Genomic DNA, 265,106 nt, shown 5'->3' with positions numbered 1-265,106 from the left:
AAAACACACATTTGGGCAAGCACAGGCACATAAATACACTGTTTAAAGAACTAGTGCAGGCTGGGCACAATGACTAATGCCTGTAATCCCAGAAGATAGAGAATGGAAAGATGAAGGTCAACCTGAGGAAAAAAAAGTCGTGTGATATCCCATCTTCACCAAGATGAATGTGGTAACTCCAGCTACCGACAGGCATGAACAGGAGCACTGCAAGGATAGCCCCAAGATAAAGAAATAAACAAATAGCCAGGCACTACTGTCTCGTGCCTGTAATCCTAGCCATTTAGGAGGCTGAGAGCTAAGGATTATGGTTCAAACTCATCCAAGAGACTCTCTTCTCCAGTTGGCCAGCAAATGGCTCAGGTGGTAGAGCTCCACTTTTTGCCTTGCACAAAAAAAGATTATCCAAGAACTCGAGGCCAGTAGCAGTGTGTTGCACACACACACACACACATACACACACACTGTGAGACTCTGATTGTTTAGAGCCAGAGGAACTAGAGCTATTTAGAGGTGTTGCTCATGTGATGGAGTGCTTGCCTTGCAAGGGCAAGGCCCTGAGATCAAACCCCAGTACTTCAAAAAATAAACAAAAAGAGTTATCAACCATCATCATACTTCCACCAAGGCCGAATTAGGATACTACCATTGTCTTAGAAGTTTACCATCTATCGCATAGTGCTTCCAATTAGGGGTTTTTACAAATCACGCTGCCTCAAGCATTCCTGCCCATCTCCCATGCACATTGAACATGTCTCTGTTGGGTGTTAGTCAATTTGGGGTACTATAACAAAATGCCACCATCTGGATGGCTTATAAACAACAGACACTTGTTACAGTTCTGGAGGCTGGGAAGCCCAGGATGAAGGCACTGTGGAGTCTGTGTCTGGTGAGGACTGTTTTCTTCAGAATCCATCTTCTCACCTTGTCACTGTGTGATAGATAAACATGCTTCCTTGGTCTCTTTTATAAGAACACTAATTTCCTCTGTCTGCTTGTCTGTCGGTCTGTCTGTCTGTCTCTCTCTCTTCTGGGATTGAACCTAGGACCTTGTGAATGCTAGGCAAGCTCTCTTCCACTGAACTATGGCCCCAGTTTACTGCCTCTCTTGAACCAACACAGCTTCCAACAATAGCCTCCAACTCCTGGGCTCAAGCAACCTTTCTGCCTCAGCTTCCAAAGTAACTGGGCTAGAGGCTTGAGCTATGGTGCCCAGCCTGACTTCTTCATGCTGCCACCTTGAGGCTATGATGTCACAAACAGATTTGAGGGAGACACAAATATTCAGCTCACAGCAGGTATCAACCATTATCACCAACCTGAGAGGAGGCAACCACAGCAGGAGGCCAGTACCTGCTGGTCTCTCTCAAATCTCTACTGTGCAGAACAAGGCAGAATCCTGTGTCTCCTGACTGCCCTGCCTGAATGTTGGTGCCCTTTGCTCTAACTCACCGCCAATCAGTCATGACATCAAGTTCTGGCTCTGCACCTTGGATTGTGGCAGGGGCTGTTTCCTGGTGTGATTCACAAGCAGCAGGAGTGTTCAGTGTGACACCAAGAGACATTTGCTTATTTCTAGATTTATAAGTACATTCTAGTTCCCACTAACGAGGGGAACCATGCAGCTTATGCTTCTCTAGGCCTGGCTTACTTCATTTAACATAATCCTGTCCAAGTCTTTCCTTTTTTTTTTTTTTTTTTTTTTGCCAGTCCTGGGACTTGAACTGAGGGTCTGAGCACCTCACCTGGCTTCTTTCTGCTCAAGGAGCACTCTGCCACTTGAGCCACAGCGCCACTTCTGGCTTTTTCTGTATATGTGGTGCTGAGGAATCAAACCCAGGGCTTCATGTACATGAGGCAAGCACTCTTGCCACTAGGCCATATTCCCAGTCCTGAACTCATGACTTTGTGCCTACTAGGCAGATGCCACTTGAACACCCAGTGTAGCTTTATTTTTTCAGAAAGGATCTCATCCTTTTGCCCTGGACCAGCCTTGGGCCACGATCCTACTACACGTGCCTCCCAAGTAGCTGTGATTACAGGTGCCACTGTGTCTGCCTTTTTTAATTACTTTTAAAAATCGATCATGGGGCTTGAACTCTGGGCCTGTGCACTGTTCCTGAGCTCTTCACCTCAAGGCTAGCACTCTACCACTTGAGCCACAGCACCACTTCTAGTTTTCTGGGTGGGTTATTGGAGATAAGAGTCTTACAGACTTTCCTGCCTGGGGCTAGCCTTGAACCACAATCCTCAGATCTCAGCCTCCTGAGTAGCTAGGATTATAGGCATGAGCCACCAGCACCTTGCTTTGAATTATCTTTTTTTTTTAAATAGAGTCTCATTATTTAGCCTAGTATCCTACTCTTAGACTTAAACAATCCTCTCGCCTCTGCCTTTCAAGAAGCTTGAGCTACATACAGGCTTGTGCCACTGCCCCTGGCTTTCCTTCTCACAGATCTTGTGATGTGCTGCCACATCTGGTGATGGCCTTGCTGACGATCCTGAGTTAGTGCATACCGCCTTGTCAGGAAATCACAGACCATTCAGCTTGCAGGTGTGATTCGAACCCAAGCTGTGCAGATGTGCTTCAGAGAACGTCATAACTGCTGAACAGTATTCGTACGCAGCACTGTATCTGGGGGAGGCCTATGCAAAGTAATTCACATGTGTTACCTGACATGGAGTCACCCAGAGCTGGAGAAGCAGCTCCATCTACGAAACAGCAGCAAAGGTGCCCTTATGAATGCACCCTGGATGGGAGAGCTCTCTGCTCAGGAAGACAGAGCTCAGGGGACTAGATCGCTCTGAGGAAACTTGGTGGCTATCACCCTCCTGAATACCTCTTTTTAAAAATATATTTTTATTTTCTTTAGGTAGTTGTACAAAGGAGTTGCCCCCCCCCTTTTTTTTTTTTGCCAGTCCTGGGCCTTGGACTCAGGGCCTGAGCACTGTCCCTGGCTTCTTTTTGCTCAAGGCTAGCACTCTGCCACTTGAGCCACAGCACCACTTCTGGCCGTTTTCTATATATGTGGTGCTGGGGAATTGAACCCAGGGCTTCATATATACAAGGCAAGCACTCTTGCCACTAGGCCATATTCCCAGCCCCAGGAGTTGCCATTCAATAGAACAGTTTATGAATACAGAGCCTCTTGATCAATATCACCCCTTTCAACATTCGCACCCACCACTCCTACCCCATGCCTTCCCTCACTTTTCTTAATTTTTAGGTTATGTATTGACTTGATCTTTGTAAAGAATTATGCTATTTGTGTTCTCCACAGATTTGATTATACTTCATGTCATTTATCTAATAGAACCCAAACAAGGATACACAACCATGTTCGTTGCAGCATTAGTTACCATTAGCCAAGATATGGAAGCAGTCCAGATGACCCTCAGTAGACAAATGGATCAAGGAAATGTGGTATATATAGACAATACAATTCTACTCATCAGAAACAATGACATGGAACCATCTGTAAAGAAATGGAAAGACAGGGCTGGGAATATGGCCCAGTGGCAAGAGTGCTTGCCTCGTATACATGAAGCCCTGGGTTCGATTCCCCAGCACCACATATATAGAAAACGGCCAGAAGTGGCGCTGTGGCTCAAGTGGTAGAGTGCTAGCCTTGAGTAAAAAGAAGCCAGGGACAGTGCTGAGGCCCTGAGTCCAAGCCCAGGACTGGCAAAAACAAAACAAAACATTCAAACCCTAGTACAACGATGATGATGATGATGATGATAACAATAATAAAAGGCTTCTACATAAATACCCAAGGCTAGTTTTGGTGACCACCATCACAAGGAAGAATATAGCAAAGGCTAGGCTATCTCCTACCAGCCTGGATGGAGTCAGTGTTTAAATCCCAAGCCTGTGTCACTGGCAGAGGATCAAATGTCCCCTGAAAGAGCTCTCCCCAAAGGCCATGCTGTCAACTCTGGGTACATCAGAAGATCTTCTCTTGCCGTGCAGGTTTAGACTCTCGAGAGAACAACAGCTGCAAGGAGCTGCGAGGGAGCAGGCAGGGGCTGGGATCAGGACCAAGCCACAGTCAGAAACCTGAGCCCAGGCCTGGCTCTGCCACCACGTGCCCTGTGACCCTGGGCCTCGTGGTGACTTCACCTTCCGAGCCTGTGTCCTTATGTGCCCCATAAGGACAGTTGTGCCCAGCACCTGCTCAAAGGTGGTGTCAGGAATAAATGATGCAATATAGATAGAAGGTCTTTGAAAAGCTCAAGGTGCTATCATGCCGGGCAGGCTTCTTAGAAAGAGAAGCCCAGCAAGGTGGAAGGCAGGCTGCAGCCACTTATCAGGATTTCCTCAGCCGGAGGGCCAGCCCTTGTGGGGTTTCCTTCACACTGAGGCCTTTGGGGTTGTGTGTGTGTGTGTGTGTGTGTGTGTGTGTTGGTACTGGGGCTTGAACTCAAGATGTTGCATTCTTGCTTGTTTGTTTTCTTTACTCAAGGCTGGCTCTCTTACCATGTGAACTGCACCTTCTGGCATTTTTTTTTTTTTTTTCTGGTCCTGAGGCTTGAACTCAGGGCCTAGGCACTGTTCCTGAGCTTCTTTTGCTTGAGGCTAGCACTCCACCATTTGAACTACAGCTCCACATCTGGCTTTTTCTTTTCTTTTCTTTTCTTTTTTTGGCCAGTCCTAGGCCGTGAACTCAAGGCCTGAGCACTGTCCCTGGCTTCTTTTTTGCTCAAGGCTAGCACTCTGCCACTTGAGCCACAGCGCCACTTCTGGCCATTTTCTGTATATGTGGTGCTGAGGAATCGAACTCAGGGCCTCATGTATACGAGGCAAGCACTCTTGCCACTAGGCCATATTCCCAGCCCCAACATCTGGCTTTTTCTGAGTAGTTTATTGGAGATAAGAGTCTCATGTACTTTTCTGCCCGGGCTGGTTTCAAACTGCCATCCTTAGCTCTCAGCTTCCAGAGAAGCTAGGGTTATAAGTATGAGCTACCAGAGCCTGGCTTTCCTTTTGTGAAAAGGAAAATAATATTGGAGATTGAATTTAGGGTGTTGAGTTCTTTCTTTGCTTTTTTTTTTTCTCAAGGCTGGCACTCTACCATTTGAGACACATCTCCACTTCTGGCATTTTGCTGACTAATTGGAGATAAGAATCTCTCAGATTTGTCTACACCAGCTGGCTTTGAACTGCAATCCTCAGATCTCAGCCTTCTGAGTAGCTAGGATTACAAAGTGTAAGCCATAGGTGTCCAGCATAGACTTCACTTTCTATAAACAGTTATATATAATTTTAACCTTCATACATTTCTGCACTTGACCATTGTATAAAGTCATATATCTACATAAATATGGGACTCATCTTTATTCTTATTTATTTATTTATTTATTTATGTTTGCAAGTCCTGGGGCTTGAACTCAGGGCCTGGGCACTGTCCCTGAGCTTCTTTTGCTTAAGGCTAGCACTCTACCGCTTGAGCCATAGTTGCACTTCTGGCTTTTTCTGTGTATGTGGAGGAATTGAACGCAGGGCTTTGTGCATGCTGGGAGAGCACTCTACCACAAGGCCAAACTCCCAGCCTTCATCTTTATTCTTGATTTGCTATGGAATCCCTTAACAAAGAGAAAGGAAGAAAAATCTCTAGATTTCTGTCTAGATTTCTAGATTTCTGTCGTCAGAACCCTTGGACACTCAGCCAGCTGGAGTTCTTCCTGTCAGGCTAGCTCCTCACGTCGTAGGACGCAGAGTCCTGCTCAGGTTCTCCCATCTCCAGGGGCAGTTCTGGGAGCAGCAGGCTTCAGGAGCAGGGCCAAGTGGCTGGCCTGTGTCTCCTCCTGGGGCTACTGCCTTCCTGGGAGCTGGGAGCCAGGCTCTGGGCCCTCCTTCACTGTTTGAGATGGTGCCTGGTCTCAAGCACAGCTGGATGGCCTGCAGACTGATACCCTGGCAGCGTGCCCTTTTCACATGGGCACTTGCCATTCAGAGTACCACGCTTTCCAGGCTACTAGCAAATTGGCTAGGCACTGATGAGCACATCCTGGGTGTCCTCACAGGCTGTCTCCTCTTCCACCCCCCTACTCTGTGTCCTTCACGATCGCATGCCTGGGATCAAGTCAGCTGGGCCCCAAGTCAGAGGCTTTGAGTAGTGTGGCAATAGAAAGTGTGAGCACCAATGCCAATATGTATACAAATGTGTGTGCATAGGCCATTGTGAGAGCGTGCATGCTCTCACATGCGTGAGTATACGTGCTTATGCACAGTGTGCAGTGGCTTGTAAGGAAGAAGACCAAGCACCCCATTTTTATAGAGAAGGTCTACCTAATGGTCTTACTCATTACTGTGTCACTGGCAGGATGTGGTGGCTGTAAGCCTAGCTACTCTGAGATCTGAGGTTCAAAGCTGACCCCCCAACAGGAGAGTCCATGAGACTTTTTGTGTGTGTGTGGCTTTTTTTTTTCTTATTTATTGTCAAAGTGATATACAGAGAGGTTACAGTTTCATACGTTAGTTAGGCCTTGGGTACATTTCTTGTACTGTTTGTTACCTCCTCCCTCATTCCCCCCTCCCCCTCCCTCTTTCCCTCTTCCTCCATAAGTTGTTCAGTTGGTTTATACCAAATGGTTTTGCAAGTCCATGAGACTTTTATCTCTAAGTAATCACCAAAAAGCCAGAGTGGAGCTGTGGCTCAAGTGGTTAACTGCCAGCCTCAAGCAAAAAAAGCTAAAAAAATAGTACATGCCAAGTAGCAGCACATACACACACAAAATACTATATTCAGCCACTAGGCGACAGCCTCTGACATGTATTTGTTGATATACTTGAATGAATGAATGAATGAATGAATGAACAAATGAACAAGAGTGAATGAAATAATACTACAAGGGAAGATCAGCTCTTCCCTTGGGCTTCTCAAGGGAAGGGTCAGCTCTTAGCTGACCATAGCAACAAGAAAGGAGACCTTTCTAGAACCTTTTTAAAAAAAATCAGTTGTGAGGGGGCTGGGAATATGGCCTAGTGGTAAAGTGCTTGCCTCATATACATGAAGCCCTGTGTGTGATTCCTCAGCACCACATATATAGAAAAAGCCAGAAGTGGTGCTGTGGCTCAAGTGGTAGAGTGCTAGCCTTGAGCAAAAAGAAACCAGGGACAGTGCTCAAGCCCTGAGTTCAAGCCCCAGGACTGGCAAAAAAAAAAATGTTTTTAAATCACTTGTGAGGCTTGAACTCAGGGCCTACGTGCTGTTCCTGAGCTCTTACGTTCAAGGCTAGCGCTCTACCACTTGATCCACAGCCCCATTTCTGGCTTTTTTGGTGCTTAATTAGAGATAGGACTCTTCTGTACTTTCTAGGCGTGGGCTGGATTGGAACCGTGATCCTCAAATCTTAGCCTCCTGAGTAGCTAAGCTTACAGGTTTGAGCCTCTGGTACCCAGCTGGGAGGTAGCTTTTAAGGAGCTGGGGTTCAGCCAAGGAGGCAGCGGGGAAGGGCATGTGGTGTCAGGTGGCCATGGAGGCCGCCTACATAGAAGGAGAGTCCTGTAGAGAATGTCCCTGGCATGGAGACCTTCTCACGTTCTCATCCCCACCCACAGGGTCTTTCCCAGAACGGGACCTTGCAGCTTTCCCTTTCCTGGACCAAAGGCATTTCCATTTGGCCTCTTGTTCGGCTAGCCCACAGATGTTACACCTTGCCCTGCGGTAACTCAGGTCCAACCCACCTGGTTCATCACTTCTGGTTATTTGTGACACCCTGCTCAGCTGGTGCATCCTGCTGAGCAGCTTGAGGAGAAGCCTGCCCTCCCCACACGCACGCCCAAGGCGCCCATGTCCTGCCAGCTCTGCCCTCCCGAGGAGGAAGCCCAGAAACAGCTGCGGCAAAAGGGCTGGGACTGGGGCTCAGTGGTGGAGCGCCCGCCTAGCACGAGCAAGGCCCTGGCTTTCATCCCCAGCACTACAAAAACGAACAAAAACCAACCCAAGAAATGCAGCGGACATGCAAGAGTGCTGAGGACACTGAGGAAGGAACGTGCACTTTCTTTTTCTCTTTGACAAACTGTTGATCAAATTTGTCTCAGGGCTGGCCACAGGTGGCTTATGTCTGTAATCCTAGCTACCCTAGAGACAGATCTGGAGAATCTCAGTTTGAGGTCAGTCCAGGCAGAAAAGGCATCAATACTCCACCAGCATGGGCATTCAGTCTCCCTGTCATTCTTTCTTGTCAGCAGATCTTCCTGGGCTTGGTAACACATCATAATCTTAAAAAATCTGCTCTATGCTGGTGGCTCATGCTTGTCATCCTAACTACTTAGGAGACTGAGATTTGAGGATCATAGTTCAAAGCCAGCCTGTGCAGGAAAGTCTGTAAGACTCTTAGCTTCAATAAACGACTCAGAAAAAGCCAGAAGTGGCACCGTGGCTCAAGTAGTAGAGCACTAGCTTTAAAGAAGTTCAGGGACAGCATCCAGATCCAGAGTTTCACCCTCAGGACGGGCAAAAAAACAAACAAACAAACAAACAAACAAAAAACAGCTGGAGGTGAGAATGTGGATTAGTGGTAGACTGCTTGCCTAGTATGCATGAAACCCTGGGTTCAATTCCTCAGTACCACATACACAGAAAAGGCCAGAAGTAGTGTTGTAGTAGTGGTAGAGTGCTAGCCTTGAGCAAAAGAAGCTCAGGGACAGGAGTTCCAGGCCTGGAGTTCAAGCCCCGGGACTCGCAAACAACAACAAACAGGCTGCTGTGTATAGCAGTGGGGGCACATTCACCTCAATGGTGCTGAAACCAAGCTGCTAAATTACAGCATCAGCTCCAGCTCCTGCTTGGGTATCAGCTGCCTGGATTGAGGGGCAGCAGAACAGCAGAAAATGTGGTCAATTAGGGTCAGCTTGTCAGTCCTCTGATGGGCAACGTAGGGCTCCATAGTTGGTCAGGAGTTCACACCCAGCACCACACTAGGCCGATACAGGTCCAGCTCTTCAAGCCTTAAGCTAGCACAAATCAGCTTAGGTTCCTTTCAATGGATTGACCTCAAGGGACACTGCCACTTGAACGAATCTGAAGTGTAACCTCAGCCCACCTAATATTCCTAACCAGCTTTTCATTCTCTCATCATGACCAACACTTGGAGTTATACTCCTGAGGATTTTTTTTACCTTTGCAGCCCCTCACCCCATCCCTGCTGCCTTCTGCATGTCTTCCCTAGCCCAAACCCCATCATAGCTCCAGCTTCCTTAGTGCATCTCTAATTCCAGGGTTTCTCTTCTCCATCCTATTCTGCAGATCGCCATCCCATTATTTATTCTCCCTCATTAAAAAAAATAAGTGGATGTATAAAACATATAAACAGCCAAGCCACAGTGGTTCATACCTGTAATCCCAGTTACTTTGGAAGTAAAGGGGAGGGGAAAATGCCTAGGCAAAAAGTTAAGGAGATCTCCAAAACCAAATTAGGCATGGGGGTTCATGCCCATGACCCCAGCTATAGATGAGGCTCTGAGAGGGTCTGAAGAGGGTCTGAGGCTGGCCTGGGTAGAAGAAAGATGGTATCGCTGTCTGCCTCTCCCACACTGCCTTCACATTAGATATAACATTCTATGTTATCTAAGGACATGGGGTCAGAAACATAAACTTAATTCTAGTCTTTCCTTGGTCATGTAAGTAGAGAGGGCTTTCTGAATTTATCATGACTCTGTAATGGTAAGTAACAGAAACCAAACTCAAACAGACTTTAAGAAGGAAATGTATTGTCCTGATCTAGGACTCATACAATGTCACCAGGAAACAATCAATCTTGGCTCTGCTTTTTGTCCAGTTTCCAATTGTTCCAGCAAAGGTCCTAGGTGTGATTCTCACTGGCCTGTGTCCCATGCCCATGTCTGGACCATGGTGGTCTCTGGTTAGTTAGAGAGAAGAAGACAGGAAAGCAAGGCTTGTAATCCCAGAAGAAGAGAGAAGGAACATTGAGCAATCAAATCAACCATTTGGGGCAAGTTCTCTCTTGCCCTGTGAATGTGAAATGTCTTTTCTGTCAAACACTAGAGACTGCTGGAAAGATTAAACGAGAGCCGATGAAGTCAGGTGTTGGTAGCTCCTCTGTAATCCTAGCTACTCAGGAGGCTGAGATCTGAGGATCACGGTTTGATGCCAGTTTGGGAAGGAAAATCCATGAGACTCTTATCCCCAACTGTTTAGCAAAAAGCTGACCTGGAGATGTGGCTCAATCAGTAGAGCACTAGCCTTAATCAGAAAAGCAAAGTGAGAGCCTGAAGCCCTTGAGTTCAAGCCCCAGTATTTGCACACAAAAAATAAAAGAGCAGCCATATCAAGCTTTGCTTTTTCCCACAACTGTTTATCTGTCCAGAATGCCCACCATCTGTTCATTTATAGCCTAGCCTTCCTTTGCTCCTTGGGCGGGTAAGAATCGTACTTTTCTCAGCTCTTAGAGCCTCCTGGGTACCCTCAGTACTTGGGTTGTAGAGCACATACTTTGGCATAATTAGAAATGGTTGTTTACTATCTTTTGTTACAATTTGTTTCTCAGTGCCCAGACTGACTACCAACACTCAGGGATGAATTGGAAGCCATTGATTCTCCCAGGAGTTCTTCCTCACCTCCTGGGATGCTCAGCTATTTCCCTGGGGCCCAGCTGGTGTCAGCTAGGGAGCTGATGCTAATTTTAATTTGGGCTTAAAATAGAACGAACCACCATATTGGCTGTACTGTTCCTTAGGAGTTTCACATGGCTTGTTCTCTCTCCACTTGGAGCTCTTCAGGAGAAGAGCTTGTGCTGGGTGTAGTGGCCCACGCATGCTATCAGCTATGAGGGAGGAGTATATGGGAGGATCATGGTCCAAGCCAGCCAGGGCAAAAATTTGAGGCTTTGTTCAAAAATAACTAAAGCAAAAAATACTGGGGGAATGGCTTAAATGGTAGAGATCCTGCCTAGCAGGCACAAGGTCCTGAGTTTAAACCCCACTACTGCAATGAGAGAGAAAGAGAGAGAAAAAGAAAGAGAGAGAGAGAGAGAATTACCCTTTGATTTTAAAGGAATTTGCTAAACTAGTTTGTGTTTTGTTTTTTTTTTTTTTTGTTTTTTAAAGAGAGGTAGCTGGACACCATAGCTCAGGCCTGTAATCCTAGCTACTCAGGAGTAGAGGCCATGAGACTCTTATCTCCAATTAACTACCAGAAAACTAGAAGTGGTGCTGTGGCTCAAAGTGGTAGGGTGCTAGCCTTGAGAACAAAGAGGCTCAGGTACAGTGTCCAGGCCCTGAGTTCAAGCTCCGGCAAGAAAAAAAAATCCTATCCATGTGCTGGTAACTCATGCCACCATGTAATTAATCCTAGCTATTTAGGAGGCTGAGATCTGAGGATCATGATTTCAAGCCAGCCCAGGCAGAAAAGTCCCCATGAGACTCTTAGCTCTAATGAAGCACCAAAAAATCCAGAAGGGGCTTGGAATGTGACTTAGTGGCAGAGTGCTTGCCTAGCATGCATGAAGCCCTAGGTTTGATTCCTCAGCTCCACATAAACAGAAAAGGCTGGAAGTGGTGCTGTGGCTCAAGTGGTAGAGTGCTAGCCTTGAGCAAAAGAAAGCCAGGGACAGTGCTCAGGCCCTGAGTTCAAGCCCTGGAACTGGCAAAAAAAAAAAAAAATCCAGAAGTAGAGTGGTGGCTTAAGTGGTAAAGCACTAGCCTTGAGCACAAAAGCTCAGGGACAGCAACAATATCCTGATTTCAAGCCCCTGTACAGGCACGTGAAACCGAACAGCAGCAACAACAACAAAACCTCCTGTTAGGTACTGATGAGGATTCATACCTCTAATCCTAGGTATTCACGAGGTAGAGATTGGAGGATTCTGTTTTGAAGTCAGTCCAGGCAGAAAAGTCCACAAGACTCATCGCCCATTAACCATCTGAAAGTCAGAAGCAGAGATATGGCTTGAGTGATAGAGAGCCAGCCTGAAGCAAATGTGAAGCCCCAGGACTCACACACACACACACACACACACACACACACACACACACACACCTTTAGGAAAAGTGTGTCCCCCCAAATGGTCTCTGCCAGTGGGGTTCCCCACAGTCTACGGGAAGACAACTGGGAGGCCCAGATTTTCCTTTCGATTTCCTGCATCTTCAGAAGCTTTTTCCCCAGCAATGAGCCCAGGGATTAGGTAGGTGGGGCACAGCTTGCACCCCTGTTTTCCCAGGCAGAGGAATGTGCTGAGTCTGTAAACAAGAGAGGAAGCTCGAGCTAGAGGAAGGCCGGGGTGTTGTTCCTGCATTTGTGGAGACCAGAGTGGTGTGGCAAGACAAGCAGAAGCATGCTCAGCATTTTCCTTCCAGGCGTGGGTTTCACCTCAGCCCCAGTTCAGTGGCAGTCCTGTTGGCTCAGAAGGCTGAGGGATCCAAGAGGAGGAAGCTGGTATAATTCCTCCCATAGTAGCGGACAGACGTTAGGGGTGGGGTTGCAAAGCAATCCTCTGACAAAGGCTGAGTCAACTCAATTGCCCCTTGTCTACTCTTAGCTTTTATTGCTCCTTACCCTACTCACCCTGTGTCCTAGTCACACCAAAGTTCTTATCAGTACTGACCATGACACGCATGGCCGCTATGTACAGCTTCATGGGTTATGCACTAAACAATTTGAGGAGCGCTCTGTCCCAGAGACAAAGGAATGAAGGTTAACTCCAAGAACCATAATATAGGCAGCCTGGCCCAGGTAGTCCCATGATGGCATTTGTCCTTTCTATATATTGCATCTGTCATAGATGTGCTTATTTGCTTTCCCTCCCACTATCTCTTCACCTGGTTCACTCAGCTTTCAAATCCTGCTCAAATATAATGTTGGCGAATGATAGTTTGGATGTAAAATGTCCCTCAAAGGCCTATGTGTTATCCTGGTGCTGGTGGCTCATGCCTGTAATCCTAGCTACTCCAGAGGCTGAGATCTGAGGCTAGTGGTTCGAAGCCAGCCAGGCAGGAAAGTCCATGAGACTCTTATCTCCAATTAATCAACGCAAAGCTGGAAATAGGGCTGTGACTCAAAGTAGTAGAACACTCACCTTTAGGAAAAAACCTCAGGGACAGCTCCCAGGGATTGAGTTCAAGGCCCATGACTGATCAGTAAAAAGGCCCAAGCTTTGTTTTTAGCCTATGGTGTGGAGCCTAGCAGGAAGTTAGGTCATTGGGCAAGTCCCTTGAAGAGGATATTAGCATCCTAGCCTCCTCCTCCTCCTTCACCACGAGGTGCCTGAGACTTTTTTTTTTTTGCTAGTCTTGGTCCCTGGCTTCTTTTTTGGCTCAAGGCTGGCATTCTGCCACTTGAGCCACAGTGCCACTTCTGGCCATTTTCTACATATGTGGTGCTGGGGAATTGAACCCAGGGCTTCATGTATATGAGGCAAGCACTCTTGCCACTAGGCCATATTCCCAGCCCTACAGTGCCTGAGACTTTCTTTGCCACCTCCTCCCACTCTGGGTTGTTAGGCACTGGAAGCCAAGCAACTGTAGAGCGAAACCATTAGAACACTGACTCAAAATCAGCTTTCCTCCATCTAAGTTGTTTATCTCAGGTGTTTTGTCACAGTGATGGAAAGCTGACTAACAGCAACCACAAACATAGTCACTGAGGGCTACTGAAAATGTACAAAGCCATTGGAAACAAACATCACATGGGAATGCCAAACTAGTATACTATCAGCTAGTATACTATCAGCCTGGTAGTTTGACTATTCCTGGAGGAAATTTCTAAAAGACAATGTAAGTAAAATCCACTGGAATGACTAATACAGAAAAGACACTCACAAGTGTTAATGGGAATGTGGAGAAACTGGTACGGCCATGCATTACTAGTGGGAAGATAAATTTTATTGCTACTTTAGGAAAACATTTGGTAATATATATACTAAAGTAGAACAGGTAACTAGTCAGTGTTCCAACAGCTCTTAGAAATACATACATGCACACAAAAAATATGCAAAAATGTTTATAACAGTAGTGTTCATAGTAGCTTCAGACTAGAAACAACTCATGTACTTACCATAGAATAATGTAGTATATTCATAAAATGGAATATTACACAGCAGTAAAAATAAATGATTGTTTTACATATCACACATAAAAAGTCAGACATGAAAGCATACTACACTTCACAAACAGACCTATCTTACCATGTTAAAATTAGCATAGTGAGGGCTGGGGATATGGCCTAGTGGCAAGAGTGCTTGCCTCATATACATGAAGCCCTAGGTTCAATTCCCCAGCACCACATATACAGAAAACGGCCAGAAGTGGCGCTGTGGCTCAAGTGGCAGAGTGCTAGTCTTGAGCAAAAAGAAGCCAGGGACAGTGCTCAGGCCCTGAGTCCAAGGCCCAGGACTGGCCAAAAATAAAATAAAATAAAATTAGCATAGTGATTACCCACGTGTGATGAATAGTGATTGGAAAGCAAAGGGTTGTTTCTGGGTGCTGATAACACCCTATCTATGTATCTGTGTATGTATGTATGTATCTGTCTATGTATCTATCTATTACTATGGGAGATGACACTGCACTGTGAAACACAGAGCTGTACCCTTAGGATCTGTGCACTTTTATGTATGTATGTTATGCTATAACAAAAAAAGTTACTTAAAGTAGGCCAACCCAGCATGGTGGTTCATACTTGTAATCCCAGAATTTGGGAAGTAGAAGCAGAAGGATCATGGTCAGCTTGGGCTCTATAATGAAATGCTGGAGTCTCAAAAAATCAATCACAAGGTAAATAGAGATTATAACTTTTTTTATGCCAGTTCTGGGACTTGAACTCAGGGCCTGGGCACTGTCCAGGGCCCTTGCTCAAGGCTAGCATTCTACCACTTGAGCCACAGCTCCACTTTTGGCCTTTTTATTAACTAATTGGAGATAGAGTCTCATGGATTTTCCTGCCTGGAGTGGCTTTGAACTACAATCCTAGATCATAGCCTCCTGAGTAGCTATGATTATAGAGCTACTGTCACCTGGCTTATAATATCTATTTTCAACAAAAGGTTTAATCTGGGCATGAAGGCACAGGCCTACAATTCCAAGGACATGAAAGGAAGGTATAACCAGGAATATTGTGAGTTTGAGATCAGCTCAGGCAAACATTCCAAGACTTTAACTCCAGAACAAACCGGGTACAAGCCTGTGATTCCAGCTCCTCAGGAGGTAGAGGTAGGAGGATCTTGGTCCAAGGTTTGCCCAAGCAGGCTTATCTGAAAAGCAACCTGAAAAGTGAAAGGTGTCTCAACTGCCAGAGTGCTTGTCTAAATCCCCAGTACGAGAGAGAGAGAGAGAAAGAGAAAGAGAAAGAGAAATAGAGGGAGAGGAGAGGGGCTGGGGATATGGCCTAGTGGCAAGAGTGCTTGCCTTGTATACATGAGGCCCTGGGTTCAATTCCCCAGCACCACATATACAGAAAATGGCCAGAAGTGGCGCTGTGGCTCAAGTGGCAGAGTGCTAGCCTTGAGCAAAAAGAAGCCAGGGACAGTGCTCAGGCCCCGAGTCCAAGCCCCAGGACTGGCCAAAAAAAAAAAAAAAAAAAAAAAAAAAGAAAGAGGAGAGAGAGAGAGAGAGAGAGAGAGAGAGAGAGGTTATGCGCAGTAGCATAAATCAGGCACACAGAGTACAAAGTATGTTTCCGTTTAGATGAAATTCAGGCACACAGAGTACAAAGTATGTTTCCGTTTAGATGAAATTCCAGATGGAGGAAACAATAGTGATCGAAAGCAGCTGTGTGATTGAGGGGGAGAGGAAGGGGGTGGTTCACTTGGGATCATGAGGGAACTTTGGGGGTAATGGAAACATGATTGTGCTAATGTAAATTTATCAGCTCTCGTTGCATTAAGGGTTGGGAAGCAGTTCAGTGGTAGTGGTGAAAGAAAGGAAAAACTCAGTAAATTATCAACTTAGAATTATGAAATTTGATTGTACATAAACATACCTCAATAAATCTAAGAAAATACAAAGATTCATTTTAGACGAGCAGGTTAACTGCTTATTTCCTTTGTCTTCAACAGCATGAGTGCGTAAGAGTTTGCCATCTCTTTCTAGCATGTTATGTTTTCAGAATTCTTTTATATTCTTTGTTAATGTGTTGTACTCACGGAGACTTTGACATAGCAGAATTTGCCTTTTAGAACTTGATATCTTGAAATACAAAAGGATCAAAAGCCATACAAAAGTAGGTGCCCGTGGCTCATGCCTGGTAATTCTAGCTATCCAGGAGGCTAAGATTTGAGGATTGTATTTTGAAGCCAGCCTTGGCAAGAAAGTCTATGAGACTTAGCTCCAATTAGCTTCCAAAAAGCTGTCAAACGGCAGTATAGCCTTGAGCAAAACAAAAACAAAACAAAAAGCTAAGGTACAGTTCCTAGACCCTGAGTTCTAGCCCTACTACTGGCACACAGACACACAAAAAACCAAATCATACAAGTTGTTAGGGTATAAAAGAGATGGGCAGGGCTCATCCAGTGGGAAGCCCTTGCCTTATGGGTGGGAGGCCCTGGGTTTGGTTCCTAGCACTGCAAAGCAAAACAAAAGAAAACAAGAGGGTAGGGAGGGGGTATGGAGGAGGTGTGGCCTATTGTAATCATGCATGCCCACAAAGCGTATCTCCTCAGACATACTTCAGCCAGGACTGCAAGTCCCACATCTCGTAGCATCCACAACTTCCAAACAAGTTCACCCAGCCCATCTGACATCCAAAGAGGCTGGGAGCCTCTTTGTCCAACAGAGTCTATGCTGGGTTCAAAAATCCGCATCACGGGGCTGGGGATATAGCCTAGTGGCAAGAGTGCCTGCCTCGGATACACGAGGCCCTAGGTTCGATTCCCCAGCACCACATATACAGAAAACGGCCAGAAGCGGCGCTGTGGCTCAAGTGGCGGCGTGCTAGCCTTGAGCAGGAAGAAGCCAGGGACAGTGCTCAGGCCCGGAGTCCAAGGCCCAGGATTGGCAAAAAAAAAAAAAATCCGCATCAAATTCCAGAAAATAGAAACAGGACATTTTTTTCTGTGTTGCTGTTTTTCTTTTCTTTTCCTTTTGATTTGTTTGATTATTTATCTGCCTTTGGGAGGGTAAAAGAGGCACAGAAATGGAGGGACAAAGGGGGAATAAATGCAGCAGTGGTACTCACTGGATCCATGGTGAAAATGAACTATACAATTTGTGGGTAGGGATGAGAAGAAAAAAACTAGGAGAGAGCGAGGGAAGAGGTGACATTGTACAAAAAGAAATGTGCTCTTTACCTACCTCACATAACTGTGACCCCTCTGTATATCACCTTTGTATTAGTAGTAAAGAGAAAAAACAATACATTTTAAAAATGATTTGAAACTTAAAAAAAAAAAAATCTCATGAAAGCCAGGTGCTAGAAGCTCACATCTGTAATCCTAGCTGCTCAGGAGGTTGAGATCTAAGGATTGCAGTTCAAAGCCAGCCCAAGGAGAAGAGTTTGTGACACTCTTATCTCCTATTAAACACCAATAAAAGCAAAGCTTCAAATCCAGGTGCTGGTGGCTCACACATGTAATCCCAGCTATTCAGGAGGCTGAGATCTGAGGATCACAGTTCAAAGCCAGCTTGGGCAGGAATACTCGTGAGACTCTTATCTCCAATTAACCCCCAGAAAACTGGAAGTGGTGCTGTGGCTCAAAGTGGTAGAGTGCTAGCCTGAGCAAAGCTCAAGGGATAGCATGGAGGCCCTTAGTTTACGCCCTAAAAACAAAACAAAACAAAAAACCCAACCTCCCCAAACAAACAAACAAAAAAACAACTCAGGGACAATGTTCAAGCCCTGAGTTCAATCCCCAGGACCAGCACAAATAAGAAAGTAAGAAAGAGAGAGAGAGAGAGAGAGAGAGAGAGAGAGAGAGAGAGAGAGAGAGAGAGAGAGAGGGCCCTTTTCAACCATGCAGCCTTCTTCCATGCGGTGGAATTCAGAGTGGTGGTGATAATAAATAAGGCCTGGTGCTTAAAAGAATCAAAGATTCTCAAGAGAAGGTATCCAAAACAGATTTGGCTTCTTCGCTCCTTTATTGGTGGAAGCAGGGCTGAACTAAGATCTAGAAATATCTTTGAATAGTTCATGCCTCTTCCCTGCAGTTGGGTTGGCTCTCTAGAGAAATACTGCACAATTCAGTTCAGTCAGCAGCATAGTCTGAAATTTTGGCACGGAACTATCAACTTTTTTACAACTAGGTTTGATATTGCTTTCCCATTTCTCTACGATAGATCACTCTAGTGATAAGATTTGACTCTATGAAGCTCATCTTGATTCCAAGAGATGAGAAGTTGATTGCAAGGGAGCATAAGGGATTTTCATTTTTAAATGAATTTGCAGCATGACTGGTGGAGGTTGAATAATCAAATTTATCAAATCTTAACAGAATCAATTTTACTGAATGTAAATTCAGAGAGAGAGAGAAAGAGAGAGACAGAGAGACAGAGAGAGAGAGAGGCCTCATGAGCCAGAACCATGTACTCTTCCTTTGGAAAAGGTCCACAAAAGTAAAGTTGAACTAGATTATCAATTAAAACTTTACAAATTTAAAACATATATTTTCAAGAGAACAGCAAATATTTGCAATATTTCCTTGTATCTGTGTGTGATTCTTTTTGTTAATACTTGGACTTGAACTTGGGGCCTCACTGTCCCTCTCAGCTGTTGTTGCTCAAGGCTGGCACTCTACCACTTGATCCACACCTCCACTTCCACAGCTTTGCTGGGTAATCGGCAATCAGACTCTCAGGACTTTTTCTGCTCTGGCTGACTTCAAAACTAAATCCTCAGTCTTCTGAGTATCTAGGATTACAGGTGTGAGCCACCAGCACCCTGCTATGTGTGATTCTTACAGCAGCTGAGCTCATTAAATGCAACTACAAGCAGTTATTGTAAAATGCTGAAGATAAAATATCTCTTAGGTTTTTGTTCTCAGTACACACACATTATTATAGGATCTTGAGAAGTATTCCAGGCTGGACTTGAAATCTTCCTGTCTCAGTCCCCCAAGTACTGGGATTACAGGTATGTACCACCATACTCAGCTTCATCTTTCTCTTGAAATACGTGCATACTAGACTCTTCCTGCCACTTTGCTTACACAAAGTTGGTATATACATCCATTTAAAAATAGGAGCTGAGCCTGGGTTCAATCCTAGCACCCTTGGCCTGGAGACTCTGGGGTCTTAACCCAGGAAAACCACCTCACACTCTTGTTCTCCTCCACACAGCCCAAAGACTACTGTGAGCCCTTCGCCACCACAGCCCTTGCCTTCTCCTGGGGCATCTGTGTCAGGTCTAAAGCGGGAGGAGGCTGGGTGTTAGAAGCTGGGCCTTTGTGAGCAGCAAGGGGTGAGAGAACCTCAGGTGCCCACCCGCTGTGTAGGCTGTGTGAGGAAGTCCTTGCTCTCACATCCGAGTGTAGCTGTGTGTTGGAGAAGGGGTTACACAGATAGATGGGGGCTGCACCAGCTGGAAGGCCCAGGGTAGCCTCCACTGCTTGCCTATTGTCATTCAGATTGATTTCTGCTTCTTTCTGAGTGATGCCTTGTGCCATATATAATCGAAACAACCGTACCAGTAACCCTGGGTAAGAAACCCCCAAACTCTTTTTCCCCAGGGAGAAGCCTCCCAGCCACCTGAACTGAAGCAAAGGGGAAAGGCCCAATGTCTTTTCTTCCCCTCCCCTGTCAAATGCCAATAATATCACCAATGATTAACATTGGCAGTGGCTCAAGGTCTCCACACCATCTTGTCCACACAATATGAGGTAGAGCTGAGAGGGGAGAGATGACTGGCTCCCTGATTAGCTGCCTCCGTGTCTGGGGTCCAGAGCACCTCATATAGCAGATGGAACCCATCTGGTCCCTCATACCTAATCCCTGAGGAAGCTCCTTCTTCTCTCTGATATCAGCTCTTTCGGAATAGAGCACCTCAATCTTCGTAGTTCTGACTGATGGCAACAAATGATAGAAACTTTTGTTTAGCACAAGCCTGTCTCATGAATCTCTCTTTTTTACAGTAGTTCAAAGCCAGCCTGAGCAGAAAAGTCACCATGAGACTCTTATCTGTAACTACCACAGCAGAGCTGTGGCTCAAAGTGGTAGAGCACTCGCCTTGAGTGAAAAAGCTCAGGGACAGGGCCCTTGAGTTTAAGCCCTACAACCAACAACGAGAGAGAGAGAGAGAGAGAGAGAGAGAGAGAACGAGAGAGAGAGAGAAAGAGAGAGGGAGAGAGGGAGACAGGAGGAGGAGGAGGAGGAGGAGGAGGAGGAGGAGGAGGAGGAGGAGGAGGAGGAGGAGGAGGAGGAGGGGAAATAAGAAACTTCATTTTCAGGTTTTAATATTCAAAGGCTCAACTTTCCTTCCCCCTTTCCCCTTTGGTGCTCGAACTCAGGGCCTGGGCCCTGGCCCTGAGCTTTTTCGCTCAAGGGTAGCACTTTTCCTCATGAGTCACAGCTCTACTTCTGGCTTTTTGGTGGTTAATTGGAGATAAGAGTTTCATGGTCTTTCTTGCTGGGCCTGGCTTTGAGCTTCAATCCTGAGATCTCAGCCTCCTGATTAGCTAGGCTTGAGCCATGGGTGTCTGGCTCATTTTTCTTTTTTGAGATCAACACCTCACTGTGTTGTCCAGGCCAGTCTTGAACTCCTGGAAAATCAACCAATTCTCCTGCCTGGGCCTCCTGAGTAGCTGGGACTACAGCTGTATACCAGCATTCCCAGCTCCATTACATCTCTACCTTTTTTTTCTTTCCACAAACAAATACACACTAAATTATACTTTGTGTCATGTACTATCTGATATCAGTGACATTTCAGTGAACAAAATGAATATATATTCATGCTTTCATCTGGTTTAAAAAGCCAACCTAAGAACAGTTGCCTTTGTCAAACACTTTCTCTTCCCTGCCTTCAACTGTCAAGGTAAATCTTTGCTTTTCCTTCAAAAGTAAGCCCAGTTCTGCATATGAGAGAACACATGATATTTGTCTCAGTCTGGTTTAATTTACTTAATATGAGGCTATCTAGTTCTATTCATTTTTATGCAAATAACATACTTTCATTCTCTCTGGCTGAATGATATTCCATGTATGTGTGTGTGTTTGTGTATATGTGTATCACATTTTCTTTATTGCATTTTCTGTCTCATATGTGGAATCTAGACACACACACAAAAAAAGATGGCATGAACCAGGTACTGGTGGCTCAAATGCCTGTAATCCTAATTACTAAGGAGGCTGAGATCTGAGGATTGTGGTTCAAAGGCAGCCCAGGCAGAAATGTCCATGAGACTCTTTTTCTCTCCCTTCCCCCCTCTTTTTGCCAATCTTGGGGCTTGGACTCAGGGCCTGAGCACTGTCCTCTGGCTTCATTTTGCTCAAGGCTAGCACTCTGCCACTTGAGCCACAGCGCCACTTCTAGCTTTTTCTGTTTATGTGGTGCTGAGGAATCAAACCCAGGGCTTCATGCATGCTAGGCAAGCACTCTACCCCTAAGCCACATTCTCAGCCCTCATGAGACTCTTTCTCCACTAAATTACTCAGAAAAAGCTGGAAGTGGAGCTGTGGTCCATTAGTCTTGAGCAAAGAGAAACTCAGGGACAGTGCCCAGGTCCTGAGTTCGAGACCCAGGACTGGCAAAAAAAAAAGGAAAAGAAGAAAGAGAGAGAGAGAGAGAGAGAGAAGGAAGGAAGGAAGGAACGAAGGAACGAATGAACGAACGAAGAAGGAAAGATGACATGAATGTAAAATGGGGCAGGAGAGGACTGTTTAGGGGTGGAAGCCAGTAGGTGGGTAAAAAAGAGGGTAAAAAGGGGAGGATAACTATAGATCTTCAGACACATGTACAAAAATAGAATAGTGGGAGGTCACTGGTAGCTCCCAGTAAGAGCAGACAAATATGAGTGATTCTTACCTCCCATTGACCAGCAAAAAACTGGAAATGGAGGCTTGGTCCAAGAAGTAGAGTACTAGCCTTGAGCAGAAAAAGCTAAGGAACAGTACCCAGACCCTGAGTTCAAGTCTCAGTACTGGCACTCATGCATGCACACACGTGCACACACGTGCGTGCACACACACACACAGAAAATAATAAAACCCATTAAATTGTTTTAAAAGGAAGGGAAGAAGGATTTAAAAAAAGCAATTTGGGGATGAGTTTGATCAAAGTACATTATATGCATGTATGGGAAATCACAATGAAGCCTCTTGTCCAATTAATAAGCACTAAGAAAAGAAAGAGGAAAACAAAGCAAGCATAAATAGCAGAGTGGAAAGTGTGTACACACCACCAAATCATTATCAATGGGGGCTTTATGGGTGGCTAGAAATGTCTTTTGTTTCTGTGGTCTCCAAAGTTTCAGTTTCCTTGTTCTTGTAAAGAAAAGGACAACAGGAATTGTTCCATTGGGACCCTAAGTTTAAATACCCCCTCCTTGGGAAAACTTGCACACCCCCTCTCCAGCCTGCCCCAGAATCCCTCTGCTGTGCGTCCCAGGGGCTGGCTCCTACCTCTCTCCTCACCTGTAAGATGTCCCTTTCTGAGAGCGGGGCCCAGGGGCCATGTTTTACTCACTTCTGAATCTGAGCCCCTAGTCCAGTGCGTGGTTCACCTGAGGAGCTGGCTTAGGAAGTGAGTCAAATGCAGGAGTGAAGGATGTTATCAAATCTTAAATCAAGACAAAGGCTCAGGGCTAGCCCTGCAGCAGCAGGGAGTCAGGGGTCTGAAGGAAACCTAGTTCCTTTGATGCCAAGTCAGAGCACCATGATCACATGCCCTGAGTCCTCTAGAATTACCTTACAGATTCGTGTGTGTGTGTGTGTGTGTGTGTGTGTGTGTGTGTATGCACGCATGCACGTGCATGCTGGTACTTGATCTCAAGGCCTGGATTCTGTCCCTGAGTTTCTTGCTCAAGGCTGGCACTCTACCACTTAAGCCACACATCCACTTCCAGCATGTTTGAATTGGAGATAAGAGTCTCATGGACTTCCCTGCCTGCACTGGCTTTGATCTCAGATTCCTGAGCAGCTAGGATTTCCAGTCATGAGCTCCAGATACCTCAGAATCACATATTCTTAAATCTTCCTGGAAAGGGGGAGATGGTTGCAGCTGGACCCAGGGGCACAGAATAGAAACTCTCACACTTGGAAACAATCAGTTGACTTGTCCCTCCCTGCCCTCCCCACTTTTTTTTTTTATTCATTACGTGTTACTAGTGTGGGCACTCTAAGCAGGCAGGAATTTTATCTAAGTCACAAGGGCGCTGACCAATGCCTGGCACATAGAGAGTACTCAATAAATATTTGTTGAATCAACTCACTTTAAACCAAACCCACAAGGGAGAAGCCAGATGCAGTGTTCTTCATTCATTCTGTAAAATATAATTGACAATCGGCCTCAAGAAACGCTGGTCAGCACATTCTTTCCCCTGTGGGAAGTCAGACTTCAGAAGCCGGCCATGGATCCAAGCCTTGCTTGGCAAATACAGAGTCAGGCTGAGGGACTGGGGAGATTTTAAGAGATGGTGTCACTTTTCTGAGCTGTGGCACCCAGATGAGTCATGCTTTCCCACATGGGGACTGAAGTCCCTTGCCAAACAGCATCCTGCCTGCCCAGTGCTGGCGTCTTCCCGCTCTCTGCGGGGGGGAAAAACACTGGCGGTCTGTCCTCTCCCCCTCCCCCTCCCAGGGCTTATCTGTCACAACCTTGTAGTCAGTCCTTTGTTTCAGTGTCCGGGATTACACAGTGTCCCTCATTGGTTACATTTTTCACTGTGGCGTCCCAGTGAGATTTCCATCACAATTTCACTTATTCTGCTAGAGACAAGCCATGTTAGGTCACAGATCAAGACCTTTCACTATCTGAATGGCAAAGGCACTCAGCCACCTTAATTTCCCTATCTTTTAGAAAACGTGCTAACATCTTTCTTTCTATCCCATAGGGCTACTAAGCCAAGAAACTGAAGATGTGTAGATGTCTCAGAAGTTGTGACTTAGGGATGGCGCTGTGGCTCAGGAATAGATGAGTTCTCTAGCATATTTGAGGCTCTGGGTTCAATCCTCAGCATCAGAAACATGCAAAAAAAATGTGTTTTGGCCAGGCCCTGGTCACTCACACCTGTAATCCTAGCTACTCAGAAGGCTGAGATCTGAGGATCACAGTTCAAGGCCATCCCAGGCAGAAAAAACCGTGGGACTCTTATCTCCAGTAAACTACTCAGAAAAAGCCAGAAGTGGCACTGTGGCTCTAGTGGTAGAGAGCCTTGAGCACAAAGAGGCTCAGAGACAGCACCTAGGCCCTAAGTTCAAGCCCCAGGACTGTCAAAACAATTTTTTTTAAAGTGTGATTTAACTTAAAGTTCTATACTAGGTAAGAATCCTCCTCCTCCTTTTTCATGTTTTTCTTCGTGTGTGTGTGTGTGTGTGTGTGTGTGTGTGTGTGTGTACGTGTATACGTGCCAGTACTGGGGCCTGAACTCAAGGCCTCCCACTCTTGCATAGCTTTTTCCACTGACACTCTACCACTTGAGCCATGCCTTCAGTGCCAGCTGCTTGCTGGCTAATGAGAGTCTCATAGATTTGTCTGCCTCAGTTGGCTCTGAACCTTGATGCTCAGATTTCAGCCTCCGCAGTAGCTAGGATAGTAGGTATGATCCACCATTGCCTGGCCAATGTTTTTTTAAAAAAATATTTATTTATTTTATTGTTCTTATAAAGTGTTGTACAGAGCGGTTACATAAGTCAAGTAAAGCACACATTTCAATGGTTGTTTTTAATAAACATTTAGGAAATATTTATTATAGATATGGCTCCATTACCATGAGATAAGCTGAGATCCTTTCTCACAATCCCACAGAGAAAAACAGTTGCTTTTTGGCAGAAAAGAGAATGTTAGAAGTTATGTAGAGGAAGTGATAGAGAGGAGACAGCAATATGAGAGCAAGGAGAGCGCCTTGGGAGGAGAACAGGTCTAGCTAGTCTGATGGAGAGATCTAATTAAATTTTGCTTTGTAGAGTGAGACATAATCTTTCCCATCTTCTTATGAAGTCTTTATGAATACTTTAGCATTTGAATGAATGGGAGCAGAGGGGTTTGGACAAAGTGCTCCTTCTGGTCTTGAGGTGTGTAAGAGAAATAGAGCCAAGACCAGTCAGCTTCTCGTTATATTATCCACTGGAAGCTGGAGGGGTGAATGAAATGAGCTCCATGGTGCTTCCACCTCTAGTCTATGAATCTATTTATGCAACAGATAGAATGTTGCTGGGAAATTCTTACAGAGTTGTCTGTACTGGAACTTGAACTCAATGTGTGGGTGCTGTTCTGAGTTTTTTTGCTCAAGGCTAGTGCTCTGCCACTTGGGCCACAGAACTCCTTATGGATTTTTTGGATGGTTAATTGGAAAGTCTCATAGACTTTCCTGCCTGGACTGGCTTTGAACTGTAATCCTGCCCCCAGCTTGGGAACTCTCTATTTTAAAACATCTCCCCAGATGATTGCAGGGCCTTCATTGAAAAAACATAGTCATCCCTTCCATAGTAAATTTAAATATCCAAGAAAAAGCACTTGTCTCCTCAGCATGCAATATTTCTGACTCAGTGATTAGGGTATGTTTAGAGAATGTAAGCTCACTTTAATATTATTCTAAGTAACTGTTTAGAAAAAATAATGATGAGCCAGGCACAGGCTTCAAATAGAACATTTTAGATTATGCATTCTATTGTTCAATCAACAACATACACTGTGTTCCTTAGGATTTCTTTTGCAAGTGACAGAAATTCAGCTTAAAGTAATTTAAACAAAGAGGACAATATATTGTCTCACATATCCAGAAAGACTTAGGTCATTGGGCTTTTAGTTCAGAGCTTAATCTAGAGGTTCAAGTGATATCATCCCAGAATCCCTTTCTATCCTTCCACCATGTTGGCATCCGTGTCAAGCAGACCCCTAGCGATGACAAGATAGCCATCTGCTTCTATAGGATTACATCCTTCCAACAGAGCAGTAAAAGAAAATGTCTTTCCCAACGAAAACCCAGGACTAGACTCTGTGGCTTGGGCTGAGTCCGGTATGTGGTTGAGGGAATGTGGTACTCTCATTGACCAAGGCAATATACAGAGAACAGTTGAGATTGATGCTATAAATGTCAAAATTAGGCTATTAAAATATGGGACCAAGCCATGAGCTGGTGCTTACTCTTATAATCCTAGCTATTCAGGAGGCTGAGATCTGAGGATCCTGGTTCAAAGCCAGCCTGGACAGGAAAGTCCATGACACTTTTATCTCCATCTAACCACCAAAAAAGCCATAAGTGGAGCTGTGGCTCAGGGAGTAGAGCATTAGCCTTGAGAAAAGAACTCAGGGACAGTGCACAGGCCCTGAGTATAAGTCACAGGACCAGGAGGGAAAAAAAAAGGACCAAAGCTGGGCAAGGTGGCACATTCCTGTAACCTGAGTGATGAGGTTACAAAAACAAGAGGATGTCACGTTGTTAGCCTAGGCAACAGTGAGACTGCATCTCTAACAAGAAAAAGGGAAAAACAAAAAGGTGGGTGCCAGTGACTCACACCTGTAATCATAGTGACTCAGGAGATTGAGATCTAAGGATCCTGGTTCAAAGCCAGCCCAGGCAGAAAAATCTGTACGGCTTGGATTGCCAATTAATGATTAAAAAGCTGGAAGTGAAATTGTGGCTTAAATGGTAGAATGCTAGCTTTGAGCACAAAAGGTCAGGGACAGTGCCTAGGCCCCAGGTTCAAACCCCAGGACTGGCAGGAAAAAAAATGGCTCAAGAATGATTTTTAAGTCCCTAAATGGGTCGGACCATTCCCGGAGGTACAACAACAGCAAGTTAGATGCACAGAGTGGGTAGATCAAGTTTCTTTTCCCTCTCTTGGCTTCCAAAATCCACAAAATATTGTGCACAGAGAGAGAATGTAACAGATATTAAACTGATGAGAACAGATAATATAGTTGATACTAGCCAAAAGGCTGAAAAGCAATTAAAAACTCCTAATTTTTAAAATACAGAGAGGGCTGAGAATGTGGCTTAGTGGTAGAGTGCTAGCCTTAAGCAAAAGAAGCTCAGAGACAGTGCCCAAGCCCTGAGTTCAAGCCCCAGGACTAGCAAAATTAATTAATTAATTAATTAATTAAAAAATATGGAGAGAGAGTAAGGACATAACTCTGGTACAGAGTGCTTGCCTAGCATATATGAGTCCCCAGGTTTGATCCCCAGCACTACTCAGAGGGAAAAAGAAAAGATCTCATCCCAAGAGTGGAAGGTGAGGGTAATGCTAAGAACTTAGCATTTTGGCTTTTGCAAGGCACTATGCAAGTCTTTCATGATGTCTTTGTAAACAAAGATCAGATCATTGGGCTGGGGATATGGCCTAGTGGCAAGAATGCTCTGGGTTCAATTCCCCAGCACCACATATACAGAAAATGGCCAGAAGTGGCGCTGTGGCTCAAGTGGCAGAGTGCTAGCCTTAAGCAAAAAGAAGCCGGGGACAGTGCTCAGGCCCTGAGTCCAAGCCCCAGGACTGGCCAAAACAAAAAACAAAACAAACAAAGATCAGATCATTGAATAGGGTGGAGTTAGAGTTCATTGACCAGAGGACTGGCTAATGGGTAAATATTGTGGATGATGGTAGACAGGAGAGATCTGCTCTTCATACTGACCTGATTGGCCTATTTACTAACTAGCTATAGATAGAGAAATCACTTTTACTAGATCAAGGAAAGGCATAGGACCAAACCACTTATTATGTTGGATAACAGAGGCAAGATACCAAATAACATTTTTTTCTTTTCTTTTCTTTTGCCAGTCCTAAGGTTTGAACTCTGGGCCTGGTCACTGTCACTGAGCTTCTTTTGCTCGAGGATAGCATTGTACCACTTGAGCCACAGCGCCACTTCTGGCTTTTTCTATTTATTTGATACTGAGGAATGTTGAACGCAGGGCTTCATGCATGCTAGGCAAGCACTCTACTACTAAGCCACATTCACAGCCACCTTTTCTAAATTTTATGTTGGATAATTTTAAACATTCACAAATGTGGAGACTATAGTAGAATAAGCCCTATGTGAATTGAACTTGAGGCCTGGGTGCAGTTCCTGAGTTTTTGTTTTTTTCCTCACTAGTGTTCTACCAGTTGAGCCATGCTTAATTGGACAGGAAATTCTTACAGACTTTCTGTCCCTGGCTGGGTTTGAGCCATGATCCTTAGATCTCAGTCTCCAGCATAGCAGGATTACAGGTGTGAGCCACCAGCACCCAAATGGACATTATATTTTTATTTTACTTATTTGTTTACTTTGTGTGTGTTGGTCCTGGGACTTGGAATCAGAGCCTGGGCACTATTCCTGAGGTTCTTTTTGATCAAGGTTAGCACTCCATCACAACTCCACTTCTAGCTTTTTGATAGTTTAATGGAGATAAGAGTGTCACAAACTTTCCTTCCTAGACTGGCTTCGAACTGTGATCCTCAGGTTTCAGTCTCCTGAGTAGCTAGGATTATAGGCATGAACCACTGGCACCTGGCTAGACTTTTTTTTTTTTTTGGTTTTTTTGGCCAGTCCTGGGCCTTGGACTCAGGGCCTGAGCACTGTCCCTGGCTTCTTCCCGCTCAAGGCTAGCACTCTGCCACTTGAGCCACAGAGCCACTTCTGGCCGTTTTCTGCATATGTGGTGCTGGGGAATCGAACCTAGGGACTCGTGTATCCGAGGCAGGCACTCTTGCCACTAGGCTATATCCCCAGCCCCTAGACTTTTTTTTTGTTGTCAGTCCTGGGCTTGAACTTGGGACCTGAGCACTGTTCCTGAGCTACTTTCGCTCAAGGCTAAGACTCTACCACTTGAGCCACAGTGCCACTTTAGGCCTTTTCTGTTTATGTAGTACTGAGGAATGCTAGGCAGCACTGTACCACATTCCCAGTCCCTGATTAGACATTTCATTTTTAAAGATCAAAACCCAAACTCGAGGGCTGGGAATATGGCCTAGTGGTAAAGTACTTGCCTCATATACATGAAGTCCTGGGTTTGATTCCTCAGCACCATATATATAGAAAAAGCCGGAAGTGGCGCTGTGGCTCAAGAGGTAGAGAGCTAGCCTTGAGCAAAAAGAAGCCAGAGACAGTGCTCAGACCCTGAGTTCAAGCCCCACGACTGGCAAAAAACAAACAAACAAACAAACAAACAAAAACCCAAACACTATTCTCACTAAAAAAAAAAAAAGAAGAAACAACAACACCTTAGTCCTTTTTAAAAAGTGTCATCAAATTTTATCATTTAAATTTCTAATTATCTCATAAATATAAAATTTGTTTTTTAATGGTTATTTGTTTAAATCAGAATCCAACAAGGTCTACAGACTCCAATAGCTGATAAGTTATTTAAGTCTCTTATTATACAAGATGTCCTCTTTTTCCTCACAACTTTTCCAGGTTGGAGATGTGGTTCAGGTGGTAAAGCACCAGCCAGTGAGCAAAAGCATCAGATACCAAGTTCAAGGGGGTCGGGGGCTGGTGGGGAAAAAAAGGGACCAAGATAATATTTACTAGTAACTAAAGGATAAAATATTAAAGTTATGTTCTAGAAAGCTAGTTGTGATGTATGTACAAAATGTAAGAGACTTATGTACTCTCTGTGGAAATGGTCTAGGATTTCTACTTCCCCTCAGACCTAAGTCAACACTGACACAGAACTTTTCTTTTTCTTCCTTCCTTCCTTCCTTTAAAAAAAATGGTACAGGGGTTTGAACTCAGTGCCTTAGGCTTGTTTGGCAAGCACTCTACTACCGGAGCCCACTATGCACTTAGTGGGCATAATCCTAAGGACATAATCCTAAGGACATGCATATATTAAGAAATGTGCTTTCCTTTTTATTATACTAAGCCAAACCATACCTGATGTGTTGTGCCAGAATATAGCTTCTATACTTCAAGAAGGACTGAAAACCCGGTGTACTTAGACAAAGCTTTATTTGCATGTAGATTCAAGGCAATGAGTTTTTAGACAATCATTAGACACAGAAAGTTGTGATGGAAGAAGGGATCTTGGAGCACATATTTAGGAGTCTGGGGGCAATGAGGAAGGTAATGAGTTAGAATGTATAGAAGTGAAGAATGTGTATAATCATGACATCAGTACACAGTTGTGGAACAGCGTGGGCTGGCAGGGGTGGGGGTGGGGGGGGAGGACCAGAAAGCAACTAGACCATATGGGAACCAATGAGAAGACAGCTATGATCATCGTGTTCTGTTAAAACATGAGAGCTGGGTAGTACTTTGTCTCAGGCCCGAAGGCTTGGAGGAAGAGCCAGTCTCAAGGATATTGATGCTTATTGAGCGCTTACTGTGCACCTATATAACTGTGACCCTCACAACAATCCAACAAGGTAGGTGATGGGTTCCTACATAATAGATGACAAAAACAGGCTCTGAGAGGTTACTAGCCCAAGGTCATGGAAGTCAATATTCGGACCATGCTGACCTGAAGGTCTGAGAGAGGAGGTGTTGGCAGGGAGGTCTCATGATGGGCTCCATGCTGCCTGGGTGCTCCAGTCTTGGTGTCAGTCCCCAGTGATAGCTGGAGAATATGTATGTCAACACCCAACTGTAGCTAGTAAGGATGTGCTGAATGGACCTATGAGAAATACAGAGCAAAATTTGATTTGTTGCTGGGTACGGTGGTTCACAACTTACAATTCCGACACCTAGGAATATGAGGCAGGAGGATCAAGAATCTGAGGCCAGCTGGTGTGATGGCTCAAGCCTGTAATCCTAGCTACTTGGGAAGTGGGGCTTGTGGTTTGAGACTAGCCCAGGTATAAAAGTTTGCAGAATTCCATCTCAACCAATGGCTAAGTGTGGAGGCCTGTGCTTGTCACCTTGACCTATGGGGAAAGGCCAGCGGTTGTGCAGTTTGAAGCCAGCCTGGGCTGTACAGAGAGTCCTTGTCTCAAAAACAAAACAACAACAAAAAAAGAATCTGCTCTCCATTTGGTCTCATTTGCATATTGCCCCAGCTCTGATCTCTTTTAGGACTGAACCTAGGACAGGGAGCAACTGCACATTTACAATCTTTTTTTTTTTTTTTTTTTTTGGCCAGTCCTGGGCCTTGAACTCAGGGCCTGAAAACTGTCCCTATCTTCTTTTTTGCTCAAGGCTAGCACTCTGCCACTTGAGCCACAGCGCCACTTCTGGCCGTTTTCTGTATATGTGGTGCTTGGGAATCAAACCCAGGGCTTCATGTATACGATGCAAGCACTCTTGCCGCTAGGCCATTTCCCAGCCCAGCAACTGCACATTTAATTCTGTTTTTTTCTTCAAGTGAATTCCAGAGACACCCAGAGATGGAAGCCTGGCAGATGACAGGAGATGATGATGTGTCTGGCTTACTTTTTTCCATTCAGGGAAGATTCCAGAGCCCTGTCTATGTCTGTAAGGACTAGGCTATGATCTTCTAGCTCCCTTCAGAGCTCAAGTTTGAGGCATGAGGTCACTGCGGTGGATGAGAAGGCCACCCTGGGGTGGGAAGCCCAGGTGAGAGTCAGAGAAGCAGAAGAAGCTTGTCCCTGAGGAGAACGCTGGGACAGGGCAGGGCTGGGCTGGTCCAACTGGTTTAGCTCAACCAGCCAAGGGCAAGTCAGATCTGGCTGTTGGGAGGAGGGCAGTGCTGACTCAGGGCCTGGCAGGTCAGGTGACAACTCAGGACAGCTGTTGCCTGGGTGTTTTTAGAAAACTTTGGCTGCCAAGCACCAGGGCACACGTTTTAGAATAAGCACTGGGTAAGAAGAGTTACTGTCTGGCTATATTGTGTTGCTCTTTCCTGCCATGAACCAGACTACATGAGCGAGAAATTAATCCAGGCTTCTGAATCCCTTTTCAATTCTCTGAAAATCACTTTTCTTTTTCTTTTTCTGGTTAGACTTTTTAAGGCATCGTTCCAGGAATTCAGTGTAGAAAGAAGTTAAGAGAGCAGGCAATGGAAAAGTCCAAATATAGACAAATTATACATATTAGTACCATGAACCTCCACATAACCCATTATATAACTTGCAATTATCGACTCCTGGCCAATCTCATTTCAGCGCTGAGCTACTACTCATCCTTCTTCCCACCAATTAGGTTGAAGGAAGACCCAGGAATCACCTTTTCTTCTCTTGAAATTGGGGGGTCATAGGAGTTTCTGCCTCAAAATCTTCTTGTGGGATCATGCCTATACAGGGTCAGTACAATGCTAAAACTTAGTAAATAAAAACTTAGATGAGGGCTGGAGATATGGCCTAGTGGCAAGAGTGCCTGCCTCATATACATGAGGCCCTGGGTTCGATGCCCCAGCACCACATATACAGAAAATGGCCAGAAGTGGTGCTGTGGCTCAAGTGGCAGAGTGCTAGCCTTGAGCTAGAAGCCAGGGACAGTGCTCAGGCCTTGAGTCCAAGCTCCAGGACTGGCCAAAAACAAACAAACAAAAAAACTTAGATGAAATATAAAGGAGGAGAAATATAAAGGAGGAGAAGTCTCCTTTGCCCTCCTGTCTCTTTGCCTGTGCCCTTCTCCCCTTGGTGATTTTGAGGGCCCTCTTCCCTGCTAGCACCTAGCCCAGTGCTGAGACCTCAGGCTGAGCACAGGGCTCCTGAGGCCAGATAGGGGCCAGTGGGAAGCAGTGGAGCCACAGGAGAGGAAGGAAGGAAGCTGCAGCAAGGGAGAGAATGGCACACAGAAACCAAGTGGGAGCCCAGGTACAGTTAGTCTAAAAGGGCAACGGACTGCCATTTAGAAGCACAATATACATCTATTGGAAAGCTACTAGGGTTGGGCATCCCTGGCCCATGTGTGTGATCCTAGCTACTGAGGAAGCAGAGGTCTGGCAATCATAGTTTGCAACCCGACTGGGCAGAAAAGTCCACAAGACTCTTATTTCCAATGAACCAGCAAAAAGTCAGAAGTGGAGCTGTCGTTCAAATGGTAGAGCACTAGTCTTGAGCAAAAAAGCTCAGGGATAGTGTCCAGGCCCTGAGTTCAAGCCCCAGTACTGGCACAAAGAAAAAGAACTGTTGGTAGAAACAGGGCAAAAATTCTGTGTTGGGCCAAAGGGTGTAGTCATCACTTTCCTGGCTTGATGTCAGGGCCACTCTAGAGCTTGTAGCACCACGGTGGCCAGCACTGGGCAGGAGGCGGCTGCCTCACCCCTGTGGCCCTTCCCTCTTCTTTTTTTTTTTTGCTGCATTTTTAAAAATTTGTTTATTAATTGAACACAATTTTTTTTACAAGGTGTTGTGCAAAAAGGGTACAGTTACATAGTAGGGCAGTGTGTACATTTCTTGTGATATCTTACGTCCTGTTTTTCTATCCCTTCTCTAGGTCAGGTAGACATATATATATATATATATATACAATATACAATGTATCAAGAATGTATACAGTATTCACAGACTTGGTCTCTACTGTCTCTCCGTCTCCCTTTGTTAACAGTCCTATATCAGGGAGATCATGCCCCTTTGTTTTCTGTGTTCTAGGCTTGTCTCGCTCAACATTATTTGTTGGAGTTCTGACCATTTCCCTGCGAATAACAATATTTCACCATTCCTAATCGCTATGTAGTATTCCATTGTGTATAAGTACCATATTTTTTGGATCCATTTGTCTGTGGAGGGGCATCTGGGTTGTTTCCATATTTTGGTTATTGTGAATTGTGCCGCGATAAACATGGAAGTACAAATGTCTTTTTGATATCTTGGGTTGTGCTGTTTAGGATAGATGCCTAGGAGTGGTATGGCTGGGTCATAGGGTAGGTCTATATTGAGCTTTTTGAGAAACCTCCATACTGTTCTCCAAAGTGGTTGTACTAATTTGCACTCCCACCAACAATGGAGAAGGGTTCCTCTCTCCCCGCACCCCCTCCAGCATTTGTTGTTTCCTGAGTTCAGAGTATAGGCCATTCTAACTGCCTTCCCTCTTCTTGGTAGCACTTGGGTTTGCCCGGCAGGCACTCTACTCTAGCTCTTTTTCATTTTTCCTTAGTGTTTAGATTAGCTCTCATTTTCTTTCCCCTGGGAACAGCCTCAGACTTCAATACTCCTCTGCCTCTTCCTTCTCTTCCTCCTCTTCCAACTCCATCTTCACTTCCTTTTTTCCTCCTATCCTCTTCCTTCTCTTCTTTCCTCTGCTTTTCTTTCTCCCTCCTCCTTTACAAGAGAGGGTCTAAGTTGGCCAGGTTTATCTGAATCCCTAAGTTCAAGTTAACTTCCAACCTAAATCTTTTTTTTTTTTTTTTTTTTGGCCAGTCCTGGGCCTTGGACTCAGGGCCTGAGCACTGTCCCTGGCTTCTTCCCGCTCAAGGCTAGCACTCTGCCACTTGAGCCACAGCCGTTTTCTGTATATGTGGTGCTGGGGAATCGAACCTAGGGCCTCGTGTATCCGAGGCAGGCACTCTTGCCACTAGGCTATATCCCCAGCCCGCCAACCTAAATCTTTTGAGTAGCTAGGATTACGGTGGGGTGCTGCTATGCTGGGTTGAGCTGGTGCTTCTATTGAGTAGAGCTCAGCTCATGTCCCTACAACCTAGATGTGGGATAGGGTTGCGGAGTGGTACTGGGAAAGCAAATATAGTGGTCTCTGAATCCTGAAAACTCACGATGGAGAGTTTTTTATTCAAAGAAAGAGAGTTTGAGCCAGGGCAGCCAAAGATCAGACAGATTTCCACTATACAGGTGAATGGGTGTGAATGAGGGAACAGCTCCTATAGGATCAGGACAAAGCAATGGCTTTCTATTGGACTGTCAAGGACACTGGGCAGGCTTGCTTGGGGGCACCAGCATACAGTGGCAAAGGCTAGATCCTGAGTTCAGGAACATGGTCTAGGGGCTGGCTTCCTCTTGGGGGTGTTCAAGACAATAGAGATGACTACTTTGAAATATTATCTTGGTAGCACCTAACTCAATTGGCATGCAATGTGAGGGCTTTTAATATTCTGTGCTTTTACTCTCCTGCAAGCTCTAGGAAAGTGATCAGGAAGATACATATAGCTGCATGCTAATTTCAAAAAGCTGGAACCAGACAGGGCAGGGTAAGAGCTGACAGCTGTCAGCTGAGAATTGAGCACTAAGCTTCAGGAACAGATAATTCCATGAAGTGCAGGGCTCCAATAAATGTGATCAAATAAATCTGTCACATTTAAAATTTTTCATAATGGCTGTTATACAATATGGCAACTAGGCATAAAGAAATTTTGATACCATACCTATGCCAGATTACCGGGACTGAAGAAGTAAATGTGCTTTATAGCCCCGTTTGATGTAAACTTGTCTACAGGTTTGCAATGTACCATTCATGTTGGGAGTGAAGTACTATGTTTATGTATTTTTTGGTGTTCTCCATTATTTAAATGGCATGAATTGAGCAGTGATTAATAGTTGAATAGCTAATTCTTAGAAAAGATAATTATTCCTTGTCTTGGATAATTCTATCGTTTTCTTTTAGAGTTTGAAGGAGAGGTTTATAATGCAATATCCTATGCAGTCTCTAGCCTGGTTAGGGTTCTTAATTGATACATAATCATTTTTAGATGAGATATGAAGTTGCAAAGATGGGTTTAGGGAGTCTTTTATAGTATATAGGATATTAACTGCATAGATTAGTAGAATGCTTTTCATGCCTCAAAGTAAGTGACTTCCAAAATAAACAAATACACTATGTTGAAAGCGAACAACTTGTGAGTGGAGATGGGAAGGAAAAACTGGGAGAGAATGACAGAAGGGGTCACATTGTCCAAAAGGAAATGTGCTCTTTACCTGACTTATGTAATTGTGACTTTATGTAACAATAAAAAATAAAAATGAGCAAATTTGTATCTCACTAGATTAGATGTTTCCAATGATGCTAAGTTAGAAAAAAATTTATGGATGGGCACAATAGTAGGGTACCTTGCCTAGAATATGTAATGCCTGCATCACCAAAAAAACAACAACAACAATTAAATTCAAACACTACATTTAATTTAATCTTCACATACCAATGATTGCTGTTATTTTATTCGGGAAACAGGTACAGAGGTTCAACCAATGACATATATAGTACACTCAAGGCCAGTGTTTGTAGCCACTGCGCTGGACTTAACTGCTCCCACGTGAGTGCATACGAGTGAGAGGCGATGGAATTCATCTGTGGTGCTCATGTTGTGCAATTTTCTTCCTATTTCTTTTTTTTGTTTTTTGTTTTTATTTTTTGGCCAGTCCTGGGCCTTGGACTCAGGGCCTGAGCATTGTCCCTGGCTTCTTTTTGCTCAAGGTTAGCACTCTGCCACTTGAGCCACAGCGCCTCTTCTGGCCGTTTTCTGTATATGTGGTGCTGGGGAATCGAACCCAGGGCCTCATGTATACGAAGCAAGCTTTCTTGCCACTAGGCCATATCCCCAGCCCCTTTTCTTCCTATTTCTATTTCCTTTCTCTCTCCTTTCATCCTTCTCTCCCTCCCTCTTTCCCCTCCCTTCCTGGGATAGTGGGATATAAGATACTGCGGTTTAATTCAAGGCCTCAATCAAGCCTTCTAACACTTGAGTCATGTCTCCAGCCCCTTTTGCTTTAGTTTTTGTTTTTCTACACAGGGTCTGGAGCTTTTACTCAGGTTGGCCTTGGACTATGATTTTCCTACCTCTGCCTCCTAAAGTAGCTGGATCACGAGCATGAGCTCCCATGCCCAGCTGGGTGTAGGATATATATATATATATATATATATATATATATATATATATATTTTTTTTGGTTTTGGTTTTGTTGCCAGTCCTGGGGCTTGGTTGGACTCAGGGCCTGAGTAATGTCCCTGGCTTCTTTTTGCTCAAGGCTGGCACTCTACCACTTGAGCCACAGCGCCACTCTGGCTTTTATCTATATATGTGGTGCTGAAGAATCGAACCCAGGGCTTCATGTATACAAGGTGAGCACTCTACCACTAGGCCATATTCCCAGCCCCACGGGTATAGGATATTTTTATTGTTGGATTCTTGGAATTTCTTTCTTTTGGTCTCATTCCTCCTTTTTTATTTTTCATTTTTTCAGTGCTGAGGATTGAACCCAGGGCTTCCAGGATGTGAAAGCAAATGCCGTAACCATGGAGTGACACCTCAGCCCTCTCCTGACTGTTTCTAAAGATACTGTCAGATCTTTGCAACTCAAGTCAGTTCTAATTCTTGCTTCTCCCACTTCTGATCATTTTTCCCCCTCTTCTGACCTGTTCCTTTAGTCAACTTCCTTTGGCACCATTATTCCTTCAGGATGACTTGTTACTTTGATAATTTATATGTTCTAACTTTCCTAGTAACTTTGTCTTGTTTGTTTTGTTATGCTGGTCCTGGGCCTTGAATTCAGGGCCTTGACTTCTTTTTTTTTTTTTTTTTTGCCAGTCCTGGGGCTTGGACTCGGGGCCTGAGCACTGTCCCTGGTTTGCTCAAGGCTAGCACTCTACCTCTTGAGCCACAGCGCCATTTCTGGCCTTTTTGTATATATGTGGTGCTTGGGAATTGAACCCAGGGCTTCATGTATACGAGGCACTACCACTACCACTAGGCCATATTCCCAGCCCTTGTCCTTGAGTTCTTTTTGCAAAAGGCTGGTGCTCTACCATTTGAGCCATAGCTCCACTTCTGGCTTTTTGGTGGTCAATTGGAAATAAGAAGAGTCTTATGGTTTTTGCCTTCCTGGTCTGTCTTTGAATTTTGATCTTCAAATCTCAGCCTCTGAAGTAGCTAGGGTTACAGATATAAGCTACTCCTGCCCAGCTGGCCTCAAACTTATGATCGTCCTGCTTCAGCTTCCCCAGTATTGGCATTGTAGGCATGTATCACCATTCTTGACTTCCTGGTGGTGACTTTTCTGTTCTCCCACCCTCCCCTTTATGATGTAATTCATTGCTGCTTAGTAAAAATAAGAATGTCTATTTGCAGTGTTCACATTATATATTTGCATGTATTATTTTTTAATTTTTGAAACGGTTCTCTGAAGTACACTACCCTTTGACACACTAGGAAAAAAGGCTTAGGGAAGTTAAATGAATCACCCATTGTCAAAGAGCCAGTTGCTAGCAGAGCCAGTTCTTGAAGCTACATTATCTGACTTCAAGTTTAGTGTATTCTACTGTATCACAGTTGCCCTATTAGCCTTAACAGTACTTCTTGTTTACAGAAATCAACTCTATAATGGCATCAATTGAGTTTTTCATGTATGTACTAACATTAATGAAATAATGTTACAAAGATGTTATCTTCTCAATTGCTTTTCTTGAATTTTCAACATGTTAAAAACTTACCCCAAACAGGGAAAACAAAAAAAAATGAATCTTTCTGAGTATTATATGTTTTTTCCTTGAACAAATGTGTTTTGATTTTCTTTTATTAGTGTTGGGGTTTGAACACAGGGCTTCAAATGTCCTCTACCACAGAGCTGCACCCTGTTTCCCATGCTATTTTTTCTGCTAATTAACATACAAAATAGTCATAGCCCTCAGGGAAATTTGGAGAAAATAAGATGTGTACACAAATACCTTTCACAAAACATATATAGAATTATGTCTAACCCAGCTCTAGTGGCTCATGCCAGTAATCCTAGCTTCTTAGGAGGCTGAGATCTGCAGATCATGGCTTTGAAGCCTATCCAGCAAGAAAGTCTTTGAGACTCTTACCTCTAACTACTAAAAAGGTGGAAGGGAAGATGTGGCTTAAGTGGCAGAGCATTAGCCCTGAGCAAAAGAGCTCAGGAACAGCGATTTTGCTCAAGGAACAGCGCCCAGGCCTTGACTTCAAGCCCCAGGACTGGCATACACACACACACACACACACACACACACACACACACACACGCAGAAAGAAACATAAAAAAATGTCTGTTTCAGGCTGGGTATATAGCTTTGTGGGAGACCATGTGTCAAGCACATGTGAGACCTTAGGTTTGATCCCTAGCACACAAGAAGACAAAGAAGATGAGGAGGAAGAAGAGAAGGAGAAAGGAAAAAGAGAGGGAGAAGGAGGAAAAGTAGGAGGAGGTGGAGGAGGAAGGAGAATAACCTCCAAAATCAAGTACTCTGACAAAAAACAATATCCATGTGGATGTTCACAAAAATGCTAATGAATAGTAATATCCCTGAGGATACAGTTTAATTAACTAATTACTTGTGAGATAAATAATGGGAAATATAATTGAGCACTAAAAGTACTGAGGAGGCTAGGTGTGGTAGCTCACCCTTGAAATCCTAGCTACTTAGAGGTAGATAGCAGGAGGATTAAGGTTTGAGGTCAGCCTGGCAGAGTTTCTGGAATCCCACTTTAACCAGTCTCTGTGGGTGGTGGCACAGTCTGTCATTCTAGCTACATTCTAGCTAGAAAGTGTCAATAGGAGGACTGAAGTCCAGGGTGATCTAGGCAATAAAGTAAGATCCTATTAAAAAGATAACAAAAACAAAAAAGAACTGGGGATGTGGGCCAAGTGGTAGAATGTTTGCCCAACAAGTGCAAGACCCTAAATCCAAGCTCCAGTATCTCCAAAACCAAAAAAGTACTAGGGAGAAATAAGTTGTTACTTTGAAGCAGAAGGCTGAAGACAGCATGTGCCTTTATACACTCCAGCATACAACTAATCTTGACATTGGGAAGCTGCACTATAATCAGGGGAAATAAAACAGGCAACTTGTTTAAAGGGAAGTGTGGGGGTAAGCTTGGGTAGGACAAATATTGCTAGGGTCTGGAGCCCCTTAAATTCCAACTGCCACCATCATTTCAGAATTGAGGTGTCCTGGGCTGGGAATATGGCCTAGTGGCAAGAATGCTTGCCTCACATACATGAAGCCTTGGGTTCAATTCCCAAGCACCACATATATAGAAAACAGCCAGAAATGGCGCTGTGGCTCAAGTGGCAGAGTGCTAGCCTTGAGCAAAAAGAAGCCAGGGATCATGGTTTGAAGTCAGCCCAAGCAAGAAAGACTTTGAGACTCTTATCTCCAATTAAACACTCCACAAAAAGCCAGAAGTGAGGCTGGGAATGTGGCTTAGTGGTAGAGTGCTTGCCTAGCATGCATGAAGGCCTGGGTTCAATTCCTCAGTACCACATAATCAGAAAAAGCTGGAAGTGGTGCTGTGGCTCAAGTGGTAGAGCACTAGCTACTAGCAAAAGAAGCTCAGGGACAGTGCTCAGGCCCTGAGTCCAAGGCCCAGGACTGGCAAAAAAAAAAAAAAAAAGAAGAAGAATTGAGGTGTCCTTTGAAGAAGACTTTAGAAAGCACTCGTCCAAGGGACTGGAAGACTTCTGGGCAATAGTTTCATAACAGGAGGTAACTTCATGGAGGATATACAGGCAGAACAGAATTTTGGCAGGCTACCATGAGAACAGGGGTAACCTCTAGGCTGTCAGTTCTTTGTCTCCTGACAGTCTAATAAAGACCTTCCTCAAGGAAGTCCCTGCAGGAGATTGTGGGTGTGAACAGCGGAAGTAGGAAGTAAATAGGCAAAGTCCCAGAGACTGGAGTCCAGTAGGTTTACAGTAAGGTGATGACACAGCAGATCTTGCCCTTCCAGGGAAAGCTCTGTTTTTATGAAAAACAAAGACTAAGGATGGGGTGGTGGATAAAAGAACAAGAACTTGGACTAAGTGTTAGTGCAGGAGAACAACGGTAAAGATGATCCCTTAGTGTTTTGTGTTTTTTTTTTCTTTTCCTTTTAACAGGTTCCAGCTACTTAGGTCAGGCTGGCTTTGAAAATGTGATCCTCCTGCTTGTCTCTCAAATGCTGGGATTACAGGCATGTACCACTATGCCCACTCTTCTTTCTTTGTTGCTTGCTTGCCCTCTCTTTGCTCTTTCTTCTTTTCTTCTTCTTTTATTAATTAAATTTTGTTGACAAGGTGTCTTCTTTTCTTGATGCTAGTCCTTGAACTCAGGACCTGGATACTGTCTCTGAACTTCTTTTGCTAATGGCTACTTGAGTCACAGCTCCACTTCTGTTTTTTTTTGTTTTTTTTTTGCCAATTCTTGGGGCTTGAACTCAGGACCTAGATACTGTCCCTGAGCTTCTTTTGCTAGTGGCTAGTGCTCTACCACTTGAGCCACAGCACCACTTCCAGCTTTTTCTGATTATGTGGTACTGAGGAATGGAACCCAGGCCTTCATGCATGCTAGGCAAGCACTCTGCCACTAAGCCACATTCCCAGCCTCACTTCTGGCTTTTTGTGTGGTGCTTTATTAGAGATAAGAGTCTCAAAGTCTTTCTTGCTTGGGCTGGCTTCAACCCGTGATCCTCAGATCTCAGTCTCCTGAGTAGGATTACAGGTGTGAACCATCAGTGACCAGCTTTCTCTTTCTTTTACCTGTTGATAGAACTCTACGACAACCTTGAGCATGCTAGGCAAACCCTCCATCACTTTAGCTACACACCTAGCCCCTATATACCTTTCTTGGCTTGAGCTACTTTTGGGAAAAGGACAAACTCTAGGCTATTATGAAATTGCCTTTTCCTTTCATTGCTTTCACTTTTAGACCTATATATTCATTTAAATACTTAAAAAATTTTAGAGTCAGGGGCTTCCTTTGCTATGACTATTTCCACTCACTTAATGGCAGATGTTGATTGCTGCTTAGGCCTCATTTCAACAAAACTTTTCACTATGTAAATATAAATGCCAAATGCTAAGTACTACTGGCTGGCTCTCCCAGTTCTTACAGACTTCATGAATTGAGGTTAGTGTTTGTTCCATAAGGTCCTGCTTCTGCCACTAATAGTTTCATCTCTTGCAAATGTCAAATGTCTGACTTCTCTTAGCCTCAAACTCATCTGTCCCTGGGTACAAGTGGCTCACACTTGTAATCCTAGCTACTCAGGAGGCTGAGAGCTGAGTATCACAGTTCGAAGTCAGCCTGGGCAGAAAAGTCCCCATGAGACTCATCTCCAATTAATCATTAGAAAACCAGAAATGGTGCTGTAGCTCAAGTGGTAGAGCGCTAGCCTTAAGCTGAAGAGCTCACGGACAGTAAGTGCCCAGGCCCAGTGTTTGTTTTGTTTTGGTTGCCAGTCCTGGGGCATGACTCTGGGCCTGAGCACTGTCCTGGCTTCTTTTTGCTCAAGGCTAGCACTCTACCTCTTGAGCCACAGCACCACTTCCAGTTTTTTTCTATATATGTGACGCTGAGGAATCGAACCTAGGGCTTCATGTATACGAGGTGAGCATTCTTGCCCACTAGGCCATCTTCCCAGCCCCCAGGCCCAATGTTTAAGTCCCAGGAACGACAAAAAACAAAACTCCTCTGTCAATTACATGAAGGGGTTGAAATATGAATAAAATTTCCATTTTTAGTTCCTATTGTTTCTCAAATTTGTGTGATGGTATTACTCTCCAAGTTAAACTTTCTACATTAAAAAAAAAAATCATAGCTTGGCATCATGGTCCACTGCTATAATCCCTTCTTGAAAGAGGCAGAGGCAGAAGAATTAGAAATTGCAGGCCAGCCTGGGCTATGTAGTCAGATTTTGTGGGGGGGAAAAACCAACACAAAAAACATCCTAATCATTTAAAATGCTTTATAGCATTGGGGCTCAAGTGAAGCAAATTTATTTGGAAAAGAACAATCAAGCTAAAGCTAAAGATTTTCCCAAGGGGCTCAAGATTATGACTGAATTGACAACAAACCTGAGAAGTCCTGACAATAGCTCACCTATGATTTGCTTAGCTAGCCTATTTTGGAATTGTTGCTTTGTGTGTGTGGGGGGAGGGGTTCTGGGGCTTGAACTGGGGCCTGGGTGTTGTCCCTGAGCTTGCTCTCTCTCTCTCTCTCTCTCTCTCTCTCTCTCTCTCTCTCTTCTCTCTCTCTCTCTCTCTCTCACTCAAGGCTAGTACTCTACCTCTTGCGTCACAGTTTTACTTCTGGCTTTTTGGTGTTTAATTGGAGATGAGCTTTCCTGCCTGGGCTGGCTTTGAACTGGGATCCTCAGATCTCAGCCTCCTAAAGTAGCTAGTGAGCCACCAGCACCAGGCTAGAAGTGTTGCTTTTTATAAGGACATTCACAACTGGAGGGGAAAAAAAGATTCAGAGGAGAGAAGACTTAAATGTTGAGACTAAAAGGGGCAACCAGAGAACCAGCCGAAGATAGGGATGAATTAGGGAAGACAAACATATTCAGTAACTGAAGCTTCAGGAGTGCTTGGTAAAGGAGCCCAGTGTAAGTAAGACAAGTCTTTAGAGAACTTGAAACTGAAACATGATAACCAGAACTACCTCAAAGACTCATTTTAATTACATATCAGATACACAAACATTGTGACAATGCTGAGATGGTGTGCATGTAAAAATGAAGCATTTGCTTCTTTGTCAATCTTTCTCTCCAGATGTCTCAAGGAAATACTCTTTCTGGTCTAAGCAACTCACCAGGTCTAACCACTTACTTGGCAGCACACCCTTCATTTGCTGGAGCATTTTGAGCAATGGAGCATTTTGAAAACCCTGGGTCCGAAGCACGTGTTGCATTTCAACCGAAGAGAAAAGAGGTGTTAAATCAGACTGATGGTGTAAGAGAAAGGAAAACCGGGTGGGGGGCGGGGGGAAGGGAGCTAGGTGAATGAAGAGAAAATGTGAGAGCTTGGAATAGTGAGTGACACTCGTCAATTATCCCAGCACAGGAGCGATTGAGGCAAGATGGTCGTGGGTTGGAAGTCAGCTTGGGCTACAGAGCAATGAATACCCTGTCTCGATTTGAAACAGACACATAAATGTAGACACCAGAAGCCGGCTGGATTGCAGCAGCTTTCAGCGCCTATTTCCCGACCTGGTAGTGTGGCTGTGTCTACAGGGAGGCGAGCCGGCCACCCCAGCACAGTGCTCCCAGCCACCAGGACCGAGGCCTGGCGCGGGTTCGCCGCGCAGAGCCCCGCAGCCAAGGTTACCGCCCCCCGCCCTCCCCCCCCCCCCCCCCGGCACCCAGGAATTCCTCAGCCCCCGGGAAAGGCCGATTGCATCACGGCAATCCGAGCAGTGAGGCCAGTTTTTCCATTTCGAACTTCTGATCCCTCAAACGCCATCTCTCGAGCCCTCTCAGGAGCCAGGGACGGAGTGCCTCGGTTTCCCCATTCACGGCGCGCCCACTGGAGAGGCCCCTCCATCAGGGAGGCTTCTGGTGCGAGCAGAGAGGCGATTTATTAAATGGCCCTCCGTGCTACTTTTCCACGCATCTGCGAGCCCGGGAACACATGATCACCCACGCCAGTCGCTGCGCCAAGATCCCGCACTCCACAGCCTTGACAAAGACGGTGCGGGGGATCCCGGCGCCGCCCGCAGGGCCACTGCCTCCAGGAATGCGCTGGAGACCCCGGGCTATTCCGCCGTGCTGCGCCTGCGCAGCCTCACAGGCAGGAGCCTCCCGCGGTTGAACTCTATCGTAGCGCACCCTATCAGGCGGTCGCAGGGAGCGCGCCGCGGCCTCGCCCTCTCTAGCTCCGCCCCTCCCTCCTCCGGTTCAGGCCTCAGATTGAGGCTCTGCTCTATAGTCCCCGCCCCCGCGCGCTCCCACTCCGCCCCGCGCGCGTGCGCAGAGGCGGGCCGCAGGGCGAGGGCGCGAGGGAAGGGCGGGCGTACGTCCTTGCGTGCGTCTCAGGCAGCGCGCACGCCGGCGTGAGAGGGCACGGGGAAAAGGTGGCTCTGGCCGGGGCGGCTCGGCTTCCTGAGGCTATGTAGCTAGGCTCGCCGGCTCGTGGTCCTTGTGGGTTGCCCTCACCGCGTCCTAGCGCTGAGTTTCTGTTGGGAAGAGGCTGTCCTCACGCCCGCCGCGCTCCCTCGACGGCAGAGCTCGCCCGCTTGCCCGTGGGAGCGTCCCGGCCGAGCTGCTCTGAGGGGGGAGGGGAGGCCATTTTGTCCCGACCGACTCCCCGGAACCGGGCGGAGCGGCGAGGAGAGGCTGCGGAGCCTCGGTCGGAGCCGCCCTCGGAGGCACGGACGCCGCCGCCGCCGCCGCCGCCGCGGTCGGGGGGGCTCCCTGGACGAGGCCGTTCGCAGGTCTCCCGCGCCCTCTCGAGCCTGCCTCCTCCCCACGCCTCCCCGGTCCTCCGGCCCCAGAACGCCGGGGCGAGGAGTTGGCTGTGGTGAGAGGGACCGATCCCTTGGGGCCGCCGGCGGCGAGAGCCCTAGCCGCTCCTCCCAATGGCGAAGAAGACGTACGACCTGCTTTTCAAGCTGCTCCTGATCGGGGACTCGGGAGTGGGCAAGACCTGCGTCCTCTTTCGTTTTTCGGATGATGCCTTCAATACCACCTTTATTTCCACCATAGGTGAGACTCTGTGGGAGGAGGAGGAGGGTACGGACGGGCCCTGCCGCTGCGAGCCGTTTTCTCGTATTCCAGACATCTTGCTTCCCGTAATATACGCCTTTGTTCCAGGGATTCCGATTCCAGACGACCAGACCCAAGTTACTGTTGGAATCGGCCTCGAGCTTACCGGGGCGGGGTCTTCCCATGCTTTCCATCCGGTCTCTTGCTTTCAAGTCTCCCACTCGGCTCCGTGCTTTGCTGCTACAAAAGATGCAGCGTTTAGCAACGTTCTAGAATCCTGTTTCTTTAAGCGACTTATTTTGTGGTTGTTTTTTTAATCCCTCCCGCCCCCCCCCCCCGTGTGTGTGGAGTTACTAGGATGTGTGATATTTGTAAGGGTCACGTTTTAATGGTTGGGATTGGAGCAGTACTAGCTGGTTGTAAAGGCCTGCTTGAGATACCGGGGCGGGGGGGTGGGGGGCAAAGAGGTGATTCCATACGGTCCTAACTTAGAGTAAACGTGTGTGTGTGTGTGTGTGTGTGTGTGTGTGTGGCGATTAAAGCAGATTAGAGAGGAGAAGTGAGTTGGCAGCATTGACTGATGCATTGATGTGTCAGATAGTCGGAGGCTCTTCGTGCTGGGGTGGCAATCTATGTATGGCACAGGCTTCGAAAGCTTCAGAGCTTTTGAAGACAGCAGAAGCAGTAATCTGAGGAAGACGATCAGTTTCTAAACTGTCCTCTACGCGTTGGAATGAAGTCAAGTTCCCTTCTGTCTGACTTGACTCTAGAATTTACAGAAAAGTGTTTTGCTAGTCATAGCCATAAGGACTTCTTTCTCATTTACTTTCACCACATGTTTTAGAATTACTTGGTGTGGAAGAGCTAGTGATTGACCTTTTCATTTGGTTTCCCGTTTCACCAAAGAAAAGGGAAGATTCTAAGAAAGTCCCTTTGGATTCTGGCACAAACATCAATTTTTGCTAAAGTAATTGTAGATGAAACCCACAGTCCTTCCCCCAACACAGTTTCCTTAAAGGACTCCTGATTGTTATTTGGAGCCCAGCTCTAGCATTAGGACAGTGCAATAAAACCTGTTTAAATGTAACCAATTTTATCATGGGAGTATTTAAAGAAACAAGTGTAGTTTTCTTTGAGCCTTGGAAATAGCCAACTGATTTCAAGTTTATAACATTACTGAAATGGTTTGGATTTCTTTCTTTCCATCTTTTTCAAGCCAGGTTCTCACTATGTGTCTGAGCCCAGCTATTCATCTCTTCCTGTCTCTGCCTCCTCAATGCTGGGATTGATTACATAGGTGCACCAGCACACCTGCATTGGTTTGAGGTTTATAAGCAATCTAGCTTATTCTCCTAATCCAAGTCATTGAAATTATATTGGACAAGTGATTATTTAGGTTTTTATTTTAGTCTTTGAGTAAGAAAAGTATGAGTATTCTCTGGGACAGTTATAAATTTCATGAAACTTAGAACTTGTTCTCTGCCTTGTGGGTTGGCACTTCCTAGCACTAAGTTTACTTCTATTATTTCACTTTCTGCTATAGCTGGGTGGGTCAGGTCGTTAGATTGGCAAATATTTATTGAGCACCTGATGCTAGGCACTGGGGATAAGTGGTGGACACAATAGACCCCTTGAACATTCTGTTGAAGACAATCACAATATTGTGCAAAGTGTTACAATAGTAAGCACGGGGAGGAGCGGACTAGCCTAAATTGTAGGGAGTTTGAGTAGCCTTGCTTGGCCATGATGTCTGTTGTGAAGTCTAAAGGACACGTAGGAATTGGGCCAGAAAGCTGGGACGAATATACAGCCTTTCTGGAAGAGGAAAGATTTAATTCATTGTGGTTAGTTTTAACCTGCCATTAAGAAAGGTGAGGTGAAATAGAGTTGAAAGCAAAGCTGAACTCTGTTGGCCAGACAATTTGCCGTGTGTGTGTGTGTGTGTGTGTGTGTAGAGAGAGAGAGAGAGAATGCGAGGGGAGTGTGTGTGTGTGTGTGTGTGTGTGTAGAGAGAGAGAGAGAATGCGAGGGGACAACTTGTAATCCTGTAAGACAATTGGGAAATCTTAGTATAGGATTTCCTTTACTTAGGAAAATGAATGGTGGTTTTGGATCAATTTTAGGTTTGGGATCCATGGTTCCACCCAGCTCTGTGACTGGGGCAAGTTACTTTATCTCCATTTGCTTCAGTGTCCTTTAAAAATAGTGTTGTATCTACCACATAGGGTAGCTGGTGAGGATTTTATGGGTCACTGAGAATAAAGCACTTAGCATGGTGCTAGGCACTTGGTGGGAACATAATGCATGCCAGTTGTAAATGGAATACAAATCCTATGCTTCTGAAGTGTAGTAGTAGCATGCTGCTTTATAGATTGCCTGCCTGCATGGAGTGATCTCTCAAGTATTTACTGGTGCTCCATTGAACAACTTCAGTCTCTGACATTACTTATTTTTACATAAGATTTGGAATGTAAACTAAGAAAGTGAATATAATTCTGAGTGCAACTTAAACACATATATTAGCTTGATTTAGAAGTTTTCTATTGTCTTAAACCAGTGTGGTCTAAAAGGTGATTTACAAACAATCTAACTTTTATGTTCATGTACAAAAAGGATTTTGGTATAACTTTTTTGTGTGTCCAGTCTGGGGCTTGAACTGAGGGCCTGAGCCCTGTACTTGAGCTTCTGTGCTCAAAACACTTGAGTCACAGCGCCATTTCCGGTTATTTGGATGGTTAATTGGAGTTAACAGCCCTTTTCCTGCCCTGGAGGGACTCTACCTACGATCTTCAGATCTCAGCCTTCTGAGTAACTAGGATTACAAGGATGAGCCCACAGGGCCAGGCCAAAAAGAGTTATAGTTATATATTTTATCTGATATCTTAGCTCTTACAATGTAGTAAAAAAAAATTTTTTTTGGCCAGTCCTGGGCCTTGAACTCAGGGCCTGAGCACTGTCCCTGGCTTCTTTTTGCTCAAGGCTAGCATTCTGCCACTTGAGCCACAGCACCACTTCTGGCCATTTTCTATATGTGTGGTTCAGAGGAATCGAACCCAGGGCTTCGAGGCAAGCACTCTTGCCACTAGGCAATATTCCCAGCCCCAGTGTAGTCAATTTTAAGCAGTTGAAATGTTAACTTGACTTCTAGTATGAGTATGTGAGTCATACTTAACTACCACAGCTCATCTCAGTTTATATTTGGCATGTGGCTAGTGGCTACCATATTGAATATTGCATGTCTAAACAACCTAATGTGTTGATATGCAGTTAACTAGAAATACTTTGTATGTTACTTTTAAATGTCAGTTGACTTAGAGTTTTCCCTCTTTTTTGGGGGGGTGGAGTGGGGTGCTGGGGTTTTGAACCTAGGGTCTTGTACATACTATGTAGGTGCTTTACTGCTGATGTATGTGGTTTTGTTTTGTTTTGTTTTAAATATATAGAGCCTTCTCTGATTATATATAATAGAGAAATTTGTGAGTTGTCATTTAGTTCTTACTGCTTATTTTTTAGGTGCTAGGGATTGGACTTATCTTGTACATGCTAAGCACGTACAAGCATGCTGAGCTCTATCCTGAACCTTAACATCCAAAGCTTGTTTAGAAGTTATTATCTTACAGATCTTGCGAAGACCCAGACCCAAAGTCAGTCAGGCCCTCATTATTTTGGGAACAATCCTAGTCTTCCTCCCCTTCCCCCAGTGGAATTGAACTCAGGGCCTCTAGCCTGGAAGGAAGGCAAGATTTGCTCTGCTTGAGCCACATCTTCAGCCCTTGCTTTTGACTTTTTGTGTTTATCCTGGGGCTTGAACTCAGTCAGGGTCCTTGAGTTGTTTTGCTTGCATTGTTACCACTTGAGTCACATCCCCCTTCAGGCCTTTTGGTGGTTAATTGGAGATAAGTGTCTCATGGACTTTCCTGCCTGGGCTGGCTTTGAACCATGATGCTCAGATATTGCCTTCTGGGTAGCTAGGATTACAGATGTGAGCCACTGACATTGGGTGGCTTTTGACTTTTTGAAGAAAGACTTTTTACCAATTTATTGTGCTTGTACCACTCAGCAATATTACTGTATTGAAAAATTTCCATATATTTTCAATTCTCACACATCCTTATTATAAATTATGTAATATATTTATGATCAAATTTATCATATTTGAGTTGAGTTTCAAAAATAAATTACTGAAATGTTCTACACTCAGTCTCTGGTAGAACATAGTAAGTAGTATAAAGGTAGAGATCTTCACCTAGTGTGGGGTTCCCCTCATCCTCCATAAGACTATGCACCTAAAAGAATGTCTGTATTTAATGGGTGCATGTTATATAAGGAAGGAGGAAGGGAAGGAGGAAAGGAAGAAAGGAAAAGTAGTACAGGAAAGAAGGAAAGTAGTACAACCAGGATCCTTTTAGTATAAGACTGGGCCTAATTTATCATTTATTTATTTATTTATTTATTTATTTATTTATTTTTGCCAATCCTGAGGCTTATACTCAGGGCCTTAGCACAGTCCCTGGCTGCTGCTGCTTCTTCTTTTTTTTTTTTTCTCTCTCAAGGCTAGCACTCTACCACTTGAGCCACAGCGCCACTTCCCGGCTTTTTCTGTTTATGTGGTGCTGAGGAATCGAGCCCAGGGCTTCATGCATGATGCTAGGCAAGCATTTTATCACTAAGTCACATTCCCAGTCCCCCTAGTTTATTTTAACATTTCTTCTTTTAACTTACTTTCTGAGTATTTATATGAAGTGAATATTAGCTGTTTGACAACCTGAGTAATTTTAGGGCAAAAGTGGTCTTAGGAATTCAAAGATTGAGCTATGCTCCAGTGGCTTACATCTGTAATCCTAGCTACTTAGGAGGCTGAGATCTGAGGATGATGGTTTGCAGCCAGCTTGGGCAGGAAAGTCTGTGAGACTCATCTATAGTTAACTATCATGAAACTGGAAGTGGTGCTGTGACTTGCAGTGATAGAGTGCTAACCTTGAGCAGAAAAACTCAAGGACAGTGTCCAGGCCATGAGTTCAAAGCTCAGTGATGGGGGTGGGAGGTGATTCGAAGATTGTTTGGAAAGTAATTATTTAAGAAAGCTACTGGGGGGCTGGGGAGATAGCCTAGTGGCAAGAGTGCCTGCCTCGGATACACGAGGCCCTAGGTTCGATTCCCCAGCACCACATATACAGAAAAATGGCCAGAAGCGGCGCTGTGGCTCAAGTGGCGGAGTGCTAGCCTTGAGCGGGAAGAAGCCAGGGACAGTGCCCAGGCCCTGAGTTCAAGCCCCAGGACTGGCCAAAAAAAAAAAGCTACTGGGGGCTGGGAATATGGCCTAGTGGCAAGGGAGCTTGCCTCGTATACATGAAGCCCTGGGTTCAATTCCCCAGTACCACATATATGGAAAACGGCCAGAAGTGGCGCTATGGCTCAAGTGACAGAGTGCTAGACTTGAGCAAAAGGAAGCCAGGGACAGTGCTCAGGCCCTGAGTCCAAGGCCCAGGACTGGCAAATAAATAAATACATAAATAAAGAAAGCTACTGGGTTTTGAATGTGCCATCAGTAAGTTGATTTAATCCTAATTCTTGATTGGTAGTACAAGCTCAGAAAAGCTTACCTATTAGTGTTATCAGAGCTTCTCACCTTTTTAGTGCTGCTTCTCCAGGATATTCTATGATGTGGTGGTATTAATTCTACCTCAATCCCTAGATTATTACTTTTTCCATAGGAGATATCTTTCGTTGGGAAATGGAGTCTTTAGGCTCCCTATAAAGTCTCTTGTCCCAGGGAAAGGTGAAATGTGTTCTTTTTATGAGTGGCTGTGTTTTAGGGGAAATGAGCCAAATCTTTGTCATTAAATGTGGTGAGCTCTGCTGTGATTTTCAAACAGCAGCTCATGCTGCAAGAATGCCAGAGTGCCTAAGAAAATTTTCTCTTTGGAACATGTACTTGTAGAGTCAATTAAAACTATATATACTTTCTCTGAAAAACATGTGTAAATGGCCAGTAAGCGTGTGAAAATTGATGACAATAGCAATTAGGAAAGTGCAAATCAAAACCACAGTGAGAGGCTGGGAATGTTGCCTAGTGGTAGAGAGCTTGCCCAGCATGCATGAAGCCATGGGTTTGATTCCTCAGTGCCACATATACAGAAAAAGCTGGAAGTGGCTCAAGTGGTAGAGTGCTAGCCTCGAGTAAAAAGAAGCCAGGGACAGTGCTTGGGTCCTGAGTCCAAGGCCCAGGACTGGCAAAAAAACAAAACAAGCAAAATCACAATAACTAAATGTGGAAATAACCCAAGAGTCCATCCGTGGATGAGCAAAATGTAGGCTGGCCCAGGTTCTGTGACTCACACCTATAATCTTAGCTACTTAAGAGGCTGACATCTGAGGATCCAGATTTGAAGCCAGCCTGGACAGGAAAGTGTGTAAGACTTTTATCTCCAGTTAACTACCCAAAAAGCCTGGAGTGGAGTTGTGGCTCAAATGGTAGAGCACCAACTTAAGCACAAAAGCTCCAAAACAGAACCCCGGCTCTGAGTTCAAGGCCAAGGACCCCCCCCCCCCCCCCCCAAAAAAAAAATATGAACTGGCTTACTCCTGTAACCCTAGCTTCTTAGAAGACACAGACCTGGAGTAGTTTGGTTTGAAGCCAACTCAGGCAGAAAAGTCTTTGAAACTTCATTTCCAGTTAACCAGCAAAAAGCTAGTCTAGAGATGTGGCTCAAGTGGTAGAAAGAAAGAACACTGACCATGAGCAAGAAAGCTGAGAGCACAGGCCATAAGTTTAAGACCCAGTAACCTTACAAAAAATAAATTACAGAAGATATGGTACAGTAAACCCATGGTATCTGTGGGTTTAGGAGACACAATTGAAGAAAACTCAGAAAAAGGCTCAGGATACAGAGTTTACTCCTTTACTGCAGATGCTTTATTCATTTTTCCCATAGCACCACTCAACTTCTGCTAAAGATATGCTACTTTTCAATAATTGGAAAACTTTAACTTTATAACTAAATTACACTTTGCAATTATTTGGACACCAGTTGCTTTTGGGGAGGCATGTCTTCACAAAATTAAGGGCAGGGAAACATGCAGCAGATCATACAATGATATTAAACTGGTGATAATGTAAATTGTGTAATGCACTCGTGAGAATTTTTTTTTCAGTTTTAAAAATATTATTTTTGACCATGCTTGGTTAAAAGTGTGTAACCAATTTTACCATGTACATATCATAGAATAATATTCAGCCTTAAAAAGAATGATAATCTTGAAAATATAAAATGAAATAAGAAAAGAACAAATGCTCTGTGAAGTACTAGAATAGAAAAATTCATAGAGAATGTAGAATGGTGATTACTGGAGTACAGATGACAGGGTTGTGGGAAGTTATTGTTCGGTGGGCATGGGATTTTAGTTGGGGATAATGAAAAAGTTACGGAGTTGGGCAGTGGTGAATATTGTATGATGTTTAATACCATTGAATTGTACTTAAATGGTTCTTGAAATGGTTAAAATGCATCAGAAGAGAAATACTGTATGATTCCACTTATATGAGTTATCTAAGTTGTTACATTCATGGAAACAAAAGTGTAGTAAGTAGGGCTGGGAATATGGCCTAGTGGTAGAGTGCTTGCCTTGCATACATGAAGCCCTGGGTTCAATTCTTCAGCACCACACATATAGAAAAAGCTGGAAGCTTATGTGATAGAGTGCTAGCCTTGAGTAAAAAGAAGCCAGGGACTGTGGTCAGGCCCTGAGTTCAAGCCCCAGGACTGGAAAAATAAACAAAGTGGTAAGTAAGTTTCTTAGTGGATGTAAAACTCATTTCAGTTTGGCAAGTTCTGAAGATCTGTTTCACACCAGGCTTGGTTCCAGGATTCCACTAACACATGACACTAAAACCTATGGATCAAGTCCCTTAAATTAAGTGTCATACTATTTGCATGTAACTTACTCTACCTCCCTTATCTCTAGGATATCCCAGTCTGTGTCCCCACCCCCTACCTCTGAGGATCCACCCATCAGTTACATTACAGTTCTAAGATTACTTTTAATACCTAATACTTTGTAGAATGCTTTGTAAATAGTTGTTATACTATATTGTTTATGGAATAGTGACAAGAAGCTTTTTTTAAGTAATGGTTTGTTTTGTTTCTAGTGTCAGTACCAGGCTTGAACTAAAAGGGCCTCATGCTCTCACTAAGCTGTTTTTGCTGGCAGTCTTAACACTTGAACCACATTTCTAGCCCAGCATTTTGCTGGGTAGTTGGAGATGGAATCTCAATACATGGATCATCCAGGACATTTCTCTCAACACATTGAGCATACAGAGTAATTAGTATCACACGTGTGAGCCACCAGAACTCAGGTAAAGTGGCATCCTCCTCCCTCTTCCTCCGGGGTAAGAGGTGTGCACTGCCTCCAGCTGGCTGCAACTTTCTCCCTCCCTTTCTTTTTGCCAGTCTTGAAGCTTGAATTCAGGACCTGGGTACTGTCCCTGAGCTTCTTTTGCTCACGGCTAGCATACTACCACTTGAGCCACAGTATCACTCCCAGCTTTTTCTGCTTATGTTGTACTGTGGATTCGTTTCCAGGGCTTCATGTATGCTAGACAAGCACTCTCCCACTACCCCTCCCCCCCACATTCCCAGCCCGTTTGTCTTTTTGTTGTGCATATGCATACATAGATCTCCTTGAAATGTTAGAATCACAGAATTGTTTTAAAAATTTAGGTTAAAATTATTTTGAGCCAGTATTGGGACTTGAACTCAGCCTTCCACTCTCACCTTTTTCCACACAAGGCTGGTGCTTTGCCAGAGTCAAGTCTGGCTTTGAATCTTGATTCTCAGATCTCAGCCTCCTGTGTAGCTAGGATTACAGGCTTAGCCACTGTTGCCTGGCTTCATAGTGACATTTCTATGCCTGTATACAATTTATCTCCACAAATCTTAACCCTTCTATCACTGTTCATCCTGCTTCCCCCTTAAAACAATCTTAGATTTATCATAAAAACGAAAAACCTACTTGCCACCTTATTTATTCTCTTTCATCCTATTTGATAGCCTTGTCCCTCATTGCTGGAGTCCCACCCATTTTCTTGTCAGAATTTTAATCCCATAATGAATTTTCTGAGAATCGAACCAACTTCCAGAAGGTCATTTGGCTAATTAATGAAGGAGATTTGATTAGAACCCAGAGCCAGTTCCGTTCACAGCAATTTCAGGATTTCGTTGTGTTTCCCTTTCCTACCCCAAATCAATGATGAGGTAGTTCTCCCCATTCATCTATTTCAGTTTGGAAAGTGCAGTTGCAAGATGGTGGTCAAAGTCAAGAAGTAACAAGTCAGTTCTAAATGTTACCGATTTGGTGTGGGCTAATTGTCCTTTTCCTACTTAGGGCATAATAAAGCAAGAGTTGATAATATTATAGATAATTAGATATTAGATATATTATTAGATGATTATTAATCTATTAATAATAGAGATTATTAGTTAATATTAAAGAAATATTTTCAAGGATTATGGTGTATAATGGTGTACGGTAGGGCAAATGACACTCTTTCTGTGGTTTGTAGAAGGGAAAGAATGGTAGAAAGACTGGCAATCTGCTTTACTGCCCCCAGGCTGTGCTCTGGTAGCGGTTTTCACTGATGATATACCAATAAAGAGATTTGGTAATAACAAAACAAAATAGACATTTTGTAATTAAAAAATGCACACGGAAAATTGTTTTTTGGAAATGGCTAAGTTATAAATGAGCTTAAAGGAGCTGCAAAGGATGTTGAAGTTAAAGAGTAAGTTGTTCTAATCCATAAGATGGTAAAAAGTCTTGTAAAAATAAGCAATAAAGGGTTAATAAAGTAAGTTCTTAAATTTATGAGAAAAGGAATTTGAAAAGGTGATTAGAATAAGGTTCTGGTGAAGATACCTCAATTTGGAAGGAAATGAGAAATGAAAAAACATTTCTTGGAAGATGCTACTTTGTATTTGGCTGCAGGTATGAGTGATTATTTCCCTCTCTCCTTCCCTTCTGTGGAGGTACTGGGGCTTGAAATCAGAGTCGCATACTCTCAGATGTTTTGTTCAATGCCTGGGGTTCTATCACTTGAGCCATAGCTTTAGTTCCAGCTTTTCTTAGTTAATTGGAGATAAGCATCTGGTGGGTTTTTCTGCCCAAGTTGGCTTCAAATTGAAATCTTCAGATTCAGCCTTCTTAGTAGCTAGGTTTACAGGTGTGAGCCACCTGTGCCTGGCTCCTTTCTTTGAATTTTTTTTAAGTTTCAGCAAGGATTTATTCTTACTACATATAACAGGGTTAGAGTAGGGAGGAATAGAATGAGAGTAAGATTTCCATGCAGGAAATGGGAATTTAAGACTCCTTTCTAGGTTTATACTAAATATTAAGTATTAAACTTAACTAATATTTTAAATAATACATTATTTGAAAAGGAACATTTTTGAGGAAAAGATCAACTGGTGATAGAATGCTTTGTGTCCAATATGTTGCTGAAACAGAACATCCAAGATTATAAAATATTAGAAAATGTCACCTGTGGTTCATGCCTTTAGTCCTAGCTACTCAGGAGGTTGAGATCTGAGGATAGCAGTTTGAAGCCAGGCCTGGCAGGAAAGTCTGTGAGACTTACCTCTCATATGAGCAGTGTGTGTGTGTGTATAATTTTTTTTTTTTTTAGCAAGGTACTGGGGTTTGAATTTAGCTTTGCCTTGTATATGCTACGAAGATGCTCTATCACTTAAACCATTCCTCCATCTAGCCTCTTAAAAAAATTTTTTTTTTGCTTTAGTTGTTTTTTGGTTAAGAGTCTCACTGCTCTGTCCACCCCCATCTCTCCTTGTAGTGCTAGTCTCCTGTAGCTTGGTTTGCAAGCTAATACTACCAGGACTTGTTTAATTTGCTGAGATGAGGGTGTTACTAACTTTTTTGGTGAACTGCCCTACAGCTGTATTATTCCTTCTCTACACTCTAGTTGCTAGAATTATAAACCACTACACTTAGTTATGGAGACCTTTTTCAGTGGAAGTTTATTAGGATAACTGAGATCCTTATGTAGTTGTAAAAAGATAACATAGGGGGATCTTTTCTGCACCTTACCCAGTTTCTACAAGTGGTGATTATTGTTTCTTTTTAAACTGTAGTAAAATAACAAGATACTAGCAATACGTCAGTCTTACTATTAAAACTTCTCTAGTTTTGTTTGTCCTTATTTGTGTGTGTATGTGAGTATTAACTCAGTTCTGTGACATATAACATACAATATTCCTACAGTAATCAACTTGCAAGGAAGAAAGGTTTATTTTTAGTTTTTGCCAGTCCTGGGGCTTGGACTCAGGGCCTGATGAGCACTGTCCCTGGCTTCTTTTTGTTCAAGGCTAGCACTCTGCCATCTTGAGCCACAGTGCCACTTCTGGCCTTTTCTGTATATGTGGTGCTGAAGAATCAAACCCAGGGCTTCATGTATGCGAGGCAGACACTTTACCACTAGGCCATATTCTCAGCCCCCAAAGGTTTATTTTTGCTTAAAATAAAATAGGTTTCAGGGATTTTTAGTTTATGTTTTTTTTTTTTGTTTGTTTGTTTGTTTGGCCAGTCCTGGGCCTTGGACTCAGGGCCTGAGCACTGTCCCTGGCTTCTTCCCGCTCAAGGCTAGCACTCTGCCACTTGAGCCACAGCGCCGCTTCTGGCCGTTTTCTGTATATGTGGTGCTGGAGAATCGAACCTAGGGCCTCGTGTATCCGAGGCAGGCACTCTTGCCACTAGGCTATATCCCCAGCCCCAGTTTATGGTTTCTTGACCATGGTTCTTTAGAATTATGGTGCCTCAGTGCATCATGGCCAGAACCACGGCAGAGGAGGCCTGATAACCTTATGACAGCTAGCAAGTAGAGGGAAGAGCTGAGTTCCCTTTAATCCCTTCAAGGACACACCCTCAGTGAGGTTTTCCTCCCCTCTCCCCTCATTGTGTTGGAGTTTGAACGAAGGGTCTGGGCACTGTCCCTGAGTTGCTTTTGTTAACGGCCAGCACTCTACTACTTGAGCCACAGTACCACAGTACCACTTACAGCTTCTCATGTGTAGTTTATCTGAGATAAGAGTCTAGGACTTTGCTGCTCTGGCTAGTGTGGAACTACGGTCCTTAGAGCTCAGCCTCCTGAGTAGCTAGGGTTACAGGTGTGAGCCACTAGTGCTTGGCTCCTCAGTGACTTCTATAGTCTGGGAATACAAAATGATATGCAGGCTGTGTGGCCCAGATTCTGTTTTTGTTTTTTTTTTAAATAGTTACGATTATTATACTTAAGATACAGAATTTTAGTCGCTGAGTTTAGAAGTAACATTTACTTTACTACAGTATACAAATTGTGTATTCACAAATCCTCTATAAATTAAAACCATACAGAATAGGTTTTTTTTAATGTGTCAATGACTTTGACTTTAAATGTGATTTTATTAAGCCAGAAGAAGCAAATTTTTGCTATTACATAGGTAAATGTCCAGCCAGTGGAAATGACACTAACATAGTAATTTATGGAGGAAATTTGCTGTATGAAAACTCAAGTTGTACTGCTTTATTATACAGTTACAGATTTATGATCAATGGTAAGAATTCCTTATCTTCAGTAGTTTTTGTAAAGGAAAGATTGATATACTTTGAAATAATAAAAACAACAACAATAACAACAACATGGATACTGCAAGTGTAATCAGGATTGGATCAGTAGAAAAGTGAAACCTAAAGGTGAATATAACACAAACATGAACCTCTATAAGGTAAGCTTATACTTAATTCTTATTCTGCAGTTTTAGGATTTTTAGAGGATTAGCCTTTGGAATATGAATGATCTAGATAAATAAGAATTTTATTGACTAATATATTTAAAGAAGAAATTTCTGAATATGGTTCCAAAAAGGGTCTGCCGAGATGTGTGAATGTCAGAGCCATAAATAGCATCTTAGTGAAGCTGGCTTATACCTGACCTTTAAGATGGACTTCCAGGAAGTCAGTCATGTCTCCCTCAGAATAGTGTGATTTTGAACCATAAATCAGACAAGGTTTGGCAGTAGTTTTTTCTGTATAATATTCTAGTAAAATATTAAATAAGATCTTAGATAGTACAGGTAATTATAAATTAAATAACATGTGGGCTATTTACTTTGTGGGGTTATTTGTGGCTAAAGGTTAGTGTGTGCTTAAAGGAGTACATAATTTCATTGTTACCCTGATAAATCTGTATAGCTAATTTTTAGACTGTAATATCATAGCATCCTTTAAAAATTTTTCTGTATCTTTTCTGAAATATTTCTCTTACTAGCCAAATGGTAGTGGCTCATGCCCATAGTCCTAGCTAATCAGGAATCTGAGAACTGAGGATCCTGGTTCCAAGCCAGCTCAGGCAGGAAAGTCTGTGAGACTTCTATTTCCACTAACCTACTGAAAGAGCCAGAAGTGGAGCTGCATCTTCCCTTCCCCAGTGCCACCGCAGGTACCAAGGCCATGTCCCCAGAGCTACAAGTTCCTAGCTCAAATCTAATTTTAATTTCATAAGTGAATAGATTGTTTTTGTTAAGTCGTTTTTTTTTTTTTTTTTTTTTGTTCTGGTGATCGAACCCAGAACATTGCACTTGCTAGGCAAGCGCTTTGCCACTGAGCTATATCCCAGCCCCTGTTGGTTTTTTTTTGGTGGGAGGGTATGGGGGAGGTGGTTGACTCTTCTATACAACACATTTTCCTGATGCAGCAGTTCTGTGAGCCTGTTTGGTGTTATATGATCATGTGTTGTTTTGTGTATTTTGAAATGGACCTTGGAATAGTGTTACACTTTGGCTATTTTCCCTTGCAATTTTGTCAGTTAGCTTGTCTCATATAAATTGACATGATCTGGGTCAGTGGTTGATTTTAGGCAATATTTGGCCTTTCCTAAAACCATTGTGTAATTTAGACTGTAGGTTTTTTTGTTGTTTAGTTTTGGTTTTTGAAAGATGGCAAAGAATAAATACATTTTTTGAAATTGAAAGTGAGTGAAGACAGTGAAGCCTCTACCAGAAGAAGCATCTGGAAAGTTTTTGGAAATGTATAGTCTCAGGTTTCCCTTTTATCTATTGAACCAGAAACTCCAGAGCCTCCAGGTGATTTGGTACAAAACTAAACTTTGAAAATCAAGGTTGATGCAATATAAGCACAAATAGCTATTACTAAGACAAGCTTGCCTATTGGACACACATTGCTTTTCTAAAAATCTTAAAAATAGGGCTGGGGATATAGCCTAGTGGCAAGAGTGCCTGCCTCGGATACACGAGGCCCTAGGTTCGATTCCCCAGCACCACATATACAGAAAACGGCCAGAAGCGGCGCTGTGGCTCAAGTGGCAGAGTGCTAGCCTTGAGCGGGAAGAAGCCAGGGACAGTGCTCAGGCCCTGAGTCCAAGGCCCAGGACTGGCCAAAAAAAAAATGCTACTTGTTAATATTTTAAGTTTCGGGAATTATATAAAAACTAAAATTTCTTTCTCTGTTTTGAACTCAGGGCCTAGGTGCTGTCCCTGAGCTCTTTTGCTCAAGGATAGCATTCTACCACTTTGAACCACAGCCCCACTTCCAGTTTTCTGGTGGTTAATTGGAGATGTCTCATGAGCTTTCCTATATGTACTGACTTTGTACTGTGATTCTCAGATCTCATCCTCTTGAGTAGCTAGGATTACAGGCATGAGCCACCAGCACCTGGCTGTTCCAGAACTTTTGTACTCAAGGCTAGTGTTCTACCACTTGAGCCACTGTTCCACTTCTGAGTTTTTGGTGTTAGAGTTAAGAATCTCAGAGACTTTTCTTGCCCCTGTTGGCTTCATATTGTGATCCTCACATCTCAGCCTCCTGACTAGTTAGGATTACAGGCATGAGCCAACTGCACTCAACTTTTCATATCCCTTTTTTGATCTTTTTGATCCCTTTTTTGTTTGAATACTTTTTTATTCCCCTAACTGAAGATTGAACCCAGTGCCTCAATTATTATGGTAGGCAAGCATTACCATTTAATGATGACTCTAGCCTTTTTGTTTCTTAGTTTAGAGATGGGTCTTGCTAACTTTACCTGTGCTGGTCTTAAACTCTTTTTTTTTTTTTGCCAGTCCTGGGCCTTGGACTCAGGGCCTGAGCACTGTCCCTGGCTTCCTTTTGCTCAAGGCTAGCACTCTGCCACTTGAGCCCCAGCGCCACTTCTGGCCACTTTCTGTATATGTGGTGCTGGGGAATTGAACCCAGGGCCTCATGTATACAAGGCAAGCTCTCTTGCCACTAGGCCATATCCCCAGCCCCTGGTCTTAAACTCTTGATCCTGCCTTTGCCTCCTAAGTAGCTGGATTGTAGGTGAATGCCGTCATACCTGGCTTTTTCTTTTTCTTTTTTTCTTTTTGGCCAGTCCTGGGCCTTGGACTCAGGGCCTGAGCACTGTCCCTGGCTTCCTTTTTGCTCAAGGCTAGCACTCTGCCACTTGAGCCACAGAGCCACTTCTGGCCGTTTTCTGTATATGTGGTGCTGGGGAATCGAACCCAGGGCCTCATGTATACGAGGCAAGCTCTCTCACCACTAGGCCATATCCCCACCCCGGTCCCTGGCTTTTTCTTTTCCTTTTTAAATTTATTGTCTTAAGCCTAATTTCTGTAATTTTTTTTTTTTTTTTGCCAGTCCTGGGGCTTGGATTCAGGGCCTGAGCACTGTCCCTTGCTTCTTTAGTCACAGTGCCACTTCCGGCCTTTTCTGTTTATATGTTGCTAAGGAATCGAACCAAGGCTTTGTGCATGCTAGGCAAGCCCTTTACCCATATTCCCAACCCAATTTCTGTGATTTTTATTCTCTTGGAAATCAGTTCCTTTGCTCTTCTGTGATTTTTTCCCCCACCTTCTGATGAGTTATTAAAAGCCTGTTTCCTTTTTTTTCCTAGTGTTTCTTTTTGAATTGGGTTAATAATGGGGCTCAAGGTTCAGAACTTTAAAAAAATGTCCTTCCTAGCCAGGCTTCATGACTCATGCCTGTAATCCTAGCTACTCAAGAGGCTGAAATTTGAGGATCGCAGTTCAAAGCCAGCCCAGGCAGGAAAATCTCTGAGTCTCTTATCACCAATTAACCACCAGGAAACCAGAAGTGGTGCTGTGGCTTAAGTGGTAGAGCGCTAGCTAGCCTTGAACTGAAGAGCTCATGGACAGAGCCCAGGCCCAGAGTTCAAGCCCCATGACCAACAAAAAAAAAGGGGGGGGGGATGTCGCTCCTTAACTTTTGTTACTTAAGTTGCATTGCATATTCACATTGTTTTTGTCCTTGTTTTTTGTTTTTAATACCTCACCCATGCTAGGTAAGCACTGTAAACTGAGCCACTTAAGACCCCTAGTTCTAGTTTTTTTGTTTGTTCATTTAATGTTTTTAGTTTTTGAGACTAGTTGAACTTTTAGACCAGGCTGGCCCTTCCCCTCTCTGTCTTCCCTTTCCTCCTGTCCCCTTTCCTACCTTTTCCTCTCTTCCCCTCTCCTTCCCTTCCCCTCCCCATCCCTTCCCTCTGTTTTCCCTCGTAATGGATTGACAGGCATGTGCTGGTACTGGGGCTTGAACTCAGGGTCAGGGCACAATTTCCTTAGCTTTTTTCCTCTACTACTTGAGCCACACCTCAACTTTTGGTGTTTTGCTGGTTAATTGGAGATAAAAATGTCTTGAATTTATCTGCATGAACTGGCTTTGAACTGGAATAGCTTCCTGACCAACATGTGCCACTAGCGTGTGTGTATGGAGAGGGAGAGAGAAAGAATATATATATGAATGTACTGGTTTGGAGGCTTGGACTCAGGGCATGGGTGCTGTCTGTGAGTTTTTGTGCTCAAGGCTGGTGTTTTACCACTTGAGCCATAGCTTTACTTGTTAATTGGAGATGAAAGTCTCATGGACTTTGCTGCCTGCACTAGCTTTTTGTTTTGTTTTGTTTTGTTTGCCAGTCCTGGGGCTTGGACTCAGGGCCTGAGCACTGCCCCTGGCTTCCTTTTGCTCAAGGCTAGCACTCTACCACTTGAGCCACAGCACCACTTCCAGCTTTTTTTTAGTAGCTTATTGGAGGTAGAGTTTCATAGGGACTGTTCTGCTCCAGCTGGCTTTAAACTGTAGTCCTCAGATCTCAGCCTCCTGAGTAGCTATGATTATAGGCGTGAGCCACCAGTGTCCAGCTAGTAGTTCTTGTTTTTAAACTTAAAAAATTATTAACATGATGTACCTAGGGGTTACAGTTACATAAGTCAGGTAGAATACAATTCTTTATGGACTATGTCACCCCCACTCTTCTAGTTATGAAGTCTTTTTTTTGTTTGTTTTTGGACAGTCCTAAGAATTGAACTCAGGGCCTAGGCTCTGCCCCTGAGCTTCTTGTGCTCAAGGCTGGCACTCTACCATTTGAGCCATAGACCATTTGCAGCTTTTTCTTTTTTATGTGGTACTGAGGAATCCAACTCAAGGCTTCATGCATGCTAGGCAAGCACTCTACCACTAAGCCACAATCCCAGCTGAGGTAGTTCTTTAACTGCTTCAAAGTACAATTAATGACATGTAACCATAATCAAATGCTGCCATTTGTATACATTTCTGTACTTGAAGATATAATGCATACATACATATGTATAAATCACCAGATTGATCACAAATTTTATATGGTAGTTACTGTGTATAATGTAATTCGAAAGCATGTTTTTTTATTTGATATACTATTGTAGCTTTTTTGCATGTAGTTATAAGTAATAAATATTCTAAGCATTCTAAGCCCAGTTTTGTTCCATAGGTAGGGTTGTGGGTTTGTTGTGTTGGTTTTTTTTTGTAGCTAAATAGAATCCTTTTTCCCATGGCACTACTTCATCAGAATTTGTGTTCTCATCATTGCTAAAGCAGACAATTTCAGTGGTATATGTTTTAAAAGTTAGGGAATAAAAGAGAGGAGAAAGAATAGTTCAGTTAAGTGAAATACTCACAAAAATTTCTTAGTAGCGAAGTTTATCAGTCAGTTGCCAGTGGCTCACACCTGTAATCCTAGCTACTCTGGAAGCGCAGATCTGAGGACGAGTTTGAAGCCATCCCAGGCAAGAAAGTCTGTGAGACTCTAATTACCAACAAACTACTCAGAAAAGGCTGGAAGTGGTGCTGTGGCTCGCATGGTAGAGCACTAGTCTTAAACAGAAGCTCAGGGACAGTGCCCTGGCCCTGAGTTCAAGCCCGGGACTGGTAGTAAACAAAACAAAAACAGAAACCGAATTTACCAACTTCAAAGAATTAAAAGAGGATATGTTTTGCAGGTGTGGCTGGAACATGGCAGAAGTTAATAGATGTTGAAGAAGTAGGTTTTGGACTAGGTCCACGATTAGAAGAATTCCATTAAAGTTTGAATAGGGATGTGGTGTGGTTATATCATTTTTTAAAAAGATGGCTTAGCTGGTTGCTTATACTTGTAATCCTAGGCTGAAATGTGAAGGATCATAGTTGAAGCTAGCCCACATAGAAAAATCTTACTGTATCTAAAAAGTAACTAGAAAACGGTTCTGGAAGTGGGGTAGAGCGGTAGAGCATCAGTTGAGCAAGCTGAACAGAGTGAGACCCTGAGTTCAAACCCAAGTACTGCAAAAAAAGAGAGAGGAGACAGTTGTAGACAAGATAGGAAATGAATTTGAGTTGGAACTCTTTCAATTAAAGGCTTGTGAAAAATATGTTTAAACTCTGAGTGGTATAATGCCAATGAATGATTTGTACCAATGAAATTTCAGCATTTTTAGTGATATTTTAGTGCTAAACAATGTCTTAGGCAGAGTGGACAGAATTTTAATTATACTTAATTTATGTTTTAGTTTGATCAAGTTATTTAGCCTCTGATCCTTTTTATCTGTAAATTGGGCATGTTTAAGAAACATGTGTTTAACCTTAATTGTGTTAATCGCTTAACTCTAGTTCACATATGGGCTGAGTCTTTGCTGAGTCATTTTCTCAGACTGTGTGGGTGAGGCCTAATTAAAACCAGCTAAGCAAACTTAATGACACTTCATGCCTTTTCTGTAGAAGTTAGAGTAAGAACTTGTTTCATGTATTGTGGGTTTTTGTTGTTGTTGTTTGTTTTGCCAGTTCTGGGGCTTGAACTCAGGGCGTGAGCATTGCCCCTGAGCTTTTTGTTTTTTCCTCAAGGCTAGCAATCTACCACTTGCCACAGTGCCACTTCTGGCCTTTTCTGTTTATGTGGTACTGAGGAATTGAACCCAAGGCTTCACGCATGCTAGGCACTCGGCCCACTAAGCCACATTCCCAGCTCCTGGTTCCTTTTATTTTTTTTTTTTGCCAGTCCTGGGGCTTGGGACTGAGGGCTTGAGCTCTATCCCTGGCTTCTTTTTGCTTAAGGCTAGCACTCTACCACTTGAGCCACAGCACCACTTCTGGCCATTTTCTGTATATGTGATGCTGGGGAATTGAACCCAGGGCTTCATGTATACGAGGCAAGCACTCTTGCCACTAGGCCATATTCCCAGCCATGGGTTTCCTTTTTTTAAAAAAGAATTTCTTCCACATTTTTGAGAGAGGGTCTCACTATGTACCAAGGCTAGCCTGAAACTTGAGTTCCTCCTGAGTCATTAATGTTATAGGTACCATTCTAATTTCTGCAGTAGAACCAAGGTTGAGGTCAGTGGTCTTGTCAACAAGTCTCTATGTAGCTGGGCTGGCATCAGTAAGACTACATTCTAGTTTTGTATTTCATTTTGCAAAAAATCCTTAATGTTCAAGAAATAATGCTGGATTATGTGTTCTTTGGGGTGTAAGGTTTGGTTTATAATTTTAAAAATTTGAATCATGTCTAGAGGATAACAAAGCATTTAAAAAGCTTTAAGTGCTCAGATTTAAAAAGAAATAGTCTTGGTTTGTGAGAACTGTGTGTCCATAATATATTTGTCTTTGATTTGCATTGCCATAGTGTCTTGTATAGAATTGTAATGGATATATAGCTACATATATTTTTCTAGAACTTCTTAGATTTGAAGGTGTGCATTTGTGGCTTCTCATAGGTTTTGGTGGGTTTTTGAATTTTTTATATTTTTTATTATAAAGGTGAGGTACAGAGAGGTTACAATTACATGTCAGGTAATGAGTACATTTCTTTTTGGACAATGTCACCCCTTCGCTCTTCTCCTTTTTTTTTTTTTTTGCCAGTCCTGGGCCTTGGACTCAGGGCTTGAGCACTGTCCCTGGCTTCTTTTTGCTCAAGGCTAGCACTCTGCCACTTGAGTCACAGCGCCACTTCTGGCCATTTTCTGTATATGTGGTGCTGGGGAATCGAACCCAGGGCTTCATGTATACGAGGCAAGCGCTCTTGCCACTAGGCTATATCTCCAGCCCCTCTTCTCCTATTTTTTTCTCTCCTGTTGGTGGGATTTTCTTTGGGCATTATTGGGGTTTGGACTCAGGACTTTGTACTTGATAAGCTTTGTGCTTGATGAGCCAGGCTTCGCCTTGGATTCAGCCTTCTTGGCCTCAGGATTTTCTTGAGTTAAGCTTTCTGGATTTTTCACAGAGGACTTGGTTTTGCTTTTCTGAGTAGTTTTGAAATTAGTCTGTTACAGAATGACAAGCTTGAGAGTATTGTGTTTTGAGCAAAGTAATATTAAATCTGGTTTTAATCTGTTTTAAAACTGAACTATGTAAACTTTGACAATCACTTAAAGTGATTGCATATCTTTTTGAATGCCAAGGATTGTTTCTTCTTAGAACTGGTTTTTGCTTGTTTCAGAATACCACGTGAGATTTAGGAAAAAAATTAGAGTGCTTTCTTCTTGTGGACTTTGTACTATGTAATGAATTGGGCAAGGTAGGTAACTATGATCATTTTATAGGTAAGGAAAGCAGAGTTTAGTCACCTGCCCTTGATTTTATGGCAAGTGTATTAGAGCCAGGACTTAAACATGGTGGTGGGAAGCTTTGGAATTGGGGTTACTTTTGGTTCATTCCAGTACATTTCTTCATCTCTTAAAGTGTTTTAAAGATTAGTGTAATGAACTGGGCACCATGGTGACTTGAAGTCTGTAATCTTTGGTAGGAAGAGATTAAATAGATTCTAATTCTAGACCAGCCCCGGGCAAAAAGAAGTTTGTGAGATTCCATCGGAACCTATAGTTGGGTGCTGTGGTGGTACTCATCTCTTACCCTAGAGCCTAAAACAGGCACAATAGGATTGCCACCTGGGTATAAAGCAAGATCCACCTTGAAAAAAATCACTGTTTAAAGGGGCTGGAGGCATATAGCTCAAGTGGTAGAACACCTGTATTATGATATAAGTATGAGGCTCCAAGTTCAGTATTCAGAATCACACAAAAAATTTTAATGAGTAAATTAAATGCATCAGTGTATTGTAGGGCAGATAGATTCTCATATTAATGTATATTGGCTTTCTTCCTGTGATTCCTTATAGGTTCCTTCTTGAAGGTGGCTTTTTTCTTTCTACCAGGTCAGAACTTTTCATAATTCTAAGATACTTTTTGTCTTTTTTCAATATGCGTTTACATTTGTGTTGATGGTGTAGAAGCAGCCTTTTGTAAAATTACTGGCATTAGCATGAATTAAGTCATTGATACCTAGCTGGACTAATAGTCATACTTACTTAGCACTATAGATTCTCATGGAAAAAACTCAAAAATTTCATTCAAGTTGGTCTTTGATTGAAGGCTAGGTATGGGCATGTACCATAGTGGTACTTACTTAGCTTGCTTGGTTCTGAGTTCAATTTCCAGCATTACTAAAGGGTGGGTAGAGACAGACAGACACATACAGACACATACACACACTGTAGGGAGAGGTAGAGACACATACACATCCGTTTTTATTAAAACAGAAAAAGTTACAAAATCTTGATTCTTAAGCACATATTTTTTGCTCTGTTACAAGGTGAGAAGTACTTATGAAATACTTATGCTCATTATGAGACAGTAATATTTTTCTCAAGGAAAAACACATGAAATTGTTTGAATTGGCCTTTTTCACAAAACATCATTTATCTTTGAAAGAACACCTGGCAGACAGTGGTTGTTTAAACTTGAGGACTTGGCAGATACTTTCTGAGTTGAAATGGCAGTGTTTATTATGAGTGAGAAAAACCTATGACTCTGTGTGTGTGAGCGTGTGCATGTGCCAGTTCTGGGGCTTGAACTAGACCTAGGTGCTGTCCCTGAGCTTTTGTGCTCAAGACTAGTGCTCAACCACAAGCTACTGCTCCATTTCCAGCTTTTTGGTAATTAATTGGAGGTAAGAGTCTCACTGACTTTCCCTCCTAGACTGGCTTTGTACTACAATCCTCAGATCTGCCTCCTGAGTTGATAGGATTACTGTTGTGAGCCACCAATGCCTGGCTAGAATTTATTATTTAAAATTTTGAATTTTGAAAATTTTCTGTCTACCTCTGTAAGCACTACACATTTCCACTACTTAAAAATTTGCCTGATGGGGCTGGGGATATAGCCTAGTGGCAAGAGTGCCTGCCTCGGATACACGAGGCCCTAGGTTCGATTCCCCAGCACCACATATACAGAAAACGGCCAGAAGCGGCGCTGTGGCTCAAGTGGCGGAGTGCTAGCCTTGAGCGGGAAGAAGCCAGGGACAGTGCTCAGGCCCGGAGTCCAAGGCCCAGGACTGGCCAAAAAAAAAAAAAAAATTGCCTGATGATGTTGCTATCGAATATGACTATTTTAAAGGAGTACTGAGTTTTAACTCTGGGACTCGTGCTCACTACCACTTGAAACATGTGCCTAGCCTTCCTTAGTTTATATTTCAGATAGAGTCTTGTGTTCTTGATTGAGAGGCCCTCAGACTCCATTCTATTCTCCTTTATCTACTGCCTAAGTAGTTAGGATTACAGACTGTCACACCTAGCCCATGTGACTTTTTCATACTGTTTAATGAAATGTGGAAGAATTGTGTAACTCAATGAACCATTAATTTTAAATCTAATACATGGTGTTACAAAATCACATGTGGACAAAAAGATCCACTCAAAGTTTGAAGTAACTGGGCTGGGAATGTGGCTCAAGTAGTAAAGTGCCTACCTACCAAGCATATGAGGTTCTGAGTTCAAATTCCAGTAGCATTAAAGTGTAAAGTAACTTCTGTTAACATAATGATATATAAAGAATAATGGATAAGATTTCAGATTTGGCATTGAAACTAAACTTTTAAGAAATTTAACAGTTGTTGCCAGATATTGTGGGCATACTATTGTAATCCTAACACTCAGGAAGCTAAGGCAGGATTATGGGTTTGAGGGCAGCCTCTGTTACATACCCAAACTGTGTCTTAAAAAAGATGAAAAAGCCAAGTGCAAGTGGCTCACACTTGCAAGCCTGGCTACTCAAGAGGCTGAGCTCTAAGGATCATGGTTTGAATCCAGCCCATATAGAGATTACCATTAATCTCTAACCAACAAAAGGCCAGAAATAGTGCTATGTCGCAAGTGGTAGTTGTTTGTTTTTGTTTTTTTTAAATAGTCCTGGGGCTTGAACTCAGGGCCTGAGCACTGTCCCTGGCTTCTTTTTGCTCAAGGCTAGCACTCTGCCCTTGAACCACAGAGACACTTCTGGCTTTTTCTCTGTATGTGGTGCTGAGGAATCAAACTCAGGGCTTCATGTATGTGAGGCAAACAAAAACTCTACCACTAGGCCACATTCCCAGCCCTAATGTTTTGTTTTTGGGGGTACTAGTTCTGAGACTTGAACTCCTCAGGGTCTGGGTGCTGTCCCTGAGCTTTTGTACTCAAGGCTGGTCCTCTACCATTTGATCCATAGCTCTATTTTCTACTTTTTCATTGTTAATTTGCGATAAAAATCTCATGGACCTTCTTCCCTGGGCTGGCTTCAAACTGTGATCCTCAGATCTCAGCCTCCTGAGTAGCTAGGATTACAGGTGTGAGATACCCCTGCACCCGAGCTAGAGTGTCTAATCAAAACACCCTTAGCTCTAGTACTTTCATTTTTAAATACAAACTATCCTTAAAGCCTTTAAAGAATGATAGTAGTGTGTTCTGGTAATATACCACAGTCTCTGGAATATCAGAAGGCAGGGGGACTAGAGCATGGACAGTGAACTCTAAAATTTTATATATGCATACATTGGGTATGGGCAAAGGATTCATGTGCTTCTCTAGGTTCTGAAGTGAGAACATGTTCCAAAAAAAGTAAAATGACTGCATAACCTTAAGAAAATAAAATTTTGGAAGTAGAGTTGTGGTAGATCACTAGCCTTGAGCAAAAAAGCTCAGGGACAGCACTTAGGCCCTTAGGACTGGCACACACACACCCCTAAAAAGGGCTGGGAATGTGGCATAGCAGTAGAGAGCTTGCCTAGCATACATGAAGCCCTGGGTTCGATTCCTCAGCACCACATATATAGAAAATGGCCAGAAGTGGCCCTGTGGCTCAAGAGGTAGCATGCTAGCTAGCCTTGAGTAAAAAGAATCAAGGGACAGTACTTAGGCCCTGAGTCCCAAGCCCCAGGATAGATAGGAAGGAAGGAGGGAGGGAGGGAGGAAAGAAGGAAGGAAGGACTTCCCTTCCTCCTTGAGAGACTTGATGCTCCGTGAAGGCCTGTGTTCTTTCTGCATTTCTGTCTGAAACAATTCCAGTTTTGATCCAAGCAGAGACAAACAATCATGCAGGGCCAAGGAAAATCAGTAGAAGTAAGATAAAGGGGATAAAGGAGAGTATAACAAAAATCAAGAAAATCAGAAAAAAATTAATTGACTTAAGTTTGTACTTTAGTTAGTTGTAGGGTATCCGTGTTATTTTCTTACTTCTGATTAAAGTGCTATGGTTATATGGTTATATTAGTTAACATTAGAAGTTGGGTAAAAGGTTACACATGATCTCTTCTAACATTTTCTTTTTTTTCTATAAAATTATTTAAAAAATAACTGTTGCAAAGGATGGAAGAAACAATGCAAACAGGAAGAAATTGGAATAATGTTGAAGTTTTGAGAAGAAAAACCTATCAACTTAGAATTCAATTCTAACCAAAAAATCTTAGAAAAAAATGAAAACAAAGTAGACATTTCAGACAAGCTGAGAGAAAATTTTGTTTGTGTTAAAAACAAAAAAGGTTATGAAAAGGTTGAAGGAAAGATTTTGGCTCAAAGAAAATGGTTTAGGATGGAAACTCAGACTTACACAAAGGAATGAAGAAGACAGGAAATTGTAAAATATGGGGAAATACAAGTACTTTCCCTTCTGTTTTTAACTTGCTTAAAAGGTGATTGTTTAAAGCAAAAAGTATTTATTGTTTTGTAGGGCTTTATATCAGTTACCAGTAAAATATAAAAGCACAGGAGAAAAGCTCAATTATAGGAAGAAGAAAACAGATGTATATTCTCATAAGGTGTTTTTTTATGTTGTTTATTTTTAATTTGGTGGTACTGTGGGTTAGAGCTAGGGCTACTCACAAACCAGGCAAGTGCTGTATCACTTGTGTCTTGGTCCCAGGCCTTTACATATATTTTGAGACAGCCTCACTAGTCTTTGCTAGGGCTGACTTCAAACTTGGTCCTCTGTCTCTTGAGTTGTCTGAAATTATAGACATGTACTACCATACCCAGCATAAAGTTCTTACATTATGCAAGAAGTAATATGATACCACTTAGTGGTCAACTGTGCTAGTGAAAATGTGTACTATAAATCTTAGAACAACCACTAATATAAATTAGGTGTATCTACTAAGCTATTAATGTCAAAAAGTAGAGAGGCTATGTTAGTATGAGACAAAATAAGACTATATAACTCAGTAGGAGAGCATTTATTTAGCATGGACAAGGTCCTGGCTATGATTTTTGCTGCCACAAAACAAGAAATACAATTGTCCTCCTACCACCAATTAGACAAAGTAAATTTCAGAACAAGGCATATGTTTCCAGAAATAACAAGATTCTTTTCAAAATGATAAATGATCAGTTTGTTGTGTTTACATACTTAATAACAATTTCAAAATAGTTGTGGAAACATTTGGATGGAGAAACAGACAGTCCACAATTACATAGTTGGACATTTCAACATTATTCTTGTAGATTGTATTGATAGAAGTGTGAAAGTATAAGTGAATGAGTCCTGAGTATTTCCACTAGCACTAGAAAATAATCAAAAACATTGTTGGGAGAGGGGGAGGTGTGGGAGAAACGAGGGAAAGGAAAAGGCAGGGAGAGAGTAAGAAAGAAAAGCTAGTTGGGTAAAAAGCTAGTTGGTGGCATTGACTTAGAATCCCAATACTGGTGGGAAAATAAAAAATAGTGCAGCCTGTTGAAAAAGTTGGTCAGTTCCTCAAAAAGTTAAACTTAAATTTACCATATGATCAGAAATTTCACCCATTGAATACTCATTGAACATACTCGAAGAAATTAAAACCAAGTATTCAAATTCATGCATACACATTTAGGGCAACACTATTCACAAAATGGCTACGAATAGATGATAGATGAATAAACAAATTGCTGTCTGTACATTCAAGGTACTATGCATCCTTTGTAAAAAGGAATGTAGTACTAATAATACATGCTACATAATGTGGGTGGACCTTGAAAATATACAAAGTGAAAGAAGCCAAACAAAAGGTCACATGTACATTCTATTTCTATGAAAGAATCAAAATCACTTAATCATAGAAACTGAATGCAGGGACTATTGATATGGCCTAGTGGTAAAGTGTTTGCCTTGCATACATGAAGCCCTGGGTTCGATTCCCCAGCACCACATATACAGAAAACGGCCAGAAGTGGCGCTGTGGCTCAAGTGGCAGAGTGCTAGCCTTGAGCAAAAGGAAGCCAGGGACAGTGCTCAGGCCCTGAGTCCAAGGCCCAGGGCTGACCAATAAAAAACAAACAAGCAAACAAAAAAAAAGAAATTTGAAATTTAGAAAAAAGCCAGAAGTGGTGCTGTGGCTCAAGTGGTAGAGTGCTAGCCTTGAGCAAAAAGAAGCCAGGGACAGTGCTCAGGCCCTGAGTTCAAGCCCCAGGACTGGCAAAACAACAACAAAAACCCCACAAAAAAACAATGCAGATTGGTGATTCCCCTAGTCTTGCAAGAAAGAAAGAATAGGAAGTAGCTGTTTAATTGATGTGGGCTCTCTCTACTTCGTCTTCTTCATCTTCTTTCTTTTTCTTTTGTTGGTCATGGGGCTTGAACCTCTGGGTCTGGGTGCTGTTTCTAAGCTCTTTTGCTTAGGCTAGCACTCTACCATTTTGAGCAACAGTACCACTTCTTGTTTTCTGGTGGTTAATTGGAGATAAGAGTCTCACAGACTTTCCAGCCCAGGCTGGCTTGAACTGAGATCCTCAGATCTCAGCCTCCTGAGTAGCTAGTATTACAGGCATGTGCCACCAGCTTAAGAATATTTTTATGAATACTAAATGAAATTACTTACTGGCATTGGTGACTCCTGTATACAAGCTACTTAAGAAGCTGAGCTCTTGGAAGATTGAGATTTGAAGCCATCTGGGCAGATGTCCATATGACTTCATCTCTGGTTAACCAGGAAAGGCTGTGCTGGAGGTGTTACTTAAGTGGTAGAGCAAGTGGTAGCCATGAGCAAGAAAGCTGAACAAGTTCTGAATTCAGATAGGCCCTGAGTTCAAGTAAGTCCTGATACCAGTTTGAAAAAAATTGTACCAACTATGCACGTACTCTACCATTGAGTCACACCACCAATGTTATTGTTCCTCATTTGTAGAAATAATAGAATGAGGTAGGATTGCATTTTTTAGAAAGATACCATTGAGTGTTAACTAAGCTATATATATGGGAAAGGAACTTGGCTTGAGGCATCGATCAAGTCTGTAGAGTGCTTGCCTAGCAAGTATGAATAAGCCCCAGTACTACAGGCTCCCTCAGCAGGAACTTTATCACCTGTGCAGGCAGATAGATAGATAGTTAGATAAATGGATGGATGGATGGATGGATGGATGGATGGGTTGATTGATGTGCCCATTAGCAAAATTGCCTTTTCAAGATTTGTTAGTTATAGAGCTGAGACTAGAACCTCATTTCTTAAACTTCAGAGTAAGAGGAATAAAAAAAAAAATAGGTTTTGTTTTGTGCTGGTACTGGGGCTTGAACTCGGGGCCTGGTGCTGTCCCTTAGCTTTTTCACTCAAGGCTAGTTAGTACTGTACCACTTGAGTCACAGCTTCACTTCCAGCTTTTGGTGGTTAACTGGAGATAATAGTCTTAATAGACCTGTGCCCCTGCCCTTTTTGCTTCCCCCCCCCCCCCCAATAAGGTTTCACTTTTTACCCAGACTTGCTTGGGCTGCAGTCCTTCTGCTGGGATAACAGGCACATGCCACCAAGCCCTGCTTTTTGTTGATTGAGATGGGGGTCTCCTAAACTTTGCCTGGAGTAGTTTTGAACCACGGTCCTCCCAGTCTCGATCTCCTGAGTAGCTGAGATTGCAGGCATGAGCTACTGCATCCAGTTTGGGCTTCTTGATTTCTCTCTGGATAAGGAAGAAAACACTTGGTTTTTAGTTAGTAAAAACTGTAGGTATTGGTCATTTCTAAATTGATAAACTTTGATTGTCTGGAGTTTGTTATAAACAGTAGTTTCTACTGTTTATAGTGGCTAAAGGTTGCAGTTAGTCCTCTTGCCACTGGATGGTGCTTGTGCAACATCATTAAATCAAATATATTGTTACTGTTTCTCTATTGAGCAGCTGAAAATTGATAAAGGAGTTGACTAGTAGACTACAGTAAATTGAAGTACTCTTTGGAGTTGAGTCCCAGAAATCTGCAAAAAGTAGAAATTCCTTTAATGCGCTTTTACATTAAATTAAAAATAACCAATAGAATCTAATAATTCGTCCTGTCAAAATCTTGATCGTAGATTTTTCCTGCCTTGGCAGCTGAGGTAATGATTTTGTCTGACCCCTAAATTTTATTATTCTTTCTTTCTGTCCATCCACCAATTCATCCATCTGTCCCTCCATCCCTCCATCTATCAATCTGTATCGGTGCTACTTACTGGGCTTGAACTCAGAGCCTTACACTCTAGCTTGCTTCGCTTGCTCAAGACTAACGATTGGGGGCTAGGAATATGGCCTAGTGGCAAGAGTGCTTGCCTCATATACATGAAGCCTTGGGTTCGATTCCTCAGCACCACATATATAGAAAACTGCCAGAAGTGGCGCTGTGGCTCAAGTAGTAGAGTGCTAGCCTTGAGCAAAAAGAGGCCAGGGACAGTGCTTAGGCCCTGAGTTCAAGGCCCAGGACTGGCAAAACAAACAAACCTAACGATTGGGCTACACTTCCAATTTTGCTTGTTAAATGCACATAGGGTTTTGAAGATTTTTCTGCCTTGCACCTTGATCTTTCAGAGTTAGTGTGAGTAGCTAGGATTATAGATGTGAGCCACCAGTACCTGGCTCTGCTTTTATCTTAATTAAAAATGTTCCATACTGATATAAGTGTGCATGGAAAGTATATCTTAGTATAATGAAGGTATTTACTTGGAAAGAGATTAGACTGCAAAAATTGTATTTGTGATTGCAGGAGGTTGGTACTGTACCACAGGAGCCATATGTACCTCCAGTCCTGCTTTTTAGATGGTTATTTTGCTTTTGTCTTTTTTTTTTTTTTGGTCGTTTCTTTTTTGGTACTGGGGATCAAACCCACGACATTGCACTTGCTGCTAGGCGAGTGCCTTGCCACTGAGCTACATCTCAGCCATAGATGGTTATTTTGGAGGTTGAATCTAACCAGCTTTTCTTCCCAGGCTGGCCTCAAATTGTGGTCCTCCAGAATAGCTAGGATTGTAGCCCCGAATAGCCAGGATTATAGGCATAAACCACTAACCCAGCATGACATTACTTTTTGTGTATGTTAGTACTAGGGGTTTGAATTCAGGACCCCATGCTCTCACTTGGCTTATCTGTTCAAGAATGGTGCTCTACCTCACCAGCCGGGGCAGGAAAGTCCATGAGACTCTTATCTCCACTCCATGAGAAAACTGGAAATGGAGCTGTGTTCGAAGTGGTAGTGTACTAGCCTTGAGCAAAAGAGCTCAGGGACAGTGCCCAGGCCCTGAGTTCAAGCCCCATGACCGACCCCTTCCCCCTCCCAAAAAAGGGCTTTGAATGTGATTTAGTGGTAGAGTGCTTGCCTCGCATCATGATTGAGGCCCTGGGTTCGATTCCTCAGTACCACATAAATAATAATAAAATCATGTTTTAAAAATGTCAGTATTCGGGCTGGGGATATGGCCTAGTGGCAAGAGTGCCTGCCTCATATACATGAGGCCCTGGGTTCGATTCCCCAGCACCACATATACAGAAAATGGTCAGAAGTGGCGCTGTGGCTCAAGTGGCAGAGTACTGTGATTGAGCAAAAGAAGCCAGGGACAGTGCTCAGGCCCTGAGTCCAAGCCCCAGGACTGGCCAAAAAAAAAAAAAGTCAGTATTCCCCAGCTCCCGAGTCTGGGCCCTGTTCCTGCTGCACTCGTGGTCCGCAGTTTCTGCTCCCAAGTCTGGGCTGCGACCAAGGCCGGTCAGTTCACTTTTTGTTCACTTTTTACTTCCCCAATAAAACTGTCTTTTTGTAAAAAAAAAAAAAAAAAAAAGTCAGTATTCTCCTTCAGCTTTTTTTTCTTCCCTGCTCATTAAGATGTATCATAATGGTGTTCTGAGGTGAGAAATGATGCTCTTCTCCTTCATGCCCCATTTTTCTTTTTCTTTTTTGCCAGTCCTGGGTCTTGAACTCAGGGCCTGCATACTGTACTATCTCTGGCTTCTTCTTTTTGCTCAAGGCTAGCACTCAAGCCACAGTGCCATTTCTGGCTTTAAAAAATATATATATATATATGGTGCTGAGGAATCGAACCCAGGGCTTCATGTATGCAAAGCAAGCACTCTACCACTAGGCTATATTCCCAGGCCCCCCCACTCTCGTCTTTAACTGCTTTGGTGTCTCATTTTACTCCTTAATCCAAGGCTATGAAGAGCTGATTAGAAGTACTTGTTAAGCTATGGATTTTACCTTATGGTCTGCTTTTCTTCAAGATCTCTTTTGCTTTACATCCTTTATCTGTTTATTCAATAAAACTTTTGTTGTTGTTGCTACTCTTATCAGGCTTTTTTCTGGATGCTTGGCATTTAAATGAAACAGATAAATATCCCATCTTTTGTGGATATTACATTGTGTTGGAGGAAGACAAATTAGCAAAATGTTAAAAAGCAAGGAATGGGAATAGAGACCAATGACAGTCAGTGGGAAAGGGCATAGAGAAGCCTTACTAACTAGATTGAATGCTAAGGGAAAAGGCTGGCTAGAAGTTGAGTATACCAGCTTCGGGAACAATGTAAATGTCCTCTGCTGGAAATATGCCAGACATATATATGTAACAACAAAACAAAGGTCAGTACAGTTAGCTGGATCAATATAGAGCATGCTGAGGACTTGGAGAAGGTTCAGTGGTGGTACTGCAGAATGACCTTCCGGTTATTTTAGAATTTCAGTCCTGTGAGAGATGGGATTTGGAGATTCCTAATAAGCAGTTGAATGTATTGAATGGAGTTTAGAGGAGAGGCCTCTGCTATGATCTGAATCAATATATATGTAGAATTAAGAGCCATGTAAGCAGAGAACGTCTCTATTTAGGGAGATGAGAACTAAATGAAGACTAAAAAGAGAAATTCAGCTGGTTGCTGGTGGCTCAAACCTGTAATCCTACACAGGTAAAACCTATGAGACTATCTCCAACTAACCACGACAAAGCTGGAAGTGGAGCTGTGTGGCTTAAGTGGTAGAGCACTAGCCTTGAGCAAAAAAGCTCAGACGCAGTGCCTGGCCCTGAGTTCAAGCCCACAGACTGGCACAAAACATGATACAACTTTGGGTTTTCATTTAAATCTTTGAATTATAGTATTCTGTGCTTAAATAAAGGCTTAGGACCTTTCCTGTCTCTCTAGTACGGCTGTTACAAAAGGGAATCCTAACACCTCTACAGTACAATTAACACCTGTTTTTTTATTTTTATTTTTTGGCCAGTCCTGGGCCTTGGATCAGGGCCTGAGCACTGTCCCTGGCTTCTTTTTGCTCAAAGCTAGCACTCTGCCACTTAAGCCACAGTGCCACTTCTGCCTGTTTTCTGTATATGTGGTGCTGGGGAATCGAACCCAGGGCCTCATGTATACGAGGCAGGCACTCTTGCCACTAGGCCATATCCCAGCCCAACACCTGTTTTTTTTTTTTTTAATCTTTTTTTATTTTCTCTTTCCTTTTTGTTTCTAGCCTAAAGGAGTTTTTCTTAATTTTTTAAAGTTCTTGTTACATATCACTTTTACAGATGCTTTGTAGTGGAATACATTTCCGTTTATTGAATCTGCTCCAAGGTCTGGTTTTTGATGATTGCAGATTTGCTTACAATGTATTTTCTGAATAGAGATATTAGCCTTCTCACTTTGCTTTCTGCTAGCTGTTTGTTTATTCATTTATTTCACCCAAGACAAGTAGACTATTTTACTTATATCACTCATCTTAAAGATGTTACAGTCATAACAAAGCTTCATAGTTCTCATGTAGAAAGGGTAAAGGTGTATGCCAGAACTCACAAATTTTTTTTATGTTGTTTGGAGTTCCTGTTATAAAGTCTTGAATTTTCTAATGATGTTTAATATATAGTTCACACTTCTATCTTGATTGACCTTTTTGTTTTGAAGTTTTTTCTCTATTATTTTGTTTCAGTTTTGTTTCCCAATGTAATTTCTTTTTAAACATCTTAATTGGTTTTATTTTCAATTCTGTAACCAGGCAACACTTCATTGAGCAAAATAGAGTGAATATTCCCCTTCCTAAGATAAGCTTGTAATGCTGTAAATTTTTCTTTAAATACTACCGTCACCTGTTCCTGTCACCTGTATCCCACAGATTTTAATTATTTTTCTAACTTAGATTGTAATTTCTCTTTTGATCCAAGTATTATCCAAATATCTGGAAAGTTTTCCATATGTCTTTGTCTTATTGATTTACAGTTTGATTTATTGTAGTCAGAAGATATGCTTTGTGTGATTTTAATACTATATATATATTTTTTTTTGGTTGGTTGTGGGTCTTGAACTCAGAGCCTGGGTGCTGTCCTTAAGCTCTTTTGCTCAAGACTAATGCTCTACCACCTTGAACCACAGCTCCACTTTGGTTTTCTGGTGGTTAATTGGAAATAAAGAGTCTCATGGCTTTCTTTTTCTTTTTTAATTTTTGGCCAGTCCTGGGGCTTGGACTCAGGGCCTGAGCACTGTCCCTGCCACTTGAACCACAGCGCCACTTCTGGCCATTTTCTGTATATGTGGTGCTGGAGAATTGAACCCAGGGCCTCATGTATACGAGGCAAGCGCTCTTGCCACTAGGCCATATCCCCAGCCCCATCATGGCTTTTCTTGATTGGGCTGTCTTTGAACCTCAGTATTGGTCCTCAGATCTCGGGCTCCTGAGTTGCTAGGATTATAGGCATGAGCCACCATCACCCAGAGATTTCAGTACTCTTAAATGTATTGAATTTTATTTTTGTTGGTGTTAGGGCTTGAACTCAGGGCTTGGGCACTGTCTCCAAACTTCTTTAGCTCAAGGCTAGCACTCTACCACTTGAACCACAGTGCCACTTCTGGCCTTTTTTGTTTATGTGGTACTGAGGAATCTTCATGCATGCTAGGCAAGCACTCTACCACTAAGCCACACTCCCAGCTCCTGTATTACTCATTTTCTTTCCATAGTTCAAAAAACTGGTTAGTAAGAAAGTGGTGTTACAGTCTCCAATTATTAAATTTTAATTTCTTAGATTTTACTTTAAAATTTCTCTCTCTCTCTCTCTCTCGCTCGCTCGCTTTAACTCAGGGCCTGAGCACTGTCCCTGAGCTTCTTTTTGCTCAAGGCTAGCACCCTACTACTTGAGCCCATAGCACCACTTCTGGCTTCTTCTATATATGTGGTGCTGAGGAATTGAACCCAGGGTCTCATGTATATGAAGCAAGCACTCTACCACTAGGCCACATTTCTAGCCGATTTTAAAATCTCTTTTTATGAGCTATTTCTATCATCCTGGATCTCATTACTCAGGCTTAAAGTTGGGGACACATTTACTCAGGGTTACATTCTTAGCAAATATCCAGAACCAAACAATCAAAAGCTTATATAATTTGATAATTCATTAAACATACCGCAAACTCTGTTCCAAGTTAGGACCTTTTTATATATGTTGTTGATATTCTCAATCCTCAAGCTTCTCCTAGCTTCTATAGCTAGACCGAGCACTCTAAAGTACCAGTTCATCTTTGAACTCTAGCTTCTGGCTACTGTTTTCTTTGACCTCATCTCTCATTGTTTTATTCTCATCACTGTGACCTTTTTACTCTGATAGATTTTACTATAGCCAAGAACAAAGCTACAGTTAGAATTTATCCCCCCCCCCTTTTTTTGTTACAGGAATAGACTTCAAGATCAAAACAGTTGAATTACAAGGAAAAAAGATCAAGCTACAGATATGGTAAGTAATGCTAATTTATTTACTTTGTATAGCAAAATGCCAAGTTAAGATTTGGCAATGAAATTCTTCCTTGTTGTTTAGATCTTGTTAAGCTTCCATATATAAAGCAAGTAACTATTCAATGGGAAAAAATACATTGCTATGGACTTTGGATTCGTAAGATCTATCTTTACTTACCCTGTAAACTTGGGCAAGTGACTTTAGGCTTTATTCCATCATATGTAAAACGGAATTAATGCTACCTATCACCTGAATGAAGATTGCATGAAATAATCGGTGTAAAAGCCTTTGGTACAATGCTTTACTAACAGTCATCTAATATAAAAAGTTCTCTTATAAATTTTTTTTTGACAGTCCTGGGGCTTGGACGCAGGGCCTGAGCACTGTCCCTGGCTTCTTTTTGCTCAAGGCTAGCATGTAGTGCTGAGGAGTCGAACTCAGGGCTTTGTGCATACTAAGCAAGCACTCTACCGCTAAGCCACATACCCAGCCCCAATCTTTTTGTTGCTTTGAAAGTCTTAAGCTAAAGTATTATCCTTAAAATGTTTTTATTTTATTTTATTTTTGTTGGTTGTGGGGCTTGAACCCAGGGCCTGGGTGCTGTCCCTGAGCTCTTGTTCAAAGCTAGCACTCAATCACTGTGAGCCACAGCTCCATTTCTGGTTTTCTGATGGTCAATTGGAGATAAGAGTCTCACAGACTTTCCTGCCCCAGCAGACTTTGAACTGTGATCCTCAGATCTTAGCCTTTTGAGTAGCTCGATAAAAGGCGTGAGCCACCAGCACCCAACTTTGTTTTTAACTTCTTGTTAAAAGGACTAGGGCAATCACTTCAGCAATTACAATAGAAACATAAAGAGAAATCAGCATAGTCCATGCACGTGTTATGCAGACTTTTGACGTATTCCGTATTTTTAACTTTCAGATGATAAAATTGTAATGTGGATAATAAAATTATTAGATTGATGCTAAAATTGTTCAAGTTGACTGTAGTTTGGTTATTCGAAAGAAGCTTTAAATTTTGGTAAAAACATAAATGATGTACATAATGACAGGTCAATGTAGCTCAGTGGTATTCTTTCTCATGTAGATCTCATGTAGACTATTAAGTCTTTCAGAGGCCCTTAAGACTGATCTAGGCAGAGTGTGTGCTTAGCAAGTATGAAGCCTTGAGTTCAAATCACCATACTATCTAAAAAGAAAAATACTCATCTATAAGAAGTCTTTACCATATCTATAAAACTAAAGCATAGCACACGAATGACAACATTTCTTAAAAGTTGTTTAATTTTGGACCTTTTGTTTTGTTAATGCTGGTCCTGGAGCTTGAATTTAGGGCCTGGGTGCTGTTCTAAGCTCCTGAGTTGTTGCTTCCCTTCTCCTTCAGGCTAGTGCTCTACAACTTGAGACACAGCTCCACTTCCAGGTTTTTGGTGATTGGAGATAAGGGTCTTTCTGCCTGGACTTGGCTTCAAATAGTGATCCTCATATTTCTACTTCATGAGTAGCTAAGATTACAGATATGAGCTAATTTTAGGCATTTTCAACAGAGCTACTTGAGATAAACTGCTTTTGCATGCTAACATTTCAGAGAGGAAGAATTCATGTTGCTCAAAATTAAAGACACAAGAGAGAAACCTATAGTAATTCAGGAAGGCTTTAAAAAAAGCATGAAATGCCAGTTAGTCTACATTTAGGATACCTTGAAATTCAAAACTATCTTCACCTTTAGTGCTTTGCTTCCAATTACTTAAAAAGCACAGTGATGTATATCTCTCTAACTCAGATAAATATATTCCGACTCATTTCAGCATGGAAAAATGCTTGTTCAATAATTAAATATTAGTCTTGGAAACTTTTCAATCTGTGCTAAAGGTTTGTCTTATTTTTCTTTATTTGAATTATATTCAGGTCTTTTTAACCCTCAAGAATCTGTCCACCTATCTGTCACATATGGGTGGAGGTAGGTCTCCCTCCAAGCCTAAATTTAACTTGTTTGATAGAGAAAAGCTTTCAAAAACTTGAGTCTGCAGAAAGTTTCCACCACAATATACTTTGCTAGTTAGATTTTCCATAGAATAGTTGATTTATCAGAAAAGTAACCATACTAGTTCACTTCAAACCTACCTTGTCTTTGTTTCTTTTTTAAATTATTATCTTGAAGTAGTTGTTTTAAAACAAATCATGTTTTTGAAGAAGTGTCAACATTTGTATCTTGTACCAGCAGCAAATTTTACATCATTTAGTTACCTAAAGCCAGAAGTTTCCTTTTGTGCAAGGATTAACCATCTGCTTCTTTAGGGTGCCATGATTCTTCCTATTCCCTTAACTCCCCCATCCAGTTCATTAGCAAAAGCCCTGTTGTTTTTCTCCCTAAACTGTATCTTGAATCCATATATAGTTCTTTTCTATTCAAAGTAACCCCTTGTCATTGCCCACTTTTACCTTTTCCTTGGACTTTGTAGAGATTATCATATCCTAACAGATCCACACTCCTTCCCTTCTTTCAGTGCTTTTCCATATAACGACTATATTTATCTTTCTCAAAACAACGTGATTGTAGTTGTCTTTACTTCCCTTATGTAGATAACCCATTTGACTATGTTGCATTTCAAATGCTAGTTCAGATTCCTTCCCACCATTTATAGAGTGAGCTGCTACCCAGCTTTCTGACCTTATCTTTGTGTGCTGCTCACTCTCCTCTCATATATAATTTCCATCTGCCAACTGGTAACTTTTTTTTTTTCTTTTTGGCAGTACTCAAGCCTTTATGCTTGCTATGCAGGTGCTTTGCCACTGGAGTCATGCCACCAGCTATTTTGCTTTCGGTTATTACTCTGGGCCTGGTACTGATGGCTCACACCTGTAGTCCTAGCTACTCAGGAGGATGGGATCTCAGGATGGCAGTTCAAAGCCAGCCCAGGCAGGAAAATATGTGAGTGAGACTTAGGTCCAGTTAAGCACCAGAAAATGAAGTGGAGCTATAGCTCTAAGTAGTAGAGCAAAACAAAACCCCAAATGTTATGAAATTTGTGGCCTTTGCCTTGCAGAACAGATTGTTGTTGCCTCTGGCCTGTTGAGTGCTGTCAGTGCCCAGACTAAAAATAACTGACATAACAGCAGCCAGAGTACACAGCTTCCCTGACCCTACATGTGAGACTGACAATTAAGGAAACAAGCTATTTTAGTTCCAGGGGACATATCACTCCTATGACATGTCACAGGGAAAAGTACTATTTTACAACATTCAGCTGTAACTCTTATTTTATGTAAGGAAAATTCTCTGGCTTATATAATTTTAGAAACCCGGTCATGGTAAGTAGACTAGGAAGAAATAATAGGCAATAATTGAATGGTTTTAAAAACAAACTTTGAAGCTTGCATTGTGACAGAAAGGGAAGTTGTGAAAATGTATAATTGTTCTTCAGATATTTAACATGTGTTTAGGGCCTACTAGTTTGAACCTACTGGATTGGGTGTATGTGTATGCAGATTTAAAACCAGTGTGTTCAGTGTACAGTATGCAAGCAGCTGTGGCCCTGAGCTCAGGGTTACCAGGTATCTAGAGGTAGTGAGGCGCAAGGATCCTGTTTTTTGGTTCAAAATAAATTGCTCGTTGTCTACAGCTGATGGAGGCTGGCATGTTGAGCCTTCAGGCACATGACTCAAAAGTATCATTTGAGATCAAGAAAGTTCAAGGTTATGTTGTAGGACAGAGACAGTTTTGCTGAAATATGCAAGCATGAAAGCTACAGGTGAAAATAGGATACAGAACACTCAGTAATCAAAGGGAGGTGATCATAGAAAAAGAAAGAAAATGATTAGGTATAAGAGAGATGGAGACAGCAGTCAAGGGACAGAGAGTAGTGTGCCTTGGTGAAAGCAAACTTACCTGGAACACAAAACAGTCATTGCTTTTCTTTTCAAAGGGGCCAATTTTAATATGTTATCTTCTATACTGATATTTCATTACTCCCGACATTGTAATAGAAAACTAGCTAGGTACTATTGATGTAGGTTTAACTAAGTTACCATTTTGCTCTGTCTATAGTGTCAGTGGAGAAGTTAGACATACATTTCACACTGAAATATGTATCTAATTTGCTAATTGTGTGATGTGACTGAATGGGCAAGAGGAAGTGTATAACAGCCAGTAAGTGTTAGAAGATCTCTCCAAATAGTTAATGCTTAGAACAAAATCAAAATGAACATTTTCTTATACCTCTTACACTATAGTTGTTAGACACTACCAGAAGCTCAGATCCTATATACTCTTAGATTTTAATGTGGTATGTTTCCAGCCACTGTTGTAAATAGGACAGTTGAGGTCCACTCTAAGGGAGTAGGCTTACTGGCACTATTTTTTAAAAAACAAGCTTAGAAAAGAACCAAGTTATGTTTACTGTATTGAGACATACATGGTGTGTGTGTGTGTGTGTGTGTGTGTGTGTGTGTGTGTGTGTGTGTGTGTGTGTGTGTGTGTAGTTCTAAAGATTGAGCCACATGGTAGGCAGGTACTCTTCCTCTGTGCTACAGCCCCCCAGCTCTAGAACTTTTTTTTTTCTTTTTAAGATGGAGTCTGTTTTTTTTATTTATTTTCATTTGGCAATACCAGGCTGGAATTCAGGGCCTGAGCACTGTCCTGGCTTCTTTTTGCTCAAGGCTCTTACCTCTTGAGCCACAGCGCCACTTCTGGCCTTTTCTATATATTTGGTGCTGAGGAATTGAACCCATGGCTTCATGTATACAAGGCAAGCACTTTACCACTAGGCCATATTACCAGCCCCTAAATTTTTTATTTAATATATGTTTTATTTTTCTTGGTTATACCTAGAAGTAGAATTGTTGGGATAATATAGTAGTTTATTTAATGTTCTGGAGATAGGTCATACTTATACAGAATGACTATTGCTTTACACTAGTAATGTATGAAGATAACCAGTTTCTATACACTTCACCAACATGTGTGCCATTGTCTTTGATTATATCCATCCTAGAATGGGGGTAGTATCTCGTTGTGAGTTTGATTTCCATTTCATTTATGACTGATAATGCTGAGTTTCCTCTTGTATACTTACTGGGCATTTGTTTGTTGAAAAATGTCTATTTGGATCTTTACTTATGTTTGTCTGTCAATAGTTACCCATCCATCCATCTAAACTGGGGCTTGAACTGGGGCTTTGTGCTCTCACATTACTTGGCCATACCTCCACATCCTTGTTGCACGTGCACTGTATGTGTGTGTGTGTGTGTGCGCGTGCGTGCATGCACGTGCATGCATGAGTACACAAACGAGTACTGGAGCTTAAACTCAGAGCCTGGGTGTTGTCTCTTAACTTTTTGAGCAAGGCTAGTGCTGCACTCCTTAACTAATTGGATATAAGAGTCTCAGGGACTTCTCAGTCTGGGCTGGCTTTGAACCGTGAACCTCAGATCTCAGCCTTTTGAGTGGCCAGCATTGCAGGCATGAGACACTGGCAGCATTGTTTATTTAAAAAAATTGGCCATTTGACCTTTTGTGGTTGAGTTGCAAATGTTCTTTGTTTATTCTGCATTATTTGCAAAAATTCCCTTCCGAGTCTTATTATGCTCTGCAAAAGAGGTGATTAAGTGAAGGGAAGTCTACTTGCAGACCTGAGGAATGTATTTATAAACTACATATCCAACAGAGGTCTGGTACGTAAAAATTCTTGCCAGGCATTGGTGGCTCATGCCTATAATTGTAGCTACTCAGGAAGCCGATATCTGAAGATCACTGTTGGAAGCAGCTGGGGAAAGTCCATGAGAGTCTTATCTCCATTTAAGCACCAAAAAGCCAGAAATGGAGCTGTGGCTTTACCTGATAGAGCACTAGCCTTGAGCAAAAAAGCTCAGGAATAGCGCCTGGGCCTTGAGCTCAAGCCCCAGGACCGACACACAAGTAAAACATTTCTTAAAAGTTATAAAAAGCAAATAATCCAGTTAGGAAATGGGCAAAATATATAAACAGACATTTCATCAGCGCAGAGGATATATAGATGGCAAATAAGCGTGCGTGCACACACACAAACACACACACAGACACACACAAGCTCAGCATTTTAGCCATGAGAAAATTAAATTTATTTTATTTTTATTTTTTTGCCAGTCCTGGGCCTTGGACTCAGGGCCAGAGCACTGTCCCTGGCTTCTTTTGCTCAAGGCTAGCAATCTGCCACTTGAGCCACAGCGCCACTTCTGGCCGTTTTCTATATATGTGGTACTGGGGAATCGAACCCAGGGCTTCATGTATGTGAGGCAAGCACTCTTGCCACTAGGCCATATTCCCAGCCCGAGAAAATTAAATTTAAATGATGGTGAGATACTGGCAAGAAGCCAGCCCTGTTCAAACAATTTGAAAAAAATGACAGCATTGGTGCTGATGCAGCCCCAGGAGGACATCACACATTGCTGGTTAAGTCGCGTACAGCAGCCACGAGGGGATGTTGAGCAGTTTCTTATGACGTTAAATACATACTGTGTGACTTGAAAATAATATTCTTGGACATTTAATCCAGATAAATGAAAACATGTCCATCCAGAAACCTGTGCATGACTATTGATAGAACTTTATCTGTAACTGCCCAGAACTGGAAACAATACATTCTCCATGGGTGAATGATTAAACGAATTGTGATGTGTTCATACTGTATAGATTGCTGCTCAGCCATTAAAAGTTAGAGTCATAATACACACACTACCCCAGATAGTCTCTCTAGAGTACTGTGCTGCAAAAAGTGCTAAGTGCCATTTTGTATAGGTAGCCTGCTACATGGTTCCATTGGTAATAAATAACATGGTGAAACATGATAAACAGACACAAAAATCTAGCTGGCTAGTTTGGAAACTATGAGGCATGAAGGGCGATGTAGCAGTTCTCCTTACTGTAGACAAAGTATACATGGAATACAATTGCAAAGAACTATATATCCACAAATTAGTACATATACACAGTTTAAAAAAAAGAAAACAGGTCAGAAATGGTGGTACATGTGGGGCTGGGGATATGGCCTAGTGGCAAGAGTGCTTGCCTCATATACATGAGGCTCTGGGTTCAATTCCCCAGCACCACATATACAGAAAATGGCCAGAAGTGGCGCTGTGGCTCAAGTGGCAGAGTGCTAGCCTTGAGCAAAAAGAAGCCAGGGACAGTGCTCAGGCCCTGAGTCCAAGCCCCAGGACTGGCCAAAAAAAAAAAAAGAAAAGAAAAAGAAATGGTGGTACAGGGCTGGGATGTAGCTCAGTGGCAAAGCGCTTGCCTAGCAAGTGCAACGTCCTGGGTTCGATCCCCAGTACCAAAAAAGAAAACACAAAAAAAATACAGTTAAAAAAAAAAGAAATGGTGGTACATAACTGCATTCGTAGCACTTGGGAGGCTGAGGCAGGAAGATCATGGTTTGAAGACAGCAAAAGACAGTTTATAATTACAGGAGTAAGATATTAAACCTAAGACTTGAAAGCATTAAGGCGTATGAAGAATTAATACTACATTTGCATACTTCTTGTTATTTATAAATGAGGTTATATTTATAACTTGCTGTAAATGACTAAGTGTTGTGGTACAGTTTTTAATTTTTCCAAAAATGTGTATTTTCGTGTAACATGGAATTAAATCACTAAAATGGAATTACATACATGTATTTGGTTTATTTTTCTTTGTTTTTGTGCTAGTCCTGGGGCTTGAATGCAGGCCTGGGTGCTGCTCTGAGCTTTTTTGCTCATTACTAGTGTTTTGCCATTTGAGATGCAGCTCCACTTCAGGCTTTTTGGTGGTTATTTGGAGTCTCAAGGACTTGACTGGGCGGGTTCTAACCATGATCCTCAGATCTCAACTTGCTAAGTAGCTGGATTATAGGTATGCGCCACTGGTGCCCGATAGAGTTCTATAATAAGTGTAAAATATAAAAATGATTAATACAATTATTGGTTGTTTATTTCAGGGACACAGCAGGTCAGGAGCGATTTCACACCATCACAACCTCCTACTACAGAGGAGCAATGGGTATCATGCTAGTATATGACATCACCAATGGTAAAAGTTTTGAAAACATCAGCAAATGGCTTAGAAACATAGATGAGGTAAGACCTAGAAACTGAGTAGTAAACACTTCCTTCCTCAACTTTCGACAATCTGTCTAAAAACTATTCAAGACATTTATTAAGTTACCCCCAGAGAGGGAAAGGGAGGTGGGAGAGGGGAATGAGGGAGGAGGTAACAAATAGTACAAGAAATGTACCCATGGCCTTATGTATGAAACTATAACTAACCCCTCTGTACATGACTTTGACAATAAATAAGAAAAAAAAAAGTTACCCCCAAATTATCCAGTCATTTTCTACCATGACCTCAAGAAAAGTACTGACAGTGGTTTTACAATGCTTCTTGCTAAAAGAATTATTTCTCACTGGAATTTTACTAACTAGATGAAAATTACAACAGTACTATAAAAATGATCAATTTACAGGAATGCAAAGTGCTTCTAGACATTTAAAAGATTACTAATAAAGTAATAATTCTACCGAAAGTAGTGCCATATTATTGCATGCGAAGACAATCTGTTTTGTGGAAGGTAAAGTTGTCTGCCAAAGTGTGTCTTCTGTGCCATAGCTTATGGCTTTTTGTTGCAGTTATTCCTCGTGTCTCTACTGCTGCCCTCTGCCCGACCATTTCACTATGACCTGCCCTTTAAAGCCTGCTTTGACTGGGTACTTGAGAGGTTCACATTGTTAAATACGGGGGGAATATTTAAGGAAAGGTGCTTTGGACCAGAAAAGTTATAGTTAGCTGTAGATAAATCCTTAGGAAACTTGTTCTCCTGTTCATTCTCTAATACAAGAAGGTACTCTGTCCCGCTTTTTACAATGTAAGGCTTTTAAATAAAATTAACAGGTTCTTGTTACTGTTTGTGTATCAAAACAACTCAATCCTGTGTTTGTAAAACATGTCTTGGTTTCTGAATGTTTTTGTGGTAAATTATTGAAAGTATTGAAAAACTCTTTTGGAGTTACTTAGAGCCTTATTTATTTAGTAATGGACAGCACCTTTATCTAAAATAGTAGTCTCAGGGAGAATATTTGGCATGGGGGAAGTTATTTTTGTTTATCATACTTTGGCAAAAAAGAGAACGTTACTTGAATCAAATGGGTAGGAGCAAAGGATGCTGTTTCATACGGTACAAGGAACAGTGTCCTCCAGCTACCTGAATGTCAGTAATGTAGAAACTGAGAGATCCTGTCATCTAAACTCATCTCCCTGTATAGTACAGTACCTGAATGAGCTGAATTTTCCAGTCGAGAAATTTTCCACACATGTACATAAGTATACCTCTTATGAATGTCTTAGGAGTCCTTTAAGTATTGTGGATATTAATCCCTATAGGATCTATGTTTTCTCCTATTTTATGAGTTGCCTTTTTGCTCTCTTGATAGCATACTTGTTGTGCAAAAGAATGTACTAATTAATTTGCTCATACATTTGTTATACAGGGTATTGTAACACTTCCCTGCATATTTATAATTTGTTCCGATCAGTTTCACCCCTCTATCATTCTACTATTGCATAAAAGCTTTACATTTTGATGAGGTACAATTTTTGGTGCCAGTCCAGGAGCGTGAACTCAGGGCCTGGGTGCTTTCCCCTGGGTGTTTTTGCTCAGTACTACTTAGTGCTGTACCACTTGAGCCACAGCTCCACTTCCAGCTTCTTTTTTTCCTGTGAAGGTCAGATTACAGGTACAATTTATCTTCTATTGCCTTTACTTTTGGTATTATATCCAGGAACTCATTGCCAGAGCAGTGTATTGAAGCTTTTTCTATCCATTTCCTTCTAAACAGTCCTATGATTTTGAGCCTTTTACCATTTACCTTTTTGTGTATGCTGGTATTGGGGCTTAAACTCAGGGCCTGGGTGCTGTCCCTGAGCTTTTGTGCTCAAGGCTAGGACTCTTCCCCTTGAGCAACATCTCCATTTCTGGCTTTTTTGTGATTAATTGAAGATGAGTCTTCCTGTGTGGGCTGGCTTCAAATCATCACCCTCAGATATCAGCCTCCTAGGATTGCAGGCCTGAGACACCGGTGCCTGGCTGTGATCCCTTTTTTTGTTAATTTTGTGTTTCTTTTGTTTTTAAAAGATGACTCTGGCTATCTGATGTTCCTTTAGAAATTCATGTGGATTTTAGGGTGGATCTCTGTAGTTTGCAAAAAAACAGCATTCAATCTGTTGGGCAGACTTTTTTTTTTTTTTTTTTTTTTGTGCGCCTGTCCTGGGGCTTGAACTCAGGGCCTGAGCCCTGTCCTGGCTTTTTGGTTTTTTGCTCAAGACTTGCACTTTACTACTTGAGCCACAGCATCACTTCTGGCCTTTTCTGTTTATGTGGTGCTGAGGAATAGAACCCAGGGCTTCATGTATGTGAGGCAAGCACTCTACCACTAAGCCATATTCCGAGTCCAGACATTTGTTTTTAACTTATTTTTCTGAATGAGAACTTGTAATCTAGTAATGTATCTACTTGAGATTTTAATGACTCTATATAACTTTTCAGTTAAGGTTTTTATACCTTAGTAGGCATTGTAAAATTCAAAATCATCTGGCCTGGATTTTGATTATGTCTAAAATTCTGTAGTCTTAGATGCTGATTCACCTGTACTTTCTCATGGTGAGAATAAATCTAGAAGGTAGACAGCCTCTTCTAGAGGGTAATATTCCATGAGGATACATCAATTTTTTTAAAAAAAATCATTTTATATTATTCTGTTTTATTTTTTTGCCAGTCATGGAGCTTAGGACTTAGGGCCTGAGCACTGTTGCTGGCTTCTTTTTGCTCAAAACTAGCACTCTATCTCTTTCTGTTTATGTAGTGCAGAGGAATCGAACCCAGGGCTTCATGCATGCTAGGTAAGCACTCTACCAATAAGCCACATAACCAGCCCCCATAAATTTTTTTTTTAAGCAGGAGGTGATTGCTTTAAAACATTCAAGTTATACAAATGAAACAAAATTAAGAAAAATGTTCAGAGAATGTTGACCTCTAATTCAGGGCAGTGTACAAAAATACAAATTTCTTCTATTTTAGCATGCCAATGAAGATGTGGAAAGAATGTTACTAGGAAACAAGTGTGACATGGATGATAAAAGAGTTGTTCCTAAAGGAAAAGGAGAACAGGTAAAAATGTCTGAAATTGATGTACTAAAGGTAGTAGTAATGTTTGATTATTTTGATATTTGTGTACGTACTTTGCAGTACATATCTAACATGTATGGGGAATGAAAGCTGTGGCAGGAATGTTTTGGTTATTTTTTTCAAGCTATAAAGAGTAGAGAATATAAATAATTGATTCTCAGGTGTTTAATTCAGTATTTTAATGAAATGTATCAATTAGTATGATTCCCAAAGTTTTAACAATCAGAAAGAAACCTGTGACAAATAGAAATTAAGTCAGTGACAGTGAGCTTCTCATTTTTACCCCCAGAAGAAAATATCTGCTTTAGAATTTCTGAAGTAAACCCAGGGTATGGAGAGGATTGTTTATGATAATTTCTATCTTGTTTGCTTTATATTCTACTTGAGGCTACTGCCTTTAGAATGAAAATGATATTTCTCCTAAGGTGTTACCATCACTATTTGGTTACCCACACTTGAGTTTATAATGTTACTTCTTTGTTTCTATTTTAGATTGCAAGGGAGCATGGCATTAGATTTTTTGAGACTAGTGCAAAAGCAAATATAAACATTGAAAAAGCGTTTCTCACATTAGCTGAAGATATTCTTCGAAAGGTAAGCTCCTATTTTACTCTCACGTAGAATGCCATAGTTATATATTTGTCTGTCTCCTTAAATACTAAGTTTACATGCAGAATTTGTGTTTGGGTGACAGTGTTCCTAAAAGGTTAACCATTTGTAATGAATAATCTAAATTCTTAAGTGGAAATTAAGGGATTTATAGCAAGAAGCCATCTAGCAGCTGGAAGTCTATAGTCTGGGAAAATGGTTGGCATTTTCATCTCCCACAGTCACTCTCAAGTCCCAGTTCCATGGACCTGTCTCACTTACCTACTTACTTACCTAACCCTGTCTGTCTTTCTCCTTCTTCCACCCCTCCTCTCCCTCTCCCTCTCCCTCTCCCTCTCCCTCTCCCTCTCCTTCTCCCTCTCCCTCTCCCTCTCCCTCTCCCCCCCCCCCCCCATGCTGGGAATTGAACCCAAGATTTTCTAGGCAAATACTGTACCACTGAAATACATTCCCTTGCTTCTTAATCTGCCTTTTCATTCTTGGGCTCATTTCTTTTCCAACAGATAATTAAAGGTCAGAAGTGAATCTTCTTGTAAGATGCCATCTATGCTCACTGTAGAATCTATGTTTTTCCATTCAGTTGCATCTCAGGGCAATAAAGGTCATACATATTGTATATTGAATAAATATACTCAGGTTTTATTCAGCCATCCATTTCTAAATTATTGAGATGTGAAAAAATAAATGTTGAAAATGTAATATTAGGGAACTCATTTTATATCTCATCTGCTTTTGGGTTTAAAATTTGTGGATCTCATTCCAGGTCAATATAAGCAACTGATAACACAATTCTATTTTATTATTACTATTAGTAGTAGTAGCAGTAAATAAATATAGATGAAATCTAACGCATCCCAGAAGAAAGAAAATGTCATATACGAAGAAGTGCCGTTGCTAAGGCAGGCATAGTAGTACATACTTCAATTGTAGCACTTGGGAGGCTGAGGCAGGATGATGGAGAGTTTGAGGCTAGTGTGGGATACACAGTGAGTCTCTCTCAAAAATGAGGAATTGTTTCTAGTAACCCCCCCCCTTTTTTTTTTTTTTTTTTGGTAGACCATGGGGCTTGAACTCAGGGCCTGACCGCTGTCCCTGAGCTTTTTTGCTCAAGGCTAGAACTCTACCACCTGAGCCATGGCACCACATCTGGTTTTCTGGTGGTTCATTGGCGATAAGAGTCTCATAGACTTTCCTGCCTGGGCTGGCTTTGAACTGCAGTCTTCAGGTATCAGCCTCCCAAGTAGTTAGGATTACAAGTGTGAGCCACCTGTACCTGGCATGTTTTTGTATTTGAAATAACAGCCCTCCAAAAAACTGTATATTGGTCTGAGGCTGTAGTACATTGGCAGAACATGAACATGCGGCCCTCACAGGAAGCTGAGAAATGAGGATTCTGGTTTGAAGCCAGATGGGCCAGAAAAGTCTGTGAAACTCTCTTCTCCATTTAACCACAGAAAAGGCAAGGGTGCTTGCCTCAGAAGCCCTGGGTTTGATTCCTCAGCACCACATATATAGGAAATGGCCAGAAGTGGCGCTGTGGCTCAAGTGGCAGAGTGCTAGCCTTGAGCAAAAAGGAATCCAGGGACAGTGCTCAGGCCCTGAGTCCAAGGCCCAGGACTGGCAAAAAAATAAAAATAAAGAACTTTAGTTTTTAGAAAGGAAAGTAGGTATTTGTAAATTATAATGGAATATTCAAACTGAGCAAATCGTCTGTTACTTATCCTATGTTTCTAAGTCTGACAGCTTATACACAGTGTTTTGAAAGTAGTTGCTTGAATTGATACATACCTGCCTCCCACTCCTTCCCTGCTTCCCCCTCCCTCCATGCCTCCCTGCCTTCTTTTCTTCTTCCCTCCTCCCCTCTACTCCTCTCTGTCAAAGGTTTTATTTAGTTATTAGAGTTGGTTCTTGACATGGACACACACACATAAACCTATACTAATTGTAGAATAGAGGGGTTCATTGTGATATTCTTGTACATCCATAAAATATACTTTGATCATTCCCTCTATTATCCTTTCCTATTTCCCCATACTCCTTATTATTTTTCTTGTAAATTAAAAAATGTTTCATTATGACCTTTTCACACATGAATACAGTAGCATAATTTCCTCCCCATCTTGTCCTCTCTTTTCCCCATCTCACCTTTCCAAGTAGTACCCTGTTTACTTCATATCCATCTTTCCCCTCTTTAGATTTTCTGAATTTGGCTTATAGATATTTTTTTATGAGGATCTGGTGAGGTCAAAAAGTGAATTTGATTGGAAGGCGGAGATTGCGGGTCAAGACTAGCCCAAACAGAAAAGGTCAAGAGGACCTCCCTTGGGGCTGGGGATATGGCCTAGTGGCAAGAGAGCTTGCCTGGTATACATGAGGCACTGGGTTCGATTCCCCAGCACCACATATACAGAAAACAGCCAGAAGTGGTGCTGTGGCTCTAGTGGCAGAGTGCTAGCCTTGAGCAAAAGGAAGCCAGGGACAGTGCTCAGGCCCTGAGTCCAAGGCCCAGGACTGGTCAAAAAAAGAAAAAAAAGAGACCTCCCTTTTGAACTGAGAGCTGGCTGTGACAGGAAACCTAAATAAGATAATGGGTTATGGCCCAGGCACACATGCATGCAAGGAGTGAGACCCTATGCCAAATATAACCCAAAAGAAAAAAAATGAGTGTAAAAACAGGAGGTGTGACTTAGCAGCAAGAACACCTGCCTAGCAAGTATGAGGCCCTGAATTTCCTCATAAAAAAAGAATATTGGTGTTATTGAGGGCTGAGCATATAGTTCCGATATAGACTGCTAGCACACACGAGGCCCTGAATTCGATCTCCTATGTCCTCTCCCTCCAAAAATTTGAACCTTGGTATGGTAATGCCCTTCTGTAATCAGTTCTTCAGAGGCCAAGGCAGGACCACAGTGCAAAGCCAGCCTGGGCTATATCGAAAGACACTATCTCACAAAAAGAAAAAAGATTGGTTGCTTTGCATGGCAGAACATGCCTGGGTGTGACATAGCAAGTTTGGGGCCAAGTTGTAGAATGAGTGCCTACCACATGTGAGGCCCTAAGTTCAATCCCCAGCACTACCAAGAAAAGAACAGGGGAGAGCAATTAAATAAATACAAGGGGTATTTTTAGTATATTGAGGGAGGCAAAGCATGCTGGTACTTACTTGAGGACATCTCAGCAACAGAGTGAGTTTGAGGCAACTTGGGATATACAAGATTTTCTACTCATTTCTCACAAAAAGGCAAATGATGCATAGATGTGGCTTAGTGGTAGAATGCTTGCCTAGCATGTATGAAGCTGTCCTGGGTTCGATCCCTCAGCACCATATAGACAGAAAAAGCCTAAAGTGGTGCTGTGGCTCAAGTGGTAGAGTGCTAGCCTTGAACAAAAGAAGCTCAGGGACAGTGCCCAGGCCCTGAATTTAATCCCCAGGACTGGCAAAAACCAAACAAAAAACACTCATCAGTTTTTTTGTTTTTGTGGGTCTTGGGACTTGAACTCGGCCTGGGCATGCTGTCCCTGAGCTCTTTAGCTCAAGACTAGTGCTCTACCATTTGAGCCACAACTTCACTTTTGGTTGGAGATAAGAGTCTAACAGACTTTTCTGCCTGGGCCGTTTTTGAACTGTGATCCTCAGATCTCAGCCTCCTGAGTAGCTAGGATTACAGACATGAGCCACCAGCACCTGGCACGCTTGTCAGTTCTGGAGAACATGGTTTTGAAATCTTAGTCCAAGTACTAGGTTGTGGGGCTGGGAGCACAGCTCTATGGTAGAGTACTTGTTTATTACCAAGTACCCCTGAAGAAAAAAAAATCAACAAAAAACCTGCATGAGCAGTGAAAAAGATGTATGTTCAATTAAATGAAGAGAATGAAACCAAAAAATAGGTGTTTTTTTTTTTTTTTAATGATGTAGGCACTTTACATTTCAGAGATTAATGGGTCAAGAAAAAAACATTGTGTGTGTGTGGATACTGGGGCTTGAACTCGGGCTTGGGTGCTACTTTAGCTTTTTTACTCAAGGCTGGGCTTCATGCATGCCCCCCTACCACTAAGCCACATTCCCAGCCTTGGCATTTTTTAAAATGGTGCTATTTATAGTCATATATAATTTGAGAGCCTCTCGAGTATCATATAACATCTGAGTGGACATGTGAGTTTATAGAGTTCTCCTAGGTAAACAGGCCCACATAATTAAGGTAGTGTCTTATTTTTTTTGTATGCATACTTTGATTCAATATGAATTTTTAAAGTATCAAATGTAAATTTGCTTTGCTCCAGAAATAATTTAAAATGGGACTAGTGTTTCATATCTACACAGAAAGGTCGAAGTTTGGAGTCACCCTCGACAGACAGTGCAAGAGGATCTTATCTCCCTAAGCCAGCAAAAAGCTGCAACTGGAGGCATGGCTCAAGTGGTAGAGCACCAGCCACAAACAGTAAATAAACCCCAAGTGATAGCAGGAGGCCAAGTTTAAGGCTGAGAACTGACACCAAAAATAAATTGAGTGATTTTATAATATTATTATAAAGGTGATATACAGAGGGGTTATAGTTCTAAGTTAGATAAAGAATACTTTTCATTTTGGACAGAGTAACCCCTTCTCTTGCTCTCTGTTTTTCTTTCCCATCCCCACCCACAAGTTACATAGTTCATTTTCTTTTTTTTTTTTTTTTTTTTTTGGCCAGTCCTGGGCCTTGGACTCAGGGCCTGAGCACTGTCCCTGGCTTCCTTTTGCTCAAGGCTAGCACTCCGCCACTTGAGCCACAGCGCCGCCTCTGGCCGTTTTCTGTATATGTGGTGCTGGGGAACCGAACCTAGGGCCTCGTGTATCCGAGGCAGGCACTCTTGCCACTAGGCTATATCCCCAGCCCACATAGTTCATTTTCAGTACGCATAGTGTCCAGCAAGTACCACTGATGCATTTGTTCACCCTTTGTGAGATTTTATTATATAGGGGCTGGGATATAGCTAGATAAGGTGCCCACTTAATTAAGCCTTAGTTCAATCCCTAGCACCGCAAAAGCAAAAATTTTAAAAGGGTAATCTTTTTTTTTTTTTTTTTTGCCAGTCCTGGGCCTTGGACTCAAGGCCTGAGCACTGTCCCTGGCTTCTTTTTGCTCAAGGCTAGCACTCTGCCACTTGAGTCACAGCGCCATTTCTGGCCATTTTCTGTATATGTGGTGCTGGGGAATCGAACCCAGGTCTTCATGTATATGAGGCAAGCGCTCTTGCCACTAGGCTATATCCCCCAGCCCTAAAAGGGTAATCTTAAATTATTTGCTTGGATAATTAATTCCACAAAGATAAAATATAAAGACTGGACTAGGAATTAGTTCAGTGGTAAATGACTTGCTTGAAACCCTGGGATTGATACCCAACTTTTAAAAAGTGAAATACAAGTACAGAAAAGTTTGCCTAAGGCTTTCAGTTGCCAATAGTCCATCTCCCATAGAATACCAGCATAGTTAATTTCTCAATTACTATGAGTAATTGAACCTGGGATTGTCACATGCTAGTCCACTAGTCCAGTAGTCCAGCATGGTGTTGCTGTTTTCAGTCATATACACTGTTGTAGTGCATAATCATTTTGTACGTGCAAAATCTTCAGGATAGGTTTCCAGCAGTGGCCAAAGAGCATATGTCATTTTGATAGGTGTTGTCAAATTTTGCCCCCCAGCGTCAAAAAACACCAGTTACTCACACACCCTGCACAGAATAGCAGATGATGAATCTCAGATCTTACCCAATCTGACAGGTTTTAAATGTAGATTTAATGTGTGGCTCTCTTTATGAGTAAGGCTGAAACATTTAAAAAATACATATTTAATCCAGGCAGCCAGGCACTGGTGGCCCATGCCTGTAATCCTAGCTAGCTACTCAGAAGGCCGCGATCTGAGGATCACAGTTAAAAGCCAGCCTGAGCAGGAAAATCCGTTAAACTCTTACAGTTTAAGAGTGGGGTGGGGGTGGGAGGGCCAAGTGGAACTATGACTCAAGTGGTAGAGCACTAGCCTTGAACACAAAAGGACAGTGCCCAGGCTCTGAGTTCAAGCCCCAGGACTGGTGCGCACACATTGACAGCTAGGTAAAATAAAGATTGAATAAAAATTAAACTAAAGAATTTTAAATAAAGATTTTTTTAAACTGTCCAAATCTTGACTCTGTATGGAGAGATGTGATTGTTCTTTTTGTTGCATGAATGCATGTTGATGAGACTGTTTCTGCTGAGGCTTGGTTTATGGATGGCACTGTTGTTCATGGGTTACTTTCCTTGTGTGTTTGTTCCAGACCCCTGTAAAAGAGCCCAACAGTGAAAATGTAGATATCAGCAGTGGAGGAGGCGTGACAGGCTGGAAGAGCAAATGCTGCTGAGCGCTCTCCTGTTCATCCGTTGCCATCCACCACCCGTCTCTCTTCTTGCTGCAAAATAAACCACTCTGTCCATTTTTAACTCTAAGCAGATATTTTTCTTCCTCATCTTAATTTCAGTCCACCTATTTTATTTGTTCTTTCATCTGTGACTGCTTGCTGACTTTATTATTTTCTTTAAACAAAAAAAATGTATAGCAAAATCATGTCTGTGAGTTCATTTTAAATGTACTTGCTCAGCTCACCGCTGCATTTCAGTTGTATTATATCTGGTTCCTCTTCTCAACATTAAATCTATAGCAATCATTTCAACTCTATTCTGCAAATTGTATAAGAATAAAAGTTAGACTTAACAATTTTATTTTGTACAACAGTGGAATTTTCTGTCATGGATAATGTGTTTGAGTCCCTATAATCTATAGACATGTGATAGCAAAAGAAACAAACAAAAGCCAGGAAAACGCTCATTTTCGCCTTGAATATGTAAGTGGGGTTAATTTTGTCCTGTGCCTTATGTGGAAAGGAACTTCTTTGGTTTTTCCTTTTTTTGTTCTGGTGGAAGCATGTGCAGGAGACATATCATCTAAACATAAACCATGAAAATGTTTGTGGTTTGCTTGGCTGTAATTTTCAAAGTAGTTAATTGAGGACAAAGGGTAATGCAGAAATGATAGCTTGGGTTTGCTGAGTCTTATTTTCAGTGGCCTTGATATTTAAACTATTCCTGCCACCGGTTCTCCTTGGCCACTCACCTTGCGTCTCATCTTCCTGCATGCTGCTTTTATTTGCTTCTCTCACCTGCACCAATTTCTCCCGCCCCCCTGCCATGGTCAGAGTTATTTAAAACGAAAAGGGGCAAACTAGGTTTGTCAAGTTTAACATAAAGCACTGATTTAACTTGCTAAGTAAACAGAAAGATAAATTCTAACTGCCTACTATCAGATGTCAGTTAGCTGGTGTCTTCCTCTCATTTTCCTCCCCCTCAAACCTCTGCCCTGCTGTCTTACTTCCTGGTCCCCTTTTCCTTCCCTTTTCTCCTTTCCAGTTCTATCCATCAAGTTTATGAAATGGAAGAGTTAATTGCATGCACTAGTGTTTGGAGGGTGTTGTGGTTTGTCTTTCTAATTAGGTATATATCCTATTCACTTTCCTAGAATAAATCTCTGAACCTGAATTTGAGTAGTCTCCATTTTGGCAACTCCTCTGGCAGTTTGGTAGCCCAGTAAAGACTGTTTAAAAAAATAAAAAGGAGGAGTGGAGTTTATTAACATATTTGCCAAATGTATTGAGATTTGGCCTCTGAAGAACACTTATTCAGTGTTAAGTTGTCTTTACCTTAAGATTTAGAAGTACTTTATAATATTAATTTCAAGTCCTAGCCTCACAGCTCTTGGAAAACTTGTATTACCATGGATCTATAAAAAGGACAAAAAAAAAAAAGGCTTCTCCATGTAAAGATAAGCTCTCTAGCTGCTTCTAACCCTGTCCTTCCTCCACTTCATCTTTCTAGTTTGGCTTCCTTGCTTATTGTTAGGATAGGGTAGGCTAAATTTGCTATGCTGCTGGCATCCTAAGATGATACCTTTGTTGAAATAATTGTGAATAGCATGATTCATTTCTAGCAGAGGCTGAGTTTAGGACAGCAGCATCCATTGAAAAGTCTTTCTGTGTCGTCATGCGCATTTTAATGACCTCTTGGCTCACATAAACAACAGCCTAGGGACATATCTGCTGCAAGAACCCATGAATTTTTCAGATAGTGCCCTAAAGACAATTTTATATGCCTCACAGGTGGTTCTTAGGTCTTTCCCACACTTGACTCTTATCATTGTTTACTAGTAAAAGCAGCATTGCCAAATAATCCCCAGTTTTCCATTAAAAGGAATAATGAAATTATGTTAAAAGCTTCTCAAAAAGCTTTAGGTTAAACTTACTGTTGTTAATGTATTTGTTGTTTCCCCTTATCTGGAATGTGGCAGTAGTTTTTTGTTCTTTGCTCTTAACCCTCTTTAACCCTTATTCAATTCAATGACTTAAGGCTTGAGAGCTGAACACTGGGATTTTTGGGTAACAGACTGACCATTTTGTTGTTTGCATAATTATAATCGGCATTGTACATAGAAAGGATATGGCTACCTTTTGTTAAATCTGCACTTTCTAAGTATCAACAAAAAAAGGGAAATGGAGTATAAATCAATTTTTGTATAATCTGTTGAACATGAGTTTTATTTGCTTACTATTAGGGCTTTGCCCCTTTTCTGTACGTCTCTTGGGATCCTATGTAGAAGCTGTTCTCATTAACACCAACAGTTCAGTCCACTCTCTGGTACTAGCTACAAATTCGGTTTCATATTCTACTTACCAATTTAAATAAACTGAAATATTTCTAGACGGTCTACTTCTGTTCATATAAAAACAAGACTTGATTTCCAACTGTGTGACTTGGTTTTCATTTATGGAGTTGGAGGGTTTCTTGTGAAAACTATAAAAAGTACTGAATTGCCAAAGGAATTTTTTCAGCCCATGGAGAACTGGAAGACAATTTCAAGGATTGTCTTTCATTAATTTTTTTTTTTTAAATAGAAGACTGGAGAGTCCTGGGACACAAAAGCAGTGTATGAAACAGGAGATGCAATAGCATCTCCAGCTGAAGCCCGCTGGTTATTCAGGACACCCAGGGAGGCCCACCACACCAGAGGGGTGTGGCCCTAGCCCTGGCTCCCTCCTCTTACCTGGAAGCAGACTATTTCCTCCTTTCCAAAGCAGCTTTGGCTTTATATGTGATAATTGGCAAAACAAATGTGTAATACCATTTTAAGGCCTTAGTAGTTAATAAAGATAGATATTTGTCATTGAGACTTATCTGCCAGAAGGTTGATGTAGACAGGTTGTCTTGTAACACACTTGTAAGAGTCATGTGTGTTCAATACTGACCATTCCTGTTTTCCCCCACCTTGTTATATACCTGTTGTGTGTCCAGGGAGAGACTTGTGATTCTGCCTTTGAGACTGATATGGGAAAATAGGATATGACTATACATGGATGATCTGGCTTAGAAAAGCAAAATCCAAGCACATAAGAGCCAAGTAATCATGATCTAAATTCTCAGTGCTGCAATCAGAAGAGCAGATTTGGATGGGGAGAGTAGCTGCGGCTTTGAGGAGGAAGAAACATGTGGATTGTTCTTAGGTGTGTGGACTGCTGAGCCAGGGCAGAGTGAAAAGTGTTGTAAAAAGATCAAGAAATCCAGCTGGAGGGTGTGATAGGCACGGGAGGGTCATGGTAATCTCGAGACTGAGAGCAGCATGTTTGGGGATAGGAAACTGACAGGTTCCAGGTGGGGGCGGGTATTGAACAGGGCCTGCTTGAAATGGTTGGCAGATGGGGGCTGGGTGGTGAAGGGGAGTTGGGGAAAGGAGAGCCTGCTGGGTGTTAGCATCTCGGTTAGCCCTTACCACCTACACACCTTGCTGTGATATATTCCCCTTCAAACCATCTTTTAGCTGTTCTTAACAACTCTGTTGGTTCTCCAAAGCCAGCCCTGAGTCTGCCATCAGATGCACACTTCTGAGCAGGAGGTGCGCTCTACCTTCTTCCTAGTAAGAGCACTTTGGGCCTGCATGGCACAGTTCCCTGGTTCAACCTAATTGTCTTCTGTATGGTTTTTCTCCTTAACAGACTACAAGAGTCTGGTAGGCAAGGATTCTCCTGTCATCATTGTGTCTGCACAGATGTTGGTGCGTTTCTGCCCACGGAGCAGAAGAGTAGCAATCAGTATCCTCCCTTTCAATCCACTGGTGTGGGGGAGGGTGTATTGGTCTTGTTCTCGCCTGCATGCATCTCTTCACTTCATAAGGTCTTGGCAGGCTGACCCCAGTCTCCTAAGCTCAATCAGTCCTTCCACTGCAGACTCCTAGAACTACAGTACAAATCACCAAAATCCAGCTTGTTAAATTTTTTTTTGGTCAACCCTAGGGCTTAAACTCAAGGTTTGGGCACCATCCATGAGCTTCTTTTGCTCAAGACATTATCTACCACTAGAGCCACAGCACTCTTTCTGGCTTTTTCTGACTTAATTTAATGGAGAGAAGAGTCTCACAGCCTTTCTTGCCCTGGCTGTTTTTTTTTTTTTTTTGGGCCAGTCCTGGGCCTTGGACTCAGGGCCTGAGCACTGTCCCTGGCTTCTTCCCGCTCAAGGCTAGCACTCTGCCACTTGAGCCACAGCGCCGCTTCTGGCCATTTTCTGTATATGTGGTGCTGGGGAATCGAACCTAGGGCCTCGTGTATCCGAGGCAGGCACTCTTGCCACTAGGCTATGTCCCCAGCCCCGCCCTGGCTGGTTTTGAACCATGATCCTCAAATGTTAGCCTCCTGAGTAGCTAGGATTACAGGTGTGAGCCACCAGTATCCAACCCAGCTATTTTTATTTAATGACAATTTCAATTATAACTTAGAAGTTGAAGCCTAAATCCATTCTTACTGCTACCCAGTCTTGAAAAACTGGTTGATTCCTTGAGATTTTAATTTCTTGTTTTTAAAAGATGAACTAGAAAGCCTTTTGAGGCTAGTGGCCTCAATTCTGTGGATCTCACAGAATTAGGCAGGCCTCTTGCTGTTGATGGGCAGGAGTGCACTAGAAAAAATACAAACTAAATATAGGGTGACTGCGCCACCTTGTGATCCTTCCTGGTAGGTGCACTTCATTGTGCTATGAACAGCCGACATAAACACATAAAGAATTTAGGTAAAGGGAGCTGGGAATGTGGCTTACTGGTAGAGTGCTTGCCTAGCATGCATGAAGCCCTGGGTTTGATTCCTTAGTACCACATAAACAAAAAAGGCCAGAAGTGGCACTGTGGCTCAAGTGGTAGAGTGCTAGCTAGCCTTGCGCAAAAGAAGCTCATGGATGATGCTCAGGCAGAGTTAAGAATTTAGGTAGGGTTGGGGGTATGGCTCAAGTGGTAGAACCCTGTCAAACAAGCACAAGACCCCGAGTCCAAACCTCAGAACTTAGGATAGGACTCGGGTTGTATCTCAGTGGTATGCAAAAATTGAACAGCTACATATTTTTTAAGTTAAATGGAAAACAGCTTAGACGGTAATTTACTACCCAAATGTTTTCAAAGAGGACACAGTAAGTGGAACCGATTTACCCTAAAGACCCCATGACTTTCAGTATTGCCGGCATTGCCGGCACCAGAAGATGGAAAAGCTGGGTATGTGGCAACAGGTTAAAACGGAGATTGCTGGAAATCTCACAAGAAGCAGTGGAGAGTCCCTTGGTGCCCCCACCTGTCATTACCTGGATAATGGACATCTAAACGCTTTAGACTTGAAGACTGTGGACAGGGAAAAGGATGGTAAGCCAGGATCACACACCAAGGAGTCTACTGGACCCCACTGGAGCCATGTCTCCAGCATGGTTTAGCTGGCCCAAGCCGAGGTCTTCCTTCTTGGGCTCCCCTGGGCCACTGAGCTGACATGCCCACACCACCATGACCAGCCGGTTGACTTGGGTATCCAGGCACGATTCCTTATGTAACTGGTACCTGTTTCTGTGCCTATTGTAGGCCACAGAAGCAGGTGTGGTGGTGTCCACAAGCTCAGCTCCTGATCTGCAGAACATTGAGCTGACAAGGACAGTCACGGTCTGCACGACACATAGCCAGAGTGACCCAGTGGGATAAATATTTACCTAAATCCTATACTCCATAACGGGGCTGACCATTGGTCTTGCAGAAGAGAACTCAAAGGACATTGGAAAGTACAGTTGAGACAAATGTTAAAACTATATGGAAATTAGTGATTAGTGAAGTGAGAGTCAACTCCAAACAAGTCAAAAGGTTAAGTATGTTGAGTGCAAAGAATAAATATCGCAACTTGAAAAGTTCCCGAGAAACATTATACTCAAAACATTAAACAGAATAAGGAAAGAATAGTGAAAACTGAAAAGGAGAAGAAACAGTTATAATAACAACAAGCTATTAGAATAACAACAGAGGTCTTATAACCTAAATGTAAGGTGAACATAAAGGACATAAACCCTGAACGATAATAGTTGTTAACCTACTTAGTGTGCCTTGCAAAGCTACCTTTCATAGTTACTGGCGACATAAACCTTCCATGATATACATACATTAAAGGAATTCATAACCTCTAAGCCAGCACTGCAAAAGATACTTAAAGGAATTCTATCCACAGAACAAAATCAAAACCTGGAAAACAGTAAAGAATAAGCTATACAAGATGAATAGATTACCAGTGAGTAAACAGGAGAGAAGCATATGTTAAAAACAATAAAATGGCATGCAATATGGCATACCTTTGAATATTAAAATCAAACATTAATGGTCTTGAATCTCCAACAAAAAGGCATAAAAGAGCAACTTGGTGTAAAAAGCTGGGCACAGGTGGCTTATGCCTGTAATCCTAGCTATTCAGGAAGCTGGGGTCTGGAGAGAGTAGTTTGAAGCCAGGCAGGGCAGGAAAGTCCATGAGACTCTTATTTCCAATAAAGGACTCTGAAAAAGTAAGAAGTGGTGCTGTGACTCAAACGGTGAAGAGCTAGCCTTGAGCAAAAGAAGCTCAGGGACAGAGCCCAGGACCAGAGTGCAAGCCCCAGGACTGTAAAAAAAAAAAACAAAACACACACAAAAAAACCAACTTTGACTAAAAAGCAAGAGCAAGCCATTTGTTAACTACGGAACATCTCACTGCCAAAGAAATAAAGATTTAAGGGCTGGGAATATGGCCTAGTGGCAAGAGTGCTTGCCTCCTATACATGAAGCCCAGGGTTCGGTTCCCCAGCACCACATATATAGAAAATGGCCAGAAGGGGTGCTGTGGCTCAAGTGGCAGAGTGCTAGCCTTGAGCAAAAAGAAGCCAGGGACAGTGCTCAGGCCATGAGTTCAAGGCCCAGGACTGGCAAAAAAAAAAAAAAAAAAAAAGAAAGAAAGATTTAAGATGAGAAGCTGGGCACCAGTGGCTCATGCCTGTAATCTTAACTACTCAGGAGGCTGAGATCTAAGGATCATAGTTCAAAATCAGCCCAGGCAGGAAAGTTCATGAGACTCTTACCTCTGCTTAACCAGCAAAAATCTGGAAGTGGAGGTATGGCTCAAGTGGTACAGCATCATCCTTGAATGAAAAAGCTAAGGGACAGTGCCCAAACCCTGAGTTCACACTCCAGGACCAGCACACAGAAAGAGAGAAAGTACAGCTGTTAACACACGGGCACTAAGAAGCAGTGTACACACAGGCTTACTAAATAAATACTTTGGGACTTTGAAACACTAATAGACCTCACCCTGACCAATGGATATGTCCCAATCAAAAAGCAGCTTCAGCAACTGCTTACTACACATTATTCTTATCAGCTCCTGGAACATTTTCCAAAAACATATTTTTAGGACATAAAGCAGGTCTTAGCAAGAACAAGAAAACTGTATTCTATCAGATCATATAGCAATTAACTAGAACTCAACAGAGAAAGATACTATAGAAAACACTCAAGTACATGGAGAGTGAAGAAACTGAATAACAAGCTGAAATTTAATGAAAATGTACACACGACCTATCAGAACATTGTGATCCAGCAAAGGCAGTGATAAGGGGGAAATTTACAGCTATGAGTTCCTACCTGAAATAAACAAAAAAAACCCAGAGAGTTCCCAAACAAGTAACATAAGAATACACCTCAAGCCCAGGAGACTGAGTTCTGAGGATGACAGTTTAAAACAGAACAGGCAGCAAAATCCATGAGACTCTTATCTCCAATTAGCCACCAGAAAAGCAGATGTGGAGCTGTGGCTCAAAGTGGTAGCATGCTAGCCTTGAGCTCAAAAGCTCACGGAGAGCACTAAGGCCCTAAGATCAGGTCCCATGACAAAAAGAAGAAAGAAAGAAAGAAAGAATACACCTCAATGGGCTGAGAAGGTGGTAGAGTGCTTGCCTCGCATGTATGAAGCCCTGAGTTCAATTCGTCAGTATCAAACAGAAAAAGTCACAAGTGGTGCTGTGGCTCAAGTGGTAGAGTGCTAGCCTTTGGCAAAAGAAGCTCAGGGACAGTCCCCAGGCCCTGAGTTCAAGCCTCAGGACGGGCACCAAAATAAATAAGTAAATAAATATTAGTACAGAAATTAGTGAAATTGAAACTAAGTGACTATATAAAGAATCAATGAAGCAAAAATTGGTTCTTTTAAAAAGTAAATAAGGGGGCTGGGGATATGGCCTAGTGGCAAGAGTGCTTGCCTCGTATACATGAGGCCCTGGGTTCAATTCCCCAGCACCACATATACAGAAAATGGCCAGAAGTGGCACTGTGGCTCAAGTGGCAGAGTATTAGCCTTGAGCAAAAAGAAGCCAGGGACAGTGCTCAGGCCCAGAGTCCAAGCCCCAGGACTGGCCAAAAAAAACCAAAACACAAAAAAAGTAAATAAGGGCTGGGATGTAGCTCAGTGGCAAAGCACTTGCCTAGCAAGTGCTAAGTCCTGGGTTCAACCCCCAGTACCAAAAAAGAAAAGAAAAAAAATACAGTTAAAAAATAAGATTAATAAACCCCTAGATAATTTCATTAAAAGAAGAGACAAGACACAAATGAATAAAATTAGAGGTGAAAAGGGAGTATTACTACAGATAGCAGAGCACTTCAAAGGATCATGAGGAAATACCTAGAAAACCTACACTCAAATAAAATGCAAAATTTAGAAGAAATGGATATGTTTCTAAGTACAGTTGACCTACCAAAACTACTTCAACAGATCTAGAACAAGCAATGAGATTGAAGCATTAATAGAATTTCTCAACAAAGAAAAGCCTAGGACCTGATGGATTCAAGGCTAAATTCTCTCAGATCTTCAAAAAAAGGACTAACGTTTGATTCTCCTCTGGCTCGTCCATGAAATAGAAAAGGAAAGAACACTGTCAAATTCATTTTGTGAAGCAAGTACTGCACTCCTTCCAAAACTGGAGAGAAATTCAACAACAAAAGAATCATAGATTATTCTCATTGATGCAAAAAATTTCAATAAAATTATTGCAAACAGAATTCAATAACACATTCAAAAGATCATACAGTAAGATCAAGTTGGTTTTATCCCAGGAGTGCAAGCATTGGTTTAATATACATAAAACAATAAAATGTAATATATTATAGAAACAGGACCAAGGAGAAAAAAAAATATGACCATCTCAATTAATAAAGAAAAAGTCTCTGACAAAAGTAAGCACCCTTTTATGAGGAAAGTTCTGAAGAAAGTAGGAACAGAAGGAACGTATCTGAACTTACAAAGGGATATTTATGATAAACCTGTAGCCAACATCATATTAAACGGGGAAAAAGTGAAATTGTTTCCCCTAAAGTCAGGAACAAGGCAAGAGCATTCACTCTCTTTATTGAATATGGTACTAGAGGGGCTGGGGATATAGCCTAGTGGCAAGCGTGCCTGCCTCGGATACACGAGGCCCTAGGTTCGATTCCCCAGCACCACATATACAGAAAACGGCCAGAAGCGGCGCTGTGGCTCAAGTGGCAGAGTGCTAGCCTTGAGCGGGAAGAAGCCAGGGACAGTGCTCAGGCCCTGAGTCCAAGGCCCAGGACTGGCCAAAAAAAAAAAAAAAAAAAAAAAAAAAATGAATATGGTACTAGAATTCCTAGCCAAAGCCATAAGGCAGGAAAAACAAAAGGAGTTTAATAAATAAGGAAGGAAGAAGTCAATTTTTTTCCAATTTGCAGATGACATGATCCTTTACAGACCTTACAGACTCTACCGAAAAATTTTGATACTGGCTAGAAACCTCCTGAAATATAGCAGGATATAAAATCAACACACAAAAATCAGTAGCTTTGGGGCTGGGAATGTGGCTTAGTGGTAGAGTGCTTGCCTAGCATGCAGGGAGCCCTGGGTTCAACTCCTCAGCACCACATCAAGAGAAAAAGCCAGAAGTGGTGCTATGGTTCAAGTGGTAAGAGTGCTAGTAGCCTTGAGCAAAAGGAAGCCAGGGACAGTGCCCAGGCCCTGAGTTCAAGCCCCAGGACTGGCAAAACAAAACAAAAATCAGTAGCTTTTCAGAGGATCAGGTCAGCAGGAAAATTCCTAAAATAGTACACATGGCCACGTCCTCATTTCTTGGGGAAGGAGACCAGAGAAGCTGGCTGGTAGAAATGACCGTGTATGTGTCCTCTAGCTGGCTGGGGTGGGTGTTTATGTGTAACCCAAGCCTGCTCACACCTTCTGCTGTGCTTTGCTCCAGGGACCGATGTGTGCCACACACAGGCCACTCAGCCAACTCTGCCCTACTCTGACCTCTGGACCAGGGCAGTGACTTCCATCTTCCCAGTGCTCCATCGCTGATTTCTTTTGTGTTCTCCTCTCCAGCCAGAAGGAGACCCTGTTGTCTCTGTCACTACATCCCTGTCAGACAGCGCACATGGCAGGGCTGTGGCCTAGGTACTTGGGCCCTGGTCCCACTTTGCCCTTTGCCTTCAGCCCTCCCTACCCGCCCTCCACCGCCACCCCAGACCTTCCTGGAGGGGCAAGCACAGCTCAGCCCAATCACCATCCAGCTACGGCTGCCCAGTCTGGCCTTTCTGCCAGCAGCTTCCTGCCTTCCAGATCCTCCTTCGTGCCCAGCCTTCTCTCAGACATCTCAGCCCCAGGAAAGACGGAAGGGTTCTCCTGACTCCAAGTGATGCTGACTTCCTTCCTATCAGGCTCGGACACTGCCAGCAAATCAAAGGCTGTGTATGTCTGGTCATTTGTATCGGGGCCCTGGAGAATCTCCAACAGTGAACTCCTTGAAGAGGCTCTGGAATGTTTTACAACCGTGAGGCCCACCTAGTTAGGTGGTCCACCTTTATGTTTCTCATCTTGTTCCTAACCCAGTGGAAATGCAGGGTTACACGGTATTATCAAACAGAAAGGGTGGCTTAGGGGAGAGGCTAGGGAAGGAGGAGCCACCAGCAGGCTGGGACTACAGCTTTGGAGGCAAGGGTTCCCAGCGTGCAATTGCCTGGCTTTGTCACAGGTGGATGTAAGAGATAGGGAGAGGACCTCCTGGTCTAGGGGACCAGGAAAATGGCCAAGCCTCCAGCTGGGGCTGGATGGAGCTTAGGTGTGGCTGTTGAAATGGAAAGTATCTGGGAAGGCCTTGGTGGGGACAGGTCTGTGGGAGTTGGCCTTCAGAGTGATGCTGGGTCAGAAGCCAGTTGTGATGCTTGCATCCAGGGCTCAGAGGTAGAGGGACTATACAGCTCAGTCCCTGTTGACACCTGCCATCTGGTCTAGGTTATGCCTTCTGTCTTGGCCTGGCAAGGAAGGGGTGAGCACCTTCTTCAGTCTCAAAAGTGCCCCGGTGTAGGCCAGGCACAGGTGCCTCACACTTCCTAACTAACTACTCAGGAGGCTGAGATCTGGAGAGGATCAAAGTTCGTGGCCAGCCAAGACAGAAAAGTCAGAGACTTCACCTCCAAAAGGCAGGGCTGGAAGGCATGGCTCAAGTGGTAAAATGCCAGGCAAGCAAGCAAGCAAGGCCCCCGCGTTCCAACTCCTATACTGGCAAAATAAACTAAAATATAAAAGGTGTCTCTATTTGGATCACATATGGTCATGCTACTCAAAAGAGGCCTCGTAGGGTGGCAAATAATAATGAGCCTAAGGCAAACTCCGTTTCCTGCACCTGTGTCATCCTCCTTCCATTCCTTTTTTTAGATGCCTACATTTTCGCTTTGCTCTATTTCCTCTGTCCCTGCTGCCATGTTTGTCTCTCCATCTTCCTTGGCAAGGAGCCACTCGCCCCCCAGGGAGAGGATGTCCATCCCTCGGGCACCCTAAGTCACTGGGCTGGCTGGATGGGAGAAAGACTCGTCCTGTGGCAGGGGTGAGGCCGGTACTCCGGGCCGGGCTGGGTGAGCACGGGCCGGGTGACATGAGAGCAAAGCCCTCGAGCTCTGGGAAGCTCAGTCCTCTGAGACAAATGGCCGTCGAACAAACCACCCAAAATACCCCTAAGAAGTTATGTTCCTTCTTGTGCACTTGCTTCGGGGTTGCTGGCTACAGATGGCAAGCACCTCAAAAGGAAAGCTCTGCGTGTACGTGTGCGGGATGACCCCGAGCGCACAGAGGCCGGGGACCCGGGGGGTCAACGGAGCCTTTGAAGCCCAGCCCAGGCTGGCTTCCCCGCGAGCGCCCAGCGCGTCCCGCGCCAGGCCTGCACCAGCCCGCGGTGGCCTGCAAAGGGCGCCCGAGTCACGCCGTGGGCGCAGCGGGGTCCGGGCCGGGCGCGAAGCCTCCGCGGTCCCCCCGGGCGGGCTTCCCCAGGGGGGCGCCGGAGCCGGAGCCGGAGCCGCGGGGGAGGGAAGGCAGGGGAAGGAAAGAGCAGCAGATGGGGAGCCCGGCAGCCCCCGGGGACCGGCCGCCGCCGCGATCAAGCCTCAGTTTCCCCGCTGATACAGAGGAGCCATCGACTGGCGATTTCCGGTAAGGGGGCGCCGGGGAGTCGGAGCGCGCTGCCCGGGGTGGGGGGCGGAGGGGCGATCGGACTTGTAGGCACCCCCCAGGACCCAGTCCTGACGGTCACCTGCCCTCCCGGAGCCCCCGTCAGCTCACCAGGGACGTGGGTGAATCACGGAGGCCGGGCTCCGGCGAGGCCGGACACCTGGAGGCCGCGGCCGCCGCGAAGCCGGCGCCGGGGCCGCGGGGCAGGACCGGATCCCGGGACTCGTGCGCGGCGGCCGCTCCGGCCCGGGTTGGCGGGGCTGAGGCGGCCGTGGCCCGGGGGCGGCGTCTCCCGTCCCGCCCCTCTCTCCCCGCCGGCTGTCACCTGGCGCGCGGCGGGGGCGGCGCGGCGGGGGCGGGCCGGGGCCGGGGGCGGGGGCGGGGCCGGGCCGGGGGCGGGCGCAGCCCGGGGCGGGGGCCGGCGCCCCGCGGGAGGCCGGCCACGTGACGCCCGCCGCCCCAGCTCCGACCGCCTGGCGGGCAGCGCCGCGGCGGCCCCTGGAGGTGGCGGCGGCGGGCGCGGAGCCCCGGCCGCGCGGGACGGGCCGTCGGGGCTCCATGCCATGGAGAAGCTGGCGGCCGGGCTGGCCGGCCTGCGCTGGAGCATGGGCGCCTTCCCCCTCGACCTCATCGTCAGCCGCTGCCGCCTGCCCACGCTCGCCTGCCTCGGGCCAGGTACCGGGGTGATGGGGGTGACGGGGTGGGGTGAGGCAAGGAGAGTGATGGGGAGCCCCGAGGGCTTCGCAGGCGGGTCCTGGCGGGGCCGCGCGCCGACGGGGAGGGCGCCCTTCTCGCCCCCCAGCGGCTCCGGGCGCGCCTCCCCGGGATCCCCGGGGCGCCTCCTGGGCGCACCCGGGCGCCGGGGCAGAGACCCGGGCTGGGGCCCAGAACCGAGTTTTCCATCCCCTCTGGAGCCCGGAGAGCGGGGACCGCCCCGTCGGTGCGCCCCCTTTGCCCACTGTCCGTCAGCCCCCTTCCCCACCCCGGCCGGCCGCGCCCCTTTGTCTCGGCCTCTCACCTAGAGCCCCCCGCGCCCCCCACGGCCCCCTCTTTTTAGGCCTCTTTTTAGGACTAGCCCGCAACCCTCGTTTGGCGTCCCGGGATGGGGCGCAGCCTCCCGGCAGTCTCCCCCACCTCGCGCCCTACTTCTCCGGGGGGTGGGGGCGCACGGGGCCCCTCTGTCCCGCGGGTGGGACCGTGCCTGGAGGCCGGAAAGGGGGCGCCCGGCGGCTGCGTGGAGCGCGGGGGCGCGGGGGGAGGGGCGGCATCGGGGCCGGCAGCCAGGCCGGGGGTTTTGTGTGTGAGAAGAATAGGGGTTTGGCCCGCGTTGGCACGCTCGCTTCCCTGAATGCTAATGGGGCTCCTCTCTGCGGGCGGGCGGCCGGGCGCGGGCCGACCCCGGCAGCCAGGACGGAGCTCGGCTGTCCTGGAGCAGGATCCGGGAGCGTCCAGGGTCCGGCCGTCGGACAGGAGTGCCCGCAGCCCAGCCTCGGCCCTGGGTTGGGGGGGTCGGTCCCACCGCACAATGACCCCAAGTCTGTCCTTGTGGGCCGAAAGGCTGCGTGACTCCGGAGAACGCCAAGATCACCATGGCTCTCCGGCCCTCTTGTCACGCACCCTGGTGTACATCCTGACTTCTGGGGTCCATCTCTGAGCTCCTGTCTGTGCAGGGCCTCCTTTGGGGTCCCCTGGACACCTTTGGCACCTCTATCTTGTCGTCTGCTGGCCACTATAATGGTCCCTTTTTTGTCTTCCTATTACCCAGGCTGCATTTGAGGTGGGGGGGGGGCACCCTTGTCTAACAAAGATTATAGGCTGACCCACTGAATGAATGAATGATGAACAAATGAACAATGGTGTGATGGCCTAGCTGTGTCTTTTGTCACTCTTAGAGTGTGAATGTGTGATCAAAATTGTGTCCTAAAGGATCTGTGCCCTATGCATTTGGGGCGGGCCCCGGTGAGGCTTGTGTGTGGATGAGGAGCCCCCGGCTGGACTGTTGGGGGTGACTCAAGGCTGTTATTGCACCCCTGTGTGGGTTTGGACTGTATCCCTGCAGCAGAAGAGTCAATGAGGCTCAGATGAGTTCTAGGTAGAGATGGCAGAGTTGAGGAGACCTCCTCTGTCCCACCAAGTAGGAGAGGATGGAGGCTCAGACAACATCCTTCACACACACACACACACACACACACACACACACACACACACACACGCTCTCCCTGCAGGAATTGAATCCTCCCCCCACCCCCCCATACCTACCTACATCTCTTGCGCACATTTTATAAAGCCCCGGCCCCAGGTAGAGCCAGCCATTCCGCATTTGGTTGGCTGGCAGGAATTTAGTAAGTTGTGCACAAGGGGGCTGGGAAGCGGGCATCCCCAACCCCCACCCTGCCCACCAGCTGCAGCCAGGAGACGCCCACAGCCTCCTGGAAGCTGGGCTGCCCCGCCTGCTCCCCTGGAAACGGTTGCTGGGCTTGGAGCCTCCAGCACCTCTGCCCCAGTGCAGCTTTCTCCAGCCCCGGCTTCCCTTCTGCCTTCTAACCCAGCACCACCGCTGTGCCTGGGACAGCCAAGACGCAGCTTTGCTGAAATGGGCTTCGTGGGGGTGTTCCGGGGCTCCTCTCCTATGCTTTGAGGTTTCTGAATGTAAGCGACTCACAGTGGCAGAGAGCGGAGAGGAAAAGCGGCCCAGTGACAGGGCCGGTGATCAGCCCGCTGACCTGCGCCATGCACTCCTCTCTCTGGGGGAATTCTCACAGCCTGGACCCACAAAATATGGTTTCTTCTCCATCGTCTCGCCCCAGTAAGGCTCTCCTGGCCTGGCCTGGCCTGGTCCTCTCAGGAGGAAAGTGTCCCTCACCCCTCTTTCAACCCCAGCCCACCCCTCAATGTGTCCCCCCCATGCTCTGTGATCTCCCCAGGGGCTGGGGACGCCTGGAGGGCAGAGGCTGACTGGGCTCCTTCCTCTTGGGCGCCTGCAGCCTGCGCCTGGGCTGAGACAGCAGCACGCTGGTGGATGATGAATGAGGGTCCTGGCCGGGCCGGTTGCTGAGGCCCCTTTGGGAGTCAGAGCTGTGAGATGCTCGAGCCTGACTCAGGGCCCCAGAGACCACTGCCGGCAGCACACCTGTCCCTTGGGTATTGCTGACCTGGACAGGATCATGGGAAGCTGTTCCCAGGCGGGGTCTTGGTGAAGAGGTCACCCAGCCTGGGGTTTGTACCCCATCTAATGGTCACTCTTCTTTCCCTCCTCCTCTGCCCCTTCCCTCTCAGGGGAGTATGCTGAGGGGGTCAGTGAGCGGGACGTGCTGCTCATCCACTCCTGCCGCCAGTGGACAACGGTGACAGCCCACGCCCTGGAGGAGGGCCACTACGTCATCGGGCCCAAGATCGACATTCCCCTGCAGTATCCAGGTGTGCCCAGCCAGGGCCAGGTGGCAAAGTGCCCCGGGGGGCGGGGGGGAGGCAGAGGCGGGCTGCACCCGAAGGTGTCGGGGCTTGTGAGGGGAAGCTGATGAGGAGCATCTGTCTTGGAGCTTCAGGGCAGAGTCAATGAGGACATGGGTAGCAGGGTGTGGAAAGTGCTGCAGGTAGAGTTAGGCTCCAGGGGTTTGCACACTGTCCTGTGGAGCCCCTGGTTTCTGAAGAGGAGGCCCTCAGGTTTGCAGAACTTTGGTTCCCACTTTGCTTGGCACCAGTGGTTCACGCCTATAATCCTAGCAACTGGGGAGGTTGAGATCTTAGGATTTGGGCTCCAAGTCAGCTTGGGCAGGCAGACCCAGGAGACTTTTATCTCTAATTAGTAGCAAAAAAACTGAAAGTAGAGATGTAGCTCAAGTGGTAGAGTGCCAGCTTTGAGTGGGAAAAGCTAAGAGAGAGTGTGAGGCCCTGAGTTCAAGCTCCTGACGGGCACCCATACGAACACCTCTTACCCCTGGTTGAAGACCTATGGAGTGTGTCTCGTGTTGCTTTACTGACTGTGTTGGAGTGCATACCCCTAGACGGCATCCGCTGGGATCTCCTCTTCCCATCACTCCAGCACTCGGGAGGCTGAGATGAGGACTGTCATGTCCAAGCCTCTGGAGGCCATGTAGTGAGACCCTGTTTCAAAAAACCAAAACCAAACCAAAAATGACATCAGAAACCGAGGCTAATATGTGGCTACCTTCGTCAGCTCGGATCCTGTTTTTTGTTTTTGTTAAATTCCTTGGTATGAGTTGGTTTTAAAAATGAATGTTAGAAGTTCTTTTGGATTTTAACTGTATTTTTTGTCTTTTCTTTTTTGGTACTGGGGATCGAACCCAGGACGTTGCACTTGCTAGGCAAGTGCTTTGCCACTGAGCTACATCCCAGCCCATGTTCTTTTGGATTTTAAAGGCTTCCATCTTGCAGGTGATGAAAGCTAGGGTGTGAGGAGGGCAGGCAGTTCCTCCCCTCGGTTGCCCTGCAGGGGGAGGAAGGGAGCTTGACCCTCGGTGGTGCCTGTTGCGGCCTGCCGGGAACTCCGGGCTGGATCTGCTAGCCCCGTGCGAGCCCAGTGACTGAGCCAGTAGTGCCTCAGCATCTCGTCTTTACCGCCATCCTGCAACTTAGGAAACTGAGGCACCCATGCCTCCACAGTCACCCCAGTTCACTGCTGTGGGACCCTCCCATCCCACTCCCCAGCCACGGCCCCCTCTGTCCCAGGGTTCCCCGGTCAGGGGGACAGGGCCAGGCCCCTTTCACAGGCTTGGGCTCTTCATAGCATGGGAGTGGGGCTGGGGAAGCTCTGTGGGTCAGGAGGAGCCACCTGGGCTGGAGGCAGGGGCTTCCTGACCTGGTTCTGTCCTGGGCCCGCAGGCATTCAGAACTTGATCTGATTAGAAATTGTCCAGCCTGAGACTCCGGCACTGCTTTAGGGGAGAGGCTCCAGGTTTTCCTAGGGGATTCACACACACACACACACACACACACACACACACACACACACACACCAGCATACAGCCTGAGCATACCTTGATGTGTGTGTATACCCCCCCCCCCACATATTTATACAGTTGGGGCTAGACTTCATTTGCAGAAATGTGGCTTTGACTTCTGGGACTGGGGTGGCCATTTCAACTGTGTTCTTAAGACTCCGGGAAGCTAAGGCACAATAGTCCCCTAGGAAACCTTGTGTGGGTACAGAGACCCCCTCCTCTCTTTTGGTGCCCTCTGTGGGCACTGTGTATACAGTGGGCTATGGGGCCACAGCTGGGTGGTGGGCGTGGCCGAGCCGGGTCTCGCATGGGGGCGGGGTGGGCCCCACCACCGGTTCACAAGGCGGCTCTGAGTGCAGCTCCACGCAGAGCCCTCTCTCTTTCCTGATGATGAATTAATAATGATGCTTGGGGTGCAGTGGCCAGCCGGTTGCAGACCCAAGGCCAGTGGGGGAGGGGATAGGGGGAGGGGGGCGCGGTGCAGTGACCCTTGTCTCCAGGCTGCGGTCAGCCACGCTGGGAGCCTGGGAGGTCTGTCCTCTAAGACAGTCCCAGCGCGTGCTGTGGGGTGGGGAGCGCGGCCTGACATCTTCCCCAAGTGCACCCACTCCCCCAGCAATGGCCTTGGGCTAATGGAAGCCAAAGCCCAGAGATTACATAATTTGCCCAGGGTTGGTTGGTTGGCTAGTGGGTGCCGAGCTGGGATTCAGCCAGGGCTGTCCAACATCTAAAGCCAGGGCTCCTGCCAGTTAAAAACTCCCCCCCCCCCCTGTTTTATTCCCCAGGGCTGTTTTCCATCTGGGCCTTGAGCATGCTGGGCGAATGCTCTACCCCAGAGGGGCTGGGGCCTCACTGGCTGCAGCATGAGGGCGAGGGGAAGGGGGGACACAGTCCCCAGAGCCCTGGGGACTCTGAGGAAGCTGCGGGGCGGAGAAGGCTTCCTGCGGCCGGCCGGAGCATCACTCCAGGGAGGTCTCCCTTCCTTCCTCCCCTCAGCGGAGACCAGCTTGTGGGTGGGGGGGGGGGCGCTGAGGGGGCGGTGCTGGCTGCCATGGTTACATCGATCTTCCCAGCCACATCCCCACCTCCCCACCTCCCCTGCTCCGGCCCTGACTTGGCTCCACATTGCCCCACTGGGGCCGCGGACATTTTCCCCTGCCCGGCTGCTGGCGTGGCGTGTGCGCGTGCGTGCCGTGCATGTGGCTGCTCACAGTCACGTGGCAGATCGAGGACTCAGCAGCCCTCTCTCCCTACACCCTTTCCCCCCCAAGGGCCCTCCTTCCCGCTAGGGCATCAGCTGAGGGACTTGCACTTTAGACGAGCACCGCCCGACCCCAGCCATGCCTCGGGTCCTTTTGCTTCTCCTTTATTTTTCAGGTAAGAGAGTCCCCTGCGCATCGCCCGGGCTGGTCTAGCGTCGACTCACCGATTCCTACCTTCCCCTCCCCGGTAGCACATGCTACTCAAGGCATATCCTCCATCCCTGGCAAGGGTGTCATTTCTTATAGGAAAAAAATAAGTCTTCGCGTGACATCCAGAGCCTTTCTAAATCTGGACAGCAGTCTGCTCCTTTCCCTGCCCTTCCTTCAGTCCTGCACCGTCTTGGGCAGCCCATCTACTTCGTGTCCACGTCATTCCCTATGCCATTTCTTTGAGCGTCTTAGAGTGGCGCACGCATCTGTAACGTGTCCTTCCTTCCTAAAGTACTCAGTGATGCGCTCACGGTCTGCTCAGTGGGTTTCTCTTGACCCAAAGGTCCTCTGGCTCTTTTGTCATGGCTGCCTGAATGTGTGTTGCTCTCACTGGTACTCGAGGTCTCACCCACTGTGCCTGGCTTTCCCGCAGTGCAGACGGTTGATGCAGCTCGGTAGTGGTTGACAGGTAGGGCATTCATTCCGTGAATGTTTTTGGAGTAAGTGAGTGAACTATGTTGGAGCAAGCTCCAGGAGGATGGTAGAAGCTGAATGTCACCTGCCTTTTCTCCATCTGTTGTTCACTTGCCAATTCCAGGCTCTTCTACTACACAAAGCTCGGGAAGAGGCCCACTATCAATGGCAGGGTGTCCTCAGCCTGCTTTTCACTCACACGGGTGGGCACAGTGGGTGGCCAGTGAGGTAAGAATTTAGATGTGGTGCCAGCTTCATGGATTAGCATCTCCTCCAGTCTGTATCTACTGAGCATCTGCTGAGTTGGCAAAATGGCCAGCTGCAGGTTAGTTTACCAGCTGTGGGTTAGGATGGCTCCTGTAAGGAAGGTGGCTTTGTGCGCTCAGGCCAGAGGCAAAGTGGGATTGGATGTTGGCCTACGCAGGGTCTGGGAACACAGCTGGGTGGGAGGGGCTCTCTCTGAGCCTCCAAGGCCTGGGGTTGGGCCCTGGTCTGTGCAGGGCATCTGTGTGGACCAGCAATCCAAGGTGGGTGCCCAGAAGGCCAGAGCCAGGTAAGGCATATCTGTTCCAGCCCCATTAAAGGAGGACCCATAGTGCCAAAGGAGGAGGGGACTCAGCTAAGGTCACACACACGGTGCAAAATGGCCCCTTCGAGGCCCAGATAGCTCTTGGTGGTTTACAGATCCTCTTCTTATCATCCAAAGGTTGGCTGGGATCAAGCTAGGAGCCAGCTCACTCATGCCATGCAAAAGCTAGCTGCCAAATGTTTGGGGCAGGCAGCATGGCCTCTCTGCACACCCCGAGGATGGACTGTCTGGGCTTCAGTTGCTTACCTCCTCCCTGAGGCTTAAGCCAGATGGCCAGTCCCTTGTCACCTGTGAGGGTTCACACATGTCCATCTGGGTTCCAGAGGAACTGGCAAAAGTGAGGCTAGCCATTAGTATGGGTCACAGGGGCTCCTGGGATGCAAAGCAGGTCCCCAGCAGACAAGCCCTCCCAACAGCCCATGTCGCCCTGTGCAGGGAAGTTCAAGCTCCTGGAGCAGGCGCGGGATGTGCGGGAGCCGGTGAGGTACTTCAGCAGCGTGGAGGAGGTGGCCAGTGTCTTCCCTGACCGCATCTTTGTGATGGAAGCCATCACCTTCAGTGTCAAGGTCAGTCCTTCTGGAGTCAGGCACCGGTGTATCCTCCCACTGGTCCCTACCTCAGGGGCAACTCTGAAACGTGTTGCCCTGAAGTCCTTGTGGGCCTTTGGGACAATTAGGCCAGTACCAAAGAACAGGGTGTAAGACCCACAGGTGGAAGGCCTTTCTAGAGAAGTAGTATGTGCACATTCCTGTTTTCCCAGCATGCACTGGGGTGGGAGTCGGGACAAGGTTGCGGTGGCTGTGATCACCCTTGTGTGTTCAGACAGCTCCTTGCTGTTCACAAACCCTTTTTCTTATCCATTTCTCCTCCAAGAAGCCTGGAATGGATGGGCCATTATTAACACCCCAGTAGTGAAGATGATGTAATAAAATTTGTGGCTTACTAAATGCTTTCAAAGTACTTCCATAGACATGGCAGTAGGGGTTATCACATGAAGTCGCCCAGGCCCAGAGCAACCTATTTAAGAGGGAGAGATGATGGGGCCTTTGTGGGAGGGGACTGTGTCTCCTGGGTCGCGGTTTGGTGCCCTGAGGGCCGCCCATTTGTCCTGGATGAGCCTGCGGGACAGGTGTGTGGCTTTCCTTGGGACCCTGGCTAAGGCTTCGCCGGCTCTCCGGGATCCCCAGGTGGTATCGGGCGAGTTCAGCGAGGACAGCGAGGTGTACAACTTCACGCTGCACGCGGGCGACGAGCTCACGCTCATGGGCCAGGCGGAGATCCTGTGCGCCAAGACCACCAAGGAGCGCTCGCGCTTCACCACGCTGCTGCGCAAGCTGGGCCGCGCCGGGGCGCTGGCCGGGGTGGGCGGCCCCGGGGCGGCGGGCGCCGCGGGCGGCGGCGGCGGAGGCGGCGGCGCCAGGCCCATCAAAGGCAAGATGCCCTGCCTCATCTGCATGAACCATCGCACCAACGAGAGCCTGAGCTTGCCCTTCCAGTGCCAGGGCCGCTTCAGCACGCGCAGCCCGCTGGAGCTGCAGATGCAGGAGGGCGAGCACACGGTGCGCGCCATCATCGAGCGCGTGCGGCTGCCGGTGAACGTGCTGGTGCCCAGCCGGCCGCCGCGCAACCCCTACGACCTGCACCCGGTGCGCGAGGGCCACTGCTACAAGCTGGTGAGCATCATCTCCAAGACGGTGGTGCTGGGGCTGGCGCTGCGCCGCGAGGGCCCCGCGCCGCTGCACTTCCTGCTGCTCACCGACACGCCGCGCTTCGCGCTGCCGCAGGGGCTGCTGGCCGGCGACCCGCGCGTCGAGCGCCTGGTGCGCGACAGCGCCTCCTACTGTCGCGAGCGCTTCGACCCCGACGAGTACTCCACGGCCGTGCGCGAGGCGCCCGCCGAGCTCGCCGACGACTGCGCCAGCCCGCGCCGCGCGCGCCTCTGCCTGCCCGCGCCGCGCGCCCCCGCGCTCGCCCCCGCGCTCGCCCGCGCGCCCGGCCCGCTCGGGCTGCTCCTGCCCGCGCCCGCCGGCGACGGCGACCAGGAGTACGTGAGCCCCGACTGGGCCGGGGCGCCCGCCGAGCCCCCTGCGCCGCCCGCCGAGATCCCCTACGAGGAGCTGTGGGCGCACCAGGCCCCCGAGAGCCTCTCCGAGGGCCGCGGCCGGCAGCCGCCTGGGCCCGATCTCATCTCCTTCGGGGCCGCGGGGCCACAGCGTCGGGACTCGGAAGCGCCGCCCGTGCCCCCCAAATCCGAGGCGGTGAGTGGGCGCGCCTGGCTGGGGTCCAGTGCTCCGGCTCTAGTCTCCCGGGAAGCTGCTGAGTGGCCGAAGAGTTAGGGTGGTGGGAAAAGCAAGGGCAGAAGCATGCCAGAGCGGTTGCGGGGACGCTGGGGGCCGTGGCGTGGGGTGTGCTGGGGTCAGGGGTGCTAAGATGTCCCCCAGCCTCGAGGAACGCGGGGGTGAGTCCAGAAGCCCTGAGAAATGTCCAGTGAAACAGGCCTCAAAAGCGCGGGGTGGGATTTCCAGCGCTCCCTCTCCTGCACTGGAACCGGGGCCGGGGAAGCCCGCACCGGGGAAAGCCGCTCCCCAGCTGCCCGGTGTATTGGTCCACAGGCTGTTTGCCCTGCCCATCCATCCTACACCTGCCGGCGCTCCAGGAGACAGCGTGTGTTGTGGGCACAGAAGTGGGTTGACAGTCGAGGTGGCAGGCAGCCCAGCCCCACGACAGAGTGGGACAGTCAGTCACAGACACTCGTGGCTGGTGGAGTCATGGCTGTCTACCTGCAGGTGAAGGAGGAGTGCCGCCTGCTCAACGCCCCCCCTGTGCCGCCCCGGGGTGGCAGTGGTGGTGGCAGGCTGTCTGGCAGTCCCCCGGTGCCACCCCGCTTCCCGAAGCTCCAGCCTGTCCACTCGCCCACCTCCAGCCTCTCCTACTACTCCTCCGGCCTCCAGGACGGGTGAGTCCTCCCGAGGCCTGGACTGGCCTCGTGCAATGGTGAGCTAAAAAGAGGAGGGCTTTGGACCTGGGCGGCCCGGAGAGCCCCAGCCCCGGTTGCCCTTCCTGCCTCTGCTGGCTCCCTTCCTAAGGGAGGACGGGCAATGGAGTGGGAGCCTGTCTCTGCTTCCCTCCATACTAGGACTGAGCTGCAGAAGCGGCGTGCTCCTCCTCTCTGCTTTTTACTTAGTGCAGCACAGCACATTTCCCTCCTTGTTTTTCCTGACCTGGGCTGGAGGCAGGGCCATGGGGGGCTGGGGGGGGGGGGAGAGTCCCCGTCCCTGGTCTGGCCAGCATTGCCTGGCGGTGGGGTGGGGGTTCGTCTCTGTGAGTGTGAGCTGTCTTCCCTGGCTCTGCCTTACCCTTCCCGCCTGTACCCGCAGGGCGGGCTCCCGCAGTGGCAGCGGCTCCCCCTCCCCGGACGCCTACTCCCTCTACTGTTACCCCTGCACCTGGGGAGACTGCAAGGCCGCAGACGCCTCTAGCCGCCCGCCTGCAGGACCGCTGCCCTCCACGACCACGCAGCCCAGCCAGGCCTCCCGCGCCCTCACAGAGCCCCTGAGCAGTCGGGGGGCTTCCTTCTTGGGGACTGACACTACAGTCAAGACCTACCATGGCTGCCCACCCCTGTTCAAGCCCTCCCATCCCCAGAAACGCTTTGTGCCTTTCGGCGCTCTCAATCCCTTCTCTGGGGCCCCGTACCCCCCTGGCCCTCCAGCAGCCCCCTCTGGGCCCACGCCCACCTCTGGCGCCCTGGCTACCTCCAGCCCTGCCCATTCCCCGGGTCCCGCCTCCCAGGGCCCGGTCTACTCAGCGGCTCCGGCCTCATCCCCCTCGTCCTCCGAGTGGCAGGAGCCAGCGCTGGAGCCCTTGGACCCCTTTGAGCTGGGACAGGCCAGTTCTGAGCCCGAGCTGCTCTGCTGTCAGGAGCCCAGAGCTGTGGGGGTGCCCGGACCCCGTCTTTCACCACTTGGTCCCCCCAAGGTGTTTGAGCCTGAAGGTTTGGTGCTGAGGCGGGCTCCTACGCCACTGTCGCCAGCCACCCTGCAGGGGTCTGAGGCAGGAGGGGCCAGAGTCTTTCTCACCCAAGGGCCTCCTGCCAGTCCTCGGGAAGGAGCCGGCTCCGGAGGCAGGGAGAGCTCATGGCAGCCCCCTGCCGACCTGTCTGCACTTTCCCTGGAAGAAGTCTCTCGAAGTCTGCGCTTCATCGGGCTCTCAGAGGATGTGGTGAGCTTCTTTGCCCGGGAGCGGATCGATGGGAGCATCTTTGTGCAGCTCAGTGAGGACATCCTGGCCGATGACTTCCGCCTCACCAAGCTGCAGGTCAAGAAGATCATGCAGTTCATCAAAGGCTGGCGGCCCAAGATCTGAGTTGCAGCCCACAGCTCCCCCCCCCCCCCCCCCCCCGCACGGCCCCGGGGCCGGCACTCCCAGAGGTGAAGCAGCTTCTGCCTAAGACACAGTGGGAAGCGCGCTCCTCAGGGGTGGGCCCTGCAGGGTTGGCTTGCTGTGGCGAATACCTGGGGAGGGGGCATCGCTGCGCACCTGGCTTGGTGAGAGTGGTGGTGAAGTGTGGGTCAAAAAGTGGCCTTTGGGGTGGCAGAGTAGCACCCCTTGTCCTGCTGCAGTCCTTCAGGGACACAGCCCCGTAGATTCAGGTTAGACATTGGGAAAACAGCCTGTAATGTATGCACAGATTCCCTAAGTGCCCTCTCTTTGTTGCTGTGGAGGCTTTTGGCCTGCAGCTGGTCCGGGGTCAGGGGTGCAGTTTCTGTGTTGGTGAGGTGCCCGTCCCCCCCCTTGCTCCCCTATGACTAGGTGCCTGGCCCTGAGCATCGGAGAGTTGACCAGAAGCCAGTGTGTGTGCCACACACAGAGGCTTCATCTCTAGGCTCTGGCTGAGGGTGGTGAGAGGCGGCTCAGCCCTGCTGTAGACCTACATTAGGGAGGCAGGCGCCCCTAGTTTCTTCTCCAGCTTCCCCACACCCGGTCACCTGACCAACCCAGGGAGATACAGTCTCCAAAGACTGGGGAAGACCAGGGAGATGGAAGTCAGCTGCTCCCCCAGTCAGGGTAAGTGGTAGTTGATTGCCCATCACTCCGCCAGTCTCCTAGAGGAGGCATTTGGTACTTGCTGATGGACATGTCACCAGAACCAGCAGAACCAGAGGATGTGTACAGCTAAGGGAGGAGGGTGGCTTGAGAAAATCTGCCTTTCCTCCCTGGTGCAGTCCTGCATTTGTTCACACACTTTAGTCTCAAGCATGGTGACCTGCATGCCACCAAGAAGTTTGGTTATTGTGTACAAGTCCCCCTCCCCCAGCCAGAATCCCATGACTTCTCAGGCCAACCAGCATCAGAACCCATAGGGCACAGCCCTTCTGTGGCCTTTCCTGGTCTGCTTAGCTATTTATTCCACTAAGACATGTTGGTGCCTAGGCCTCCACCAGACTGTCTCAGCTGAGGGAGGGAGTAGACACTGATGCTGTCACGTTTGCTTTTCTCCTTCAAGGACTAGGGGAATAAATGGTAGACCGCTGAGGAACAGTGAGTGTACTTGCAGGTGCTAGTTGCGTCCTTTTGGAGGGCATGAGGACGGCTGTGTGCCCCAGGCAGGAGAGGATTCCGGAGTGATGTGTGCTCCTGGCCCACGCATGTGTCCCTCCCCTACAAGAACCCTTTACCTCCCACTAACACGTCCACTCACACCTCCCGGAAGTCAAGCCTCAGTGCCACCAGCTTGCATCCTGCACTGCAGAATGCCTGCCTTGAGGCGCGCGGGCCCCACGCAGACACCTGGTCAGGGCCCTGGTGTCTTTCTTGGTCACCTGAAAATTCCATCTCAGAGATGACTTGGTTTTAAGATCTGGCAGGGTGAGGTAGAGCCGAAGCTAAGCCCCCCTGTGGTCCCTACATCAGGCTGGGACTCGGGGAATACCCGAAGCAGCCACAGGGGAGCTGAGGCCGAGGCACCAGGAATAGCAGACATTACCGTGCAGGGTGATAGCACTTGCACTAGGGCTCCCCACACACTGGTGACTGGAACCACTGGGCACTGCTTCTGTCAGTCCACAGTGCAAGCTCTGCACCCAGGGGCCCCGTCCCCAGGCCTCGTGCTGCCCTCCCCCCTCCCCACCCTCCCACGGGCATCCTTTATCCCTCATCATCCAGGGAAGCCGAGATGTGCGGGATTTTTGAGTGTCAGAGAAATGTTACCTCTTCTGTTTAACCTGGATGTTCTCACAAGCAGAGAAGCTGACATGAACGGGCATTTCAGGTGGCCAAGAAGAGTACCGGTAGGGGGGCTGGGAATATGGCCTAGTGGTAGAGTGCTCGCCTCATATACATGAAGCCTTGGGTTCGATTCCTCAGCACCACATATATAGAAAAAAGCCAGAAGAGGTCCTGTGGCTCAAGTGGCAGAGTGCTAGCCTTGAGCAAAAAGAAGCCAGGGACAATGCTGAGGCCCTGAGTTCAAGCCCCAGGACTGGGGGAAAAAAAAAAAAAAGAAGAGTACTGACGAGTGCCGTGAGGCTTGTGTTTGGGGAGAGGTGTTTTCCTCGACTTGCCGTTGCTCTCATCGGCACCTGCCCAAGCGCCCTGCCACGGGCACAGAGCAGCCCCCTTCCTGGCATCCCAATCCCTCTCTAGTTGCTGCCTAGAACCTTCCTAACCCACTCCTACCCCAAAGGTACGGTGTTTCGTTCCTGCAGGAGGGACTTAAACAAAGAAAAGGGATTCTAAGCAGGCAGGCTGAGAATGTGTTTTTTATTGTTATCCTGTTTGGCTAGGTACAGAAATGCCCTTGCCATCTCTGCTACCGCTGTCCTCCTGGGAGGAAGAGGAAGCAAAGATGGTTCTAGTGGGCTTAGCTGCGGCCTTGGGCCTTGAGGTTTATGAAAGGAGCTCAGGGGTTCCATCTTCCAATATGCAGTACGAACTAATCCAGTCACACTTCCCCAGCGGGGAGATGTGGCCCGAGCAGAAGGCACTTAGTCGAGGAGCAAGCCCAGGCCGGAGCCGGTCTTCCTCGTCCTGATGCTCATAGACAGCACCGTGGAGAAGCGGTGCTGCAGTGGTTAGTGCGTGGATGGGGCACGTGGGGGCAGGTCACTGGTAGAACTTCTTGCTGGAGCTGCTAGCGTGGTCAAGGAGCAGCTGGCACGGGGTGAACTGCTTGCCGTACACAGCTTCGTACTTGCGGAGCCGGTCCACCACCTTCTGAGCACCGTACAGATCTACAAAGCGGAAAGGCCCTGGACAGAGACACAGGACATGGCTGAGGGAGACTGCGACAGGAGCGCCAGCACAAAGCAAGCTCACTCCACCTGCAGACCCCAGACCAACCTCCGAGACAAGGCGGGAAGCCTAGCCCAAAGACGGCGCCGATGTCGCCCTCTGCAGGTGTGGCCAAAATCCCTTCCTGCAAGCACAGGGCTGCCTCGTTCACAAACCTCGTCACCACGCGGTACTGGATGTCTTCGTCAGAGGAGCTGCCAACAGGAAGGGGAGTGAGAGGGAGAAGAGGGCAGGCACACAGGGGCCAGGGTGCAGAAGGGGAAGGGCAGGGATGTTCTACAGGCAGTCTAGACCAAAGCTCTCATTTGTGGAGAAGATGGGGCCTGGGAGGCCTTCTTGGACAAAGGGACGTTACTCACCCTAAGGAACATGAAATCAGGCACCCACAAAAGGGCTGAACTCAGGGTCTGGGCACTGTCCTGAGCTGCTTTTTGCTCAAGGCTAGCACTCTACCACTTGAGCCACAGCGCCACTTTCCGCTCTTTCTGTGTATGTGGTGTTGAGGAATCAAACCCAGGCCTTCATGTGTGCTAGGTGAGCGCTCTACCACTAAGCTGTATTCCGGTCCACCAATATTTCATTAACAACAGTCAAGAGCTGACAATGACAAAAGCTGGGGGGCCAGAGGGCTGAGACAATCCATCTCTCCAGCCGTTCTCAGGGTTCACAGGCAGGCCTGCACCAGGTGCCACCCATTCTCCCTGACGCCTACAAGACTGAGGGCTCACATGGGGCTTTAGACCCACACAGCCCGGTGCCTGCTTCTGGAAGAGGATGGAAGAGTGTGAGCTGCTCAAATTGACTTACACTTCAGGCTTAGCAGGCATTTTCAGACTTGCAAAAATACTGTCCATGTCAGAATTCAAGCTCTTGTTCTTCGAGCCCTCTTGATAGATGTAAAAGCCCTTCCCAGACTTGCGACCTAGGAGAAGCAGGAAGAGTAGGCACCACTCCTTGTTCTCAGCCCTGGCCAAGAGCTTCTGTCTGGCCACTTTGAGACCCTGGTCTGTCTGTCCTCCTGAGCTCAAGCCCCAGGGCCTCCCCATCAGAGCTCGCACAGAAGGAAGGAAGCTGTGTGTCTGGGTTTACTGTCAGGACAGGCAATACCAGGCCCTGAGAGGCCCATGCCCCAAAGTAATTCTGCTGTGAGAAAAAGTCAACTCTCTGCTTTCCTTTCTCCCCACAAGTGGCCAGGCACCATAGGAAAGCCAGGATGCAGAACTGGCTCTTGGAGTTTCAGGCTGTAGGCAGACGGTCACGCCTGTCCATCTGACATCATTTGAGCCTGGTGGTGACAAAGCCCAGACGCCTAGAATTCTGCCTTTGGCCATAAGCTATAGGCCTGGCTTAGGAGGCTCTCGTGACATCCTTTTTTTTTTTTTGTATTGCCCAGGTTGGCTTGATTCAATCTTGAGAACCTTGGCTCTCAAATGCTGAGATATTAGAAGAAGCATGTGCCACTCTGTCTGGCTGACATCCTTCTTGAAACTCCCTATGATTAGGGCCGTGGATCTGGGGAACTTTCCTACATGGGTCTTCCCTAATTCTGGCCTCAGGAAGCAGCTCAGGGCTGTAACGAATGTTGCTTGGACTTGTCTCCTGGAGGCTACTCACCCAGGAAGCCTTTGGCCACCATCTGTTTCAGCAGTTCTACATTCCCACCTCCAAACCGCTCCCCAAAGGCTTTGCCTAAGTCTTCAGCCACGTGTTGTGCCACATCCACACCAACTTCATCTGCTAGGGTGGCAGCACCCACGGGAAAGCCGAAGCCTGTGGTCAGGGAATCCAGCTTCTTGGGGTCAACTCCTTCCTGAATGGGAAGTGAAACAGGGACCTCAGGGCCAGGCCATCTCAGATCCCCCCACAGAAGGGTCCCCATGGCCAGCCCACGACCTGCCCTGTTTCAGGGAAACACAATTGGAAAGCTCCAAACTTCTCTACAAGACTTTCAGGAGGTTTCAAGATGAACACATTGTTTCCTCATTTGCAACTCTGAATCTCAGCAGTGAGGAGAGGCCGTGGCTGGCAGGACATTAGCACCGCCGAGGCGCAGAGATGCGGGGTGTCGGGACCCCAGCGAAGAGCATCCCCCTTCCCTTCTTGCCTGGATGGCCGGTCAGGGAGGGGAGGGTGGGAACACACCTTCAGTGTGGAGAGGACTTGGAGAACACCCACCTGGAGGATTCGAATGACTTCAGACATCATGGGTGCCAGACACCTGGTGGTGTAGAAGCCTGGTCCATCCTGCCAAGGGAGAGCAGGTGAGCGCACTGGCCCCTTTGGCTGGATCCCCAGGCCTGAAACCTTTCCCAGATGTCATTTCCAAGTTAGGGAGATTTACATCCACAATCAGAAGAAGCCATCCCAGGCGAGGCCAGCCCAGCAGGCAGCGTCCCAGTCAGGCCCCAGGTCTGGAATGGCGAGGAGAACCCTGTTCCACCCCGACAGTCCCCACACCTACCTCAACGCAGTGGAGACAAGCTCTGGGCATGCCCAGAAGCCGCCCCGCTTACCTCAGAACAGTCAAGAAAAACGCCAGAAGCTCGAGGAGCCTTCAGAGCTTCCTTACCTTAACCACAATGATGACTTTCCCTTGCTTGAGGCCAACGGCTACGGCGGAAGCGGTGGTGTCCTTGGAGGTTTTGTCTGTCGTGATGATTTCCAGCAGCTGCATCTTGTCCACAGGAGAGAAGTAGTGCATGCCGATCACCTGGTGAGGAGAGACCAAGGCCAGTGACAATGCTGGTGAGGAAGCCTAGGATCTTCCTCTAAAGAGCATAAATGCTGGGAAAACAGTGGCGAGAAAGTGGCCGGGATGCAGGGGCAGCTGGTAGAGACCAGCTCTCTGAGGTCAGCACGCGCAGGGTGAGCTAAGTGGAATCCATCTTTTCTACTTCCTTCTTCTAAGGATGTCTGATCCTACCAGTAACCAGTGCCAAAGTCACCGCTAATGGGCAAACTAGATTCATCAGAGATGAATGAAGGTTCTGCTCACAGCCATGCCGCCGCTTAGGCTGCGAGCTGCTGGATTGTCCGCTGGCCTCATCAGCAGGTGGAAATCCACCAGGAGACTCAGTGAACTGCAACTCCTCCTGGGTATCAGCCTCCTGCGATAGCAGGCCCCTGGCCACTCACTGCTGTGTACTACTCACTTCAGTTACAGGGATACTAATTTCTCAATCCAGCACCATTCGTAACCCCTACACTGTACTTAGGCCTGAAAAATTTAGGGTCTGAGTCTTCTAATGTATAGTTTATGCACAATAAAATGCACAGATTCCTCAGCAAGTTGTGCCAAAGCTGACTACTCAACTGGGACAGCTAGGACTGCCTGTGTTCCGGGAAAGCCCTTCGTGTGGGGCACATGGAGACCTTTGGTCCTCCTCCTCCTCGGGCCCCTGTAGCTTTACTTTGATAGGAATGACCTAAGACAAACAGGTAAGAAAGCTCTGAAGGATGCGCAGGGGTTTGGGCTGCATAGCACAGAGAGGACCAAAGCTTAGAGCAACTGTGTACGGGGCAGTGGGACAGGCTCAGACCATCCCGGAGTCCAGTGACTGCCTGCCACCTCTCCCTGACCTTTCTCCTGCCTTCCGAAGCCGCCCTCCATTGGCCCCCTTTATTAGCTTGAGTCTTGGTCCTGCTGTGTTTCCTGCCTACCTTTGGCTGCTTCTGGTATTCTCCAGAGAAGCAAAGTTTCTTTCTGCTTAGATCACTGTGCTCCTCCCCAAGTACTCTGGTTGAGCCAAGGCAACTTAGCAGGCAGCACTCCACATACTGTACTGAGCTCTTTTTCATCCGGGGGGCAGGTCCAAGTGGACCCTAGGTTCCGCACCTCCATTCTCACACGTGGAGTTGGAACCTTACCCATTCTACCTGAAGGGATTCTGTAGTGTGTCCCTGCTTGTTTTCGGGCTTCCCTTTAATATCTAATTGTAGGGTAAGGCCAGGTCTTAGAGTCTGAGCTTGAAAAATAATGCCCATTGGGGTTGCAAACCACCATATCAACATGAATTTTCGTTGGAGTCCACTAATTCCCTCATCTGTAGGTTATGCCATTTCCTGTGTCTGGTGCTTCACAACTCTCTACAGGTCCTTTCTCTACTCCCTGCTCCAAGCCTTCGCCAGTGAGATGGAAACTCTGCCCAGTTTACCTTCTCTGGTCTTTTGCTGACAGAAGCGATCTGATTGATTGGGAGAGCAGATGTGTTGCTGGCAAAGATACAGTGATCAGGAACCACCTGCAGGGGAAGAACATTAAACGTGTCGTGAGGGACCTGGGCCCCCGGCTCGTACAACTGCTCACACAGCTGATACCACTCATCTACCGCGAAAGTCACCCAAGGGCTTCTGGGCTGGGGAATGTGTCCACCTGGTTCTCATACCAGCTAAGCCTTCCCCTAGTTCTGGCCTATCATAATGCACCCAATCCTGATCTGGACACTGTATCTCACTCAGCACATGGTTAAATATGGTGCCTTAAAACACTGAAAGGATGGAGGCGAATCAGGTTTCATTCATTTCAAAATCCTGCACAGGGCTGAGAATATGGCCTAGTGGCAAGAGTGCTTGCCTCGCATATGTGAAGCCCTGGGTTCGATTCCCCAGTACCACATATATAGAAAACGGCCAGAAGTGGTGCTGTGGCTCAAGTGTCAGAGTGCTGCTAGCCTTGAGCAAAAAGAAGCCAGGGACAGTGCCCAGGCCCTGAGTCCAAGCCCAGGACTGGCCAAAAAAAAAAAAAAAAAAATCCTGCACAGGCGTCAACCCGTCTTATGACAGCTTATGACACCTCTTAGCCCCACTCCTCACCTTTAAAGGAATAGGCTATAATGTGTTTACCTCATTCTATACAGTGTTACTGAGAGATAGCAGATCATAATACTGATAATCAGACTGGACAATTGTTGCTAATTACTTCTATCAGTCTATATGCTGTTCCCAGGGAGCAGTATACAAGCTGACTGTTACAGCATGCTGTGATCCCAACTTATTCATGTTTTATTCAGATGCCTGGCTGAAATACAAGTCTGAGACAGGCAGAATCAAACATCAGAGATGAAAATCAAGATTGAAAATACACATAACACACTGAAAGGTTGAGGGTGGAATGAGGTCAGTTATGATGGCAATAAAGGTAAAATAAGACATGAGATTAAAGAATTACATAGACCCGGGCTGGGAATATGGCTAAGTGGTAGAGTGCTTGCCTAGCATGCATGAAGCCCTGGGTTTGATTCCTCAGTACCACATAAATTGAAAAAAGCCAGAAGTGGCACTGTGGCTCAAGTGGTAGAGTGCTAGCCTTGAGCAAAAAGAAGCCAGGGACAGTGCTTAGGCCCTGAGTCCTAGCCCCAGGACTGGCAAAAAAAAAAAGGAATTACATAGGCCCTTGATAGCCAAGGCATGGCCTGGCAAGAAATGGTAACCAAAATCTCATGATTTTAGTTAATCAAAAGTGGAATGCCGGGGCTGGGGATATAGCCTAGTGGCAAGAGTGCCTGCCTCGGACACACGAGGCCCTAGGTTCGATTCCCCAGCACCACATATACAGAAAACGGCCAGAAGCGGCGCTGTGGCTCAAGTGGCAGAGTGCTAGCCTTGAGCGGGAAGAAGCCAGGGACAGTGCTCAGGCCCTGAGTCCAAGGCCCAGGACTGGCCAAAAAAAAAAAAAAAAAAAAGTGGAATGCCGGGGCTGGGGATATGGCCTAGTGGCAAGAGTGCCTGCCTCGGATACACGAGGCCCTAGGTTCGATTCCCCAGCACCACATATACAGAAAACGGCCAGAAGCGGCGCTGTGGCTCAAGTGGCAGAGTGCTAGCCTTGAGCGGGAAGAAGCCAGGGACAGTGCTCAGGCCCTGAGTCCAAGGCCCAGGACTGGCAAAAAAAAAAAAAAAAAAAAAAAAGTGGAATGCCGGGCAGGGAGTATGGCCTAGTGGCAAGAGTGCTTGCCTCCTACACATGAAGCTCTCAGTTCAATTCCCCAGCACCACATATATGGAAAATGGCCAGAGAGGGCGCTGTGGCTCAAGTGGCAGAGTGCTAGCCTTGAGCAAGAAGAGGCCAGAGACAGCGCTCAGGCCCTGAGTCCAAGGCCCAGGACTGGCCAAAAAAAAAAAAAAAAGTGGAATGTGAGCTAGGCCTGGAAGCACAGGCAGAAGATTGGGGTTCGGGGTTAGCAGAAGCCACCCAGCAAGTTCTAGGTCATATTGTAATCCTAGCCACACAGGTTCAGACATGGAAGGATTGTGGTTTAAAGTAGCCTGGGAAAAAAAAAAGTGACACCCTATGTCAAAAGACAAGCTGTAGCTGGGTACTGGTACCTCGAACTATAATCCTAGCTATTCACACTAAGATTCTGCAGGCTTGGGCAGGAAAGTCTGTGAGACTGTTACTTCCAACTAGCCACCAAAAAGCTGCAAGGAGAGCTTTTCCTTATTGGCTTCCCAATTCTAGAATGTCCAATCTCCTTTCCAAAAGCAGATACTGTGCCAGTAAGTGGTCTTAGCTTCATAGTGGCTGTGGACAGAATCTGCCTTAGCTGTGCACTAAGCCCTAAAAACACCTTCTAAGTCTCTAAGTTGAAGTGCAGTTAGCACAGCTGAGATACTAATCGACCGAGCTCTTAGGAATTTTCTCCTCTGGTTCAATTTAGCATCACACTCTACCTAAAGGGGTTGTTGTTGTTGTTGCTGTTGTTTTGGTACTGGAACTCAGGGCCTGGGTGCTGTCCCTGAGCTTTTTTGCTCAAACTAGCACTCTAGTACTTCAGTCACAGCTCCACTTCTGGCTTTTTTTTTAGTGCATAACTGGAGATAAGAGTCTTACAGACTTTCTTGCCTGGGAAGGCTTTGAACCAAGATCCTCAGATCTCAGCCTTCTGAGTAGCTAGGATTATAGGTGTGAGACAGCGCCTGGCTTGCCTAAAGATTTTGATGCCACCTGCTGGTGGCTCATGCCTGTAATCCTAGCTATTCAGGAGGCTGAGACCTGGAGGTTCAAAGTTAGCTAAGGCAGAGAAGTCCTTGAGACTGTTACCACCAGAATAATCAGGGCAAAGCATGGCTTGGAGGTGTGGCTGAGGTGGTCCAGTGCCAGGGGAGCAGCAAGCCACACGAGCATGAAGCCCTGAGTTCAAACTCGAGGATGAGCAAAAATAAAGAGTTGGAATGTATGTCTCCCTAGCAGAATCTGTCCCCAGTGGAGCTGCTTCTCTTTAGTTTCTAAATCTGGCGGGTCATCTTTAGCTGGGCCAGGACTGTCCCCATCTGGAAGGCTTCTTAGAAGCATTTCCTGTTTCACTGCAGCTTAATGCTGCAGCCACCAGCCTGTTGCCAAGTCAGTACTGCTTCCTGCATGTCATGACTACCCACATTCTGTTTACTCAACTGCAAGCTACTTAAATATACAGCATGTACGAACTCACATAAAACTCAGGTGTAAAAATGAATAGTTCCGGGCTGGGGATATGGCCTAGGGGCAAGAGTGCTTGCCTCGTATACACGAGGCCCTGGGTTCGATTCCCCAGCACCACATATACAGAAAATGGCCAGAAGTGGCACTGTGGCTCAAGTGGCAGAGTGCTAGCCTTGAGCAAAAAGAAGCCAGGGACAGTGCTCAGGCCCCGAGTCCAAGGCCCAGGACTGGCAAAAAAAAAAAAAAAAAAAAAAAAAAAAAAAAAAAGAATAGTTCCTTTCTTTTCTTTTTGAGGCCCAGCCTAGCTATGTGGCCCAGCCTAAGCTATGTGGCCCAGGCTGGCCTAGAACTTACATTCTTCCTTCCTTGACTTCCACTTGTTAAGTACTGGGATTACAGGCATGAACTCTGCTAGGATTCGCATACAGCAGCCCCTTTACTTACCGCTTCCACTTCCTTCAGCACTTTGTGCTTAACACTGAGGTCTTCAAAAACAGCTTCAATCACCATGTCAGTCTTTTCGAAACCCTCGTAATCAAGCTGCCCAATCAAGTTGCTGAAGATGGAGTCCCTTTCAAATGATGTGAGAGCTTTCTTCTTCACCTTGTCGTTCAATCTGGAAGAAACACAACCTTGGTCAGAGGGGAAGAAAAGGAGACTGTCCATAGGTCCGACATCTGCTATGTGTGTCATCTATTTGGGAGATGTTCAATTAGCTACGTTTTGAGGGAGGCTGTTACTCCTAGAGGCTCCAAAGGACTATGGTCAAACAGTTAAGTATTCAAAGACAGGTCAATCCTCAAAACAAACATGCTTTCTACTACACAATGACTTATGTTCAACTTATAAAAACTGTACTCTTTATAAAGCAGTTCAACTTGTCAATAGAAGTAAAGAACTCAAGTATGAGACTGGCAAACAAAAATGCAATTGGGTACCAGTGGCTCATGCCTGTAATTCTAGCTACTCAGGCTGAGATCTGAGGATAGCACTATGTTTGAAGCCTATCTAGAAAAATGTGGGACTCCATCTCCACTTAACCAACAAAAATGCTAGATTGGAAGCATAGCTCAAATGGTAGATAGAGTACCAGCTGACCAGACAAGCTGAGGGAGAGCCCAAGGTCCTGAATTCAAGCTCCAGTTCCAGCACAAACACCCAGAAGAGCAGCAGCAATAAAAGTGTTTGCCTGCTACAGGAGAAACAGTCACAGTGAATCCTAGACCACAGGGCCTGACGTTGGCCTGTGTCACTTTTTGTTGTTCTCTGGCTACAGCCCTCTAGTGGGTGGTGAGTGAGCACTACTTTTCCTTCCTCCCTCCAGTGCCAGCCAGGCATGGAGCCCAGGGCCTTGCTCGTGGAAAGCGTGTGATCACTGTGCTACATCACCAGCCAAGCACTGCTCCTCACACTTCACCCCACTCCCTCTCAGCACCGTAGCACAGTGCAATGACCACATGAGCAGAACTCAAGGCTCCTCCTTTCCCCAAGAGAGCTGAGAAAGGATTCTTACTACCTGGTTAACTGAGTACTTTTTTTTGCCAAGGAAAATGGCTCTCTTAGGTCCAATTGGGCCACACTTCCAGAATAAATAACCTAGGTTTCCTTTGAATGAAGACTGAAGCTAAAACCCATGCACCAATTTCCTGAACCAAAGGAAAAGCTGAAGCCACAGGAAAGTTAAAAGAAGTATCCGATATCCAATAAAGGTCTTAAAAGCCTGCACTTGAATAACTTGGTTTCTGATAACCACAAAAGCAGATAGCAAACAAGGAACCTGTTAAAAATGCAAAGCAAAACATAATTGTTCTAACACTAATGAAACTACTTTTGGGAGGGGACAGGGAACATTATTACATCCTGTCAGCAGTGGCAAATGCCAGAATGGAACCTGATATTTCTAAGATGAAAAGAGGAACCTAGATGGTTTGTATCCTTCTAGAAGGGGGTCATAGAGGAAGATCCCCCCATAGCAATGAGCCCTCATTCTGATGACTATAGATGATGCTTGGGATCCTTACATGCTAGTTTCAGGGCAATGCTGCTACTTATCTAGCAGATGCATTATTATTCTTATTATTATTCGCCAGTCGTGGGGCTTGGACTCAGGGCCTGAGCACTGTCCCTAGCTTCACTTTTGCTCAAGGCTAGCACTCTATCACTTGAGCCACAGAGCCACTGCTGGCCTTTTCTGTTTATATGATGCTGAGGCATTGAACCCAGGGCTTTGTGCATGCTAGGCAAGCATTCTACCGCTAAGCCAATTGGTTTTTTCTTTTTTGTTGTTTGTTTTTTTTTTGTCAGTCTTTTACTACTACTTTTTTTTTCCCTGGTGCCAGTCCTGGGGCTCCTCAGGCACCGTCCCTGAGCTTTTGTGATCAAGGCTAGTACTCTTTCACAGCTCCACTTCCAGCTTTTGTGTTCTGTTTGTTTGTTTGTTCTGGTTAATTGGAGATCACTATCTCACAGACTTACCTGCCCAGACTAACTTTGAAATGTAATCCTCAGATCTCAGCCTCCTGAGCAGGTAGGATTATAGGCATGAGCCACCAGCACCAGGTTTATGTCTATTAACTTTTTAAAAAATTACCTTTAATAGTTGTACAAAGGAGTTGCATTCAACCAAGTAGCATATGAATGTAATGCATCTTGATTATACCTCATTTGTATCTGTGAACATGACTAACCCTCCAGGTCCTAGTTGGCACATGGGAGCTGACAAGGGATAACAAGCTACACAGTGATTTAAGGAACCCAACAGCTCACCTGGCTAACAGTCACAAGCAAGACTGTCTTATCTGCAGCTGCTTATCATCATGTTTGAGCAGAACTTGTGCTGAAACCAATTGGTTTGGCCAAATGCCACTCTGTTTCCATCCTATAAAACTGATGGCACGTGTGTGGAGATGGGATATATGAGGAGGGGAGAGTAAAAATTGTTCTTTAGTAACTCAGAGGTGAGATGACAATGGCATCTGAAAGCCTCAGATGTGGCAGACTCACCAGGAAATGGCTTTGCTTTGTCACGCCAGCTGGGAAAGTCAGAGCCAACAGCCCTGGTTCCAGGCTGCCTTCACTCTGTGGTTACAGTGTGGTTGCTCTCACCCTAACCCCAGCCCTCAGCGCACACAGCCTTGCGGCCTCAGCAGTCCACCACCCTACAGCGACTATGGCAAAACCCACACAGCTGAATTTCCAGTCAGATACAAGAGCATAAAATAAATGGCATTTAAAATATCTACTAAGAGGCTGGGAATGTGACTGAGTGGTAGAGTGCATGCCTAGCATCCATGAAGCCCTGGGTTCCATTCCTCAGCACCACATAAACAGAAAAAGCTAGAAATGGCGCTGTGGCTCAAGTGGCAGGGTGCTAGCCTTGAGCAAAAAGAAGCCAGGGACAGTGCTCAGGCCCTGAGTTCAAGCCCAGGACTGGCAAAAACCAAACCAAAACAAAAGACTATAGACTCCAATGTTGTAACAGTCTAGGATATCTACAACACAAAGAACTGAAACAAGAAATTCATGTTTCTACAAACCAAAGGACACTTAGTTTAACCATGGGCCAGTATGCAGCATCATATTCAGGAACAAGGAGTCTCGATGGCAAAAACCTCCAATCAAAGCAAAATCACCAAAAATACCTCCCCAAACATTTTAACTCCCGGCATCCAGTGCAGGCTTACCCTTTGAACACTTGTTGCTGCCCACGGCCCAGGCCAGCCACTGTCGCATCTTTAAGGAGAGTCTTCATCCCCTTATCCACAGAGACTTGAGCGATACCAGCTCCCATCAGCCCTGCACCAAGAATGGCTAGATGCCTGGAAGGAAAGGATGACATGATTTTGGTAAACGACTCTTACTCATTTCAGTATCTTCGAGATCACCCAAATTATCCCACAAACCAACTACAAAAGGCTTCTTAAAAATTCTCTTTCTAGGGCTGGGGATATAGCCTAGTGGCAAGAGTGCCTGCCTCGGATACATGAGGCCCTAGGTTCGGTTCCCCAGCACCACATATACAGAAAACGGCCAGAAGCGGCGCTGTGGCTCAAGTGGCAGAGTGCTAGCCTTGAGCGGGAAGAAGCCAGGGACAGTGCTCAGGCCCTGAGTCCAAGGCCCAGGACTGGCCAAAAAAAAAAACAAAACAAAACAAAAAATTCTCTTTCTACAAGTACCACTATAATAGGTGACTGGTTTTTAAAATCAAATACAGGAATTTACTGAGCCTAAAGTAACTCGACTTCCCACAGAGGCAGAATCACACTAATTTTCAATAGTACCTACCCAGTCTGAGATAGGCAACAAGAGTATTTTTGTTCTTTCTCCCATCTCCTTCAGTACTGGTTTAAGATCTCCTCCTCACTAGAATGGCATCTGCCTCAGCTGGATGTTACCCATTTGTCTTGTTTTGGGTTGTAATCTTATTATTAACATTAACTGTGTCTCTGAAATCCCTAACAGTAATTCAGCTAGACTAGGGCTCATCAACCCAGCCACCACTGACATTTTGGATTGGGTAATTCTTGTGGGGCTGTGCTGTACACATTGTAGGATGTCAGCAGCACTCCCAGCCTCTACTGCTAGATGTCAGGAGCATTCCTCCCTTCCCAGATGTGACAACCAAGGTTACACTAAAATGGTCCCAACAGGGAACAAAACTGCCTGAGTTGAGAAGCACCAAGCTCAGAAGGTGTGTGTCCAGGCACCATGAAACTTACGATGCTGAAAAACTGTCAGGAAGCAAAAGAGAAAAAAGGGCCTCTGACCAGAGAGCCATGGAATAGGCAAGAGCAGTCACTGCTTATGCTGTCAGCTCAAAGAAGCCATGACTGTGGCAATTACATTCCTTTAGAGGAAGAAGTATGTGTTCCAAGATAGCATTTCAGGTTGGAGGGAGAAGACGACGAATTACTAGTATGCGTATTTGTTTCAGGAAGGGAGACCTAAACCGGATAGCTAGGGGACATCCACATGAGACAAGAAAGCTTTACAGAAGCTAGGCACCAGTGCTCACACCTGTAATTCTAGCTACTCATGAAACTGAGAATCACGGTTCAAAGCCAGCCCAGGTAGAAAAAAATCCCTGAGGCCTTTTCTCCAATTAACTAGAAAAGTGCTGGAAGTGGAGGTGTGGCTCTAGAAGGACCAAGAGAAAATTCAGAATAAGAACTCTGAAAGCCAGAATAAAAGGCTCAGGTTGAGGGCAAGATTAAATTAAGAGTCAGGTGGCAGTGGCTTATGCCTATAATCCTACCTACTCAGGAGGCTGAAATCTGAGGATCAAGACTAATTTTGAGACTCTCCAATTAACTAGCAAGAGGCTGGAAGTTGAAGTGTGGTTCAAGTGGTAGAGTGCTAGCCTTGATTGGAAAAAGCTAAGCCAGCATTAAAAAAGTAAAGATATGGGCTGGGGATATAGCCTAGTGGCAAGAGTGCCTGCCTCGGATACACGAGGCCCTAGGTTCGATTCCCCAGCACCACATATACAGAAAACGGCCAGAAGCGGCGCTGTGGCTCAAGTGGCAGAGTGCTAGCCTTGAGCAAAAGGAAGCCAGGGACAGTGCTCAGGCCCTGAGTCCAAGGCCCAGGACTGGCCAAAAAAAAAAAAAAAAAGTAAAGATATAAATCTAGTTTCTGCTTGGCTGAGTGGGTCATGCTTGTAAGGCTAGCTACTTAGGAGGCTGAGATTAGAAGGATCTTGGTTAGAGGCCAGCCTGGACAAAGATGAGACTCTCCCTCAAAGGGAACTGCCATGCACCTGCCTTCCCAGCTATAGCAGGAAGCATTTAATCAGAGGATCAAAGACATCTCTAAACTTTGTACAGACTAAAATTCATAAGGGCTCGCTATGCAGTTTAACTTACTTAACATCCTTCTGCGGAGCTCCAAACTTATTTTTCTTGCACAGCACCTGGCCATTATAAAGTCCTACCAAGGCCTTTGATTCCCTGGTTACTGCCAGCTCTCCAAATTTCTGAAAAGGAAAATAAAGTGTCTGGGTCTTCAGGTCATTCTGCTCTGTGGAGAACAGACACGCCAAGCCTTGGTTCCTCAATCCCTTGAGCAGGTTCTGGGTGGACTGTCTCGCTCCTTCTACTACTTCTACTACTGGTGGACCTCTTCTCCACTATTCCCACCTGAGGCACTTTCCCACTACTGCTTTGGAAAGGCTTTGGGAAGTAATGAGCTCTCAGATTCCTTACAGCACAGGCTGGGAACCTTTGTCAAGGACTAATCTCACAGCCAAATGGACCTTCACAATCATCTCCAACCACTAGCTCCAACTGCAGACTAAGGAAGCCCAGAGACATCAAGTGACTGCTTCAAAATGGCAGATATGTACAACAAGTAATTCCGCATAAGGAAATATCCTGGGCCTGGTACTGGTGGTTCAGCCTGTAATCCTGGATACACAGAGGCTGAGATCTGAGGACGACAGCCAGCCTGGGCAGGAAAGACTGTGAGACTCTGGATCTATAATTAGCCATCAAAAAGTTAGCAATGGATCAAGTGACAGACCTCTAGCCTTGAGTGAAAAAGCTATGGCACAGTGTTAAATCTGGATTACCACTAACTTGCTAGAAAAGTGAAAGGGGTGTAACTGCTTCACATATTGCTTTTATCATTGTCTTTTGCTAAGCACAGACCCTTAAAATTTTCTAATTTTGGCCTGGGAATATGGCTTAGTGGTAGAGTGCTTGCCTCGTATATATGAAGCCCTGGGTTCAATTCCTCAGCACCACATATATAGAAAAGGCCAGAAGTGGTGCTGTGATTGAGCAAAAAGAAGCCAGAGACAGTGCTCAGGTCCTGAGTCCCAAGCCCCAGGACTGGCAAAAAAAATTGTTTTCTAATATTCCAAAAGAGGCTGGGCTTCAATATTTTATTTCTAGTCTTTAGTAAAAATATTTCTCTATTAATGTATACACTTTATTCCAACAAAATTGGCTTAAGTGCAGAATAGAATCATCCATGGGATTTATTTTGAAAGGATTTTGATTCTCTCCTGCTCTTCCTATTAAGACTAAGTTCAGGGGCTGGGAACATGGCCTAATGGTAGAGTGCTTGCCTTGTATACATGAAGCCCTGGGTTTGATTTCTTAGCACCACATATATAGAAAAAGCCAGAAAGGGTGCTGTGGCTCAAGTGGTAGAGTGCTAGTCTTGAGCAAAAGAGGCTCAGAGACAGTGCCCAGTCCTGAGTTTTGTTTTGTTTTTTCCTTGACTGGCAAAAAACAAAGCAAAAAAAACCAAGAGTAAGTTCATCCATCTACAGATGGGTGACCACCATCTCATCTCAGTGTCAGGAGACTCATCCTAAGAGAGGACAACCACTGCGAGAGAGAACACTTACTAGGTTTCATGCATACAGTTTGTTGACCTTTAAACAGAATGTCGGGTCTTTAGTTTTCTGGTAACATATGAGAAAAAACTGGGAGGAAATTTTACCTGTGATTCAGCGAGATAACCAGCATCATTCCCTTGTTCAAGTCCAGTCTTTACTGCCTAAACAGAGAAAGCTCTTGTTCAGTATGGGAATCTATCGGTGAGATGAACAATAACGTTGAATAAAACAGCCTGTAATATTAACCTTCAAAGAAATGGATCACAAGTCCAGATTTGTGAAAAAGAGACAAATGTGCCTGCCTGCTTCAGACTGATTTAACTCTTTGTCCCCAAGGCTAGGATGAAGCGAGAGAGAGAGAGAGAGAGAGAGAGAGAGACAGAGACAGAGAGAGAGACAGAGAGACAGAGACAGACAGAGACAGAGAGAGAGACAGAGAGACAGAGACAGACAGAGACAGAGAGAGAGACAGAGAGTCTATGAAACTCTTATCTTTAATAAACTACCAAAAAATGCTAGAAATGGAGTTGGGGCTCAAGTGGTAGAGCACTAGCCCTGAGCAAAAGAAGCCCAGGGACAGTGTTCTAGGACCGCCCCCCCCTCCTGAAAATGAAGCACCTATGTGGTCCAGACCGACAGGAGAGTACTGTTTTGTATGAGGGAGGATTATAAGAAAGGTTCAGAGTACCAGGCAAGACTTACATCAATAATTTTCAGAGGTGCTGGGTAGAGGCCTTTGGTCTGCTTTCGTACTTTTTCTTCTACTGTCTTGTAAATCTGTTGCCTGACAAATGGAATAGTCATGGCGTATGACGTCAGTTCTGTAAGGTAAAATGTTTTTAGATACTTACTGGAAACAGACTAGTGTCTCCTGTTAAGTTTATGTTGTGAACTCCATAAAAACGCAGTAATACTAGCTATCTGAAAGTGTTGCTCTTCAGTCTGATATATAAAACCTAAATGTTAATCTATGCACTGCTTTACATATGCTTTAATTAGCTGATAAATGTTGAAGTTTGGCCTTGGGTACATATGTATTTATTATACTATTATAATGTTCTACTTTTGTATTAATTTTTAAAATTTTGCAAACTAACAAGATTTCTAAAAATGACCAGCCAGTGTAGGTTGAAGATTTGACCCTAGAGCAGAGTTGGAACATACCTTAAGGTTAACTTTACACTTAAAGAGTAAATAATGCATCTACCTCTCTTCCTTATTCTGAGTAACAAATAAATGAAAAATTGCCCAGCACTACAGTTCTGTCTTTAACAATGACACTCACTTTCCATCAATCCCTTGTTTCTCTTTGTAGATATCTTCTTATCAGCTAGTCCTTTCGCAAAAGTAACTGCAACTTCTTCTAGGTACTCAATTGTCCGTTCCTCTGGAGGTTTTATTCCTGGTCCTGTAAAAAAACCCAACAAATTAGAATGTAAACCAGGTTAGATCAATCCCAGAAAATGGAAGCGTGCCAAAGCCAAAGGCTACAGATGGTTTTCCATTTCAGACTAGAGACTGGTAGGTGCCATTAGTAGTGAACTATGGAGTCAGCGAGTGTAAACAACACAGAGCAAAGGTATAATAATACACTCTCAGTAGAAAGAAGCTCTTAAACCCTTTCATTCCTACTTGTACTTATGTACGGTATGTCTTAAGTGGTCTGTGTTCTTGATGCAATCCGGGAAAAAAATTAATAAGTTGTAAAATTATTTGTAAAGACCCTACAGAGCTCTTATATGAATGAAAATTCTAGAGGAAAGAGTTTATCTTAGGAGAGCTGATGAGTGCTTGGCATTTTTCTTTTGAGGCACACGATGCTTTGAGGCATAGGCTAAAAACTTGGTTCAATGGATGTGACTTGGGGAAAGTGACTTTTTGGTGGCCACATTCAGATGCCAACCTTCAGGAGAACCAAGAACAAAGCCATTTTCCCAGGGAACATTTTAGAGATGTAGTGTGGTACCAGAGATGGAGGGACTGTGTCAGAAAGGCAGAATGAAATCTGAAGAGGTTTACTACACACTGTACCTCTATGTAAGAGGGAACCACAAAAGAAAAGATCAAGAACTATAAATACATGGCATCAGAAAACATCCAGAATGAAAGGACAATAAAAGCAAACCTGAAACTTCATTGTGGACATATCAAATGATCTCCATAAAGGGCATGAGAAAGAAAGAATATGGATGGATATGGTAAGTTTAAAACAATCCACTGTCATTCTACCATATCCATCCACATTCTGCACAGGCCAGAACTACATATCTTAAATATATGGGCATTTTTCCTCCTATCCAAACTGGAAGTTTCTTTGACTATTACTTCAAATGTTTTCTTTCTCTCTGACTGATACAAGAAATTTGGATGCATGAAAGAGACACAAGACTGGAAGCCGGTGGCTTACGCCTGTAATCCTAACTACTCAGGAAGCTGAGCTCTGAGGATCACAGTTCAAAGCTAGCCCAGGCAGGAAAATCTATGAGACTCTTATCTCCAATTAATCACCAGAAAACCAGAAGTGGTGCTGAGGCTCAAGTGGTAGAGCACTAGCCTTGAGCTGAAGAGCTCAGGGACAGTGCCCAGGCCCACAGTTCAAGCCCCATGACCAACAGCCAAAAAAACAAAAAGGAGACACCAGTAAGAAGGTAGTCATTTTTAAGCCAAAGCCTCAGAAGAAATGAACCTGCTAACACCTGATCTTAGACTTTGAGCTTCCAGAACTGTGAAATGTGTGATCTCAACTGGCTAGCCGTGTATGTATGTATGTATGTATGTATGTATGTATGTATGTATGTATGTATGTATGTATATATGTATATGTGTGTGTGTGTGTCTGTCTGTCTGTCTGTGTCTGTGTCTATGTGTGTGCACTGGTACTGGGGCTTCAACTCACTTTCCCTTGGCTTTTTCCAGTCATCACTGGTGCTCTACCACTTGAGCCACACCTTTACTTCTGGCTTTTTGCTGGTTAACTGGAGATAAGAGTCTTGAGGATTTGTAGGCCTGGCTGGGCTGGCTTTGAACTTCAAGCCTCAGATCTCAGCTAGGATTATTGGCATGAACCACCAGTGCTGGCTTTCTTTTCTTTCTCCTTTTCTCTTTTTTTCCCCTTCCCTTTTTCTCCCCTCCCCACCCTTCCCTTCCCCTTCCCTCCCCTCATCTCTGTCTCTCTTTTGTGCTACTGCTATATGAACTGAAGGCTCTGCACTTGCTAGGCAGATGCTCTATTACTTAAGCCACATCTTCAAGCAGAACTATGAGACTTCAATCCATTTGGGGATTTACAGAGCCCTTAGCCACCATCAGGCATACCACACAGCGTTGCTTCTGTTGAAGAATCTCACTTCCTTGTAAGTAAGGTGCAGTGGGAGTCCGTGCTCACAACACACTAGTGTGTAGTGAAGTAGCTGGCTTGACAGGATGGTAGCACAGACTTTAGAAGGCTCATTTTAGTGCACATGGTGATGCTTTGAAGGTCTATGCAGTGCTCCAGGAAATGGTACAAAAGCTAGCCTCCAACATATGTTGCTATTTCTCCCATAGCCAGGATTCGTGGATCTAGGAACTTATACTACCATAACCTGTAATTAGTCAACAAAAACTACAACCAGATTCATACAGGATGGCTAGTGGCCTTGATCTTTTAGGACTGAAGGTCATTCCACCAGGCAAGGAACCCTGAGCAGTTGAGGTTCCTCCTAAGGGCCAAGGGCACGGGGAAAAGGTAGTGGAAATACTGCTCTTCTCCTACCACACTTGGCAGGCAGCTAGCACGTTGCAGTCCCTCGGGGAGGTGCAGCCCAGGACAGGTCTCTTGGGCTGGCTGTACTCTTACACATACACCCAAGGCTAGTATTTTACTACTTGAGCCACAACTCTACTTCTGTTTGGTTTTTGTTTTTCTTTTTTGATTACAGATGTGAGCCATTGGCACCTGGCTTACAAAATAGATAACGTGTGAATAAAAGTAATTTGATTGAATCTATTCATGATGTCCAGATTATAAAGAAAAACAGAAACAGGGTAATGATGATATTTAGTTACCTTTTTTAGAAAATGTCACATTTCAAAATTGTGACTAATTTCTTAACAGTTTCAAGTTTCACTCTAACCAATATTCAAGAAAACTAGTAACATCCTAAGGCTGAACTCTATGACATTGCCAACACTTACCCAGGGGCTCAACCAGTTGGTCAACCAGTCCCATTTTCTTTGCTCTATCTGCACGAATGTTTCTGCCAGTCAGCATCATGTCAAAAGCTGCAGGTACACCCACCTTACATGAAAGAAGGGTTAAGAGTGTAAGGGAACAATAAGGATCATAATTAGAGTTTAGATACCCAGACTGAAACAAAAATGTCTCTAGCTCTTCTTTCAAATTCAATGTAACTGAATTATATTATATTGTAGAATTTCTATCTTACAGAATTAATAAGGTAGAATTAACCTCATGTTAACTAAAATTGTACACTGTGTATGTCATTCTAAATTTATTCTCTATTGTTTATGAAATATTTAAGATCCCTATTTGGAACTACAGTGGAGACTAAGCATCTTGACGGTTTTGACAGTCTTTAGGTGTTTAGGTTAACAAAAACGAAACTCAGTTTATGTAGTATATACTAGAAAAATAACTTCTAGCAATACTGAATTACCAATGATAGCTAAAAAATAAAAAAAGGACCTTAGCAAGTAATTTTAACACACATATACTCTTTGTTTTGTTTTTTTGCCAGTCCTGGGGCTTGGACTCAGGGCCTGAGCACTGTCCCTGGCTTCTTTTTGCTCAAGACTAGCACTTTACCACTTGAGCCACAGTGCCACTTCTGGTTTTTTCTATATATGTGGTAGTGAGGAAATTGAACCCAGGGCTTCGTGCATGCTAGGCAAGCACTCTACTGCTAAGCCACATTCCCAGCCCACATTTACACTTTTGTTTTGTTTTGTTTTGTTTTTTGTCAGTCCTAGGGCTTGAACTCAGGGCCTGAGCACAGTCCCTGGCCTCTTTTTGCTCAAGGCTAGCACTCTGCCACTTGAGCCACACCGCCACTTCTGGCTTTTTCTATATATGTGGTGCTGAGGAATCGAACCCAGGGCCTCATGTATATGAGACGAGCACTTTACCACTAGGCCATATTCCCAGCCCCAACCACATTTACTCTTATTGTTGCTAAAATAAATCCTTTTGTCATTTGTAGAAAGAAATATATGTTATTTATCAGTAAAGAACACAATAAATCCTGTGTGTATGTGTATACTCATCACCTTCCTGCAGAGCATTTCTTCTGAGCCTTGATTTTGCTGAGCAATCTATAGTGCCAGAAGCTATGAGGATCACTACATGTGATACTAAAGTTTGGTGTTAAGATCATCCTGCAGTTTCAAGGTCTGATTTTCCTTTTCCTCTTATGAATTTGAAAGCTAGGTGGGCTTCTTCGATTCTGTAGAATACAGCAAGGAGGTGTTCCAAAGTAGACAACAAAGGAAGAGGTCTGCCTCTTATTTAAGATGAACTAGGACCCATGACTTTGAGTTTTAAGATGGTATAGTATACAAAATAAACTAAAAGCTCTAAAATAGCAAGACATAAATATTATTATACTTCTTCAGAGACTGCAAAGGAACACTGATCAAGAATTTTGTGAAGCTGAAAAATAAATATCAGAAATAAAAAGGTGTTATTGGTCATACATTGCTTACAATCTGTTTTCTCAACTTTATAATGGATGTCTCTATTATGTAATTTGTACAAGATGAAACACATCTAAAAAGACATTTATGTATTAAGGCTCTATGTTCACAGGGTTGGGGTGAACGTAACTCACCATTTTTGGGAGCCTTTGGGTTCCTCCTGCTCCTGGCAAGATGCCCAGCAAGACTTCAGGAACACCTAAAACTGTTTTTCTGTCTTTGGTTGCTATTCTATACTGGCATGCAATGGCAAGCTTCAAAGAAATGAAAGAGAATTACAATGTTAGAAAATGTAATGTTAAACTAGTCAACAGTGGCTCACACCTGGAATCCTAGGTAATCAAGAGACTGAGATCTGAGGATGGAGGTTAGAAGTCAGCCTGGGCAGGAAAGCCTGTGAGACTCTAGTCTTCAATTAATCACTAATAAGGCAAAAGCCTTGAGCAAAAAAGTTCAGGGACAGTGCCCAGTCCCTGAGTTCAAGACAGAAAGAAAATGTAACTTCATCAGATCTTTGGATCCATGAGAACATGTAGAGATTATTCATAAAGCAGGAAAGTGCCCCCAAAATATACTGAAATTCTTTAGACTGGAACTTGATGTTTTTATCATTTACATTTCCAACCCCTTTTTAAAATTTCCTCCTCATCTACTAACCTTTTGGGGGAGCAAGTATCCTTAAAAATCTGCTGCATAGAAACTTTCAATACAAGAATGAAAGCCAGGTGTAGGACCTCTCTCGTGGTCCTAGCTATGTGGAAGGCTAAGAAAGAAGAATGGCATGAGGCCTTGAATTCAAGAATATTTGGAGAAAAATACCAATACCTTCATCTCAAAAACAAAAATATAAAAAATACCCACAAATTTTAAGATAGGCCCAGTGGCGCATGCCTGTATTCCCAACTACTTGGAAGGCTGAAGCAGGAGGACTGTAAATTAAAGCCTAGCCTAGACAACATAGCAAGACCTTGTTTCAGAAAAAAACAACAGGCTGGGAATATGGCCTAGTGGTAAAGTGCTTGCGTCATATACATGAAACCCTGGGTTTGATTCCTCAGCACCACATATATAGAAAATGGCCAGAAGTGGTGCTGTGGCTCAAGAGGTAGAGTGCTAGTCTTGAGCAAAAAGAAGCTAGGGATAGTGCTCAGGCCCTGAGTCCACGCCCCAGGACTGGCAACAAAAGCAAAACAAATAAACAGAAAAAAAACAACAACCCCCTCCCCCCAATTTATAGACCCCAGGTTAAGAAGTTCTGTAACCTCTAGACACATTTTTCTTTTTCTTCTGCAAGGGGCTTGAACTCAGGGCCAGTGCCCAGGCCCTGAGTTCTTTTTGCTTAAGGCTAGTGCTCTACCACTTTGAGCTACAATGCCACTTCCGGTTTTCTGGTGGGTAATTGAAGATGAAAGTCTAACAGACTTTCTTGCCCAGGCTGGCTTCCAACTGTGAGCCTCAGATCTGATTTGATCCTCCTGAGTAATAAGGATTACAGAAGAAACAGTTTTAAATACATATATTATACTTTGTGAGCTCCAACCAGATGTAAGAACATGACACAGACCACACTTCTCAATAATTTAGAACTGAAATGACCTTACAGATTCAGTTCAGTTTAATTTTATAAATAAAAAAACTCATACTTTGGTTCATTTGTTCTGTGCTACACAAGGTAAGGATGAAAGTTTGTTAGCTAAAAGGAAACCTTGAGTACTGTGGAATACATCTGTACCTCAAGTCCTCCTCCCAAGCAGGATCCACTGATGGCAGCCACGATAGGTTTTGAGGACTTTTCAAGTCTCTCAAACATTCTCTGTCCTTCCTGTGATATCCGTGTTGCTTCCTGAGGGGTCTTACAAGAGGCTAACATGCTATAGCAGCCAAAAAGCAGAGAACAGAAAAGGACTGATGAAACCATAGTGTACTTTATTACTTTCCCATACACTTAACCATCATATAACAATATTTGGGAACAAGTCTTCAAATATAAAACAAAACAAAACATTCTATACAATTTATTTTTATTCAATAACAAATTAGACCACAAAATTCTATATATCATATCTGCTATATATTTTTACTATCAGATATCTGTCAGATTTAATAGTAATCAAAATGACAGGGAAAAAAATACTCGACTTGTCCAGAAGGATCTAAAACCTTTAAATAAGCCAGGCACTGGGGGCTCAAGCCTATAATCCTAGCTACTAAGGAGGCTGAGATCTGAGGATCTCAAAGCCAACCTGGGGAGGAAAGTCCACAAGATTCTAATCTCCAGTTAAGCACCAAAAAATCCAGAAGTGGAGCTGTGGCTCAAGTGGTACAGTACTAGCCTTGGGCAGAAAAAGCTCAGAGACAGTGCCCAGGCCCTGAGTTCAAGTTCCAGGACAAGCACAAACATAAAATAAATAAACCATTTAAATAGATAAAAATTCTGGTAGAGTACTGTACACAATATCCTTTCAATGTTTGATTTGCTACTTTGTTTCTGAACACATTCATGATGTGGATTTTGTACTTTTGATTATCACTGGGAATTACTATGTGATCTTACAGAGGAGGAGGCATTTTTGGTGATTAAATGGAGATAAGAGTCTGACAGACTTCTTGCCCAGGCTACTTTTGAACTGTGATACTCAGATTTCAAATCCCTGTGTAGCTAGGATTACAGGGTTGAGCTACCTGTGTCCAGATTATGATATGAAGTATTCTATAACCTGCTGTTTTAAAGTTAACATTATATTTCTCAGTTCTAACATGTTATGAATCTAACTATTTTGCAGTATTACCTATCCATTCCCTGCTGACATTTTAGCTTATTTCAAACTCTTCATAATTTTAAACTATATAGTGTTGAACATGCTTGCCCACTCACTGGTCCATACGAACAAATGGTGAGGATTTCTTTAGCATATGTGCTTAGGATGTGCAGTGGGATCATGTATTATTTTCAATTTGCTAAATGCTGCCAAATGGTTCTCCAAAGTGGCCACACCAATTGTCATTCCCAGAAGTATATTAACTTTCTCATTTCCCAATTACTTGCTAGCACATACTTCCCAACTTTTAAGTGTTTGCTAGTTTGAGGAGTAAAAAAAATAGGCATCTCATTGTTAGTCACATTTATGATTAAAAAAAAATCTTTTTAATAATTGCTTTTAAGTTCCTTAAGGGAAGGCTATATTTACCATGATCCTTATTTCATCAGCTTTATTATACTCACAAAAATAGCTTTTTAAAAACTTTTCAAAGAGGAGGAAAAACTTGATAAGAAATGTACTCACTGCCTTATGTATGAAACTGTAACCCCTCTCTGTATATCACTTTAACAACAAATAAATGAATAAATAAATAAACTTTTACATTTTAAAATTTTTCTATCTCTGTCTTTTGATTTTGATCCAGCAAATCATCTCACCTGAAGAAGTGGTAAGGTGCAGATATAGGGGCAGAATACAGAGAGAAAGACTGAAATAACTGAATGATATACATAAATATCTTGAATTACCTGAATCTGAAAGCCAATGGCACTCACTTACAAAAGGACATCATACAATGATTTAGAATCAAGAATCCCAGGGAGCAACAGTGATACCATGTCCTAAAAACAGAAAACTAACGTTTTGGTTGTTGTGTTTCTTAGTTTTTCATTGTCCAATTTTGTTTGTTTGTTTATTTATCATTCATTTATTTAGTTTTTAAGACAGTATCCTTCTTTTTTCTACCTGCTGGCAGATGGATAGCAAAGAAAGTAAAAAATAACTTATAAAGACAAACTTTGAGAGAGTTGACTTCTACTTGTTTTAAAAGGAGTAATGGTTAGGCTTAAGAAACACATTCTCAGTCAAGAAAGATATAAGGTCATCTGACTATTCCTAAAACTTACTTAATGTCAGCACCTGCAACAAAGCAGCCTGGCTTTGATGACATGAGGACAGCACTTCTGATTTGATCATTATTCCAGATTTCATTCATTACTTCTTGGAATTCTGACTGAACTTCACTATTCAGTGTATTTACCTGCACAGGGGAAAAGGGTAAATCTAGAGGTTGAAAGTGAAATCAAATGTACATTATCAACATCATATGCTATTTTAATTATAGGAATGATGTTTGTCTAGCAGACATATACTTAGAAGAAAGAAAAAGCAGGAAAAAAAAAACCAAATGGTTTTTTTGTCAGGTCACTTTGGCCAACTATTAGTCCTTTCCCTTTAAAAAATAGAGGTGGTAACACATACCTATGATTTTAAGTATTTGGGATGTGAAGGCAAGAGGACAATAAATTTAAGTCCAGGTTGGACTACAGAGTAAGATCCTATCTAAAAAAACAACCAAACCCCAAAGTGTCTACTCAAAAGGGAAATTCAGGTCACATTCCTAAGAGTTTGTATCATATATAGGCTATAAGTAAGTCTATAATCACTTAGTGACATGGAAAAACAAAACAGTTTAATGAAGCCAGGCCCTCATGGCTCACGCCTGTGATCCTAGCTACTCAGGAGGCTGAGATCTGAGGATTGTGGTTCAAAGCCAGCCTGGGAAGGAAAGGCCATGAGACTCTTATCTCCAATTAACCACCAGAAAACTGGAAGTGGAGCTGTGGCTCACAGTAATAGAGTGCTGGCCTTGAACAAAAGAGCTCAGGAACAGCACCCAAGCCCTGAGTTCAAGCCAGAAACAAAAAGAAAGGGAAAAAAGAAATCAAAATTAGGTACCTAGTCTGACTTTCATTAGGGGAGTAATTGGAATTGTTTATCTTTGTGGTTGGGTTAGTATGATGATTATTTTCATTATAGTGTCTTGTAGTATTAAAACTTCCTGCCATTGGCATGCATTATTTTTACTTGAAATTACTGTGAAAAAGTATATTAACTTGAATCACCGGTTAGTAGATGCTAAGATGTACTCTGGAGATGGGAATAACTTTTCTGGCCATTAAGCTGTGATTAGCTGTCAACTGTTTCCACCTAAGTACTGCTATGTCATCTTAGGCCTCTGGTTACAAGGTTTCTGAAGTATGAAACCTAAGCTAATTTGAGATAAGGGAAAAGCAGGGGATCCTGCTGTGGTGAAGTTGCCTAAAACAAGTGAAATTCCACTTTAAGCAGAACTTGATTTCCAGTATGTGAATTGCATCAGGGATAATTCAGATAAAACCCGTGGCTGTCCACATAGAACCCAGCCAACTTGCGGTGAATACTGACTCATGTCAGGAAGGTAATGAAAAAGTAGACTTAATAACTTCATGTTTCAGATGGCCAGCTGAGTCTCAATTCTTTTTTTTTTTTTCTGGTGATTGATTGGAGATAAGAGTCTTACACATGTTCCTGCCTAGGCTGGCCTTGAACCATGATCCTCACATCTCAGCCTCCTGAGTAGCCAGGTGTGAGCCACCAGCACCTGGTTTGATTTCTTATTAGAACAAGTTGGGCAGCATTTCAAATTCCCAGCACAAAAACTCAAACCCACAAAATCAGAATCTTTGGGACAAGCTCTAGCATCAGTATTTTTGGAAATCTTCCCTTAGCAGCTTCTATGTACAGCCATGGTTAAAAATCACTGTTCTAAGACATCTAAGACATCCCTGGGCTAGCTACTGAACACAATAAAAATGAGCCATCCTAGGCATCATTCAGAATAACTGACTCCTGTCTTCCAGGCTCGCTTCAACTCTGCCCCCTCATGCACACCTCCGCCCAGCTATATTCCCAAGTAGCTCATGATGCTTGTTCATCTCGTGAGTCTCAATTCTTAAAGATAAAGTTTATACTTTAGTTTTTATCGAATAAATCACTTTCTCATTCTACATTGTAACAGAATAGTCTTATTAATTCATGATATTATTCAGACCCAGTCAATATGAAGGAATTCTTAAACAATTCTTAGCTTCAGAAAAATGCTTTCACTGGGCAATCTGTCAAGCTTTAACTACTCTAACTATCACAATTATAAATTCATGTTATAGGATTACTGCCATATTGGTAGATTTCTTGCTTATTCAGAACTGGAGTCATAAGCACAGGAGAAATAAACTTAAATTAGCTACCTTTGAATTGGGTGAGTTAATCCGAATAACTGCCACATCCCCTTTGATTCCATAGTTAACATGAGTTCTGGCTAAAAAGGAAGGAAAATTTATTTATAAAAATGTTTATTATTAAAACAAATCTAAGAAGCAATGTAGGAATGTCAACAAGAAACAACTTACATAGCAAAGCAGAAGACCCTGTAAAGTTGCGGCAAATGCAACCTATAAGAAAAGAGTATTTCAAAATTAATTGTTTTGCAAAACAGAATTTATGTAATATCTGTTAGACATAGCAATGCAAGAATTTTCCCAAATGAAAACAAGGTACTTTAGAATAAATTTCCCATTATCAGTCATATGATTGATTTATACTAAATAAGGTAGGTAGAGAAGTGCCCCACCCCCTGCAAAGATGGTACATCCCCAGGATCTGTGAATATGTTATGCCAGTGCAAAACACTAATGTTGACCTTATTAGAGGAAGAGTATCATGGATTATCCAAGTGGGCTTAGTGTAATAACAAGAGTGAGGCAAAGGAGATCAGAGAGATGGCAGTGTGAAAATAACCTGGCCCAAGCTGCTGAAGACAGAAGTGAGCAACAAGTCAAGAAGATGGGCAGCCTCTAGAAGCTAGGAAAGGTAAGTAATGCATTTTCCCTTAGACATCTAAAGTGAACACAGCTGCCTACACCTCTGATGTTCACTGAGACAAAATATATTTTGGATTTCCAACCTCTGTCACAACAAAGTAAGTGTTTGTTTCAAACCCTAAACTTATAGTAATTTGTTATGGTAGCAACAGGAAATGAATACACTTAGCAGTAAGTAACAACAAAGCAATCCATAATATCACTTCTATACGTGTCCCAAATATGTTTTCCAGACACATCCTTCTATCTTTTTCTGGAATGATAGACTCTGGAATTATGACAAATAAAATCAAGGGGCAACAGTGGCTACTATAAAGAAAACATATAATACTTTTATATTTTAATTATTTCTAACTAAAAATGTCAATCCTGCACCCCATTAAGCATATTCCTGTTCTCTGGATGATAAAACCTTTCTCTTTTCTCCTAGTCACTTTACTAGTTTACTCCAGCATGATAACATAAAGATCAGCAGAGGGCTGGAGACATAGCACAGAGACAAATTGCCTGCCTAGCGTGCTTGGGGCTCTTGCTTTCATCCCCAGCAATACAAAGGGGGGAAAAGAAAGCCTAGAGACCAACTTGATATGACCACAACTACTTTGCTCACAAAATGACTCTGATGAGCATTCCAAACCACTGAGGTTGAAAGACAGGCAGACAAATCTGACTCTTTTATTTCCATCCAACCAACATAAAGCTCAAGCTCTATCAAGCACCAATCTAAGTGAAAAAAGCTAAGAAATTGTATGAAGCCCTGAGTTCAAACCCTAATACCAATACACACACACACACACACACACACACACACACACACACACACACAATGAACTTATAAAGTGGAAATTCTAGTGGAAAGGAAATGATGGGGCATAGATATATATACATGTATATGTATATATACACACATACACATATATGTACACACACACACACACACATATATATATAGTGCATGTATGCACTGGTCTCAGGGCTGGGATCCTGCTTCTGATCTTTTGTGTTCAAGACTAGTGCTCTACCTGTTAAGCCATAGCTCCACATCTGGCTTTTTAGTTAACTAACGAGTTCAGAGTCTCATGGACTCTCCTGCTTGGTCTGGCTTGAGCATCAGTCCTCAGATCTCAGCCTTCTGAGTGGCTAGGATTACAGATGTGAGCCACTGATGTTCAATAAGGGCATATAATTTAACTAGATCAGAGTAAAGTATATAGAGTGTTAAGTGACAGAGTGAAAATGAAGGTTAGGAAGGATGAGGTGGACAGATAAGAAACATAAATTTGCTAATAAGAATGTTAAAGGCGGGCTAGGAATGTGGCTTAGTGGTAGAATGCTTTGTCTAGCATGCATGAAGCCCTGGGTTTAATTCCTCAGTTCCACAAAAACAGAAAAAGTTGGAAATGGTGTTGTGGTTCTAGTGGTAGAGTGCTAGCCTTGAGCAAAAGAAGCCAGGGACAGTGCTCAGGCCCAGAGTCCAAGCCCCTGGACCGGAAAAAAAAACAAAAACACACCGGTAAATGCTTAAGGAAAAAAGAAAGAAGAGCAAACATAGGTTGCAACTTTATTTTATTATGAGACAGAGTGTCTCTATGTAGCTAAGGCTGTGCCTTGAACTTGTGATCCTGTACCCTCAGGCCTCTGAGTTAGGGAGCCTTCATTGGGATTCCCTGACAGGTGCTGCAATCAAAGGCATGTGCCACCATAGCTGGCTGGGTTACAATTTTTTTTTTTTTTTTTTTTTTTGGCCAGTCCTGGGCCTTGGACTCAGGCCCTGAGCACTGTCCCTGGCTTCTTCCCGCTCAAGGCTAGCACTCTGCCACTTGAGCCACAGCGCCGCTTCTGGCCGTTTTCTGTATATGTGGTGCTGGGGAATCGAACCTAGGGCCTCGTGTATCCGAGGCAGGCACTCTTGCCACTAGGCTATATCCCCAGCCCCGCTGGGTTACAATTTTAAAGATTAAGTATTTGATATTTGAAGATTCATGCTCATTAGTCTATACTCATTTTAGCATTGTAGTTAGTTTCTGTCTTTGCTGTAAATACACCCACACATGTACACACAAAGCCTCTTCTGAATCAATAGAGATTAAAAGAGAGAAAAATCAGTAACTACACAAACAAAATAACTCCAAACCACAGTCAACCAAATCAAGTCGAAGTACAAGGTAACTTTGCTTTTGGAATCCAGCTTTAGCAGTGCTTCACCAGAGATCTTATTCTCCAGTGGCAGCATGAACTTTAGCCTACTTACTGTGCCAGCAAGAGAAACCTTTGTCCTACTTTCTAATCATCTTCCTATGTACTCATGGGGATACCTATAAAACTACAGTCAGTGCAAAGAGCTAGGTTATGTCAACACACATTTCAAAATTTGAAAACGTTACTTTGGTTGTAGCAATAAGCAGTTTTTCTCAAAAGTGAACCTGGGAGAAGGGATGGGAATAAGGAAGTGAAGAGTCAAATTAAAAAAATACTACATCACCACTAAAGTCTTTGCCTCTAATTCATTTCCTGAGAAGTTACTGCACCACTTATAAGATTTGGATATTATATTTAGGAGTGAGAATAGAGATATACTATAGTCAAGATGTGATATTTACTTATTTGGCAGTAGTAGGGATTGATCCAGAACTTGCTAGACAGGCACATTACAACATGACTAAAAACTTTTTTTTCATTATTAGCTGGGTACTTGTGACTCACATCTGTAATCCTAGCTAAGATCTGAGGATCGTGGTTCAAAGCCAGCCTGGGCAAGAAAGTTACATGCTACCTCCTATTCTAGAGTGCAGCCCAGCAGTTTGGCTCTCCCAAATAAACTTTTTTTGCCTGAACCATGTGGTGGTCTCCTTTCGGCAACCCTTACATTTGCACCCAGTCCCTGAGTTAAAGCCCCACAGCCGATGAAAATAAATACATTTTTCATATTATATTAATAATTACATTACTTACAGAGCAAGTAAGTGCTAAAAGAATTATATGTCAATTTTCAGAAAATATAGTAATTTCTCTATAACTGTTTTAATTTCATTTGGCAATGCTTCAGCATAGACTTTCAAGATAAAAACTCTGTCTCTCAAGTCAAAATGGTAATCCAGGTGTGAAGATAATTTTATAACCACTTTTATGTATGTCTTTTCAAAATTTATAGGTTTCTACTAAAATAAGTAGTGTCTATCATGATATAGTCTCATTAGTGAAAAATAATGCAAAACATACAGTCAACGTATACATTCTACACAGAAGTACAAAAATAAGCTGCTTTTTACTACAAATATAAACTGGATAAATTACAAAAGTCTCAATTACATAGGATCATGTTCTTCAAGGCTGAGAAGAGTTTTAATATTGATGATATTCCTGGAGCATGTATTGCACTACAAACTTTTATGCAAGGCATACCTTCTTTATACCTCACAAATAATATTTTCTATTTTGCAAATGAGAAAATACACATTGAAATAAACTGCCCAAGGTCACCAGAAGGTAAAAAACAGGGACTGTTTTAAACCCAGAATTAAAACTCCACATCTAACTGCTCTGCCATGCTATGCCTCATGAAGAAGAAAGTCCAGTTTCATTCATTTTGCAGATGAGGAAATCAAGCCCATTTAGATTAAGATATTTACCCCAAGTCACACAGACAGTTAGTGACTAGGAAACATGTGACCTGACTATCACTTCAGGGTTACACCAGTTGTCAATAAATACTTTACCAAAAATGCCAATGGCATGGGCCAACTCCAAGACATACATGATTTTTCAAAAGTATTACATAACAAATGTGGAAAATAGGAAAAAAGAAGTATAAACAGTAAGGAAAAAACCAAATGCTAAGGGAAGGCATATAAAAGTAGTAAGACAAGGATGATTCCTTTTTCATAATCTACATACAAATCTTTTATTATTAAATGGGTTGTAGGTATCTTTGCTTAGGTGGTGCTGGGGAATTGAACTTGTGAGGCAAGTGTACCACTCTGAGATACATCCCAGCCAGATGATTCTTTTTTTAAAATCCCTTTTCCCAACCTCTAAGGCATTTCACCTTTCTGTAATGTAGTAATATTATGATTGGTACACATAAGCATTTTGTGGAGATTTAGAAAGTGGTTAAAAAAGAAAGCATAAGATCCAAACAATCATTGAATTAATCTCTGATAGTAAAGGTAGTACTCCCAACTACTAGTCTTAAAAAAATTCTAACCCACTTTTAGGAAGAATAAGAGAGAATTCATCTTACAAATTAAAGTTCATAAGTAAGTAATTGATATTAAACACATCAAGCAACAAAGTCACATTTGACCTTACAGGTCGGAGATGGAAGGAAAACGCTGTTTTCCACACCCATCACCCTCATTTACCCTTTCACTGCCAGTTTGAAGAGGCAAAGGACAATATAGCTAGTAAGGGCTGACTGGGAATTTAGACACCGTGCTTAAGAACTAACAGTTTATTTCTTAAGATACGATTTTTTTTGTTTTAGTATTTTTAAAGCTTCTTCCAGTAAGTTGGAGGACCTCCCATTTCAATATTCTATACATGATTATTAACACTGCCAAACTAAACTCCCTACCGAAGTACAAAAATGGCTTTGACAGGACAAACAGGGAGTGGCAGGGTTCTTCTAAGCTGATGAAGTTCCCCTAAAGAGCTTCTAGGACAGCCGTGGTCTCCCAGCAAGGGGCTATGAAGTCATGGAGATGGAGGCCGACTTAATCCGGGTCCTCTAGCTCTAGAAGGGTCAGGCCCAAGGCCACCGTTAAAGAAAATACGGCACGGGAACGCAGAAGTGCGACGGCAGGAAGACTCTCGCCAAGCGCAGCACTCAAACACGGGGGGCTACGGAGCCTGAACTCGCCGCAGGAGTCGGAATAGTACGAGAGAAAGCGACAGTCCCTTAGCAACGTCACAGGGAAACGGGGTCCCAGGATAGTATCTCCCCCACTTAAGGGACCCTTAAGTGTGCCAGACCACATCGAGGGACGGACGCTTCTTCGGGCCGGCCCAGTTCTGCACGGTTCTGACAGAGACTTCAGGTGCCATCAAACCAGGCTCACCTCGGGAGCGGAGGATCCTGAAGGTAGTGAAGCGGCTGAGGCTGCCAATGGCCCGGGAGGCAACCATCTTGCAGGAGAGGACGAAAGTAGAGAGCGCTTCTAGTCGCCGCGACCGGGGAGAGGACTTTTCTTTTCCCAACCTGGCAGTCCAGGCACCTGATGCACTGCCTGACTAAAACCCACGCGTTGAATTGTCGCTGGCCCTTTTACCCTTCCTCGTCGCTCCTATCTAAAGAGGTCAAAAAGAGGCTTTCTCCGCGAGTGGACCGAGGCTCGTCGAGGAAGGGGTGGAACGCCTCATTTTTCCAGTCAGGCGCGTAACGGACAGCCCATGAAGCCGCCTGCGCCTGTGGGCGGGACTGAGAGGGGTCCTTTCAGGACAGGACCCGCCCCTTGCCGGCAGCGTCCTGTCACTCGGGACCGGACCTTGACGGGAGCTGGTTCTACGCGGACACCTCCTGAGGTAAGAAGGTGGCGGTGGGGTTTCCTCCCGGCCTTTCCCACAGCAGATCCCACTTCCTTCCCGACTCACTGCTCCGGTGCCCTCAGCCGCTCCCTTCCCTGGGAGAGTCGCCGTCTGGGGGCCGGAAGGAATCCCGCTGGACGAGGCCTAGCTGGTCCAGCTGTAGCTGGGAGCCACGGTGTCACCTGTCTTAGTTTATCACTTCAGATTAACGAACAGTCTGCGTGTGTGTCTAAACCCTGGGCTGTTTTAGGGGTGTTTGTCGTTTTGCCTGCTTTACCTGTAGCCAAGTCTTGTAGCGGTCGACAGTGAGAGCGCCCCAAGTCCACCCCGGTTTCTGTTAAGGATGGCACTCGGGCGGCGTGGAAGGAGCCGAGACAGTTCTTCGCCCCGCGTGGTGATCCAGTGCGCACGGGCATTTTCTGACCTAGATGTGACCCGTTGGTCGTCCCACCTCCCTTTATCGGTGAAGAAAGAGACGAGCTGGTGAACCCAGGGGGCCATATTTGGTAGATGTAGACCTGCGTTTACATCCGGTCCAGAGCTGTGCATTGCATGATAGCTGTTTTTGTGCTGGAAAGATGGACCCCAGAATAAAGTGGTTTCGGAAGAAAGTAATGTCGAGGGACTATCGTTCTCTTTTGGGGGCACTTTACACCATTTTGTCTGTGGCACAGGAGGGATTTACATGTAAATCTGATGGTTTCAGAAGAAAGTAATATTGAGGGAGAGATAATTCTCTTTCTTGGGCACCTTCACAGTGTTTTATAAATTTTCTTGTCTATGGTGCAGCAAGGATTCAGATGTAAATCCGACCCTGGGTACACATCAGGTTTATTACTTGCAAAAGAACCAACACACACACACACACACACGTGAAGTGGCAGGCAGTTAGACTGAAGTGAGAAATATGGAAAGAATGATGAAAGCTTTCTGGTTTAGAACTTAAGTCTAATAGCGAGTGAGTCCTACACTGGCCAAGAATACTTTAAGCAAATATTGGATGACCACTTCTAAATAAATTGCAAAAAAGATTCTTGACCTTGTAAGATAATTTACAGTTCAAAGCCTGCTTCCTGCCTATAAATAATGCTTTATTGTGCACTTGATTGTGCACTGCTCTTATTTAGATCAGGAGTTGCAAGAGTTTTTTTTTTCCCCTGTAAAGTAGTTTCACCTTTGTGGCCCCACCTTAATGTCATATATTGTATAGGCAAGACCCTGGATTATTATACCCTAAGTAGAGAGAGGGAGAGGGAGAGAAAAGGGGAGAGGGAGAAGGAGGAGGGGGAGAGGAAGGTATAAAAAAGCCTATTCTTTGCCACTTGGGTTGCAGTTGCTTTGGCTTTCCTTTTTTTTTTTTTTTTTTTTTTGGCCAATTCTGGGGTTTGGACTCAGGGCACCATCCTCCCTTCTTTTTGCTCAAGGCTAGCACTCTACTTCTTGAGCCACAGCACCATGTCCAGCCTTTTCTGTTTATGTGGTGCTAAGGAATCAAACCCAGGGCTTCATGCATGTTAAGTAAGCACTCTACTGCTAAGCCACATTCCTAGCCCTTGGCTTTACTATTTATTTATTTATTTATTTTTATTTTGCCAGTCCTGGGCCTTGGACTCAGGGCCTGAGCACTGTCCCTGGCTTCTTTTTGCTCAAGGCTAGCACTCTGCCACTTGAGCCACAGCGCCACTTCTGGCGGTTTTCAAGTTCTGTGAAGTCAGAAATGTTATATTTTCTTTGACCCTCATTACTTTAGTACAATGGCTTGAATAGAGGAAAACTAAGTACTTTGATAGTATCAACCACTAATAAAAATAGTAAACACATATATAAGCCTTGCTAAGTATCAGAAATCTGTTCTGGGTATATATTTAATCCTCTCTATATAGCATTGTCTACATTTCACTGGAGGTCATAGAAAAGAAAGGTTAAATAACTTTCTTAAGGACTGAGCTATTTGGACTTAGTCTGTTCTCATAACCTTGACTTTAACTGTGTCTTTATGTTAAAATATATAATAATATAGAGCTGCTCCATCTTCTTTCATTACCTATGTGGTCCCTGTGCTTTCCCCTCCTCCCAGGTGCCTCTTCATGCTACTTATGACTGAAAACTGTTGTTGTGTTATCACACCTCAGATATCTTTGAAGCTTAGCAAATGACAGTAAACCCAACTGTCTCATATTATTGTTTGCTTAGCCTCTTTTTTCAAGCTGTATTTTTTATTAATTGTCAATAACTAAATAGTTCTTTTTTTTGGGGAGAGGAGTCATGAACTACAGAAAAGTCTAAGAAAATAAGTATAGCTCTAAGTCTATCGTGTTTGGATAAATAGTGTTGATGTTTTTCTGTGTGTTGTTCTGGATTTTTTTTAATGCATTTGTATATTTGTAAAAGATACTGGTGTATATATGAATTTTAAATAGAACTATACTGATAGACTATAAAGAATGACCCAAGACATTTGTATTACATATTGCTGTGTATCAAATTATACCCAAATTTAGGATCTTAAATCAACAGCCATTTCATACATTTTCTGAGGTTCAGGAACCAGGGGTGACTTAGCTGGAGTTTTCTGATGTCAGAATTTCTCTGGAGGATGCTGTCAGCATGTTGGTTGGCGCTATCTATAACTAGCTGAAGGCTTACCTGCAATAGAATATCCTGCTTCCAAGTTCAGTCACAAGGCTGTTGGCAGGAAGGAGCCGTTCCTCGGAACTGAACCTCTTCATGAGGCTTGTGATCTGCCAGCTGACTCCACTCAAATGTGATCTGACAGAGCCCAATACAGAAACTGCAGTAATTTTTTTTTTTGTTTTTTTGGTCAGTCCTGGGCCTTGCACTCAGGGCCTGAGCACTGTCCCTGGCTTCTTTTTGCTCAAGGCTACCACTCTGCCACTTGAGCCACAGCGCCACTTCTGGCCATTTTCTGTATATGTGGTGCTGGGGAATTGAACCCAGGACCTCATGTATACAAGGTGAGCACTAGGCCATATCTCCAGCCCTGCAGTATTGTTTTATAGCCTAATCTTAGACATATTATATCATCACTTCTGATATACTCTTTAGTTTAAACAATCCAACTGTGGAGGCAATTACACAAAGAATGTGGGTACCAAGAAGTAGAGATAAGTGGAAGTAGTATAGAGGCTGGCTGTTGCAGCCCTTATTTGCGAATCTTGAGTTAAAAAAAACACACAGGTTTTAAAATTAAGAGATTATGTATATTTTTAATACATGGTGACACGTCTTTCCAACTCTGTTTCCTAGTTCTGTTTCCTTTCTTTCAACTAATAATTTTTAACATTTTTGTACTTCCAGGGCTTATGTTCTACTGCTAGAGGAAATGTGCATGATTTTTTTCCCTTACACAGGAGTGACAGACTTAACTTCCATACTGTTTCATACTTTGCTTTCTTCACTTGGTAATACAGCTAAGAAATGCTTCTGTGTTGGTACTTAGTCATCTCCTTATGTTTTACAGCGACATAAGGCAGTATTTTAGTTATTGTAGCATTCCCTATTTGTTGGTTATTCTAATCTTTTACTGTTAGAGTAGCAGTATAGATCATATATACAATATTCATTATGTAAGCTCATGCAAATGGAATTTCTGGATTACAAATTAGGTGAAATTATAGTATTAAAAGATAATTACCAAGTTGCTGTGCATAGAGATTACACTAGTTCACACCACTGGCCAACAAGGACATGACGTGATAGTACATACAGTGTATCTTAAACCTTTGAGTCTGCTCACTTGACAATTATAACTTTGTGGTTTAATTTGAATTTCTCTTATAAGTGGAACTGAAGATCTTTTTTTTTTTTGATATATTTAAGAGTCATTTAGGGTTGAGTGTGGCGGCACATGCATGTATTTTCACTACTAGAGAGGCTAAGGCAGGAAGATTATAATTTCAAGGCCAGGCTGAGCTACATATCAAGACCCTGTCTAAAAAGAAAAGCTGTTTGTGGTTTTGCTTTTTTGTTTTGCTTTGTTTTCTGTGAACAATCTGTTCCTATCTTATGCCTATTTGTGTGCTTTAAGCCTCAGGTACTACAAAGTGTGTGTGTGTGTGTGTGTGTGTGTGTGTGTGTGTGTGTTTTCTAGTAGTAGTTGAAATTAAGTTGCTGACATGATATTCTCCCTCCCTAAGTTCTTTAGTGTGTAGCCCCTTCAAATGCAAACATACAGCGTAGCCTTTAAAATCAGGAGGTTAACGGTGGTTATACAATCTGCTTCTTTGGCTTAAACTCTGGAACTAAACTGCCTGGGTTCAAATCCTGGCCCTGCCAATAGTGGGTACTTGAATGAGTCACATAATTCCTGTGGCTCAGTTTCCACTTCTTTTATAAAAGGTGTTATAAGTATACCTATTTCATAGGTTGTGAGCATTTGATGCTTACAGTCACAGCCCAGTAGCATGGAAAGTCAGTCCATGTAGCTATAATATTATTAGAAGATAGGGGATAATGGAGCAATTTTTTTATGTTTTATAATAGCTGTGAATGACATCAGAAATCATGGACTGCACATAAGCTACAAATTGACGAGCTAATCAAGGATGCACTTTGTTATTCTCTTTCTAGGTTTCAGAATGGCTTCCATCTTGAGTTACACATTTAAAACCCTTCCTAGTACATCAAAATGGGCTCTCAGATTTTGTAAGTTCAATTTTTCTTTGTGTTTCAAAGATTAGATGTATAAGCATTCAGTCCACACAGACATTGAATGATGTTTTTTGTCTTCCAGCTGTAAGATCTTTGAGCTGTTCTTCCCTGCTACAAGCTGCCCCAGGTACAGTAATTCTGAAATAAACACTTTTCCCTTTAAAGAATAGACTCTATATTTGTGAATTCTGAATAAAAACCAAAAGAAATTTGATAATTCTCCCCCTTTGATGAGCAATATGGACATCACTGTTGCCTTCATATTAAAAACTGGTGGGGCCAATCAGTAACAATATTATCAGTAAAGATGTTGAGATTGGACTTGATGGCCTGGGGCTATGGCTCAAGTGGTAGAATGCCGTCCTGACAAGCATAAGGCCCCAAGTACTAAAAAAAAAAAAAAGGAAGACTAAACTTAAAAAAACCCAGAAGGCTACTCTTTCTGGTCTTTGAGGTTGGATGGAATCACAAAGATTCTATAAACTTTGCTGGTTTGATTAATTGCTAGTTATTAAGTCAAGAGATGATGAGCTTATAAAGATCAAAATGTTAATTTTTAAATTTTTCAATTAGGCTTTTCTATTAAATACCTTCTTATTTCATATTCAAGAAGTCCTATGGCTGAAATATGGGCAGTAGGGAATTAGTTCATAAGAGCAAATTGTTAGCCAATATGAAATGAAAGGGTGAGGAAATGGGTTGATTTGATATGGTCTCCTCGATCCCCAGTACATCCAATGAATGTCACCTGTTCACCATGGAAAATATACTTATCTTCAGTGGTCATTGCTAAATTATCCCCAAAATTTTTTTGATATTTTTTCCTTGCCTACCTTCTGTATGGCTGTGTGTTTCTAATTTTATTAGGATACTTCTATTTGCATAATAACACTAAAAAAATGATACCTTCCAGGATTCAAAATATTTGTGTTTTATCCTAACGCTTCCTCTTTCTGAGCAATATGACCTTGAACTGGTTGCCTTGCATCCCTGGGTTTCAATTTCCTTTACTATAAAAGAAATACAATAATTCTGATCTCAACCAGAGAAACAGATATAGTCCCTATAGCCTTTTTGTTGTTGTTGGTGGTGGTGGTCATGAGGCTTGAACTCCAGGCCTGGGCATTGTCCCTGAGCTCTTCAGCTCAAGGCTAGTGCTTTACCATATATGCCACAGCACCACTTTGTTTTGTGGTGGTTAATTGGAGAAAAGAGTCTCTCAGGTGTGGTCCCAGGTTCCCAGTCTGGCCTGTGGCCTTGGCCAGCCATCCTGCTTTTTACGGGCGTGGTCCCAGCTCCTGAGTCTGGGCCGTGACCCTGGCTGGTCAGTATACTTTTTACTTCCCCAATAAATCCATCTTTTTACTCGGGAAAAAAAAAAAAAAAGAAGAGTCTCTCAGATTTTCCTGCCTGGGCTAGCTTTGAACCATGATCCTCAGATCTCAGCCTCCTGAGTAGATAGGATTATAGGATTGAGCCACTGGTGCCTGGCCTCCCTATAGCCTTTAAATTCTAAGTAGGATATAGATTTCTATTGGCCCTACAATGAATTTCTTTCTGTCTCATGTTACTTTTTCCCTAATTTAGATGTTCGCCAGGCTTTTGCTTCTCAAGTCACACAAAGGGACTTGATCTTGCTTTGTGAGAGAAGGTCATTCTGAATGCCAACAAGAAAGGCATTTCTCTGGCTTTTATAGACTTTTCTATGTTGTTCTGTAGTTGTCCCCAACTGTATTGTAAGCACCCATGAGACTTCAGCTTTTTGGGTCTCCCCCCCCCCCCCATGTCTCACAGTGTCCTACAAGTAGTTTGTGTTAACCTTGATGTTGATAATGGTACAAGAAGGCACTTGATGAGACAAAGGAATGTGGCCAGCTGATTTAAGGGCAGGAACAGGCATATGCCTGTGCTGAGTAAGTTTTAGGTTGCAATAATTTTATAACTATATAACCCCTTGAAACTCGTGTAATATTCCTGCTTGACAGAATGAGAGTTTAGGTGACTGCTCAATACATCATGAATAACAAATCCTATTTTTTAAAATATGGCTTGTAGAACTAGTTTAGTTACTTATTAATGAACTACATTGTTTAGAATGACTAAGTTTTGTCCTAAAGGTTGCCTTAGAAGTTCAGAGCCAGAACTTCAGGTAGGAGAGCTATTAGGAAAGGCTTTAGTAAGAGGTGAAAGGTGATGTAAGCAGGAAAGACTAAAGAATTAGATGTAATGGGGCCATATAGGTGGGAGGGTCCCTGAGTAAAGATAAGGAGGCTGAAGTGAGCAGTATAAGGGACTAGGGAGGGGCCTGTTCATCTTATTGAAAGAGTAGTAGAAAATTTCTTTTATATCATTAAAGTAGAATCAAGAAAAGTCATTTGAGGAATGAAATATTTAAGTTTTGTCTGATAATGTATAAAACGAATATGTGGTGAATTCTTAAAAAACATAGTATGGGGCTGGGAATGTGGCTTAGTGGTAGAGTGCTTACCTAGCTCTCATGAAGCCCTGGGTTCCATTCCTCAGCACCACATAAACAGAAAAAGCCAGAAGTGGCCCTGTGGCTCAAGTGATAGAGTGCTGGCTGTGAGCAAAAGAAGCACAGGGACAGTGCCCACACCCTGCGTCCAAGCCCTGGGACTGTGTCTCCCCACCCCCTAAAAAACCCTAGTATGCTCAATGGTATAGTGATGGGTCATTTAACTTGTCCTCTCATTATTCTTTGTAAGGTCATGAGTGATCTGCATATTTAGTGGCTTGTTCCCTCCCTCCTCTTTTTTTTTCTTTTGTTTTGTAATGCTTGGGATTGAGTCCAGAGATGAAACAGGGCTGAAGATGTGGCTCAATCTACCATTGAGCCACATCTTCAGCCCTGTTTCATGTCTTGATTCTCCTACTGCCTATAAAGATTACATTCTGTCTCATATCTTCTGTTCCTTGCTAAAGAGAAATATATCTGTTTAGTGTGGGTAAATAAAACCCTCAGTTTAAGTTAAGGATGACTGGGTTTATGCATGCTACAGCTACAACTAGAAAGGTGTTAGGAACCAAACAAGCATGGTACACTGTCTCAAAAATAAATAAAGAAAAGAAGGAAGACATAGAAGGAAGTTCTGGTTTTAATCTTTATAGTTTGTTATTATTTACTTTTTTTCCATTCCTGGGGCTTGAACTCAGGGCCTGGGCACTGTCTCTGAGCTTCTTTTGCTCAAAGCCATTACTCTGTCACTTGAGCCTGCCGCTTCAGCTATTTCTCTATATGAGGTACTGAGGAATTGAACCCAGGGCTTCATGCATGCTAGGCAAGCACTCTACCACTAAGCCACATTCCCAGTCCCTATCCCTGGTTATTATGTACTTTAATTAATAGTTCTTTTGAACTTTATTCTAAAGCTGTCCAGACCCAGTCAAAGAAGACCTTGGCTAAACCCAATGTAAGAAATATTGTGGTGGTGGAGGGTGTCCGCATTCCATTTTTGCTGTCAGGCACTTCGTAAGTATGAAATGAGCATCTTAATTCACTCCTTCCTCCCTGTCTTTCCTTCCTTCCCTCCCTCCCTCCCTTCCTCCCTCCCTCCTTCCCTCTCTCTCTCTCCCTCTCTCCCTCTCTCTTTCTCTCTCTCTCCCTGTCTCTTTCTCTCTCTCTCTTTCTCTCTCTTTCTTTAAGATTCTGTCTAAAGTGATCTTTATAAATGTAGCCCAATAAGTAATACATTAGTGGGCTAACACATGGAGAGTTTCTCCAAGAAATTAGTATAGGGAAAGTCAAGTGAGTGGTGAAATATTATGGCAAACTGTGCTTTCTCCTTTCTCCTAAACAAATCTAGTATGGTTTTAGCTTGCAACAACTTGAGAGTCCAGTATAGGTCCAGATAGCTTGTTTTCAGGAGGTGGAGCTTAACTCTACCTTGAAGAGTGGGCTGGAAGGCAGTGTGGAGGCAGACACTTCCAGAAGTCTGTCCGACCCGGGCGTCGAGACCAGTCTTCAGGTGATGAGCTGAAGGCACAGCAGTGAAGTCATCAAGTATTTCCTAGAGATTGATGGAAGCAGAAACCAAAACACTTCCCCTGGAGAATACAGCCATCCTTTCAGAGGACTCTGTACAGGAAGGGCACTGATTTTGGATTGGCAACCTGGACCCCAAAATCACAGAATACCACTTCCTCAAGCTCCTCTGGAAGTTTGGCAAGGTCAAACGGTTTGACTTCCTCTTCCACAAGTCAGGTACTTTGGAGGGGCAGCCTTGGGGGTGCTGTTTTGTTAACTTTGAAACTAAGCAAGAAGCAGAACAAGCTATCCAATGCCTCAATGGCAAGCTGGTACTGTCTAAGAAGCTGGTGGTACGATGGGCACATGCTCTAGTAAAGTGATATGATCACAACAGGAATGACAAGATCCTTCCAATCAGTCTTGAGCCGTCCTCAAGCACTGAGACAACTCATTCTAACCTAAGTGTCACTGCAAAGATCAAAGCCATTGAAGCAAAGCTGAAGATGAGGGCAGAAAATCCGGATACAGAGTACCCAGCAGCACCTGTCTATTCCTACTTTAAGCCATCAGATAAAAAAAGGACTACTCCATATTTCAGAACAGCTTGGAAATCTCGAAGATGATGGTTAAGAATTATTGTAGCAGCAAAAAGTAAATTGATCTCCACACCTAAGCGCCTTTGCACTTTGTAGATGTAAGCGGCACTGTCCAACAGAGCACAATCACATTAGAATTTGGTAATACAACATTTTTGGTTGTTCCTGATATGTCTTCCCTAAACAATACGTGGAATTGAGTATCATCCAGAATAAATAGGATGATGTCAAAAACTGTGATTTGAACACAGAGATGCTCTAGTTGGCTGGGTTTGCTTGAATTTTTAACTCCAGAAATACAGTGTGCCAGAGAGAAAGCCAAACTTATAAAATGTTACTTAAATCAGGAGAAACAAAATTATTAAGTCCATCAAAAAAACCATACAGGGGCTGGGGATATGGCCTAGTGGCTAGAGTGCTTGCCTCCTATACATGAAGCCCTGGGTTCAATTCCCCAGCACCACATATACAGAAAATGGCCAGAAGTGGCGCTGTGGCTCAAGTGGCAGAGTGCTAGCCTTGAGCAAAAGGAAGCCAGGGACAGGGCTCAGGCCCTCAGTCCAAGCCCCAGGACGGGCAAAAAAAAAAAAAAAAAACCCATACAGAAAACCAGGGCATTTTCCTGGGCACATCTTTGCAACATAAAAAGCAAAAAAAGTGGGCTGGGTATATGTCCTAGTGACAAGAGAGCTTGCCTCATATACATGAGGCCCTGGGTTCGATTCCCCAGCACCACATATACAGAAAACGGCCAGAAGTGGCGCTGTAGCTCAAGTGGCAGAGTGCTAGCCTTGAGCAAAAGGAAGCCAGGGACAGCACTCAGGACCTGAGTCCAAGGCCCAGGACTGGCCAAAAAAAAAAAAAAGCAAAAAAAGTAACATGAGAGGCAGATTTTAAATCATAACTACAGATTTTAAATCATAACTAGAACTATTAGAGAATTTACAATGGCAGTCTTTCCAACTGGATTGAAAAAAGAATTCTTGGCAATTTGTAGTAATCTGTTTAAGAATTATGCTTGTATGTTTCAAAATCTCAATTAGGAAAACATGGTGTGTATATCTTAAAATTGTTTACGTCAACAAACTGGATTCCAGTTTAACATTTTTTACTACAACAAACACTGTATTTAGAAACCCAGCTTTTACTCTCTAGTGATCATTTTTAAGGATCTAAATTATCCTACTTTCTCTAAACCTAATATTATTACCACAGGACTTTTGAAAATTGCAGTAATTGCATGAGATTGTTTTTATAGCATGAGATTTCTCTGTTTGGAATTGTGTCATGGCTGATCTAAATAGAAAAGCAGACATTCTTGGGAAACCTAAACTTTGCTGTATAAGTTACTATTGAGCATTACTGCCTAATAGTTATGTAGGGTCTGAGTAGAAGAGGTGAGATGGGCTATAAAGGCCACATGCAGAGAGCACCAGGAATCTGGAGCGGCTTCTGCTCTGACACCCACATTGTGACCACCTCATGTTTTCAGTAGTTCTAAAAAACTGCATGACTTGAAAACAATCATTTGTAGAATACACTTCTTACTAGATGAAAAATAAAATGCCTCTTTGAACGATTCTGACCAGAACAGTGTAGAAAGATTCATAAAAGTGTTTCTTCAGCTCAGTTTGGTCATTTTTTATATCATCTTTGACAGACTGTAGCTGGGCAACACTATTGCTTCTCTATAAGTAAATCACTCCGGGTGCCATTCGTGGTAATTAAAGACTGTTTACCACTTTCATTATTAGTTAAAAAAAAAAACAAACAGCTTCCATTGTAGATGCATAAGTCTTCCTAATACTATAAAGATACCAAGCATGGTGTCAAACATCTATAATCCTGGTACTGGAGAGGCTTAGGCTGAAGGGTCACAAGTTCAAGACTAGCCTAGACTAGCTAGTGCTTTCCCCAAGGTCAATCTTTTTAGATGTCTTTAGATACCAAATACTCTACATTTAATTAGCTCTATGTATATTTGTGATGCAAGTGGCTCTCCTTCCACTTGGGGGTTAGTTCAGGGAGGTGGGAGCAACTGTCTCCCTTTTTTTCTGGTGACTTCTTGAAGTATAGAACGCACCATTTTATCCTTAGGTCCTCAAAAGGTTATGCTAATGCAAAACTTAATGCCAGTAGCCTTCTATTTTTAATAAAAACTTAGAAAATACTTAAGTTAGGACTCTATTAGAGTTACTTCCTCTAGAAACCAGAACTATTTATTTGTATTTAAAACAATGTTTATTATTTGTACCTATTCTTATCCCTCCATGTGAATAAATGCAAGACCTTCTCTGTGGGAAAAAAAAGGGTGGGCTGGATTTAGTGAGTCACTTTTTTTTTTTTTTTTTTTTTTGGTCAGTCATGGTGCTAGGACTTGGGGCTTGGGAGCTGCCACGGAGCTCTTTGTGCTCAAGGCTAGGGCTCTACCACTGGAGCCACAGCGCCACTTTCAGCTTTTTCTGAGTATCTTATTACAGATAAGAGTGTCTTGGACTTTTCTGCCCTGGCTGGCTTTGAACTGTGGTTGTCAGATCTCAGCCTCCTGAGTAGCTAGGATTATAGGAATATAGGATTATATTGTGTTGGGGACAGCTATGCCTTTAAGAGGGGACGGCCCAGTTAGCCCGTCCCCCCTCCTTCCGCCTTCAACCGGAAGAGAAGCCCCTGCCCCTGGGGGCGAGCACATGTGTCACCATGGCAGCCGGAGACCCCAAAGGCCTGGTCCTTGGGGGGCTGTGGTCTCTGCCCATAGAGGAAGTTCCGTGACGTCACCGTGATGGACAGTCCATTAGCCAATCGTTAATACCCAGTTAGCCCCTCTCCTTTGCGCCTCTGCTGGTATAACTGTTAGCCCCTCCCTTACTAAACCAGAACACCCCTTGAGGGTTCTCCGAGAAGTCCATGCGCCCGTGTCTTCCTTGGGAATGGAGAGGGGGCAGGACATCTCGAGACCACACGCTACCGAGGCTGCATGTGGCCTCCACTCCTGCAATTAATTCCTACTGGTCAGGGAATGCGTTGAGAGCGGCAGAGGACCACACACGGAAGAGGCAGAGAAGCCCAGGATCTCCACGCGGATGGGAGGTAGAGCGAAGACAGCAATATTGCACCCAGTGCAATTCACTTTTAATAAGTTTATAGAGGGCCTTGTGTTGGAGAAAATGGGTAGGCACCAGCTATACCAAGAGATCTGGCAAATGTCACCAGTAATAAGTAATCTTAATGTCATGTACCTGCTGAAATGATGTAGTGAGATGAACCCTTTACCTCTGCGATGTTCTTTCATGAAATCCATAACCCAGGCCTTGAGAAGTATTCATGTTGCAAAAAACAAGGAAAGGTTGAAACATGACTACAATGCAGAGAGTACAACATGGTTTTCTGGATTAGCCCCTGGAACAGAAAAAGATACCAGTGGAAAAACTGATGAGATCTAAATAAAGCTAGTAACCTAATGAATAGTATTGTGCCATGTTATTTTCTTAGTTTTAGTAAGTTCATAGTGGTTACATAAGATAATGTTTCTGTAAAAGTGTTAATTTAGGACTGGAGATATGCTTCAAGTGGTAGAGCACCAGCCATGAGCAAAAAAGCCAAGGGAGGGCACAAGACCTTGTGTTCAAGTCTTGGTATCAGCTTGCACACGTGTGTACACACATATATACACAGTGTTAATATATCTCCTATATCCTTTTAGGCATTACAAAATAGTGTGCTTTTAGAAATTTAACTAAAAAAAAGTGCTCAAAAGATGAGATAGAACTTTAAGGAACATTCAACATGTGGTGCTATATAATGTAAAGTAGAGCACCAGTTTTGTTAGAGTCTCAGTAAATTTTATGAGGCAAGCATTCTTGCCACTAGGCCATATTCCCAGCCCTTCAGTAAATTTTATAAGCATTAGGCTTGTCAGATTTTTAAGGATGACAGATAGCAAGTTCACACTATTGTTTGGAATTGTTGTAACTTAGTAAATTTTAGTCATTTTCAGCGGGACATAGAATAATAATAAGTAATCTCTAGGTATTTCAAATAGAATGAAAAAAAGCTCTATTGAGGCTTGACTTTTGGTTTCAGTTATCTGTTTTCTTCCTCCAGGTATAAAGACCTGATGCCACATGATTTGGCTAGAGCAGCACTTTTGTAAGTAAATACAGTTTCACTTTACTTCACACTTGATTAAGGCATTTTCTGTAGTGTTTGCACTTGAAGTACAATGTTTCATAGTATTGTCATATGTGGGACCTACTAATATTTGTATGGTAAGATAGACATACCAGTTAGGTTTATAGAATTATTCCTTCTTAGCCAGGTACCGGTGGTTCACGCCTGTAACCTGACTACTGAGGAGGCTGAGATCTGAGGATCACAATTCGAAGCCAGCCCAGGAAGGAAAGTCCCTCTCTAGCCTTGAACACAGGGAGGCTCAGGCCCTGAATTCAAGCCCCAAGACTGGCAAAAAAAAAAAAACAGACAAGAAAAAAAATTATTCCTCCCTTTAACTATATGTGCTACACAAATTTGAGTAGCTCACGAATATTAGCAATTTTTGTTTTGTAGTATCAAACAGTATCTTGACATGATAGTATTTTATTTATTTATTTATTCATTCATTCATTCATTCATTCATTCATTCATTTATTTATTGCCAGTCCTGGGGCTTGAACGCGGGGCCTGGCTTCCTTTTTGCTTAAGGCTAGCACTCTGCCACTTGAGCCACAGTGCCACTTTTGGCCTTTACAGTTTATGTAATACTGAGGAATCTAACTCAGGGTTTCATGAATGCTAGGCAAGCACTCTACCACTAAGCTACATTCCCAGCCCCGGTAGTATTTTTTAATGGCAGGTCAACCAAAACAACCTATGATGTAATTGTCTTGACAGGAGTTTACTTATTGCGTATAGGTAGCTAAACTGATTACATAGGCATTTTTCCAGAAGAAAGCCTAGCAAGAAACCTAAGGACTCATTTGTAAATCAAATAAATATATAAAATTAGATGTGATTAGATGCAACTGAGATGGATGAATAATTTGATGAGCATCATAAAATGTATGATCCTAGGTTGGAAATAGCATGTAAGGCATTATTGCATTTAGTTTCTAGTGACACTACCTTCACATCTTCAGGAAGTCAGAGGTCATTTGTAGCTAGAAAAGCCCTTCAGTTGACCTTAGTGCCTATTCTAATTCTTGTTGTTGTTTTTCTCCAGCCAGACTTAAAGAATTCAAGTCACAGTTGCTTTTCTACTTGCTATCTATTCCCTGTAAATCCACAATATCATTTCCATTCCATTATGATTTTATGGTTATAAATGTACCATTCTTTTTTAGTGAATGTCTTTCATTTTGTATTTATCTTTCCTCTTTTTTTTTTTGGCCAGTCCTGGGGCTTGGACTCAGGGCCTGAGCACTGTCCCTGGCTTCTTTTTGCTCAAGGCTAGCACTCTGCCACTTGAGCCACAGCGCCACTTCTGGCCATTTTTTGTATATATGGTGCTGGGGAATTGAACCCAGGGCCTCATGTATATGAGGCAAGTACTCTTGCCACTAGGCCATATCCCCAGCCCCATCTTTCCTCTTTTTAATTGAACACTTTCTACTAACATTGTTGTGCTTGTTATCTACTGTCCTATTCAAAATTATTATTATTATTATTATTATTATTATTATTATATATTTTTTGGCCAGTCCTGGGCCTTGGACTCAGGGCCTGAGCACTGTCCCTGGCTTCTTCCCGCTCAAGGCTAGCACTCTGCCACTTGAGCCACAGCGCCGCTTCTGGCCATTTTCTGTATATGTGGTGCTGGGGAATCGAACCTAGGGCCTCGTGTATCCGAGGCAGGCACTCTTGCCACTAGGCTATATCCCCAGCCCTCAAAATTATTTTTAATTTCTTATTACCAATTGAAGGTCAAACATAGACTTTAATAATCTTTCATTAATTTCTTCTTTTTTTTTTTTTTTTTTTTTTTTTGGCCAGTCCTGGGCCTTGGACTCAGGGCCTGAGCACTGTCCCTGGCTTCTTCCCGCTCAAGGCTAGCACTCTGCCACTTGAGCCACAGCGCCGCTTCTGGCCGTTTTCTGTATATGTGGTGCTGGGGAATCGAACCTAGGGCCTCGTGTATCCGAGGCAGGCACTCTTGCCACTAGGCTATATCCCCAGCCCTCAAAATTATTTTTAATTTCTTATTACCAATTGAAGGTCAAACATAGACTTTAATAATCTTTCATTAATTTCTTCTTCTTTTTTTTTTTTTTTTTGGCCAGTCCTGGGCCTTGGACTCAGGGCCTGAGCACTGTCCCTGGCTTCTTCCCGCTCAAGGTTAGCACTCTGCCTCTTGAGCCACAGCGCCGCTTCTGGCCGTTTTTTCTGTATATGTGGTGCTGGGGAATCGAACCTAGGGCCTCGTGTATCCGAGGCAGGCACTCTTGCCACTAGGCTATATCCCCAGCCCATTAATTTCTTCTTTGATAAAGTGTCAAATGCTTGTCAGAGATACAATTTGTTCTCTTAAATTCAGGCTTTTACCTTTTTTGTGTATGTGATGCTAAGGAGTGAATGCAGGGCCTTGTGTGTGTTAGGTGTGTTTTGTACCACTGAACTAGATCCCAACCCACGCCTTACCATATCTTTTTAAAGAAGTTGTTTCTTTTTTTGTGTTCTGGTTGTTGGGCTAGAACTCAGGGCCTGGGCACTGTACTTGAACTTTTTTGCTCAAGGCTAGTGCTCTATCACGTGGGCCACAGATCCACTTCTGGCTTTTTGGTAGTTAATTGGAGATAAGCGTCTCATAGGCTTACCTGTTCCAGCTGGCTTTGCACTGTGATCCTCAGATCTCAGCCTCCTCTGTCGTTAGGATCACAAGTGTGAACTACACTGTTTTATGTGATGATCTCTGGCAGGACCATAATATGAGAAGAAATATTTCTTTGCTTTGGATTTCTATTTCCAGGGGGTTGTTGCATCGGACCAATGTTCCAAAGGACATTGTTGATTATATCATCTTTGGCACAGTTATTCAGGAAGTGAAAACAAGCAATGTGGCTAGAGAGGTGAGTAAAGCAGACTTTATAATGTTTAAATAGATTGATAAGAGAATCAATTTGAATTTCAAATAATACTATTTATTAATTAGTTCATTTATTTTTTGCAGGATCCAGCTGAGGTCCTTGCACATGCTAGGCAAATGCTCTACTGTTAGCTACATCCATAGCCCAGAATTTACTTTTTAAAAGCCTTTAAAGTCTTATTTACATCTAATTTAATGTTAACATTAATATGTGTTATTAGCAGTACATTTATTAACATTAATAAGTATTGCTAATTAACATTTGTAAGTGCTTACTATATTTAAAAGAATTATACTGCTCGATACTAGTGGCTTGTGCCCATAATCATAGCTACTCAGGAGGCTAAAATCTAAAGACCTTGATTCAGAGCCAGCCTAGGTAGTCAAATCTGAGAGATCCTTATGTCTAATTAACCAGCAAAAAAGCCAGAACTAGAGGTTTATCTCAAGAAGTAGTACACCAGTGATGAGCAAAAATGCTGATGGAAAGTGTGAGGCCCTGAGTTCAAGCCCTAGTACACCCACAATACTCACATTCACATACACAGACACAATGCTATAAATCAAATGTACAGATTTAGTACATATTTATATTTAACTATAAATCAAATCATTTATTTGAGCAGTTTTAGGAAGTGTTACTTTGTCTCTTGGTTTAGGAAAATAGAAATGATGACAACTTGAGGCCGGTAGTACTTTTAATAATGATAGACATCATGGCTTCTAATTCTACAACTTCAACAGTTTGTAGCTAATGTTATATTTTTATAGTTGGAGGTAGTTTTGCCTGTGCATTGTTCCCATTGACTACAGGGCCACGAGGCAGTTTTTTTTAATAACTATTTCACAAGGGCTTACTTTTACCCTAGTTGGCATACTGCCATGTAGTGTTTGTTCATTGAGCAATGGAGATAATGACGTGTCCCACAGGCATTTCACTGTGGATAGTTCAAACATGCCTCTGGGCTTTCAGTTTGAAAAGTGATTGTTAGAATAAAGTTGTCGACAAAGCTTATTCACATAATGGTTGGTTTATGCTTGTATTTGTGTCAGGTATGGTAGTGAGAGTGATAACTTTCATTGTTAGAGAGAAAAGCAAATGAGCAGGATCAAGATACATTGTATATTGCATATGTGTCTACCTGACCTAGACAAGGGATGGAAAAACAGGTTGTAAGGTATCACAAGAAATGTACACACTGCCCTACTATGTAACTGCACCCTCTTTGCACAACACCTTGTAAAAAAATTATGTTTAATTAATAAAAAAAAAGAATATTTGTCTGTTTTACCATTTTGATTTTGTCTGCCAGTGAGTATTATTACAACTGCTGAAGTCCTGGCACTGCTCAAGCCCTAAGAAAGGAACTGTGTGTTCTTGAGGGGCAGGAATGAATTGAGAACAAAAAGATAATTTTGTTCTTCTCCTAAATGTTTTCTTTTCTTTTGCATGTACACTTTTTGTGAGAGAGGGTCTCTCTGTGTAGCTCAGACTTACCTGGAACTCTCCATTGTAGCCCATGCTGGTCTAGAACTCATGAGTGCCCTGCCTTTGTCTCTTCACCATTTCTGAATGTATCAAATCAGACGTTTCATGAATATACAAAACCATAAAGCTGTTCACAATACATTTAACCTTTATATCCTGAAGCTAAAGTGACTTTTAAAGAGACTTTAAAAAGTGTATGTTTTATCTGTTTCAAAATTTGTATATTTTTATTCTTTCTTAAATCTAAAATCATGGCATTTTCTTGCAGATTTTATTTATTTATTTATTTATTTATTTATTTATTTATTTATTTATTTATTTAGGCCGGTCCTGGGCCTTGAACTCAGGGCCAGAGCACTATCCCTGGCTTCTTTTTGCTCAAGGCTAGCACTCTACCACTTGAGCCACAGCGCCACTTCTGGCCGTTTTCTGTATATGTGGTGCTGAGGAATCGAACCCAGGGCTTCATGTATACAAGGCAAGCACTCTAGCCACTAGGACATAGTCCCAGCCCCCTTTTGCAGATTTTTTTCTGCATGTTTTAGATATGCAAATTTTAACTGTCGATTGACATGGGGTAGTTCCCTCCCTCTCTCCTATACTATTATCTGCCATATTATACTCCATATATATATATATATATACATACACACATATGTATATTTTTATTTATTTATTTATTTATTGCCAGTCCTGGGGCCTGAACTGAGGACCTGAGCACTGTCCCTGGCTTCTTTTTGCTCAAGGTTAGCACTCTGCCAATTGAGCCACAGCGCCACTTTTGGCCTTTTCTGTTTATGTAGTACTGAGGAATCGAACCCAGGGCTTAATGCATGCTAGGCAAGCACTCTACCGCTAAGCCACATTCCCAGCCCTCCAGATAATTTTTGCAGTGGTTACAGGGAAAGATTCAGTTGAGGGAATACTTATGAGAACTTAACTGTAAAATCATAATATAACCCAAAAAACTAATGACTTGTGGGTAAAGAATTTCTTTAGGACTGGTTTCAGATTTAACATAAATATAAAATCCTAATGGCTTCATGAGTTTGCTGAAAGACCTCAGCATATTTCCCTACTTTCCAGCTTAACTAAGCAACCTCTTCCTTTCTCCTTTCTGCATGAGAATTATTAAGACTTTAAATAGAAGCAAGCATGTGGACAAGGGTCACCAGCTACCTTCTATTTAAAACTCCTTCTGACCTGAAGGTCAGTTGGAGCCAAGGGCAGCATGCTATAAAAGCCCTCGTGAGGATCAGGCCATTCCAACTTAAGTGCCCTTTACCTTTGCCCCACTCTAGAGTTCTTCTCTCTGTCCTGAACACCTGCTTCTGGCACCCTTGAGAATTGGTTTAGGCTGAGAGGTTGGCATGCAGTTGTTAGGCAGTAGAGGTTTTGCTTTTTTTTTTTTTTAATTTAAGTAGCCATTGCAAAGGAATTTTAATTCAGCAAGTCATTTTATGAGTACAGTGCATCTTGATCAAAGCCATCCCTTCCACCATTTTCCCCTCATCTCCCCCAATCCTCTCTCTCCTCCATCTTCTAAGCAGTAGTTTCTTTAAAAAAAAAAAAAACTTTTTATGCAGTTTTTAAGCAAAGCCAGTTGGGCGCTTGGGATCAAGCCTGCTTGAAAATACCAAAATAAGATTGTACTGATACACAAAATGAGATTGTACTGTTGTGACACATTTCTATTCCTACAGATGTTAATTAACAGTATAAAAGAACAATACAGAGGGAAAGTGAGAGAAAAATGAGAAAGGGGGTAACAACTATGACAAGAAATGTATTCACTACCTTAGATATATAACTGTAACTCCTCTGTACATCATCTTGACAATAAAAAAGATAAAACATTAATAAATAAAAAATAATAAAAAAGAGCAATACATTATGAAGGTAAATCTAAGGTGAGGAAATTAAGGAAGTTTGTATTCTAAATACTAAATAGATTCAGACCACTAAAAATGAATTCTTGTAATGGAATTTAGAATTTCATAATGAAGGGTGTACAGAGTTAGAAGTCTATTTATTTACAGCAGTGCTGGGGACCAGGGTCCCACAATCTGAGCTTCCCCCCTAGCCATAGAGCTTTAATATTTTTTTCTAAGTTCAGTTGTGTCGAGCACCAGTGGCTCATGCCTGTAATCCTAGCTACTTAAGAGGCTGAGATCTAAGGATAGTAGTTTGAAACCAGCCCAGGCAGGAAAGTCCATGAGACTCTTATCTCCAAATAATCAACCAGAAGTGGAGGTATAACTCAAGTAGTAGAGTTCTGGCCTTGAGCCAGAAAGTTCAGGGACAGCACCCAGGCCCTGAGTTCAAGCCTCAGGACCAGCACATACAACAACAAAGTATAATTGTACCTATGCATTCCTTTTTAAAATGTTTAATTTTATTGTCAAAGTGATGTACAGAGGGGTTACAGTTACATATGTAATGTAGTGAGTACATTTCCAGTCACACTTGCTACCCCCTCCCTCCTATGTATTGCTTACATAGTTATAACATAGAAGCAGTCATTGGTTGATTTTTTTCAACAATTTCTCCACTAAGTAGTATATTTATTGCAAAATAGCTGGGCACAGGTAAGCACATCTGTAACACTAGCTACTCCGAAGGCTGAGCTTTGAAGGACTACAGTTTGGAGCCAGCCCAGGCCAAAAAGTCCTTAAGACACCGTCTCCAAAATAACCAGCAAGAAGCTGAGCTGAAGGCATAGCTCAAGTTGTAGAGCACCTTCCAAATAAGTCCAGATCTGAGTTCAAACTCCAGTACTAGCAACCACAATAACAAAATAGTGTAATAAAACTTAGATGTCCTCACTTGTGTTTTTTGCCAAACTAATGGAGGGCTTCAGTTTTTTTTCTTATGGCCCTTCAAACTGCAAATCGTTTTCATTAAGTTACCTTATGTGTTATGGACCTGGTCAGTTTCCTTTCTTCCAGTTGTGAATTTGTGTGACCCTCATTTATCAGAGGCTCACTTGTGACTCAGGCAATTTTCCAAAATGTCTTTTACTGCTTTGAGTTTCTCTACATTTGGCAAGTCTTTTTGCTTGCTATTTGAGAGAGAGAAAGGCCAACTGGAAGAGAAGGAAGCTTGAGCTTGGTAGTAATCAGGTGGGGATCAGAGTGGGAACTATAAAATCATCAGTTCTTCAGAAATGTCTTCACATTGGTTGTTTTTTGCTCTGCTACTAAGCTTTATAATCCCAGCATGAGAACCTTAAAATACATTTTATCATTCTGTCAACTGAAATTGATTTTTTTTTTTTTTGGTGCCAGTTCTGGGGTTTGAACTCAGCGTCTAGGTGCTATCCCTGAGCTTCTTTTGCTCAAAACTAGAACTCTACCACTTGAGCCATAGCTTCACTTTTGGCTTTTGCTGTTGGAGATAAAAGTCTCATGGAGTTTCCTGTCCAAGATGGCTTCAAACTGTGATCCTCAAATCTCAGCCTCCTGAGTAGCTAGGCACGAGTCATTGGTACCAGGCTCTATTTGAATTACTAGATGAGTTAAAAATCAAATGATATCCTTGAAAAGCTAAGAGATGGAGCTGAAGTAGGAGAGCATTTGAGTAGCCAGCCCAATATTTTGAATCCAAAACCCAGTTCTTCCAAAAGTAAAGAAAAAGAATTTAGATAAGCATAGCATTGTATTATATAAAAGAAACAGACCCCTAGGGAGCTGGGCACAGTAGCATTTGCTTCACATACTAGCTGCCTGGGAAGTTGAGGCAGAATACCAAGTTTGAGGCCAGTCTGGCCAACTTAGCAAGCCCCTGTCTCAAAATAAAAAGGGCTGCAGAGGTAGTTCAGTGAGAGTGTTTGCTAGCATGTGTAAGGCCCTGGGTTCCATTTCCATTGCTGTAAAAACAAAAAGGAAGGGGACCTGCTACCAAGAGTTTGAAGACTACCTGTAAATTCACTCAGTGAATAGATAGAAAATAATCAAACCACTTTTGTGATAGGCTTAATTTTATTGTCTTATAGAATGTTAAAACTTCTTCCTGATTTAAGTAGAGCACAGATGTCACTTATGTGGTGCCTTTTCTTCACAAATGATCACCATTCCTTGTGTTTCTTCAAGGCTGCCCTGGGAGCTGGCTTCTCTGACAAGACCCCTGCTCATACTGTCACCATGGCTTGCATCTCTTCCAACCAAGCCATGACCACAGGTATGTAAGAGTTCATGTGAATTTCCCTTCTTTGCCTTTACCTGATTTTTGAAAAATTAATCTTAATACAAGTTAAATCACCCACCCAAACATCTTTATTTGTGGTTTTTTTTTAAGGTCACATTAAAATTTGGGGATTTTGACAGTGAAACCTCTTTGAACAATTAGAACACACACACACACACACACACACACACACACACACACAGGAAATGACAAGAATATAAAACAGATCCTGTCACGGTTGTGGGTACTAATGGGAGGGGAGAGGGTGAACAGAGGGTGAAAGAGGACAAATATGGTCAATATACTTTATGTGAATGTGTTAAAATGGAACAATGAAACTTACTGAGATCGATTTGGGAAAGAGGAGAGGGGAATAAAGGAAAATGACAAAGGAGATGAGACATATAAAACTGTTCTATACAACTGATGATAACAACAATAACTAAAGAAGAGTTTTGACAGTAGTTCTCAGCATTTTGCTTACTCTCCAAACATGAGGCTCACCACTGCTGATGCACTTTCTCCATCAGAACTAGGCTGACTGCAGCAGGAATTGTCAGCCAGGGCTTCTGGTCTCTAGGAGATTGTTTCAGAACCAAACTTGATGCAGGATAATTTATAGAGAGTGAGGGAAAGGGTGACACTATCCAAAAAGAAATTTACTCTTTACCTGATTTATGTAACTGTAACCCCTCTGTACATCACCTTTATAATAACAATTAGAAAAAAAAATTAAATGTAGAATGTGGCCGAGTGGTAGAGTGCTTGCCTAGCATGCATGAAGCCCTGGGTTCGATTCCTCAGTACCACATGAACAGAAAAAGCCAGAGGTGGTGCTGTAGCTCAAGTGGTAGAGTGCTAGCCTTGAGCAAAAGAAGGTCAGGGCCAGATCTCAGGCCCTGACTTCAAGCCCCAGGACTGGCAAAAAAAAAAGAGAATAGTTTATATCCTGCTGGATTTTAGACCTCAATAGGTCTAATATATAGACCAATAATAGGCTGCTTCCCTATGATGCTGGGATCCTGCGGCCTCCACTACCAGTCCTTCAGCCCTTGTTTTAGAAGGTGCAAATCTTCCATTTCCCCCTATATCCTTGGCACCAGTGCCTGGCCCAGCTATTGTTTTTAATCATTTAAAGAAATTATCTTACAACAACAAAAGCAATACTTGCAAAACTGTTTGGTGTAAGTGAACTGAACACCTCAGGGGGGGAAAGGGGGAGGGGGGAGGGGGGTATGAGGGACAAGGTAACAAACAGTACAAGAAATGTATCCAATGCCTAACGTATGAAACTGTAACCTCTCTGTACATCAGTTTTATAATAAAAACTTAAAAAAAAAAAAAAAGAAATTATCTTGCCAGGTGCCGGTGGCTCATGCCTATAATCCTAGCTACTTAAGAGGCTGAGATCATGGCTCAAAGCTAGCCTGGGCAGAAAAGTCCCTGTAAAACTCTGATCTCCAATAAACCACTCAAAAATTAAAGTGGTGATATGGCTCAAATGGTGGACTGCAAGCCTTGAGCACAAAGAGGCTCAGGGACAGTGCCCAGGCCCTGAGTGCAAGTCCCACAACTGACAAAAAAATCTTGAGTTTACCTACTACACACACACACACACACAAACACTCCTCTGAAAAAATGAAAACTTTAATTACAGATGTCCCAAACAGTAAATTTTTAAGCAATTTTTAAATCAAAGCTTAAATTTCAGAGGTTGGTTATTTTCTGTAAAGATGTTCATTTATGTGTAATCTGTGCCCTGTAGCTGTTGGACTGATTGCCTCTGGCCAGTGTGATGTGGTTGTGGCTGGTGGTGTCGAGTTAATGTCCGATGTCCCTATTCGTCATTCGAGGAAAATGAGGAAAATGATGCTCGATCTCAATAAAGCCAAGACAATGGGCCAGCGACTAACTTTACTCTCTAAATTCAGGTTGAATTTTTTGACACCTGAGGTAAGACTTGGGAGCTTTATGTAAATAGAGATGACTTTCCAGAGTGTCCCATGGCATAGATTAGAATTCAGTACGACAGCATGGACTCAGGCATATTCCAATAGCTAGATTCTCCTGGTTATAGGAAAGGATAGAAGGTGAAGTGGTGGTTAGAAAACTTGAATCTGTGAGCTCATTTTAGAGATGCCTTGCTTATGAGCTTCCCTTGTCTTACCATGTATCCCAGGCCAGCATAAATTTGTTGATATAGGGCTGGGGATATGGTCTAGTGGCAAGAGTGCTTGCCTCGTATACATGAAGCCCTGGGTTCGATTCCCCAGCACCACATATACAGAAAATGGCCAGAAGTGGCGCTGTGGCTCAAGTGGCAGAGTGTTAGCCTTGAGCAAAAGGAAGCCAGGGACAGTGCTCAGCCCGAGTCCAAGGCCCAGGACTGGCCAAAAAAAGAAAAAAAAATTTGTTGATATAAATCCCAACACATGAGTGTTCCACACCTAGTAAATGTTAAATTTTCCAAATAAGGCCAAATCATATAACACCTCTTTACAATGTACCTGCTTCTTGACGTCTTCCACCCTAGCTCCCTGCTGTGGCTGAGTTCTCTACCAGTGAGACCATGGGCCATTCTGCAGACCGACTGGCTGCTGCCTTTGGTGTGTCTCGAATGGAACAGGATGAATATGCATTGCGCTCTCACAGTCTGGCCAAGAAGGCACAGGATGAAGGACACCTTTCTGATGTGGTACCCTTCAAAGTACCAGGTAAAATGAGATTACTTCCTGATACTTATTAGGGAGTTCTGTTCCACTTGCTGCTAAAACTCAAAAAAAAAAAAATCCTAATTGACTTCTAGTGTAATAATTTGATTTCAAAAACACTCAGCCTCTATTTATCTATCTTATCTATCTAAATATCTGACATGGGGCTTGAACTCGGGGCCTGGGTGCTGGCCCTGAGCTCTTGCTCAAGGCTAGCACTGTATCACTTTGAACCACTTCCAGTGCCACTTCCAGTTTTCTGGTGGTTAATAGGAGATAAGAGTTGGACTTCCTTGCCCAAGCTGGCTTTGAACTACCATCTTCAAATCTCAGCCTCTTGAGTAGCTAGGATTACAGGCATGAGCCATCAGTGCCCAGCTTTATTTATTTTTTTTAGTTAGTATCATTGGTATGTGGTATCATTCCTAGTTTTTGTGGGGTTTTTTACATCTGACACCAGGACTCAAAACTCAGTACCTGCTGCTTTTGCCCATTGGCTAGGGCTCTACCAACTGAGCCATGCCTCCAACCTCTATTTTTTTTGCTATTCCTGGGCCTTGGACTCAGGGCCTGAGCACTGTCCCTGGCTGCTTTTTGCTCAAGGCTAGCACTCTACCATTTGAGCCACAGCGCCACTTTCGGCTTTTTCTATATAAGTGGTGCTGAGGAATCAAACCCAGGGCTTCATGTATACAAGGTGTCTATTTTTTTTTTTAATCTGGTTGAGATTGGGAGGATGTCTCATGAACTCTTTTTTACTTGGACTGGCTTTAAACTGCTATCTTCCCAATCTCAGCCTCCCAAGTAGCTACCATTATATGCCTGGCTTCCGCCCTCATTCTCAAACATGGCCTCTCAAGTTTATTTGTTTTTTTTTTAAATAGGTATGTGTGTTTGTATACCTTTAATTTTCTGTTGTTATTATAAAGGTGATAAACAGAGGTTACAGTGACATAAACTGGGTACAAAGTTCATTTCCTTTTGGACAATGTTACACCTTCCCTTGCTCTCTCCCAGTTTTTCCCTCCTGTCACCACCCTGTACTTAAGTTTTTTGGTTTTGTTTTGTTTTTTTTTTTGGCCAGTTCTAGGCCGTGAACTCAGGGCCTGAGCACTGTCCCTGGCCTCTTTTTGCTCAAGGCTAGTACTCTGCCACTTGAGCCACAGCGCCACTTCTGGCCATTTTCTGTATATGTGGTGCTGAGGAATCGAACCCAGGGCCTCATGTATACGACGCAAGCACTCTTGCCACTAGGCCATATTCCCAGCCCTGTACTTGAGTTTCGTAACACAGATAAACCTTAAAAAAAACAAAGTTTAGGGCTGGGGATGTGGCTTAGTGGTAGAGTGCTTGCCTAGCATCTGTGAAGCCCTACCTAGGTTCAATTCCTCAATACCACATAAAAAAGCCAGAAGTGGCACTGTGGCTCAGTGGTAGAGTGTTGGCCTTGAACACAAGAAGCTCAGGGACAGTGCCCAGGCCTTGAGTTCAAGCCTCAGGAGTGGCAAAATAATAATAATAATAATAACAACAACAACAAACTATTAGATACTTTTTTTTTAGATCCTTCCAATACCTTTTAGTTGTTCTTAGTTACTCTATAGTTGTTTTTGTTTTTGTGCTGTTACTGGGGCTTGAACTCAGGACCTCCATGTCTACTTAAGCTTTTTCACTTAAGGTTGAGCCACATCTCTACTTCTAGTTCTTTGCTGGTTAGTTGGAAATAAGAGTCTCATTTTTGTCAGCCTGTACTACCTTCAAACTATGATCCTCGGATCTCAGCCTCTTGAGTATCTAGGTTTACAGGCAGGAATAATCAGCATTCTGCTGCTTTTAGTTCTTATATAAATGCCAATTTCCTGACTCAAGCTGGGGCTCCAGTGGTTCACGCTTGTAATCCTAGATGACTCAGGAGGCTGAGATATAAGGATTTTGTGGTTTGAAACTAGCCTGGGGGGGAGAGTCTGTGAGACTCTAATCTCCAATTGACCCAAAGATTCTGATTCATATAGAATAGCCAAGTATGAATTAATGTATTAAGAAAATAGAATTTTTTTTTGGTGTTGCTCTTGGGTCACTGCTCTACAGAATTGTTTTTTAATTAAACTATCTGGCTTCCCAAAAGTCTTCAGGATTTTATTTGAAATTTAATCATACCTTGGAAATATAAACGGCTTTCTTTTGGAGACAGGACTGCAGCTTGGTAATAGAGCTCTTGCCTAGTCTACACAAGACCCCAGGTTGGATCCTTAGCAGTGGAACAAAGAAAGGCTTTCTTGTAGTAAAAAAATCATTTGTTCTAGTAAATAAATTTTATTTGTTTTAAAGCATTCTCTGGAGAAGATAATACACTGCCTAAGCATTTTAGAGTTAAAAGAAGTTCATATTTTTATAGGAAAAGAAACAGTGACCAAAGATAATGGCATTCGTCCTTCCTCACTGGAACAAATATCCAAACTAAAACCTGCATTCGTCAAGCCCTATGGCACAGTAACAGCTGCAAATTCTTCTTTCCTGGTAACTATCAGTGCTTTTTGTGCTTATAGGGAGCTCTCTCCCCAGTGGTTTGGTTGTCTGTTTTTGAGACAAAAATCTCACAAGGAAGTCTAGATTGGCCTTAAAACTCTGATCCTCTTGCTTTAAAGCCTCCTCAGTAACTGGCATTCCAGGTGTGTGCCTCCATGCCTGTACATATTACTAATTAACATATTAGTATACTGAAAATAACTTAATTATGGATATCATCACTTTGTTCCCATACTTTATGCCCATACTATTATATACAGGTTGTTAACTTACAAAAACGTTGTAGAATGTAATAGAACTTATTCTGGTTTTGCACAGTGTGTAGAGTAGCTCCTTTTCTTTTTGATTGTGAATTTTGGTGTCAGCAGCTCTTTCTTTTTTTGAAGTAATGGTAAAGGGCTTTTTTAAACCAGTGGTACCTCTTTCCCCCCTACTTCTTGTCATTCAAAATTGGTGTTTGGGGTATAGTCCAAAGAAGTAAAGCTGTGATTTTAATGTTTTCATCAGTCTGTTCCCCCCCCCTGCCCCGCCCAATCTCTTCCATGGGTTGGCCTGTTGTATTGTCTATATGAAATCACCCAGAAGCCATGGGTAGGAAGCAGCTGAGAAACAGCACAGAAAATGTAAAGATAAATAAGTTAAATAGAGTGTTGTGGGTTTTTTTAGAAATTCATAAAATTCTTAATTTTCTGTGCCAGAAGCAAAAACCTTTGTCTTAAGTTAATTATGGATACATATTTCTTTTCCATTTTTTCAGTCGTGGTGCTTGAACTCAGGGCCTGGGCACTGCCCCTGAGCTCTTTTAGTTCAAGGCTAGTACTCTACTGCTGAGAGCCACAGCACCACTTCCAGCTTTTTTATGTAGTATTGAGGAACTGAACCCAGGGCTTTGTGCATGCTGGTTTTCTGGTGGTTAATTGGAGATAAGGGTTCCATGGGAACTTTTCTGCCCAGGCTGGCTTTGAACTGCCATCCTCAGATCTAAGCCTCCTGAGTAGCTAGGATTACAGGTGTGAGCCACTGGTGCCTGGCTTAGGGATACATATTTCTAAAGTTATCTCTTCCTCCATTTTGAAAATTATAGGTTTTGAATACTTTCTTCTAATTTTGTCTTCCATGAAAGTGTTAGTGTATGTGTTTGAATTGTGATTTAATAATGGATAAATTAAGTAAGTTTGTTAATATCATTTCTTAAGTAAAATGAGTGAGCAGGCTCAGGAACAAGGCTTAGAAGATGATTGCCAAGAGAAGTCAGCCACAAGAAACATGAACATTTTTTTTTCTGGTTCATTTCAGACTGATGGTGCTTCTGCAATGCTGATTATGGCAGAAGACAAAGCTCTGGCCCTGGGTTATAAGCCAAAAGCATATTTGAGGTAAAGTAAATGCTTCAGTAGAATGCCTCTGATTTCATTGTTTTAATACTGAAGCTAACCCCACTCTGTTCTTTACCTAGGGATTTTGTGTATGTATCCCAGGATCCAAAAGATCAGCTATTACTTGGGTAGGTAGTAGTATATTATGTATCCCTGGGCTTTCATCAAAAGTGCTTGCCAGATTTTAAAGGCTATTAAATCCTAAATTCCTAATTTATGTGGTGGGATTTTCTTTTTTTGCTTTTTGTCAGTTGTGGGTTTTGAACTCAGCACCAGGGCTCTGTGCCTGAGCCCTTTTGCTCAAGGCTAGCGCTCTAACACTTGGCGCCACAGTTCCATTTCGTTTTCTGGTGGTTAGCTGGAGATGAGAGTCTCTTGGACTTTCCTGCCCAGTGATTCTCAGATCTCAGTCTCCTGAGTAGTTAGGATTACAGGCATGAGCCACCAGTGCCTGGCTTGTGGGATTTGTTTTTTAAGTAATAATATCCTTTTTTGGGGTATGCTATAGTTCTAGATTTTTTTTTCCATTTTTCCCTCGTACATTTTTGGTTCTTTTTGTTGTTTTTGCTTTTTCTAAGAGACCAGGACTCAAACTCCCTCCTTTACACTCATTGGCAGATACACTACCCCCTGAGCCAGGCCTCCACACCCCTCCTTGAACATTCTTTACTCACTTGTTGTATGCATACAACTTTATTCTTTTTTTTTTTTTTTGGCCAGTCCTGGGCCTTGGACTCAGGGCCTGAGCACTGTCCCTGGCTTCTTCCCGCTCAAGGCTAGCACTCTGCCACTTGAGCCACAGCGCCGCTTCTGGCCGTTTTCTGTATATGTGGTGCTGGGGAATCGAACCTAGGGCCTCGTGTATCCGAGGCAGGCACTCTTGCCACTAGGCTATATCCCCAGCCCATTCTTTTATTATTCTTTTTTCTTTTCTTTTTTTTTTGACAGGCTGGGGGGCTTGAACTCAGGGACTGGGCACTATCCCTGAGTTTCTTTTGCTCAAGGCTAGCACTCTACCACTTGAGCCACAGTGCCACCACCTTCTGTTTATGTGGTACTGAGGAATCAAACCCAGGGCTTCACGCATGCTAGGCAAGCACTGTACCACTAAGCCACATTCCCAGCCCTATAGCTTTATTCTTTTTTCGTTAAGATACCAAAGCATTTCTTTTCATATTGCTATACATACTGTTATAATCTTTTTTTCCCTTTCCTTTTTTTTGTATGCTGAGGATTGAACCCAGGGCCTCACTTAAGTGAACAGTGCTGTACACTGATCACATCCTACCCACACTATCTTCTTTAATGGCCTTTCATACTTAGATGATTTCCCTCCCCCACAGGGTGCTAGCCTCAATGGCTTCCATTATGACCTTGAGACTAGCCAAGCCTTTTCCCATATCTTACCATTCTGGGTTTTTTTGCTGTTTACATTAACATTAATTATTTGCTTTATCCTCAACTTGCCAATATAAATTTAATGAGGACAGAGGGCATGCCGTTCAGTTCATATTATATATCTAACACTTAACCAATATTTGTGAAGTAGAATTAATTGAGTAAGTATAAAATCAGTTTGGGGAGTTTGAAGGAACTTAATAAGCTAAAAATTAAAGTTTAGTTGAGTGTGGTGATCCATGCCTATAATCCCCGTGCTAGGAGGGTAAGACATGGGGGATCACAAGTTCCAAGTCAGCTGGGTCCCCATAAACAGACCCTGTTTCCAATAATAATAATAACAACCACAACAATTTTAAGACACTACTTTTTTTTTTCAGACCAACATATGCTACTCCAAAAGTTCTAGAAAAGGCAGGATTAACCATGAATGATATTGATGCATTTGAATTTCATGAAGCCTTCTCAGTAAGTCATCTGAAGGGACTGTGCTCTTTAAAAATGTACTCCATGTTTGTGGGGAGTAGGGGTTTGTATTTTAAGTATTAAACCACATTGTGGGCAGTATTAGCAACTGAAACATATCTTTTTTGGAATAGCGTGTAAACATTTGGAGATGTAACAATGAGTACCTCCTACCCCCATAAAATTAATGTAAGTCAATAAAAATTGTTTTTAAAATTTTAAATGAATGAATGAATGAAAAATAGCTTTTGAGGCTGACTTTTAGAGGCCCCTCAAAAGTACTAAATTACTTCTTTAGGAAAATTTCATTGACAACTGACTTAAAGATTTGTCTAACCAGATCTACACTAAAAGAAACCGTAGAAGAGCATTAATAACAGGGCTCTTCTTAAATTATTTTTCCTTCTAGGGTCAGATTTTGGCAAATTTTAAAGCCATGGATTCTGATTGGTTTGCACAAAACTACATGGGTAGGAAAAGCAAGGTAAGTTCTAATTTTTAAAAACGTACTTGAATTTCCAAAGCATGTTAATATTTCAAGCTTAGATATTTACTGGTAAGAATATGAAAGGGGCCAGGCGCAGTGTAATCTTAGCTACTCAGGAGGCTGAGATCTGAGAACCGCACCTCAAAGCCAGTCCCAGCCCTAGCCTCAGCAGGAAAATCGTTGAGATTCTTTTTTTTTTTTTGGCCAGGCATGGGGCTTAACTCTGGGCCTGAGCTCTTCAGCTCAAGTCTAGTGCTCTACCGCTTGAGCCACAGCGCCACTTCCTGTTTTTCTGGTGGCTCATTGGAGATAAGCATCTCATGTACTTTCCTGCCTAGGCTGGCTTAAGAACCACGATCCTCAGATCTCAGCTTCCTCAGTAGCTAGGATTACAGGTGTGAGTCACTGGCACCTGCCTATTTTTTTTTTTTTTTCCTGGTTCTGGGGCTTGAACTCTGGATGTAGGTGCTGTTCTTGAGCTTCTTCTTCTTCTTTTTTTTTTTTTTTGCCAGTCCTGTGCCTTGAACTCAGGGCCTGAGCACTGTCCCTGGCTTCTTTTTGCTCAAGGCTAGCACTCTGCCACTTAAGCCACAGCGCCACTTCTGGCCATTTATCTATATATGTGGTGCTGGGGAATCGAACCCAGGGCTTCATGTGTACGAGGCAAGCACTCTTGCCACTAGGCCATATTCCCAGCCCGCACCTGCCTATTTTTAAAGTCTAGTTAAACCTAGACTCTGCTTTGCAGTAAACTTAGGTGTGATGTGTCTAGATTCGTGTTTTTTCAAGCTGGGGATGTGGCATAGTGGAAGAATGCTTGCCTAGCATGCATGAAGCCCTGGGTTCAATTCCTCAGCACCACATAAACAGAAAAGGCTGGGAGTGGTGCTGTGTGGCTCCAGTGGTGGTAGAATGCTAGCCATGAGCAAAAAGAAGGCCGGGGGCAGTGCTTGGGCTCTGAGTTCAAGCCCTAGGACTTGCAAAAAAAAAAAAAAAAAAGATTAGTGTTGTTTTTTTTTTCCCTTTTGTATCTTTCACTTCCTGGACCAAGAGCTTAGCTGCTTCATCTGTTGCGTAACTTGCCCTTACATTTCATCTTTACTTTTATGGGAACCAGGTTGGCTTGCTTCCTATGGAGAAGTTTAATATCTGGGGTGGATCGCTGTCTCTGGGTCACCCATTTGGAGCCACGGGCTGCCGGCTGGTCATGGCAGCTGCCAACAGATTGCGGAAGAATGGAGGCCAGTATGGCTTAGTGGCTGCCTGCGCAGCTGGAGGGCAGGTATGTTTGTTAGTTGTAATTTAAGGTATTCTTAAGGCCTTACTGTTGATGACAGCAAAAAAGAAAGCAGCTTATTTTGTGGGAGTATAACAATGTTAATTCTGATAATACTTTGAAAAGAAAATCTATTTAGGTCCAAGCTTCTCCCCCCCCTAAATTAATGTTAACATTTTTTGTTCATAAACAAAGTGTAAAATCAGGGCTGGGAATATGGCCTAGTGGCAAGAGTGCTTGACTTGTATACATGAAGACCTGGGTTCGATTCCCCAGCACCACATATATAGAAAATGGCCAGAAGTGGTGCTGTGGCTCAAGTGGCAGAGTGCTAGCCTTGAGCAAAAAAAAAGAAGCCAGGGACAGTGCTCAGGCCCTGACTGACTCCAAGGCCCAGGACTGGCCAAAAAACAAAAAACAAAGTGTAAAATCATAGGTTTGAAAGACAGAGCTTTTCCTGAGAGACTTTGAAACAATAGGGGTCTATTTATAAGTTTTGAAATCATAATCAGGAACTCTTGTGTATGTGCTGGTGTTCGAACCCAGTGCCTCACACATGCTAGACAAGCACTCTACTACTGAGCTATATGTTCACCCAGAAATGCTTTCTGACCTGTGTAACTACATCTACAGAAAACCTTGGTCATTTATAACAAAAGCCTTACCTCTGCGCCTAGCCCTGGGAGAGAGACAACGCATACACAACACTGTCCATAGTGCAGAGTCCACGTGGCTGCTGTCCTTTGGATTTAAATGTCTGAGTGTAAATAGCCTAGATGTTTTTATGGATGAATGATAATACCCAGTCTTTCTTCTAGAAGATTATAGTATGTATAGTGAGTGAAGATATGATGATCTGAGAAACTAGATTAAACTCCACACTGGTTTATCAAACGCTAGGATGAGTGGCAGCATGATTAGGGAACCAGAAGAAGAATGCATTGGGTCAGAATTTTTGTACTGTGTATTTTAGGATGCTTACCACGTCCACTGGATTTCATCAGCACAAAGTCCCCACGCCTCCCCTCCCCCATATATACTCAGAGTAGAAATAACCAGAAATATCTCCACATGTTCTAATGTCCTCAGGGAAAAATCAGGGATAAAACCTCCTTTAGCTGAGGCCGAGATCATTCACGTTAGAGCATTCAAACAATGATTTTTTTTTTTATAGTCTTACTATGTAGTCCAGGCTGTCCTCAAGCTCTTGACATTTCTGCTTCACCCTCCCAAGTACTGAGATTATAGGCATGTATCACCAGGCCTAGCTTAAAACACTGTACTTTAAAGTTGGAGGAGGGTTCTACCTTATTATGTGCCTGTAGGATAACTCCAAGTCAGTCTGTTTTTTCTATCCTTGTTGTTTTTGTTTGCTTAGGCTTGTAAAGTACTTAACTTGCTTGTTTTGAACTACAGTGTATACTAGCTTGAGCATAGAGACCACATAGCAAATCATTAAATTTACACAGTGTTCAACTTGGTGCCTTACAAGTAATAGTTTGTCTTTTTTTTTAAGGGGAAAAAACACACTTTATTGGCACCCATGAGTTGTATGGAGTAGGGGTTCATTGTGATATTTCTATACATGCATAAAATGTGCCCTGATCAAATTTCCCCTTGATCACTTTCCCTTTTCCCTACTCCCCCATGAATAGTAGTTTCTTAATAAGTACTGGTAGGAATTGAATTGAACTGAGAAGCTGACTGTCTATACTAGTTTAAATCAGAGTGGAACTAGTATACATCAATCACTGCATTCCCTGAGTACATAGCCCTGCCTGTATAACCCTTCAGATCACTGATGTGGCCATTACTGAAGAGGGGTGGAACCTAGGCTTTGGAGTCATCTGGACCTGTTTCTGATTCTGGCCTTGTTAGTAGCTTTGAGATTTGGATGAATGACTTAACCTTTTGAAGCCTTAATTTGGGAGCTGAGAATATGATTCAATGAAAGTATTGCATAGCATGCATGAGGCCCTGGGTTTAATTTTTTAGCACCACACAAGTGATGATGATGATGATGATGATGATGATGATGATGATGATGATGATAATGATGATAACAACAACCTTTATAGAGTATCTTCCAGAAATCAGGCTTCTAGACAGTCTAGGAATGTATGTATCCATATATATTTACTAGTGTTTATACACCAATATAGGTGCACGTATATATATACTGTATGCTATCTGATAAACTTTTGAAGTAGACATTGCGAGCCTTATTTTAAGAGAAAAATTGAGGTTCCAAATAGCTCATAACTTTTTTCCTTTTTTTTTTTTTTTTTTTGGTTGTTGTTGGTGGTGGTTATGGGGCTTGAACTCAGGTCCTGGGCACTCTCCCTGAGCTTTTTCACTCAAGGCTAGCACTCTATTACTTTGAACCACAGCGCCACTTCTGGTTTTTTTTGATGGTTAATTGGAGATAAGAGTCTCATGGACTTTTCTGCTAGAGCTGGATTTGAACCATGATCCTCTGATCTCAACCTCCTGAGTAGTTTAGGATTACAGGCATGAGCCACCAGTCCACAGCTAGCTCATAACTTTCCATGAGCACACAGTAGCAGAGTGGCAGAGCCAGGATCAGACTTCAAAGCCTGTCCTTTAACCACTGGTCTCTGTTGCCTCTCTCCTGGCTGGCTTCTTGCCTTTCATTGCTCTAACCGAACTTCTTTTCTTTTGTAGGGCCATGCTATGATTGTAGAAGCTTATCCGAAGTGATTGATCTAGAAGAGGAAACCTGGTTTCTGTGCAGCACTTGCACTGGGCAATGCCATTTCAATGCATTACTAAGTGACACCTGTAGTTCCTAGATCCTCATAGGAAAATGATATTTGTGGCCTTCTGTTGAATACTTTGCAACTAAGCCTTGCCAGTGTTCTGAGCTTTTCAGTAATCACAGCTTACTGTTCTTTCAGGGATTTCTAAGTTACCAGATATCACACAGATATGTTAAGCATCTGTTTTTGATCTCTTGTCATTGGACACTAAACAAGTGGTTGCAGTTCGGAAAAGAGGTAGCTGATATTTGGAACCATCTTTATAACATTTGCAAATTGTAGACTTGTTCCTATCTGTGTCCTAAAGATAATTATTTTCTTTAAAGTACAAACCAATGTGCCTATATTAATTATAGAAAATAATTCATAATCTAAACATCACTGAAAACTTTAAATGTTTAGATATAAGAACACCATGTTGGTCAACCCTAATAAAGTAGAGAAGTATTGGAGAACTCTGTCTCTTTTTTTCTTTAATTTTTTTTAATTGTTATTATAGGGGGCTGGGAATATGGCCTAGTGGTAAAGTGCTCGCCTCCTATACATGAAGCCCTGGGTTCGATTCCTCAACACCACATATATAGAAAAAGCCGGAAGTGACACTGTGGCTCAAGTGGTAGAGTGCTAGCCTTGAGCAAAAAAAGAAATCAGGGACAGTGCTCAGGCCCAGAGTTCAAGCCCCAGGCTTGGCAAAAAAAAAAGTTATTATAGGCGCTGGGAATCTGTCCTTGCAGTAGAGTGCTAGCCTAGCATACATGAAGCCTTGGGTTCAATTCCTCAGCACCACATATACAGAAAAGGCTGGAAGCAGTGCTGTGGCTCAAATGCTAGAGTGCTAGCCTTGAGCAAAAGGAAGCCAGGGACAGTGCTCAGGCCCTGAGTTCAAGCCCCAAGACTGGGGAAAAAAAGTATTACAAAGGTGATATACAGAGGGGTTACAGTTACATAAGTCAGATAATGAGTGTACTTCTTTTTGGACAGTGTCACTTCTTCCCTCACTCCCAGTCTCATTTTTATTAAAGAAAGTGGATGGTTCTCTTGATATTGAGGCATGAAGACCTGCCTGCTTCTACAGCTCTGGCCTCTCAGAGGCTAGAACAACTATGAGGCATAGAGACAGCATAGTGACTGTAGTAAGTTGAAAGCGTAATTGAATCCAGTTATAGAAATACTTGAACCACTTTATCCACAACTACAATATGCATGCAAATTAAGTGAAGATGAAGTATTTATAAGAACAATATTTTCCATGGCATGTGATAGTATATTCATTTTTATTTTGACAGAAAATGTTCCCATTTTATAAAAGTATCCATAGACTATATAATTTAAAAAGACTGCAACAAATCTAAGTCATTGATATAGCTCAACATTTTCACAGAAGTCTCATTTTCTCTTGTAGATTTGGTTAATTCAGCCAGTTTCCTTGTCTTCTGAAAACTTTTCTTTTTTTATTTGTTTTGTTTTTTTTCCCAGTCCTGGGGCTTGAACTCAGGGCCTAAGCACTGTCCCTGGCTTCTTTTTTTTTTTTTTTGGCCAGTCCTGGGGCTTGGACTCAGGGCCTGAGCACTGTCCCTGGCTTCTTTTTTTGCTCAAGGCTAGCACTCTGCCACTTGAGCCACAGTGCCACTCCTGGCCATTTTCTGTATATGGGGTGCTGGGGAATCGAACCCAGGGCCTCATGTATATGAGGCAGGCACTCTTGCCATATCCCCAGCCTCTTGAGAATTTTTCTTAAAATTTACTCCTATATGTCTAGTCTTAGCCTGATCCTGTCACTTTCAGAGGTCAGTGCTTGTGGCCAGACATGGTGATTCACATCTGTAATCACAGCACTTGGAAAGCTGAAACAGGAGGATTTCAGTTTTGAGGTCAGTTTGGGCTACATAGCAAGAACCTGTGTCCAAAAACTAAAATAGAAAAGTAAACAAAAAACAGTCACTACACACACTCTGTTTTCCTTAAGTGTTGTCAGTCACTGGTACATTTCTTTCCATTAAAAAAATACATAATGAGGACTGGGGTATGACTCAAGTGGCAGAACACTTGTCTAGCAAGTCCCAGGCCTGAGTTCAAGTTCAGTATGAGTTCAAATTCAATATCACAAAAAAATAGATAATGAAGTTCTTTCAAATGTCCTTGGATCAATCCCCTCTTTATGCATACATAAAACATATGGATATTAAAAAATTAAAGAGAAACCAATTAAGTTGGACTTTAAGCCTTGAAAAGAGACAAATTTCATCCTTCTCCAATGTTTGGAAGATCAGCAGTTTCTGTCAGTTAGTCATCTTTTCTTCATAACTATCAAAAAGAAATAACAAAATAAATCACTACATAGTTAAGACATTTGTACCCATTCTACCTATAATATGTACTGCAGGTGAGTTAAAACGTGGCAGGCAGTTTTGCTTGCAGTAATTTTGAACTCTTAGTTTTTACTGCAAAGGCAGGCTTACGCATTAGATCCTTGGGTAGCTTTAGCTGGGTTTTCATGCTATTCTTGCTTGGGTATTTGAGGGATGGGGAGAAGTGGGCTGCAAGAGAAACCAGTGTGACTAATAGCAATAAAAAGCCTTCCTTTACCAAGGGCTGGGCTGTGGGAGGGGAGAAGAGGGGGGTGGGGGAATTCCCCAGATCTTCATTTCCTCAGTGGAGGAAGGAACAGGTGGCTGTGTGGTTCACCCTAAAGTGCCTTCCTTTCCTGCAGAAGAACCCACTCTGAGGCTTGGGACTGCAGAACTTGTTTGCCCAAGTTCTACAGGCTGCCCGTCCACATTCAGACACCAAGCCCACCATGGAACGTGGCTTAAGTCGAAGGTCTTTCAGGATAGTTTACAACTTGGTAGTACGAAGAGGGGTTGTGAGTTTGGCCCAGGTTTGTTGATGTGCCTTCTGCTCTGAGGCCCATGTAGAAACAGCCACTCTTTGGGCTGGGCTAGGTCTGCGAAGAGGAGCTGGTGACCAGAACCTGGCCGGGAGGGAGGGGCCCTGTCACACTGGCCTCACTCCATGCTGTTCTTGAGAAAGCTGGCTCACCTCTTTTTCACTTCTGCCTTTGTTGTGTTCCAGGTACAAGTTTCATTTGTGGCCTAGGAAGAGGTGGAAAGGCCCAGTTATAGGTAATCATCACAGTCAGCCCCTATTCAACATGAAGAGCTTGTATCCATTTTCATCATCACACCTGCCCTCCTCCTGGGCTTTCTTTGGTCATCCCAGGAACTCTGCCTTCAACTACATCGGTCCCATGAGAACCGTTCTATCCTTTGCCTTCAGATGTTGGCCTGAGTTTTAGGTGAGGGAAACGAGAGACAAGAGCATTATCAGACATTCAGGTTGAGGTCAGGAACCTGAGAATCCATTTGTAACTGCTCTGGCTGGCCTGCCCCTCCATGGTTATGGAGCACTGGAACCTGAAACCTGCTCATGCTAAGAAACTCCCCCCTTCTAGCTGTGCCCATCTCTGAGGAATGAGGGAGCACCTGAGCTATTGAGACAGGAAGCCAACACTCACCAGGGTAATGGCAGAGTTGGGGAACTGGGTGCGACAGAAGTGTTTGCGTAAAGCCTCTTGCACCTGTGGGAGAGGTAAGTACCCCAGTTATGCCAGCTAGATCCTGTACTTCCGACTGCCAGGCAGCAAGGAGTCAGCTCAAGCGGACTCACCTTCTTGTCTGAGAGACAACCGAACACTAAGATGAACACACCCTGCAAAGTGGGACATGGGGAATCACAGGTCAAATCAAGGAAGAACCAACGCAAATCAACTCCTCCTCCTCCTCTTCTTCTTGGAGCCCTGGGTCTTTGATCTAATCCATGTCCTGAAGTTTCCAGCTCCGTTTTTCTATACATTAGCACCCTCAAGGCCTAGAATTCATTCCAAGTGCTTTTTTCAAAAATTGTTATTGTTAACAAGGAGGCTATCAGGAGATTGGGTCCTTCTGGGCACCAGTGACTCACACCTGTAATCCTAACTACTCAGGTGACAGATCTGAGGACTGAGGTTTGAAGCAAGCCCAAGAAGGAAAGCCCATGAGACTCTTTTTCTCTGCAGTTAAGCGTCAAAAAGCCAAAAGTAGAGATGTGGCTCAAATGGTAGAACACTAAGCTTGAGCAAAAAAACTAAGGCTAAGGTCCCACTATTGGCATACCTACACACCCACACATACACCCACTGCCCCCGCCACCCCCCCCCCCCCCGCAACAGATACTAGGTCCTGACCATTTTCTGATAGCACAAAGTCAGGTACTATTTGACAATTAAAAAACTGAAGGTTAGAGAGGTTATATCGTTTGTTCAAAGTGATCCAGCTAGGCAGTGGAGGAACTGGAATCTATACCTAAGCCTTCTAGAATTCCTGAGCCTATGTCTTTGTTGTTGTTGATGTGTGTGCTCTACCTTACTATATCCTTAAGAAATGACCAACCAGTACAAAAGTACTGAAAGTCAGTAAGAAAGTCAACCAGTACCTACCTGGAGACTATTGAGAATGTTGAAGATGCAATGAGCAACTATGGAGTCTTCCTTGAATATAATGGCTACACCCAGTCCCCAGGTAAGGCCGAAGATAGGTGTGAGAATGAGCAAGGCTTTCAGTACCCCCAGCAGAGCTTGGTGCTTCTCCACTGGAGGTCCCTCTGATAGCGAAGGTCTCAGCAACTTCAGCACAACTATAGCTAGTACTATCCCATTCACACCCACGATGGCCAGTACTGGCCCAATGAAGGTGTACAATCCTACTCCCTTTCCATTCAACCAACATATGCCCTCCCACAGGTACAGCCCTCGAGGCAGGTAGAGGCCCAGGGCAACACCTGCAAATCCCAGTGGGCACAAGTAGCCAATAGTCACCATCATGAAGAGAACTATGTGCTTGGACAGATGATGAAAGACAAAAAGCAACTGGTGAGCCAACACCAGGGACTGCGCCAACATCCAGAAAAAGGTAGCCAGGTAGAAATAATGACGGAGGAACGTAGAGGCCAAGCAGAGTGGGTTGCAGGATTCAAGAGGAAAGACTAAGCCTCCGAGAAAGCAAGTGTCTGCGACCAGCAAGCAGACCACCATGTTGAACAGGGCAGTGTGGCGGAAGAAGGCAACTTTGTTCCTCACCACCACTCTCCACACCAGTCTGTACACACCGAGGCACGCGAACAGTGCCAGTATGGAAGCTCCCAAGCCCATCTTACTGAGCAACGCCAGGATGGGACTTTTTGGAACAATATTTCGAGACATGAGGATGGAGAAGGAAGTGAGGTGCTGGCAGATGCACCGTGTGGTTGGGCTGGCATGGGTTGTTTTTGCCCGGCACCCCTTTTTTGACCAGCCCCCATGACCCTGAAAGAGATGGTGGTCCCAGAAGACACAATGCAGGGTGCTATCTGTGTCCCCAAAGTCCATGATGACTTCTGCCTTGGTGAAAGCTTGACCATCTGCTGTGATAGAGATGACGAAGACCAGCCCAGGAGTTCCATATGGAGAGTCTTCCAGACCTTGTCCATAGTTTGGGGGCAGAAAGTGGTCCAGTTTCTGCAGCACTAGGCTAGCAATAGTGATGTTGGTTGCATTATGAGTCAGTGGAGCCAGTGAGTGCCTGGGGATCTGCGCCTGAAGGAGGGGCCACGTGGAGAAGGCGATTTGGTAGTCATCAGGAAATGTGGGTCCAAAGAGCTGGCTCTGCAGCAGCACATTGGACGAGTTGAAGAAAAAGGGGTGATCTTGTGGGCACAGGCTGCGTACCAGGGTCTCCACAGCCAGCAAGAAATCAGATGCCATCGAGGGCTTCTGGGCCTGAGCCAGGGGCCACAAAGAGACCAGCGAGCTGGTATTCATATCTAGAACCTTGTCAGTAGTTGCCAGGAGATCCTGCAGTACCAACAAAGACAGGCTTAATCAGCTAGAGCCCACTGGGTAGAGACCTGGGCCCTGGGGCCTACACACCCCACCTCTGCCTTTCCTGATCCCAGAGCAAGACTAAGGGCTAGCAAAAAACATGGAGAGGAAGACAGGCCTGTTGAAGAAAACTTTCTGGGTGGAAAGAATGGGGTACTCACCAGGCATCCACCCCGGACATCATCACCGATGTCATTTCCTGATTCAGACCCTCGTCTCATGACGCTTCTCCCCCTCCCATCATCCCTTGGGGTCACCCAGGTCCTAAGTGTTCTCTTGTCCAATTCTTCAAGCCCTCCAGTTCTGCAAAGCTAGGAATGGTGGCAGTGACAGTGACACAGTGTCCTGTAGGTGACAGCCACTTGCATGTCTGTGCAGCTCGATGTCCTTCCTGGACATTAAAGGTATGTCCTGTCATTCATTGCTCATTATTATTCTTTTAGCTGCAGTTTATGGGTCACCCAATAATGACCCTACTGTAAGCCAGGCCAGGTGGGTGCAGTCAAGTCAAGTGTGTTTGTCTCTGTATAGGCATAGTGTGTGTATGTGTGTGTGTATGTGTGTGTGCGCGCGCGTGTGCATATATTTCTGTCTGCATGTCTCCAACACTTTCCTGCCCTCCAACCTCCCATACATTCCCACTGGCAGGCTTTCTCCATTCTCCATGGTCTTGGAGACTGGTATCTAAGAAGAAAGAAAGATCCAGAGCAGATACCTTGTACTCTAGAAAGGTCTGCTTTGGGTGGCTTGCATGATGAGCAGAAGTGCCCAGAGATGAAATGCCCAGATGTTCCCCTGCTGTGACCCAGAGGTTTCACCTGTAGCACAGTGCGGTTCAGCTGCACCTTGGCCCTGGCTACCACCTCAGCCAGTAATGTCACAGTGCTCAGCAGTTCCCGTAAGTCAGAGGGCGAGCTTGCCGCCGCCACCACCATCTGTAACTGTTTCAGAATCCAGGGCACCTCCACACCAGGCTTGCCTTGGCCTGCCTGTAGCAGCTGAGACAAACAAGACAACAGGTAGGGGTGGCAGGAGAAGGCTCGCTGGGGCAGTTCTCTGGCAGCAGAGCTGGAAACAGTGCAAGGAGTGAGGAGGGGGCAGCTGGAGGGAATGTGAGATGCTTGATGGGTTGATAGCTCTATGGTTTGAGAAGAGCATCTCACCCCCATGCAGAGGTCCCACACCTGCTTCCTGGCTCTGCTAGGGCTCCAGGTGAGAGGAGCTGAGTAAGTGGTACGCTGGCCTTGGGAAAGGATCCTAAAAGTGGGTCCTGAGGAAGGGAGGGACGGATGGGCATGTTATGAGGGAGGCACGTGGGTCACAGCTTTACCCTGGCTTTATTCCACAAGGTTAGGATCCTCTTGTCTGTGCACTCGCTCTGGATGGGCCCCCAGATTCCATTGGGCCCACAGGGCCTCTTCACCACTCCCTTCTTGTTTGCAGGACAGGAGGCCTGTGCCACGTGGCCAGCCTTGGTGACATTCCAGGTAATATCTGAAAAGTCCTCAGGGCAGGTGGTATCCCCATCTGAAGAACAGAGATCAGAGTTAGACCTAGCAGCTGTAGTCTAGCCTGAGCCTTTGGGCAGAAACCCATGCAGGCCTTGATGCTTAGACCCATAACGCAGGGCAGAGGAAGGACGAGCAGCTGAGAGGTCAGCCCAAGCACGACCTACCCTGGATGATGGTGACAGAGACAGGAGACCTGAGAGAAGCCAGGCCCTGGCTGTGCAGGACACAGGCATATGTGGTATCCACTGCGGGGCAGTGCTGAACGGCCAGCACGAGGCACTGAGAGCCTGACATGTTGTGGAAGGAGGCTGAGGGTAAGAGAGATGGGGAAAGGGTGCATCACTGGCTGGAACAGGTCAGAACCCAACAGGCCCCAGGCTGTTCAGTCCGTCTAGAAAATTTAGAAGTCAGTGAAGCAGTGGAGAAGAGAACAATGCAGAACTTGAGCTCTGCCAATGGGTACTGCGGGGGTGGGGGGGTGGGGGGGGAGGCTCTAGCTGCTCCAGGACTCAGTTTCCACAGTTACCTTCCTTGTCAAATGAGGAATATCAACAAACTAATCTCGAAGGACTTGATTACAAGAGCTAAGTGGGATTCTATGGATATACACATGGTTGTGTACACATGGGATTGCTACTGATAAGGTGAAATTGTGTTGGACTTAGGACCCCACCACTCACCCACCAACTCCCAGCCTGAACTGTAGCCCACACCTCTGATGAGCTGAAGACTCAGTTGCCTGGAGATCAGCTGGGCCCTTGTACTCCTACCTTGGCTTCCCTCCATGGGGCTCCAGGAAGTGCTGTAAACTACGTTTGTCGTGGGGACACAGCAGCTCAGCTGGAAGCTAGGGGAGGTGGCACAGGAAATGGACAGCTGGTCTGGAAGTTGAGCCACATCTGCCTCCTGCAAGGGCACTTCTATTGTCTGGCGCAGCCTCCACCTGAATTCCTGGGCCTCGAAGACACTTATATAGTCACCTGCAAACACATACCTTTTGCACTTTGGTGCTACCACAGACCTATTTGCACCCCACAATCTCTGCTGCTTCTCAAGCCATAGCTCGTACCCTTCTGCTTCATTCCTTCTTCTGCTGGTCACTCAGAGCTAACTTTCAGCCAGCATGATCTCAGGATGACCCTTTTGGAGGATGTTTTCTGCCCACAAGGACTTGAAGGAGGAAAAAGAAGTTCCAGATCCCTCCTTGTTACGTGGTAGTCATGAGTTATGAGGTGAGCATCTTTCCCCACAGTCTTCCCTTCCTATGCTATCTCCTGCCATTTAACATCTGGATTAAACAGCAGTCTGTTCTCAGCTGGAATTGAGTGACTTTTTGGGGGTCAATTATAGGGCTTGAGCTCAGGGCCTAGGCACTGTTTCTGAGCTCTTTTGCTCTAACATTTTAAGCTATAGCACCACTTCTGGTTTTCTGGTGGTGAATCAGAAGTAAGAGTCTCATGGACTTTCCTGCCCAGGCTGACTTTGAGCTGTGATCCTCAGATCTCAGTTTCCTGAGTAGCTAGGATTACAGGCATGGATCACTAGTGTCCAGCGTCTTTTTTGTTTTTTCAATGTAGTACTTGGATTTGAACTCACGGTTTTGACATTGCTAGGTAAAACCTGTGTATCTTTAGCCACGCCTCTGGCCCACAGCTGAAATTGCTCTATTTCCAGCATTCTCCAGAGTATGCATTTCTTTTGTTAACAGGAGTGCTTTCTATGAACAAATAACCATACTTTCCATAGCAAAACATAATTAGAATGGTGACATTGTTTTCCACGTTTGCAGTGTTTCTTTAATGAATGTTTGGCTGAGAATTAGGCCTCTTCCACATTCCCTTGCTGTGATATGGCGGCATGACAGCTTTCTATCCTAGGAACAACTACCGGGACTTCCTGAAGTCCCGAGAGGGTCCAGATGTCCCCAGGTGGCAGGGGGAAATTCAGTGGCTGTTTTTAAGAAATTCTCCACATTGGGCTGGGGATATGGCCTAGTGGCAACAGTGCTCGCCTCGTATAGATGAGGTCCTAGGTTCAATTCCCCAGCACCACATATACAGAAAAGGGCCAAAAGTGGCGCTGTGGCTCAAGTGGCAGAGTGCTAGCCTTGAGCAAAAAGGAAGCCAGAGACAGTGCTCAGGCCCTGAGTCCAAAGCCCAGGGCTGGCCAAAAAAAAAAAAAAAAAAAGAAATTCTCCACATTATAGACTGTCACAACAAAATCCTCCCATGCAATTAATATGAAAAATGAGTGTAGGCTAATAAAATGAATATATGCTAATATATTAGCAACTAATATGTGCTACTAAAAATAAGTTTTAAAAAAGAACTGGGTGTGGCTGGGGATATGGCCTAGTGGCAAGAGCGCTTGCCTCGTATACTTGAAGCCCTGGGTTCGATTCCCCAGCACCACATATACAGAAAAGGGCCAGAAGTGGCGCTGTGACTCAAGTGGCAGAGTGCTAGCCTTGAGCAAAAAGAAGCCAGGGACAGTGCTCAGGCCCTGAGTCCAAGGCCCAGGACTGGCAAAAAAAAAAAAAAAAGAACTGGGTGTTAGTCCTCACACCTCTAATCTTAGCTACTTAGGATGCTGAGATCTGAAGACTGCGGTTTGAAGCGGCTAGGCAGAAAAAGCCTGTGAGACCCTTATCTCTAATTAACCAGCAAAAAAACAAACAAACAAAAAACAACCCAAAAAGCTAGAAGTAGAGGTGTGGCTCAAGTGGCAGAGTACCAGCTTTGATTGAAAAAGCTGAGCAAGAGGGAAAGGCCTGGAGTTCAAGTCCTAGTACCAAACACAACAAATAAAAAATAGGAAGATGAGTAGGGAGAAGTGAGAGGAAAAGGAAGGGAAGGGAGGGGGGTGGTGAAAGGAAGAGAAAGGGAAGAGAGACCAGGCAGGGGGAGAGGGCTACCTGCCCAGTGGTGGGACATGTGGGTGATACTGAGGGCAGCCTGGCCGGGGCTGGAGGTCAGGGACACCTGTGTTCCTGGCTGCAGAATGATGAATCTGGAGCTCCCTGGGTGCTTCAAGAACCATTTCACGTTGGTGGCATGCTGGCTCGTGAGGAGCGTGAGGTTGAGTGTGTTGCCCGGCCTCTGCAGTGGGGAGCTCAGGCTCAGGTACCCGGGCACTACAGGAAGGCAGGAGACACAGAGGCCTGGAGGAGGAGCTCCGGCTTTCTCTACGCAGCCACTCCTGAAGCCCCTCCCTCCACACCTAGCTGCTGGTTCCATGCATTTGCATGTGAGTGTAGCTACTGCCATCCAGCCTGGAAGACCCTCCCACTGGGAATCCAGGAAGGAAGCCTTTTGGCCTATGACTTCTCCCCAGGAACTTGGGGCTGCTGGAGCTGAATCACAGGGTCATTAGGCACTGGCTCCCCTCATCCTTCTGCACAGGTTCCCTAGCTCGGGATCTGTGGTTTGCTATGATGGCTGGTTTTTTTTTTTGGCCTGCCTGGAGGAACAGCTGGGCTTGGGCCAGTTGCGAGAAAAACACAGAATGTCTTGCTTTAGGTATTGCTTTCACACAAGGATGCCCGTTTCCCAGTTCCCAACAGTCCTCACCAGGCGGCAGCAACTGGCAGTAGCCAGGGACAGGATGGCGGAAGATGAGGCATTTGCACGAAGGACGGTGGTGGTAGCAGAGATCATTTTGCAAACAGACCGTGTTGTTCCACTGGTAGCCAGGGAGACAAGTACAGTGGCTGTAGCCCGTGCGGTTGACGTTACATTCTGTGACAGTGAGAAGGGGACTAAGAAGGGGGCAGGCTGACAAAGCCAACCTGCACAACCTGCAAAGGAAGGATGCCTAAGAGGCTTTAGGGCTGAGCCTTTACAAGTGCCAGGGGCCTTGGCAATGCCTGTCCATCCAGACATCTCTGCAGCCCAGGCTTAGCGTGGCAGATTCCATGCTGGGCAGAAGCATCTGGCAAGTGGGGAGAGAAGTTCTGGCCTTCTCTGGCCTTTGGGCCCTGTGCCCAAGTGACAAGACGGGATGGTGAACAGGAAGGGAGGGGTCTGTCTGGTAGGAAGTTGAGGAAGGAGCTGGTCAGGGAAATAGAAGGAGATGGGCATAATCTCACTCAGGCAGGCTGGCAGTGAGCAGGCTGGGCTCCCTTCCCTCTGAGCCCTCTTCCTACACCACTGTTACCTGTGGTCAGATGGAGGCCGCCGAGCCTTCTCGGGTAAGAGGAGGCTGAGGCAGGAGGGAGAGCCAGAGTTCGGGAGAAGGCTGGTGGCCAGGTCCTGTCTAGAAATTCCAGATGCACATGGATGGAGACCATGACTGTTTCTAGAGGGGCAGAGGGCACAAGGCATGGCTGGGGAGGAGAGGCAGCAAGACCCTGAGCCAGTGCCTGGCAATGCGGGCAGATGCTGTCTCCCATTGCCTGTCTATGCACACAAACATGGAATGCAGGACAATTTCTGCCCTAGCCAAGAGCACTCAGACACAGCTTCATGTCACCTTCCCAGAAGCCTCTGTGGCACAGAGGAATGTGTTGCTCTAGTCCTGGTATAGGGATCTGTCTGGCCCACCCGGAGCAAGGCCTCTCTGTCTCTCTGTGCCCCTCCTGGGCCCTGCTTTTGACCTCCCCTGCTTCAATTTCCTCTTTCCTCTTTCTTCTCTTCCTGTTCATCTACTTACCCTCTGCTCCATGGCCCCCATCCAGCTGCTGCCCAGATTCCCCTCCAGCCTGACGAGGTTCCTGGAACAGTACAAAGGAGATGCCTCCAGCCAGGTGCCAGTGGCCTGCACTGTAATACTAGCTACCCAGGGGCTGAGATCCCAGCCCAGACAGGAAAAACTGTGGGACTCTTCTAATCAATCACCAAAAAGCTGGAAGTGGAGTTGTGGCTCAAGTGGTACAAGACCAGCTTGGAGTGAAAAATCTCAAGGATATTGCAGTGCACACACACACACACACACACACACACACACACACACACACACAGAGGAGAGGCCTCTGAGGAGAAGTGACATTCCTCCCTGGGTTACCTGGGGCTGGCTTGAATAGTCTGGCATGACTTGGTGTTTTGGAAGCTCTTCTTTTTGCTAGGCCTCAAGTGCATACATTAGAAGGGGAAAGCAGGCTCCCGGTAGGAGGTGCTACGGACATCAACCCCAGGGACCCCACCTGGGACTGCAGTGTCACCTGGACCCAGGAACCAGGCACACCCTGGGAGTCAACATGCTTTGTTTAGCTCCTTCCTGAATTTACCTGGCCCTGGGCCCCTAGGCTAATTACAATGGCTAGCCCTGGAGCTCCAGCAGGAGGCTGCACAGAGCTGGCCAGTGCAGCGTGTGTGGAGACCTTATTATTATTCCCTCCACAGGAAGGGGAGCAAGGAACATTGTCCCTTCAAGTCCCTGCAAATGATTTCCTTGCTCACTCCCTCTTCTCTGAAAATCATATTTAGCTCAAGCCATATTTAGCTAGGTCTGATAGGACACTAGTCCCAGCACCTGAGAGGCTCAGGCTGGAGGATCACGTGAGCTGACTTCAGTCTCACAGCAGCCTGGGGAATGTAAAGGTCCGATCTCAATTAAAAAAAAAATTAATCAGTAATTAGTAATGTATGGGGGTCCACACCTGCAATCTCAGCTCTGAGGAGAGGCGTAAGTTGGAAAGATCACTGTAGCCTCACAAAATGAGGCTATGTGAAAAATAAGCTAAGGATGCACGGCTCATGTGGTTCAATACTTGCACAAGGCCCTGAGTTCAAATGCCAGTACCCCCCAAATAAATAAATAAACCATGTGGATTCATGGATAAGGATGAGATAAATGGGTAAATATTGATAAAGAGGTCCATTTAAATAAAAGTAGCTACAGAGGGGTTGGGGATATGGCCTAGTGGCAATAGAGCTTGCCTCCCATACATGAAGCCCTAGGTTCGATTCCCCAGCACCACATATACAGAAAACGGCCAGAAGGGGCGCTGTGGCTCAAGTGGCAGAGTGCTAGCCTTGAGCAAAAAGAAAGCCAGGGACAGTGCTCAGGCCCCGAGTCCAAGGCCCAGGACTGGCCAAAAAAAAAAAAAAAAAGTAGCTACAGAAATGGATTAAGAGATAGAGATAAATTTAGAGATAGGTATATAGACATCTGTGGGAATACTATTCTGAGAGAAAACAGATTTTACAAACACTAATCTAGACTCTTCTTACTTTTCTCAGATTCTGTCCCATCTATGCCAATGGCTCCCAAATTTGGCAAGTTTTTCTTTCCTTTTCTTTTTTGTGTTTGTTTGTGGTTTTGGTTGTTGTTGTTGTGGTTGTTTTGCCCACCCTGGGGCTTGAACTCAGGGTCTGAACACTGTCCCTGAGCTTCCTTTTTGCCACTTGTGCCACAGAGCTACTTCTGGCTTTTTCTGTTTATGTGGTGCTGAGGAATTGAACTCATTGCTTCACGCATGCTAGGCAGGCACTCTACCACTAAGCCACATACCAGCCCTCCTTTTCCTTTTTAAACTTGTTAACATGACTGCCGGAGCCTTTATCCCAAAGACAGTAGGTATCCTTGGAGCTCACAGGGACTCAGATAAAGAAATGAGAGTTGTCCCTGTAGCCTGATGCTCCCATCACAAGCCAGCCTGCTCCTTTCTTTCAGTCCTTGCCCTTTACCTGTTCTTGTATCTCACAAAACCTGAGGTCTTTGCTCTGACCTCTTCAGACCCCCGCCCCCCAAAATCTTCACCCCAGTCATACTTACAGGCTGGGGTGTTGGGACAACTAGGGATGCCAGCAGGGAAAGAGTCATGACCAGGAGCAGCCAGGGGACAGCGGGACAGACCATGGCTTAATGAAACAGTCCCTAAGAACCCTCCTGCTACTGCACCATGCAAATTTCCTTGCTGAAGGGCTGACAGGCAGTGCACAGATGGGTGGGAGGGCTGAGTGGAAGGAAGCCAGGGCAAGTGGACACAGGAAATGCTATAGCCTGTGACTGAGTCAAATGTACATTCAGGTCACTGGAGCCCGTATGCTCCCGTGTGAGCAGTCTTCCTCCTGGAGTTAGGACCAGGAATTCACCGGGGAACAGGAGAGAAGGGAGGGGTCCTAGGTCACAACCAGCAGTGTGTGAAGAAGCCAGATTCAATCAGTCTTGTTCCCCAAGATGTGGGAAATCTGGGTACCAGAGCTCCAGAAGCCGGATCACTTAGCAAGGAACCAAGGCTAGAAAAGAGCTGATTGCTACTGTAAAATAATTTCAAGGTACACTAGAGTTCTATGTGTGTAAGAGAATTTGAAAATACACTTGAAGAAATTGTCAAATCATACTTTAAGAAGCAAACTTGAAATGAGAAAGATTTAATTTTTTGTTTTACTTTTAATTAGCATATGTTAATAGTACAAAGGGATTATATTGTGGGGAAAAGGATTTTTTTTGTTGTTGTTGTTTTTTTGTGCCTGTCCTGGGGCTTTAACTCAGGGCCAGAGCACTGTCCCTGTGCATTCCACCATTTGAGCCACAGCACCACTTCTGGCTTTTTCTGTTTATGTGGTACTAAAGAATCAAACTCAGGGCTTCATGGATGCTAGGTAAGCACTCTACCACTAAGCCATTCCCAAACCAAGAAAGGTTTTTAGAACAAGAGACAAGCTGGCACTTGAAAGTCCATGAGACTCTTGTCTCCAGTTAATCAGTAAGAAGCTGGAAGTGGATTTATGACACAAGTGGTACAGCACTATCCTTGAGTGAAAAATGAGCAGCAGCTAGGCCCAGAGTTCAAGCGCCAGTACTAGTATACACATACACACCCCTCACAAACAAACAAGCCCAAGAGATAAAACTAGAAAGACAAAAAGACATAAACTTGACTGTCTAAAAAGTTTAAAATCTGGACACTGGTGGGTAATGCCTATAATCCTAGCTACTTAGGAGGCTGAGATCTGAGGATTATGGTTCAAAGTTAGCCCTGGCAGGAAAGTCTGAGACTCTTATCTCCAATTAACTATCAGAAAACTGGAAGTGGCACCGTGGCTCAAAATGGTAAAGCATGAGGCTGGGAATATGGCCTAGTGGTAAAGTGCTCACCTCGTATACCTGAAGCACTGGGTTCGATTCCTCAGCACCACATATATAGAAAAAAGCCGGAAGTGGTGCTGTGGCTCAAGTGGTAGAGTGCTAGCCTTGAGCAAAAAGAAGCCAGGGACAGTGCTCAGGCCCTGAGTCTTAAGCCCCAGGACTGGCAACAAAAATAAAACAAATAAACAAAATGGTAAAGCATGAGCCTTGAGCTGAAAAGCTCAGGTACAGCACCCAGGCCAAGAGTTTAAGCCCCATGACCAACCAAAAGAAAAAAAAAAGTTTAAAATTTACATGAGGGCTGGGGATATAGCCTAGTGGCAAGAGTGCCTGCCTCGGATACACGAGGCCCTAGGTTCGATTCCCCAGCACCACATATACAGAAAACGGCCAGAAGCGGCGCTGTGGCTCAAGTGGCAGAGTGCTAGCCTTGAGCGGGAAGAAGCCAGGGACGGTGCTCCGGCCCTGAGTCCAAGGCCCAGGACTGGCCAAAAAAAAAAATTTTTACATGAAAAGAATAAATTTTTTGATGATCCTGAATTCATGACCTCATATTTGCTAGGCAAGTACTCTATCACTTAAGCCATAACTCCAACAAGAACAACTCCAATAGAAGGATTTTATTATATCTTACCCATCAATGAGATAGAAAAGAGGCAAATATTGGAAGCGGACAGGTCACTGAAAAAGAAATGGTTAGATACTTTGCAAATCTTTCCACTTCCCACAAAAAATGAAAGTTTTGAACGGTTTATTATTAAAAGTCTTAAAGAAATGTGTGTCAGACTGGGGAGATTCTTAAGTGATAGACCCCCTGCCTTATAAACTCAAGGCCCAGAGTTGAAACTTCAGTACGGTCTCACACACAGAAAACAATAGAGCACATTAAATGCAGTTTGAAAAGGGAAGGAGGTTGGGGGGCTGGGGAGAGAAAGAAGATATGGTGGAGAGGTAGATTTGTTCAAAGTGCACTGTGTGAGTCTGTGTGTGTAAATGCCACAAAGAAACCCCCTCCTAAATGTATCCTTAACTCAAAAACAAAATAAAAAATAGTGTGTCAAGGACCAAAAGTAGTAGATACCAGAAACTTACTGTTTCTACTTATGCCTGTCTCAGTTTTTAGATTCTTCCCTCCCCTCCTAAGTACAGGTTTACCATGCATGCAGTCATTTTAAACACAGGCACATATCTAACATAAGAAGAGATAATTTCATCTTTTGGAGTGATTTTGGAATTAGAACCTAGTAGGAGTCTGAGGTTGAAACTGCAGCAGATAAAAAACTCAGCAGCTGTTTTTTCCTCACACATACATGGACTGAGGATATGGTCTCAACTCCAAGGAGAGGTGAAGCTAATGTGTAGACAGAAACAGAGGAACATAAGAAGAATGTCTCTCTCCAGCTCTAGTTTAACCCTGATGATCTCTTGCACTCCCAATCTGAGTTCCATCAGAGGCTCTGTCTTAGTATTAGCCAATAACACAGGCTAAGGAAGTTGTAATGAACTGAAATTTTATTGGGCTTCCTGAATATAAGGAACTGACTTTTTGTTTGTTTCCATTTCTTGGAGTTCATTTCGATAAACTTTGTTTTATATGAGCAGAGGCAGAGGAACTGAATTTTATTTGGTTCTGGAAGGTTGGGAAAGCCAAGGTTGAGGAGTCCTGTCTTGTGAAAGGCTGCTTGCTCCACAGTGACATGGCAAAGGCATCCTATGATGAGAGAGTTCCCAGAGGGGACAAGGGGGAAGCCTATCCCTTTATGAGGGGCCCTTCGACTTACTCCTGTGATACCATGAATCACTCCTGAGGCAGAGATCACTTCTTTTTTTTTTTTTTTTTTTTTGGCCAGTCCTGGGCCTTGGACTCAGGGCCTGAGCACTGTCCCTGGCTTCTTTTTTGCTCAAGGCTAGCACTCTGCCACTTAAGCCACAGCGCCACTTCTGGCCGTTTTCTGTATATGTGGTGCTGGGGAATCGAACCCAGGGCCTCATGTATAGGAGGCAGGCACTCTTGCCACTAGGCCATATCCCCAGCCCCCAGAGATCACTTCTTAAAGGTCCTTCCTCTCAGCTCAATTGCATGGGGGATTTATCTTACAGTATATAAACTCTAGGAGACTAGCAGATGCTAATTTCTTCCATTCTTGTTCAAAGTGGTTAGAGCAAAAGGAATCTGCAGCTAAAGGAATACATTTCAAGGAGGTGGGGATGGCCGAGAAGTAGTTAATTGTCTTAAATCACTAAATTAGTAAACTTGTGACATCTAGTTTTCTTATCAATAAAGTGAAGGAATTTAATTATATAATTTTTGCAATCATATAGACAACAAGCAGAACCAGACTTATAAAGGAAGGGGTCTCAATCTACAAGAGTGCCCTGCAAAGCCTGTATCTTTTTTTAATGTTGGATTTTTTGTTGTTGTTGGTTGTGTGTTCTTGAACTCAGGGCCTGGGCGCTGTCCTTAAGCTCTTTTACTCAAGGCTAGCACTCTACTACCTTGAGCCACAGCTCTACTTCTGGTTTTCTGGTGGTTCATTGGAGATAAGAGTCTCATGGACTTTCCTGCCTGGGTTGGCTTCAAACTGCCCTCCTCAGAACTCAGGCTCCTGAGTAGGTAGGATTATAGGAGTAAGCCACCAGTGCCCAGCACCTGACATGGATTTTTAAAATATCATTTTATAGTTATTATGAAGGTATTATACAGAGGGGTTAGCATTTCATAACTCAGGTAGTAGGCACATTTTTGTTTTTGACAATGTCACCCCTTCCTTTGCTTTCAAACCTGTATCTTTGGGGCTGGGGATATGGCCTAGTGGCAAGAGAGCTTGCCTCGTATACATGAGGCCCTGGGTTCGATTCCCCAGCACCACATATACAGAAAATGGCCAGAAGTGGCGCTGTGGCTCAAGTGGCAGAGTGCTAGCCTTGAGCAAAAAGAAGCCTGGGACAGTGCTCAGGCCCTGAGTCCAAGCCCTAGGACTGGCCAAAAAAAAAAAAAAAAGAAACTTCTCAAACCTGTATCTTTTTGTTTTTTTTTATTCTTTTAATAAGTCCTAGGGTCTTAGATTCAGAGCCTGAACACTGTCCCTGGCTTCTTTTTGCTCAAGGCTAGCACTCTGCCGCTTGAGCCACAGGCCACTTTTGGCCATTTTCTATATATGTGGTGCTTGGGAATTGAACCCAGGGCTTCATGTATAAGAGGGAAGCACTCTTGCCATTAGGCCATATTCCCAGTCTTTTTTGTAAGTCTTCTTTCCATCTTTTTTTTTTTTTTTTTTTTTTTTTGGTCAGTCATGGGGCTTGAACTCTGGGCCTGGGTGCTGTCCCTGAGCTCTTCAGCTTAAGGCTAGTGCTCTACCACTTGAGCCACAGCGCCACTTCTGGTTTTCTGGTGGTTAATTGGCGATAAGAGTCTCACCAACTTTCCTGCCCTGGCTGGCTCTGAACTGTGATCCTCAGATCTCAGCCTCCTGAGTACCTAGGATTACAGGTGTGAGCCACTGGTGCCTGGCTCTTTCCATCTTTAAAAAAAAAAAATTCTTATTTATGTGGTACTGAGGAAACAAACCCAGGGCCTCATGCATGCTAGGCAAGCACTCTACCACTAAGCCACATTCCCAGCTCTCTAGGGTCCATCTTAATGCCTGATTCTTTATTTCAAATTATTCTGGAGAAGATACTCATTCACTTTCAAGTACCTACATATTCTTTTCAAGACAAATGAGCTGGTTGGCGCCTGCCTTAAAGGCTGACTTCTCAAATTATCCCTTTAGCTTCTCATTTTCCTACCCTCATGACAAACCAGAAAGAGAAACCTAATATGTATGGCAACTTGCTGTCTTACATGGGAGTCGCATGACTGCCTACTTACCGGCTTACCGGTAAAACTCAGGTCAGCTTAACAAGCGCTGTAGTAACACAATCCATAAATTGTGTTATAAAGCAATACAATCTATAATCACATTATTATGTAGAACTTCTACAGTTCTAGTGTTGTAGCTCTGTGATAATTTTCTAATTTAAAAGCATTAAAAAAAAAACTCACAAAAAGCCAGGTGCCAGTGGCTCATACCTATAATCCTAGCTACTCCAGAGGCTGAGATCTAAGGACTGCAGTTTGAAACCAGCCTGGGCAGGAAAGTCCATGAGACTCTTATCTCCAGTTAACCACCAGAAAACTGGTGCTCAAAATGGTAGAGCACTAGCTTTGAGCAAAAATGCAGCTCTCAGGCCCTGAGTTCAAGTTCCATGATCGACAAAATAACAACCGCAACAATAAAACCCTCACAAAATAAAAGCATATACAAGGGTTAGGAATGTGGCGTAGTGGTAGATTGCCGGCTAGCATGCATGAAGCCCTGGGTTTGATTTCTCAGTACCATGTAGACAGAAAAAGCCAGAAGTGGTGCTGTGGCTCAAATGGTAGAGTGCTAGCCTTGAGCAAAAGAAGCTCAAGGACAGTGATCAGGCCCTGGGTTCAAGCCCCAGGATTAGCAAACAAAACAAAACACATACTACAAACTGGTACTGATGGCTCACACCTATAATACCAGCTACTCAGGAGGCTGAGATCTTAGGATCAAGATTCAAAGGCAGCCTGAGCCAAAATATCCCCAGGACTCTTAGCCAAAAGCCAGAAGCAGAAGTGTGGCTCAAGTGGTAGAGCACCAGCCTTGAGCAAAAAAGCTAAGCAAGAGTGAAAAAATTTCAAGCCCCTGTATTGGTACCCCCACTATATTTTATATATATATATGTATATATATCACACATATGCATGCATGTATATGCATATCATATGTATAAATGTATACATATAAGTATAAATATATGTATATATGATATCACTCTTTCCCCTATGGTTATCAGTACATTTTAGTTGTAAGAAGTATGTCTGTTATTTTATGTTATTTCATGTGCTTATTAACATGACACAAATAATCCAGTCTCCATTTTTAAATATTGGAACAAAACTAAATTAATATAAAAATCTTTTACAAGATTCCATTTCAATGATTCTTAGCATATCTCCAGTATTGTACAACCTTCATTACTAACTTCAGAACCTTCTCATCACCCTGGGAAGAAATCCCATCCTGTTAGCAGTTATTCCCAGCCCTCCCCTTCAACTTTCACCACTTAGTTTCTGTCTCTACAGATTTGCTTATTCTACGCATATCATAGGAACAGAATCATTCAAGGTCTGGCTTCTTTCATTTAGCATCATGTTCTCAGAGTTCAGCCACGTAGCATGTGTCAGTACTGATGAGTAGCAGTCGGTCTTGAGCAATGGGAAAATGCAAAGGCAACCTAAAATGTAATTAAACTTCCCAGCTCACAGGTAACTGCAGCGCTGTGGCCTGGACTTAAAAGGAGGAATTTCTCATAAGCCATCTCAATAAGCATTCAGATCCCAAAGACTAATGCTGATGTTTTCACCATAGAGGTAACCCACTTTCAGTCTATTGAATTTGTACTTGAATCTGGTACATAAAATTATTTTAATGAACTACCAGCAGGAAAAAAGCCTAGCATCTGTGTATCCATTTTGTGTTTGTCATGTTCTAAGCTGTTCTCTCGACAGTCACTTTGTAATAATCTTGGGTTCTAGGAAAAATGTGGCTGATCAATAACATATTTGTGGCAAAACTACCCCTAAGGAACTGCAGACTGTCAGACTACCCCCAAGTGAGGACAATTATCTGTAATGATCAGGCTGGACCCTGTAGCTGAAGGAATTGCATGGGAACTAGATTGTTCCTCTCAAGTGATGACAGTGACAATAACTTCTCCAGAACTCAGGAAACCTGAAGTGACAAAATATGACCAGCCAGGCCATGTCTATAACTGGGACTCAAACTAGGCATACCTTGGTCCTCTGCCCCTGACTATTCTTCTACTTAAATCTGATGCTGTCAGGTCTGTGCCAGGAAGATGGCTGAGGATGAACTAAAGTGCTGTCTTTCTATGGCATGTCTATGTTACATAATCTCTTTTTGTGCCACATTTCCTTCCTAATAAACTTTCCTACCCATTTTACTATGTTCCTATCTTGTTTGAAGTACAGGGTAGAGAGAGATGGAGGATCAGAGGGAAAGCAGGGAGAGTGCATTTTTAGGAGACATTATTTGGCTTGGAGAACATTCAATGGCCAAGGGAAAAAAATCTGACAAATAGGCAGTTTGTCCATGATTCTCTCTGGAATGGAAGTAGAGGGCAATTTTGGGTGACAAGTCTATCCAGCTGTGTAGACAGACTTCTCTTTTTCTCTGTGATATGAGTTCAGGAGTAAGGAACCTTTTATTCAGCCAAGAACTACTTATATACTTATAATATCACTTGTGGACCATATAAATGATCCACTTAAAAATTAACCTGGTGACTCACAACTGTAATCCTAGCTACTCAGGAGGCTGAGTTCTGAGGATCAAGGTTCAAAGCCCAGCATGAGCAGAAAAGTTTGTGATACCCTTTTCTCCAATGAACTATCAGAAAACTAGAAGTGGAGCTGTGGCTCAAAGTGGTAGAGCTCTAGCCTTGAGCAAAGGAGCACCCAGGCTCTGAGTTCAAGCTCCCTGACAAAAAAATTAGCCTGCTGGGGGCTGGGAATATGGCTTAATGGTAGAGTGCTTGCCTTGCATGCATGAAGCCCTGGGTTCGATTCCTCAGCACCACATAAACAGAAAAAGCCGGAAGTGACACTGTGGCTCAAGTGGTAGAGTGCTAGCCTTGAGCAAAAAGAAGCCAGGGACAGTGCTCAGGCCCTGAGTTCATGCCCCAGGACTGGCAAAAAAAAAATTAGCCTGCTATATTTCATCAAACATTTAATTGACTCACTTGTAATGTGATGCCTGGAGCTACTTGTTTCTGGTGAGATGAGATGTTAGCTGGCATTGATGCTGCTTCTCTTCTCAACTGCCTTTTAGGTTGTGTCAACTAGTCTGGAGTGTAGTTGACTCTTTGAAGTGTTAAGTGTTTTTTTTTTTAAGTGTTAAATTTTGAAAAGAACTTCTTGCAGCAGTAAGTTTTTCTGAAAATAGATGCATATTTCAATGCTTACATCCTGAAGGTGAGAAATTTGTCATTGTTGATGTAATATTTATAGAACCCAAGCAGTAGAAGGCAGATGTACCTAGCTTTCAACTCCTTATCCCTGTGCAGATGAATGATTTCATGTTGTAGGTTATCAGGCACATCAGCTAGTTCAATTCCATTTGTTGCCTTTTCACATACTCAAATCTCATTAAATACAGCAATGGATTTTGTTCATTCTCCAACATATTCAAGTGTGGCAGAAGGCTTTTATCATTCTAGGTTATTTCTTTAGAGTTTCACTTGTACAGCCTTAAGTTTTTTTTTGGTGTTGTTTTTTTTTTTTTGCCAGTCCTGGGGCTTGAACTCAGGGCCTGAGTACTGTCTCTGACTTCTTTTTGCTCAAGGCTAGCACTCTGCCACTTGAGCCACAGCGCCACTTCTGGCCTTTTCTGTATATGTGGTACTGAGGAATCGAACATAGGGCTTCATGTATACGAGGCAAGCACTCTTGCCACTAGGCCATATTCCCAGCCCTTTACAACCTTAATTTATCTTCAAATGATTTCACATTTAAAAGTAGGGAACTTAGAAGTTAGTTGGCACCCTGTAGCTCTAGAGGTACTTGGTAATGTCTAGCACAAATGCTGTGTCACAGAGCCACCTGCTCTCATTGAATTCCCTAACTGGTTTTCCCTTCATCCCCAGGAGCTGCTTGACATCACTCTGCAGTTTGTAAAACCTTGGGAACATGTTCCTGTGAATCAGCCATGCACTTTACAGTAACAAACAAGATCACATGCTCAGAGTGAAAATCATTCAGTAACTCCTAAACTCATGGCTCTTAAACCCTCTGCTTTGGACAAAATTTATGCATGACACTACTGCTGACATCATGTTGTTGAGCCACAATGATTGTGCAAGACTTCCTTGGTGTATGATGCAGATGCATATCATCAAATCGGCTGTATCAAGACAGAGACAAGGCCAGTGCAGATGGTTTGCACTCACTTCTATAACACTAGCTTCTCAGGAGGCCGAGATCTGAGGCTGCAAGCTGGCCTGGGAAGGACAGCGCAAGAGACCCTAATCTCCAAATAACCAGCAAAAAGCCAGAAACAGCGCTATGGCTCAAGTGATAGAGTGCTAGCCTTGAGCCAAAAAGCTCAGGGACAGTGCCCAACCCTTGAGTTCACGCCCTAAGACTGACACACACACACACACAAGTCTTGTGCTAAATCAATAATCTGATTTGAGGTTGTTCTCCAAGACAAGCTAACATTTTGAAAGTTTTACTTTGGTGCTAGCAACTCTTCAGCAGCAACCATGCACACTGTTCAGACTCTCCTTGTACAGGAGGCCTCAGCTTGAGATCAGCTCGCCCACTACATAACTCATCTGCATAATGCTGTCTCTGTCACCATGAGTGACAGCTGAGTAAAAGGGGCTCATTGTGATCCCAAAGTTAGCTGATGAGCATTGGCTTCATTCATTCATTGAATTTAGCATGTTTTGAGTGGTACTGACCCTCCAGTTTGATATTTTTCATTACTGTGAATGCATTATCACAAATGAGGCACACAGGCTTGCCTTTGACTTCTGCGACAAAGAATTTCCCTTGGAACAATGGATACTCCGCATCAACTCTTCTTTGCAGTCACCATTTGGAGGATGTCACACCACTGTCACTATCTAGTGGACTTGTCGCCAACATGATTGTTTTAATTGTTGTTCTAATACTGCAGCTGAATTTGGATCATATCCAACATTCATATTATTGGCTCTTGAGGCTTTTCTTCTGTATCCTGTAATTTCCATAATCTTTACCTGAGATTCAGTTTTGGGGAGGATTATTGGTGATGGTGTCTGGATAAGGTTGGAGTTATTATCTATGTCAAAAAATCAACAACATTGTTATCATTCACTGGAGGCAAGGTCTTCTGTTGTACTATAGGAAGAGCAAAAATGTTTCTCCCATTCTCTCAGCTATGAACATTTTGGATACCAGATGGGTGGGTGGGCGAGGGGTTCCCCTCACACCAAGCAAGCAGTCACTGCTACAGCAGATACCAGCCAATATCCCCATAATCCATTCAGTTCTGACACTGTTCACCTGGAGATAGCACCAGATCTCACAGGTGAGGTCTCAGTACCAAGATTTCCTCCCACTTCTGATGCCAATCACAAGACTCAGGTTATTTTATGTGTGCTATAAATCCAGACTCCAACAGCTCCCTTCTTGGGTTCCATTTATGTGCTAGAGCAGTTCACAAAAGACAGGGATGCACTTTCCTCACCTTTTCTGGTTTATTAGTAAAGGACAGAGTGAAGGACCCAAACAGCCAACTGGAAGAGACTCCGGGAAGATATGGGGAGGGGTACAGAGAGCTTCCTTGTCCTCTCCTGGTGTGTCAACCTCAGGAACCTCCGTAGGTTCAGCCACCCAGAAGATCCCTTAAATTTCATTATGTAGACACAATCGAATCATTGGCCATTAATGATCATTCAGACCCTCCCTCCTCCCTGAGAGTTGGAGGGTGAGGGGAACTGAAACTTCTCTCAGATGGTGTCTAGGGTCTTCCTGGTGACCAGGCCCTGGTCCTGATGCCTCCTAGGGCTCCGCCAGCACCAATCTTCTCATCAGCTTATTAGGCATACATTTCACAACATCACAGGCTCCTTGTAACTCTCTTGCAATGTCCTTCCAAAGTGGGACTACTAGCTCAATGAATATGAAGAGATTTGGAGCACTTGTTGATGCCAGCAACATATATTTCCTCAAAGCCCTCTTTGATTCCATGAAAGCAGGGTTGGAGGCCAAGCCAACCAGTAAGTCAGGCTTGGCAGTGCCTGCCTATCATCCCACATAAACAGAAGGACTAAACAGGCTGGAGTCATGGAGCAATGGTAGAGTGATTTTTAAGTGAGCTCAGGGCCTTGAGTTCAATCCCCAGTACTGCCAATGAAAAACAAAGTGTAAAACAGTGAATTCGATGAGAGCTACTAAAGGCTTATTGAGTATTAGGCACTGTGGTAGGTTCAGAGGTATAGAGATGTGGGGCTTATATTCCAATAGCTAGATGAAAAAAAGAGATGATTTTCTAACTTGTAAATAGTTATGCACAAGATACCATGGAGTACAGGGAGCTGGAGGCAACTCTGGAGGTAGAGGTGAAAGTAGGTCAGGAATTGGGAAATAAAGGTTTCAGAAGAGCACTTGGGAGGTGGAGGCAGGATGACTGCAAATTGTAGGCTAGCCTGAGTCATATTACAAGATCTTACCTCAAAAAAATGCTTGAAAGAACTTTGACGATTCTTTAAAGCTGAGATGGGATCAAGCACAAACAAGTGAACATATGTTTTGTATTTATAACCAGAATTTGTGATTTGAAAAATTGTGAAGACTCCAATATTCCTGGGAGATTGTGATGTGTGTGTGTGTGTGTGTGTGTGTGTGTGTGTGTGTATGCAAATGCCTGCACACATGCTCCCTCTAGGAGTAGGGGTAGAGAATAGTAAAGATGGTTAATTCCAAGCTATTCAGGGAAGAGGCTGTGTAAATAGTAGCAGGCAGTATAAAATGGATCATGGGTCAAGGCCAGTGCAACCAATAAGCCAGCTCTGGTGCTGTCTGCCTTTTACTCCAGTATGCAGAAGATCTAAATAGAAGGAAAATAGCCCAGGCTAGCCAAGGCATAAATGTGAGACGCTATTTGAAGAATGACCAAAACAAAAGATTGGGATGCAACTCAAGTGATAGTGTGACAAGTGTGAGAACCAAGTTCAAATTCTAGGACTACCACAATAGCGACCACCACCACTACAAAAAAAAAAAAAAAAAAAAAAAAAAAAAAGAACAAGCTTGAAAGTGTGCAGGATTGTGGAAGCAACATTTCAATGGAGTTAAAGTTGGAGTGAAGGATGGAAACCAGACTGGAGAGGGTTAAGGACCATGTGTGAGCTTATGAAGAATCAAGCCTGTGCCATGAGTTTTTATTGCTTTAGTTTGTTTTATGCTACCCTTTTCCCTTGAATATATTAAAGCAATAAAAATATGTCAGTAGTTTTCAAATCTCTTCTCTTCTCTTTGCTTTTGTTATTAATGGAGTTTGAACTCAGGGCTCAGTGCTAGGCAGACACTACCACTTGAGCTATTCCTCTAGCCTCCAACCTCCTTAGTGAAGCTACTCACTGTTCTATCTTTTTGCTTTAAAAGCAATAGTTTATTTTCAAAACATGCAGTGCCGTGACTTTACCATGTCACCTGTTAAGCGGTTGGCTTGATGCTTTGTCTTGAGAAAATGAGACATAAGCATGGTATGACTTCTGAGCTGGAGACTTTTTTTCCCCTTTGCCTGTCCTGGGGCCTGAACTCAAGGCCTGAGCACTGTCCCTGGCTTCTTTTTGCTCAAGGCTAGCACTCTACCACTTGAGCCACAGCACCACTTCTGGCTTTTTCTATATATGTGGTGCTAAGGAATCGAACCCAGGGCTTCACGTATGTGAGGCAAGTACTCTACTGCTAGGCCACATTCCCAGTCCCACTTCTGCCTTTTTTTTTTTTTTTCTTTAATATATGTGGTGCTGAGGAATCAAACCCAGGGCTTCATGTACACGAGGTAAGCACTCTACCAATAGGCCATATTCCCAGCCCCTGAGCTGGAGACTTTTAGAGGCCTAAAGCTTCTACATCCCAGTTTTATTGAAGTATGATTGACAGATAAAAATGTTATCTATTTAAGATGTACATGTTTTGACATGTTTTTGTTTTTGCCATTCCTAGGGCTTGAGCACTATCCTGGCTTCCTTTTGCTCAAGGCTAGCACTCTACCTCTTGAGCCACAGTGCTACTTCTGGCTTTTTCTCTTATGTGGTGCTGAGGAATGGAGCCTAGGGCTTCATGCATGCAAGGCAAGCACTCTACCGCTAAGCCACATTCCCAGCCCCCCAAAATTAACTTTTACATCTGACCTTTTTCCCCTTCTTAATTAGTGAAGGTTGAACCCAGGGCTTCACTCATGCCAGTAAAGTACCCTACCAGGTTAGCTATGTTGAAGAGGGTCCTGCTAACTTTGCTTGGACTGGCCTTGAACTTCAGATCTTCCTGCCTCTGCCTTTCAAGTAGCGGGGATTACACGTGTATACTATCATGTCTTCTTTACATCTGCTTATGTCTTAAATGCATTTTCTTATTGTCCATGCCTGACATTACGTTTCACACTATGAAGGGCTAAGTACTCATAGTAAACTTTGTACTCTATGTTCTAGATTAGCCAACAAAATATGAATCTCAAAGTATTTATTTCAAGGTGGGTTTTTGTTGTTGTTGTTATGCTGATACAGGCATTGGGGCTTGAACTCTGAGCTTCAAGCTCTCATTTAGCTCTCTGCCCCCTCAAGACTGGACATTCTACTATTTACTCATTTTTACTTTCTGCATTTTGTGGGTTAGACATATGAGTCTCTGGTACTTGTGTGGGGTGGTATCCCAAGGTGATCCTCAGATCTCAGCCTTCTAAATAGCTAAGATTACAGATATGAGCCACTAAATACCCAGCTGAGAGTATCTATTTGTCTTTCTAATCTTTTGTTTTCTGTCTTTAAGTCAGTTCCCTATTCAAGATAAAATATGTTGTTTTACCAGTAAATTTTAAGAGGGGAGAAATGGGGTAGGGGAAGGATGAAAAACAGAATTTATGACTTGTAAAGTGTTTGATGGCACTGGTTATTTATAATAATCTATTTGTTATCATATCTTACTATACTTGGTTATTTCCAAGGCTTGCAGCAGTTTTTCTACATGCTAATGTTCTACAAGAATATAGAAAGCGGGGCTGGGAATATGGCCTAGTGGCAAGTGCTTGCCTTGTATACATGAAGCCCCGGGTTTGATTCCCCAGCACCATATATATATAGAAAAGGCCAGAAGTGGCGCTGTGGCTCAAGTGCCAGAGGGCTAGCCTTGAGCAAAAAGAAGCCAGGGACAGTGCTCAGGCCCAGGACTGGCAAAAAATAAATAAATATATATGAAGGGATAATGAATCTATTAACTTTACACACTGTTTTATATTTGCTTATCTAGTTTTTCTAAAATCAGAGGCAGAGTTCTGGAAAGAACAGGGCCACTCAAGGAAGCTATCAAAGTTTTACACAGTTAACTATGTTGGTAGCTGTTGCCACAACTCCTGCCTCAGGTTTCCTACAGTAAAATGGACCATGGAAACATCTGTTCTCTTGCTCAACTTAAGGTTTTTTTCTTGTCTCCCATACAAACCAGCCAACCAACTGGCCCTATGTTCTTACAGGTTTGTTTAGATAAAAATAAGGCCCCTTGCAGAGCTGTATGTTCAAAGTGAAGTAAGCAAAATGACCAGGCACCAGGTTCATGCCTGTAATCCTCTAGCTACGTAGGAGTTTGAGATCTGAGGATTGTGGTTGGGGCAGAAAAGTATGTGAGACTCTTATCTCCAATTAATCTGCAAATGCTGGATTCATGACTCAAATAGTAGAGTGCCTGTTGTGATAGAGAAAGTTGAGCAGAGTTCAAGCACAGGTAACAGCACAAAACAATAACGCCGCTGGTACTATTACTCCTTATTGAATGATTTGTGCTTTGCCTTGAATTCTTCTTCCTTTCTCAATAAGGTAGTATGTGGGGGAATAGGTATCAATTCTTTCTTTGTTCATAAAATAGAGGCCTTAGGTCTCTACCAGAACTTCAAGAATGCTGAAAATAAGACTTTTTTTTTTGTATAAAACTTCCCTTACAATCAGCTTAGAGATAATGCTCCTTTTATTTAACTGTTATCCTCAAGAATAAAGGTTAAAAGGAACAATCATTTAGCTTTGAAACAAGAATGGCAAGTATTTAGTGGGCCTAAATGAATGACTGTGTCTGTGATTTTATTTATCTTCCAATCTCACTGGGCCCTCAGGCCGCCTTGGGAATCAGAATGAGTGTTCACACTACAGGATTAGTGCTCAAAAGTTGAGAGCACAAAAAAAAGGGGGAAGTTGGTAGGCCCACAAGTCATAGAATTGTAGACATCACTCTTCTCCATCAACATGGAAAACAGAAAGGATGTTTATGCTTAATTTCAGTATACTGCACAAACTTTTTCTGTTATGAATGACAGCCCAGTAAGTTTCCAAGAAATTCTTGCCTAGGAAGATTACTGAAAAGTGTAAAATCTAACAACAAAATAACCCCTGAACAGACAAAATCCCACTTAAGGTTTACTAAGTATACCAAGGGGATTATTTCATTTTAAGAAACAAGCAACTTAATGACTACTCAGTTCTTTCCTAGCTCCTCCCATCCCCAAATGCCTCCCAGTCTTGACTAAAAACTGACTTACAGCCTAGCTCCAGTGGCTCATGCCTGTAATCCTAGCTACTCAAGAGGCTGAGATGTGAGGATTGTAGTTCAAAGCCAGCCAGACAGGAAATCTGTTAAACTCTTATCTCCAATTAACTACCCAAAAGCCAGAAGTGGATCTGTGGCTCCAGTGGTAGAGTGCTATAGTCTTGAGCACAAAAGCTCAGGGACTGGCCCTGAATTCAAACCACAGAACAGAACAGACAAGACAGGCAGGCACAGACAGACAGACACACACACAAATTGACAGGATCTGGGACTACAGCTCAGTAGTAGAACACTTGTCTAGTAGGTGAGGTCCTGAATTTGATCCCCATTATCACAAAACTTATAATTAAAAAAATTATTCCCATGGTATCTTATAGATGCATCATGGAAGAAAATTTATTCAACCAAAAGTGGAAGTTTTTACTCTGAACAAATTAGGTGATTTGGGCAAAACAAAAAAACCAACAAAACTTAAATTGTTCTATTTTTTACAATTGGATCAACTCTTTAGTTCATGGCTCAGGGTTGTTAGGGTAATGCAGTGATGTTAAATTGCTTTGAGAACCACACAATATAAGATGTGTGTGTGCTGGTACTGGGGCTTGAACTCAGGGCCTTGTGTTCTAACTTGGTGTTCACCCCCACATCTACATGGCTGATGGCCTCTTGAGCCACACCTTCATTCCATCTTCATGTCTAAGCCTCCTTAGGGGCAAGAGCCATCAGTGCCCAGCTTGGCTATGATTATTTGCTGGTACTCAAGCCACATTTTATGGATTTCTATAATAACTAATATGTTTTGTAAGTATGAAGTTTGTATTTTAGATAAGTAAGCAAAGGGCTTACATTAAAAATTTCTTGAACTTTGAGGGATCAAATAAGACGAAAAGACTCCCCAGTGTCGAGGCTTTAAGTATTACAAAACCACATCTCGTGTCGGATTAACCATTTTCAAGCTGTGTAAAACCAAGTGACTGTGGGTAGGTTATGTAATTCCTCCTTTTCCCCTCCCACGGCACTGTGCAAGCCAGGCAAGAGGTTCCAACACTCCTTCCCTCGTAATCTGAACTTCAAATTCTTAACTCTGCAAAATATCTTCCACTTCAAATGTTACTAAGGATGCTGGCAGACAGAAAATTCGGCATACGAAACACTTACTGGAAAGTAGCATACATGTGAACCTATTGTAAAATTACATTAACCACGGATCCCGGTGCTCATCTACACCGAACCGCCCTCTGGCGTCAAAACACTCCTTGCAAACGTTATTTGCAGACGATGGAGACAGAGTGACCTCTGCTTTAACCCAGTCGGGGGCCTTGACCCTCTGAACTCGGCTCGGAAAGGCTTCCCGGAGCAGAGCGTCCGGAGGCCGTGCCGGGTCCACAGGCTACGGCGCCCCGAGGGAATCTGTCTGATGGCCTTACAAGTTCCTTTCCTGACCCCACGGGGCCTTCCGTCTTCCTCGGCCACACCTCACTTTTCCCTACGTCACACCACGCTCCTTAAGCTCCTTCGGCGCGCACCCCAGGACTAAAAGACACCCCAATACCTCCTCCGCCCACACTCGACACCCGGCACGCAACCACCTTCCACGAGCACAGGAGTAAGGCCTGCTGGGAGGTTGACCTTTCCCCTCCTTTCTTGCCTTACCTCAGCTCACCAATTTTGACGCTGACAAATGAAGCCCGGAGAAGAGCTGGAAGGCGGGACTTAGTGTCTTCCGCTTCGCACCAATTGGGCGAAGGGCGGGCCCGGGAGGGTGGGGGGAGAGGGGCGGGCCGAGCGAAGGTTAGCGCCCCACCCCTTGGTGGGCGGGGAGAAGAGGCTAGCGTACGCTTGCGCACTGAGGCGGCGGAAGTGGTCGGGACCGCTACGCGTGCGCGGTGGGCGGAGCACGGCTCCTCCACCTTCTTAGCCAGCCCGGTCTTTCCCAGCCTGGCCCATCCCGTGTGTGGTGCTCGTGTTTCCCCCGCCTGGTCGCGGAGAGTCGCTGCGGCTGCCTGTCGAGGGGGCGCTCGGTTTTCAGGTCGTCATGGCTGGTTACGAATACGTGAGCCCGGAGCAGCTGGCTGGCTTTGATAAATACAAGGTAGTGCGGGAGGGCGGACGCCCCTCTCTGCCTTACTGGCCCTGGCCGCGCCCAGGTGGCCGAGGGGCCGGCGCGGTCCGTGTCACCTTGTGCCTGCCGCGTGGCTCGGGGCATGCTGGCGGGAGTTTCTGCTGGGTCCTGGGAGTCTGGGGAGACTTGGGGTCGGAGGGGGGCGTGGAGGCATCCTTAGGCCCGCCGCCCCGCCTCGGCAGCCCTCGGGTAGGGAGATCAACGATCTCTTCATGGAAATCACCATCTATCTCCTCCGGTGATCCTCCGGTGGAGATGGACTTCTCAGCGCTGGCGGGGCGAGGTGATTTCCTGCTCTCTTTTCATGTATCTATTTGCTACTGCTTCCTAGCCTCCTTGGAAGGATGCAGTTCCCTTCTGGGTTGTTTCAGTTTTCTTCCTCGGCGGGAACTTTCTGCTGTGTCTTTCTTGCTTGTACAACTTCGGAGATGGAGATGATCAAGTCAGGCAGACGAGGCCCCAGGGAGGGGGAGTGACTTAACCGAGGCCTCGCCGCTGAGGGCTGCATCCCCATTGCTGCTCCCAGCAAAGAGGCTTCCTCAGCCTGTGGCGCCGAGGCTGACAGTAGAAATCTGTGTGCACTGGAAGGAACTGTTTAGTGCAAACTGCGCGGGCTTTCCAGTACATTGTGAACGTGATGCCAATGTTAAGTTTCGTTGTCTGGCCGCCGGCAAGTCATTTAAACCTGAAGCAGCCTCTTATCTTTTTGCACCCATAAACTGGGAGTATGCGTTTCTACCATGCAAAGTGATTTTAGGGATTTGAGAAGCACCTGCTACTTATGGAGACCCCAGTACATACCGGTGGATAACTTCCAATTTACCTTTTCTGCATTGTCCTCATAACCAGTGACTGGCCCAGCTAACCATCCAATTCGCTAGAGCCTAAAATCGAGGGTTTTAGTCTTTGAACCTGGCTACCAGCTCAGCCTCACTTTGAAACTTAAATGTTTCTTCATCAGACAAGCCCTTCCTAAATACCCCTTTCTCTCTTTGAATGTTCAGCTCATACATGAAGTTCTTTAGTGTGTTCCTTATTTGGAATGTAATTCCCAAATGATGAGACTTGCTTTACAAACCATCGTAGTCTAAGCACTTTTGTGCTGCTTTGTGGAATAGATTCTCAATAAACAGTTGTGGAATGAATAGCTGGAAAAATCATAATGGGTTTTGTTTAACTGGCATGGAAAAACTGGCCTTAGAAGTCCATATAATATGTTCCTCTGTTTCTAAGCAATGTTGTGCTGTGCCATTTTGAATGGAGGTCATGACTTGTCTTAAAAGTAAGTGGAAAGGAGCTCCGGAGCATTGGTAACTCAGGCTAGGGTTTTAGGACTTTCATTTCGTAAAGTTATTAACTCAGATATCTCCTGTTTTGTTTTAAGCACTACCCACTTTGTGTTTTCTGTGCTGCACTGTAAATATTGACATGTAATTTTTTTCCCCCTTAGTGAGGGACCTGCTTTCCAAATAAGTGCTGATAAGATAGTTATTTTATACGTAGCTATGTCTAATTGGGAATCTTCTTTTTCTTATAAGTGATCTTTTTAGATTTGTGTTTACATCTAGACAAGTGTCCTAGTTTACCAGAGATTCCAGTGTAATTTTTTTTAACAGTACTGGGGCTTGAACTGAGGGCCTAAGCTTCTTTTGCTCAAGGCTAGCACTTTACCACTTGAGCCACAGTGCCACTTCCAGCTTTTTTTCTGTGTATGTGGTACTGGGGAATCAAACCCAGGGCTTCATGCATGCTAGGCAAGCACTCTACCATTAAGCCATACTTCCAGCCCTTCGGTGTAATTTCTGTCCCTTTTTCCCTCTTCTCTTACCTGAACTCAGTTCCTGTGTCTGATAACAGATTTCCTATCATCCTGGAAAACAAAGGTCAATTTAGCAAATGTCCAATGTTCACTGAAATACAGTTTGTTGGTTTTATTTTAGTTACATCGAGGCTTTGGGGAAAAAAAGGAGCGCAGGCTTTTTTTTTTTTTTTTTTTGTCGGCCATGGGCCTTGAACTCTGGGCCTGGGCGCTATCTCTGAGCTCTTCAGCTCAAGGCTAGCGCTCTACCACTTGAGCCACAGTGCAACTTTCTGTTTCCTGCTGGTTAATTGGAGATAAGAGTCTTACGGACTTTCCTGCCCTGGCTGGCTTTGAACCGAGATCCTGAGATCTCAGCCTCCTGAGTAGCTAGGGTTACAGGTGTGAGCCACCAGCGCCCAGTTTGAGCACAAGCTTTAAATCTGAATATTTTAATAGTAGCAGATTCTTTAATATTGCATTCATGTTAAAATATGAATTTAGAGGTGTCTAAAAGAAGAGTCTATGTGGTCAGTTTTGTTGAAATGTGAATGGCACACAGATCTTTCTGTTATTGCATTCCCGTTGTGAGGTCGTGAGCTAATAAGTGCTTTATCAGCTTATTGAACTAGAGTCATTCTCCTCACCCCCATAGTGTGTAGAGTCAAAACATTCAAAAGAGATTTTTATTTCTTGATGTGACCTTTTATATTAGAGCAAAGAGATATAGAGAAAAATTGATACTGTAAGAACAGCTGGTGGAAAAATTGCTCTTGAACCAGTTTAATTTCTTTATCTTCTCTTGTGGTACATCTGAGAGCTACAATTGGAAACCTGGCACTTACACAGAATGGTTGCTGAATGGGGTGCTCACACAGAGAGGTAAAGTTTCTGTAGTAAGAAACTGGGAAATGATTAGTTTTCAGTTTAGAAAGCCTGGGTTGGATTCTGTTAGACACTTTTTTTGCACTTTCTTAGTACTTCTTTTCTCTGTAGTAGTGGTATTTAGTGTATTCCTATTAAGCAGTTGAATGATTAATTGAATGGACATGAGATATAGGAGAATAGGGCCAATAGCTATCTTGTTCAGCATAATTATGTCTATCATAGTGCCATGAACAGAAGAGGTTGTCAATCAATATTGATGGAGTGAAAATGGAAAAGAATATAAGCCATTTTGGAAGTGTATCTGTGGGTATGGAAGGATAGTTTGGCCTTTTGAAGGCAAAGTTGTCAACTACAGCTACTATTGTTCTCCCTGCTTCATTACTCAATTTAAAAGAGTTGTGTTGAGAAACTTCACCCTTTGAAGCCTATTATTCCTCTGTAACCATTTTAGATACTTCTCTGTGGTTGATTGATTTTCCTGCTTCTTTAAAGGTGAAACTGCTATATTGTTTGCATAAGCTAGGGAAGGCATAGTTTTAATGTACAGTGTAGCAGTTACTGTTAAATTGTATCATTTTGCTTCTGGAGAGCAGGTGTTCTGGATACACCTTGTTTGGTTTCAAGAATATAATTTCATTGTGAGTTGGAGTTGGTTTCTGCTGTTTTGAGTAGCTAATGAACTTGGCTGTTAACAATAATCTAATAGTTTATAGGGATGATAATTTTGTATTAGTATTACAGTGAAGATGTTGTACAGAGAGACTGCTTGCATGTTGATGGTGATGCTAGATAGAGTACCAGAATTCAGTCTGGCCTTTCAACCTTCCTGGTTTGTAGTTTGATTTTGTTTATTCAGTAAGCATTTATGGGGGCGACATTCCTTAGGTACAGCATTAGGGCTGCAAAATTAAGCTAAGCTGAAATTCCAGATTTCATAGAACCCAGTTGGTGGCATACAGATATGTAAATAAACAGTTATAAATAGTAAGTGAAGTTAGTAAGTACCCAGTGCTAGGGGAGGTGGCAACTTCTAGTGAGTGGAGGTTAGAGGGGGATTAGAACTGAGAAAGGCTTCAGATAGTATGGAGATGGAGGAAGGGGTTAGTCCAGAAAGATGAATTTTACCTCCCAGGTGGAGAGAGAGAAGCAGCATCACCGAAGAGAGTGAAAGAGGGCAAATAGAGAGGAGTCTGAGTATTTTCTAGGAACCACTAGAATTTAGATAAGGTGTTTAAGCATAGTGATGGAGTGACAGGAGATGAGCCCAGGGAGGTGTTGTCTTGGGAGGGGGTGGTCAGTTTAGTTCTGGATATGTGTGTGTGTGTGTGTGTGTTGTGTGTGTGTGTGTGTGTGCGCTTGTCCTGGGGCTTGCACTCAGGGCTTGAGCATTGTCCCTGGCTTCTTTTTGCTCAAGGCCAGTACTCTACCTCTTGAGCCACAGCGCCACTTTGGCTTTTTTCTGTTTTATGTGGTACTGAGGAATCAAACCCAGGGCTTCATGCATGCTAGACAAGCACTCTATCACTAAGCCACATTCCCAGCCCTAGTTCTGGATTTTTTGATGGATCAGTTTCATCACTTGGAGGAAGTGTTTAGCAAAGTCCTAGGCCCTCTGTGGGAGATTCACATTGGATAGATTGCCCTGGTAATCAGCATGTTAAATACCTCAGGTGTTTCTTCTTAGGCAGGTGCCTAAGTAGTGTGGTAGTTTTGTTATCATAATGATAGCAGATTTATACATACAATGTATTGTATTCTAGGCATGCCTGAAAGTGCTTCCCACATATTATCTTAATATTTACAACTCCCCTATGGGATGGTGGCACTACATACCAGTTCAATAAATTTCCTCAAGATCACACAGTTATTTAATATGTAGTGGAGCTGAGGTTGACCCCAGGCAGTCTGAATATGGACTCCATATTCTTCATGCTGTTCTGCCTCTTAAAACGAAGAATGAAATAGAAACTCTGCCTATAGGTAGAAGCCTCAGAATAAAAACTTTCAGTGGCATGCTTTTTTTTTTTTTTTGGCCAGTCCTGGGCCTTGGACTCAGGGCCTGAGCACTGTCCCTGGCTTCCTCCGCTCAAGGCTAGCACTCCGCCACTTGAGCCACAGCGCCGCTTCTGGCCGTTTTCTGTATATGTGGTGCTGGGGAATCGAACCTAGGGCCTCGTGTATCCGAGGCAGGCACTCTTGCCACTAGGCTATATCCCCAGCCCTCAGTGGCATGCTTTAATGATGTGTCTAATGCTTACAGATAGGGAAGATGTACAGTGGGGGAAAAAAAGATTATCCCCCACCCACCCAGTTTTTAAATTATTAGTAGCGATAGATAGGCTTGTATTTACGAGTCAGTCATGGATTTGGTTGAGCATAGCAGTATCCTTTTTTTGTGGGGGATAGCTCCAAAACCCTCTGAATGCCTGCAGCCTCACATAGCAATGAATCTTATGTGTCATTGGTTACTTCCTTCTCTCTCTCTCTCTCTCTCTCTCTCTCTCTCTCTCTCTCTCTCTGAGACAGACTTGAACTCAATATCTGATGCTTTCACTCGCCATGCCTCCAACCCCAACTCCTTATACATAAATATAGACTTACAATGAAGTTTAACTTATAATTTAGGCACAGCAAGAGATTAACAACAATATGATAGGTCAGTTATAATAACATGCTGTAATGAAAGTTATGCATCTCTGGTCTCTCCAGATATTTTGTGTTAGCTCCTCACCTTGCTTGTGATGTCAGGGGAGCAGTACCTCCAAGGGGAGAGGAGGTGAGGAGGAGGAGGACAGGAATCTTGTGATATCGTGTTAAACTACAGTAGACTGGTTAATGAACACAAGCAGTGTGATGGTAGGGTAGTTGATAGGAAACTGGGCCGACTATGGAGGACTGCTTAGTGGATAGTGTATACATTGTGAATATGCTAGACAAAGGGATGGTTCACATTCTGTTTGGGATGGAGCAGGATTCCATTACAGTACTCAATTCAGTACTTATTGTTTATTTCTGAAATTTTTCCATTTAATCTTTACTGACCATGTTTGACCAAAACCACAAACAGTGAAGATCATTGGGTCAGGGGCTGCTATTGTAACAGTATAAGTTCATTTGCTATTAGCTATAATTGAGAGATAGAGGCTTTTGATTAAATAGCAGTTTTGGGGTTAATACTTAATTGGAAGAACCCACATATAAACTGATTTCTAGCAGGCAGCCTAATTTGTCTAACCAGCTTTTCCCATCGTGAAAAACATGGTACCTACCTCATAGGAGCGTATTGAAAAAAAAAAAAAGAGTGAGTTAGATGTGTGAAGTGCTGGCCCATAGTGTAAAATAAATGAAAAATAAAACTTGCCATTTGTGCTTTCCTGCATGCTAACATTAGGTATGTGTGCACATGCACATTTGTGTGCACCTACACACCCTCAGGAAGTTATTATACCAAGAAAAGATATGATTTAGGAAAGCAAGTTAACAATGGCAACCTATCGGAGAGATGGAAATAATAGAGAGTTTCATGTCTAGCTCAGACATTTCTGATTTGAGGCTTCTGTGCAATAATATAACAGGCAAAGTAAGTAATTTTTTTCCCAAAATCATTCTTTCTTTTTAAAGAATTTGTGGTGACTTCCATATGTTTATCAAGTACTTGATAGTCAAGTTCCTCAACAAATATTTCAAGTTCCTTTTCTAGGTTAATTCTTCTTTTTTCATCTTGTCTCTCGTTACAGCTTAATTACTCAGTGAACCAGTTGGTCATCATGACTTGTGTTTGTCTCCTTGCTCTAACTTCTCCAATTGTCTTTTACCACCCTCTCTGCCTTGTTAGATATAAATGACAGTATTCACTGAAATGAGATCTCCTTGCTCAGTGAGTGAGTCATGTTCTCTGTGGGTGTACTTCTTACAGACTTGTATTGATAAAATGCACTATGAGAAACTCTTAATTTCTGTCCTGGGGTTAATATAACTTTCCTTTTTGTATTTGAGTTTAGAGTTGGTGTTTTTATCTCTTAGTAGATTGCAGTACAGAATAGGTATTTAATGGATACTTGCTGAATGTGATTATACTTTGCTTCTTAGTTACAGTGTGGCATTCCAGGCCACCATGTGATACAAATATTGACCACTAACCTTGCTAGTGGCTCACTCTCCAGCTCAGCAGCTGAGGAGATTTAATTTACATTTATTCTGGAAAGAGCCAGTATTCTGACATCAGACACATCTGGCGCATTTGTTAAAAGACAGATTGCTTGGTCCTGTCGCTGAGTCGTGTGTGTGTGTGTGTGTGTGTGTGTGTGTGTGTGTGTGTGTTGCGCACTCCTGCATGCATGCAGGCTGGTCCTGTGGCTTGAACTCAGGGCCTGGCATTGTCCCTGTGCTTCTTTACTCAAAGATAGTGTGCTACCACTTGAGCCACACTCCACTTCTGGCTTTTTTTGGTGCTTAATTGGAGATAAGTCTCAAGGACTTTTTGTCTGGTCTGGCTTCAAACCGTGATTCTCAGGTTCTCAGAGTAGCTAGTATTACAGGTGTATGCCCCTGGTGCTTAGCTAGTATCTGGTTCTTTTAGTCTGGGTAGGGTCAGTAATTTGCGTCTAGTTTGCCACCACAGCAAAGAAACATTCAGTTATATTGCAATATGAGGAGAGTAAGTAAAACCAAGAAATAAATGTGAAAGAGTATCAGATAATCTTTATTTTTTTAATGCTAATGATTGAACCCAGAGTCTTGTGTATATTACCCTCGAGTGAAATTCCCAGCCCAAGATTTTTTTGAGACAAGATCTCACTATGTCATGTCTTTGTTTATGGGGTTTGGTGATGTTACTAAGAGGTAAGAGTGGTATTTAACATATACAAAGCTGTGAGTTCAGTCCCTATCACCCACACTCCCTGCCCCATAAAAAAGAAAGAACAGCCCATAGTTGTTTTTTTGGCCAGTCCTGGGGCTTGAACTCAGGGCCTGAGCACTGTCCCTGGCTTCTTTTTGCTCAAGGCTAGCACTCTACCACTTGAGCCACAGCGCCATTTCTGGCTTTTTCTGTTTATGTGGTGCTAAGGAATCGAACCCAGTGCTTCATGCATGCTAGGCAAGCTCTCTACTGTTAATTTAATGTCAACAGACCTTTCCTAATTGTTAAGGTGATTCTGTATGTAGTGATGCAGAATTATGGAAATGACTTCTTGCCACCTTTGCCATATATATAATGCTCGCAGAAAAGGTAGCAATATCCTTTTACCTTTTCTGTGTCCTGTTTCTTACAAGCAAGTCACAGGTTCTACCCTGGAGGTAGAAAGAACCACCAAGGGGATTGGTTATATAAGGGAGTGAGTCATTGGGATGTAGTTGCCATAAACTGGAAGAGAGAAAAATGAGTATTAGAAGATCATGTGGGAATTCTTATTTCAGTACATTGAATTTAGGTAGTTGAATAATTTGTACTCAAGCCAGGGTAACATAGTCTGGTTTCAAAGAAAGTGGTCAGTTTCATCGGAGTGTTTTCAGACTACTCTATCCTTATTGGAATCAGAAAGACTTAAAGCTTAGACTTTACTGTTGCTGAATTTCACAGTTGCTGAACTTTATAACCTCTATATTTAGAATGTAGATAGGGATAATTTGCCTTATCTGTCTTATAATCCTAAGTGAGGCAATCGATACAGTTGTCCTTTGGAAACCATGAACACTACACAAATGTAACACCGTGTTCTTAATAGGGGATTAGTAAGGGCAGTGTCCCATTGTGAAGTTAAAAGTCCCAATGGAGCAGGTGCCAGTGACTCACTTTCTGGCTGCTCAGGAGGTTGAGATTTGAGAATCACCGTTGGACTGGCCAGATAAATCTATAGAACTCTTATCTCCAAGTAATCAACAAAAAGCTGGAAGTGGAATGTGGCTCAAGTGCCAGCTGAGAGTGGCAAAAGCTGAATGAGAGACTCAGACACATAAAAAATTGAGTTCAAGCCAGAGAAGGGGCTTATAAATACTTCCTGTGCCACACAGATGGCAAGAAACATGCAAAGTGGTCCTTTGGTGCAGGTTTCCTAAACATTGCCTGAACTCCTACTTTATGTCAGAGTAGAAAGTTGGGGCACGTTTCATATTGCATTTTTCTTTCTATGTCAGAGCTCTGTGAAATATAGTTGAATGTGGGTTATGTATTAAAGCAAGCTCTTAACTTTTTTTTTTTATATTTTGTTGAGGGATATAACACTTCTTAACAATTAGGATCTCTTGTGCTTAAGTGACTTAAGTTAGTTGGAGGGAAGACGCCCAAAAGACGGGAATGCCATTACTAAAGAACTCAGCTCCAGGATGGGTAAGAACCTGTGTCAACCACCAGAGCTTCTGAGCCAGTAAAGACTGAGACTTAGTGTTGAGACTGATAAGAACTATCAGCCAGGGAGAGCCCTCAGTATCATACCACGACTGTGCTAGTGGACATTGGACTTCATCTTGTAGGAGGAAAGAGAGAAGGCTTTCCTTTGTTCTCTCTTAGGTTCTTTTGTTGTTTTGTTTTATGTTTTTTGAGACAGGGTAGCACAAGCTGGCCTAAAGCTGGTTAGTAGCCCATGCAGGCTTCAAACTTGATCCTCCTGCCTCAGCCTCCTGAGTTGCTGGGATTATAGGCAAGCTACCCCTCCCTCCTCCAGCTTTCTTGAGAAGTTAATAATTCATATTTTATTTCAGTGTTAGGGAAATTGCTGTGAGTAATAAATACAATTCAAACAGTGGATCCAGCTGTGAACTATGTTGCTTTTACTACAACCATGAATGATTATGAGCTCAGGAATTTTAGAAATTAAAAAAAATCAGAAATGTCATTTAACTTTGCTTCCATCTGAGGTGATTAACGATAAATGCAGTTCTTGAACTGTCATTAGTTTATACTCAAGCCACATTTTAAACATTTCTGTAATTAACTAGATATGTTTTATGCTCACAAAGCATACATTTCAGATAAGCACAGGCTTTACATTAACAAGTTTTTGATAGTAAGAGACTTATTATGTTGACTAGAATACAAGACAGGGGAAATCTGTTATTGATGATAGATATTAGAGCATTACTCGGGCTGTAACACTTCAGTTTTCTTACCTATACACAGAAGGGATTTAAATAGAGTATCTGTATGAAGACAGTGCCTTTAATTACTGAAGGCATGGCTCAAGAGGTAGAGCACTAGTCTTACAAGTGCAAGGCCCTGAATTCAAACCCTAGAATGTTTTTCATCTTTTCAACATATTTCAAATTCCTTCTTCCTTAGGCCCTTTTCACAGCATATTTTATTTGTTTGTTTGCCAGTCTTGGGGCTTGAACTCAGGGCTGGAGGACTGTCCCTGAGCTTCTTTTGCTCAAGGCTAGCACTCTACCACTTGAACCACATTATGTGTCTGTGGCATTGAGGAATGAAACCCGAGGCTTCATGCAAGCACTCTCCCACTAGGCCACATTCCCAGCCCTCACGGCATATTTTGGAATTATTTTTCTTAGAAGGCATTGTTCTGAAGACTTCAGCTTCTCAATACTAAATGGTTGATGTGAAGCCAAATGAACTGCTCTCACCTGAGGAGCTGTAGCAACTCCACCGGTGTTTCCCTTTTGCACTTTTGTTATCCTTCAATCCACTTTCCACTTTCTACATTATGAGAATGATAGACTGAAAATATAAATGAAGGAGGGTTTTTTTTTTTTTGCTTTGAGCAAAATCTTAACTCATTGCGATCCTGCTGCATGGCATCTGCGTGACTCTATTCTCATTTCATGCTCTTCTTCACTGAGCTATGGCTGCATTGGCCTCCCTTTAGTAGTTCAGATAGTTTTAGCCTTATGGTCTTTGCACTCTTTGCAATTCTCTGCCTCGAAGAAATAATCTCTGCATGTACCTTTCCCCCCAGTGTATGTGGAGAAGAGTCATACATATTTTCTCACTTTATTATTATTTTTTGGGACAGGGCTCAGAATGCTATTCAGGCTGAGCCTTCCACCTCAGCCGTTCAGGCAGCTGGGACTGTCAGCATGAACTACTACACCCGCTTATTTTTATTTATATTTTTGAGGTGCTAGGGATAGAACCTAGGGACTTGCATAAGCTAGTCAAGTACTCTACCACTGAGCTACACCAGATCCTGTGTTTTTGTTTTTTTTTTTTCTGTTCCTGGGGCTTGAACTCCTCAGGGCCTGGGCTTTTCCCTGAGCGCTCTACCACTTGACCCACAGCACCACTTCCAGCTTTTTTGAGTAGTTGATTGGAGATAAGAGTCTCACGGACTTTCTTGCCCAGGCTGGCTGGCTTCAAACCTCTATTCTCAGATCTCAGCCTCCTGCATAGCAGGATTACAGGCCTGAGCCACCGGTGCCCAGCTCCCTGTCGTTCTTTAAAGGTACAAATTATATATAAATACACAGATCTTACATGCATAAGTTAGGGAATATTTATCCATATGTATTCACTCACTTAATGGACTTAATGCTAACTGACAGATGTTTTCCCACTTGGCCACACTTTTAGCCTTTTCTTTCTTGTTTGTCCTTAGGGATCAGTTTAAGTGACTCTTTGAGAAAGTTTCTGACTGACTTGACTTGACATACCCAGTTTGTCATTTTTCTGGGGATGTGGGGAGGACGGGTCACTTCATTAGCTTCTTAGGAATGCCATAAAATTCCTGCACCGTGGGTAGCTTTTAGCAACAGATGCTTATTTTCTCCTAATTTTTCTAAAAGCCAAGGTATTGGCAAGCCTACAATCCTTCCAGATATGGCGGGCCAGTTCCTCCCCGGGGAGGAGTTTCTGATGGCTCCTGGTGTACCCTGGTTTGTGATCGCCCATCTCTAATCTTGCCTTTGCTCCCTTCATGCCGCCTTCATCTCACGGGCCCAATTGTCCCTCTTCTTATACAACACTGTTTCTTTTCTTCATAGTTACAGATATTTAAAAAAAAAAAAAACTCAAGCTGGGCACCTAGTGGCTCACATCTGTAATCCTAGCTACCCAGAAGGCTGAGATCTGAGGATCATGGTTTGAAACCAGCCTGGGCAGAAAAGTCTGTGAGACTCTTATCTCCTGTAAACTACTCAGGAAAAGCTGGAAGTGGTGCTGTAGCTCAAGTAGTAGAACACTAGTCTTGAGCACAAAAAGGATGAGGGACAGTGCCCAGACCCAGAGTTCAAGCCCTAGGATCGGCCTCCCCACTCCCCCCCCAAAAAACCTCAGCTTATGATTATTGTTTTCTTTTTTAAAAATTTTTATTGTCAAACTGATGTACAGAGAGGTTACAGTTTCATACGTTAGGCATTGGATACATTTCTTGTACTTTTGTTACCTCCTCCCTCATTCCCCCCGCCCCCTTTCCTTCTTCCCCGCCATGAGTTGTTCAGTTGATTTACACCTAACAGGTTTTTTTTGCCAGTCCTGGGGCTTGGACTCAGGGCCTGAGCACTGTCCCTGGCTTCTTTTTGCTCAAGGCTAGCACTCTGCCACTTGAGCCACAACGCCACTTCTGGCCATTTTCTGTATATGTGGTGCTGGGGAATTGAACCCAGGGCTTCATGTATACGAGGCAAGCACTCTTGCCATTAGGCCATATTCCCAGCCCTACACCTAACAGTTTTGCAAGTATTGCTTTATTGTTTTCTTTCTTAACATGGATCTCTCACAAGACTGTAGACTTGAACTCAAGAAACACCTTTGTTTTCACCACTTTCTTTTCAGTGAGTCAGCATAGTCGCTGTCGCTGGCAGAATCATAAGTACTCAATCATGTGTACTTGACAACTCACTAGATGAATGAAAGAGGAATGAATTTTGCTCTTTTTCTTCCTGCCTTCCTCCATGCCTTCCTTCCTGCTTTCCTCTCTCCCTCCCTCTTTCCCCTCTCCTCCCCCCCTCCTTTCTTTCTCTAGTACTAGAGCTTAAATCTAGGCCCTGGGCACTGTCCTTGAGCTCTTTTGCTCAAGACTACTGCTCTATCACTCGAGCCACAGATCCATTTCTGTTTTGGGGTTGTTTTGTTTTTGTTTTTGTTTTTTGCCAGTCCTAGGGCTTTGACTCAGGATCTGAGCACTGTCCTTGGTTTCTTTTTGTGCAAAGCTAACATTCTACCACTTCAGCCACAGCACCACTTCCAGCCTTTTCTGTTTATGTGGTGCTGAGGAATCAAACCCAGGGCTTCATGCATTGCAAGGGAAGCAATCTGCTGCTAAGCCTAAGGAAAGAAGGAAGGAGCCAGAGTCAGTGTTTTTGGTGTGTGCCAAAAAAAAAAAAAAAATAGTGTTCCAGTATAAAATAAAAGCCCATTTGACAAGCATTAGTAAATACCGTACATCTAGTTTAGCACCTTTAAGAGTTTGTATTTTGGCATTTTTCTTTCTGCTGACTCACAAGACTTTTCTCAGTTTCTTTGTATTAAGTGATACATGACCCTAAGACCTTTCTCAGGTGTGTAAGGCTAGAACACTGAGTATTTTTTAGGTTTATTGTTTGTTCCTTGTAACCCCACATTAATCTTTCTTTTCATACTTGAGCTCATCAGCTATTCCCCAATGTCTAATAATTGAATCCCTGGAGGATAAACTGACCCTGTATTCAGTTCTACATGTTCTTACTTATTCTGTTTTCCCCAAAGGAGAGATTTATGGCTAAAGCTTCAGAATTTGAAAAGAGCTTTTTCCCCTGGAAATACCATCCCTTAAGGACTTGGTTTTAGATTTGAATTAAAATGATGGAAAGCTGCTGAATGAGAGTTATTTAGTGAACACTTGAATTAAGAACATTGTGCTTTGTGTTCTGGATTAGGTATTCATGTGATACCTTAAACTGTTTTATTCTGATTTGAACCTTTAACAACTTTTGTGCTTTTCAATACATGATAAATATGAAATGGAAGTTTTCCAGTTTATCCTGCCTCCTGGCTTGATGCCAGTTTTTGTGACCATCCCACATTCTTGTTGGCAGATGAAGAGGTCTGTGGACTTAAATTCAGGTGATTGTTTAGGATTCCTTCATTCATCAGAGCTTCCAGTGTGGTAATACTGTTATTTGGAAAGCTGTGAATGGTAGAGTACAAGCCTTGAAACATTGGAAGTATTTCCCACACATCATAAAACATTTAGAAAGAAAGGTTGATCTTTAATTACAATTTAAAAATGTTTGGTTCATACTTGTTACTTATTTTACACATATACCAGATAACTAAAACTTTGACTAATATCATTTAAATGTTAGATAGATAAATCAGTATTATTATCTGGGTAATAACCCAGACTAAAATATTGTGAACTCCTTAAGGGTAGTAATTGTCACATAGAACAATTTTATATCTTTTCCATATCTAGTGGAGTGCTTCCTGAATGCCAGGTACTCCACTGTGTGTGTGTGTGTGTGTGTGTGTGTGTGTAACAAGTTATCAACATGACAAAGCTTTACATGTTACATAGTTACATACTGTATATTGTTAGTACCTGTTAAAGTTTTGTTTGAACTCTTTCTTACATGAATAGCTTGGTAATTGTGTATAAACTCCATTACCACACAATTAACCTGTTTTGTCTTCCACTGTTTATTCCACTTTCTTCAATAGCATGATCTGTCATTCCTTTGGTGCCGAACGCACATTCTATACATTGCATGTACCGTGTGTCATGTACTGTTGTAGGTGGTTTCACTTAACGTTATCACTTTACCTAATCCTGTGACAGTCCTTTGAGGCAGGGCTCATTTCATAGACAGAGTCTGCCCACAGTTGCCCATATAGTAGTGTATTTGTAATGGGTCAAGGGGGAGAACAACAAGACTCCTGTAAATTGAGTGATGCGGGGGTGGAGAAGTGTGTGGTCAGTGTTTGATTATGTATAGTGTGCATTTTACTAGCTCTGCATAATAACAACATATGAAAGTGGTATAAATTCCTTTTTTTTAAATAGGGCTGGGGTTTACCTAGGGCTTTGTACACCCTAGGTAATGCCCTCTTACTGATTTATATCCTCAACTCTCAATGTCAGTTTATTTACTGGAACACTGAAATATTATAGAAGTTGGTTTTGAGGGAAAAGGATGAGTCAATTATTATCTTGGTTATTTGGATTCTGGGTGGGTATGTGTGAATGAAACAACCACTGTTTGATTAACTTCTTGACTTCAGGATGACTTTTAGACTTCTGTGACCCTGCCCTCTTGCTATAAAAATAATGACTGTGGTTAATAGTGTTTGCTATTGTAGTCTTGTTATTCAGATGATGAAATCCTACAAGTTGATATATTCTCAGGTGTTTTTTTTTTTTTGTTTTGTTTTGTTTTGTTTTTTTGCCTGTACTGGGGCTTGAAATCAGAGCTTGAGCTTATTTTTTTCCCCCTCAAGGTTAGCATTCTACCACTTGAGCAGCTTTTTCTGTGTATGTGGTACTGAGGAATCTACTTCTGGCTGTTTGGTGATTAATTAGAAGTCTCATGGATTTTCTTGCCTGGGCTGGCTTCAAATTTCGATCCTCAGATCTCAGTCTTCTGAGTAGCCAGGATTATAGGCGTTGCGTCACTGGCATTCAACCTCCAGATGTTTGTTTGTTCGTTTGCTGGTCCTGGGACTTGAACTCAGGGCCTGGACTCTGTCTCTGAGCCTCTTTGTGCTCAAGGCTAGCACTCTACCACTTGAGCAGCTTTTTCTGTGTATGTGGTACTGAGGAATCAAACCCAGGGCTTCATGCATGCTAGGCAAGCACTCTACCACTAAGCCACATTCTCAGCCCTCCACGTTATTTTTATACAATTATTTTCATTTGAGAAATTATATTTGCTAATATGTAGGCATTAACTCAGAATGTTTTATTTTCCTAACAGTACAGTGCTGTGGATACCAACCCACTGTCTCTGTATGTCATGCATCCGTTTTGGAATACTATTGTAAAGGTAAGATAATTAATAGACTTTCTATTTTATCTTATTTTTATTTTTCTCCTTAAATAGTGGAATTGGGTTTTGGACTCAGGGTGTCATGCTTCTCAGGCATGGTGTCTGCCACTTCCCCAGCTCCAGTCTAGTCACATATGTTTTGTTTTAGTAAGTCTGAAGTACTTTAACCTATTTAGTGGAATGGTAGGCTTCAACTCTGAACAAGATTTCCAGAGATACCCCCCTTCCCTTTCTCCTTTGCCTTAGTGACCACATACTTTTTTTTTTTTTGGTCAGTTGTAGGGCTTAAACTTGGGGCCTGGGTGCTGTCCCCTGAGCTCTTTTTGCTTAAGGTTAGTGCTCTACCACTTTAAGCCACAGTGTCACTTCTGGTTTCCTGGTGGTTAGTTGGAGATAAAAAGTCTCGTTGCCTTTCTTGCCTGGACTGGCTTTGAAGCATGATCCTCAGATCTCTGCCTCCTGAGTAGTCAGGATTACAGTCATGAGTCACCAGCACCCAGGTACCTTTTTGGTTTCTCTTTCTGCAGTCTGTAAATTTATACACTTCAATTTAGCATTTTTAAGACTTTCTGAATACTTTCTTGTTAAGATTACAAAGGTTTGTAGATTATACCAACATTAAAAATATAGAGGTAGAAAGAAGAAAGAAATGCTCATTTCTGTCCATTGGAGATTCTAATTCACATTTAATACATGTAATTACTGCAGATAGTCTTTCAAAGTGATAGCTTCTTTTGACTCAAATTTGTATGTCATGGTGTTTATTGTCCAGGTATTCCCTACTTGGCTGGCTCCGAATCTGATAACATTTTCTGGTTTTCTACTGGTTGTATTCAATTTTCTATTTATGACATACTTCGATCCTGACTTTTATGCTTCAGGTAAGAATATTACTTTAATATAAACATTTTAAATGTCTGGGTAGAGATAAATGAAGTGTGATTTGTTATTTTGTAATTTTATTGAGATGCTTATAAAGTTATGTTTTTATAATGTTATATATCTTTATTAAGCTCTAGAAATACAGTACAACATGCCTGTTGATTTAGTTTTGCTGCCTAAGTAGTAATAACCTTTTGGCAAACAAAGAATAACTAAGCTGGATGTGATAGCACAGGTGGAGGCAGCATCTAGAGTTTCCAACCAGTTTGTGCTACATAGTACGACACTGGTCTCAAAAACCAAAAACAAGCCAGGTGCTGGTGGCTCACACCTGTAATCCTAGCTACTCAGGATGCTGAGATCTAAGGATCATGGTTTGAGGCCAGCCCAGACAGGAAAATCCTTAAGACTCTTATCTTCAATTAACAACAACAACAAAAAGCCAGAAGTAGAACTGTGGCTCAAGTGACAGATCAACAGCCTTGAGTGAAAAAGCTAAGGGACAGTGCCCAGGCCCTAGGTTCAAACCCCACTAACAGCACAAAACAAAATAAAAACCAGAAGAAAACATCTGGAAAAAAATAGATTAAAAGAATAATTATATTTTAATGAAGACAGAAAATTGAGAAACTGCCCTAATATGATTGGAATCTAGGCCCCTCATACCTATCAATCTTAAGAATAGCCCTTCCCTTTTTTAATCATGGACGAAAGAAAAAGGCCTTTTTTTTCTAAAGGTGATATTTTCTCTCAACTCATTCTCTACTTATCTTTATTGACTCCTGGTTTCCTCTAAAAATTTCTCTTAGGCCATCTATATATTTTTATCTATTTATTTTTTCCAGTCCTGGGCCTTGAACTCATGGCCTGAGCACTGTCCCTGGCTTCTTTTTGCTCAAGGCTAGCACTCTGCCACTTGAGCCACAGCGCCACTTCTGGCCGTTTTCTATATATGTGGTACTTGGGAATCCAACCCATGGCTTCATGTATGCGAGGCAAGCACTCTTACCACTAGGCCATAGTCCCAGCCCTATATCTTTTAAAATTATATTTATTTATTTGTTTATATTTTTGTAGTAGTGGGATTGAACATAAGGCGTCATGAGTGGTAGGCCAATGATCTACCAGTGAGATGTAATCCCAGCCCTTTAAAAAAAATTTAGTTTTGAGATAAGATCTAATTAAGATCAGGCCAAACTGGCCTCGGCCTTCTGATCCCTGTACCTTCCTAAGTACTGGTTTTGTACGTGTGTGCCCACTGCACTCAGTTCTGCATTCATTTTATAAATCCCCCAAATACGTTATTATTCACTCAGGGCTTATAAGTAATTTTCAAGGAGCAATGAATACTCGGTCTTGAGTTCTAAGAAAAGTTCTAAGTGTAGATTCTTACTGTTAATGAGTGGTCAGGCAGCTACTTCTTTGTTTTTGGCAAAATTTCCTGGTAAAGTCTTGTATTTGTCTTTGGAATACACTGTAAAGTACCTTAACCTCTAATTAACAAATACCAGCATTCTCATCAGCAGTAAGTGCTACGGTAAGAATGATTAAGATTCAATTGTGTTAAAATCCTTGTTGCTTTCTTTTGCAGCACCAGGTCACAAGCATGTACCTGACTGGGTTTGGGTCGTCGTTGGCATCCTCAACTTTGTAGCCTACACTCTAGGTAAGAAGTTGTAAATAGTCATTTTAGTCAGTGGTTGGTGAATCAGCAAGGAGAGCCACCTACAAAATTGACACTTTCTCCTGTGCTTAATTTATTTTAACTAGATTGTATTAGTGCTCTGTTCAAATTATAAATGATTTTGGATCTCTATGAAAAACTTGGTCAGGGTTGGAGACGTGACTCAGATGGTAGAGTGCCAGCTAATGAGGGAAAGCATCAGATACCAAGTTTGAGTCCTGGTCTTGGACAAAAACATAGAAAACAAAACAAAAATTACTTTACTCAGTGCTAGGGATTCATAGAATCAGAGGAGAGACACACTACTTGTTGCAGGCCAAGTCTGGCCCATTGTCTGTATTTGTAAGTAAAAATTTACTGTAGCACAGCTCTGCATTCTTTTACAAATTGTACATGCTTTCCTGCAAAAAGACATCATTGAGAAGTTGTAAGAGAACCACAAAGCCTACAGTATATGCATTATCTGGCCCTTAACACAAAAGATTTGACCACCTTTGGAGTTAGACATTATTTTTGCTTTAGGCTTAGGAAGTAATACTGACATAAGAAATAATTACAGATTGGTGAAAGATGTTATAACCAAGAACTATGAGAGAACAAATAAAGAGTGTTTGCTTTTTACTCATAAAAGGAGCAGTTGGGGAAGGCTACTGTGTTGGGCATATCTATACAATGTTCTGCTAGAGTGCTCTGGAACATTCCTCAGTTTTTGTATCCTCCTTCCCTGCTTTGCATTTCTCCATAGCCTTACAACTGTGTACCATGGTCCTCTGCTCCTTTGCCTACTTGTTTTTTATCCTTGTGTTCTAATTAAAATGTTAAGTTCCTTGAGGGTATTTACTGCTCTATACCCAAGACAAGACCTGTGTTAGTGCCTGACACTTCGTAAGTACTTGGTATCTATTTTAGAATCCATGTCAGATAGCAGGTCCTCATTTCAAGTCACTTAGATCTTTCAAATTGACCTTTTTTTTTTTTGCCAGTCCTGGGCTTGAACTCAGGGCCTAGGCACTGTCCCTGAGCTTCTTTTGCTCAAGGCTAGCACTCTACCACTTGAGCCACAGTACCACTTCCAGCCTTTTCTGTTTATGTGGTACTGAGGAATCGAACCCAGGGTTTCATGTATGTTAGGCAAGTACTCTATCACTAAGCCACATTCCCAGCCTGAAATGACTTAAAAAACAAACAAAAAATCCAGTGCAACCTGCCAGGTATATTAAGTGCAGGCATGGAGAATGGCCAGAGTTTGAAGTGTTTGAAGAAAAAAGCAATCAGTGAATTCTAGAAGAATTGGGGGAAACCTTAAAATTCTCATATTTAGGGACTGAAGGAATGGCTCAAGTGGTGAAGCCCTGAGTTCAAACCTCAGTTCTGCCAAAAATTACAGACTGAGGTGGAGGTTCTAATTTCTGTTAGGAAGAATGAGCAAATTGTTTGGTTTTTTTTGGGGGGGGGGGGCAGTGGGCCTTGGACTCAGGGCCTGAGCACTGTCCCTGGCTTCCTTTTTGCTCAAGGCTAGCACTCTGCCACTTGAGCCACAGTGCCTCTTCTGGCTGTTTTCTGTATATGTGGTGCTGGGGAATCGAACCCAGGGCCTCATGTATACAAGGCAAGCTCTCTTGCCACTAGGCCATATCCCCAGCCCACAAATTGTTAAATATTGCTAGTGGATTTGTCTGCCAAAGACAGACAGAGTCTGGAAATGGGGCTGAGAATGTGGCTTAGTGGTAGAGTGCTTTCCTAGCATGCATGAAGCCCTGGGTTGGATTCCTCAGCACCACATAAACAGAAAAAGCCGGAAGTGACACTGTGGTTCAAGTGGTAGAGTGCTACCCTTGAGCAAATAAGCTCAGGGACTGCTCAGGCCCTGAGTTCAAGCCCCAGGATTGACAGAAAAAAAGGAGTCTGGAAAGCTGAGCATGGCTTGTGAGCTCTCACTTTCAAGAACATTTCGTAAGAGCCATTTAATATGCAGTACCACCTACCTGTTTCTCCACAATTTTTTTTTCCTGCCAAAAATTCTGACCTGACTTGATCTGTTTGTTGCAAAACCTGTCTTACACTGACATGAAGCAACTTAAATTCTTTATTCTGTTGTGTGACTATGCATGTGTTTTTTGGTTTTTGGTTTTTTGGTAGAGATATTAATGTGTTTGATCACAGGATACTGCTTCAGGTCTTGTGGGGTTTAAAATGTCTTCCTTTCTATGTAAAATATTCCCTGAATTACTTTACTTTTAAAATTTGAACTATATATCTGAAGCTGGCCTTGAACTCCTTATTTTCCTGCCCTAGCCTCAAGAACTGATATTACAGGTATATGCCACCACACCCAGTTTTTATTGCTTTCACATTGCTTTCTTCTCACTCAGAAACTTTTTAGTAGTTTGCTAAATCCTAAAACTTTTAAACTGGTTCAACATTCCTTTTTTTCCCCCCTCTCTTTTTAAAACCTTTTTATTTATGTATGTGTTACTGAAGAATTAAACCCAGGGCCTCATGCATGCTAGGCAAGCTCTCGTACTAAGTCACATTCCCAGTCTCAACCCTCTTTTTTTGCCAGTGGTGGAGCTTGAACTGAGGGCCTGAGTGCTGTACCTGAGCTTTTTTGCTCAAGGCTAGTGTTCTGACTCTTTGAGCCACAGTGCTCAAACCACTTCCAGTTTTCTGGTAGTTAATTGGAGATAAGATTCTCACAGATGTTCCTGCCCCAACTGGCTTCAAACTGTGATCCTCAGATGTCAGCCTCCTGAATAGCTAGGATTAAAGGACTGAGCCACCGGCACCCTGCAACCCCACCCCGACCCTTTTAAGTTGTTTTCTTCTGCATACTAACATCTAATCAAACTAAACAGCTTACATTTTCTGGACATATCCTGTGCTTTTTCATCTCAGTATTTCTGAGCATGCACTGTGGCTTTCTAAGTTTTGTGTTTGTTAATGCTACCACATTCCTTTGTCTCCTGTCTGCTGAAATCCAACTTGTTCTTTATATCCCCACTCAGAATTTTTTTCTTGTCCTAAAGTCATCCTAGATTACTTTAGATTGAAAGGGACCCTTCCTCTTTCCGCACTCTTTCATAATCAGGCTTTGTCTCTTTCTCAAATATAAACACTCTTAAGGACATGAGCTTAATTAGTTTATTGTAAAATTCTTTCAGCTGTTTTTTTTGGTTTTTAGTTTTTTGTTTTTTTTCCAGTATTGGGGTTTGAACTCAGGACCTTGCACTAGCTGGGCAGTCATGCCCCCATCCCCATCCCCTTTTGCTTTTTTCAGGCCTCATGTTTTTGCTTGGGCTGACCTAGATGACATTTCTCCTGAATTAAGTTTCTCTAGTAGCTAAGATCACAAGCCTTGGCTCGCTGGGATTCCAGATGTGAACTGCCATGCTCAGCCTAGATTCTTGTTGTTTTTTTTTAAATAGCACTAGGAATAATACACTGTGTACCTTCAACAAATGACATTCTTTTTTTGTCAGTCGTGGGGGTTAAACTTGGGGCCTTGGCACCGTCCCTGAGCTCTTCAGCTCAAGGCTAGTGCTCTACCACTTGAGCCATGGTGCCACTTTCAGTTTTCTAGTAGTTAATTGGAGAAAAGAGTCTCACGGACTTTCCTGCCATGGTTGGCTTTGAACCATGATCCTGAGATCTTATTCTCCTGAGTAGCTGGGATTACAGGCATGAGCCACTGGTGTCCAGCAAGTGCTATTCTTACACTTGCTGAACACCTACCGTGTGCATGTTTGAAAGCTCCTAAATTGATGGGAAGTACATCTGTCAAGAAATGATTCTAATTTCATACAGGATGAAGTAAGTGTTAAGAGTGAAATGTTTTTGGATCCTGGAGCAAGCTGTGGATATATGAACTAAAAAGAGCTGTTGAATGTTCTGTAGGAGGTTGAGGATTTGTGGCCAGTAGGACAAACCAGTTGGTAGGCAGATTTGGAACAAGTGAGAGTCTAGTAGAATACATCTTTCTTTGATCTGAAATGATACCATTTAATGTGGTAAAATGTATTTTGACTTTTCATGAGACTTTGGGAAATTAGATGTTTCTGGAATCTTTAATTGTAGGAACTAAACATTAAGTTTTGCTTTTTTTTTCTGATGCAGAATGTCAGGGAGTTGTTTTTTTCCCTCTCTATTGTCAAAGTGAAGTACAAAGTAAAGATTAACTTTTATGGAACTGGCTTGGAGCTGCACTTAAAATTCCTGTGATATACTGATGTTTTTGTTTTTCCTACCAGTTCATTAAATCTGCCTTTCTCCATATTAGCATATTGGTTGACCTTTCCTTGGTATGTTTTGTTGCAGATGGTGTGGATGGAAAGCAAGCCCGCAGAACCAATTCCAGCACCCCCTTAGGGGAGCTTTTTGACCATGGCCTGGATAGTTGGTCATGCGTCTACTTTGTTGTAACTGTCTATTCCATCTTTGGACGAGGACCCACTGGTGTCAGTGTTTTTGTCCTTTATCTCCTGTTGTGGGTAGTCTTGTTTTCTTTCATCCTGTCCCACTGGGAAAAATATAACACAGGGATTCTTTTTCTGCCGTGGGGATATGACATTAGTCAGGTGGTAAGTATACATTCTGCCTTTACTTTTCAACATTGCTATGATAGTTTTAGGAAGTTATTGCTGTTTATTTGTTACTCTTAGGCATTTTGGGATAGAAATTGTGCTTTTGAAAATTGAGGTGGTTGCCAGGTTCCGGTGGCTTATGCCTGTAATCCCAACTACTCAGGAGGCTGAGATCTGAGGATCACAGTTTGAAGCCAGCCTGGGTGGGAAAGTCCGTGAGACTTATCTCCAAGGAACCAGCAAAAAGCCAGAAGTGGCTCTCATGGTAGATTTCTAGCCTTGAGCAAAAAGGCTCAGGGACAGCACTCAGGTGCTAAGTTCAAGCCCCAGGACAGGCACAAGAAACAAAATTGAGAAGGTTGGGAAAGTGGCTAGCAGCCCCAGCACCAAAAAAAGAAAAAAAAAAAAACCTTTTAATTTTCACTTATTTACTGAAGATCTCAAATGTATACAAAAATAGAGACTATCGTAATGAATCTTTATGTTCCATTACGTAGCTTCCGTAGTAAGCATTGTACCTGACCAGCCCTTTCTTAGTCACTTCCCTGTATTTCCAAGGAAATGTGATAAATACTTTACTACACATCTTTCACTGATAAGTGCTTCTTAAAAACCATAGTGGCACTGTTGGGAAAGGCAGGAAGACTGAATTTAAGCATACTTCCTGTTTCTGCTAAAACTGTTTGACTAGACGTAGTGCTGCCCAAGCACTGTTGGCGCCCTGGTCTCCTCAGCTGCTAATGCCTCTGTATGTTTTGTCTCTATTTTCCTTCCAGACTATCTCTTTTGTCTACATAGTGACTGCAGTTGTGGGAGTTGAGGCCTGGTATGAACCTTTCCTGTTTAATTTCTTATATAGAGACCTATTCGCTACAATGATTATTGGTAAGAAGCTCGGTGTGGAAGTGTATTTCACCATCCCTTTGTTACCAAAAGCTAGTGTTTGACTGTCACAGCTCCTGCCCTACAGCAAGCAGATCTGAATGCTGTCCGTTTTCATAATGAATGATTCTGTTGCCCTTCTGAGGTCGCAGAAGGGATGTCTGGGGGTCATTGACTGAGTTTAGGAGAATATTAGTGGTATGGAAAGAGGAAAGGGGACTTTAGGTTATTTTGGAGGCCTCAGAAGTGGTAAGGAAATAAAGAGCATATGTGTATGCTATTGCTTGATTCTCTTAGCTAAATAACAGTCCTAACTCTATTTATAAGCCCTGATAATAGAATGGGGGTTTGGTAAGGCTTAGATACTGTTAAAGCTGTCTACAATCACTTTCAGGAAAGAAGTGGTTTGGGCCTTTTCCTGCAGCTCAGGATGACAAAAGGTTTAAAAACTACCTGCCAGTCTACCAAATAGTCACTTTTTGGTATTTGTATGGACAGTTATTTCTTACTTTAAAATTTTTTCTTCTTTTTTCCTTTTTTAAACTTAAATAGCCTGTCCTATAGCAGTTCCTGCAGTGCATATTTATTTATTTATTTATTTTTATTATCTTGAGGTAGTTGTACAAAGGAGTTGCCATTCAACAAAGAAGTTTGTGGGTACAATGAATCTTGATCAGGGTTGCCTACTTCATCATTCTCCCCACCAGTGCCAACCCTTCCCTTAATCATCTTTTACAGGATGCACACTGAACTTTATGACTGCATTCTCCCTCCCTTCCTCTCATTTGTCTACCCCCTCTGCACATATAAATTTGTATGTGTGCATGTGTCTCTGTGTATGTGTGTCTGGGGGATACTGGGGATTGAACCCAGAGAGAGAGAGGGAGAGGAAAGGAGACAGAAAGAGAAACTGAGACTGGGGATTGAACTCAGGGCCTTGTGTATACTCAGGAGATGATCTGCCTCTTGAGCCATAACCCTAGCTGTTTTTGGGTTTTGAGTTTTGGGGTTTGTTTGTTTTTGGCCAGTCCTGGGGCTTGAACTCAGGGCCTGAACACTGTCCCTGGCTTCTTTTTGCTCAAGGCTAGCACTCTGCCACTTGAGCCACAGCGCCACTTCTGGCCATTTTCTGTATATGTGGTGCTGGGGAATTAAACCCAGGGCCTCATGTATGCGAGGCAAGCACTCTACCACTAGGCAATATTCCCAGCCCGAATTTTTTTTTAAACTTTCTGCTTGGTCTAGCTTTGAACTTCAGTTGCAGATCTCAGCTTCCTAACTAGCTAAGATTACAAGTATGAGCCATCAGCTACTTTTCTGATTGGTTTATTGATTGATTTTGATTTTGAAATAGTGCTGAAGTTTGAACCTGGGTTTGAATTCCAGGCCTTTGAATTCAAGTTGGTGCTCTACTGCTTGAGTCACACCTCCAGCTCTGACTCCCATTCCCTTTGGTTATTTTCAGAGGTTTCCAGAACTTTGCTTGCCTTAGCTGGCCTTGAACCATGAACCCTTCTGCTGCTCTTAGCTTTGTGAATACCTAGGGTTATAAGTATGAGCCACCAGCACCTGGCCTAATTTTTTTTTTTTTTTTTTTTTTTTTGCCAGTCCTGGGGTTTGAACTTAGGGCCTGGGCATTGCCGCTGAACTTATTTTGCTCAAGGCTAGCACTCTACCACTTGAGCCACAACACCACTTCTGGCTTTTCTGGTACTGAGGACTTGAACCCAGGGGTTCACTAGGCATGAAGGCATGCACCTGTTAGGCATACTAGGCAAGCACTCTACCACTTAACCACATTCTCATCCCTTAAAATATATTTTTTAACCACATAATCCTTATATTTAATTTCATTCAGTGTTTTTTTTTCTAATAAATTCTTCCCTCCTTTCCTTTCTTTCCTCCTTATCTCTCTTCCTTTATTTTTCCCTCTCTCCCTCCCTTCTCTCTTTCCCTGCCTCCCTCCCTCTTTCATTAAGGGGCTTAAACTTAGGGGTCTCTGAGCCTGTTTTGCTCAAGGCTTGCTCTCCACCACTTTGAGCCATAGCTCCACTTCCGATTTTCTGGTGATTAATTGGAAATAAGAGTCATGGATTTTCCTGCCCAAACAGCTTTCAACTGCCATCCTCAGATCTCAGCCTCCTGAGTGGCTAGGATTATGAGCATGAGCCACCAGCACCTGGCTTTTCTTTAGCAATTACGTTTCCTATATTATGGAATCTAGGCCTTTAATTATGGCAGTTTGATAACTTATGTGTATGTGATTGTATGTGTTTGTATTTTATCACTATCGTATACTTAAAATACCCTGTAGTTGTAAATCTTTAGCCATTAAGTTCTCTTTACGGCAGTACAGTAAGTTCTATTTAAAGAAGAAATAATAAAAATACAGTCTTTTGCCTTGGCAACCTAGCCTTGATAGGGAGCAAGCTGTTGAAAGTTTCTGAGGATGTTTGTACTCTTCCTTTCCTCCTAAGATTGTCTGATCGGACAAGCTTTATATCAGTTGGGCTTGGAATGAACCCCACTGGAATAAAGCTTGGAATAATACATTTTTTAAAGTCAGTATCTTCTTTATAGCCCAGGCTAGCTTGAAACTTGCTGTGTAGCCCTGTCTGGTCTGGGGCTTGGATCCTCCTGGTCTAACTTCTCAAATGATGGAAAACCTGGCATATTTCATCTTTTGTGTGTGTGTGTGTGTTTTGTTTGTCATGGGGCTTGAACTCTGGGCCTGGGTGCTGTCCCTGATCTCTTCAGCTCAAGGTCATTGTTCTACCACTTGAGCCATAGTGCCACTTCCAGTTTTCTGGTGGTTCATTGCAGATAATGTCTCATGGACTTCCCTGCCTGGGCTGGCTTTGAACCGTGATCCTCAGATCTCAGCCTCCTGAGTAGCTAGGATTTACAGGCATGAGCCACCAGTGCCCTGCATATTTCATCTTTTGAAATAAAGTTTTTGTTTGAGTTCCTATCTCTTTCAGCCAGCTATTACAGGAATTTTATGGTGGTGGTGGGGTTGAGTCAGAGTCTCTCACTATGTAGCCTAGACTGGTCTAGAATTCTCAGTCCTTCTGCCTTACCCCCTCCGCCTCCCACACCCATCCCCATTGGTGGGATTACAGGCATATGTCATCACCATACCCAGTTCAGGAACTGTTTTAAAGGAGTGTTTTGTGTCTTGTTAGATGAGGTCCTGGCTGCATCATCCTTCAAACCCAAATAATCAACCGGAGTCTAGAGTAGGACTTATGTATTGTGAAGCATCCATAGGAGTTGTCCAGTTATATTGTTCGAGACATTGAAAGAGAGATGGATTAAGAAGTCATATTTTTAGGGCTGGGGATATGGCCTAGTGGCAAGAGTGCTTGCCTTGTATACATGAGGCCCTGGGTTCGATTCCCCAGCACCACATATACAGAAAACGGCTAGAAGTGGTGCTGTGGCTCAAGTGGCAGAGTGCTAGCCTTGAGCAAGAAGAAGCCAGGGACACTGCTCAGGCCTTGAGTCCAAGGCCCAGGACTGGCCAAAAAAAAAAAGAAGTCATATTTTTAAAGTTGTAAGGAACACCAGAGAACCATTTAACCCATCCTCATTGTACAGGTGGACTTTGAAACTCAGATTAATTTGTACAAAGAGTAACATAACTACTCACCTGCTCAAAACTTGAAGTTGAGCTTAAGAGAAGCCTCTCAACCACTTGTGGTTATGCAGGCCTATATTTTCAGCACTGGGAGGCTAAGGCAGTATTGTTGTGAGTTCTAGCAAGATGTTGACTCAAAAAGGCAGTAGATAGAGGATGGAGGGAGAAGGGAGGCAGGAGACAAGTAGATTCTCTGATGAAGAGTAGAATACTCTATTAGGAATGTGCAGGCCATCTAGTTGCCAATACACACACACACAGTGAACAGGCAGCTGGCTGGCAGGGCCCCTGGGAGAAGGGAATTGCAAAGGCCAGATAGAGGAAGAAATGGCAATTAGCAGGCAGCTAATGGGAATGAAAATGGATTAGGAAACTTGGTAAATGTTAAGACTAATTTTTGCAGAATAGTAGGGACAGAATAAATAAAATGCTAAGAAACTGAAAGCAATCCCAGACCATTGTAAATGACAGGAAAAGACAGAGTGGGGTAGGGCAGCAGAATCAATGGCAAGGTCTCTTGGAAACACCATCCTGTTTTTAGGTTTGAGAGGAAAGAATGATGGTGGGAGTAGGGTGGAGAGGAGAGAAACCGAATTCCAGGGAGGTAAAAAATAAGTCCAGGAACTTATCAAGTGTTCTTAAGTGTGGTTGTTCACTCCATCCTCAGGATGCTACGGGTTAATAATACTGCTCTTCTATCCTACAAATGAGTCAGTGGAAGGCACCCTTGCCAAAGTCACTTGCTTCTGTGACCGGTGAGGCTCACACTGCCTCCTGAGTCCCCTCTGACTCACCACACTGTGCTGCCATTCTCACTGTAGATGATTGTTGGAAATGCACTTAATTTTATTACAGAAATAAACTGGAATGTAAAAATGATATTGGGTGTTTTGCATAGAGTTTATTATATTATGGTAATATAATCTCTCTTGACTAATTCATGATAATTTAAATATTCTTCCCTTTAGGTTGTGCAATATGTATGACTCTTCCAATGAGTTTATTAAACTTTTTCAGGTAAGTGTTTTATTTTTGTAGATGGGCAAGAAATATGAAAATCTTTAGTAATTTTTATTTAGGTAAATTTAAGGATTGCTTTACCACTTAGATTTTGCAAAGGTCACGAAACTTGTATTTTGAATCTAGATGGGGGATAGTTTCGGTGGTATGTGGTGGCTAATGTAGCCAATTAAGCTATAACATAAAATTCCTAGTTCTTTGGTGATGGTTTTGGGCTTACCAGTCTTCCACTTTGTCATTTCTGTGAGTGAATTTGCCTACAGGAGGGAGTGTTTTCCTGTTCAATATTGATGTTTTATAAACTAATTTTCCTAAAGTATACTAACAAGATTATACAGTAAAACTTCTAAATGTGTTTAAGTTAGGGCTTGCTGAATTTTTACTGTCTCTTCTCAGAACAGTTGCATAAAAGCAGGGTTTGGAGACATGATCAGGGTAGGGTTTCATTTCTTGGCCACACAGAGTGGCTGTGTCCTGAGTATACACCACTCTGTTCAGTAATTTTGTGCAGACCATTTCCTCTATCACTTCCCCCTCCAGTTGAAATGCTTGCGTTTTTCTCTTTAATGTTTACTTTACTTTGCAGAGTCTTCTTCCCCCACCTCTCCCTTCCTTTCCTCCTCCCCTCTCCTTTCCTCTTTCCCAATCCCTCTCCCCATGCTTCTTTCTCCTCCCCCACTTTTCCTTTCCTTTCATTGAACTAGGGTGTGGACTCAGGGCCTTACACTTTTAGGCAGACTTTACCACTAGGGCTTTGTTGCTTTAGTCATTTTTAGGAAGGGACTCCTGTTTTTGCTGGGAGCTGGCTTCCTTCCGGTAGCTGAAATAACGGCACCAGACGGTCAGTCTCTCTAACTTGCATGGTTGATTTAAAAACTCAGTCCTCCTGGTCCATACCTTCCGATAAGCTGGAATTACATGTGTGGACCACTGTGCCTAGCCTCTCTCCTGTTTTGTTTGGTTTTGTTTTTTTTGCCAGTCCCGGGGATTGAACTTAGGGCCTGAGCACTGTCCCTGGCTTCTTTTTGCTCATAGCTAGCACTCTGCCACTTGTGCCACAGTGCCACTTCCAACTTTTTCTATATATGTGATGCTGAGGAATCGAACCCAGGGCTTCATGTATATGAGGCAAGCACTTTACCACTAGGCCATATTCCCAGCCCCCTCCAGGCCTGTTTTGTCATATCATTGTTAAGTCAGGCTCCATAAATCTCCCCTATTTCTTGTGTTTGATGACCCTTTATATAAGGAGCCATTAATTTAAAGCTCTGACTGTAGAGATCATTTGAGTTATACTTTTTCTTTTTTAAAAGTTTTTAAAAAATTAATTTTACTTTATTGTTTATGTGGTACTAAGGAATCAAACCTAGGGCCTCATGCATGCTAGGCAAGCACTGTACCACTGCCACATTCCCAGTCTGAGTGATTCCTTATCTTAAAACAATGAGGCTCTTAGCACAACATATTGCCCAAGGTCATATGATCAATGTCTAAATCAAGAGTAGAATTGAGGCTCTGCTCAGATGAGCAGACAAACATTGAATTACTTCTTGTGTGCTTAGAGACATTAAGAATTTATGTCTCATGTAGCGGGGAACTTTTGTGTAAGAAACATCTTATTCTAAGTTCTGTATTACTTTGTATCAAAGTGTCACAGCAAGATACTATTGGTATTTCGTGTTCATTTTATTTCCACTTGTTGTTGCTAGAATATCTCACAGGACAAAGGCCAACTTGTATTTGTTTGCCATTACATTCTTGAAACAGTAGTGGATTGGTTTAAAAGGACAAAATGTGAGAACAGGGGTCTAAAGACTCAGTTATGTAACTTTAGATTCCCTCACCCTACTTAGCCTATCTGTAAAGTGGGATTCATACTGTTAGTTCTGTCATTGCTTGACATTATTGTGAGCATAAAATGTGAAATGTGAAAGTACCTTGGAAATAACAAAGTACTATACAGTATGGTTTATGTAATAATATTCTTTGTATTGATTTTTTTTTTCAGAAGCTATAAAAATAACACCTTGAAACACAATTCAATCTATGAAGCTATGGTTCCCTTCTTTTCTCCATGTTTGCTCTTCATTTTGTCTACAGTGTGGATCCTCCGGTCACCTTCAGATATTTTAGAGATACATCCTAGATTATTCTACTTTATGGTTGGGACAGCATTTGCTAACAGCACAGTAAGTGTCCCCTTCCCCCCACCCCTCTTTTCTTTTACCGCCTCTTCTTTTTTTTGGCCAGTCCTGGGGCTTGAACTCAGGGCCTAGGCATTGTCCCTGAGACTCTGTACTTAAAGCTAGTGCTCCACCACTTGAGCCACAGTGTATCTTCTGGCTTTTTCTGACTAGTTTACTGGAGATAAGAGTCTCATGGAGTTTTCTGCCCGGGCTGACTTTGAACTGTGAGCCTCATATCTCAGCCTCTTGAGTAGCTAGGATTACAGCATAAGTCACCAGTGTCTGGCTTTCCCTCCTTTAAAAAATAATAATATAGGGCTGGTGGAGTGGCTCAAGTGGTGAAGTGCTGGCCGAGCAAGTGCAAGACTCCCAAGTTCAAACTGTAGTAATAGGAAAAAATCATATTAGGTGTACATGACAATTAGATAATTTAAGATTATTTGAGGAAGCAGATTTTAGAGATGGTAATATAGAAATTTGAAAGAATGATAAAGGGCTGGGGATATGGCCTAGTGGCAAGAGCACTTGCCTTGTATACTTGAAGCCCTGGGTTTGATTCCCCAGCACCACATATACAGAAAATGGCCAGAAGTGACGCTGTGACTCAAGTGGTAGAGTGCTAGCCTTGAGCAAAAAGAAGCCAGGGACAGTGCTCAGGCCCTGAGTCCAAGGCCCAGGACTGGCAAAAAAAAAAAATAAATAAAAGAATGATAAATAATAACTACAGATAGAATGTGCTGAAAGATTATTTTGACCTTTGAACCCAGTAGTATTTGGACACTGATAATTTGCAAGTTCTTTTCTGTTTGTTAGCCACTAAGCTTAGTTCCATTAAACATTGAATATCTCAAATCCTATGATTTTTTTTTTTTTTTTTGCCAGTCCTGGGGCTTGGACTCAGGGCCTGAGCACTATCCCTGGCTTCTTTTTGCTCAAGGCTAGCACTCTGCCACTTGAGCCACAGCGCCACTTCTGGCTGTTTTCTATATATGTGGTGCTGGGGAATTGAACCCAGGGCCTCATATATACGAGGCAAGCACTCTTGCCACTAGGCCATATCCCCAGCCCAAATCCTATGATTTGACAGGAAAAAATTAAGTTGGAAAGCTCCAATGCATCACATAAAACGTTACCTTGTAAAGAATAAAGCTGTATTTGAGTAAGGTGTTGGGAATAAATGGAACCAAAGAAGCTCTGAGGTGCTGGTTTATTATCAATTTTATTTATTTATTATAAATTAGAGGTACAGCTTTCCCTTTACTGTGAATAAATTTAGTTGTGTGGGGTGCAGGAGGCTATTTGGAAATAGAATTGTATAACTGAGAGAAAAGTATTCTATCTAAACTTTTTATGCAGTGGAAGAATGCCTTCTATTATATCCTTCCTGAATTATCTAACAGACTTCTGACACACAGTTATAAAGATCTGTATTTGGAAATGAAGCCAGGGTCCATTTGGATCTCTAAGTAGTTACTGGTCTTACATTAATAGAAATGTGTTGGTTCAACTTTTTAAATATTACTTTTTAAGTGTCCATGTGACTAGTTCTAGAAATTCTTTGCTAATTTAACTTTTTTTTTTTACTCCTTCCTTCCTTTCCTCTCTCCTTGTCTCCTCGTTTCCCTCTCTCCTTCCCTGTTCTTTCCCCTTCAGTGTCAGCTGATCGTTTGTCAAATGAGTAGCACCAGGTGCCCGACTCTGAATTGGTTGCTGGCTCCTCTTTTCTTGGTTGTCATGGCAGTGAACTTGGGAGTGGCCTCTTACCTTGAGAGCATTCTCCTGTATACATTAACAGCTGTCTTCACTCTGGCTCACATCCATTATGGAGTAAGAGTGGTAAGTCATCTAGAGCAAAATTAATTTCCATTTGTTTCACAGTAGCAAGTAGACTGGAAAATTTCAAAAGAGAAGTTCCTTACCATAGTAACTAGGAGGATTTTAGACTGTTCCATACTTTTCAGATAATATCCACATGTGTAATTTTAGATTTTTATTGTTGTCAGTCATGGGGCTTGAAGTCAGGGCCTGGGTACTGTCCTTGAGCTTTTTCGCTCAAGACTAACGCTCTACCATGTTGTGCCACAGTGCCAATTCTGGTTTTCTGGTGGTTAATTGGAGATAAGAGTCTCACAGACTTTCTTGCCTGGGCTGGCTTTGAGCCTCAATCCTTAGATCTCAGCTTCCTGAATACATAGAATTACAGACATGCGCCATCAGCGCCTGGCTTAGATACTTCTTTTTTCTTATTTTTATAAAAGATTGTTATAGTAACTACAAATGATTATAAATCTGGGTAATTACTGTGGGTATTAGTTCTCATTTTAAGTGGCATTAAATGTAAGCCACTTTTTTGTTGAGTAGAATTGTAAACTGTTCTGTGATTTTAATTTTGTGGCCACCAGACAATCCCATTTTTAATCCATTTCTTCCAAAATGCTTCCATAACATTAGAGAAACTTTTTTGCTCATTACTATAATTTGGAAAGAAACTAAAATTGGTTTTGTGTATTTCTTTCCTCCACTCTCTAATGCTGTGATCAGTGAAATAAAAGGGTGGTTAGAATTTTCATACAAGAAGGTGGCTTTTATTTTATTTGAGGTTTGAGTCCTCATCAATAAAAATAAATGTGTAGGAAATATAGAAGAAAAATGATTTTTGCAATTTTTAATAGTAATTTCAGGATGAATGAATACAATGGAAAGTACCAAACTTAATAATGGTACCCCAGCCACTTCCATGGTGATTGGGTTTTCACCATTACAAATAATGTTGATGTTATTAGCAAACTGGAATAGCAACATTTTATTTGTTTTATATTCAGAAAATAATTTCATTGAATGGGTTTATTTACATTTTGTGGTATCAGCTTCTGTTTTGTATTCTTGCTTTGAAAGGAATCCCCTGTGAGTCTGAGAAACAAAATGTCTTTACTTCTGTATTATTGTGCACATTTTTTTGAATGGGGGGGAACCTTTGTCATGCTTGCTAATAGCGTGTGTTCTTAGACTTCTTTCCCTTAATATTTGTCCCCCAAGCACCCCTCATTTGTTAGGAAGAACAGCATGTTCACCTTATTTGTGGGCTCACTACATGCAGTTTTGACCAAGCACAATCAGAAAACTTGTAAAAAAAAAAAATCAAAAGAAATTACAGTACTGAAAAGCTTAAATTTCCTCTCAAGAATCACATTGCAAAGTTGATGTGAGGAGGCTCTCAATTTTTCCTGTTTGTCACACAACTTAAATAAGTGTGTGAACCGCTCTGTGTTTCTCTGCCATTCATTTGTCTTCGAAAAGCACATGGTGCCCCAAAAGCCAGGTCAAAGTGACTGTTGAATTTAAGTGGGAAAGTGAAAGGCGGAGATGGGTCGGCGGGCAGGTGGATGGTCTGTAGTAAGAGATGGGTCGGTGGGCAGGTGGACGGTCTGTCTGTACTAGGAGTTGGGTGAGCCACATATCCGGGCACAGTGCTGACCTCGGTGCAACCTGAGGGCTCCCACTTTTTCCTCAGTGGTGTGTCCTCAGAGCCACGTACATCCCTGCCATACCATCATGACATAAGATATTAATGTTTTGATTTGTACACATTTCATATTAGGCTTTCTATCAACACTCTTAGGCCCTTAGCATATACATGATTAGAACAGTTGCCAATGTTTTCTTTAAATTGTGTTAGCTTATTATAACCCTCTAGAAACATTAGGAACCCATACACGTATGAGACCAAAATAGCTTTTTTTTTTTTTTGCTAGTACTGAGACTTGAACTCAGGGCCTCATGCTCAACTTTTTCACTCAAGTTTGGTGCTCTACCACTTGAGTCACACCTCTGCTTCTAACAGTTTCATTTAAATCACAAAGATAGCACAAGTTCATTGTGAAAAATCTATAAAAATAAACAAGATATTCTAGGAGCATCTTTATTATCTGTCTTTGTGTTCTTTTATGACTTCTACAACTTAGCAAAAGGAAACCTCTTAAGGTAGTGCTTCCTCACAAAATAATCACCTGAACTACTAACATATAAATGATAAAAAATCAAGTAAATGACATCCACTAACTGACCCAAAGTAAATTCTTCCTCCTGTAACCAGCATGGATTTTCTGAATTTATAGATCCTAGTTTTCATCAGCATTAGGGGTGATTACTTATAAATGTTTTAACATGCTGAATATTGACTCAGATATAATTATTTGATTTACTAGATTGTGTGTACTGCTCCTGAGGGCTTGAACTCAGACAGGGACCCATCTCTTTTTTGCTTAAGGCTAGTGGCTCTACCACTTGAACTACATCCCTACTTCCAGCTCTTCATTGATTAATTGAAGATAGTATCTCCCAGTCTTTCCTGCCTGGGCTGGCTTTGAACCAGGATCTTCAGATTTCAGCCTCCTGAGTGGTTAGATTACAAGTCTGGGCTGGGAATGTGGCTTAGTGGTAGAGTGCTGGCCTAGCATGCATGAAGCCCTGGGTTCAATTCCTCAGTACCACATACCACAGAAAAAGTGAGAAGTGGTGCTGTTGCTCAAGAGGTAGAGTGCTAGCCTTGAGCAAAAGAAGCTTAGGGACAGTGCCCAGGCCCAGAGTTCAAGCCCCAGGACTGGCAAAAAAAAAAAAAAAGATTACAAGTGTGACCTGCTGGCACCTGGCATGATTTAGTAGATCATATAGATCAGCTTTTCCAGTAGATCTGTATATGAGTTTTTCTGGTCTAGAAGGCTCTGGGAAGACTAGATTGTGGATTTAGGCACTCTTGGGTTCAAGTCCTAACTCTGCCTTTTCATTTAGTTCTTTCTAGTTCTTTAGCTGTTCTTCTCCAACAGAACTTCATTTATTTCTGATGACTTTTGTTGTATCTATAGATTGTTGTCTTCAGTGGGTGAGTTGTACGCTTTAAAAAAATAACAAAGCACATCTTTGTCTGATTTTCCATAGGTGAAGCAGCTGAGCAGCCATTTTCAGATTTACCCCTTCTCATTGAGGAAACCAAACTTCGATTGACTAGGAATAGAAGAAAAGAATATTGGCCTGTAATCTTCAAAAAGAAGTACTGTAAATAGATGCTTGTAAATATCTCATCTATCACCATTGAACCAAACTGATCTGCTTGATAGACGTGGGATTTCAATGTGTATGGTACCTGGACAGCAGGAACGGAACATGATCTGCTTGATAGACGTGGGATTTCAGTGTGTATGGTACCTGGACAGCAGGAACGGAACATGATCTGAGCTTGTGGAACTTTGGACTTTTGAACTCCCAGCTAACTTTATTTTTTATAAAACCATGTGACATTTGGGTTAAGTATAATAATGTACCTTAGACCAGCAGAGTGTTCCTAGTGATTTTAACTTCATGAATCCATAATGTCTTTGTTTTTGTTTTTTTAAAGAGAACCAAATTGATTTAGGAACACTGATTTACATTCAGAAAATCCCATGTTTTCATAGTTGGTATTTTATAACAGGTCTTTAGCTATGGAAAATATCAGTAGTCCAAACTAACAGAGAAAGAGACAAAAATAAGTCACCTTCAGCCAGAGATGCCAATGGTTGCAGAACAATACTTGCCAAATTGGTTTCTGTTTTTTCCATGGAAATGCCTTTGTCTTCACATACTAAAAGAGTCTCTAGTATTCTATTACTGAACAGATCTTGGTAAATGGTCTGTTTTTCTTGTCATGAGAAATATTCTGTTGATACTTGGTACAGAATGGGTTTTGATTATATCTCATCAGTTGGCACAGTGCATTGCTTAAGTATAGCAACCCTCCACTGATGGTTTCAAAGAGGGTTGCTGGGATTGGCTATCACTGAGCTGTGACTGAGAATGTATATCTGTCCCAGCCTAACAGGTAACTGCTTGTGAGGAATGTAAATGAAGTACCTTCAAAGAAGAAATGGAAATTGGAACTAGGAATCTCATGAATTTCACTAGGACTGAAATTTGTTGTCTTGACTCAGTTTGTCTGTTCCTCTTAGTGTATTCTCCTCTTGGGGGATGAGGTGCTGGTTTGTTTTTTTTCCCCCCATACAGAATAAAGCAGAGAGAAAAAATCTCTTCCTTGTCCATTTCCCTCCTAGAAGAACCTTTTGATATTTATGCCTTACTGGGTACTTATTCCCAATATGACTCAGAGTAATTTTTTAGGTTTACTAGCAACAAAAATCCCTTTAACTTTATTGAGGTTTATAAATCACTTATTTTCATGAATGTAGATATTTTCTTCTCTTTCCTTTTGATTTTGTCTTCATTTAGTTTGGTGGTGGTGAGACTTTTCTTGCTGATTTTCTTTTATTTTTCCACTTAATGAAGTTTGTGCTTGAATGAAGAGTGTATCTAAAATCCTTTTAATTTTTTGGACAGGTTGCACTTGGATAAAGTAGGCACCACTATGTTAATATGTAATTAAATTTCATAACCTTTATTTATCTATGAATATGGCCATTGTTAAATATTGTAGTTTTTGTTATATTCAGTTTTCTGCTTTGTAAAAAAAAACAACTGTAATTGATACTTTAATTTTGAAATGTTAAGTTTTGATGGTTGTCATCTAGATTATTAGAAAAGAGTCAAGGAGCTAGCTTGCTTCTGTGTTCAGTTTTAAAAATTGTTTGTGAAAGTTTAGGTGTATGTGATGACTTCTCTGAGACAAAACTGAGCCCTGAAAATACATGAGAAATGGATGCAGGACCGTGGTGGGCAGTGATTCTGTGTTTGTTAATAAATTGCCCTCATGGAGGTCAGAGAACGAGCATTTAAGTGATGGGAGATAGTGTATTAACTGGTTCTGTGCCATCTGTCAACACTGCACTGCAGATAGTTAATTTGGAGTAAGGAGGAGTTTTGTTTTATAGTTTCTCAGCTAATCATTTTACTGTTTTATTGACTCTGAATACAAGAATGAGATTAATTTTCCCACAAGAACTGATATTTATAAGATGACAAATTTGGACCAATGTTTTTCTCTTATACAATATAGTTTTTTAAAAAATTTAATTCTGGCATTAGGGTCATAGCCTATAATTTGGGGGCCCTCTTTTTCTTTCTCTTTTTTCCTCCTCTTTTTGATGCTGGTGCTTGAGTTCAGAGCCTGGTACTCTCACTTGGCTCTTTTTCTCTCTACCACTTACCTTCAGTTCTTGGTTTTTGCTGGTTAATCAGAGATAAGACTCTCCTAGACTTTTCTTCCTGGGCTGACCTCAAACTTTGATCCTCAGATCTCAGCCTCCTCAGTAACTAGGATTATAGGTGTGAGTCACCAGCCAGCGCCCAGCTCCAACCTCCCACACACATACCCCACCCCCTTTTTGCTGCAATAAGTGAATTAGAAAGTCATTTTGTACCTATGCTTTATAGCATTTCCCTGAGGTGGCAAGGAATTATGCTGTGGTCAGATTTATTGATGCTCGATGAAAGAACAGAGGCTGTCAACAGGGAAAAGAACTTATTAATAACTGGACTTTGGAATCTCTCCAGTGCAGGTGATTTTTTTTTTTCCTTTTAGTCTGCCTTCCTGACAGTGTATCTTGAAAGCCCCTGCTTCTTGTTCAGTGGTATAGCAGCAGATGTAGGACATAGAATTATAAAAAGCTCTGAGCATTCCTATCGTCCAGTTACTATAACCTACCCACAGTTTAAGGCATATTTCCAGCTTATGCATGGTACTTTGGTGAGTCACTCCCTAGCCTTCCCCTCCCCGCATACGCTGAGCTGCCTTGTGGTCTGGAACATACATGCATGGTCCTCTGCTTGCAGAATGGAGTGCCTTAGCCAGGCCAGAAGTTTGCATTGTGTTTCTGCTGACCAAAGTTGCACAGACCTGTAAGAAGCTTCATTTCAGGTTATGGTATGAAAACCACTCTTGTCAGGAAATAATTCTCTTGTATTTGAGAGTGACAGATAGAAAAAAAATGTAAATATCTCCATGGCTTATGTTACTACCGCTTTTGTGATCTTTTCATAATACCCATGATTGCATGGCACCACAGTTTGAAATTACCTTTCCTCCACAAATATTAATAGATATAGTTTATGGGTTTTTAATGAAAGTCCATAGAGTAACTTTCAAATAAAAAAGTGATTCCTTCCTTAGCATTTTAATACTATAATTAGAGTACTTTTTATTTATTTGGCCGGGCATTCGTGGCTCACACCTGTAACCCTAGCTACTCAGGAGACTGAGAGCTGAGGATTGCAGTTCAAAACCAGCCCAAGCAGTAAAGTCTGTGAGACGCTTACCTCCAGTTAATCACCAGAAAACTGGAAGTGGAGCTCTGCCTAGCCATGAGCAAAAAAGCTCAAAGACAGCACCCAGGCCCTGAGTTCAAGCCCCAGAAATGGCACAGTTCTTACCAGCATGCTGTGTATTCTCAAATAGATGTATCTGGAGATATAGTGTATGTCCAGAGTTACCTAAATTCTAAGATACCAGGAGAGTATTAATTATAACCTGAGCTTAGGCCTTTGGGGTCTGTGCAGGGGAGAAAAAGGTGAAGTATCCTTTTTAAAAGGAAGAAAGGACCACCTTAATGCTCTAGGAATATAGAAGTTTTCCTAAGTACTTTGTTTTCCAAGAACTGGTTGAGTTAGTAATCAGTCAAAAACCATTTGGAATGTGTACCTTGCTTTCCAAAGCAGGTCCTCCTTTCTCTTCCTTTCTAATTGAATTCAACCCCCTTTTGTAATTCTTCTCAATTTTTCACCGGGGTTTTCTCTCACCTGGACATGTTGGACAATGGTAGTTCACTCAGGCCTTTCTTTGTTGCTTCAGCTCTTGCCACATTCAAGTCTCCTTGGTTGCTTTAGAGCAGGATCTTGACTAGTCAAGGACGGGAACTGGCTGAGGAAACAAAGTAAAACCTCATGGGTTGGGGCTTTGGACTTTGGGTCCCCAAATAAGCCAAAACCTGATTCAGAAATCTTTGCTTTTGTTCATGGCAGTGCTCAGAGTGGCCTTATCATGACCTTAGTTCTGGGCCTGATCAAGTGAAGTCAGACGAGAATTTTCTTTGTCCCATGAGATGGTCTTTGTAAGGCAGCATGCCCTTTTTTGAACACCCTGTGGGTGGTAACCTTCCTAATCTAGCTGCCAGAAAGTACTACAAGCTTCCAAGAAGAATGTTAACTAGTATGCTGCATTTGAAGCACTTTGACATGTACATTTAAAGTTGACAGTCTTAACAGTAACATGGTGTTAAATTAATCACTGTGAAACTTGAAAGTGTGGTGATGCTCTGGGCATGTCAGGAAGCTGCTTTTCTTTTATTAATTATGTAACCCATGTGATCTGTATATTTTAGTTGTCATCTTTGATGTGATATAAATGACTGGTAAATGGCAGGCCATTCCTTTAGGGTACAGGGTAAATCATGGTTATCTAATTTTTTCCAAGAAAGTGATGATATGTTTGCTTCTTCCCTGCATGGAGCCATTGGAACTAGATTTGTTGGCTGATTCATTTCCAGTGTTTCTACAGAGTAAAATAAATGTAACCTTACTTTTAATCTGCATGCTAGTAATATGCTGTGCTCTTTAATAAACAAATATGTAAGAGATAGTAATCTAGCTGGGCTTTGTCTATTTGTTTCCAAGTATGGGTCTGTTCTTTATTCAGACAGTTCTTAAAGGAGTTCATATTTAGGGTAGTGAAAGTTCTGCCATTCGGTGCCCTCTCAGGGCCATCCTACTCAAGCAAGGCCCCTATGCTCTATTCAGTCAGAAAGAGAAAATCCAGATTCCCAGAACTGCATAGTGCCACATGGA

General features: G+C 43.6%; 6 protein-coding genes, 1 non-coding gene and 1 pseudogene across 7 annotated transcripts; 5 read left to right on the top strand and 3 right to left on the bottom strand.

The window, feature by feature from the left end:
• Positions 1-26,809: 26,809 nt before the first annotated feature.
• Positions 26,810-26,999, bottom strand: LOC125356970. The gene has a single exon (XR_007212005.1). It is a non-coding gene; the product is annotated as a U2 spliceosomal RNA (small nuclear RNA).
• Positions 27,000-44,617: 17,618 nt separating this feature from the next.
• Rab10 (RAB10, member RAS oncogene family) lies at positions 44,618-100,398 on the top strand. The gene is made up of 6 exons (XM_048353288.1): positions 44,618-45,291; positions 79,770-79,830; positions 87,788-87,926; positions 90,920-91,009; positions 91,520-91,621; positions 97,929-100,398. The coding sequence occupies exons 1-6, from the start codon at positions 45,165-45,167 to the stop codon at positions 98,010-98,012; spliced, it is 603 nt and encodes a 200-aa protein (XP_048209245.1). The 5' UTR covers positions 44,618-45,164; the 3' UTR covers positions 98,013-100,398.
• A 10,585-nt stretch (positions 100,399-110,983) lies between these two features.
• Garem2 (GRB2 associated regulator of MAPK1 subtype 2) lies at positions 110,984-122,368 on the top strand. The gene is made up of 6 exons (XM_048353615.1): positions 110,984-111,179; positions 113,781-113,921; positions 118,376-118,506; positions 119,128-120,198; positions 120,727-120,896; positions 121,318-122,368. Exons 1-6 carry the CDS (start codon positions 111,068-111,070, stop codon positions 122,303-122,305), a joined length of 2,613 nt encoding a protein of 870 aa, XP_048209572.1. The 5' UTR covers positions 110,984-111,067; the 3' UTR covers positions 122,306-122,368.
• A 2,315-nt stretch (positions 122,369-124,683) lies between these two features.
• Positions 124,684-157,626, bottom strand: Hadha (hydroxyacyl-CoA dehydrogenase trifunctional multienzyme complex subunit alpha). The gene is made up of 20 exons (XM_048353286.1): positions 157,429-157,626; positions 151,901-151,942; positions 151,739-151,809; positions 149,576-149,709; positions 147,422-147,560; positions 145,824-145,943; positions 144,172-144,274; positions 141,281-141,403; positions 140,698-140,816; positions 140,100-140,156; positions 138,515-138,624; positions 136,334-136,468; positions 133,095-133,266; positions 129,388-129,474; positions 127,803-127,943; positions 127,409-127,477; positions 126,848-127,043; positions 126,041-126,155; positions 125,282-125,427; positions 124,684-125,190 (listed from the first exon to the last, which is right to left on the bottom strand). The coding sequence occupies exons 1-20, from the start codon at positions 157,493-157,495 to the stop codon at positions 125,045-125,047; spliced, it is 2,292 nt and encodes a 763-aa protein (XP_048209243.1). The 5' UTR covers positions 157,496-157,626; the 3' UTR covers positions 124,684-125,044.
• A 125-nt stretch (positions 157,627-157,751) lies between these two features.
• Positions 157,752-193,369, top strand: Hadhb (hydroxyacyl-CoA dehydrogenase trifunctional multienzyme complex subunit beta). The gene is made up of 16 exons (XM_048353287.1): positions 157,752-157,891; positions 162,485-162,559; positions 162,648-162,692; positions 165,956-166,055; positions 171,251-171,295; positions 174,108-174,207; positions 179,805-179,892; positions 181,664-181,851; positions 182,432-182,612; positions 185,005-185,126; positions 186,432-186,511; positions 186,592-186,639; positions 188,290-188,377; positions 188,784-188,858; positions 189,979-190,143; positions 192,823-193,369. Exons 2-16 carry the CDS (start codon positions 162,493-162,495, stop codon positions 192,856-192,858), a joined length of 1,428 nt encoding a protein of 475 aa, XP_048209244.1. The 5' UTR covers positions 157,752-157,891; positions 162,485-162,492; the 3' UTR covers positions 192,859-193,369.
• LOC125356663 lies at positions 166,604-167,253 on the top strand (annotated as a pseudogene).
• Positions 193,370-195,257: 1,888 nt separating the features above from the next.
• On the bottom strand, positions 195,258-224,434 carry Adgrf3 (adhesion G protein-coupled receptor F3). The gene is made up of 14 exons (XM_048353285.1): positions 224,401-224,434; positions 204,972-205,032; positions 204,477-204,617; positions 203,891-204,058; positions 203,236-203,454; positions 201,092-201,301; positions 200,486-200,629; positions 200,141-200,337; positions 199,629-199,808; positions 197,392-198,783; positions 196,584-196,625; positions 196,432-196,494; positions 195,957-196,009; positions 195,258-195,454 (listed from the first exon to the last, which is right to left on the bottom strand). The coding sequence occupies exons 3-14, from the start codon at positions 204,607-204,609 to the stop codon at positions 195,415-195,417; spliced, it is 2,841 nt and encodes a 946-aa protein (XP_048209242.1). The 5' UTR covers positions 204,610-204,617; positions 204,972-205,032; positions 224,401-224,434; the 3' UTR covers positions 195,258-195,414.
• Positions 224,435-224,664: 230 nt separating this feature from the next.
• On the top strand, positions 224,665-262,438 carry Selenoi (selenoprotein I). Its single transcript, XM_048353284.1, has 10 exons — positions 224,665-224,839; positions 240,396-240,464; positions 241,240-241,348; positions 242,941-243,015; positions 247,348-247,610; positions 248,390-248,498; positions 253,104-253,152; positions 255,164-255,344; positions 256,995-257,177; positions 260,277-262,438. Exons 1-10 carry the CDS (start codon positions 224,783-224,785, stop codon positions 260,340-260,342), a joined length of 1,161 nt encoding a protein of 386 aa, XP_048209241.1. The 5' UTR covers positions 224,665-224,782; the 3' UTR covers positions 260,343-262,438.
• The last annotated feature ends 2,668 nt before the right edge of the window (positions 262,439-265,106 follow it).

This window comes from Perognathus longimembris, chromosome 8 (assembly GCF_023159225.1).
Source record: "Perognathus longimembris pacificus isolate PPM17 chromosome 8, ASM2315922v1, whole genome shotgun sequence".
Lineage (NCBI taxonomy): Eukaryota > Metazoa > Chordata > Mammalia > Rodentia > Heteromyidae > Perognathus > Perognathus longimembris.
Note: the sequence above shows the minus strand (reverse complement) of the source record. Positions and strands in the feature narration are given on the sequence as shown.

Coding starts and splice junctions, on each gene's coding strand:
- Rab10 (XM_048353288.1), top strand. CDS start 45,165: ATGGCGAAGAAGACGTACGACCTGCTTTTCAAGCTGCTCCTGATCGGG. Junction 79,831..87,787: donor AAGATCAAGCTACAGATATG/GTAAGTAATGCT, acceptor TGTTTATTTCAG/GGACACAGCAGGTCAGGAGC. Junction 91,010..91,519: donor CTAAAGGAAAAGGAGAACAG/GTAAAAATGTCT, acceptor TTTCTATTTTAG/ATTGCAAGGGAGCATGGCAT.
- Garem2 (XM_048353615.1), top strand. CDS start 111,068: ATGGAGAAGCTGGCGGCCGGGCTGGCCGGCCTGCGCTGGAGCATGGGC. Junction 118,507..119,127: donor CCATCACCTTCAGTGTCAAG/GTCAGTCCTTCT, acceptor CGGGATCCCCAG/GTGGTATCGGGCGAGTTCAG. Junction 120,199..120,726: donor TGCCCCCCAAATCCGAGGCG/GTGAGTGGGCGC, acceptor GTCTACCTGCAG/GTGAAGGAGGAGTGCCGCCT.
- Hadha (XM_048353286.1), bottom strand. CDS start 157,495: ATGGTTGCCTCCCGGGCCATTGGCAGCCTCAGCCGCTTCACTACCTTC. Junction 149,710..151,738: donor TTAACTCACCCAATTCAAAG/GTAGCTAATTTA, acceptor TCCCCTGTGCAG/GTAAATACACTGAATAGTGA. Junction 129,475..133,094: donor TGCTGAAGGAAGTGGAAGCG/GTAAGTAAAGGG, acceptor CTTCCCCTGCAG/GTGGTTCCTGATCACTGTAT.
- Hadhb (XM_048353287.1), top strand. CDS start 162,493: ATGGCTTCCATCTTGAGTTACACATTTAAAACCCTTCCTAGTACATCA. Junction 162,693..165,955: donor CCTGCTACAAGCTGCCCCAG/GTACAGTAATTC, acceptor TTTATTCTAAAG/CTGTCCAGACCCAGTCAAAG. Junction 174,208..179,804: donor CAAGCAATGTGGCTAGAGAG/GTGAGTAAAGCA, acceptor TGTTTCTTCAAG/GCTGCCCTGGGAGCTGGCTT.
- Adgrf3 (XM_048353285.1), bottom strand. CDS start 204,609: ATGGTCTCCATCCATGTGCATCTGGAATTTCTAGACAGGACCTGGCCA. Junction 196,010..196,431: donor CCAACTCTGCCATTACCCTG/GTGAGTGTTGGC, acceptor ACCTCTTCCTAG/GCCACAAATGAAACTTGTAC. Junction 195,455..195,956: donor AAGGCAGAAGTGAAAAAGAG/GTGAGCCAGCTT, acceptor TTTCTCTTGCAG/CCCACTTCTCCCCATCCCTC.
- Selenoi (XM_048353284.1), top strand. CDS start 224,783: ATGGCTGGTTACGAATACGTGAGCCCGGAGCAGCTGGCTGGCTTTGAT. Junction 224,840..240,395: donor CTGGCTTTGATAAATACAAG/GTAGTGCGGGAG, acceptor TTTTCCTAACAG/TACAGTGCTGTGGATACCAA. Junction 243,016..247,347: donor CTTTGTAGCCTACACTCTAG/GTAAGAAGTTGT, acceptor GTTTTGTTGCAG/ATGGTGTGGATGGAAAGCAA.